Below are 275,437 nucleotides of genomic sequence, written 5' to 3'. Positions count from 1 at the left end.
ATGCAAATTCCATAGTCATAGGCAATTTCTTTTTCCTGTTGTATTGCCAAGTGGCTGAGGCCCTTGTGTTCACAGGTTGACCTCTCATATAAGTGTGTCAAATTAAAATATCTAATTTCATTTAAAAGTTATATCCATATACCTATAAGTAGCTACACATTTTTTTTTTTGCCTTTGGCACACGAATTCATAGTTTTGATATTTTACAACATAAAATTAATTTATGTATTATATGAAAATGGTAAACATATTTAAAAAAGCTTATAATAATCTTTGGTCAGCATATGGTCAATGATACACATTACATTACATTATAATTTAATATAAAGTGATTACAATATCTGGTTTAGAGCAGCAAAGTAAGTTATAAAGTTTGAATCTTTTATGATCTCTTAAAAAGCAGTGTGAGTGATGGCTTTCAATTGTCATATTTTCCGTTTATTAAAAGCAATAAAACAGGGTGCAGTCACCATAATGCTTTTTCTGGTGCAATACTAATTGTCATTTTGATTTGTGCATTAATTTTTTGTTTTCTTTGTTAGTAGGGGTTAAACTGATTTAAATTGAGCACAAATATCGTAATAAGTTGTGCATTTAAATCATCTGTTATTACACTGCATTATTAATTATTTCTTTGTTTTATTTATTAATTATGTTTTTAATTTGAACAAAGTGCAATGATAAACTGTCTGAGCAAAGCAAAATTGTATTTAAATAAAATAGTTAGCCTATGCCATTTTTGCCTGTGCATGGAAACAAGTTATTTGAATGGTTCCATCCATTAGGGAGAGCTGTGATATATTTGTGTTGTGTTCTTAGAGACCTTCTTTCCTGTTTGTTAGGAAACAGATTTTCTCTTGGAGGTGGACAGATTGGCAACATACTTGTACTGCTTAGTCTGTAATCCTATTAATCAGTTCTTTAATATTGCTCATCTATAAAATTGTGCTGTTGCTTTATGTAACGAGACTTTAATTGATATCTTTCTGTAGTTGTTTTTTGGTATATAAGTGTAAACTGTATTATTTTTGATTGAATTAGAGATCCATCTAAGTCAGGGGTGTCAAACTCAGTTCCTGGGGGGCCACAGCCCTGCAGAGTTTAGCTCCAGCCTTGTTCTAACATGCCTCCTTGTAAACTTCAAGCACTCCTGAAGACCTTAATTAGCTGCTTCAGGTGTGTTTAATAAGAGCTAAACTCTGCTGGACTGTGGCCCTCCAGGAACTGAGTTTAACACCTGTGATCGAAGCTAGAGTAGCTTTTTGCTTAGATGGCCCGCGGGCAAATCCGGCCCATCAATAATTTCTGTCTGCGTCATCTCATCATTCACAGGCTGTGTTCTACTTCACTTTTAACATCCTCTCACTATTTTGGAAGCCTGTTCCACTTCATTAAGTGAGCGAGGGATTTGTTTTCAATGTTTATTTCATCTGTAAATCAGACGTACAGCATATGCATCACTTTGGATAGTGAAGAGACAAAATTTGTTCATATAAGTGCAACAAAACTACATACATAAGGGGTGTACAGAAAATATTTTTCAAAAGTCACAAAACTTCACATATCTTCAATCTTCTTTTTTTTGTGATTCTTCAATTTTTAAATAAAGTCTCATTGCTGTCTTAAAGAGTGCAAAATTGGGTTTTTCTTTTGCCCATTTACATTTTTGTATGTAATATAAATAAAATATATATTTATTTCCATAAATAAGAAAAGTCATAAGATACATTTCTTTGAAATGTGTGTTTTGATCATAACTTAAATAATTATCTTTATTACATAAACTCTTCTGTCTGTTAATATGTAAAATAAATACTCCAATTCTATCCAAAATATTTTTGTATAAATACATTTCATAAAGCAAATTACATATAGTTTCTTCAGATATATTACAAAACACACACTTTCCATCAATATCAACCTTACATTTTATTAGCACCTGGCTTACAGGATATATGAGATGATGCATTTTAAAATAAACTTCCCTTTATTGGTAATACAATACTTTTGGCTGACATTCCATACTGATATCCAATCAATATGGTCAAATCTAGAATTCCGAAAAAATGTAGCAGCAGGGATTGAAATCTCCTAATGTAGTGGTCATTTTTTGTTTTTTGTGCTACAACCATGTAATTTATAGTTTCAAACTCAAACTTCTCGTTTATACCATAGACAACATTTCCTTGTATTAAACTCATGAGACTGCCTGGAATTGCATAGTCTTTAACTGTCACTGGAATGCCATATGTTTGAAAGAATTCTGAAAAGGAGAGTATTTGACCATCATCATCCTTAAATAGATGTGTTACCAGGATTAATTTTCAAAAAAGACATTTTATAAGCAAAGATTTATTGTTGTATTGGACATCTCTATTGTTCCAAATTAGGCATTGATGGGGTGAAAAATCATGTTTATAAATAAGTAGCCAAGATAATAGGGCTTGTCTATGAAAATGTGCTAATTTTACTGGGATATGTTCAATGCCAAAATTGCATTTCAGTAGAAAATCAATACCACTAATCATTTCAAAAATTAGATTTGGCAAAATATACCATATTTTATCTATATACAACTGTCTATACAACTTTGATCCATTTAACTTTAAACAACATTCAATGTCCTAAAATCAAGCACATCCTAAAACCCTTGTTCATGTGTATTACATAATATATACTTCTTTAAATAATGGGATTTGTTCTGCCAATTAAAATTGAAAATAATTTTGTCTACCTGTTTAATCACCTCACATCAAGAGTCATTGCAACATATGCCAAACTGGAAAGACCTTCACTTTTGGAAAGCATACACCCATTAAGAGAAATATCCCTTAACAGCCAACTATCAAATCTCTTCTTAATTTCTTTCCATTATGGGTCCATAATTCAACCTAGATCTATCTGTTTGGTCTTTGCATATCTTTATGCCTAAATACGTCACCACATGTTTTACTGAGTTCCTGCAATTTCTAATACATTACTGTGTATATTTTTTATAGGGAATAACTCACATCTGTGAGTTGCTCTCGTAAAGTACAATTTATTCCAATTGGACAGAATCCTGTAAAGATGAGTTTGCCTTTACATATGCTTCAAAACAAAGTGGAAAAGGACCAGTCTGATGATGAAAGCAGTTTTTGGATGACAAGCATCATTGACAGGTACAAGAAAAGACCACAGAAAGAACTGTTAAAAAAATCTGTCTTGCCAGTTTTTGCTCTCATTACAGAGTTCTGACTAAATTAGAGGTTGTTTCACAAAATAATTCAGCAGAAAATGAAGTAATTAAACTCATTAACTATTGTGGCTATGTAAAACAAAGGACACAAACTGGACCTGCAGTAGTGTTTTATCCAAGATTTTCACCCTCAAATGATCCAGAAAAATATTATCACTCATTGCTGCAGCTTTTTTTTTTTGCCACATTACGATGACTATCAGCTGAAGCCTTGCAACTATGACTCATATGAGGAGTTCTACAACAATGGTCTCATAAAATGTGGTCGAGAAGTGAAAAAAGTTCAATTGTTGATGGCAACAGAATTATTCTGTCTAAGGAAAGTGATAAAATAGAGCAGGCTAAACGGCTTTTGGAGCAGGGTATTGATTTAGAAGATACCTGGGCTAATATGTTTCCTGAAATAGAAAGTGAGCATCATGAATGTATAGAACTGATGAAGGATATTTTTCTTTAGGTAATGCCTAGAGATGATGCTTTGAATATACTAAGGTCATTAAATGAGGAACAATCTGCAGTGTTCCATAAAGTTTGGGAGTAGTGTTTACACAAAGTACATGGACTAAACCCTGAACCATTTTGATTCTTTGTTACTGGTTGAGCAGGCTCAGTCAAAAGTCATCTAATTAAGGCAATATACTATGAATCTTCCAGAGTATTATCTCAGCTGTGTGAAAGTCCTAATGATATTACTGTGCTTTTAACAGCTTCAACGGGAGTGGCTGCCTATTTAATTGGTGCTGCTATTCATAATACATTTCAATTGGTGCAAATGTCAGATTGCCATATAAGCCTCTAAGTGATGACAAAATAAATTCCTTGCATACTAAATTGGGCACTTTACAAATGTTGATCATTGATGAAGTGTCAATGGTTGACCATTGTCTTTTGGCATACATTCATTTAAGGCTGGGACAATTAAAACAAACTGGTGATTACACTCTCTTTGAAAATTGAGCATAGTTGCAGTGGGTGATTTCTATCAGTTACCACCAATGAATGGAACTGCTCTCTATACTGATACAAATGGAGTAAACCTATAGGTTAATAACTTTTAATTTGCTGAATTAAAGTTGTTAGACAACAAGATCCAACATTAGCAAAAATTTTAAACTGGCTGAGAATACTCAAGAAAAATGTCTAACAACTACTGATATTGTGAAATGGGAGAGAATTGTAATGATCTTCTCAAATGTCCTAAAAATACTGAGGTTGATAGATACAACATTCAAAGACCAAATGTGTGTTGTCAAGGGCAATCAGTATACATGCTCAAGATTATGTCAAAAAAATTTAAAACTGGATGAATGGAATGTAAAGTTGGATTTCATGCTAGTGAAGCTAGTTAGCTAGTGCTAAGTGTTCAACACCTGTTTATCTAAATATGTTTCTGTGGGTATCGGAGCAAGTTTTATGTGAAAGAAAAATATTGATGTTGATGATGGGCTTTTGATACAGTTGTCCACATAAGCGAAGGTCATGAAGGCATGCACAGTTCACAAAGTGCAAGGACTCACAGCAGATAAAGCTGTTGTATCACTAAATAAAATCTTCACAGCAGGGAAAACATATGTTGCATTGAGCCGCGTAAGAGCTATAGATGGATTAATAATTGAGGACTTGAATTGGTTATGAAATCTATGTCAAAATTCACTTTAGAAAGTACACATTGACTACATTAACTGGAACACTGACAATGGCACTTCATAATGTACAAAGTCTGAAAGCTCACTTTAAAGATGTTCTTGCACATTAAGTTCTAATGAATGCTGATTGTATTTGTTTAACAGAAACATGGTTTACTGTTGATGACAAAGATCAAGGTTGGGGTTCAAACACATCCCAAGAGTTCACTGTTATAACAAGAAACTACTACTGTCATAGTAGTCTATGACAACTTCTAAGTTTAGCCACGATACGCTAAATTGTTATGGAGATTTAGCCTCAAATCCTATTTTGCATGCTCGCCATCAAATTCGTTGAAGCGTCATACGAGAAAGGTTTGGTCTATCGACTTGAATTCCATATATTTTTGTCTGCATGGTCTGAAGATGGTGCGATTAGATTTTTTAGAAAATCTGACAAATGGTCTAGGAGGAGTTCGAAAAAGTAGATTTTTCAGAAATTTCAAAATGGCGGAAAAATTTACATGACAGAAAATGACATCATAGAGTGCAAGATCTGACAAAAACAGCAAATATTTACACAATCAAAACTGATTAATATGTTGAGTCAGAAGGGTTGTTTATGGGACCATACAAGTTTAGGCAGCTTTCCTTCACCTGATAGTTAGACATTTAAACATCTGGAATCTTAATGTCCTTGTTCATTTTCCACTAAGCCTGCTGAGGTAAGCATAAAAGCTGGGAGTCTGTTTCTATTATATTTGTTTCATCAAGAGATTGGTCCAGTTTAAATGGGGATGCAAACAGCATATTTCATCTGTCTATACCTTGTCTCCTTACTCCTACTGTCCTCTGCACAACTTCATTTAAATTTTCATTTTAAGTGTTTGTATGGAGTTGGCAGTGTTGGCCAAATAATTGCTATTTACTACTGTGAAAGATATGGTCATGTGTATAATGCTCCTTTCAAACCTAAGGTGTTTTTGGCTAGTGCGAGTATCAATGTTCTGAATTTACGCAGTCTGTTTAAGAGTAGGGACACTGTTTGGAGATCTCACAAAACTGCTACTGGGGTGGTCTTACATAAAATAGGAGGAGAGAAAATAAGAGGGTAAGTACCCAAAGAGAGTGGGATGGGGGATCTTTAAAAAAGAGAAATGTCCTCTGTTGGACACAGAAGGAAGTTTCCGATTCTGTGAGTGAAAGACAGTAGAGAGAGAATTTAGACAAGAACCTTGATATAGACTGAATTATTTCCTTCTTTCCTGGGAATAAAAAGCGAATCTAACCTTGACATTGGGAATTACCACTCAAAGGAGGGAAGTGAACACTGTGCAAAAGACAGAAGCGACCAGTCCTAAGAAAAGTAGGTTTGTGATGCTTTGATTAATTTTAAAGTTCCCCTCAGAGATTTGACAGAGAAGCATGGGTTTTGTGGGATAAACTTTTTTTTTAATAGCTTTTCCCTCTATGCTCAGCATGTCCATCATCAAAATAATTATCTGGATTTTATATTAGACAGTATATAAAGAATGGTTTACCATCTGATGTAAACAGTTTAACAAATGCTTTTTTTTGTTTTTTGCATTAATTGACAAAATGACATGACCAGAAATGTTAATTATGTGAAGTTACCTTCTTATTTTCTTTATGCACATCTTGCAATAACGTTTTCTTTTGTCTACAAGTGATAACCCATGGAAATCAAAGGGGACTGAAGAGGTGGGAAACACCCTGAAACAAATACTCTGAATATGGACAAAACACAAGGAGAAAAGAACTCCCTCCACCAGTTCAGATAGGTTAAACAAAAATCTGGAAAAGGCATATTCACTCTGCCCCTCTTAGTCCCTGACTCACATTGCGCTACTAAAGTGCAATAGTCTCAAGAGCAACAGCAACATGAAACCCAGAGGAAACATCACTGCTCATGCCTTCCACTTCCTTTCTACACTGCTAGATGAATGTTGGGTCCTCTCCAAGATGTCCGAGTGGTCTCTTGCCTTGCCTTCCCCTTGTGTGACTATAGTGAATGGTCTCCAACCTGGGTGCTGATTCCTTGTGTGTACCTCCTGGTGTTTGTGGTAAGCTCACTAGGCAATGGCTTGGTACTGTGGGTATACCTGGACCGCAGAGCAAGAGGCTGCAGGAGGATTAGGAGTTGTTCCAAATCTTCCAAGACCCCAGATCCACCTCCTTGCCCCTCCCCTACATCTTATTCTGTGACCGAGTCATTAATAGCCAGTCTAGCTCTGGCTGACCTGGCTTTTGTCATGACCCTGCCATTGTGGGCAGTGTACACAGCGCTGGACTACCACTGGCCATTTGGCCACGTTCTGTGCCAGGTGAGCAGTTACATTGTGGCACTTAACATGTATGCCAGCATGTTCTCTCTTACCAGTCTCAGTGTGGAACGTTACAGTGTCATCGCACGCCGCTGTTGTAACAGCTCAATGTGAGGTGGGTCAACCATGCGTGCCAGGTGGATTGTAGGTAGTGTATGGGTGGCAGCTGGAATCCTGGCACTTCCTGCTCTGCTTCTACGAATGGTGAGGGAGGTGGATTTGGAAACAGTACGACTGGTGACTGGCAGGAGGGCTACAGTTCATTCCAGAATTATCAGATATTTGAAAAATGTTACAACTGCTTTCCCCATCTCTATTAAATAATATCACAGATGATAATCCTGTGATGGACTGGCCACCTGTCCAGGGTGTTTCCCTGCCTTCAGCCAAAGACAGCTAGGATAGGCTTCAGCACTCCCCACAACCCTGCATAGGACAAGTGGCTATTGAAGATGGATGTATGTATGTATATTAAATAACACATGAGACATCACTGCTTCTAGGCAGAAACACATTCCTCCACACATCAAATAAAGCACAAAATATATTGGAAAAAAAAAAGGTTTTAATGGATTATAAGACAAACAAAAATGTTAACTGAAAAATACTCAAAGTCATAACTGTGAGGCAGCCCAGTCTGATTTTGGCTGATCTGTCTCCATCAGAACCAGAAGATCATTCAGAACAGCACTGGATCCCAACAGCACTGATGAATAGGTGTGCCTGATCCTTGCCACTTACTCTACTCTCTCGAACAAACAAACATGCACACATACACAGTCTGCCACCATGTTAAGCATAGTACTGCAGGTTGGCCTTCTTCTTTGCCTGCACTTCCAGAATGCCCTCCATGTAATCCTCATGGTTGAGTTCAGTGGCTCCACGTCGCAGAGCAATCATTCCCTAACACACAAAAAACCATTTAGTGAACACAGGACAACAAATAGCTAGGATCAGTGAATATGAGCCACAAAATAATTATTTTGACAACTTGAATAAACAGGTGATCTTTCACTAAGGCCTTAAACAAAATGTTAACAAACCCAACAAAAGGTCCAATTGGTAAATGAATTGTAAATAACACTTACGGCCTCAACACACACAGCTTTACACTGAGCTCCATTGAAGTCATCAGTACAGCGGGCCAATTCTTCATAGTTCACATCAGGACTACAGCATACACAGAAATAATGAGGACACAAAATAGGTTAACAAAATGCTCACTGTGTTTTAAGGTATTAAAATCCAATAACATTCAGAACAACAGTTGTACTTTAGGTTTAAAGATGTGTTATGCAAGCCACATAAAAATAAAATTAGCTCTAAAAGAGTAGAGACTGGATGCAATAGCTGCAGCATGGATAAAAATGTAAATAGAACAGGACAATCTGTTGAGAGTTGAGACAATGCCCTTCAATAGAAATAGATGCTCCATCCACAAGTAATATTGCTCATCAAGGCCACGTTTTGCTTCTTCAACCTTAAGTCCACAATAAATAGTGGAATGAGTGACAATGATATCTATAGTACAGCTTAATCTGTGCTCCGATTCACCCCCCCCATCAATGGATGTGCCAAAATACAGAACTTACCATGAACAAGCAATGGCAAGAAATGACCATATACATGCAAATATTCAACATAATTAAAGACAAATCAATATTTTCTTATAAACCAACAGAGCAACACAGACACAAAATAAATGTTCAATACCAGACGTTCATCTTGCGGGAGTGGATCTGCATAATGCGAGCACGAGCCTCCTCATTGGGCATGGGGAACTCAATCTTACGATCCAGACGTCCTGAACGCAGTAGGGCTGGATCCAGGATATCCACCCTGTTTGTAGCAGCAATAACCTAGGTAAAAAGACAGTCAAAATATAAGTACTACTGTTGAAAGAACACAGGCCCATGTTCATGACAGCGTAACATAAACGTGAGTTGGTACCTTCACTTGCATGTTGGGCTGAAAGCCATCTAGCTGGTTGAGCAGCTCCAGCATGGTCCTCTGCACCTCTCGGTCTCCGGCCTTCTCGCTGTCAAAGCGCTTGGTGCCAATAGCATCCAGCTCATCAATGAAGATGATGGAGGGAGCCTTCTCCTTGGCAAGAGCAAATGCATCACGTACCAGTTTGGCACCATCACCAATAAACATCTGCACCAGCTGAGGGCCAGCCAACTTCAAAAAAGTTGCCTGAGAAGAAACAATGAGAGACAAAATGAGGTAAAGTGTTATGCATCAACACTGAAATTGTAGGGAATGCTCATATATAACACACTTTTGGCTAGTAGTAAGTTAGATCTTTCTCACTCTGAGTCACTCTACCTTGGTTTGAGCTGCACAGGCTCTGGCCAGGAGGGTCTTTCCTGTACCCGGTGGTCCGTACATCAGAACTCCCTTAGGTGGCTGGATGCCCAGATTCTCAAACTTCTCTTTGTGGTTCATGGGCAGAACAATCGCCTCCACCAGCTGCAAAGAGCAAAGCAGTGAGCTCAGAAAACTGTCAACAGCCGTTTTATCTACCAGACTGTCATTGTGAGATACTGGACAGGAATCAAGCTGTGATTGTGTGTCTGTGGTCTTTTAGCTTAGCAAGACATGGGCCACTTTATCAGCCAGTACCTCTTGAATCTGCTTATCAAGGCCACCAATGTCGCTGTACTGCTCTGTGGGCCTCTCATCCACCTCCATAGCTTTAACTCTGGAGTCATATTCAGTGGGTAGAGTCTCCAAAACCAGATAGGAATCCTTATTCACACCCTGTGAACAGGTACAGCCATTAATTGAACATTTAGACAAAACACTTTTTAAACAGCATTTTAACATGAAAGCTTTAAAAATGGTTCTTATGCGGATCCTGAAAACACCAGGAAAAAATAATCAGATTTTATCCTATGTTCATTTAGATCAGTGCTTCTCAACCTTTTTTGAACAAACGCCCCCCTGACCTCTTCATGATCCTCTTAACGCCCCCAAAAAAAAAAAAAAAAAACCAAAAACACTTCAGAAATACTATTACAGCCAAACAATTGCAACACTGATACCTGAAGCCTGAGTTTTTGGTAAAAAAAAAACTGAAACAGAAGTTTCTTATTGTATTTAAACTACATGTAAAAGCCACAAGTTGAGTAATATTGTGTTTGGAAAAAATGCAAAAACACATGGATTGTTTGAAAGGTATTGCAAATGTATTTAGAAATTCAAACAAATTCAGGCTCACACACAATTTTTTTAAGATGAACCAATCACGTGAACAATAACGTAACTAACCTAAATGGCCAATGAAAAAGCAGCGGTCGTTCAGCGGACTCAATTAGGCAATATATACTAGGCTTCAAATTTGAATAGCCTACAAATGGTCATTTGATTTCAAATGACCGAACAAAGACGACAACAGCTCGGCCACCTGAACTGAACCGAAGAAAAACGACGTCAAAAACAGCCACTTTTTTTTATTAATTACGGTCATTAGTGTGAGCCCTGAGCACTAATTATGCTCTAATTATGTATTCGCGTTATGTACAGAAAAAGCCGGTGAAAGCGCCTCTATTTTGCGCTGAAAATTCTCCGCCTCTTAAAAGCATGTGTAATTTAGGAAGCGGCTCTCCTGGCATATCCTCCTGGTGAAGTGGCAGCAGTAATCCGAGCAAGACGAAGACATAGGCTAAGGAGAAGAGCTGAAAAGATTTCTGCACAGGCCGCCTGTTGAGTACCTCTGAGTAACGCCCCCCATTTGTGCCTGAGCGCCCCCCTCTCTGCTGCCTCATTCACACCGCCCCCCAACACTGTACAAACGCCCCCTAGGGGGCGGTACCGCCCCCGTTGAGAAACACTGATTTAGATATTCATTTACTGTTACAGGCTACCACAAATGCTCACTTACCACAAGATCACCAGGTTTCAGTTTCTCAGCATCCACCAAACCAATCACAGGCAGGAAATAGGTCTGTAATTACAAAATCAGAAAGACAATAAGTAAAGCAAAGCAACATTATTAAAACCTATTCAGACACGAACCAGGATTGAAATTGAAAAGGTAATGCCAAACTTTAACAGAGGGAAGCAAAAACATGATGGAATTATATGGTCCCACAAAAATAAGGTCATCATCATTGCAGCAGTTTCAAGCATTTGATTGACCCACCTGCCGTGTAGATGTTTTGATGACGGCACATTTGCCCTTTCTCTGAGAGTCCAGATCAATGTTGGCCCCATCTTCTTCTTGGTCATTAGGATCTACATCCAGCAGCTTCCGTTCAAACATGCAACAGAGCCGATCCAGTGTTAACATAAAGTGTTTAAAATCCTTTATAGCTTTCAATGCACATACTACATTTCCTAAGATGTACATTTAAATAGTTCCTTACTGCCCTGGGCCTTATCCTGACAAGCCAATAGAGATAAATAAATAAAAGCCCTGACATATTTCCTTACCTCGATGACGTTAGAGACGAGGTAGGGTAGAGTCTTGTTCACTTTGATTTTCTCTGTGTTCTCTTTAATCTTGTCTTTCATGGCTTGCAGCTCATGAGTGACACGCAGAACCTCACTCTTCATAATCTGAAATCAGATACATTATAAAGAGGATCCAGAATTACATGCACTCACTATAAAAATCTCACACTAAACTAAATCGAAACAAAATATCTAGCATTACAATAGGAAGGTTACCTTAATCTCACTGTCCAAAAGACGAGTCCTTTGGACGATCTCTTCAGTGGACATTTTAAGGACTTCCTCGCCGATGCCATCCTTTAAAATACAATTCAATGAGAAGAGTTATTCCTGAATATAGGTTGTGTGCAGTAGTTTTTTTTTAGTCCTTTCGGCCAAGTTCTAACCTTATAACGAGCAGATCTATAATAATCATGTGTAATACTTAGACGATATCTCCTGATTAGCCATATCAGACTTGATGTGAGAAGCATCAATTTCCATTATCATCGTTAGCTCATCTGGCTAATGTTATCCTAGCAGTCATCGTCACATTTAACGAAATATGTGTAACGCTCTTAATGTAATTTTCGACTGGATTAAAATCAGAGCTGCTGTGTCCCGGTTTATTGCAGTGAATAGTCGACAGCAAACTGGCGTGGATGCACACGTTTAAAAAGCATGAATGAAGCAGAGTGAAATTCACTGTGTCACGCTATGCACTTGCACCATCAACCCATAAACAGCGCTCAAATATCATTAAAATAGGGTTAATACGATAGATATCATTTTATAATCATCTCCACAATATTTACTAGTTGTAAAAAAATACAAATCAAATACAACATAAAAATAAAACAAAAAAAAGACCTCCACTTCGTCCCAAACTGATCTGTCATTCAACGACGACATCTTGAAATGCTGTTTCTTCACAGGAACGTGTTTCTGGTTTTTGTGGCTCGCCGTCAGTGAACGCCACTGCCCCCATCAGGCGCGGATGACCAAGCCACGAATTAAGCGCCAACGTCAATACCTATTTGTGGGATATATAACATAAATTACGATTACACTGTTTTTAGATCGCTCAATATTTTGTTTGCTGATTTAAAACAATACAAATTGTTTATATTTTATTATGTAGGCTTGATTAGGATCAACATTTCTGTCTAGTCAAAACATCTTATTCTTAAAATTAATTTGGAAGGCCACAAACTTTTATATTTATGTACAGTCCAGTACATTGACTTTTAACAGTAATTGGATGTTCTTTAGATAATGTGATGTCAGGTAGGCTATATCTTTATTTTGTAAATAATTACTCATTTCCAACTTATTACAAGACTACATGCCAATAAATAAATGTGAAACATCAGTTTGGGTTTAAATAATTTTATTAGTTTCAGGGTCATCTATAAGGTGTAATATAGTTGGAGGGCATGGTGTGGTCGTCAAGGTGGGCCAAGCTCATGATTGGTGGAGTTGAGCCTGATTTGCTTACTTGTAGAGATCCACATAGCGATCTGCGAAGGAAAGATGACTCGCAATACCCCGATTAATGGTCTAATCGGTGGATGTGTGGTTGTTACAGAGAAATATCAGATCGCTAGATGGCACCCATGACCAAACAGAATAGAGTATTACAAAGAGTCATAATCATCACACATAATTTATTCTTCCGAACCCCATTATATTCCACTGATACATTAAAGAAACATGATAACGTTACAGCCTGTCCCTTAAATGCCTGCAAATATGTTACGATGGAAAGATACAAAGACCACTCTTTTGGCATTGTTTAGTTGGGTCAATTAGAATGTCAATAGAAATAAAAATCCCTTTTTCTGAGAGCAAGAGCTCTGATGGGCATGTGGACTCCACACCTCAGGCTCCAACTCTCTCACTGCTACAGAGCCAGATGCTCTTAATGAAGTCACCAGGGTGTGGTCAAGCTTAGCAAAGTAATGCCAAAACTAGAGGTGCCTCTATCAGCTTCCTAGTTCAGTAGTCAGGGCACTGGTCAGGGAGTTGGCAATTTCTAGAGCTGTCCCAATCGCACAATCAATCCAGTGCACTGAAAGGTTAGTTAAAAAAAAATTCCCAGAATGCACTGTAAAAACCAGGCAGCATTGTAGCTCTCTATGTTCTCTTACTGGAAACGTTGTTATATCTTCTGAAGTCTTTCAAGTCATTAGAAGACGAGCACAAGTGCAAAACTATCAAGTCAAAGCCTTATTTTCTCTTTTAAAGAGATGTTGTTTGTAATGTCTTTAATTCATGATCATAAAAGGGAAATAATCTTTTAAATGATAGTTGTTAGAAGGTTAAAATAACACTGTCATAATGATACTATGCGTTTGAATATCTACAGCCAAAAGTCATGTCATTTATACACCAATGTTGTTGATTAATACCAGCTGTTGAAATGCATGAGCCTGTAACTGTCGCAAGTGCTTGAGTCACAAGTGTCAAAGTCTCTGAGTTTACAATATAATGATTGAAGACATGGGGAGCTAGGGAGCTGATTGAGATGCACCCGAGGACCACATCTGGTATGTAGAGCTAGGGACTGCATTAAGTCAAATTGCTGCTAGCCTAGCATAGCCAGACCTTTGACTAAAACGGCAGGGTTAGAGCACAGACCGTGGGTGGTCTGTAGGCTGCAAACAGAGGCTGAGACTAAGGTGCAGCATAACCTTTCTCTCACATAAACACACATACATACACCAACTGACACCATGTGGCTCAAAATGGACCTGCTGCTGGATTCACTTTACGGTCAATCTACAATTCAGAGGGTGAAATTCTTGTCTGAAAGTCAATACATTCGACAGTAGAGACAACAACAGCTGTGTAAGGACTGTTTTACTGATGACCATAATTTTGGGGGGGAATGGGAACGAAAAGCAGCAGAGGGTAAAGAGCCTGCACTGGAATCAGGCACAGATGGTGTAGTGGCTGGAATGGACTTAAAGTTGGGAAAGCACCCTAAAGTGCTACTCTGAAACACTTCTATTAGGGTTTATGTTGTTGTGGTATGTATACAAATCCCTGGGTATAAATAAAAAATAAAGCTCTTTGTTTTCAAATCAAAGCAAATAACCATATAGTGAAAAAAATGTACTAGTAAAATTAACAGCAATAATCCTGGACGCTGATGCAGACTGAAAAAAGTCTGTTATAATAAACAAGTGCATACAAATGATTGAGAGTCCAACTTCATGGGCCAGTTCAATTATATTATCATAATTAAAACTATGCTTATTGCTTTCCATTCAGAAAAATCTCTTCTGCTCGATGGCATACGTCTTCCCCGCTGGCAACTTTCTGAAGAACAGACTGTTGCCTCTGCTCATGTTGCCCTGAGATACACAAGGAGAGGGAATCAAGATTCATCTTTTCTGATCGTTGCATTTCTTCAAATGTTAATATTTCAACAGAAATCTTCCATTAATAATGCTCTCTAAAGATTCTCAGTTATCAAGTCACTGTAGAGACTCTTGTAGACAACTGGACATGTTTTCGCTTCTGCTCAAGATGTTCTGTTACCAGTGCCTTCATTATTAACAGTCACTTGGATGTTTGGTGAAACATCTGAGAAATCATGTCCAGCTGACTAGAACAATGTACTAGACATTCTTTGTTTGTTTGACTTGCTCACCTCTCTGCTCAGATGACTCCAGCAGTGAATCCAGTTGGAATAAACAGCAGCATTAGGTGGAAGACCTCCAGCCAACCTAAATCAGATCAGGAGAAAACATTAAATACAACTGATTTTACAATAATTTGTTTAAAGCAGCAATGCCTCCATCAGCAGTTTTAAAAGGTGAAGTGTGTAAACACCATTTCCTCTAAGCTGCGTGGCCACGCACTTTTGATGATGCTTCCATGTAGACAGAAAAAAAACAGACAAGCCTCATCCTTTCCTCCAAACATTCTGATGGTCATTATGACCAAAGAGTTCCAATTTTGTTTCATCAGACCAGAATAAATGTCTCCAAAAGTAAGATCTTTGTTCCCATGTGCACTTTCAAACTGTAGTCTGGCTTTTTTATGGTAGTTTTGGAGCAGTGGCTTCTTCCTTGCTGAGAAACCTTTCAGGTTATGTTGATACAGGACTCGTTTTACTGTGGATATAGATACTTGTCTACAGTTTCCTCCAGCATCTTCACAAGGTCCTTTGCTGTTGTTCTGGGATTGATTTGCACTTTTCGCACTAAACTACGTTCATCTCAAGGAGACAGAATGCGTCACCTTCCTGAACGGTATGATGGCTGCGTGGTCCCATGGTGTTTATATGTGCTTTTGTTTGTACAGATGAATGTGGTACCTTCTGTTCCCAAGGATGAACCAGACTTGTGGAGGTCCACAAATTTTTTCTTAGGTCTTGGCCTGATTTCTTTTGATTTTTCCATGATGTCAAGCACTGAATTTGAAGGTAGGCTTTAAAATACATCCACAGGTACACCTGCAATAGACTCCAATTAGCATATCAGAAGCTAATTAAAGCAAGGAAGAAGCCACTGCTCCAGAAACACCATCAAAAAGCAAGACTACAGTTTGCAAGTGCACATGGAAACAAAGATTTTACTTTTTGGAGAAATTTTACAAAAATTGAACTTTTTGGCTATGATAACCATCGTTGTTTGGAGGAAAAAGGGTGAGGTTTGCAAGCTGAAGAACACCATCCCAACCGTGAATCATGGGGGTGGCAGCATCATGTTGTGGGGGTGCTTTGCTGCAGGAAGGACTGGTGCACTTCACAAAATAGATGTCATCATGAGGAAGGAAAATTATGTGGATATATTGAAGCAACATCTCAAGACATCAGACAGGAAGTTAAAACTTGGTCGCAAATGGGTCTTCCAAATGGGCAATGACTCCAAGCATACCTCCAAAGTTGTGGCAAAATGGCTTAAGGACAACAAATTCAAGGTATTGGTGTAGCCATCACAAAGCCCTGACCTCAATCTGATAGAAAATGTGTGGGCAGAACTGAAAAAGCATGTGCAAGAAAAGAGGCCTACAAACCAGACTCGCCAGTTCTGTCTGGAGGAATGGGCCAAAATTCCAGAAACTCATTGTGAGAAGCTTGTAGAAGCCTACCCAAAACGTTTGACCCAAGTTAAACGATTGAAATGCAATGCTACCAAATAACAAAGTGTATGTAAACTTCTGACCCACTGGGAATGTGATAAAATAAAAGCTGAAATAAATAATTCTCTCTACTATTATTCTGACATTTCACATTCTTAAAATAAAGTATCCTAACTGACCTATGACAGGAAAATGTTTTCTATGATTAAATGTCAGAAATTGTGAAAATCTGAGTTTAAATGTATTTGGCTAAGGTGTATGTAAACTTCTGACTTCAACTGTACATTACACAATAACATTTTTTAAAAACATTTTACATTAAAGCTTAAAATCTAAATTAAGATTTTTTTTGCTAGAAAGACAATTTTATTAAAGAGCAAGTACACCAACACTCCATCTACCAAAACATGTATTTGCCTTATCCCAATTCACTACGGTAAGCCTATAATAATTTTATATTTTAGAGCTGTCTGGAGAGATTTGGCAGGAAATTGTATAAATCTTTTCAAGCTTCTTTTAAGAGTAAGCAAGTAGTTATCATTTTGACTATGGAATAACTATTCTTGTAAAATCTAATTTAATGTAATTTAAATTAGAATTACATAGCATCCCTTACCCACAGTTATTTACAGCCATCAGGTTGGACACCAATACAAAAGGATACGTCAGCATACTGGCAAAAAACTAAAAGTAAAACACAGAGTAAGAGGAAGATATGAAAAAAAGTGTCGTAATGAGAGCAAGGGCACAACATAAATCAATCAACACACAGTGGATCAGATCATTTCAGCTAGTAAGCGATCATCTGTGAATAGTCAGTCACATCACTTACCCCAGTCACAGCCTGAGAGCAGTTCTTTATCTCTCCGGTATGACTCATCTAAGAGACAGTCACAACAGGGTAATCAACTCTAGTCCACACATTGCAATTATGATAGTTATATACTTCTTAGGCAAAGCATCCCTAGTGGTATCTCATGAAGTTTGAGGGAATATTGCTGTGGTGTTACCTAGACAAAGAGTGGCTTGTTTGAAGCTATTATATAGTTTAAAAAAAAAATAGTTTGAATTATTGATAATGCATAACTTCAATAAACAGTAATAATCTAAATGTTTGTCCAAATGTTTTAACTGGTAGTGCATATAAACTGAACAGCTATTCCTAGAAAAATCTAACAATAATGAAGTGGCAAGTACCAAGGGTTTGGGCAAGAAATTATCTCAGATTCTCAAACTTGTGATGTTTTTCCCTAGTCTAGAGTAAACTTTCCCTGTCTTTTCAATTATCTTTCATGGTTATGTGTGGGAATATGTGCTTACATACCGAGTCATCTATAGCATATGTGTTGATGAAGTGAGCGAGCATGTTGCAGATCCACAAGGAAAAAACATCACCAAGTAGACGAGGAATGAGGCCGCTGTGGGTTGTCAAGTAAGGGAAATAAGGAGTGAGAATGAGTTGACAAATGGCCTGAGAACACTCATACATGCCTCAGACATCTACTGTTTACAAGCTGAAACCACAGTAAAACTGATTCTACTCCACATAAGAATGGGTGCAGCCATTTTTAAACTCTTTGTGGAAGGCTTCCAGTCAGCCACTAGATGGTCAATAATATTTAATATGCTGCTTGATGTTGAAGGTTGGCTATATTAATTTATCAAATTATTATAAATTAATTTATTAAAAAACAATTGGTTAAGAATTACTGAAATCGCAAAAGATTCATCACACAGGTGTCCTAGCAGACAAATAAGACTGTGAATGAGAGAGCAAGGCACTCAAACAGACAGATCTTAAAACCCTGTTTGTGCCAAAATATGACACCTCTCTCTGCATTACCTTCCCATGGCATACACATTCTTTGCATATTCAGAAGAAAGCAAAAAGCTGCTGTAATAAAAACAAGCAGCAACAGAACCAAACCACAGTTTCATCTTGGCAAAATTATACACACATCATTCTCTCCTCTCACCGGTGTATAGACATGTACATCTCACATTCAGCGGAACACAAATATGGCTTATAGAATATGGCCACTCATCCTGTATTTAGATTAATTTGCTGATAAAATATTTGCTGCTGTACAACCTATTGCTTAGTGTCAGAGTTTTACCCCTCACTAAATTCTAGAATTATTCTTCTAGTTATTTAGCTTTTGGCTAATGAATTGGAAGTATCCCATATGAAAGAGACTTGCTTACTTTCACATTGCAAAGTAAGGTGGATAAAGCAACACAAATGATTGAAAGGCCACAAACACCCATTCTAAATTTTGCTGGTATGTTTTTTGTTTGTTTGTTTATTTATTTAGCACTTACGCAAAAAAACCCAGGATTCCTTCTTCTCTGTAGATTGTAATAATGGAGTCAAAGACGCCACTGGAATGTAGCAAATAAAAAGAGAAGTCAGTGAAATGTTGGAGAGATAAAATATCACAAAAGAAACGAAATGAGAAGGACAGACCTGTATTTGGCTTCTCTACCAATAAATTGTACCATGCATCTGAGAGTGATCACTGGCATAGAAGAAAAAAAAAAAGAAAGACAAGTCAACAGGCAACATTCACAGACTGAAAGATAAGAGTTTGAATTAACAGTTTGAAAGATTCAAATCAAAATTAACTATATTTACCATGAAAGGGGTGTGTGACAATTGTGGCACAGGAACGTGCAATCATCTCTTTAGTGGTCTAAGAGGAAAAATAGAGGACGGTTTAAGACTTTGCAATTTAACATTTATACACAGAATGTTAGGTCACTCCAGATCTCAAGTCTGAAAACTTGCTCAAGAAGATTTTAAAATAAAGCAATGTATCACTATGAAACTCCATAACACAAATACAAAATATCATAATGTGATGACTTATCATTTCAGGCTATATCAATGTTTTTATTTGTTTAGATGCCAAACAACTCATTCAGATATGCAAATACTTTTCAGAGAATGATGATCAGTGTGAATATTTCTGGTACAAAAATTGTAAAGTGTTTAAAACTGTTATTTATTAAAGTTAATATACTCTGCATTTTTCAGTCACTTCAGACTTTGAGTGAACAAGGCCCAGTTGCAAAACCGCTTAGTTATAATTATTTTTAGGATACTGTCACTAAGGGTTTATCAACTGGGCCTTATGCAACCTGCTGCAGGCCTTAACTAACATTTGAGGTACGAAAGCCAGCCTTCAATAATGGTTCCTCATTTACCTCATTTACTACATTTTGCAGAGAACCATCCTCTGCTTTCTGGCTGCTTCCCACCACCTGAGAGGGTTAAGAGATGAGACATCACACAATCATTCACAAATGTTAGGCTGAAAAGATCTCAGCCCAGAGAAATGATAGTAATGCAATTGGAATGCATGTGTTGGACTAATGCATTGATGAATTGATATTTTTGAAAACATGCATGTTCTCACCTCAATTTTTTCCTCCTGGCATTTCTATGGATACAAATAAAAGTCAGAGACAGATAAAATAGAGCATAAATAGTAGGACTGCCCACTGACCAAATATTTTCCTAGTCGACTAGTAGTTGACTGGGGGGCATCAGAAAATAGACTAAGTTCCAGGACTGAGAAAGAATGTTATAAGTAACATTGCTAACACTGTTCTACATTACAGAGAAATACGAAACCTTAATAATGAGCCTTTAAAATATTTTTTTTATAAGCGCACGCATGAAGCGCATTGAAGCCCCTGCTCAACTGTCATAAGCTGGAGCCCAGCCAGATGAGCACAAACGTCACATAGCAACACTTCAACATACAACCATGTACAATCTGCACAGATCACATTCAGTACATTTACATGCACTTTAAAAAAAATTTATTACAGTCAGACTAAAACAATACGTTTTTTTTTTTTTTTTTTTTAATGGCTAGTAACCGCTTTAGTCTGACTGAAATCGTATCAGTCTGAATGATAAGAGGTTGGACTTTCAGACATAGTCAAGAGATTGCAGATCGTCCTGCATTTATAAAGACCACAATTAGTCTCGACATTGTGCACATGCTCCAACAAACAGAGGTGATGCGTGATGGTTATTTAACCTGCCATATTTTTTTGTCTTCAAATTAGGGATGCACCGATACCCCTTTTTCTCTTCCGATCCGATTCTGATATTGGAAATCTCAGTATCGGCCAATACCTATCCAATCCGATACTAGTGTTGTTTTTTGGCATATTCAGTTTAGAATATCTTTACATTTTTGTGTGGAAATAATTGGGAGTACTCTTTAATATGTAAAGAAACACAAACCTCTAACTTCACATTGTTTAAATATAAATGTATAGCTTATTAAAACACTTTATTATTAACTAGTCCACTGGATAACGTAGCAGTAATATTAACAGTAATTCCAGTCTTCAATTCTTCAGTAGAAAATAAGTCTTTTTTTTTTGGGCAAATTTTTTTTCAGCTTGTATCTGGACTGAAAGGATTCAGATCTCTTATCAGCTCACTTTTCATTCACACGGTTATATTTTGGAACCCATTAAACTTTTTTGTCAACAAATTATACTAATAATATATAGAAATATATCTCAATCGTGCACCTTTAACTTTAAATCATCATGCAAATTACAGAACTCTCCAGGAAGTCCTGTAATTTGTAGGCAATTTCACATTAGTTTAATTCATTCTTATTCAAATTCTGTAAAAAAAAAAAAGATGCATATTATAAGTTAACCGAAATAATGAGCATCAACATCTGAATCACATTGCGCACCGCTGTGAAGGCTAAACATAGACGTGAGTGCATCACCAGCCTGTGCGTGAGTTTGTGTCAACAGAGCTGCACCATTCACTAACACGCTTACTATATATTTACTTATTAAACACAGCCTTTTGTGATTCACAGAGCTATTGCACATCTTCAAGTGGCTTTGAATAAAATTAGTCACATAAACTGCTTTAATGGTGTTTTAATGGTTCTTGTATGTAATTTTTTGAGCTTGACAGTAACGAACTTGATTAATATACAGTATCGGATTTGGATCGGGCTCGTCAGACTGATAACCTGATCCGTCTAAAAGCTTCAGAATCTGAGCCAATACCGATCCAGGTATCGGATCGATGCATCCCTACTTCAAATATTCGATTACGCATTGTTTCAAGACTGTAGCTCGAAAACTGTGCATGTAAAAGCTCTGTCCACCATGACAGTTCACTGCTAAAGAAACCTAGCTAGCTTCACACCAATAGTACACACAGCATGAGTCTTTAGGTCCTCTGTAATCTGTCAGCGAGTAGGGTTGCAACGGTTTTTCACAGTATGATAACAGTCTCAGAAAATATCACGGTATACGGTATTACACAATTAGTATTATCAGTGAAAACAGAAGGGTTATTTATTTTGAGCAAACACTTTATTATAATTGAAACTTGAAACCATTTATTGAAGTAAGTGTACAAAAAGTCTCCCTTTTGAAAATAAAATCAAAATCTAACAGAATTATAATAAACAATTATAAACATGATAAAAAAATAGCATGTAACTATAACATGTTATATAACTAAAGCACGTTAGTATAGCATGTTAAATGAACTACTAAATGAAAAGTAACATCAGCTGTGTGAGCTTTTGAAGTAATGTCCTATGATTATTAATATTTAACATATATTGTAAGTGCACGACAGCACAGCCAGACTGCTCCTGTCTGTCCCTTTATCTCAGTGCTTCTCAACTGGTTTTGCTTCAGGACAGATTTGACATTGGAAATCAAGTGTCGATAGATTCATAGATCAAACATAACCTGCATTTAATGTATCCTGGGTTGCATTTCCTTTTATGTTGCATAGTTTTGTTCATAGTTTTCCAGTACAAGGACATGCATCAAGTGACATTATTTTTGTTGTTGATGTCAAAATCTACAGGAAGTTTTCTCTCCCCCTTTTAAAAACTGAAGAGCATATTTACTTATATGAGCCCATTATTATCCCATTTGTTACCTAATATTACATATTTACACACATATTACACAGTTACCATGGTTAGGTCAGTGTGCTAGTCTTAAATAATAGTAATAATAATAATAATAATAAATGAATGTATTTATGAAAATGAAATACTAGCTGAAACACATCTTGAAACTTTAAAACCGTCACTGTTGATATAAAATGGTCTAATAGAGTCTAACTTTAGATTTTTTCATATGAAACTATAACATTTTATCAAAATATAAAAGTTACTTTAACAAATTTGTAAAGGTGATGGTGTGCAATTATTAATATTTTTAACTATTTTGGTAAAGGGGCCACATCAGGCTTTAAGTAGTGCATGGGGGGCCACATTGTATTGCTTTTGAGATACAATGTTCTGCATTACATTCACATTTACGCATTTGGCAGACGCTTTTATCCAAAGCGACTTACAGTGCACTTATTACAGGGACAATCCCCCAGAGCAACCTGGAGTTAAGTGCCTTGCTCAAGGACACAATGGTGGTGGCTGTGGGGCTCGAACCAGCGTCCTTCTGATTGCCAAATTACCAGTTATGTGCTTAGACCACTACACCACCACCGCATTGATTTGGTTTCTGTATCTTTTAAGCCCAGAAATAGTTGTGTACTCAATTTTCTGAAGTGTATCTGTGACTAATGGGACTATTCTGCAATTGCCTAAAGTACTGTATTGCTCTAAAAAGGTAGATACTTTTCTATCAGGCATGAGCTTATAAATGTATTTTACCATCTCTACTTCCCTGTTAATTTATAATTCAATTTAACACTCTCTACATCAGGGGTCTGTTTTAATAAAAAAATAATTTATAGAACTTTTATTGTTTGTCACAAAGCGGGCGAGTTTACTTATTTTTCTTTCTAAAACATTACCAGTTTACATGCTAAAAGGGTCATGATGCGGATCTCCTCAATGGTTTGACTTTCAGCACATAACTGAATAACACAGGACTGCATGACTATGATAAATGATTACTGCAAGAGTTAGATTAACATACAAGTGCAAATGGACTTCAACATTTCTAAATTGCACAAATAAAAAATACATATTCGTCTCTGGCTTGCTTTTGCTCGCATGTTAATGACCCTCTGTGTGTCAGTGATGCCGATATCTACTTATATATTTATTTCAATCACTGAGAAGGTTTACCTGCAAAATGAGTAACACCAAACATCACAAGCAGCCTCAAGAATGGACACAGAGTAGCTGTAGAACACTTTTCCTTGTGCAGAATATTGCACTACAGATCGCCAAGTTTGTTCAAAGCGGAAAGCGAGAGACAGAAAAAGTGCACTCATGTGCATGGTTGCCAGATTGCAAAAAATAAGTATAACATTAGGTGGAATATTTCCAATCAGTGCAAGTATAAATCTCAAACTGGGGGTGTTGCGTCTCTTATCTGGCAACCCGGAGCATGTTAAACGCTTGTGGAGACGCGTTAGGGCCCAATGCAATTTAACTGAAATATCCAATGAAAGGTTTGCGAGATTATCATTAAATCTGCCTCGGCAGTCCTAAATAGTCGATCACTTGGGCGGCCGCCGAAATATCTTCAATGGGAGAACCATGGCATTGCTCTTTCCCTGCTGTCTGCGACCCAGTCCGAATAGACCAGTTGAGAAATACTGCTTTAACTCTCTCTCTCTCTCTCTCTCTCACTCTCTCTCTCTCTCTCACACACACACACACACACACACACACACACACACACACACACACACACACACACACACACACACACCCACCTCCCTTGCTTCTCTCTGACATTTTCTCCGCTGCATGTGTGTGTGTCGCAAGTTGACGAGTCTGACAGGCAGACAAGGAGGAAAGGAGATGCGCATGTGAGATTCTCTGTCCTGTTGCTTTTTTATTCTCAATACCGTAGATAAGCAAATGTACATGGTATGATAACCGTCAATATTCAAACCGTGGTATACTTTGAAACCGGTATACCGCTGCAACCCTAGTCACGCGCTGATTACTTTCCTGGCATTTTCTGCAGGCTTTATAAAAACCCTCAGAATTACCATTTCTGTTCTTAGCAGACATGTTCTTATCATAATAGCCTATAGATAACTGGTGTGCAAATTGTACCTGCAACACTTTACTATGGACGATAGTTCCAATGGTCCCAGCACAAAGCCTTGGGGCGAGACCCTTAAACAGGCCTGCTTTCCCATCAATCTTTATGATATGTCTGGCTAAAAGAGACAAATACAAGTGTTAAGAAACAACAGCATTAATTTTCCAAAATTATTACAATTATTAGAATCAAAAGGATACCATATAAATGAAATGGCCAAGCCAGTGTGATCTACTGTACACACTTCAAGGAGGTATGCAACACCACCCACAAGCAGTAAGTCACTTGACGATCTTACCATATGCAAACAGCCCTGGAAGCTGGTACACTTGTCGGCCAAATAGATTCCTGCCTAAAGTTGGAGGGAGAGGTTCATGCCCAACCTATATTTTACAATGATAATAGTAAGTTAGTGAGACATTAAATAGGGAGTGAATGTGACACACTGATACACAATCACCCTTATCACTGAGAGTAGGCAGGTGGTTATAGAAGTCCACCCTCAGTGCAGAATGCTGCTAGAAAACAATACTGTTTTATTGCAAACCATTATCATATTATGAGCAAACACTGTCAAATCTTGAGTCCAATCTATAGGTGTTTACGTAAGTTAGTTTGCTGAATTCACTTACACACAAAATCAAGCAGACTGGCACCTGTGATCGCCTACACCATATATACAACTGTTATGAGACTGCAATGGATAGTAAAACGTAAAGTATACAACAGACACGCGTGTGAATATATATTCCTCTATTGCATTGGCAAGGGGTTTTACGAGGATGCATTTGAGCTGTTGGCATATTAGCAATAAAAATAAGTCCTGGCAGACCTTGCATACTGACCTATTAGGACATAAACTATTTCTCACAAACCATTTACAGAGCAGTCAATAAACCTACGACAGCTAACTAACCACCACTCAACGACGGGCAGGTTCAGATACTGTATATCAACAACAATCTCGTTGACCCATGAAAATGCTGCCGCGTGCAAGAAACACTTGCTATTTTCTTATCTTTAATGCACGTTCTGGCTAACGATTATCGACATGCTATCGAAAGTGCAAGTCAAGAACTCGGTAGCAGCGCCGGGTGCAAGAGTAAACTCGGTACTTCTGTCATTTTTGTGCATATCCTGTCATTCTTACCTGAACTAACACCTTGATGTACATAAGGGGGTGGGAAAGGACAGTTAGCCCAGACCCAAGCAGTACTTGGCCACACGTGTCCGCCATTACTAAGACAATACGAAACGTCCCCCTCCTTGACAGGGAAGAACTGTTGGTGATTTGCGCATCACGTGATGAGGGTTCCTCTTCCAGTGTGATCACCTGACAAAAGGTCGTTTTCTTAATTTTCCGGCAGATGGCGCACTCTTTCTTTTATAGTCATTTTACAGAGCTGTTTATGTTGGTTCTACACTTTAAAGGTGTGTGATTGACCACAAGCGTTTAAATTGGGTACTGCATTCCAAATTCAAAATATTGGAGAGTTGTCTGCCCGGCCCAGACTCGAAACTCATGCGGGCCGCCAGAATAAGGACACACAACACGGTCCGTTTTAAAGGATTTCTGGGCTTTAAGCTGTCTCCATCTTCCAAAAGCATCTCCAATATTTAGGGCCCGAGCACCGAACTAAGCTAAAGCTCTATTGTTTTTGGAATGTTTTTTTTTCCACAATTATTATTATTATTCTTAATTTAATTATTAATGCATTCACCTGTTTATAAGGCATTCATCATACTTGAAAACTCAAGAAACTTGGCACACACATCAGACCTGCGTAAAATCAAAAAGGTATTGTTTACCTTACTGGAGAGGTGGTGGCGTAGTTATGGGCTGAAATATGTGCCACCAGAAACTGAATTTGAACCATTATGTTTGAATTTGGATGGCTAAACTTGAATAATTGCATTGAAAAACTGAATTTGAATCACATCATTTGAAATTGTATTGTTTAATTAAAATTGAATTTATTCAAAAACTGAATCTGAATTGTATCATTTGAAATTGAATTTATTCGTTTGGAACTGAAGTCCAATAAAATTTGATCCTCACTGAAAATTAAACTCTCTATATATCTTCACATTCACTTCTCACAATTCAGATTCAGTTCTCAAATTCAATTTCAAGTTACTGAGACAGACATCCGGGTAGTTGGAGGATGAAGGAAGAGCAATCGAGCGCAGATCGATAGATAGCGTTCATTGGCGCACAGGACTCCTCTTGGGCCAATCAGCACCAATGTTTTGGAGCACAGTACGTTACCCGCCATGAAACTATGGAATTACGATTGTGTCAATAATAATGAATGTAACTTTATAAAACTGAACGTAACTTTTTCAGAAACTATCAAAAATATTCCATTACAAAAGAAGAAAAACACAATTCAAATGAAAAAAATGAACTCAGTCGCACGAATTTAACAGGCTCTTCAAATATGCTTCATTTTTTGTTAATGTTTTTCAAAGATTCGTTTTCGCAAATCGTGGATTCTGAATACATTGCTACAGATTTCGCTTACGCTTCGCAGTTTTTCGTTTGCTGTTTTGAGACAAACCTCTCGTGGGGGTGGGCTTAACAGTGATCTACTCTGATTGGATAGTGAGCTTTTGATGGACAGGTGCTCTCTGACCCGGATGAACAGACGTCACTCAGTGGCGCGCATATTGGAAAGCTCTCGCGGTGATTTGTAGTTATGCAATACGTCGTGCTTTGTTGTATTACTTACTAACAATATGTAAATAATATTTGACCTATAATTATATAATTTAATATTATATGAGACCTTCGATCGTCTAATAATCGTCTTCGATCAGTCTGTAAAGATGAGCTTTCAGGAGAGACATGGAGCGGCATCATCTTCCTCTTATTTATTTAAAAAATATATATATATATATATATATATATATATATATATATATATATATATATATATGTTTTTTAATGCAAAGAACAGGAACATACAAAAGAGAAAGCATACGTACATCACATAATATCAACCAAAACAATAAAGAAGACAAAAATAAATAGAAAAAATAATAATAATTAAAAAAAAAGATAATAATAATAATGTATATAACAATAAAAGAAGAGGTAGGGCATTACATCACACAAAAATGTTCACATGAAGAGATCAAATGCAATGCAGATTCTAACAGTCCTTATGGCTTTCTTATTAGTAGATACTGAAATCAAATTTAGATAATTTTCTATTTCTTTTAAGAAGACAGAGAAGATAGGTTTACAGTTTAAAAATGTGTATTTGTGAATATAGAATTTGCTTAAGAAAATAATTAAATTAATAACAAAACAGACATTTTCGTTTGTGGGGTCTGAATCAAAATACCCAAATATAATGTTTCTCATATGTATTGAGAAGCCTGGCAAAATCTTACACTTGATAAAAACATCAATTTCATTCCAGAGCTTCTGAGTGTAATGACAAGACCAAAATAAATGAACCGCTGTTTCATCAGAATTCACACAAAAAGAGCATGTTAGCTCAATGTCAGATTTAAATCTTTGTATAAATTTCTTAACAGGATAGAACCTGTGTATCAACTTAAAGGAAATTTCTTTCACTTTATTTGTGATAATGAATTTCTGCTGTAAAGACCAGATGTTTTTCCAAACAAATTATTCCAAAAGGAAATAACAGGTGGAACAGAAATCAGATCCTTAAGAAATAAAGATCTTATAGTTTTTAGCTTTCGACTCTGAAAAACAGATTTGACCAACAGAAGTATCACAAGGTTTAGGAAAGGATGCAGTAGATACTGGTGTGAAGTAATTACGGTTTTTAAAATGCATACATAAACCAGAGGGAATAGCACCCATTACTGTAGCAAATTCTTTTGGGGTTACTGGTATTTGGTATTCAGAAAGAAATTCTGAATATCTGAATAAAAGACCTTGCTTATTAAACAAATGCTCCACTCCTCCTACTCTTGTCCTTCAAGGCAGCTTGAAGTAAGTTCGTGTTACTTAAGTAACCAATAACATCGATACAATTTTCTAATTTTACAGAAAACACTCTAAATTTCAACACAGTGGTGGAATATTGCATATATCTTATTATATTTATTCACAATGTTTTGATAAACACATATAAAATATCATAATTTTTTTATTGTCATTCACAAGTTTGCAATGCACTGATGTCATGTCATGATGTTATGTAGTTTGATTGTTTGCTCTTTTGCACAGTGATTATATTCAAGGACGTGTCAATGTAGACAGTGCAGATATCAAACTGGTCTTCATTCTACAGCAAGGCAGAAATCTTGGTGCAGATGCTGCATCTGTAATAACAACCTTGAAATTCTTAACCAGTCGCTCGGGAATACCAGCACAAGGCAGGGTCAGCACCAGTCCGTTCAGCAGTCGGGGCAGAGTCAAACAGTGGACCAAGATATGGCCAGGTTTCAGTTTTGCAGTCATGACAATGACAAAACAGCAACATTTTATTTAGCATGCATTTACAATACAACAATAAATTTGCAAACTAAAGCCAGAACTGTTGCACACTGTAACGTTACATGAATAAAAGTTTTATCGATGTTATTGGTTACTTCAGTAACACAAACTTACTTCAAGCTGCCTTGAAGGACAAGAGGAGGAAGATGATGCCGCTCCGTGTCTCTCCTGAGAGCTCATCTTTACAGACTGATCGAAGACGATTATTAGACGATCGAAGGTCTCATATAATATTAAATTATATAATTATAGGTCAAATATTATTTACATATTGTTAGTAAGTAATACAACAAAGCACGACGTATTGCATAACTACAAATCACCGCGAGAGCTTTCTAATATGCGCGCCACTGAGTGACGTCTGTACATCCGGGTCAGAGAGCACCTGTCCATCAAAAGCTCACTATCCAATCAGAGTAGATCACTGTTAAGCCCACCCCCACGAGAGGTTTGTCTCAAAACAGCAAACGAAAAACTGCGAGCGTAAGCGTAAATCTGTAGCAATGTATTCAGAATCCACGATTTGCGAAAACGAATCTTTGAAAAACATTAACAAAAAATGAAGCATATTTGAAGAGCCTGTTAAATTCGATGCGACTGAGTTCATTTTTTCATTTGAATTGTGTTTTTCTTCTTTTGTAATGGAATATTTTTGATAGTTTCTGAAAAAGTTACGTTCAGTTTTATAAAGTTACATTCATTATTATTGACACAATCGTAATTCCATAGTTTCATGGCGGGTAACGTACTGTGCTCCAAAACATTGGTGCTGATTGGCCCAAGAGGAGTCCTGTGCGCCAATGAACGCTATCTATCGATCTGCGCTCGATTGCTCTTCCTTCATCCTCCAACTACCCGGATGTCTGTCTCAGTAACTTGAAATTGAATTTGAGAACTGAATCTGAATTGTGAGAAGTGAATGTGAAGATATATAGAGAGTTTAATTTTCAGTGAGGATCAAATTTTATTGGACTTCAGTTCCAAACGAATAAATTCAATTTCAAATGATACAATTCAGATTCAGTTTTTGAATAAATTCAATTTTAATTAAACAATACAATTTCAAATGATGTGATTCAAATTCAGTTTTTCAATGCAATTATTCAAGTTTAGCCATTCAAATTCAAATATAAATGGTTCAAATTCAGTTTCTGGTGGCACATATTTCAGCCCATACGTAGTGGGCTAAAGCACATAACTGTTAATCAGAAGGTTGCTGGTTTGATCCCCACAGCCACCATCATTGTATCCTTGAGCAAGGCACTTAACTCCAGGTTGCTCTGGGGGGCTTGTGCATTTAGTAAGGGCACTGTAAGTTGCTTTGGATAAAAGCGTTTGCCAAATGCATAAATGTAATGTAAATGTTTAGGCTTGGGTGTGGTCGAGGAGCTCCACAGTGTCTCCAAATGCAGGCAATGGTTCGGATGAAGTTGCTCAGATGTGCACAAGTCTTGGTATGGTTACTGCTCTCATCATGTTAGACAAAGTTCACTTGGTTTTACTCCACCCAATAGGGAGTCAGCCATGTTGAATGGAATGTGGGATTTTCACATATTCCTGCAGTGTTTTGAGGGGCTTACGATGGCTGAAAACTTGTGAAAGTTTACACATACATTTGTTTCAGGACATCTTTTGATTTAATATTGCAATTCAGCATAGATAAGCCTAATCGGTTCCACAGCGCCACCTAGTTCGTGAATGCTTATTACATTTGTGGAACTTGGAGGCCCCCCTCCCAGAAATTTTCAGAAATATGCTCGTGGAGACAGAGACGTCTGATAGCTCACCCATTTTATTTTCTTTATTTTACAAAACAAGATTTTGTTGTTATTGTGAGTGTACACAAATAAAAGTAGACCCTTTATAGCCTCTAATGATGTCTTACACTTATCTGTATGTCCAGGGCCAGACTGGGGCACAATTTCAGGCCGGGAAATCCTACACCCATCCAGGCCATCCTATGCACCCAAATAAAATTTAGAAACACGGACAACCTTGTTTTTTTTCCCCCTAAATTACATTTATTTCACAGTATGACCATAACATAAAAACATAAACAACCAACCTAGAAGTAAAGCAGTCCTAATATCAAATGGGTCTGCACATAACGTACATACAAGCATTTACTCTAGAAGTCCAAAGCTGTTTCTACCTCTCTACTTCTCACTCATAAGTGTATATAAACTGCAGAAGAGAGGTTAAACAAAAATGTTAGCTTAGAAGGTCAGCAGGTTGCGTAAGACTTTATCAATAATAAACTACTTAAATATCCAACATTTAGCAACACTATATTTCATAAATGTTCATTTTTTTATTTTCTTATTTTGCTTCTACCTGTCATCTCACTCCCTGGCTGAATCTGATTTGTGATCATTGCACCACAGCTAGTGCTAGGTTGGCTGTCTCCACCTTCATTTGATGAAAAAAAAAAGGAAATTTGTATTACCTTATTAAATGTATGCATCATCTTTCATGTCAAATTCTTACATTTGATCAATAAATTCAGTTATAATAATAAGACACTATAGGGCTATTACCCATCAAATTAAAAAATGTGCACTGCAATTACAACTGCAATAAATAATGTTATGAAATTGATGTTTTAAATAAATGTTTGAATATAAAAAAAATGCAATACTTAAACATTAAACTAAACCGCCAATAGGTAGCGGCAAGTGACCGTCTTAATTAGTGAGTCATTCATACAAAAGATTCGTTCAAAACGCTGAATCATTCAGTAACAAAACACCTGTAAGAAAGCTGTAGCTTTCTTTTGGAACTATTTTAGTCGGTGAAAAAGAACAAAAACAGTTAATATGGTTTGTGTCTAAAATGTAAGTAACTTAATAATAAATATTAACTACGCTACTTGTTTATTGAACAATAAATTCAATGTAACATTTTCAATCGTGATAATATTCAGCAAAACAGCTCCCTTAGTTGTGTTATGTTAAATTAAATCATATGTTATAAATAAAAAAAAACAACAATTAGAATTTTTACCTCAGTACATTTCTGTGAGTTTTCTGTGTGCACTCATTTGTTTTGATTTCTCCACGAATGTAACGTTAGACAGGCGCTACCGCTTACATTTGCTAGCAGTTCAATACTAAGTTAACGAAGAGTGCTTTCTTTTTTTTTTTTGTCCTTTCCCTCTCTGCTCCACCTGGCCGTTTTCTCTCCATCATCGGGTGCTGCTCGCATTTTCTGTTTAAAGGGTAACTAAACCCTAAACCAACTTTTTTTAGTTAATGATCTGTAAGAATGTTGCTTTATTAGTACTGGTCATTGATTCAAGTAATTTTTTTTGACATCTGTGTATAAAGTGTTTTACTTCTACAATATATGGTGTAAAAACGTCTGAGTGCTGCCCTCTTCAGGTTGAACGGTGGCTACTGCAGTTGAATTTTCCTATTGGCTGTTTGCGGTACTTCGTGACGGAACCGGTGACAGCTGACATAAGCAGGTTCCAGCTCACCACGCCCTTGGTACGAGCTACCACGCCCATGGCAGTATAAAAACCATCTTGTTTTGTCAAAACCGCTGTAGCGAGTCAGGAGTTGGAATTGCGAGTATTGAAAACGATCAGGATAGAGTATTTTAGCATCTATTTAGCATAGCATTTATATAGATATTTAGATTATTTAGTGTAGTCTAGGTAGTTAATTAGCATATTTGTTAGTGTAGTATTGTTAGAAGCATAGTTAGTTAGTAGCATAGTATTGCGTCCGTTAGGATAGCTTCAAGTTAGCGTAGATTATCTGTATTTAGTACAGTGGTCAGGATGGTACGTAGGTGTAATGTTTCTGGTTGCAACAGCACTGCTGGACTGTATAGCTTTCCAGCAGACTTGGAAATTAGAGCCAGTGGTTGCATGTCCTTGGCCTGGAAGACCGCGAGTTCCCGCCTAGAGCTGTAGGAGTTTGCAAACTGCATTTTACGCGGGATTGCTTCTCCAACGCAATGGAGGTGGAAATGGGCTTCTCCAAACAGCTCGCGCTGAAAAGCGACGCAGTGCCAAACGCTGCTCCTCCTGCATGGACTCCACCACCGCAGCGGCGTCTTGAGGTGAGTGATCATATATATTTGAATCATAATTTATGGTTAGGCTAAAGTTAATCCTCTGGGGTAGACAAACGCGCCGGCGCATTTGCTGGATTTTTTCACATAGCGGCAAAATCTGAATATGCCTACAGAGCACGCGCTATTGACATCAACTCGATAAAACTCATCAGATTCATGTACATGTCGTTTGGCGACCGTGTGAGGAATAATAATAACATAATAGTAATACTCCTGGAGAAAATTACCACTCCAGTCACTCTCCATTTTAGAGTCTGACAGCAGCTGTCAATTAATCCGTCACTACGGGTCTCAGGTGCACACCAACCCCCCTCTGCCCAGCCCTCGTTTCGTCCCCTCTATCCCCGCTGGGGTCTGCCCACTTTTCCAGCATTTTTCAAATATTGCTAGTGGGTGGAGTCAGACTCTGAGCAGGGGTTTAGTTACCCTTTAACCGTTTGTCTGAGGCGTAAAGTCGAATTGTAGCCTTGCCAGTCAAGACTAACAGATTCATGATTTTTTTTTTTATTATTATTGTTATTAATATTAATAATAATTTTATTGAATGACGAATTCAAAAATGATCACTGGTAAAGGTAGTAATATAAAATAATAATAATTAAAAAAAAAGACGCTGGCTGGCAGCAGGCCAACTTAGTAGACCAGGCCAGCGGGAATTGTCCCGGTGCTCCCGATGGCCAGTCCGGGCCTGTGTATGCCCCAAAATGCCAGAGAATTTAATGTTGTTTCTGCTGTAATGACGAAAAAATCCAACAGGAGGCGCCGACGCGTCCGTCGACCCCAGAGGGTTAATCAGCGGAAGGTTCTAAAATATAATAAACAACAAAGCGATACTTCTCTGTAGTGAACTGACGAAAAAGACGAAAGATATAGGCTACTTTTAAAATATTATGTGAAATATTACGTGAAAGTACCATGAACTAGAGAATGACTCCCACATATTATGCATTGATAAGCGGTTTATATGATAAACCGCATATCTGGTCATAAAAATGAACAGTCAACATTAATACAACAACGTTAAATTATTTAAAACGCAACTTATCTTACGGGGACAGAGGGGTGGTGAAATGCGGGTGCTGGACTCTAAATCAGAAAAAAGCATCAAGATTCTGTTTGTCACTCATGATACAAGTCAGTGTATGTGTGGGCATGTATATGTAAGTGTCAAATGAGTAAATGTAAAAATGTAAATACGTCATAGCTGTGCATTTACTGGAAAATAATTGCACACAATAGAATGTCTGTCAACCAATCAGAATCAAGCATTCAGCAGATCCATGGTATAATAAATAATGAAATAAATGACAGTAAAAGGGCACTAGACATATACAAATGTAAATTATAGTCTGATTGGCATTTTTTCGTTCATGATCATCTTTGCATTGCCATAAAAAGGTGAATGGTATCATTCTTTCTACTGTATATGTATTGAATGGGTTAATGTTAATGTGTTCTTGTGATCAACACCTCTATTTCATCAGTGTGAATCATTAAGTGGTTCCATAAATTGTATGAGATTATCTGTAAATTATAATTTGACAGGTGGTGAAATTTAATTGTAGTGGATAGCATGGAGTAGGATTCATTTAGAACATTCACACTGTTGATCTAGAACAAATATTTCTTCAGCTAAAACATGAGAAACAATGACTTTGTTGGTCATCAGTGTACTTTAGTTGATTTTAGTGGTGCTAAAAATCTTTGTGTATCAATATTGTAAAGAACTCCCTCCTCTACCACCCCCACCAGAAATTAGATTTACTCCCCTATTTGCAATTGTGATGAATCAGAAAGTAATTTAGTTGTCAGTTTAGGGTGCAATCAGTGGTGATTTAGCAGATTATGTGCACAAATGAAAAATATTCATTATGTACTTTACATTAGAGCAGATGTAAACTTTTCAATCAAGTTTGATGCATTCTGCAGTGTAAAAGAAAATGGTTTTGTTTCTCACGAAAAGGGAAACATTTCATGTTAGTGCTTGTGTTTGCGCTTGAGTTGCAAAACAATTGAGGTTTGGAAGACGTTAGAGGAATTCAGTTTCAACTGTAGGTTTGTGCAATGTATCAGTGATCCCTGAAACTAAACTTGCAGATACAAACTAAACACAGATATATAAAAATATACAGAACATGAAAATACATCTGATGATGAATAATTCGTATTATTTACACAAAATGTTCTTTTTGTTTTTCTGTTTCAAAAGTGTCTTTTTCTTTGCAATTCTTCCCATAAGTCCTGCACCCCTGAGTCTTCTCTTTACTGTTGTACATGAAACTGGTGTTGAGCAGGTTGAATTCAATAAGCTGTCAGCTGAGGACATGTGAGGCATCTATTTCTCAAACTAGAGACTCTGATGTACTTATCCTCTTGTTTATTTGAACATCTGACCTTCCACAACTCCTTCTGTCCTTGTTAGAGCCAGTTGTCCTTTGTCTTTGAAGAATGTAGTGTACACCTTTGTATGAAACATTTTTAGCAATTCCAAGCATTTTATAGCCTTCATTCCTCAAAACAATGATTAATTGATGAGTTTCTAGAGAGAGCTGATTAATTTTTGCAATTTTTGACCTAATATGGACCTTAAGACATGCAAGTCTATTGCATAAAGTGGCAACTCAAAAACAAAAAAAGACAACGTTAAGCTTCATTTAATGAGCCAAATATAGTTTTTTATTTATTTATTTTATACCATTTTTCAAACTTTTTGGAATGCCCAATTCCCACTACTTAGCAGGTCCTCGTGGTGGCACGGTTACTCACATCAATCTGGGGGGCGGAGGACAAGTCTCAGTTTCCTCCGCATCTTATCACGTGGCTTGCTGTGCATGACACTGCGGATACTCATCTATGCACAACTTACCACGCACCTCATTGAGAGTGAGAACCCCTAATCGTGACCACGAGAAGGTTACTCCATGTGACTCTACCCTCCCTAGCAACCGCACCAGTTTGGTTGCTTAAAAGACCTAGCTGGAGTCACTCAGCACGCCCTGGATTCAAACTCACGTCTCCAGTGGTAGTAGTCAGCAAGGCCCCTCCAAATATAATGTTCGATATAATGGCAACTGATGTTCTAGTACCAAATTAGCAATTTAGCATGATTACTCAAGGATAGTGTTATTGTGGGGCCTGTCTAGATTTGATCAAAAAATGACTTTTTTAAAATAGTGATGGTGCTGTTTTTTTTACATTAGCAATGTCCTGACTATACTTTGTGATACGTTGAATGCCACTTTGGTGAATTAAAGTGCCAATTTCCTTCCAAAACAGCAAAATCTTTACATTATTCCAAACTTTTGGCTGCCAGTGTATCTATTATATGGACAAAGCATAGATACATCATCTTGTTTGTTCCCTCATGTTTCCTAGGACTCTTATTTTGTGTTTAACACTTAAATGTTGTCCCAGACTACATTTCCCAGTATGCACTGCCCTCATCACGGCCATCTTTTCCTGATTGTCCTCACCTAATTTCCATTCCCTCATTAGCTTTTATTTGTGGAGCTAGACGCTGGAGGCGCGACTGGATGTCGGTTGGTGATGGCTGGATTGTTACTGGAGCGCTGATGGTAGGAAGTGGCTTAGACTCTGAAAGCAATCTGGAAATGGAAGATGAAATGGTTGATGTAGATAGTGGAGGCAATGCAAGTAATGAATGGAAGGTGGTAGAAGCTAGGAAATGAAAGAACATTTGGGGACAAATATCAGAAACGGACAGTGAAAACGGAAATCATCTGGCAAGAAGGAGGAAAGAGGAATACAAGGTACTGATGTAATAATGAAATTAACAAAAGCACTTAAAGAAATAATAGGAACGATTGAAATTGTTTAGACCTTAAAATTATGCTGTTTTGTAAAGATGGTAGGCAACAAAAAATAGCTCTGGGAATGAAATCAGATAGGGAAATAGGGAAATCAGAGTGGCTAAAAGAAGCTACTCTGAGAAGCTGAAAACAAGTTTTCAGCTAACGACCCTGCATCAGTGTGGAGTGGCCTGAAACAACGTACTAATTACAGGACTCCTACCCCCAACCCTGTGGGGGACCAACGACTGGCTGACGACCTGAATGTGTTCTATTGCAGATTCGAAAGGCCCAATTTCACACCCCACATGCACTCGGACCTTCATTTCACACAGACATTAACACCCCCTGCAACCCCCCTCCTCCCCCCTCCTGCTACACAACCTGCACTCAAGATCTGTGAAGACGATGTGTGCCGTGTCTTTCGGAAGCAAAGGTCAAGGAAGGCTCCAGACCCAGATGGCATCTCACCAGCGTGCCTTCGTTCCTGTGCTAACCAACTGGCCCCCATCTTCACTCAGATCTTCAATAGATCACTGGAGCAGTGTGAAGTCCCATGCTGCTTCAAATGCTCAGTTATTATCCCTGTCCCTAAGAAACCCAAAATCACAGGACTTAATGACTACAGCCCTGTCGCCCTGACATCTGTGGTCATGAAGTCATTTGAGAGACTGGTGTTGGCCCACCTGAAGGACATCACTGGACCCTTTCTGGATCCCCTTCAATTTGCTTATCTTGCAAACAGGTCTGTAGATGATGCAGTCAACATGGGATTGCATCACGTCCTGCAACATCTGGACAGACCGGGGACATACGCAAGGATCCTTTTTGTGGGCTTCAGCTCGGCTTTCAACACAATCATACCAGATATACTCCGGACTAAGTTAAACCAACTCCCTGTTCCCATGTCTATTTGTCAGTGGATTACCAGCTTTCTGACAGACAGGCAGCAGCTTGTGAGGCAGGGAAAATTCACTTCCACCACCTGTACCATCAGCACTGGTGCCCCCCAGGGATGTATGCTCTCCCCATTACTCTTCTCGCTCTACACAAATGACTGCACCACCAAGGACCCCTCTGTCAAGCTTCTGAAGTTTGCAGATGACACCACTGTCATCGGCCTTATCCGAGATGACGATGAGTCTGCATATAGAAAGGAGGTTGAACGGCTGGCTGTCTGGTGCATTCAAAACAACCTGGAGCTGAACACGCTCAAAACGGTGGAGATGATTGTGGACTTTAGGAGGAACACCCCAACATTGTCCCCCCTCACCATTCTAAACAGCACTGTGGCAGCAGTGGAGTCATTCAGGTTCCTGGGCACTACCATCTCACAGGACCTGAAGTGGGAGATACACATCGACTCCATTGTGAAAAAGGCCCAGCAGAGGTTGTACTTCCTTCGCCAGCTGAGGAAGTTCAACCTGCCACAGGTGCTGCTGAAACAGTTCTACTCAGCAGTCATTGAGTCTGTCCTCTGCACTTCAATAACTGTCTGGTTTGGTGCAGCTACGAAATCAGACATCAGAAGACTACAAAGGACAGTTCGGTCTGCTGAGAGGATTATTGGTTGCCCCCCTGCCCCCCACACACAGAACTATACACTTCCAGAGTGAGGAAAAAGGCTGGTAAAATCACTCTGGACCCCACTCACCCTGCCCACTACCTTTTTGAACTGTTGCCTTCTGGCCGGCGCTTCAGAGCTCTGAACACCAGAACCGTCAGACACAGGAACAGTTTTTTCCCTCAGGCTATCCATCTAATGAACAATTAAATTGCCCCATTGAGCAATAATTATGTGCAATACACAGTTTAATTTTTATTTTAATTTATATTATCCAACATATCCACTTCTGCCATTACTTGCATTGCTCTGTACATAATATACTGTTTTTTGTTCTTTATATACAGATTGTATTAGATTTGCACTACGTGTGTGTGTATGTGGGTATGTATGAAGATGAATGTACGTACGTATATGTATAATTATTTATTTTGTGTTCTTTTTTGTTTTTAATTACCTATGTCTTGCTGCTGTTTTTGGTATTGTTTGTATTGTTGTTGAATGGAAGCTCCTGTCACCTAGACAAATTCCTTGTATGTGTAAGCATATTTGGCAATAAAGCTGATTCTGATTCTGATAATATACTGTATTTTTGTTCTTTATATACATATTGTATTAGATTTGCACTACGTGTGTGTATGTGGTATGTATGAAGGTGAGTGTATGAACGTATATGTATAATTATTTATTTTTTATTCTTTTTTGTTTTTTGTTTTTAATTACCTATGTCTTGCTGCTGTTTTTGGTATTGTTTGTATTGTTGTACACTGGAAGCTTCTGTCACCAAGATAAATTCCTTGTATGTGTAAGCATACTTGGCAATAAAGCTTATTCTGATTCTTCTGATTCTGAAATCACTGACTGGGCATAAAGTAGTATGTTTAATCCCTGAAGAAAAGATTTGGGTTAAAGGTATGATAACGTGGACTCCCACTGATGTTCCAGTTGAGAAGATCAAAAGAAACATAACTGGAGCTTCGGTAAATGATGTCAGACAGCCAGAGGTGGGTAGTAACGTGTTACATTTACTTGAGTAACTTTTTGGGACAAAATGTACTTCTAGAGTAGGTTTAAAAGTTTGTACTTTTTACTCCCACTCAAGTAAATTTCTAATTAATTTATTTTGTGGATGGATTCAAAATTGAATTTTAAAATGCATATTCAGAAAATGATAGACAAATGAAAAAAAAGCAATAAATGTATTGAGGTGTTTGGCAGGAATTGAATGGGGAGCATGCCGTCAGTCTCTTAAAAGTATATATTGTGCACTAATAAGAGCTGCTATTGATTATGGATGTATGGTGTACAGTTCTGCATCTAAAACACTACTTTTAAAGGTTGAGGCAATACAACCACAAATATGAGAATATGTTGTTGAGCAATACGATCATTTCCAGTAACAGCAGTACTAGTAGAGATGGACGAAATGCCTCAAGTTAAAGATGAGATACTGGACTAATATAAAAGGCCACTCAGATAGTCATCCAGTTAAGAAAGTCTTGAATGATCGCTGGGAGTATGAATATAAAAAAATTAACAAGCTTTGGATGGACAGCTAATAAGGAGGCACAGAATATAGGAATAAGGGATATCAACATTGCCCCTTCTGTGGCTATATCAGCAATACCTCCTTAGCTTTTCCCTATGCCTCTAATGGACATTCAGTTATATGAAGAAAAGCATAACAAGGAAAGGAATATGTTAGAAAGTTTAGCAGTACAACAATATATTGATCGAACATACTATAGCGCAGTGCAAATATACAGATGGCTCAAAGGATCCATACTGGAATTACAGCAGCAGCAGTTTTCATACCCCATTTTAAAGTAAAAATTACAAAAAGAATCTCTGAATATATTTCTGTATTTACTACAGAATTACTAGCAATATTCCTAGCACTTCAATGGTTAGAAGAAGTACAAACTACAAGGTCAGTGATATGTAGAGTCTCTCAGCTATCAATAGTTTGTCAAGTGGAATATCTGTAGCAAGACAAGATTTGATATATGAAGTGATGCAGAGTCTATTTAGAGTAAGACAATCTGGATTTATAGTAAACTTCACTAGATGTTTGAAACATTCACAAATTGACATAAAAGTGTCTTTAGGTAAAACAGAAGTAAGATGATTAATAGCTAATGAAATTAGAAAGATATAAAGAGTGGGATAGAAGAAGTAAAGGTTGGCACTTGCAACACATTCAAGAAAAAGTTGGTTTAGAAAGAAGAACATTCGGGAAAAGGAAAGAGGATGTTTTAATTTCCAGAATGCATATTGGACATTGTACATTAAATAAGTATTTGTACAGAACAGGGAAACATGAGAATGTTAAATATGACAAATGTGGTCAAGAGAATCAGTTGAACACGTAATTATAACACATAATTATAACATGTGATGCAGATAAAAGAGCAAGATTTCATCTCACTCAAGCTTTAAGATCTCTGGGAGTAAATAATGTCACTTTAGGTTTTGTTAGGAAATGGCCCAAAGCAATCAAGAATTTATCAAGAATGATTTAATTAATTAAAAGATACAAGATTGATCAATAAAATATAAAATACGTTTTTTGGGGTGTGTGTGTGTGTGTGTGTGTGTGTGTGTGTTTTCCCAACTTCCCAACCATTTAGCACTCCACACGCCAATCCAGTAGGTGGCGGGAATGCACCATATAAGTTGGATTGCCAACCGCTATAGAACACCTGAATAAGCGTTTGTTTGTATAAATACACCTTAGTTTTTGCATTCCTTGTCAGTTCTTGTTTGTTGTTGTTTTGAGTTCCTGTTTGTTATTTGACTGTCATAATTTTTATTAAAGCCTGCACATAGATTCTACATCTCCTGTCTCACCTCAGCAACCATTCGTTACAGAAGAACTGATCCAACATGGATCTAGTGGCTGTCCGTATCCTGCTTCTCAAGCAAGGGGACCATCCAGTTGAGGGTCACGCCCGTGAGTTCTTAGAACTAGCGAATTTAGTGCACTATCCAGACCGCTCTCTGGTGGTTTTCTTCCGGACTCATCTGAATAGTGCACTGAAGGAACTGATCCTCACTGGACACTTGGTGAATATGTTGAGAAGGCTCTGAACTTTGCGGTTCCCCTTTCACAGTGGATCATGGCAGGAACCCTGGGCCAAAACCTGCATCCACGGCTCACATGAAAGCCTGTATGCCTCTACAAAATAACTGAAATGATTTGGCGAATTGATATGGAACCGTTATGCAGTCAAGACCTGGAAATACTTCATAGCTGTGTATTTACTGGAAAATAATTGCACACAATAGAATGTCTGTCAACCAATCAGAATCAAGCATTCAGCAGATCCATGGTATAATAAATAATGTAATAAATGACAGTAAAAGGGCACTAGACATATACAAATGTAAATTATAGTCTGATTGGCATTTTTTCGTTCATGATCATCTTTGCATTGCCATAAAAAGGTGAATGGTATCATTCTTTCTACTGTATATGTATTGAATGGGTTAATGTTAATGTGTTCTTGTGATCAACACCTCTATTTCATCAGTGTGAATCATTAAGAGGTTCCATAAATTGTATGAGATTATCTGTAAATTATAATTTGACAGGTGGTGAAATTTAATTGTAGTGGATAGCATGGAGTAGGATTCATTTAGAACATTCACACTGTTGATCTAGAACAAATATTTCTTCAGCTAAAACATGAGAAACAATGACTTTGTTGGTCATCAGTGTACTTTAGTTCATTTTAGTGGTGCCAAAAATTAATTGTTTGTAATTAGATTCTGGGGGGACTTTATAATAATTTTGTATATAAATATTGTAAAGAACTCCCTCCTCTACCACCCCCACCAGAAATTAGATTTACTCCCCTATTTGCAATTGTGATGAATCAGAAAGTAATTTAGTTGTCAGTTTAGGGTGCAATCAGTGGTGATTTAGCAGATTATGTGCACAAATGAAAAATATTCATTATACTTCACGTTAGAGCAGATGTAAACTTTTCAATCAAGTTTGATGCATTCTGCAGTGTAAAAGAAAATGGTTTTGTTTCTCACGAAAAGGGAAACATTTCACGTTAGTGCTTGTGTTTGCGCTTGAGTTGCAAAACAATTGAGGTTTGGAAGACGTTAGAGGAATTCAGTTTCAACTGTAGGTTTGTGCAATGTATCAGTGATCCCAGAAACTAAACTTGCAGATACAAACTAAACACAGATATATAAAAATATACAGAACATGAAAATACTTCTGATGATGAATAATTCTTATTATATAAACATTTGGAATAATGAACAGATTTTGTTCTTACGGAAAGAAATGGGTACTTTTATTCACCAAAGTGGCATTCAGCTGATCACAATGTATAGTCGGACATTAATAACGTGAAAAATGACTTACTATTTGAGAAAAATTTTCAGAACCCCCACACTTCCTGTAGCACTTGCCATAGATGTGGCTGTGTTGTCGGGCACTTCTCACGCACCTTGTACTTAAAACTAATTGACAAATATAAAAGTTGTTAGCTGGAATTAATTCACCACATAAACACAGATATATTCTGCACCCTAACGAAAGAGGTGTTGCCATATTAATTAATAAAAACATACTAATTATTAATCAGTCAACAATATCTGACCCAGAAGGATGTTATTTTATTATCAATATCTCTATCTTCTGTAACATAATGACTATTGCTAATAGCCACGGACCAATACAGATGACAAATAATGTTTCCACAGATTTCTCTCATCACTATCCAATCTCTCACAATCAGCCATCATAATTGGTGGAGATTTCAACATCTTTACAGATGCAATCAATAAACAACTAACCTCTCACACCTGAGAAGCAATTGATAGGTGCGTAGGACACAACCTTCAGCAAAGTCAACATTTTGTTAACATTATTATTCATGAATTATTGACCTAGCACAAGACAAATCGAGCAACCCACTTTAAAACTTGGCTGTAACAAGTGTCACTGTAAAGGGATATAGATGGGCAAGGAGGAGGCGAGAACCGGCTTGACAATATAAATAATAGTTTAATGAGAAATGTAAACAAAAAAGACACAAACACACCTATGACAGTCAGCTGACCATAAACGATCTCTCTCCAGTCGCACCACCTTCCGCAGTCGGTCTTTATCCCTCTCGGAGGCTTAATTAGCCTGATAAGGGATCGGGTGTCACACCACGGTCTGTCCAGCAGAGGGGAACCTAGAGCACAAGTCCTTCCACAACTTCCTCCTGACTCCCTGTTCATTATTAGCTCAATGATGTCACCTGTGCCTGGCTTGTTAGAGTGTGTATTTGTGTAAATATAAGACCTGCTTTTGTTTGTAACTTTGTTAAGTCTTGAAGTTCTTTTGCTTAGGCAGATCTTTTGTAAATGCCTGTTCCTGGTTGACCTATTTTTGATTACATTGACAGATGTTCTCTCATATCTTTTGACCTTCTTGTTTGGGAAGTTTGTTCTATGCTTTTGCACGTTTGCCAGCATCAAGCCATTGAAGATCTGTACTTTCTTCAGCCCTGCTTTTGATGATTGATCTTTTGTGTTCATTCAAGAAGAACATTAAGTAAAGACAGTTTGTTTTCCTCAAGTGCTGCCTCTTCTGATTCTCTAGAATTTGGGTCCACACAGCTCCATAGCATAGTGGTTAGTGCTCTCCGATACTGACAGCAAGACTGAGCCACAACATGATGGACCCAGCAGAGGTTGAACAGATTCACAGAGCCATCAGTAAACAGGGAGTTTTACTTGGAACACACAAGACACAGCTACAGATGCTGTGAACCAAATTGGGGAGTCTCTGCAACAACTACAAGCATGCTTGCCTCAAGAAACTGTGGTAGTACTGGCCCCAGATCCTCCACCATTAGCTGTGCCCATGCCCCAGGAACCCAAGATCCCAGCCCCTCAGCACTATGATGGGAAGCCTGGTACCTGCAAGGGTTTCCTGACTCAAGTGTCTCTCATCTTTGAACTTCAAACTTCTTCCTTTGCTACTGAGAAGTCTAAGATTGCATACTTAATCTACCTGTTGTGTAATCGTGCACTGGATTGGGCCTCAGCCCTCTGGAGACAGCAGTCGCCCATTTGCTCAGATCTAAAATGTTTCACAGTGTGGCGTGGGGACGTGGTCGTGTGTCGGTCTGCGGGAGAGAGAGAGAGGTAAGGCTTGTCACCTGGTTTATAATTAACCCTAACCCCTGTGTCTTGTTATAGTGATGCGGAGGAAGACATAAAAGGTACGCCAAGTGTCCAGAGAGAGAGAGAGAGAGAAAACTGAAGGCGGACATCGCTAATTTTATACTTGTTGCTTATGTGTTTACCGTCAAGTGTATTACGAGAGAATTAAAACTGACCTCAAACCTGCTTCGCTGTCTCCTGACTCCTCCATTAACCGACCAAACAGTGTTACACACAGAAACTCTTCAACAAGTGTTTGACCATCCAGTCAGTGGCCATGAGGCAGCAAGGCGGCTACTAGACCTGTGTCAGGGGCATCAATCCGTGACCAATTATGCCATTGAATTCTGAACTCTGGCTTCTGAGAGTAAATGGGATTCAGAGGCTCTTGTCTCAACATTCTATTGTGGCCTTTCTGGAGATGTAAAGGATGAATTAGCTAGTAGAGACTGGGGTTCAAGTCTGGAGGAATTCATGACCTTGGCCATCCGCATTGATAACCACATTTGTGAACAGAGAAGAGAGCATTAAACTCCCCGAGTCATGCCCATGTTACCATCCATTAATGCTCCTGAAGTTGCCGATCTCAACCAACAGACAGAAGGAGAACCAATGCAGCTGGGCAGAACCTGCCTATCACCTAAAGAGAGAGAGAGATGCATGAGAGAAGGTCGTTGTTTCTACTGTGGAGGGTCTGGTCACATGCACTCTGCCTGCCCCTAATTAATGGTAAAAACCAAGGCTCGCTAGGGGGCGTGGGGACCTTAGTGAGTAGGACTGCGCAGTTTGACACTCCTCACTCCCATTTACTGTTGTCAGCTACCCTTACTTGGTGGGATATTAAGGAGAGGACAACTACATTGAAAGCATTTGTTGATTCAGGGGCAGCTGACATTTTTTCCAAACACTGAACTGGCAAAGAATATGTTTATCCACTTGTCCCTCATCCTGGAAAGTTGAAGCTCTGGATGGCAGACCAATCCGGAACGCTAAAATCCAGAATGATCAAATTTAGAACCGTTCCTCTGCGTTTAACCATTGAAGAAAACCACCATGAAACAATCTATTTTTGTCTTATCGAATCTTCCAGAGAACCTCTTATCCTGGGCTACCCCTGGTTGTGGCTCCACAACCCTCAATTTTCTTGGGCTTGGGAACTCTTCTCCATTGGGGCCCTGCATGTAAGGACAACTGCACCTCTCTTACTTCCTCTGTGGCAGGGAGTAAAGAAATTCTGGCAGCAGTTGAAGAGGTGAGTGTTTGTTCCTTGAATAATACACTTGATCTGACACTTATGCCCCCTGAATACTATGATTTGAGAGAAGTATTTAACAAACAATGTGCTACCAAGCTCCCACCTCATAGACCATACGATTGTGCTATTGACCTCCTTCCTGGCACATTACCTCGTCACATTACTAAAGATGGTAACCTTAGGCCTTGCATAGACGTGGGCTCAATAAAATAACTCCTCTCCCACTCATGTCATCTGCTTTTTAACTGCTTCAGAGAGCTAAATTTTTTTCGAAATTAGATCTGTGGAGTGCCTACAACTTGGTATGCATAAAGGAGGGTGATGAATAGAAGACCTGACATCGGGTGTGTATAATCACAACCCGGCCCTGCCCTCCGCCAGTGTCACATTCCTCCCTTGTTCTCTCAGGCTGGGGAGCCCCCGGCATTACATACACCCCCCCCCTTTCCCTGGGGAGGGGCGTGCCTTCCGCCCCGTGTGCCAGCAAGTCATCCCCGTCTACCTGGATGAGGGCGGGGACAAGGGGATGGAAACAGAAATAATTAAAATAGGGGGGGTACGTCCTATAACAGTGTAGTACCCCCCCAAAAAACACTGTCAAATTTAATAGAGAGGGGAAAGGCCAACGTGGAGTGTCAGTCAGAGAGAGAGGAGAGAGATGAAAAAAAACACTTACTCGCCAGTTCTCCGATACACCGTAGCTTGGTCCTCTGCCACTCCTCCACCCTCTAATGGATGACAGCCACGCCACCCCGGGTGGATTGGAGGCAGTCCTCCAGCCCCTGGCGGACGGAACACCCCGCTGCGTTCTCGGGGAACAGAAGGGGTCTCCCCCGCCCCTGGCAGCGGTTCTTCCCCACCAGGTGGTCGGTTAGGAGCCCCTTCTCCCCTCGCAGTCGGTGGCCATTCCTCCGGCCATTCCTCCATCCCCCAGCAGACGGCCGAGGCTGCTCCGTTGGGGTGGACAGTAGTAGCAATAACTCCACTATGGTGTATCCCTCCTCCTCCCCGGGTCTTCGGCACCAGTGTAAAGGGATATAGATGGGCAAGGAGGAGGTGAGAACTGGCTTAACAATATAAATTATAGTTTAATGAGAAACTTAAACAAAAAGACACAAACACACACATGATGGTCAGCTGACCGTAAACGATCTCTCTCCCGTCGCACCACCTTCCGCAGTCAGCCTTTATCCCTCTCGGAGGCTTAATTATTCTGATAAGGGACTGGGTGTGTATAATCACAACCCTGGAGAGCTAGATACCAATGGGTGATCCGTGCGATGGTATTGTTCATGCGATGGAGCTACCGGAGTGGGGCGTGGTCCAAACAGAGAGGGATAGCATGGCCCAACAGATATTACCGGAGGGTGAGGACCACCCACTTGATGGCCAAACACTCCTTCTCCACTGTGTTGTATTTTGTCTCTCTCAGGGAGAGTTTACAACTAATGTGCAGCACGGAGCGCTCCTCCCCCTCCACCATCTGGGACAGTACTGCTCCTACCCCCCTGTCTGATGCGTCCATCTACAAGATAAAGGGGAGAGTGAAGTCAGGAGAGTGCAATAACGACCCGCCGCAAATTGCAGCCTTTACCTGCATGAACACATGCTGACATCCTCCCGCTGATGGTCACAAATATGGTGGCTGCGAGGAAAAAGTGGCATCCCTGAAATAATAGAACCTGTAGCCTCTGCAATAAGACAAAATTATCATATCTCTGGAATTTCATCATACAACACCAACCATATAATATCTGTATATGCTGATGACATACAGTATTACTCTTCATACAAAACCTTAATACGTCTCTAAGAGAAATAACTAGACTTGTTCCTAGATTAATCCAAATTAACAGACTATTCCATAAACTGGACCAAACTGACAATCTTGCCACTGAATATGAAACTGCAGGATAATAGCCTTAGTGACACACCATTTATAATAGATTAATGGATATTAAATAACTTAGGAATACACATATCCCCCAATCTTTCCAATCTATTTAAGCTCAAATTTATTCCACAAATCAAAAACAAAATAGGACGACTTAATTTGCTGGATGAACACTTTCCTCTTACTTTCCACTATAGGTTATATTGCAACAGTTAATGTGTATACTGACCAAAATTAATCATTTATTTACTATGACTCCAGTACAGCCAACTAAGAAATGGTTTAGCTCATTAAATAGTGTAATATGCAAGTTTACTAGAAAAAAATCCTAAAATAAGCCTATAAACACTCCAAAGAGCAAGGATCAATGAGGTTTGGCAGCATCTAATTTTCAGCACTACTATTCAGCATCTCATTTATGATATCTGTGCCAGTGGATTAAATGTGACCATCTCCGTAATCCATGACTGCAGTTAGAACAGGCAGAATGTAAAGAAATCACCAAATCTGACCTTCCATATTTAACTAAAACAATCAAACAACATAGTCTGTCCAAAAATACTATGATTGAAACAACACTGTCACGGATCCACCTGACCTGACCTTCCCGCCACAAACACTCAAACTTCCTGCTCCCCCGAATAATAATAACCCTCACCTGCTTCCAATCACCATGTCAATCAGCTCCTCTATATAATTTTCCACTCTCCTTTCATTTTTCATCTGGTATCATCGCAGTATGCAGACTCGCTTACCTTCTACTTACCTGACTCTTCAGACACCATTCTAGCGTGCTCCCATGATGATTCCTCTCCAGCGATATTCCAAAGTTTATTCCAAGTCTCCTCTCCTGTCTGTTCCCTTAGTGTGATTCTCTAGCTCAAGTAATACTTAAACCTGCAAATACAATAACCACCATCAAGTACTGTTGTCTGTTCCTGAATCAATCTGCATATTCTTCACTAACCTGCTAATTGCTGTCTGTGTTTGTGGTTTTTCTAATAAATACCTGCATTTGGGTTCACCACCAGTCTGGGTTACTGTCACAGGATACCAGACCCTCACAAAACCATGAACCCAGCTGTGGCGTGGTCGTGTGACAGTCTGTGGGAGAGAGAGAGAGCAGTAAGGCTTGTCACCTGGTTTATAATTAACCCTAACACCTGTGTCTCGTTATAGTGATGCGGAGGGAGACATAAAAGGAACGCCAAGTGTCCAGAGAGGGAGAGAGAGAAACCTGAAGGCAGACATTATTTAACATTGATTCCTGTTATATATATGTACCTGTGTTCGACGGTTACCGTCAAGTGTCTTAACAGAGAAATTAAAACTGACCTCAAGCTGCTTCGCTGTCTCCTGACTCCTCCATTAAAACCAAAGAGTGTTACACCAGCATGTCCAGATACCGTCCTGGAGTTGGTTGTCACACTTTGCCGAGCACTATCCAACTAACCCCTCAGCTCCACCAATCTCGACCAACACTTCGACAATTTCTTCACCGGTCTATTCTGTCAGTCCCATGGTCAATCCAGCACCATACTCCAAATTGGTGGAGAACTGTGGCAGCTTTTTGCTCCAAAGTTTGCTCGCCCTAGAGATGCAGCCACATCTATTCACCACAGAGTTAACATCATCAACTTACTCTCTGGACAAGCACTGCAGTGGGCTTAACCACTTTGGAGAATGTTACATAACATTTGAGAGTTTCACTTGACACTTCAGAGAGGTTTTTGGATGCCCTGTGGGTGATACTTCCACTGGTGAACAACTTTGTAATCTTCGTCAAGGTAAAGTCACCTTTTAAGATTACACTCTCAAGATCCGCACGCTAGCAGCCTCCAGCGGATGAAATGAGGCCGCTCTACTCACCACTTATAATCAGGGGCTTGACCCAATGCTGCGGCTGCATCTCTCTTCATTTTTGGAGCAACCGGTGTTCGTGTCTACCATCGCCAGACACCGCTAAAATATAAGATTCATGCAATAACCAAGCTGCATGATGATCTGCAGGAGCAGAACTCTGCTTGCTGCGTAGACCAGGCCTCCAGTCCTCAGCAGCGCCTGATGCTGGTGGCCGGGGGAGGGGACGTCGCAAGCGGTATGACAAACCCTAAAAACAAACCCTAGCCGGCCGGCTCTCCCGTTGCTTGTGTGTTTACATCAACACGGAATGGTGCAATATCTCTATGCTAGTCTCTAGTTACTGCTCATCGCTGGTGGAGCTTGTGACTGTTAGATGCAGACCTTTTTATTTACCACGGGAATTCACCACTGTTATTATAATCAGAGTTTACATTCCCCCCAGTGCTAACACTAAGGAAGCGCTCTGTGAACTGTATGGGGTTATGAGCGAACTGCAGAACGCTCACTCTGACGGACTGTTTATTTTTGCCGGAGATTTCAACCATGCAAATCTCAAGAAAGTGCACTCTAAATTCCATCAGTATGTGGACTTTGCAATGCGAGGAGTGTACACAAACATCCCAGGCATGTACCGGGCGGAGCTCCGCCCCACCTCGGCTACTCAGACCACATCTCTGTTATGTTAATTCCAGCATACAGACCGCTCGTCAGACGCACAAAACCACTTCAGAAGCAGGTGAAAACCTGGCCAGGCTCTTCAGGACTGTTTTGAGTGTAGTGACTGGCACATGTTCAGGGAGGCTGCAACATATGGCAACTCTACCAACTTGGAGGAATACACAGCATCAGTGACAAGTTACATCAGCAAGTGCATTGATGATGTCACCTTCTCCAAGACCATCACTACATGCTCCAACCAGAAGCCTTGGATGACTGCGGAGGTGCGTGCGCTGCTGAGGACCCGAGACTCTACCTTCAGAGCAGGCGACAAGACTGTCCTAAGAACAGATGCACTGAACGACTTCTACGCTAGGTTTGAAGCACAGAACGACGTGGTGGCGAGGAAGACCACCCTCCTCCCAATGTCTTACCATGGCTGATGTGAGATAAACTCTACGTAGAGTCAATCCACAGAAGGCTGCTGGACCAGACAACATTCCAGGTAGTGTGCTCAGAGGATGGCAGATGTTCTTACCAACATCTTCAACATCTCTCTGAGCAGCGCCGTCGTTCCAATGTGCTTCAAGGCCACCACCATCGTCCCAATGCCAAACATTTATGCATTTGCATTTGGCAGACGCTTTTATCCAAAGCGACTTACAGTGCAGTTATTACAGGGACAATCCCCCTGGAGCAACCTGGAGTTAAGTGCCTTGCTCAAGGACACAATGGTGGTGGCTGTGGGGTTTGAACCAGTGTACTTCTGATTACCAGATTACCAGTTATGTGCTTAGACCACTACACCACCACCACTCCATCCAGCCAAAGAGGTCTTCAGTGTCCTCACTAGACCCACTGTAGTTTGCATATTGTCAAACTGTTCAACAGACTACGCCATCGCCTCCACCCTCTGTCCAACCTTCCGAACCAGGTGCAGAGTCCATGCAGATGGATGTTTCTTGGCAGAGCGCCGGTGTCGGTTGACCCAGCGGTTGTTCCTGTTCTGTGGTGGTAAGGGACATGTCATCTTGGCATGTCCCATTCGTCCTCCATGCCCACTGGTGAGTCATGTTACCTACTCCATAGATCCTCTCCTTTGTCTACCAGTGTGACGCTTACTGCTTCCAACATTTCCCTTTCAGTACTCCCACTCCTCGACTCTGGGTCAGCCGGTAACTTCATCTCAGACACGCTCTGTCACCAACTCCAGCTCCATCCACAGCCATGTCAGCCAAATTTAAGGTGTGGTGTGAGGTGTGATTCGACATTGTGTGGATCCCATTACACTTCAAGTCCCAGTGCTTTCCTTCCTGTTTCCACAATCTTCCCATTCCAAGACCCTTGATCATCGCCAAGAAATCTCAACTCCACCTCCATCGAGAGTCTAATAAGCTCTACCTCTGTGAAAATCCCATTCTGTTACTCCCACTTCCAGGATGTCTTCTGCCCACTCTGCGCCTCTCAACTTCCTCCTCATCGACCTTGGGACTGTACGATAGACCTTCTCCCCGGTACCCCGTGGCAAAATATATCCTCTCTCCATCCCTGAACAGAAGGCGATGGAGGAGCATATCGAGGAGGCTCTCAACCAGGGTTACATCCGACCTTCCACAACCCCTGCTCCCTCAAGTTTTTCATAGTGGCAAAGAAGGACGAAGATTTCCGGTCCTGTATTGATAACCGCTTCCTCAACAAGATAATGGTAAAGTGCCGATTTCCACTTCCCCTCATCCTGGCTGCCTTGGAAATGTTGAGAGGAGCTACCATCTTCACCAAGCTGGACATGCGCAGTGCGTAAAACCTAATTCGAATCCGGAGTGTAAATTAATGGAAGACCACCTTTGTAACTCCAACCGGCCACTACGTGTACCGGGTGATGCCATATTATAGTGTTTACTCTCTGGCTATTAACCTGTAGGTAGATTAGGCTAATAAATAACTTCTTATATGTCAATCTATGGACCAGCGTTCCAGAAAAAATAGACTCGCTGCTGAGAAAGATGCCACAACAACAGTGAACACTCGTTTGAACCCACAATGTGTATTTTCAAAATACTCAACAGGTGAATTACATTAATTGATAAACAAATAAAAAAAATATATAAATGTGTATTTCTTTTTTCAACAAGAATACAGCTTCCCAAATCTTGCTGTTGTTTCCTTTGTTTCTCTAGGTCTCAATTTTTCTCTTTGGGTTTCAACAAGGTAAAGTCAGCTCACTACGGTTACTGCAGTGTTCCCTCAACTGTATTGAGGTTAAATGTACTCACTCGTTGTACTTGTACACACTTGTCTCTTTGGTAATCAATCAGTATCAATTATCAAAACCCCAAATAAACAATATGACACCTAATTGAACAACAACATTTGTTCAATTAAATATATTCAAAACATTCAGTCTTTTCTGAATATTGTTCTTTGAGAAGTCCGTAGAAAGTTAATTGTCCTTTATCTGTTGATGAGGAAAAAAAGGTCTCCATCCCAGGAAAAAAACAAAAGATGATGAAAGGTATTCCTTTCCCTACCATTCGCAGTTCAAATCAGTGCTAAGACTTGTCTTTCCTCAACTGAAAGATCCAAGAATAGACTCAAGGGAGGCTCGCCAATCCAAACCCTCCTCAGAACCACTGGAAGGCCGGGACAAATCCAGAATACAGGGACCAGAACATCATCACCTCAGACATGAGGACATCAATCGGACTTGGAAAAAATAGAACAACAAAAAAAAACCTGACCTTGAACAGCAAGGTCACAAAAAATATCATGAATATCTTCATTGTAACAACATACAATAAAGTTTTTTAACGCATGAAAGTAAATAAACCATTGTACATTTTACACAGAATTTGAACATATGCATTTTTCAAATAAAGAATATTTCTCTTACATATGTATGGTTTGTGACTATTTTCCCAACATAATGCATTCATTAATATATTATTAACCACTTTTCTGTCACCTATTCAAGCACAGTTAGCTGTTATTTACCAAATACAGCATTACAACTCTGTTTATACACATAAATCACTCACAGATTTAATTTATCTTGCTTTTCCTCTTATACAACAATAACAGTCTGATTTGTAACAATTACAAAGCAATTTGACTTACCAAGGAGATCGTTAACTCACAGAAAATTCCAGAATGGTGCAGGTACAGCACGTCCCCTTTAAATTCTTCTCTCTACCCTTTTTAATCAAAAATACACTCCATAAACACTTCAGCAATACTATGATGCTACTGAAGTATATGTATATCACTATACACTTTTATATTAACAAGCTGAATGTCCGTTTCACTCTCATAACAATACCAACATCACTCATAACTTAATAGGAAATAAAACGCGTTATTTCACTCACATCAATCCATCGACAGAATTCATCTAGAAGATTATTTTCTTTCTCTGTTTCCCGGAGCGTCGTGTCACCGCGCTCATCAGCTATCCGTGCACGAGAGAGAGAGAGAGCTGCCTCTAACTTCACGCATAACCCTCGTGCGAAACCAGGAAATCAATTTTTCCGCTGCGCCATATTCTGCGCTCGCATTGGCTCATCTCAAGTTCAAAACTCATAACCATTGGTCACACTAATACCCAAATGAAAATATACGTTCGTATGAAATTAATATTTTCTTTTATAAAAGTTTCTTCATTTGAATAGTTTTCAATAATTCTCCCATTATTACATTCTTACATTAATGACAATAATTTTTTTCTGTTACTCTCTGGTAACCTTGGTTACACTTTCCCCTCCTGAATCAAAGCATGTCCCTGTGCTTGGGAGTGACTAAGTCACACAGGTGGAACTGCATTGGGTCCAGAATTGTGGTATTTAATATAATCAGATTCCTCAACTGACTCAGAAAGTGCAGCGCTCAATCCTTGCAATAAAGACTGAATAACTGAAATCAACGGATTTCCCAGCCGTGCATACTGCAGCTTGTCTGGTGGTCTACTCTGTCTTTTTGAACGTCTTGGACCCATATCTCCTGCATCATCCTCCACAGTTGGAATGTCTAGAAGATGTCTGACTGGGGGTAATTCAAGATGAGAAGTGGTGTTCTCTACATGTGCATCAGGTCCAATTTCATTCACCACTTCAAATGATTCATCAGATAACTCACTTGATTCATTACATTCTTCTTCTGAGGTTACTTTTGCTAATTCCTCTTCACTATTCCTTTCAGGTTCAACCTCAGAGGTGCACGGTTCTATGTGATGAATCGCAGGTGAGTGTCTCTCTAACCATCACTGATTGAATTTTGTTCTACAGGTGAATCACCTCCTAACGGATCCAGGACAACAGATGGTGAATTCTCAGACTGAACTTGAGGTACGTTCCTTGTAACCAATGAACTTTCTGAGTGATGAATTGGTCTTGCTTCCGAAACAACTCTAGTAGTGAATTTAAGGACTCTTCAGGTACATCAAAGTGAACAGATTTGCTCTCAGATTCAGAATGACTATACCCCATCTCTGCTTCAGCAACATCCTCAATTCTGGACTGGGCCCTTGTCCTAGGCCTACGATGTTCTTGTTGCTGGACAGATTCTTCAAACTCAGTGTTGGGCAAGAAGCCACAGGGCAGAAGTAAATCACGATGCAAAGTACGCACTGGACTTTCCTTTCCTTCTGGGCTAACTGTATACACAGGAATACCACTGCTTTTCTTTAACACAACATAGACGTCAGGTTCCCATCTGTCTGCTATTTTGTGTTTTCCTCTTAGCCGGACATTCCTTACTAGGACTCGATCACCGATATCCAGAACGGAGGATATCGGTGTTTCTCTCCGCTACCTTTATGGCATTGCGAGTTGCGAGCTGGGAACTCTCCTCCGACCGTTCCTTCAGAGATTTTACATACTGTGAGTGAGACTGGAATGAGTCATTGACTGGAAGTACAAAAGCAAGATCGACGGGCAATCGAGGCTGGCGTCCGAACATCATTTCGTAAGGCGAGTACCCCGTTACATCGTTTTTTGTGCAGTTGTATGCATGCACAAGCGGTTTAACAAATTTCTTCCAGTGGGCCTTCTTGTCATTCTCCAAGGTTCCCAACATTTGCAGCAAGGTCCTGTTGAACCGCTCCACTGGGTTCACCCTTGGATGATAGGGGGTCGTCCTCACTTTACGGATACCCGCGACTTTGCACAGCTCTTGAATGGTCCGGGATTCGATATCTGGGCCCTGATCACTATGCAATTTTTCAGGAAAGCCATAGTGCAGTAAGAATTGATCCCAGAGACATCTGGCCACAGTCCGAGCCTTCTGATCTTTAGTAGGAATCGCAATGGCATACTTCGTAAAATGGTCGGTAATGACCAATATATCCTTTGCATTGCTACTGTCTGGCTCTACCGACAAAAATTCCATACAGACCAGCTCCATTGGCCTACTGGTCTGTATGTTCACTAAAGGAGCTGCCCTCTGTGGTGGAGATTTCCTCCGAATACAATGCTCACAGGTTTTGATTTTTCTCACCACAGCATCAGCCATTTTAGGCCAATAGAACCTGTAGCAAAGGAGGTTAAGAGTTCGCTCCAGCCCTAGATGACCCATGTCATCATGTAAACTGGTGAGTACCATCTCTCGAAGATCCTTGGGTAACACTAGTTGGCTCAATGCTCTACCTTGATCCATTCTTTTTCGATACAACACTCCATTCTTGACTTCAAGCTTATTCCACTCTCTCATCCACATCACTATATTAGGTGACTGGGACTTCCTACCAAGGGGTTTTTCACCAGACTCTAGGTCAGCGTTTCTCAACGGGGGCGGTACCGCCCCCTAGGGGGCATTTGGACAGTGTTGGGGGGCGGTGTGAACGAGGCAGCAGAGAGGGGGGCGCTCAGGCACAAATGGGGGCGTTACTCAGAGGTACTCAACAGGCGGCCTGCGCAAAAATCTTTTCAGCTCTTCTTCTTAGCCTATGTCTTCGTCTTGCTCGGATTACTGCTGCCACTTCACCAGGAGGATATGCCAGGAGAGCCGCTTCCTAAGTTACACATGCTTTTAAGAGGCGGAGAATTTTCAGCGCAAAATAGAGGCGCTTTCACCGGCTTTTTCTGTACATAACGCGGAATACATAATTAGGCGCATAATTAGTGCTCAGGGCTCACACTAATGACCGTAATTAATAAAAAAAAGTGGCTGTTTTTGACGTCGTTTTTCTTCGGTTCAGTTCAGGTGGCCGAGCTGTTGTCGTCTTTGTTCGTCATTTGAAATCAAATGACCGTTTGTAGGCTATTCAAATTTGAAGCCTAGTATATATTGCATAATTGAGTGCACAAACGACCACTGCTTTTTCATTGGCCATTTAGGTTAGTTACGTTATTGTTCACGTGATTGGTTCATCTTAAATAAATTTGTGTGTGAGCCTGAATTTGTTTGAATTTCTAAATACATTTGCAATACCTTTCAAACAATCCATGTGTTTTTGCATTTTTTTCCAAACACAATATTACTCAACTTGAGGCTTTTACATGTAGTTTAAATACAATAAGAAACTTCTGTTTCAGTTTTTTTTTACCAAAAACTCAGGCTTCAGGTATCAGTGTTGCAATTGTTTGGCTGTAATAGTATTTCTGAAATGTTTTTTTTTTTTTTTTTTAAAAAGGGGGCGTTACGAGGATCATGAAGAGGTCAGGGGGGCGTTTGTTCAAAAAAGGTTGAGAACCACTGCTCTAGGTACTCAAGGACCACTTTCAACTCTGGATCCGCTCATTGCCGGGCTGCTAAATCTTCCTCAGAGAGGTGAGGGGTCACAGGTAAGCCATTGTCATATTCTTCTTGGAATTCTTGAGGTAACGCACCAGCATCCATCATCAAGGACTCCACTAATGTCATCAAGACAGGGTGATGCTCATCCTGTGCCTGGCAAACCTGATGTATCTCACACACCGCCTTCATTGCTTCTGGCAGGATCAGAGACAGATCTTTGTCGATTTCAGCTAGATGATTCAGAGTGAATTGTTTAATTATTTCCTGTTCTTTTTGAGACTCCAGATCATTCAACAACTGACTGTTTGGACACCTGGACAACCCATCGGCATCCTGGTTCTGGGCTCCTGCTCTGTAGTGGATCTTGAAATTAAACGCGGATAATCCACACAGCCATCTATAACTGGTAGAGTCCAATTTGGCTGACGTCAGGATATAAGTTAAGGGGTTACTGTCGGTTACAACAGTAAACTCAGCCCCGTACAAATAGTCGCTGAACTTTGAGGTAACCGCCCACTTGAGGGCCAGAAACTCAAGTTTATGAGCAGGATATCTGGCTTCACTCTTAGTTAGTCCTCGACTAGCATAAGCAAGGACCCTCAAATGGCCTTCCTGTTCTTGATATAAGGCGGCACCTAAGCCTATGGTGCTGGCGTCAGTATGTAATACGTATGGCAAACTAGGGTCAGCATATCCCAAAACTGGAGCAGTTATTAATTTCTCCACAATTGTCTCAAACGCCTGCTGACAAGAAGCATCCCACCGGTCTCCCAGCTTTTCCTTCGGATCATAGTAATGACGATTTGTGTTTTTACATTTTCTTCCCTTGCGAATTGGGGGGTATCCAGCCGTGAGGTTGTTGAGTGGCTTGACTATTTTAGAAAAGTCCTGAACGAACCTCCTATAATACCTGGCAAATCCCAAGAATGATTTCAGTTCCTTGAGAGTTTGTGGCCTTGGCCAGGTTTTGATGGCCTCAATTTTCACTGGGTCTGTTTCTACACCATACTGAGAAACAATATGTCCCAAGTATCGCACCGAAGTCTGAAAAAATTTTAATTTTTCAGGCGAGAGTTTCAAGCCATATTCCTTCAGACAGGTAAGAACCTGCACTAGTCGATGTTTGTGCTCTTCAAGGGTTTCTGAAAAAACGATAAGGTCGTCTATGAAAACTAGCACCTCTTTTCGATTCAGATCACCCATACAGCGCTCCATGAGTCGTTGTAAGGTACTGGGAGCATTTGTGATCCCTTGCGGCATTCTATTCCCTGCCGACTTCAAATCCAGAACGGAGAACCACTTTGAGCCAGTTAATACGGAAAACACCTCTTCCAAGTTGGGAAGCACATAGGCGTCCTTTATAGTCTGGGAATGAAGTTTTCTGAAGTCTATACAGAGGCGTACTGAATTATCCTTCTTCCTCACCACCAATATAGGGGAGGCAAAGTGAGACTCAGATTCTCTAATAATTCCAGCAGCCAACAAGTCTCGCAGGTGTTTGCGAACAGCATCGACATCCTGTGGGTGAATGGGCCTAGATCGATGCTTAAAAGGAGTTTCATCATTAAGTTTGATGTGATGTCTCACTTTATCCGTATGACCATAATCCATGTCATGTAAGGCAAACACCTCAGGCATTGTGTTCAATAAAGCTGATATTCGGGTTCTCCACTCCGCTGGTAAAGGGGAATCACCAAAATCAACTTTTATCGGTGAGCTGCCGGAGTTCAATTGAATATGAGAAGCATTATGTCTTGGTTGCATCTCCATCACGTGCTGAACAGTGTACATTTCAGCGATCACAGCTTTTGGTGGAACAGCTTTTGGTGGAACTTTTGGTCACTCTGGGTGTCATTTCTCACCACTACAGGTAAAGTAAAGGAGCGTTTAGCAGGCAAAGTTTACAGTCCACTAGCCACTAATAATCCGCCTGGCATAGAAGATATTTCTGGCTGCCCTAATGTTGTCAAGCTCTCAGGAGAACAGCGACTTAGATTAACAACTCCATCAAGAACAGCTACGCTCCCTGCTGACACAACTTTTGGAGTAGTCCCTTCCAACGTTACACATCCAAGAACTTCAGTTCTCATTTGTTTATGTCTGACATCCAGAATTTTGAGAACTGCTCGATATCCATTAAAAGCTGGATTGATGTTCCCTGGGCTTTCTTGAGCATGGTTCGCATAAAGAGCATCAAGGGAGTTCGTTCCCACAAGGACCTGGGGCACGTGCATCAAATCAGGGACCACTAGGGCTAACGTGGTAACTTCTGATTGTACTCCCAAGAACTCTGTAGGAAATGTCAGAGTGAGCTCTACATAGCCCAAGTAGGGGACTGACTGCCCATTTGCTCCGTCGACCAGTAAAGACTCAAGTGGCTTCATAGGGTGTTTCGACAGATGATCGCGGTAAAAGGAAAGTGGAATGGTGGTTACTTGGGAACCGGTATCTATCAAACAATTCACTGAAGTTCCTTCAACAACCAACTGGGCAGTACATTTCATCCCAACCAATCCTCTTGGTAATTTTCTCTGAATTACTTCATGACACTTGTTGAATGCTTTCCTAGGTTTGTTAGGGCATGTGGGACTTTCCTCAGTTTCTGTACGCCCTGCTACAGAGACTGATTGAAGTTTAACCTCGTGGATGCAACTCTGTTTTTCAGGTCCCACTGAGCCTGTTTTCCCTGCAGCTGATGTCGTTTGCTTTCTACTTTGACAGGGCCTGGATCATTTTCACAATTTACGGCAATATGACCGTCTTCTCCACAACGAAAACAGTAGCTTGAACGGGGTCTAGCTGAGCTCAATCCGCCACTACTGACTGAGTCACTTTCTTCTCGTCTAGTTTGTTTGGGGTGTGGAGTGGCGGAAGGAATCCTGAACCCAGATGTTCTTCCTGGCTGATGCTTCTGTGAATCTGAGACAGTTAGTTGTGCTTTCAAGTGAGTGAGCAGACAACTGATGAGCTGCAGCTCGTGTTTTGGAAGGGGCTACACCTTGTTTAGTCATCCCAAAATGACTCCTCATCCGATCCTCTTTTGAAGCTCTCCTGTCTTCCTCCGTTCTGACATCCCAAAGCTGGAAGGCTTTTCTCCCTGATTCTGCAACTACTAGTTCAGCGAAGGTAGGTGGGTTATTCGTTCTCCTTTCCAGCTGAAGATTGACAATTAAGTCGTGATCCCAGCACCCACGACAGAACTGCTTCAGCAAACTGCGGTCACGCTCCTTCTCTGCGATGCCACCTCTCCTCACTGTTACACTTAACATCACTTGTAATCGATGCAGGTAGCTGGAAGGCTTTTCTCCCTGATTCTGCAACATCGTCATGAACTTTGCCAGCAGCTCCTCCCCATCCTCCACTGATCCATACACTGATTCCAGCAACTCCAAATATACAGAGGGCGATGATTGTGGGCTAACATGTTTGATTACGTCAGCAGCAGGTGGAAGCAAGCTGTCTAGGATTCTTCTTGTACGAGACAAGTCTGAAACAGATGGATCATCCAGTAGGAATTTCACACTTGCTCGCCATGTGTCAAAGTCTGGCTCATTGGGTGGACGTGGAATTTTCCCTGAGAAAGATCTGAGATGTAGGGAAGTATGCTGGGCTGTCACATCACTTGTCCTCACAGCATGCTCAACCACGACTCTTTGCACACCAGGAGGATCTATCATATCCATAGTCAGAACTGGATGTGACATCCCTGTGGTTGAAGGATTGTTACTTCCACGAGTATTAGGTACAGTGTTGTTCTCATTCTCCTTGGACAGGTTTTGAGTTGTCTGGGATTCACCACTCAGCAATGGAGAAACGTTTGGTGAGAACGTTCCATCTCTACTTTCTCCCATCCTATGTGATGTGGCGGGTGACCCACGGCCATTGAAGGAACTGGAAGTGCTGAGTCCCTGAGTTTGGGAGTCTGCTACATGACAGCTGGGCAACTGCTCAGTGGTAGAGCCAACTGATCTCATCTTTACTAACTCCTCTTGAAGCACTTCTTCCAAATAACCATTAGTAGAATCATCTTTAACTACAGGGGTGTATATGCTGCTTAGGGCACGCACAGTGAATATGACATCTGAATCTGAAGTGCTAACAATACTCAAAGGCAACAGAAGCTTCAGGGTTGTCATTGCAGAGCTATGTACAAACTCTATTATAGCCTGCCGATGAAATTCAGATGTTGGGTCATCAATAAGGAGAGTACGATTAATGCTGCCATACCGTACAAGCCATGCTTCTAAGTTTTGGTCAGATTCACTCAGTGTTATGCCACCAACTATGACAGCATTGGAAACATTCACATTTTCTCGTTCCACTATATCCATACTGTTAACACTGGGATTGCGTGTTTCACAGTAGGAATTCTATTTGTTTTGTCGTACTGAGAAGTCACTGTTGCTGTTAGGCAATCAATCTCCTGGCTGGCTCACCAACTTTTTGTAGCGCTTACTCTCTGGCTATTAACCTGTAGGTAGATTAGGCTAATAAATAACTTGTTATATGTCAATCTATGGACCAGCGTTCCAGAAGAAATAGACTCGCTGCTGAGAAAGATGCCACAACAACAGTGAACACTCGTTTGAACCCACAATGTGTATTTTCAAAATACTCAACAGGTGAATTACATTAATTGATAAACAAATAAAAAAAATATATATAAATGTGTATTTCTTTTTTCAACAAGAATACAGCTTCCCAAATCTTGCTGTTGTTTCCTTTGTTTCTCTAGGTCTCAATTTTTTTCTTTGGGTTTCAACAAGGTAAAGTCAGCTCACTACGGTTACTGCAGTGTTCCCTCAACTGTATTGAGGTTAAATGTACTCACTCGTTGTACTTGTACACACTTGTCTCTTTGGTAATCAATCAGTATCAATTATCAAAACCCCAAATAAACAATATGACACCTAATTGAACAACAACATTTGTTCAATTAAATATATTCAAAACATTCAGTCTTTTCTGAATATTGTTCTTTGAGAAGTCCGTAGAAAGTTAATTGTCCTTTATCTGTTGATGAGGAAAAAAGGTCTCCATCCCAGGAAAAAAACAAAAGATGATGAAAGTTATTCCTTTCCCTACCATTCGCAGTTCAAATCAGTGCTAAGACTTGTCTTTCCTCAACTGAAAGATCCAAGAATAGACTCAAGGGAGGCTCGCCAGTCCAAACCCTCCTCAGAACCACTGGAAGGCCGGGACAAATCCAGAATACAGGGACCAGAACATCGTCACCTCAGACATGAGGACATCAATCGGACTTGGAAAAAATAGAACAACAAAAAAAAACCTGACCTTGAACAGCAAGGTCACAAAAAATATCATGAATATCTTCATTGTAACAACATACAATAACGTTTTTTAACGCATGAAAGTAAATAAACCATTGTACATTTTACACAGAATTTGAACATATGCATTTTTCAAATAAAGAATATTTCTCTTACATATGTATGGTTTGTGACTATTTTCCCAACATAATGCATTCATTAATATATTATTAACCACTTTTCTGTCACCTATTCAAGCACAGTTAGCTGTTATTTACCAAATACAGCATTACACTCTGTTTATACACATAAATCACTCACAGATTTAATTTATCTTGCTTTTCCTCTTATACAACAATAACAGTCTGATTTGTAACAATTACAAAGCAATCTGACTTACCAAGGAGATCGTTAACTCACAGAAAATTCCAGAATGGTGCAGGTACAGCACGTCCCCTTTAAATCCTTCTCTCTACCCTTTTTAATCAAAAATACACTCCATAAACACTTCAGCAATACTCTGATGCTACTGAAGTATATGTATATCACTATACACTTTTATATTAACAAGCTGAATATCCGTTTCACTCTCATAACAATACCAACATCACTCATAACTTAATAGGAAATAAAACGCGTTATTTCACTCACATCAATCCATCGACAGAATTCATCTAGAAGATTATTTTCTTTCTCTGTTTCCCGGAGCGTCGTGACACCGCGCTCATCAGCTATCCGTGCACGAGAGAGAGAGAGAGCTGCCTCTAACTTCACGCATAAACCTCGTGCGAAACCAGGAAATCAATTTTTCCGCTGCGCCACATTCTGCGCTCGCATTGGCTCATCTCAAGTTCAAAACTCATAACCATTGGTCACACTAATACCCAAATGAAAATATACGTTCGTATGAAATTAATATTTTCTTTTATAAAAGTTTCTTCATTTGAATAGTTTTCAATAATTCTCCCATTATTACATTCTTACATTAATGACAATAATTTTTTTCTGTTACTCTCTGGTAACCTTGGTTACACTTTCCCCTCCTGAATCAAAGCACGTCCCTGTGCTTGGGAGTGACTAAGTCACACAGGTGGAACTGCATTCGGTCCAGAATTGTGGTATTTAATGTAATCAGATTCCTCAACTGACTCAGAAAGTGCAGCGCTCAATCCTTGCAATAAAGACTGAATAACTGAAATCAACGGATTTCCCAGCCGTGCATACTGCAGCTTGTCTGGTGGTCTACTCTGTCTTTTTGAACGTCTTGGACCCATATCTCCTGCATCATCCTCCACAGTTGGAATGTCTAGAAGATGTCTGACTGGGGGTAATTCAAGATGAGAAGTAGTGTTCTCTACATGTGCATCAGGTCCAATTTCATTCACCACTTCAAATGATTCATCAGATAACTCACTTGATTCATAACATTCTTCTTCTGAGGTTACTTTTGCTAATTCCTCTTCACTATTCCTTTCAGGTTCAACCTCAGAGGTGCACGGTTCTATGTGATGAATCGCAGGTGAGTGTCTCTCTACTCCATCACTGATTGAATTTTGTTCTACAGGTGAATCACCTCCTAACGGATCCAGGACAACAGATGGTGAATTCTCAGACTGAACTTGAGGTACGTTCCTTGTAACCAATGAACTTTCTGAGTGATGAATTGGTCTTGCTTCCGAAACAACTCTAGTAGTGAATTTAAGGACTCTTCAGGTACATCAAAGTGAACAGATTTGCTCTCAGATTCAGAATGACTATACCCCATCTCTGCTTCAGCAACATCCTCAATTCTGGACTGGGCCCTTGTCCTAGGCCTACGATGTTCTTGTTGCTGGACAGATTCTTCAAACTCAGTGTTGGGCAAGAAGCCACAGGGCAGAAGTAAATCACGATGCAAAGTACGCACTGGACTTTCCTTTCCTTCTGGGCTAACTGTATACACAGGAATACCACTGCTTTTCTTTAACACAACATAGACGTCAGGTTCCCATCTGTCTGCTATTTTGTGTTTTCCTCTTAGCCGGACATTCCTTACTAGGACTCGATCACCGATATCCAGAACGGAGGCAACTACATTCCTATCAAATCTCCTTTTGTTTCTCTCCGCTACCTTCATGGCATTGCGAGTTGCGAGCTGGTAACTCTCCTCCAACTGTTCCTTCAGAGATTTTACATACTGTGAGTGAGACTGGAATGAGTCATTGACAAGCTGAATGTCCGTTTCACTGTCATAACAATACCAACATCACTCATAACTTAATAGGAAATAAAACGCGTTATTTCACTCACATCAATCCATCGACAGAATTCATCTAGAAGATTATTTTCTTTCTCTGTTTCCTGGAGCGTCGTGACACCACGCTCATCAGCTATCCGTGCACGAGAGAGAGAGAGCTGCCTCTAACTTCACGCATAATCCTCGTGCGAAACCCGGAAATCAATTTTTCCGCTGCGCCACATTCTGCGCTCGCATTGGCTCATCTCAAGTTCAAAACTCATAACCATTGGTCACACTAATACCCAAATGAAAATATATGTTTGTATGAAATTAATATTTTCTTTTATAAAAGTTTCTTCATTTGAATAGTTTTCAATAATTCTCCCATTATTACATTCTTACATTAATGACAATAATTTTTTTCTGTTACTCTCTGGTAACCTTGGTTACAATATGGTTTGGTCAACGCCCCCTCTGTGTTCCAGGGCTTCATGAATGAGGTGTTCCGTGAGTATCTCCATCAAATCGTCCTTGTCTACATAGACGACATTGTGATGTACTCCCAGAATGAGACCGACGACTGTCAACATGTCGCACTCGTGCTAGAAAAGCTGAGGGAATACCACATATATCTTAAGGCTGAGAAGTGTTCTTTTCATTAGTTGTCCCTCCAGTTCCTAGGTTACAACATCAGCCCTGAGGGCATCCAGATGGACGAGGGGAAGGTGGAAACTTCAGTGCTTCTTGGGTTTAGCCAACTTCTATCACTGCTTTATCAGGAATTACAGCTTCCTCACAGCTCCCTTAACCTCCTTTCTCTGATCCAAACCCAAGTCTCTGACCTGGAACTTCCTATGACTTCCAACATCTGAAGGAGGCCTTCACGATGGAGCAGTCCTTTTGTCAGCAGCAGGTGAAACCATCTAAAGTCCATCCATGTGCCTTCTTCTCCAGAAACTCTCCCCGGCAGAGCAAAATTATGACATCAGAAACTGGGAGCACTTGACTGACATTTTAGCCCTGGAAGAGTGGTGGCATTGGCTAGAGGGGGCTCAACACCCCTTCCTGGTACCTCGTCTAAATACTCGCCAGGAAAGATGGGTCCTCTTCTTCACATGTTTCAGTTTCACTATCTCCTATTGTCCAGGTGACAAGAACATCAAGGCGGACGCCCTTTCCCATTCTTCATCCTCACGTAATTGTAAGCCCTGTCCAATTGTTCCTTAGACAATAGAATCACAAAAGCCACCGCCATTGAACCTGCTCCGCCGAGCTGTCCCACCAACAAGACCTTTGTAACCTCCTCTCAACGTTTATCACTCATTGACTCCATCCACTCCTCCTTGGGCACTGGCCACCCTGGGACCAATAGGACCCTCTCGCTTATCCAGGACTGGTTCCAGTGGCTATTATTAAACATGTTTTTATATGTGTGTGGCAGGGCGGAGGGCAGGAACAGGTCGTGATTATACACACCCGGTCCCTTATCAGGCTAATCAAGCCTCCGAGAGGGATAAAGGCCAACTGCGGAGGATTGTGCGGGGGAGAGAGATAGTTTACGGACACGTCCATCATATATGTGTTTGTTGTCTTTTAAATTTATAATTAAAATATTGTTTATATAATCAAGCCGTTCTCGCCTCCTCCTAAACAATATTTAATTATAAACTTAAAAGACAACAAACACGCATATGATGTACATGTCCGTAAACTATCTCTCTCTCCCCCACAATCCTCCGCATTCTGCCTTTATCCTTCTCGGAGGCTTGATTAGCCTGATAAGGGACCGGGTGTGTATAATCACGACCCGGCCCCGCCCTCCGCCCTGCCACAATGTTTTTTTTACATGTTACATTAATCATATACATATTGAATAAATGGCTCTCTGAATGAGATGGGTATGCTAGATATGATATAACTGCATAACTCCCCCCTCATCACGTTGCGGTACTTAAGAATAGCATTTGCATCTGTGCCTGGAATTGCGCATCATTGCAGGTACGGCATTGCGGGTAAGTATCTGTGCAATTGTGCGGTCAGCTCAAGTGCTTTGTTATGTCACATTGACACTATTAGCAAAGTTGATATAATTTGCTGGAAAAAAACATCATCAACATCATGCAACAATGTAAAAACAAGTCTCTAGTGTGTGAGCAAATGTGATTGAAAATTACTTCATGTGAATGTAGAAAACTATTTAGCCACACTGGATGTCTGACTACTGTCATCAAAGCGTGTGAACTTATGAATCAAAACTCCCTATGCATCTAACCTTAATCTTAACCTTAAAATCATGGATGACTGACATGTGCAAATCTGGTAAAACAGTGAAGTATCAATTTTACTTGCTATCACTAAGCTACATAATTTAGCAGTGTGCTGGACTGGCAAAAATAATAAACCTGTGTGAACACACGACGCATGAGTAGATGCATTTTTTTTTACCGCAAAAGATAGGGTTATTTCATTGCAAATTTATCTGACACATTTTTATGACACAGCCATTTTGGTGTTTCTTTTATAATGTGATGAAATTAAAAGTCTCAGAATTGTATTTGCGTACCCCCATTGTCACCTCACGTATCCCCATGGTTACGCATACCCCAGTTTGGGAAAAACGCTATATACAGTCAGGTCCATAAATATTGGGACATCGACACAATTCTAATCTTTTTGGCTCTATACACCACCACAATAGATTTGAAATGAAAAGAACAAGATGTGCTTTAACTACAACAGTTTGTATATGTGCCTCCCACTTTTTAAGGGACCAAAAGTAATGGGACAGATTAACAATCATAAATCAAACTTTCACTTTTTAATACTTGGTTACTTGGCAAATCCTTTGCAGTCAATTACAGCCTGAAGTCTGGAACGCACAGACATCACCAGACGCTGGGTTTCATCCCTGGTGATGCTCTGCCAGGCCTCTACTGCAACTGCCTTCAGTTCCTGCTTGTTCTTGGGGCATTTTCCCTTCAGTGTTGTCTTCAGCAAGTGAAATGCATGCTCAATCGGATTCAGGACAGGTGATTGACTTGGCCATTGCATAACATTCCACTTCTTTCCCTTAAAAAACTCTTTGGTTGCTTTCGCAGTATGCTTCGGGTCATTGTCCATCTGTACTGTGAAGCGCCGTCCAATGAGTTCTGAAGCATTTGGCTGAATATGAGGAGATAATATTGCCCGAAACACTTCAGAATTCATCCTGCTGCTTTTGTCAGCAGTCACATCATCAATAAATACAAGAGAACCAGTTCCATTGGCAGCCATACATGCCCACGCCATGACACTACCACCACCATGCTTCACTGATGAGGTGGTATGCTTTGGATCATGAGCAGTTCCTTTCCTTCTCCATACTCTTCTCTTCCCATCACTCTGGTACAAGTTGATCTTTGTCTCATCTGTTCATAGGATGTTGTTCCAGAACTGTGAAGGCTTTTTTAGATGTTGTTTGGCAAACTCTAATCTGGCCTTCCTGTTTTTGAGGCTCACCAATGGTTTACATCTTGTGGTGAACCCTCTGTATTCACTCTAGTGAAGTCTTCTCTTGATTGTTGACTTTGACACACATACATCTACCTCCTGGAGAGTGTTCTTGATCTGGCCAACTGTTGTGAAGGGTGTTTTCTTCACCAGGGAAAGAATTCTTCAGTCATCCACCACAGTTGTTTTCCGTGGTCTTCCGGGTCTTTTGGTGTTGCTGAACTCACCGGTGCGTTCTTGCTTTTTAAGAATGTTCCAAACAGTTGATTTGGCCACACCTAATGTTTTTGCTATCTCTCTGATGGGTTTGTTTTGATTTTTCAGCCTAATGATGGCTTGCTTCACTGATAGTGACAGCTCTTTGGATCTCATATTGAGAGTTGACAGCAACAGATTCCAAATGCAAATAGCACACTTGAAATGAACTCTGGACCTTTTATCTGCTCCTTGTAAATGGGATAATGAGGGAATAACACACACCTGGCCATGGAACAGCTGAGCAGCCAATTGTTCCATTAATTTTGGTCCCTTAAAAAGTACAAACATATACAAACTGTTGTAATTCCTACACCGTTCACCTGATTTGGATGTAAATACCCTCAAATTAAAGCTGAAAGTCTGCAGTTAAAGCACATCTTATTCGTTTAATTTCAAATCCATTGTGGTGGTGTATAGAGCCAAAAAGATTAGAATTGTGTCGATGTCCCAATATTTATGGACCTGACTGTATATCTCTCCACTCTCCCTTTATTCTTTGTCTGGTATCATCGCAGTATGCAGACTCACTTACCTTCTACTTAGCCGACTCTTCAGATGCCATTCCAGCGTGCTCCTTCGACGATTCCTCTCCAGCGATATTCCAAAGTTCATTCCAAGTCTCCTTTCCTGTGTTTTCCTTCCCTTAGTGTGATTCTCCAGCCCATATTCGAGTCTGGGTTACTATCACAAAAATGTACTTCTTGGTGGCAAATTAAAAAATTAGCTCATGCTCTCACACCACACATCGAATCAAGGCATAACCATAAATTTATCATAATAAATCACCTCTTACCAATACCAGATGGAAAGGAAAAGGTATCACACACTTGCACCATCTCTTTCCTGACAACAACTTCATTATGTTTGCAGAACTAGCAAAGAAATATAATTTAGGCAAAGAGTAATATTTCTTCTATTTACAAATTAAGAATGCTATTAAAGCCACAATTGGAGACAGGACTGGAACAACCACCACTTATAGAACGCATAAAAAATCAGCAATTTAGTAAAGTTAATCGCTAAATTATACACTCTAATGCCATACATTATAATGATTATATGTTTTATAATGTACAAGATTAACAGAAGCTTTTGTCAAATCAACAAAAAGGAGAAAATCTTGTGAGATGTTTGGTGTTGTAAAGAGATTTCAAAGCTTTGATTATATGCAATTAATATTTAGATGTTGTAATTATTATTATTGAACAAATGTATTTTGTTTAACTATTGTCTTTTTTTGTTGTTGCAGTTTCTGTATAATCCTTTTGCAATATTAAAGCTGATGAATGTAGTCAACGTTAGTGGGTTTCTTCATGATGTTAAAATACAGTTGCAAGAATAAGTTCTTGCATTAAGTATTCATAAAATGTGGTCTGATCTTCATCTAAATCACAATTTTTGACAAACACAATCTGAATAAACTAATAACACAAACAATTGTACTTTTCACATTTTTATTGAAGACACTGAGTAATCATTCTCAGTGCAGGCTGGAAAAAGTAAGTGTACCCTTACATTTAGTAAAATCATCTAGGAATCTGATTTGGCCATTCCAAAAGACAAATCTTTTTCTGCTATTTTTTTGTTGATTTTGGTCATTGTCTTGATGCATCACCCAACCTCTCTTAAGCTTGAGGTCATGGACTGCTGCCCTGATATTCTCCTGTAAAATGTCTTGATACACTTTTGATTTTCATAGTTTCCTCAATGATTGCAGGACCTGAGCCAGCAAGGCAGCCCACATCATGATGACATGATTGAGACATGCTACTTTTCTTTATCTTCTTCTTCTTCTTCTTCTTTTTTTTTCACCTCTGGTAAGATAGCAAGCAGTAGATCAAAGCTTCTCATTTTGTAATTTAGTCTCAAGGAGTTGCATCATGCAAGAACATAACTTCTTAATGTCACGATGCCATTGTAGAAATTTGCAATTTGCAGTTAGCCAAGATTCATTCATTTATTTGTGAATGCTTTTAATTACAGGGGAATAAACTAAAATGTAGAAGCTGAATATATGGTCCTGACACTTAATCTGACTGGCCAACTTAAGATCTTCCATATCCAAACCAACAAGCAAGCAAAGAACAGAGTCATCGCAAGGAACAAATTCCTTGGCTTTAGCCTCCATATCTGCCAACGTGTTCGTTTCTGATGTCTCCACTCTGGTAGGCTCAAGCTCAGGATTTTGGACAGGTTGTAAAATGCCTAGTTCAACCAATGCAGCTTGCACCACATCTCGTATTTCTTTGTTGCAAGCAGATTTTGAAAAATATATTTTATAGAAATAAAAATTGACCTCATGACACAACTCCAAAGACCAAAAATATATATATTTTTTTCAAAACTGGGGATATTAATGACCTAAAGCAAATATAAATACAGAGGCCTTCCCTAACTACCTAACATAAACAAAATGCAAACAAATGTCAGCCAAATAAATAGCAGGCCACCCCATATGCACCAACTTATCTGACAGAGTTGTAATAGTAGTTGAAGAGAAGACTAGAACTAGTAGTGATGTGACATTTGACACAGAAGCTTCGAAGCTTGTGTAGAAAGGACATAACATTTCAAATTGAAGCACTAGCTATGTCTGAAATCTCGTACTGTCAGAGTATGTACTGTATTAGATGGAGGATGCACTTTTGGCCAGTAAAAACAGTATGTTCTTTAGCTACTGTATGTATGCAAATAGTATTAATCAATTCCAGACATACTTTATCCGGAAACAGCATAAACGTTAACAGCCTATTTTAATTCAATAAAAAAAAAAAGATGGGACACTGTTATGCAAACGAATTTGTTCACACTATAGCACTGTTGTTGTTTCTTTATTCAGTGTTTGTTACAATGTGGCAATATAATTAAGTAATTTCAACTCAAAGTTTTTTTGTATTCTTGTTTAGTGAACATGCTCTTTCTTGTGCTTGATTCCTGCATCTCAATTTTCTTAAGTGGGATCCATAGGTTGTATCTAGAAGGTAACCCTCTCATGTCAATATTTCCCTTTTGATGCTTTTGCCTCTCACCTTTAAGCTTATTAATAATGAAAAGCATTAAATACTTTAAGTCTCTTAAAGCAAGTCATGCTGAGTTGATGAACGCATTTATGTGTGTAGCACTATATCAAATTCTGTTCTTTTTGTTGTGTTGTTTGTACAGCTAGTAATGTTAATCCTGTTCAGTTGCAGTAATGTTAGAATGTTAAAGTTGTAGCCTATGTCTTAGTTACAGTCTTTTTTACACTTCCTGCCTTTGTTACTCATTTCAAATTGATTTGTTTTCTAGATGATGATACAAACATAAATTATTAAATTATTATTAAGAGTCCTGTAATGATGATCACATAAAAAATTATACAAAACAAAGCATTGTTTTAGAATAACAAATATATTTTGGTTGATGTTTAAAATAATTTTAAAACAGCAATTATTTTAGCTGGTTTTGACACGAGTCTTCTCACTGCATTTACACGCTTGTGACAGTAGATATCCTCAGTGTGCGGTGTTCCCTTTACAAAAAGCTTCACTTTGATGCTGCGCTTTTGCTAAGCGCTACGGGGAACAATCTTGCATTGTGAGCAGCTGTGAATTTGTGTGAAACACGTCAATGAACATTGACCTGAATTTATGAAGATCATTAGATACACCTGTGGCCAGGCTATAAAATAGAGGCGTCACCAGCGTGTCAACAGATATTTTTCATTCAGAGCATACTATGCTGTGTGTCTCACAACCTGCTCAGAAAACTTTCTTCCCTCTTTGTTAGGAGTTAGAAATTGTTAGGCAGTGCTCAGAACTTTCTTACTTTTTCTCTCTGCTCTGAAAGAGATTATATATATATATATATATATATATATATATATATATATATATATATATAATATAATTAAAAAAAGAGAGAATGACGGAGAAACGGAGCAAGCGATGCGTGTTTCCTTGTCAACGCCTCATGACGGACAAGGACACGCATGAGTTTTGCTTTGTTTGTTTGGGGAAGAGCACGCTGCTCTCATGTTGGGGCGGGCGGTGCGCGCATTGTGACCTTCTTTCGGTCGGGATGCTTCGGCTCGCCTAGCTTACTTCGAGAGCCAGCACCGCGACTTCATTCGTGGGGCTCTCGTATGGATCTGGCTGAGGAGCGAGAGACGGGTGCGTCCCTTTCGCCGCTCTCTCCCCAGATCCGGCTGGTCCTTCTCGTGTTCTTGAAGCGCTCGGCGCCTCTTCAGTTCAGGAGGGGACCTCGATTCCCTTGGGTCTATAGATTTCGAGTTACCCACATCAGAGCACTCAAAACATGATGCAAAATCCTCTGAGGAGTTACTCGATGTGGTTACTCGTGCTGTGGCCAGACTTCAATTAGACTGGCCACGTGACCAAGAAACCCCAAACGCTCCAAATTAGAGGATAGATTTCTTTCTGATGGCCAAGGGAAGGGAACACCTCATCAGTCCCTTCCCTTCTTTGATGACCTCCACGATGAGCTTGCTCGTTCGTGGAGGAACCCTTATACCTCGCGCGTTCACGTGCCCTCGACGTCGTTATATTCGACTATCGTGGGTGCTGAGGCGCGAGGGTATTCAAGGATGCCGCCAGTCGAAGAGACACTTGCAGTTATCTCTCGCCGGGTTCGGCATCATCCTTGAAAAAACCTGCTCTCCCCTCTAAGCCATGCAGGACTACCTCCATGCGAGTGGGGAGGGCTTATCAAGCGGCAGGTCAGGCTGGTGCTGCGCTGCGCTGCACACCATGGCTGTGTTACAGGCGTACCAGGCTGACCTGCTAAAGGATCTGAGTGCGGGTAAAACTCTCGATGAAGAGGCCTTTTCAGAGCTTCGTCGAGCTACGGATTTGTCTCTCCGCGCGACCAAGCAGTCAGCCCGTGCCATTGGCCGGTCTATGTCCGCTTTAGTCAGTACGGAGAGGCATTTATGGCTTAACCTGTCAGGCATCCGAGATAAGGACAGAGTTTTCTTAATCGATGCCCCGGTTTCGCCTTCTGGTCTCTTCGGAGACGCCATGAATACGGTTATCTCCAGATTCCAGGAGGCGAAAAGCCACGAGGACGCCTTTGGGCAGTTTCTTCCTCGCCGCACTCAGGGGGCGGGGCCGTCGGCCACCCAGTCTCGCCCCACTTCTGCTAGGAGAGAGGCTCAAAAACAGAGCGTGGCGAGTCGTGCTCCACCTCGTAGGGACTGGGGACAGGCTCGTCACCCTCAGCAGCCACCCAAGAAAGATCTCTGTGATTTCTAAAAGAAAGAAGCCCTGATGTTCTTGTACCCAACTTTGTGAGGGTAGTTCCCTTCGGGACGGGGCGCGTGTATCATCCACTTCGGCCCTCCCGATACCCTCACGAAACCTCTTCACTCCCGCTGCCTTTGGTGTTTCGGGTGATAGAGGCTTCCAACAAAGAGTTGGGTGTACTGTTGCTTCCTGCCTTAGTCCAGGACACGGAACACTCAACACCCCCTCAACAGGAAGTGTTGAAATTAGTACCCATCTCAGAGAACCTGGCAGCGTGGAAACTTCTGCCAGGTATTTCTATGTGGGTTCTGAAGACAGTAGAAAGAGGCTACAGAATTAAATTCGCTCGCCGCCCTCCGCGTTTCAACGGCGTGGTTCCCACTACAGTAAGACCGGAGCAGGCATGTCTACTGTGGAGAGAACTGCAAAATCTCTTGGCAAAAGGGGCACATGTTCCCCTTCCAGAGAACATGTTCCCCTTCCAGAGAAAGAGTCAGGCTATTAGAGCAGATACTTCCTGGTTCCCAAGAAGGGTGGGGGTTTGCGTCCGATTCTAGATCTTTGAGGCTTGAACCGCTCGGTCAGGGTGTTCAAGTTCAAGATGCTAACTGTCAAGTCGGTCGTGTCTCAGATCCAACATCACGATTGGCTGGTCACGATCGATCTCATGGACGCATATTTCCATATTGGAATTCTGCCACAGCACAGGAAGTTCCTGAGGTTCGCTTTCGGGGGTGAAGCATTCCAGTATCGGGTTCTTCCATTCAGCCTAGCCCTATCACCCCGCACATTCACGAAATGCATGGATGCAGCACTGGCTCCTTTGCGACTCCAGGGCATCCGCATTCTGAATTATTTAGACAACTGGCTGATACTAGCACAATCTCAAGAACTGGCAGTTCAGCACAGGGATATCATCTTGGCTCATCTAGGTTCTCTGGGTCTGAGACTCAACGTCCAGAAGAGCGTTCTTTCTCCAACCCAGGAAATTACCTATCTAGGGATTATATGGAACTCGATCACGATGCGGGCACAGTTGTCTCCCGCTCGTGTCAGCTCCATCCAGAACTCCCTGAGCAATCTCAGGCTAGGTCAAAGTTGCACTGTTCATCAGTATCAACGAATACTAGGTATCATGGCATCTGTGTCCACGGTGATTCCTTTAGGCCTTCTCCATATGAGACCGTTTCAGCTGTGGCTAAAAGCCAGGGGATTTCATCCAAGGGCCAGTCCCCTAAGGCAAATAAGGGTTACGCGCCGAGCGCTTCGTTCCCTTTCTATGTGGCTCAGACCCCGGTTCCTTACCTTGGGTCCCACTCTCGGTGCGTCATGTCATCGCAGGATGCTAACGACAGACGCCTCCCTGACGGGTTGGGGTCCGATCTTAAGTGGTCGTCCAGCCCAAGGGGAATGGGAGGGTCATCAGCTCTATTGGCACATCAACTGCCTCGAGCTGATGGCGGTATTTCTGGCCCTGAAATACTTCCTCCGACATCTGAGAGGCTGCCATGTCCTTGTGCGGATGGACAACACTGCAGCAGTCTCCTACATAAACCGTCAAGGAGGTGTACGCTCTCGCCACCTGAATTTGCTGGCAGGTCGGATTCTCCTTTGGGCCCTGGGCAAGCTCCTGTCACTCAGGGCAATTTACATCCCTGGACGCCTAAATGTGGGAGCAGATTTGCTGTCCAGACAAAACATACCGAGGGGCGAGTGGAAACTCCACCCCGAGGTAGTACAACAAATTTGGGAGAAATTTTACAGAGCAGAAGTGGACCTCTTCGCCTCTCAAGAGACTGCGCAATGTCCCCTCCACTTCTCTCTGAGTCACCCAGCCCCCCTGGGTCTGGACGCGATGGCGCATACATGGCCCAGAATGTGTCTGTATGCTTTTCCCCCGGTTTCTCTGCTCCTGGGAGTCTTAGCCAGAGTTCGCCAGCAAGGGTCTCGCCTCTTACTGATAGCACCTCACTGGCTGAACAGGATTTGGTTCTCAGAAATTATATCTCTCCTCGACAGCTCGCCTTGGGCGATTCCGGACAGGAGGGACCTTCTGTCTCAGGCACAGGGGACGATATTTCATACCTGGCCCGAATTGTGGAAACTTCATGTTTGGCCCCTGAAGGGTACCAACTGAGGAACACAGGGCTGTCGCCTGAAGTTATCGAGACCATTCTTAGTGCTAGGGCTCCCTCCACCAGAAGAATCTACACCAATAAATGGGGTGTCTTCGAAAAGTGGTGCAGTTTACATGGTGCAGATCCAGTTAACTGCAAAATTGTTTCAGTTCTGGACTTTCTGCAGGAAAAACTGTCAGCAGGCATATGCCCCGCTACTCTCAGGGTTTATGTGGCCGCCATTTCGGCTTACCACGCCTTGATGGACGGGCGCCTTTGAGGAGGCACCCTCTACTCGCTCGCTTCATTCGGTGGAGCCAGGCGACTGAGGCCTCCTGTTAGGACCAGAACTCCCTCATGGGACTTAGCAATAGTCCTGGAGGGTCTGGCCGAAACCCCCTTTGAACCTCTAGAGTCAGCGTCTGATAGACTTCTGACTCTCAAGCTGGTTTTTCTTGTGGCGATTACCTCTCTTAAGAGAATCGGGGATCTACAGGCTCTGTCTTTTTTGCCGTCCTGTTTAGAGTTTGCCCCAGGTATGACCAAAGCTATCCTGCATCCTCATCCTGACTACCTTCCTAAGGTGCCTTTTTCAACACTACACCCTGTCACTCTGGAAGCCTTCTGCTCCCCGCCGTTTTTAACGCCGGAGCAGGAAAGTCTTCACGGACTCTGCCCAGTCCGTGCCCTTCAAACTTATGTCCACCGCACTAGCCAGTGGCGTAAGTCTGGGCAATTGTATGTCTTCTTTGGGGGCCGCAACAGGGGGGCAGCCACTACCAAGCAGACTATGTCACATTGGGTGAGGGATGCTATTGCCCTGGCCTATGAGGCGCGTGGTCAGGGCTCACTCCACCAGAGGGGTCGCCGCCTCTAAAGCCTTGGCTAGAGGGGTCCCTCTGCAGCAGGTTTGTGATGTGGCAGGCTGGTCCTCTCCGCACACATTCATCAGATTTTATAGTTTGGATGTTCATGCTACTCCGGGCTCTTACGTCCTTGAGTCGACATCCCAAGCTCATGCCTGAACGGGTTTGTGACGCAGCAGGCTGGTCCTCCCCGCGCACATTCTTCAGTTTTTTATGGCAGGCTCGTGCCTGAAGACGTTCGTGATGCGGCAGGCTGGTCCTTTCCGCACACATTCATCAATCTTCATGGGTTAGATGTTTCTGCTACTCCGGATTCTTACATCCTTGAGTCGACATCTCAAGCTCACGTCTGAACAAGTTTGTGATGCGGCAGGCTGGTCCTCTCCGCACACATTCACCAGATTTTATCGTTTGGATGTTCATGCTACTCCGGGCTCTTACATCCTTGAGTCGACATCCTAAACTCATGCCTGAACAAGTCTGTGACGCGGCAGGCTGGTCCCCTCCGCGCACATTCTTCAGTTTTTTTGACAGGCTCATGCCTGAACACGTTCGTGATGCGGCAGGCTGAGCCTTTCCGCACACGTTTATCGAACTCTATGGGCTAGATATTTTTGCTACTCCGGGCTCTTATGCCCTTGAGTCGACATCTCAGCTCATGCCTGAACAGGTTTGTGATGCGGCAGGCTGGTGCTCTCCGCTCACATTCATCAGATTTTATGACAAGTTTTGTGTTGCGATAGGGTTCTCTTCGCACACATTCATCGAACTTTATGGGTTAGATGTTTATGCTACTCCGGGCTCTTATGCCCTTGAGTCGACATCAAGCTCATGTCTGAGACCTCTCGCGCTTTGTGAGCACACTTCACAACCGTAGGGGTCCGGACAGCCCCAGTGCGGCGGCGTGGGTATTGCGTTCCCCGTAGCGCTTAGCAAAAGCGCAGCATCAAAGTGAAGCTTTTTGTAAAGGGAACGTCTCGGGTTACATGTGTAACCCTTGTTCCCTGAAAAAAGCGGAATGAGATGCTGCTCTTTTTTGTCGCACTGGGACGTCCCAGCTCTTCAGAAAAAGGTATCTGTCGACACGATGGTGACGCCTCTATTTTATAGCCTGGCCACAGGTGCATCTAATGATCTTCACCAGCCGAGGCTATAAATTCAGGTCAATGTTCATTGATGTGTTTCACACAAATTCACAGCTGCTCACAATGCAAGACTGTTCCCCGTAGCGCTTAGCAAAAGCGCAGCATCTCGTTCCGCTTTTTTCAGGGAACAAGGGTTACACATGTAACCCGAGACGTTTCGAGCGTTTAGAAACAGTGAATCATTTGCTGAAGCACTTGGTTCAATTGACTCGGAAAGCTTTGTTTCTACCATTACTAATTTGAGGCACTCAGTTACATCCATGTTTTTTAGTTAATAAACTCCTAAAAGTTAATAGAACTTTCAGATTTTTATTTTGCACTACACATTCATGTTAATTACTCTTAACTTGAATGAGTAAGCTAACACATACATTTTAAAGGCATTGAACTTCTAATTTAACTCTTTGTCTGAATGAAATATTACCATGTTATCTCAATTTAAATACCTCAAGTAGAAGGAACCTAGCTAGTTTGTACTAGCTAGTACAGTGAATGCTATACTGAATGCAGTAGGAAATACAATGCTCTAATTAGTATAGCAATTGCTCAGTGGGATAAGTGTAATTGTACCTGTCCTGAACCTAAACTCAAGCTCCATTATTCACTATGATGGTAACCAACAAAACGAAACAGAAACACATAACAGAAACTCTTCTATATAACACAACAATATATATGACACTTAATTTTAAAATGTACTCCTGTCGTGTGCCAATCAAAGTGTGCTGGGAAATGGAAATCCCCACCTAGTTTCAGTTGTCCTTACTGTTCGGTGAGGACAAAGCTCATTTCAGCTTATCACAGCCTATTCGGCAACTTTTTGCGGCCAGCATGGTTGTCCCGATGGCCATTCTGCCCCTGATCGGCCCAAAAGTGCATCAGCCCACCGGAAAAATGTCTGGTATGCCAGATTACCAGCCCTGGGTAGAAAGGATGACCAGGTTAATGGAAATGTGTTTATGATACCTCTTTCCCAGTGCATTTATTGTTTAGTTTTTTTTTTTTTTACTATTCACTGTAATAGGGCAGGAGCAAAATTGAGAGAAAATCAAGACTAATAACTTCCATATGGCAGATGGATACTCCTGATGGTAGTGTCTCCACTGGCCAAGCTGTGAAGATGAACATAAATTATATACTGTGTACTAACAGACTCTATTTTATGTTTTAAGCCTTTCCTTCTATTAATAATCAATTTAAAAAGAAAAAAAATTGACAAATATTATGGCTTCTTTAATGAATTACAGTGAAAAGCAAATGTGTGTGTGTGTGTATATTTATAAATATATTAGGGCTGTCAATAAATTAACAATTTTAATCAAATTACAGTTTTTTTCAATCTCTAACAAGCGCTTACCCATACTTCAGATACTTTTTCTAAACTCTTAACACAGACTCACACCTACAAAACACATTTTGTTAAATATATACTAACTCTTCATTTCAAAATAGAACACATCTTTCTCTGCACACACTAACTTTACCAAAACACTGGAAATCTGACTCAAAATGAAATTATTCTGTCAAAGAATAACACTTGTTTTCACTTCACAAGGTACATGCAGTCAATCAAAATACACCAGGTTTCAAAATACTGGCTATTGTTGACATTACAAAAACTGCATAGACTTTTATGTTTCAGTTTTACAGGTATTTGCATGCAAAACATGCAATCCACCATTTTTAAACAAAATTTCTTGGTTGGGAACTGTATGTCCACATGTACAGTAATGTTCACATTCAAAAGCATTCCAGTAAAAAGCAAATTAGTTTTTTTTCCCTTTACTGTTTACTACAGGAGGTACAGTAGAAACACGGTATGATAGAACAGAAAACGTTTTACAGTATTGCTTACAGTGAACAAAATATCCATGAAACACACAAGAGCATTCTGAACAAAAAAAGAACAGCATAAAGCCCAGATAAAAAGGGGGGAACTAAAAAAAGCACAAAATTACTGCATATCTCACTGCTCCTGCACCTCTCACTGCATCTCTCACTGCTCCTGCACCTCTCACTGCATCTCTCACTGCATCTCTCACTGCATCTCTCACTGCTCCTGCACCTCTCACTGCATCTCTCACTGCTCCTGCATCTCTCACTGCATCTCTCACTGCTCCTGCACCTCTCACTGCATCTCTCACTGCATCTCTCACTGCTCCTGCATCTCTCACTGCATCTCTCACTGCTCCTGCACCTCTCACTGCATCTCTCACTGCTCCTGCATCTCTCACTGCTCCTGCACCTCTCACTGCATCTCTCACTGCTCCTGCACCTCTCACTGCATCTCTCACTGCTCTTGCATCTTTCACGGCATCTCTCACTGCATCTCTCACTGCTCCTGCTCCTCTCACTGCATCTCTCACTGCTCCTGCACCTCTCACTGCATCTCTCACTGCTCCTGCATCTCTCACGGCATCTCTCACTGCATCTCTTAATGCTCCTGCACCTCTCACTGCATCTCTCACTGCTCTTGCACCTCTCACTGCATCTCTCACTGCTCTTGCACCTCTCACTGCATCTCTCACTGCATCTCTCACTGCTCCTGCACCTCTCACTGCATCTCTCACTGCTCTTGCACCTCTCACTGCATCTCTCACTGCATCTCTCACTGCTCCTGCACCTCTCACTGCATCTCTCACTGGGCCTGCTCTTCTCCCTGGGCCCCTTGCTCTTACTCTTCCTCGTCCAGACATTACAGTGTCTGTCTTTTTCTGTTTCTGTTTCCAAAAACATCACTCCTCAAAGTTCTCCTTTTACTGTATAAGTGTCAATGTAATAGAAAAAAATAACCCCTGCCACTGAGTCTAAGCCAGACTGGAATCAGCTGTGGTTGGCCAAATTTACCCAACATAAATCAGCTGTGCGTCAATTATTCAATTGTTTGTTTATTATCAGCTGAGATATTTTGTTTTTGAACTGATATCATTGCAGAAGCAGAGGTTTTTATACTGTATCTAAGGTTTGGAATATTGTTTTTGCTATTGTGGGATGGTGTGTGTTAACGTGTGTGTGTTAACATTTGTAAATACTACAAAAACAATCCATAATTTTGTTGGGAGGTATAGCTTGTCTGTTAAGAAAATGTAAGCATTGTGGAAATGTGTTCACTGACTGCATATTGTGTGAAAACGACATGAAATGTGTGAATGGTATGGCCACAAAAGACCGATGCTGTGCTAATTGTGTTTAGAGTTTTGAAAATGTGACAACTGGTTGGACAAACGCTTGTTAGCGACTGAAAAAAGCTGTAATTACATGGTGTCCCGATTAATTAATCACGATTAATCACATTTAATCACATATACAAATATTTGCGGAGAAAGCCCCTCATATAACAATAATTCAATATATAATGATGAAATAATTATACATAGTTATCTATATATATATTCAGATAATTAAAATGCATTACATTCTTGTGGCAGAAGAGTTAATCATTGATAAGACAATACAAAAAGCGGCTTTAGAATACAATGTATTGTTTACTACCATATTATTGATCATAAGACAATCATTGGCATACAGTTCACAGCAATCCATTTCACAAGTGAATTTGTCAATCAGTTGAAGATTTATTATGAGGGCTTGTTTAAGGACCCATCAATGTACACCTACGTCAGACATGCTTGTGTAGCATCTCGGGTGCGTCGCATCATAAACATAAAACCTTTAGGTCACTGTGTCAAGATAAATATAGTTTAATACTTAGAACACATCTTGAGATCCCTTAGTTCGAATTGCGCTCAATCAAGTGTTTTGAACTCAAGAACATAACGGCCTGTGTTGTGGATGGTTGTTTTCTGGCAAGATGGCACCTATGTTCGGCTTGGCCGCTGCTGCGTCGCACTTGTGTCGTCTTTTTCTGTTTGTATTCGTCTCTCTTATGGCCACATCAACCCTGTCTTCAAACTATGGGGTCACTGCTACTCGGATGTACGATCGACTCACCCTGATGATGGTGTCTATGGAAGGACTTTGTAACAGCTGGGAGAGTTACAGTCAAACTTTTCCGCCCCATTGGTGTGTTTACCCATACCTGAATACCGATTTCTGTTTCCTATTTGGGGCCGTGGTAATCCCAAGAAGAGACGAAGGAGAAGGGGCTGCAGAGCTGGTGTTCAGGTCGGGATGAGGCTGTCTTCCTGGATGGGGATGCTCAAGCCTTTTTACGCGCGGTGGCTGCAGCCGGTTTTTCTCCGGGATATAGGTGGTGGGGGCGCTCCTTTGCGGCGTAGCCTTTGGCTCGTCCTGCCCGTCGGGCGAGATCCCCTTCTGTCATCATGGTGCGGTGGTGGAGACGCAGTCAGGCTACTACCGTTGGTGGCCGACCTGCCTGACCAGCGATTGACCGCAGGGCACAGCTGGAAATCACATGATTTTTCCAGGTGTTTGTGGCCACTACAAGTCGTCGTTAAGGAGGCCAGCCTGCCATCATCGCTCCGATATGTCTGCTCAACGCTCGCTCCATCTCTAATAAAGCTCATGTTATCAATGATCTTTTCACCAAGGAAAACATGGATTTTATGTTTCTTACTGAAACGTGGCAAAAGGACAAGGAATCTATACATTTAAATGAGCTCTGCCCTGCAGGTTGCTCTGTGATTGGGGCACCTCGAACGACACGCCGAGGCGGTGGCCTTGCTGTTGTGCATCGTGACAGATTCGAATGCAGAGTAATAAACTCTGAAACATTCTCCTCTTTTGAGTCACAGATGATCAAGATTGGTTTTGCTAACATGTTTTATTGTGTGATAATTTACTGCCCTCCTGGCCCTGCAGGCATCTTTCTTACAGATTTTACTGACTTTTTATCCTCTATCCCCCTTTTAGCTGCAGATCTCCTATCCATCACTGACTCTCTTAACTTTACTCAACATGTCTCAGGACCTACACATTTAAAGGGGCACACCCTGGACCTTGTTTTTTCACTGGGTCTAGATATAGTAAATGTGTGTGTGGAGGATGTACATTGGAGTGACCATAGCTGTGTACTCTTTGACCTGAACTTACCTTGGGACCCCCCGCCCCTGAGAATTAAGACTCAAAGGAGAATTATAAACCAGGATGTTGCCGAGAGGTTTTCTATCTTGTTTGATCCATGCTGGCAAAGGGGTTGCAGTAATGCAAATGTTTATGCTCAGTCTATTAACAGCCAATGTTTAGCTATTTTAGATGAAGTGGCACCTGTGAAATCAAACATTGTATCTCTTAAAAAGCCCTGCCCCAGGATAAATAAATCTATCCAGAGTTGTAGAAGTAAACGTTGAAAGATAGAGCGCTTATGGAAAGCAACTAAACTCGAAGTTCATAGGCTTTATCTTAGGGAATTAACAGCTTCCTTAAATGAACTGCTGAAAAGTGCTAGAACTAAATATTACTCTCAGCTAATATCCTCAAATAAGAAAAACCCCAAATTGTTGTTTGACACCAATTGTTTCGCCATCTGTCCCTCCCATTGCAATGCTCTCTACTTTAGACAGTAACGCATTCCTTAATTTCTTTGTGGATAAGATTACTAATATTAGAGCAAGTATCTTGCCTCCACTTGCTTATAAGAAGGCATGTGCATTGGCTCTTCCCCATTCATGGTCCTCCTTTAAACTAGTAACATTACATGATGTCACCGCTCTGCTAGATAAGTTGAAAGCCTCTTCTTGTCACAGTGATGTTCTCCCGACTGTGTTGTTTAAGCAGGCTTTTGATTCTATTAGCCCTTGCATTGTAGAATTGATCAATATTTCTCTTTTAACTGGTGTGGTTCCCAACTTTTTTAAACATGCTATTGTTGAACCTGTTCTGAAAAAGCCCAGTTTGCTCCCATCACAACCCAAGAATTACAGGCCAATATCTAAACTTCCTTTTATGGCTAAGATTTCAGAGAAAGTGGTAGCCAAGCAGCTTACTACTTTCTTAGAGATAAATGTCATTTTTGACAAATACCAGTCAGGCTTCCACAAAAAGCATTCTATGGAAACTGCTCTACTTAAAGTTTCCAGTGATATTATGATGTCAGCTGATTCTGGGAAGCACACAGTGTTAGTTTTATTGGACCTCTCATCCACCTTAGACACTATTGACCATAATATTATGATTAATAAACTTCAGGTTAGATTACTGTATTACTGTCTTTTTACTTGTCTTAATAAGAAAGAGCTTTATCGCCTTCAGACTGTTCAGAACTCTGCTGCAAGGCTTTTAACCCACACCAGTACACATCACACCTGTTTTAGCTTCTCTTCACTGGTTACCAGTGCAATGTAGAATGCGTTTTAAAATGCTGATTCTTACCTTCAGAGCCCTACAAGGACAAGCGCCCCCTTACATCTCTGACCTGATACAGCTGCGCACGTCCTCACGTAGTCTGAGATCAACTGGTCAGAGATTTTTAATTGTTCCCCATACACATTTTAAAACTAGAGGGGACCGTTCTTTTCAAGCAGTGGCACCTAGACTGTGGAATGCTTTGCCTCCTTCCTTGCGCTCCTTGGATTCGGTGGAAAATTTTTAAAACACAGTTGAAAACTCTTTTATTTAAGGAGGCTTTTAGCTAGACTGTAGGGTGGTTAGGCCTGTCTGATGTGTATTTCTGTTTGTTTATGTTTTTGTTTTTGATTAATTATTTATTTGGATCATATAGTGTCATGTGTTTATTAATGTTGTGTATTCCCCTTTTCTTGTGAAGCACTTTGTGATTTTTATCTGAGAAATGTTCTATATAAATAAATTGTACTTACTTACTTTCTTCACTGTATAAACTGCAATTGCCATACAACTGAAGTTTCAGTTACTGCCCTCTGGAGTAAACAGGTGGTACGTATATATATATCGCCTATATATATATATTGAAAGTGAATGGTGACTGAGACTGTCACACTCTAACATTCGGTCTAACATATTTTGTGTTCCACATAATACAAAGCCTCACACTGGTTTGGAACAACATGAGGGTAGATAAATGATGACAGAATATTAAATTATGTCTGAGCTATCACTATAAAGAGATAGTTTACCCCAAAATGAAAATTCTCTCATCATTTACTCACCCTCATGCCATCCCAGATGTGTATTACTTCCTTTCTTCTACAGAACACAATTTCAGATTTTTAAAAGATTATTTTAGCTCTGTAGGCCAACATTTTGATACTTCAAAAAGCACATAAAGGCAGTATAAAAGTAATCCATAAGACTCCAGTGGTTAAATCCATGTCTTCAGAAGTGATATGAAAGGTGTGGGTGAGAAACGGATCAATATTTGTAATTTTTTGATGGCGGGTGATTTGCAGAGAAGCATGTGACTGAACAAAAACACAAGAAGAAAGAGAAAGTGATCTGTTTCTCATCCACACCTATCACATCACTTCTGAATATACTGATTTAACCACTGGAGTCTTATGGATTATTTTGATGCTGACTTATGTTTGTTTGTTTAGCTTTAAAATGTTGCCACCCATTCAGTTGCATTGTATGGACCTACAGAGCTGAAATATTCTTCTAAAAAATCTTAATTTAAGTTCGGCAGAAAAAAGAAAGTCATACACATCAGGGGTTTCATGAGGGTGAGTAAATAATGAGAATTAAAATTTTTGGGTGACCTAACCTTTAAGGGCTCTTGTCAGATCTGGATGAATTTGTCAATAAGAAGAGAGGTTTGGAAACATTTCTAGAAATTATTACAGTGAAAACATGAAAATGTCCCACAAGGACATTATATATAATGCTGAATATAAACCAAAGCAAGATAATGCTTTATTAATGCCTTCTTTCACTATTTCATAGCTTTTAATGTCCTGTGTGGATTCTTATTTCAGTGTAGTCACAGTTTTCAGTGTCGTAGGTATTTAGATTGTTAGTTCTGTACAGCATTACTGTAGGGCACAAACCCTGATCATGTAACACTTGCTGTGTCTGAAACCGCCCCCTATTCACTATATAGTGCACTATTTCGAGTTTTTGCTACTTTGTAGGAGTGCCTGAATTCTTGAGTGAGCCACTCGTTCCCTACTTCTTATCCACAATTTACTCTAATTTCAAGTGTACATTTGATGTAAACTCGACAATGGTTAATTTCCCACAATCCACCACTGGGAAGACGTACAAGCTAGGAGTTTACTGCTTCCTTCACTCCTGCAATGTTTTATTTCTTGCTGAATGTAGTAAATTATTTTTGACAAATCATTACTGGATTAAAATAACATATAGAGAGACAAAACATACAGATACATACAAATAAAATGTTCTCTTTATTTGAGCAAATGTGTTTACTCTTAATATTAACACACAGTATATATTAAAAATGACAAACAGAATGAAGATTTATGGTATTAATATATTCTTAATGTTTTTCAGAGATGACAAAGGTAAGCAGAGTGGTGGCATGAGTGACACAAGCCAAAGGAGTGCTGGTCGATATGGAATCTTCGAGATGGATGGTAGGATATCTCCGTGACCAGATAGCTCAATGTCTAAGACGTTTCCTTCGGCTCCCGAACCCACTAAAGCTAAGCACTGATGAGAGCCAGCAGGAGAGAGCTAGGTCCAGGGGCTTTATCTAATGGAGAAAAGTTCACCAGCAATCCCTTATCGACAAAAAGTGGTTGTGTGACATGGGCGATGATGTTTCTCTTCCCGGGATAGTGAAGTTCTCACGATGTATATGGGCTCACCCTCTGCTGTAAACTCGATGACGATGACTATGACAATGTGACAGCTGAATGTCTACCCTGATGGCTAAATCCACCAGATCATCATATCTCATAGGGTTGTCGAGGGTGTAGATCTCATCCTGAATATGATCTGCAAGCCCATGAAGAAACCTGTCCCTCTCTGCTTGTTTGTTCCATTCACAGGAGGTAGTGAGTGTGTGGGCATTGATGCAGACCTGGAACCTTGGTGTAAACAGAACTGTGTTCTGTCACAGAACACAGTTCACAACTCTGAAAGGACACAGTTCATAGGCCAGGCACACTCACACGAGGGAGCTTAAATAGGGCAAATGTAATGTAAAACAGGTGCAGCTGATCTGCTGATGAGCGGCACGAATGAGCGTTCCCATGAATACACTGCTAGCGTCCACCATGTGGCACCTGGAACACACAGAAACTCAATACGAAACCGTACCGACTCACCCCCTCCCCAGCAGCTGAAAAGAGGACTTAAATTGTGACACCACAGCAGCAGAACAGCTGTGAGACAACTGAACTAAGCAGCCATTTACGTTTGACATGTAGTGAACATTTCTAAAATAAAAAACTTTTAAAAAAACCTAAACATAACATTTCTCTCTTTCTATCTTAATGCGTGTGTGCTAATGATTATCCTTCTGTGTCAAAGGTTGCCAAATCCTGATCTGTTGTAATATAATTTCTCATCCATTGTAAGTTTGTGCAAGGTCACCCCCTTTTGAAATGTTCCACATCCTCTTCTGAGGAAGTAAAGGTTAATCACATGACTTAAATCTGGTTAACGGTAAACTGCAGACATAAAAACATCCTATTTGTAAACCAGTTAATGGTCTCCTGTGGGGAGGTATTGCAGTTTGAAAATGTTATTAAAAGTATACTTTTACAACAAGATGTCAGAATTTGTTTTAGTCTTATTGTATAAAAACCAACAGAAATTAATCTAATAAAATAGTTAATATTTTAATTTAGACCTGTTAAAACCAGGGTTTTTTCTAATGTTCTTTTGAAAATGTAGCCCAATATTTAAAGATTTGCCAAGATATGGCCTGCTTTAGAAAATTGGTAAATTCTTTGTCTTGTCTCAAGAAATATTTGGCCTAAACATACTTCCTCAAAAGAAAGGTACATAGGTGTTTTATTGCTCAAAAGCATCCTCTTTACTGACCATAATCATCTTTTTTCCCCCAATCTTTTTTCCCCCTCTGAACATACCACACATAGTGGAAGTAAAGAAACAATTTAATTGATAATGTTAGTGTTAGTCATTTGTATAAAGAGCCAGGAAAAAATCATAAAATGTGGATATGACCATCCTAAGTAGTGACATATACTGTAACTAAAAGCTTGACTGCTTATATCATCCATCCATTTTCTTCAAAAAGAGGAAACTCTCCATGTCAGAATTCTTCCTTAAAGGGCTAGTTCACCCAAAATCTTTAAGTGCAGAGTAGTTCTAGCCTGAAGACTAGCAGCTGTACATCATCACACTATTAGCATATCTTCACAAGTGATATGATCAATATGCAAGTAATTTTTTGCTAGAAATTCTTCTCCCTTCCCAGTATAGGGGACAATATGTATGAAGAATGTATGATTTATGAAGGCTGGGCTACTACTAATAAAGGGAAGTTAACGGCTCTCAAAGAGTATATAACACTCAGCTCTGTTTGACTGAGAACAGATTCTTGCAAAGCCGTCATCATGTACCTGTTTGTGGTGGTCGTCTCTCTACTGCTAAGCTTTCATCCAGCTCAGAGTCGTTTTGTTGAGGTAAGAATATCAGCAATACCTGAAACTGAACATATATATTTTTGTTATAATTTTCTTGTCTTCTAATGTGTTCAAAATCCTTACACAGGAAATTTTTAAAAAGATCTCGGCAGAAACTTGTAAGATGGCTTTTAGTTTTCAGTTCTATTACTGATGATATTCATTACATTTTCTAAAAAAAAATGTTGGGTATTATTTTGTAATGGTTTACTGTTCTTAGATAACAGCACTGAACGAGATGATAAGCCAGTGTCAGCTATATTAGAGGCCAACAAACATGCAGGTAACCATAAATGCATGAAAAAATTCTAAAAATGAAAAATATGTATCGATTAACAATGAAAAGAACTACAACCACAGCTATTGACTAGCAGGTCATGATAAATTCCTCATGCCTCTCCATATTTATATTAAATTTAAAAAAATCTGCATATTGAGTAGATTAATACTGTTCACTATACCATACAGGACAGGAACTGGATGGGGCCAAGATCATATTTGGAGACATCGCTGTAGCAACAGGTTTCAAGAATGCAGATCCATGCACAGATCGTGGGTGCAAATGGAAGAGAAGCAAAAATGGAAATGTCTATGTGCCATATATCATCTCCAACCAGTACTGTAATTGACAACTCTCACATCACTAATTCAGATTTGACTTCATGACTGTGCATGTTCTGTTCAATTATCTATTCCTTCCATACAGCTCCCCAGGAAATAGGCGTGATTGAACAAGGCCTTAAGTCTTTTGAGGGGTCAACCTGCATTCGATTCAAGCCTCATCGTGGACAAAGAAACTTTATCCACATCAAGTCTGATTCTGGGTAAATCTCTGGGTTTAGGGTTTCTTTCTCTCTCTAAATATCTACATTCAGCCGTTATTATGTCAAAATTAATGATTGTGCTTTACTTTCACATTAAAGCAAATCCTGATGTGTTTGCATTTTGTGTGATCAACAGTTGCTATTCATTTCTGGGCCGCCAAGGTGGAGAGCAGATTGTATCTCTGGATCGTGCTGGGTGTGTCCATTTTAGTATTGTTCAGCATGAGCTGCTTCATGCTCTCGGGTTCCATCACGAACAGAACCGCAGTGACCGTGATGGCCATGTAAAGATTTTGTTTCAGAACATCATATCTGGTACACCTTGTTTAGATTTCCTCTGAGAATTATGTTTAAATTTGCTATGTTTTAAATCTTGCAGTTGGAAAGTTAAAAATGAAGTACCTTTATCGGCCATAGTAAATCACAATAATAATAGTAATCACAATAATAAACACTTTTTTAAGTTTTACATTTAAGCACAGTTATTGCATGAATTGTAGTCTAGATTATCCTTTATTCTGCAGTATAAATTTTCTTAAAAATTTCCTATGCACTGTAACAGGACTGGAGTACAATTTTGACATAAAACAAACCAACAACCTGGGTACTCCCTATGACTACAACTCTGTGATGCAGTATTCAAGGCAAGTTTTCTTGTAGTTTAGTCCAAAATATTCTTTGGATAAACAAAAACAATCATCAACCATTTGTTTACTGTTTTTTGGTTTCAGGTACGCTTTCACCAAGAACAATCAGCCAACCATCCTTCCCATTCCTGATCAAAATGTTGTGATTGGTGAAGCTCGAAGTATGAGCCCCAATGACATCATGCGTGTTAAAAGACTCTACTGCAGTATGTAAAAACTCTCCTGTCATTTAAAATCATACAAAAACAAAACAATGCAGCATTTGTTTTTCTCTGCTGAAAACACCACTTCCCTTACAAAAAAAAAATCTAAACTAGCTGAAAATTTGCAGCTCATCACCGGTAGTGGTGAACCTCCGACAAACATTTGGCAACAATGGACAATTTGCTGTAAGTTAGTCGCAAAGCTCATTTGCATGTGAAAATGATCTGTGGCAAATTTGCATTGAACTCTCAATTTTTGTAAGGGCTTAGACTACAATTAATTTTGTTGTTCAGGCTGGTTGGCTAACATACCAATGCTGTTGACCAGCAAAACCTGAACTACCGTGGACTTTAAATATGTTAACTACTGTGGTCTTGTAAAACTGGTTGACCATGGCTGTCTTACAGCCAAACTGCCTGATGTTAAATAGAGCACAGCATCATTCCATGATATGCTGGTCTTTTCAGCAGGGATTTTAATTACTGTAACTCTTAACACAACAAAATGTTTTCTTTCTTGAATTATTCAGTACTTTTAATTTTTTCTCAGGATGAGCAAAGTGATGCCAAGCCATATGAAGAATCTGTTTGATGACACAGTTCACACTCCCTTTATTTTTGCCTAGCTTACTTTTTATGCTTTTATTCTTAATTGCACTACACAATGTCAAAATAACATATTTAATCTAGTACACTCTCAGTGTGTAAGCTTCAAAAATGTCTCATAATGTACAAAATAACAAAAACTTTTGTCAAATCAACAAAAAGGAGCAAATCGTGTAAACTCAGAATCTTTCTTAAAATGAGATGTTCATGATTTCAAAGCTTTGATTTGATCAATATTCAGATATTGTTGTTAAACTGATTTTGTTGAACTACTATTCTCTTATTTGCATTTTCTGTTAATCCCTTTTAAATCCTTTTAATTAAAGCAGGTGAACGCAATCAACATATGTGGGTTTCTTCTTGATTTTAATCAATAGGCCATGATGACTTATGCTTAGCTAAGTACCATTCAGTTCATCCATATTAGGTAAATGGAGTATAAGTGAACACTCTGTTAACCATAATGACTGTGTTTCAAATAGGCAGTGCTAATTGCCACTTTACGTGACAAAACTAAAGCCAATTTAAATCAAAAGTGTCACTATACATAAGACTGTAATTATACTCAATAACTGAATGCCTTACAGATTCGTCTTTTGCGTATAATTTGAACTAGATATGTGTATCATGCTTTTGAAATACTGTATATCCTCAAGCTATTCATTTTAATATCCGTTTTGAATAGACTAGGGCTAAACTTAATGATCACCTCTGATAAACTGGCAAGCAGTAGATCAAAGCTTCTCATTTTATCATTTAGTCTCAAGGAGTTGTATCATGCAAGAACAAAAGTTCTTAATGTTACCGATGCCATTATAGAAATTAATCAATTTATTAATAAACGCTTCCAATTACAGGGGAATAAACTAAAATGCAGAGGCTGAATAATATGGTCCTGACATTTAACCTCAATCTTGAGATCTTCCGTATCCAAACCAACAAGTGAGCAATGTGAGCAATGTGAGCAAATTCATCACAAAGAATGGGCTCCTTGGCGTTAGCCTCCGTGCCTGCCAACATAGACCCCGAAGCCGCCGCCAGGCGCCGCCATTTGCGCCATTTAGAATTTCAGCCGCCGCCAGCCAATAATTTCGTAAGCCAAATTGAGCCGCCATCTGATAAAGTTTGGCTGAGCCGGCTAGAATTATTTGCATCAAATAATAATTCTATCACATAGAGACATACACACACGAAATATATAAACAATACACGAGATCTATTTTCCCACTGGATTCATAACAGCGCAGTCTTGTGCCCGTTGCTACGATACACAGACTCACAGTGAATTGACGACCAATTAAAATTGCTCGTTTTCCGTACAGAAGAAGCGATGCATGTTTTTCTCACACTGAGGTGAAATGGCGGAAAGAAGCAAGCAAGGTAATTTTGATCTCACTTCTCACATACTTTCCTAATTGATCCGGGTATCGTTCGTTCATTTGTTTTTGCTTTCATATATAAAAACGAAAAAACGAGAAAACAACTCGTTTTTTCGTTTTTTTTTGAAAAACGAAAAAACTAAATTATGACTTGATTTTTGGTTTTCCCGTTCTTGCACGGAAATCAGAAAAACGACTTGATATTCCGATTTTCCCCTGTGGGTGGGGCTAAATCTGATTGGCAGGATATGCATTCATTGTTTTTCAAATTAAGAGTTTTCCAAACACTGTATTTGTTAGCCTGTAAAATTAATAGTCTATATGCATGCTATTTGTCACCCAATATAAAATGCTATTTGTCACCCAATTATTTGGCTTCACTGACTGAAAAAATCTATTGAAATAGCCTAAATGTAAACATGTTCACGCATTGAAGTTGTCACGGTGGTTATCAGACAAAAGGCTGAATGGAGAGAAGGCCCTTCTTATAGTTTATATTGCATTCCATCGCAATATAGGTTACTTTTGCCGTCCCTATACTCCTGCTCACTACAGTTTTGAGGACGCCTTTCAAGACAGTCATTGGCAAACACCTACAGTAGTCAACCAAAATGCCTATTATCGCCGCAGAAAAAATAAACCAGTCGCATTTCAAGTCATTCGCGAAATGACCGCCAGGTGGCGCAAATGGATATTGTGCAAAACAGCAGCAATTGCCGCATTTTGAAATGTAAGTGGGGTTAATGTCAATTAACAGTAAAGATGAAATACTACAACTATGGTAAACAGAATAAAACATTTTTAGCCCAGAAAAATAGAAAAAATAGAGACAAGAACAATATATAGCCTATATATTTCATATCGTAGGCCTATCTTGACGTCGGTTGGCGACATAAGCCTATTCCCGGGCCGGGAGCAGCGCGATAACAAAAAAAATCAAATAAACAAACAAAAATAAATTAGGTGCAATTAAGCTGATATTTTTTACTATTCTATTGAGGAATGAAACGAATGAAGAGCGCTTCTCGCTCATGTGAGCGAACACACACTGGAGAAATGAACGTTTGGGCATTTCTCAGTGAGTACACTCATGGCCGAGTGGTAGAACTTACGTTACGATTATGACACGGGTTCAAATCCCGAGCAAACACAGCAATTTTTATATTAGCCTATTAATGCATTTAATACCATATTATTAATGCAGAGATTTGTCTAGTTCTAAAACTGTTACAGCATAGTTTTTTGCTCATATAATAAAATTACCATATACTTCCATTTTACACTAAGGAACAAATATTATCCAACAGAATGACTTTACATTTGTATAATAATTTCAAAAGCAGTTCTATATTAAAAAAAAGCTACTTCACCAATAGACTATATCAAATATATAAAAATAAGTAACAACTGTTACACTTTTGAATCATGAATTAATAATCTCATAGGCCTACAAATATCTACATTTGTCATCTGAAATGTAGGGTAGCTTTCACTAAGATGTAAATGAAATTATATTTCAATATACATGGAAACACTTACAGAAATTTTAGCTTGTTACATGCATTTATTTTGATTAAGTAAATCGTTGAAACATCAGATAATCAATAAAACATGAACAATTTTTAGGCAAATCTTTTTGTTGTGTTTATTAGACACATCAACGCATTTTTGAAAGGTGTGCCATTGTAGTTCACTGCCTCATCAAAAAGAACAGAAATGTCAGGCCACTGTTCTGTGAAGTGCTGTTCCACACTGGCTCTATCCTCTACTGATGTGATGGGATTACTGCCAAACATGGACAACCTGGTCAGAGTTGACCCAACTTCTTGATGATACATATCTGCTGCAACAGAGGCATTTGGCAGAAACACTTCATCAATCTTTTTTTAGACAATAATCGCACGACCTATTCGATATTCTATAATTAAATCAACAAATCGAATATTCGAAAATCGTGACTCATCCCTACTGCTTTATTAATGTATCAGTGTAAAACCCGGACACCCCCACACAAATGTGGCTTTTTGTTAATGACTGTCCTACTACAGGATTTAACACAGAGTAACAGCTCACTACCGGTTACAAAAGACACTGTAACAGTCTGTCACATGCAATTCTAGTTGCATTTTTCATCAATTAATTTCTTAAATTATCCATTGACTATGTTCTGGCCAGCCATCTAGTGTCAAAAATATTTTTTGGCCCGATGCCAACCTTACTTGTCGACCCCTGGAATAAAGGAATCAACTCCCTCATTAGAGACTTGCCGCCACCTAATGGCGGTGTTAGTTTCATATAGTTAAAAAGTAGACGTTTCATTTTTTTTCCAATAATTTCATATTTCTACATACAATTTTTTACATTTAAAACATTAATCTCTTAACATAATTTATGCAATTATAATTTGCTGTGTATGTGTAAATCCACATGACACAGGCTAAACAGCCTGGGTCAATCTCAATCCAAAATCTCAATCCAAAAATGTATTATATTGATACCGACTTCCTTTTATTTGGTCATAGTAACCATACACCAAACACAGTGTCTTTGCATTCTGATTGAATTTGTTGACTAAATTTAAGAATCTGACATAAGAGGACAGATGACAATCCTGCATTATATTGTATTATAATGACGATGTAATATAGCACTAAACTTTGACTATAGCCTGCATGTGGCATATTACTAGGAACCTCAAAGCATATTTATGTGTATGTGCATACAGGCCATAAATAACAAATAGACATTATAGAAAATATATTATTCATAAGAATTTAAGTTCATAAAAACATCTAAAACAAAGAATAAATGTATTATTTAAATTTGTATAATGACAACTGTCAGTACGTGAACAGGCTTTTAGGCTTGAATTTAGGCTATTTCAATAGATTTTTTCAGTCAGTGAAGCCAAATAATTGGGTGACAAATAGCATGCATATAGACTATTAATTTTACAGGCTAACAAATACAGTGTTTGGAAAACTCTTAATTTGAAAAACAATGAATGCATATCCTGCCAATCAGGTTTAGCCCCACCCACAGGGGAAAATCGGAATATCAAGTCGTTTTTCTGATTTCCGTGCAAGAACGGGAAAACCAAAAATCAAGTCATAATTTAGTTTTTTCGTTTTTCAAAAAAAACGAAAAAAGGAGTTGTTTTCTCGTTTTTTCGTTTTTATATATGAAAGCAAAAACAAATGAACGAACGATACCCGGACCCTAATTCCTACTTACTTTTTTCTTAACTTAGGCCTACCCAGACTTTTGTTAAATCTTCAGGGCACGGTTGCACAAACACCTGAATCAAAGATTGATGTTATGAACCAAATATTCTGGAACGGAGAGATTTATAGCACTGAACGTGATATTACTGCAGTAACAAACCACCGTTTCCACATTGCTAATTCACGACGCATGCTTCAGTGTACATTGAAGTGAAATGTGCAAAACTTTGTCCAAAATAATAGGCTACTGATAACAGTGTGTGTTTATATTAAGGCGAGACACGGCAGGCAAAAACATAGTTTTTTTTTTACTGGTCAATTTTGAGATTTTTGGATATTTGTCTTCAATAACATGTCTTCTTTCAGACTTGTGGTGAAAAAAGTCCGAAATACACATTTAGGTCTTTATTTTACTACACTTCGTCTGTTTGCGTCTGTAGATTTCTCATAAAATTCAACAAAAGTTTGCATTCTTAATCAAGGTGTAATATGATAAGCTTCATCCATGATAATGCCAAGTTATTGTATACAACTTAGCCTACATACATTTAGCCTAAACACAACACATTGTAGGCTATGTGAAAATGTTTAGTAGCATACAGACTACAAAATAAATATGTACAAACGTTGTGAAAGTAAAATCTGGTGTTTTCTTTATTACATTGTATTGCATTTTGTAGAAATATAGTGTAAGCCATGCATTGCTTGGAAATATTGAGATCTAGTAAATCAGTATAACATAGACAGTGGTGGATCGAAGTACACAAACCATGTACTTGAGTTAAAGTAAAGATACTCAAGGTAAAATATTACTTAAGTAAAAGTAGAAGTGCTGCCTTTAAAAATTCACTTGAGTAAAAGTACAAAAGTATTTGCCTTCAAATGTACTTAAGTATCCAAGTACTATGATTTTTTATGGCCATAATGTCCTATTATAATTTGTCACAAGACTCTTGCTTAACTCAGTCTACATGAAGACTAATGTCACTCTTGGCACACCAATCTATTAATAATATGACATTAATTAGTCAGATGTGTGTATATATATATATATATACTACTAATATATATACATATATATATGTGTGTATATATATATATATATATATATATATATATATATATATATATATATATATTTGAATTGAATACATTTTTTGTGTGTTTAATTTTGGAGGGAAGGGACTGTTCCCATAAGGTATAATACATTTACAGTATTTACTGTATATATTTTTCTCGAGCGTCTATGGTCATAATTATTAACATCCTAATGTTATGATACATTCACATAAACCTGCATAATGCCATTAAATATAAATATATATATATATATATATATACACACACACACGCGCGCGCACACACATACATAGAATATATATATATATATATATATTCTATGTTATGGGAGCAGCCAATTTCCCTCCAAAATTAAACACAAAAACGTATTAATGCAGTGTTTCTGCTACTCTCCAGAAAAACAATGCTATTATATGCAAGTCATTTTAGTGTCAACATAATAAGCAATGTACATTATGCGTCAATATTTACCGATAATTGCTGCAATAATAGCTGCTGCTCTCTGCCCCGCTTAAAATCATTGGCAACGCAATTTGTTTGGAACTATTGAGAGCTACACGAATCACGTGACGCGCGGCGGCGAGATCACTGTCGCAACCGTCTATGTTAGCAACTCTCATATTTAACGGCTCTGGGGTGCGTTTCCGTACAACAACGTAACTTGCTGCTCCACTACCGTAGTACGATGCACTGTTGAAGAAATCAACTTGCTAGTCACGACTGTTTCCCAAAACCGTATTGTCACAAATTGGTTGTTCAACCACGTTGGTTAATGATGTCACACATGTGGTGGATTAAAAACTACTTTTAATGAATCTGTTCGAATTAATGATTGAATTAATGCTAGATGTTTTGCTATAAATTACGGACATGTCATCTGAGGACTCTCTCATATTTTTCTCAGTTATTTGCTTTATTTCCAGATTCAATCATAGGCTCGTTCTTATGCACTAGAGCACGTTCACACATGCGCACTCTTCAAAAACGGTGCTTTAAATCTATTGACAAACTAAAAGACATAAAGGACATTTGTATGTCTTCTAAATAAAAGATACTGATTGTACTGAATGTCATCTTGCTTATTTGGCTCAAGATAATAATTTATTAAGCCCACATGTTATAATAACAAGAAACTCTGCTTCTAACCACAGGTCGAGAGCTGTCGTTCCAACCACACAACTCTGCGATGCTGTTTGCGAATGTTCGTTGGAGCGATGGTTTCGGAAACACCGACTCGTTGAACTATGATGATAACGACGGAACTTGCTACCATAGTTGGCTAATGATGCTTTTGGGAAACGCACCCCTGGTTCGCGCTTAGCAGATGCCGCCAAGGCAAGTTCAAAACAAAGCGCAGCTGTACTGTGATTGGTGGCTCGTTTGACCAGTTACATTTTTATCCACTCATAAATAAAAAGGAACGACTGATTTTGAAAATGTAGTAGAGTAAAAAGATATTTGACTTTGAAATGTAGTGGAGTTAAAGTAAAAGTCTCCCCAAATTTAAATACTTCAGTAAAGTACAGATACACAAAAAAGCTACTTAAGTACAGTAACGAATTACATTTACTTCGTTACTGTCCACCACTGAACATAGACATCTGTAGACATGAAGTGGCAGCTTCAGCCATTTGCAGCTATGAAAAGTTTGGCGGCTGCAGCAGCCATAGGTTTTGGCTGAGCCGGCTAGCCAGCCAATAACTTCATTAGCCAGCCATTATTCTCAAAACAGATGGCTTCGGGCTCTATGCCAACATGTTCGTTTCTGATGTCTCCACTCTGGTTTGCTCAAGCTCAGGAATTTGGACACAGTGTGTCAAAAAGAAACCACATTTCATATTGAAGCAATAGCTTCGTACAAAATCATGTATTGGGCATTAGCGTTGCACAAGCATCTCAAAAACTTTAGCTAGCCATGCTATCAACTAGTCAACAGAACAAATAGTTAGGCTAAGATGAAAGCTGCACTTTAAAAAAAAAATAGCAAGTAACACTACAAGCTACACACCAAAATTAGCTTGCTTCATTTAAGCTACTTCTTTTTTTTCCAACCAGATGCACGGAGCATACGGTCATAGACACAGCATCTAAAATACTTATTCACATGATGTTTATCAAAGGCATGGTGCAACATAAAATGTATGTGCATGTATATATATATATATATAAATTCATACATTATGTATACATTATACATATACAAACCAATGTTCAATATGCATAATCAGTACTTTTAAGAGTACTACATTTTATACAACTATCGCTACAAACCTATACCCATATTAACATAATCTCCTTTGCACATTCCTATATAGCAACTCCACATACTGTACACATACCATTCATTTTATCCTTTTGTGTCTAGCTGTTGTATTTCTGTATTTACTGGAAGCTCGTGTTCAGAGGCTGTGTGTGTGTGTGTGTGTGTGTGTGTGTGTGTGTGTGTGTGTGTGTGTGTGTGTGTGTGTGTGAGCGTGTATTTATCACTTTGTGGGGACCAAATGTCCCCATAAGGATAGTAAAACCCGAAATTTTTGACCTTGTGGGGACATTTTGTCGGTCCCCATGAGGAAAACAGCTTATAAATCATACTAAATTATGTTTTTTGAAAATGTAAAAATGAAGAAAGTTTTTTGTGAGGGTTAGGTTTAGGGGTAGGGTTAGGTTTAGGGGATAGAATATAAAGTTTGTACAGTATAAAAACCATTATGTCTATGGAAAGTCCCCATAAAACATGGAAACACAACATGTGTGTGTGTGTGTGTGTGTGTGTGTGTGTGTGTGTGTGTGTGTGTGTGTGTGTGTGTGTGTGTGTGAGCGTGTATTTATCACTTTGTGGGGACCAAATGTCCCCATAAGGATAGTAAAACCCGAAATTTTTGACCTTGTGGGGACATTTTGTCGGTCCCCATGAGGAAAACAGCTTATAAATCATACTAAATGATGTTTTTTTAAAATGTAAAAATGAAGAAAGTTTTTTGTGAGGGTTAGGTTTAGGGGTAGGGTTAGGTTTAGGGGATAGAATATAAAGTTTGTACAGTATAAAAACCATTATGTCTATGGAAAGTCCCCATAAAACATGGAAACACAACGTGTGTGTGTGTGTGTGTGTGTGTGAGAGAGAGAGAGAGAGCACATCATAACACTCCAATATCTGATGATATCAGATGGCAATATCATAGTACTTTGATATACAGTTATTATAGATTATTGCATTTACATGGTGCTTTTAAGTAATTCAAAGAATACCAGGGTACAACCATGGGACATCGCTCAAAAATTACAATATTCATATCCCATTAAGGACTCCGGACTGCGACTAAAATTGTGACTATAATTTCAAATCTAGTCGCCACTGGCGACAGTCGGGTTGTGTGTGTTCATATGATGTTTCATCAGATGTCATCTTGTGAGTTCATGAATATATCTATAGAGCGCTAGTGTGTCTCGCGCCACTTTTCACCAGTTCTGTTTTTGATGAGCTCACTGCACCACACGCAACAACAACAAACCCCAGCGCGAGAGAGTCGTGAACAAATTACTCTTTTGTACCGGATTTCTTTCATGAATCATCTGAAAAGAACTGAGGGTTTTCTGTTGACACGCACCTCTTTTTTGAGCACAAACCATGAAAATGACATACCTGAACTTAAATGGTTGTATTTACTGGACCATTGGTGTATGGACACAGTTGTAGTATCTTTTGAAAGAAGACACTTTGGGCTTTATTTCCCAAGTTTCAGAATTAATATATATATTTTTTTAAAAGTTAGAGAAGCTGAAGTTAATAGTAATGGAAATATTTTGTGCTGATTATGTTTTTATAATCTAAAAAAACAATAATAAAAGTACCAAGGCAACCCAGTAATACCCAGTTCTCAAAGCCACAAGTCTAAAGAAGTTACGTTTCAAATTTGAAGATGATCTAACAAAACAAAAATGTTTTTTGCAAGCTTTTACCTAAAATTGAGTAAAGTAAAATTAAGGCTCCTCCTTTCAAGATGACACAAAATCTGACTGCACTACTTGGCTATTATGAATAAAACTATGCCCCATTTTTAAAAATAGACTTTGGAGACAGGCACATTTTGTTTATGAGACTCTAATATATAAGATAAAATACAGCTTTACAACATTAATGCTGCTCAGATTGCATAGTTCCCCTGTCTATGTCTGTCACTCACTTGAAGATTTGTCGATTGTAGTGACACTAGGGGCTTCTTTCGAGAGCCTCGTTACCTCTGAATTTGAGAAATGGCCAATGAAAAAATGGCCGAACAGAATTTGCATGTCCCGCCCCTGAACATACGGGTATAAAGGTGGAGAATCGTGCATCTGTTCAGTCAGATTCTTTCTTCGGAGCCGAGCGGTTGTGTGATCAGTGAGCTGAGACATTCACTACTGTTCCACTCACCTCTAAGAGCATTGCTGTTGGATCCTACGGTGCATTACCAGAGGCTTTCTTCCTTCTCTGCATGCCAGTGCAGTCCATGTCCCTGAGTGCTTCAACAGTGTTATACCCCTAACAGTTTGGTGGCAACAGAATATAGATATATATTGATATAAAAGGATATACATATGTATTGATATATCTGAAGAGACAAGGGATTTCGACCCTCACCCTTCAACAGCGTTCCCTAAAAGAGTATATTTCTTCTAAAAGAGTATACACATTGAAAATCTTTTGAAAGACGCATCTTTTTGAAGATGCCTTTCCACCTTTGTGTAGTTCCTGGATGCGGTACATATCTCTCCACTTCTGACGGTCATATATGCTGCCTCACGTGTATGGGCTGCGATCACACTGAGGCAGCGTTTATGAATGGTTCATGTTCTCATTGCGAGAACATGACCATGGGAACGGTCATGTTGTTGTTTCTTCCCGGAAGTGCATGAAGAGCTGACGAAGTCTTGGAGGGCACCTTTTATTGCCTGAAACCAACCTCCTCACTCGTCCGATCTCACTACCCTCGACAGCGGGGCGGTCCAACAAAGATTGAACTCTTTGTCCTGAATGGCAAGCGTCGTGTCTGGAAGAAACCAGGCACCGCTCATCACCTGGCCAATACCATCCCTACAGTGAAGCATGGTGGTGGCAGCATCATGCTGTGGGGATGTTTTTCAGCAGCAGGAACTGGGAGACTAGTCAGGATCGAGGGAAAGATGAATGCAGCAATGTACAGAGACATCCTTGATGAAAACCTGCTCCAGAATGCTCTGGACCTAAGTACACAGCCAAAATAAACAAAGGAGTGGCTACGGGACAACTCTGTAAATGTCCTTGAGTGGCCCAGCCAGAGCCCAGACTTGAACTTGATTGAACATCTCTGGAGAGATCTGAAAATGGCTGTGCACTGACGCTCCCCATCCAACCTGATGGATCTTGAGAGGTCCTGCTAAGAAGAATGGGAGAACATGCCCAAAAATAGGTGTGCCAAGATTGTAGCATCATACTCAAAGACTTGAGGCTGTAATTGGTGCCAAAGGTGCTTCAATAAAGTATTGAGCAAGGCTGTGAATACTTATGTGCATGTGATTTAAAAAAATTTTTTTTTAATAAATTAGCAAATATTTCAAACAAACTTCTTTCATATTGCCATTATGGGGTATTGTTGTAGAATTTTGAGGAAAATAATGATTTAATCAATTTTGGAATAAGGCTGTAACATAACAAAATGTGGAAAAAGTGAAGCGCTGTGAACACTTTCCGGACTGTAATTCCCTAGGGAAGCACGACTTGATTATCAGGTTTCTAAGAGGCACCCGGAGGTTGAATCCTCCCAGGCCATGCCTGTTCCCCTCATGCAATCTCTCCATGGTCCTTATAGGCCTTCAGAGAGCCCCCTTCGAGCCACTAGAGTCAGTCGAGCTAAGTGCCCTCTTCCAGAAGATGGCCATCCAGATTGCGCTCGCTTCCATCAAGAGGGTTGGAGACCTGAAAGCGTTCTCTGTCAGCGACACTTACCTGGAGTTAGGTCCGGCAGATGCTCATGTCATCCTAAGATCTCAACCGGGCTATGTGCCCAAGGTTCCTATGACCCCTTTCAGGGACCAGGTAGTGAACCTGCAAGCACTGCCCCGGGAGGAGGCAGACCCAGCCTTATCATTGCTGTGTCCAGTACATGCTTTGCGTACCTATTTGGACTGCACACAGAGCTTTAGACTCTTTGAGCAGCTCTTTGTTTGCTTTGGCGGACAGCGGAAAGGGAACGCTGTCTCCAAACAGAGGTTTGCCCACTGAGTATTTGACACCATCGCATTGGCCTATCGGACCCAGGCTGTGCCCGCCCACTTGTGGGTTTGAGCACACTCTACAAGGCGTGTGGCATCCTCGTGGGCAATGGCCAATGGCACCTCCTTAGCAGACATCTGCAGAGCAGCAGGCTGGGCAACACCAAATACCTTAGCAAGATTCTACAATCTCCGGGTTGAGTTGGAATCGTCCCGTGTTTTTTCAGGTCCGAGCATGTAGAAATCGGTAACACGGAACAACTCACTTGGTATACCACTTGCGCTAGCACCTTTCCCCTCCACTGAAGCAAACACATGGGCTTTTACTCCCAGGTGAGCCCACAAACTTGCACCCTCTGGCTCGTGAATTCAGCGGAGGAATTCCCGACCAGACCCACTATGGGTACTAATTACTCAGTACTGGAATAGGTGCTCCATAGCTGCTGATTATCATGGTAGCCCCCTGTCAGGCGGACCCGCGTCTCCCTTGGGCAGTCCCCGCTTGTACAGCTCCTCCCTCATTAGACAGGACCTACCACCACGCCACTTCCATGTGTGATGTAAAAGGCCCATGTGATGTATTTGCCACATATTCACCAAAGAATAGGACTGGAAAAGAACACTTTTCCTGATGCATGTTATAGCTAGATGGCCACAGCCACATCTAACACTCTATGAGGTGAAAAATAGAGAGAGAAAGGCCACGGCTAGCTCCCATGCTTGTCACATCGCTTGTTCCCACCCCTCAAGGAAAATCCTTGAACGGATGCCGGGAACATAATAAAACAATATAACATCTTAATTGGAGTTTGGGGAAGGTTACGTGCAGTCTGATGCCCATGCTCCTTGGACACGCAACAGCTTGCTTACACCAGCACCAGCAGATCATGTAACACGGTTCAGTATAAGTGGCTTTATTTAACGGGACACCTAGTGTCACTACAATCGACACAACTTCGAGTGAGTGACAGATGGGGAACGTCTAGGTTACTATTGTAAACCCTGTACCCTGATGGAGGGAATGAGACGTTGTGTCCCCATTGTCACAACACTATACCAAGCTACTGTAACTGCGAACCTTATTCTCGGCTCCTCAGTGCAGAACCTGACTGAACAGATGCCCGATTCTCCGTCTTTATACCCGTATGTCCGGGGGCGGGACATGCAAATTCTGTTTGCCAATTTTTCATTGGCTTTTTCTCAAATTCAGAGGTAACCAAGTCTCTTGAAATAAGCCTCTAGTGTCACTACAATCGACACAACGTCTTGTTACCTCATCAGGGAACGGGGGTTACAATAATAACCTAGATGTTTGTTGAAGACATCGCCTGGAGCGGACTCTGGCGTGGCTGTGACATGGCCTGGAGCGGACTCTGGCGTGGCTGTGACATGGCCTGGAGCGGACTCTGGCGTGGCTGTGACATGGCCTGGAGCGGACTCTGGCGTGGCTGTGACATGGCCTGGAGCGGACTCTGGCATGGCTGTGACATGGCCTGGAGCGGACTCTGGTGTGGCTGTGACATGGCCTGGAGCGGACTCTGGCGTGGCTGTGATATGGCCTGGAGCGGACTCTAGCATGGCTGTGACAAGGCCTGGAGCGGAATCTGGCATGGCTATGACATGGCCTGGAGTGGACTCTAGCATAGTCAGAGACTCTGGAATGACCTCTGTGGTCGAGGGCAAGGACTGAGACTCGGAAACGACCTCCATGGTCGTGAACATGGGCAGAGACTTGGAAACGACCTCCGTGGTCATGTACATGAGCGGAGACTTGGAAACGACCTCTGTGGTCGTGAACATGAGCGGAGTCTTGGGAGCGACCTCTGTGGTCGTGGGCATGAATAGAGTCTCGGGAACAACTTCTGTAGTTGTGGGTGTGAACAGAGTTTTGGGAGCGACCTCTGTGGTCGTGGGCATGGACAGGATCTCGGGAACGTTCACTGTGGTCATGAGCACAGGCTGAGACTCAGAGACAAAATCCCTTCTCCTCCTCCTCCGTAAGGCCGAAGTTGGCAGTGCAGGCTCTGGGACAGACGAGGCTGGCAACATTGGCTTGTTGGCTGTGGCAGACATGGGCATTGGCTATGACGTGGGATGCTGGCTTGAAGGCCATGACATGAAACTCTGGCTTGGTGGTGGCCATGTCCTGGAACTCTGGTACGGCGGCGGCTATGTCGAGGAACCCTGGTTTGGCGGCGGCCATGTCATAGAACTCTGGTTCGGTATCCGCCTCCCCTTACAGAGGCTCAGCTGAACTGCTGGGTCCATTGTGAGGTTGAGTATTCTGTAACGTTCTTGTCAGGCAATGGCACAGGAGCAGATGATAATGTGATGACGGACCCAAGTGCAGTGTATTTACAAAAGTGATATCCCAAAACTTTAAACGTGAACAAAACATAAACATGAACTTGACTAAATATGGCTTGACTATGAAACAACATTACACCAACAATACTCGACAATGGACAATGGCTGGTATGATATGCTGGTGTAGCGTATATATGTTGATCCGAAGGTAACAGCAGCCATTAGAGAGAGGGTGGACCAGTATTATTTTAATGTGTATATGCAAAAGTACCTGTCTTTCTCCAAAAGGTTGTAATGATTGATGCAGGATAATGTAAGTTGTAAAATTTTTTGAGAGCTCTTATGGGCAATTTTAATGTTTCATTGAATGATTTAGATTATTAAAAAGTATGTTCTTCAAAAGTTATACAGTAATTGTACTTTATATATTGCAATGAACAGAATTTTATTTTTTTTCCCCACAGATTTATTTTTCAGTGACAAAAATAATTAATAAGCATTTCAAATAAAAAAAACATTTTAAATACAATTTATATCTCATTGTGACTGTATAAAATAAGGTTTGAAAATAATTTATTTTACTAGACATTAAAGAGAGTTAATGAAAACAGTAAATGAAAAACACATTGAATGGCTACATAAATATGTATCAAATCTCTGGCTCAGTGAGGTTAACACAGGTTAACAGGTTCTTTGGTCCATGCCTTGACCAGTGGCTTGTTTTGATAGTTAGTTAGATGGCAGGCTACCGCAAAAAGCTGGTTGATACTGCCAGCAATGGTCAGAGGGATAACAGTGTCGAACAGTTTGTTCTCTTTGATGCGCCTAATTGTTCTCTCTACATGTATCAGGGCATTAGGTCATTGATTATGAATCCCTTTGTCCACCTTTACAGCCATATCTTTATTCAAGAGGAATAATGCCAGATTGCCTGAACAACCCGGCAGAGCCGTGGAAGACTCTGAGGGCGAAGCAGAACCCGGCAGAGCCGTGGAAGACTCTGAGGGCGGAGCAGAGGTCAGTAGAGCTGTGGAAGGCTCTGAGGGCGGAGCAGAGGTCGGTAGAGCTGTGGAAGTCTCTGAGGGAACCTCTGCGGTCTTGAGCACAAGATGAGACTGGGGAGAAGGGGCCCTCTTCCTTCTCTTACGTCTTCGGCCAACAGGGGACGTGGCCATGGGGACGGTTGAGGCTACAGGCGCTGGCTCTGGGGCGGTCGAGGCTACAGGCGCTGGATCGCTGACCGTGGCGGACATGGGCGCTGGCTCGCCGGCCGTGGCGGGCATGGGTGCTGGCTCGTTGGCCGTGGCGGGCATGGGCACTGGCTCTCTGGCCGTGGCGGGCATGGGCGCTGGCTCTCTGGCCGTGACAGGCTTCGGGACTGGGGCCGTGACAGGCTTCGGGGCTGGGGCCGTGTCTGGCTTCGGGGCTGGGGCCGTGTCTGGCTTCGGGACGGGGGCCGTGTCTGGCTTCGGGACGGGGGCCGTGACAGGCTTCGGGACGGGGGCCGTGACAGGCCTCGGGACTGGGGCCGTGACAGGCCTCGGGACTGGGGCCGTGGTATGGAGCGCTGGTTCAGTGTCTGCCTCCCCCACAGTAAACGAGGAACCAGCGTACAGTAGGGCGAGGTCAATAAATTGAGCCAGGTTGAGAGAGCAGCGACCACCAAGCATGAATGATGAGGCTGGCTCATTCAGTCCAAATTGAAAAATGTCTTTTAGAGCCACCTCATCAAAATTCACCTGGTTAGCCAGGGCACAAAAATCAACAACAAAAGCCTCAATGGGTTGGTTCCCCTGATGAAGAACCAAGAGCTGGGCCACTGGGTCCATAACATGAAGGGTAGGGTCTCTCGTACTATATACGCTGTCCTGCATCAAAACCCCTAGGCGAGCATCCGACGAACCGTCAAACCGCTCGGGGGTTTGAAAGCTCGCGGCGCTGGGAAATACAGTGGGAACATCAATGGACACAGGGACAGGCGCAGGCGTAACAGGTAAAAACTGATTAGAAATCGCACGTACCGTCTGCAGGATCTCCTGTATCTGCTGTCCCTGAGCCGCGATAGTTTGATCGTGTTGGCCGACCGTAGATCCCTGGGCGGAAAGTGCCGTGTAGATCCGCTCTAATGAGCTGCGGATATCCTCAGCGGTTTCCATTGTGACTGTCTACGGTGAGGTTGGTTATTCTGTAGCGAACACAAGTTGAGACAGTCACAATGTCGGGGAAAAACTGCTTTATTAAATAAAAGCAGGCAACAGTACAAAACAAGGGCAAATCCAGTGAAGAGTAGTCAAGGGGAGCGTGACATCGAATCCGGGGAATCGGAGAAATAAAAGGGGCAAATCCAAAGAGAGAGGTCGTGGAAAGCGTAGGGTCAAAGCCGGGGTAATCAGAAACAGCGAGACGGGACTAGAGGGAGCAAAAGACAGGGGAACAAGGGGAGCTGGCAAGCTAAGGGGTAAACGAGAGGAGTTTCAGAACTAGACGAGACTAGCGGGGGGCAAAGAGACGGGAAACTAAATAAATAACCAACCCCCGTGAAACGGATGTGCTGTGGTATTTATAGGGGAAGGTGCAGGTGTAAACAATTAAAGGTGATGAGACGAGTGCAGGTGAAACGATTAAAGGGGTGATTGAGACGAGTGCAGGTGGTCATAATGTTCTGGCCATAGGAGCGTGCATGTGAGCCCGAGGAGAGAGACCTGCTAACGAGCAGGAGATCTCGAAGGAGCAAAACGAGCGTGAGAGCTTGAGGGAGCAAAACGAGCGTGAGCTCGAGGGGGGCGGAACGAGCGTGCAAGCTCGAGGGGGCGGAACGAGCGTGCAAGCTTGAGGAGTGAGTGTGTGTGCGACAAAGCGGGGATGGGGCAGAGGAGCGGGGTTCATGACAATCACATGACAAACCTGCTTTATCATGTTGTCTTAGAAAACATTGTTATCTAATCAGTGTGTCTCATCATAAGAAACTGACACTGTTGACATTATATTTTGGAGAGCAGTGGAAAGGATGCTGATTTTGGCCTTGGTTTAAGACATTCTGACTGAACTGCTGTGGCCTGGTTCTGTCATGTTTGTGACCAAGATGACATTTGGCCTGTTGGCCCTGCTGCTGGTTACAGCTGAAGGGAATGTAAAACACACACATTCATGCGCGTGCACACACACATGCATACTTAAACATAAACACAATTAAATAATGAATTTGCAGTTGATACATGCAAAACATTGCTTCTACTTCTCTGTTACCAATTAATGCAAAAAGACAAGTTTGACTTGAGTTAATGTTTTGATATTTATTTTCCTTGTCTGTGTTGTGTGTGGTGTTCAGACATACTTCACATGCAACCTGGTAAGTCAAATACCGCACCTCAGAATATGCATGATAATGTCAAAGGCTTTGAGATGAATCATAAACCAATTAAAATCAAATTTACAGTTTATATATGATTAATTGATTGATGAAGTATTTCATTTTTGAATAAGTTGACGTGTGTATTTTTTTTAGTTGTTGAGGCGACTTCTACTGAACTGTATGTACACTTCACCTGCTCACCAATATACATAAATACATCACATGTACACACAAACCTAAAAATAGAAACAACTTAAGAATACCATGTTACAATATTTCTTTACTAAAAGGTCTCAAATAAGCAGTAATTGATGGATGTATTTAGTGACACTTTTTTATTTCTGTGTTAGTTCCTGATGAGCACAAGCTGATGGATGATATTACAAGATAAATCAAATTGTAAAATACTTTTTCAGGAAAATAATAAAAAAAATGATCATCAAGAATATGATTTTTTCCCTAATATCAAAAGTCTAACTAGAAAAAAAAGAAATTATGATCCAACGTGAATTTACTTGATATAAAAATATGAATGTAACATTCTTATGAATCTCTCTCTCTCTCTCACACACACTAACACACACACACACACACACACTCACACACGCTAATTGGTGAGATATCAGACTATGATTTTCCATCTGAGAGCATTTAATATTTATTCACCATTTTCTTGTGTTTATACAGAACCTTATTGATTGTAACGCAGGGAAGAAATCAAGAGAGATGGATCTAGGTGCAGCGAAGGATTTTAATGAAAAAAAATTAACAAATACAAATAACCAGGAGCAAAATAAAACATCCACGAGGGGAGACAAAAACATAGACAGGAGAAAACATCCACGAAGGGCAAAACATCCACAAAGGGCACGGGCAAAACACAGTAGGTCAGGATACATTCAAGTACATACATACAACAACTGACCAAGAACAAGCAACCAACAGGGCATAATATACAAAAAGACTAATGAGTAGATGAAACACAGGAGAAGACAATGGAAGACAGCTGGCAGTGATGAGGGCAGGGAATTATGGGAAGTGTAGTCCATGGGGAACAGATGACAGAGGCAAAACACAGGGCAGACAACAGTGAATCGTGACATAGTGGAAGGCGGAGCCATGGAGGACTCCGGGGCAGAGCCGTGGTAGGAGGAGCCGTGGAAGGATCAGGAGACGGAGCCGTGGAAGGCGGAGCCATGGAAGGCTCAGGAGACGGAGCCGTGGAAGGCGGAGCCATGGAAGGCTCAGGAGGACTAGTCAAATAAAACATCCACGAGGAGAGACAAAAACATAGACAGGAGAAAACATCCACGAAGGGCAAAACATCCACGAAGGGCACGGGCAAAACACAGTAGGTCAGGATACATTCAAGTGCATACATACAACAACTGACCAAGAACAAGCAACCAACAGGGCATAATATACAAAAAGACTAATGAGTAGACGAAACACAGGTGAGGACAGTGGAAGACGGTGGTGGTGTAGTGGGCTAAAGCACATAACTGTTAATCAGAAGGATGCTGGTTCGATCCCCACAGCCACCATCATTGTGTCCTTGAGTAAGGCACTTAACTCCAGGTTGCTCCGGGGGGGGTTGTCCCTGTAATAAGTGCACTGTAAGTCGCTTTGGATAAAAGCGTCTGCCAAATGCATAAATGTAAATGTAAGACAGCTGGCAGTGATGAGGGCAGGGAATTATGGGAAGTGTAGTCCATGGGGAACAGATGACAGAGGCAATACACAGGGCAGACAACAGTGAATCGTGACATTGGTGCTGATGGCTGTTGTCTGTAGATTGGTTTGCCATTTTCAAGCTTTCTACAAACTGCAAATGGATTTAGAACTCTTCAGCTTAAGTTACAAGAGTGATCATATCAATACTATTCTGTATATTTAAAAGGGTTGTTATAAAAAAAAATACACTGTTGTGTTTTGCTATATAGGTTGGGTGTCATAATTGTTTCAGCGTGGTGGTACTTTGTTGGTTGTTTAGATCCTGAGAAAAGGATAGTTCTAAAGGTTTAGGTTCAATTCATGTCACGGAATGTTTATGTCTGACAATTCAGCTATATGATTTGACTGTAAAATGAGTTTCTGTGTGTTGCAAAAAGAAAGTTACTGTTCCCTCTCTCCTGGCAGAGGGTGTGAAACAAATGCATGCGGGGGATGCGCAAGGCGGTATGTGGCTGACTGCTGGTCTCTTAGCAACAGCACACGTACAGGAGAGATGAATCCTCTCTTCTAAGTGATATATCTTACATTTACTGATGTGATGATACCATCTTTACAAAAAGATACAATGTTGATAGTAAAAAAGGAATTTCCTTGTCTGAACTCACATCACTTAAAGGCTACATATCAACCTGAATAAAACCTAATTCAAAGACTGTGAACAACACCTGTGACGTTTCATCAAAGATTAAAAACAGATCTTGACCCTCAGCAGTGGCCACTCCACATTCGAGTGATGCTGTAACAGTAAAAGTTCTTGATCTCTGCATTGATACTGATGTTCTTAATGAGCATGCTGGTGAAGGGGACTTTTTACTATGCCAACATTATTTTCCACATCCATCTTATAATGATTGAATAATTATTCTTACTATAAACAAGAATGATATAAAATCTGAGTACAATGTAGCTTTAATTTGCAGAGGTATTAATATAATGAACAAATAAATGTTAAAACTTTTTTCGGGTCCTTGAATAACAATAACACGGTGGACATTCTGATGCCCTCCTAGGGTAAGATGGTGTGCCCCCAGTTGGTGCCCTACGCAGACTGCGTAGTATGCGGATAGGGAGCAGCGGTACTGTTTTCAATTATCCTCTGTCTTTATCAGCTCCTCCTAGACAACAGTGTCGTTCATCCAGTACTGTCTCCCTTAAAATCACATTAAACAACAATGGAAATGACCCTTGTTCATCAGTTTCTTCTCTATAGTCACTCACTAATCATAACACTTTGATCCATATTGACTTTACTTTTAAAAATAGAAACAGTCCAAGAGTACACATAGAAGTGTAGTGAAAGAGCCATTTCTATCAAGGAAGAATAATGATCATTATCATATTTAAATCAAGTGTGGTATGAATTTGTGACTGTGCCCCATTAAACAGAACTGACAGTCTGGTGCTCTATATGACAGTGTATTTTAGTTTCCTGTTCTGCCACTTTGGTGTTTTCTGCTCTTTTGCGCCCTATACTTTTGCATTCTGGTGTTTTACTATATATTCATTTCTATTATTATAGTCTGTTGTTCTATAGGACAGTTATTTTTCTGTAGCTGCTCAGATGAGTCTTCAGTGGTATGAGTTATGGGAATGCCGCTGTCCATGGTGCTACTTATGGTATGAGTTCATTGGAAAACACAACATGATGACAGACCCGAATGCAGGCAATGAGCGCGATGAGGAGTTTTTTCAAAATATCGGCAATGCAAGAAAACCGCATATACACGAGACTTGAACTCGTCGGGCTATTCTCTGCTGTTTCCATCAAAGCATAAACAGTCATGCACACGACACTAATGCACATTGTATAAGCAAGAACACAGGTAAAGTTGTTAACATGCAGCAATTGGGGAAAAGGGCAAAATCTACATATGCCATTCGAATAATGCTTACACTGTCTATGACCTCACCTTGATAAAATGACACCATCAAGGCATTTACATGACCTTACACATTGTCGGCCCATTGAGCATAACCGTTGTAGAATTGTAGGCCTACATGTAAACTCACGCAGTGTTTGCACATTTAGATCAAAATTGTTTCATTTTTAAATAGGCTATTAATAGGCAAACTTGACTAAAAATAAAACAATTAGTAAAACATTTACCCTGGCAGACAGGGAAAATATCACACGTCTTCACATCAGATGTGGCGCAAACACTCAATTGCACTGCTTGAGTGATAAACCAAAGAGGTGAGGAAGATAGAAAGGGGAATTGAAAAGAGAGGGGGAGATGGGATGAGAAGTTGGAAGATCTAATAGGCTATACATTAAGCTTGAGGACAAATATTTAGTGTATTTATTTCTGTCTCTCTCTCTCTCTTAAGGAGTTATTCTGAAGAGATTGAGAGAAAATGAGTGGTGTCATAGAGAAGACGGTGGGAAACTGGAGCTCAGGAAATTTGTTCCATCTAATCCCCGTAACTGGAGAGATCTGTCAAGGAATATTCCTTCTCTGTCAATCTCTCACTTCTTCATGTGCACACACAAATGCATGGACATTTCTTATCTGCTGTCATGAGGCATGAGGTTTGGTTCCTCTGGTTCCAGAGCAACTTGCCAAGGTCTGAGTGTGAAATTGAAAGGATGTATTACTGATTTCATGTTTCTCAGTTAACTTCCTCTGGCTGTTATGCTCATGTTAATAACCTAACCAACAGTTCATGTTTACTTCTTTACTGAACTTTCTTGCGTTTCCTGAACAAAAACGTGGTATATGACACGTTTTGTGATTTGCACACTGTTTTTCCAGTGAGCAGTTGTAAATTACGTTATTTTTATTCTATTATTTTGTTAAAACAAGGCTACGTCAGCTTCATCTCCTCATTATGTTATTATTTATTGTGATGTCATTTAATGAATGAGAAATTAATAAATCAATAAATCTTTTTCATCTTTTTTGAAAAACAAAACTATTTTGTTCTTCAGTTTATTCATTATTACATTATCTCTATCTTTTTAATTCAGTTTATTTGTAGTTCATTTAAAAAACACTGTGATAAAATAAGCCTATACTTTGTGCAACTTTGTTATCCTACATTTAATTGGCAACGCCTAGGTAGATATCTACTTAATCACTCTTATAAACCTGATATGGGAGAAGGAAAACAAGGCTGTGGGAGATAGACTTCCTAAGGGATAGTCTCTTTAATGCATGCACTGTAGCCTATAAAGCTATTAGCTGTTAGATCTTATCTAATTTTCACAACTTTCTCAACTTTTCTGGAGTTTTTTGTCAACTGAAATTTTTTGCGGAGATGTGTTTGCAATGTTTCATCAGCTGAACGATTAACACCACTTAAAACAACAGTACAAACAATTTAACAGATAGTAAGTCATCCCTCACAGCCTCATTTAATTCCCTTTAAATATCAAATATAGTGTTACTGCCAAAAAGTTATTTAGATAAATAGACATTTTTCTCAAATAATGTGTCCTATATTCCATAATGTGTGTGTGTGCATGTGAGTTTGCAAGCCCAATCTAAAAATAACCGCCCTTCCTCTTTCTCACACCCTCAAAGCAGAGCATCAAAGGCTCTAGGAGCTTAAGAAGTCTAAATGGATATTACACAGTTACAACTTATATAAAAGATTTTAGGTGTAGATGAAGAGTTATTTTGTTTAGTAATGCTTGACTTTCATGTATGAAGGTCTCTTTCTTTTTCTTTACATTTCTGAGCTCATTTAAAAAATTTACATAAACTGTGTTGTTTTCAGCTTGAAACTGATCGGCAGATATTTACTAATATAATCAAACAAACCATCAACTGAACATGAGCAACATTATAATGATCAGCTCTGTGAAATAAGTGTGGATTTTGCTCACAGAACTATTTCGATTATTGTACTTGAATGTATGGACTGTGGGTTCCATAACTAAAGTGATATCACTGTATAAACACATGTTCCATATAGTTCAAATAAGAGCTCATGCAAGAAGGCAGCCATGATGGCTAAGGAGTTTTAAAGTGGCTGGGACTGAAGTTTAGAGAGGAGTCTTTCATCATAATATCATTTTAGTCACTAGGAGTTTAGTCTTCATGGTTGAGTCAGCTCGAAGAGGGGTGGGAGCAACCTGTTTTCCTCAGATGCTCATTTCAAGCAGCACTGAGTCACAGAAGGAGGGAGAACGCTCATCTTTCCACATGACCTGTGTGAAAGAAATCCTTTCTTGAGAGACCTTTTGCATTTCAAAAGGGTGGATTCAATTTCACATCTGATTGAACACAAATCAAATACTAAAAATGACCCTGCTATATAAATAAATATAGCTATTATGATCCTAAATGCTCATCTTCCAGAGACCAGATACAAGCATTCATCTTGGCAAATAATGAGAGGGACAGAATGAATGTGATGGAAACAGATTAACCTGCTCAGTGCCAGAATGGGCAGGATGGGTGAAACTGCTGGGAATAGGAAGATAGAACCAGTCCATATGGTGCCTGGAGAGAAGGGAGAGAGAGAGAGAGAGAGAGAGAGAGAGAGAGAGAGAGAGAGAGAGAGAGAGAGAAATAATATAGCAGAAATACTTGCAGAAATATTGCAAATATTGTAAATGGGAACAGCTAACAAAATCAGTCTCTCTCATTGTGTAAAATATCTTTCCTTAGGGACTTGAGCAATGACTGAAATGGCTCTTGTGAGAAAAAATACTCACAGTTACAAATGACTGTGATATGTAGGATCAATAAATGCATACATTTTCATACACGTAAATACATGTGCATTCAACAATATAAATCATTAAATCCAGTTTGGCTTGTTGTTCAACAGATGTTTACACATATACATAGGCAGCAGCTCCAAGAGTCTCCCTGTTGATAGTCAATCTAGAATCCCTCCCAATCAGATTGTAGCACCCTGTTTGCTCTTATAGCCTTCAATGACTGTATTGTAGAGCGTACGTGTGTGTGTCTATGTGCGTGTGTGTATGTGCACGTGTATGAATGTGTGGGTGTATGCTGCACCAGATATCAGCAGCAGGTTGACACACAGAGGAAGCAAGAGAGAGGGGGGAAGAATAAAGGGAGAGAAAGAAATAGAGAAAGAGCACTCCTTCTTTCAGCCCTCTGAGAGAACTTCTAGACAGCTTACTGCATCCCACAGCACACAGGTAAGAACAACAGCTCTTAGATCTGATCTCTCTTTATCTCTCCTTCACTGTCTCTGTCTTGTGATGCAGTGGTGATCGCACCCCATTGCTATGTATTCATCTTTTATCTGATCTGCACAAATACTTTATTATAGACGTGAACACTTACAATGAATCTGGTACCTCTCCATACTGCAGCTGTATCCTACTGTATCATAACAATTGAATCCTATGAGATGAGGATATTTCATATACTTATCGGTTTCCTCGCTTGGTCTATCTGGCTCTCTCTGATGCTGATGCTGTTATTGTGGAATCTAGCAGAGAGCAGAGCAGAAACACAGATAAACCTTTGGCTAAATGCTTTGAACACAGCACACGTGGGGTTGATACTGACAACGCCAGGTCACACACTCCCCATGCTCAGTTCTACATCAGCTTTGGACTGAGTGTGAGAGAGAATGAGCGCTATAGAGAGGCTCTTTGTTGCTGATAGTGATCTGATATGGATCTGCACTGAGAGGGAGATTTCCCCAAAGACACTATAAACCCAATCAGCCTGCACGCATGTGTTTGTGCAAGCCATTGGAATTAGGATCTACCTGCTGTCCAGTGAAATTGAATATAAAGATCATAGATAAAATTGTATGGGCCGACTATCTGGCTTCCCGATAAATGTCTGTTTTCCTATTTATAGATCTTAGCATGTTGGTTAAGACAAAGAAAGACTACAGCACAATCTCAGTTTTTCATTATCTATTAAATCCAAGCATGTGCTTGCTCTTCTACTCGCACTGTCTATCAAAACTGGGGTATTGTGCAAAGATCAATATAAATGAAAACACTGATCACCTTTGATTCATATTCTCCTCCCTCAGGAACCATGGCATGTTTAATTGGATATGCAGAGAGAAAATGCACATAGTCTATTGTAAGGATAAATAACACTGATATTGTTTTATTGCTTACAATGATACCTGATTTATACATCCTATGTATTTATAGCACAGTTTCAGTATGCTTAATAAGTGCCCTAAAATCACTGTTAATACCAGGACATTTTAACTAATTAACCATGTATTTGTTGAAGGAATGTAATTACTGTAAATACACTGAAACAAATTTGTTTTTCTTCTTGTGGTACTGAGATATAGAAAGAGGTGATAAAACAATAGGCTGTGAAGGAAGTATTCTTGTCATAGTCTAACAGAAGAGGAGATGATTTTATTGGCACCAGGATGTCCGTATGCTGGGTCATTACCCATGTCACAATGACAGATTACACAGACACAGATAGGGCAGCAGTCAAGCTACATCATTACCCAATTCCATATGCCTGGTTCAAATGACAATGAAATATTCATGCATGAAAACTATTCAAATTGATTGTGATTTAATTTACAAACTCTTATTAGTGTAATGGAATGCTGTAAATGTTGGATAATGAGTCACTGGGAGTTCAGGAGATGGCATCTGCTGGGTTCAAGCCCTCATTAAGATTAGAGAGTTGTGACTGTCATTGTCCCAATATTTCGAAGGTTCCACACATCTATCTTTCATCAAAATGGAGAGCCCTTTTTGCATCTGTCTTTCACTCATCAAACCATATCCCTTTCTTTCTCCTTCTTATCTCTGACATATACATCCTCTGTTTCTGTAAAGACTGCTGTAGGTGTTTCTCTCTCTGTGTGTGTGTGTGTGTGTGTGTGTGTGTGTGTGTGTGTGTGTGTGTGTGTGTGTGTGTGTGTGTGTGTGTGTGTGTTCTAGTGTACTCTGTCAGAATACAGGGTGTGTGTGCGGCTCTGGCTGGATGGTTCAGTGAAAGTGTCAGTATCAGAGTGTGGTACCAAGGGCTGTAAGGGAAAGAAAAAGAAAGAGAGTTAACAGGGCTCTGGTGTATGCCGATACTCCACAGACCCTCATTAAACACCATAGCTGTCACACATACTACCCCTCATACACAGATAGGAGTTTCACACTCAAACTCAGGCTGAGTGTGTTCCCTCCTCTTTACCTGCAATCAAATGTTTGTTTGTTTTTAAATCAGTTTAGTGGTTCTGTTGGGTTTGAAAGCAATACCCAGCGGGTAAACCTACTTGAGTATTAATAATATATCACCTCTCACAGCAAAAGATTCAGAATGCTGCAGACTGACTTCCGTAATTGTTTTCATTAGTAACTTTGTCTTGTTTTCCAGCACAAATATTTTGTGAACTTCTATGCTTAAAACAAGAAAAAACTATTCACTAATGGGTGTAAGAAAAATAAAACGTATGAAAACATGACTTAATTTTTTATGCCATTTTTCTTGTCAAGTAAATTCATTGTTTTAAGAATTTGTCTATGTTTTTGCTGTAAAACATGACAAAAATATTTTAAATATTTTTAGCAGTCTAGCATTGGTCCATGAGCAAATGTTCATTGGTGAATATTTACAATTGCAGAAGTATTTAGTGCTCTAACACACCAGTATCAAAATGAGACCCTTTATGTTGCCTTACTAATGACATTAAAAGATTTACAGTTGTTTTACTTTAAAACTGAATTGAAAAGCTAATGGAACCTATAACCAGCTGAGAACTATTTAAAAATGGGATTGACTATATCAATATATTGCAAAAATGCCTTCCAAAATCACGAAAATCTATAAATGCATGTTTTCTTACACACTTTTGGTCAACTATTGCTTGAATGTTTTCTACTTTGAAGGATGTACTCAGAGGAGTCTGCAGTTCAGCATTGGTGAGGAAAGAAGTGCTGTTGAAAACATGAGAAAGGCATTGACAAATACTGATGTCCCCCACCCTCATGCTCAAAACATTGCTCAACTAAAAATAGCTAAAAAAAAAAAAAAAAAAAAAGTTATCTAACAACAATGCTTTAATTAATTTCACGATACTAAGCCATTGAATTTGAAATGTGTAAATTAAAGATCACATACCCATGGAAAATCTATTTCTTAATGCAAACATTCTTCTTGTGTATAAGATCATTGTTTAAGGAAGATAAAATATGGGGTGTAAAAGCATGCTTTTGAATCTCAAAATATAACCATCTACACGTGTTGAATTACTCATAAATTGAAAATGAATATTATTAAAATGTCTTAAAATGGTAAAAAGCTGTCGTTCTATTTTTAGTGTACAGCTAAAGTTTAAAGTTTAACTCCTCTGGTGTCTCAGGAGATCTCATTAAGAGCAAAAAACTCTTTTATTCTCTTTACAATTTTATTCATATTTCAATGGAGTGGAAGGATGATGAGTCCCCATCCAACTTTAAATCAAATTAAAGCTGCTGAGTAAATTTTTTCATGTCTTAATTCATGCTGAAGGCACCGTCAACACTTATTTGTATCTGCTGTGAAAGTCTATGGAGAGCAAACAGAAAGTAATACAGAAATGTGTGTGTAGGGGGGTTATACTTGTCCCCTGTACACATATAAAAATTTGCAGACATGCAATTGACATGCAATTTATTAAAGACAACCAAAGATTCACAGAATTTGAGTACAAATGTAAATTTGTTTTATTTAAAAATATATAAACAAACAGGCTCATGACAAATGTTAAATTAGTCAATATTAGATAGAGTTTATGGTTAGAACCTTATCGTCACGTAGCCTTTCCTGTGTCTGACAGTGTTTTTGAAAGACCCGGACCAAACTCCGTACATTATCCGTACACACTCCAAATTCATTTCATTATCATTTAAATATCATTTATCAGTGGTTGCAAATCACTGACCCATTCTACTAAGGCCAAAGCCAGCAGTAATGTGGTCAAAGTGAGGCCCGTGAGCACTTTTAGGACCAAAGTTAGGTCCCAAGTCGGGATTGTAGCCGTGCGAAGGGGATTTAGTCACCCCACCCCCATAAGGAATTATGATTAAATCATGTTTGCCTACAGAGGTGCCGGCTTCAGGTGTGTGATACGCAGATATAGATATATTGACGGAATGAGCCCTGTGTCAAATTGAATAAATGTAAAATTTCAGGTATGGGGCAGTTCACTGGGTCTTTGCCATGTGAAAAGCACAAATTAACACATTCAGTTAAGTGAACACATTCCATTTCTGTGTGTAAAGGCGTCTCGTGGATGGTGCTCTAGCCTGTAAAATGGTATTCATAACCGACTGAGCCAATTCTGGCTCGTCCACTGTGCTCCGTTCAAAGGCCACATGTGTAGGCTTCACAGAGAGGCTTTTTGAGAGAGAATGTCTCTCCTCCGTGGTATTTTCCATGGAAGATCATCCAGTATTTCTTCCATCCCCAGAAAGCAGGACTGGTTGGGCCATTTAGGTGCAATTAACAGAACTGTTTCCATGTCCACTCGGACTGATGACAGAATGAAGGAGGTGCACCTGGGGAAACACATACTTGCGTTTTGCCGGCCAAACGTGGGCCAGAGTGTCCAGGCAACTTATATACACCACTACTGTTGTGTTGTCTGAACAAATCAGAATGTGGTGATTCACGATATTAGAATGATTAGCTCTCAAAGTTAAAAAGACAGCCAGGAGCTCTAGGTGGTTGACATGCCACACCCGTTTCGCACCTGTCCATCACACACCGTACACCAGCTTGTGTTGGATGCATCTGTGGTCAGCACTTTCCTTCTGAAAATTTGACCAAGCATAACACCTTGTTGGTAGAAGGCCGGTTCTATCAATTATGCTTGAGCAGTCAGACAGAGGTGAGTCCCCGTGATGCTCATGCGCCCGAGGCTCCAAGCACAATGTGGAACATCACTTGAGCCAGTACTGGAGAGGTCTCATGTGTAACAGACCTAACTGTATGACGGCGGATGCTGCCGCCATAAAACCCAGCATTCTCTGAAATGACTTCAGTGGTAATGTATTTCCAGTTTGAATTAAGACAGACAATGAAGAATGGACGAACGCCTAAAAAGGAGATTTACTGAATTGGGAAAAGTGTGCTTTTCACCCAGCTGGCATTCAGACCCACGTTTTTCGAACGGCAAAGCAGCAAGTCTCTGTGTTCGCTCAGTAGTGCCTCTAATTGGGCTATTAATAACCAATCGTCGAGATAATTCAAAACACGCACACAGTTTATTTTCAATGGGGCAAGCGCCACATCGAATCGTTTTGGGAGCCAGAGACAGACTCGAATGCAAATCTAAAAAGTTGCCTCTAATGTGGTGCAATTGTCACATGAAGTACACATCCTTCAGATCTATCAGTAGCTGAGGTCAGTCCTGAGGACAGATGTGCGATAAGATCTGTATCTGAGTTAGCATTTTGAATGCGTGCATCGTGAGCTCGTGATTCAAGAGTCTCAGAACTAGAATGAGCCGAAGCCCGCCGTCCTTCTCCAGAACGAGGACATATTGGCTGTAAATCCTGCTGTGTGTGTCGCAGTCTGGGGCAGTCTCTATCACGTTTTTTTGCGAGGAGACTGTGAATCTCTGTGTGCAACACCGGTACATCCTGTAGTCGGACCACATATTGCAAAGCACCGGTGAAGTGAGATGGCTGGTGTAAAAAGTGAATTGTATGACCGAGCTCGATTGTTTTAATCACCCAGTCTGACACACCCATGAGGGCTTGCCACGCATTCGTACAGTGGCACAGCAGGCTTATTAATTAATCTGAAACAACCTCTATCGCGTTCACATGAAGATTGTGTATTTCAGCTCGAAAAACAGAACCATGGAAGACAGAACACAGTTGAAACGGGGTGGCCAACGTGCAAATTGGATCGTATAACCATGTTCGATTGTTTTTAGCACCTAGCCAGAAATGCCCTTAAGGTCTTTTTGACCTTTTTGACCCAGAGGGCATTTTAGTTTGTTCATTGTTAGATATAAGTAGCCGCTCATCATTGTGAAGCAGTTGTGCATAATGTATGGGCTTTGAAGTGGGAACGAGCTCTTTATTAAAAAAATGTGTGTGGTGAGCAGGGTAGAGACAAGTGGTGTCTGGGTAGAGCGATGCCGGGAAGATAAGTAGGGAATTAATTTTATCTGCGTGCTACACCGGTCTCACGTTCCAGCGAGGGGTGGCGGGAGTACATAACGAGAGGAGAGAGTGGCAGATGGGAGAGAGAGATGCATTTAGCTGTTTGTGCATTGAGCTGAAAAGTCAACAGAGTTTATGTGTAGTGAAGCTGAAAAGCAAACCTTTTGTTTACTGCCGAAAAGTGGCCTTATTGTGTGCGACTGAAAAGTGCAACAATAAATGTCTACGTGTTTTGTCAAGCTAGCCCCAGCATCCTCCTTTCCATGAACTGTTACAGTGTGAGTGTCTGGTGCATGTACAACTAGCGCTGTACTCTTTTTTGCATACTTTATTGCATGTGATTGAATGTGAAACACAGAACAACATATTTAACAACATATTGAACAACAATATTCCTTTCCCGACAAACAGCAGTGGGGAAGATGGGAAAAGCATTTTGTGTCTCCAATCTTGTGTGCCATCTTTGGGAACGCGAGCTCTGCATTCCGCTTCATAGGGCTGTGCCCATCAGGGGTGCTTTTTCTGCACGGGGTTCCCCTCGATGTGGGGCTTGCGCTGAGCTCGAGCTGGTTTTGATGAAGTACTGCTCCGTTTGGGCATAAAATGTCACATGTGAGTGTTGCTGAGTTACAACGTAGCGCTCAGCAAATCTATCCACAGAGCTGCCGAAAATGCCAGCTGGAGACACCGGAAATCAAATAGAAAGGCTTTTTCCACAATTTCTGTGAGGATCAACCAGATGTGACAATCCAAAACCACCAGGTTGCTCATTGACTTGCCAATGGCCTGCATAATGTTTGAGGAGCTTAGCTTGGAAAACTTGGAGCATTGCCATTGTGTGGAATGCTGAGCCAGCTTGGCCCACTGGCGAGTATGCTTTTGCAGCCTGAGCGCACGTCTGTCAACATGGCTTGGAAGGATAAAAATGGGCGTGATTGCCACATCCCACTACTCGCCGGGAAGAGATGTGCCTCTTCCACAGGGGGTTATTTTAGCACATTTGTCCTCCCCGTAGTCCAGTTTAGTGAGGAGAGTGGAATTGCTGTGCGAGTGAGCTGAATAGGACATGTGCCAGGATTTTGTCAGTTCGTTGTGAGCCTTCTGGAAGAAGGGGGCAGATCTGTTTCTAATAAAAACTGACCAAGGATTTCTTTATTGCTAATTCCTATTCTAAATATGATTACATCCTCCACATCCATCTCTTGCATTAATGAAGCTGTTGGCTGGGGGAAGGGGCGGCAACGTTCTTCATTGACCACTCACCAGATGCAGTGAGAGACATGATATCATCCCCAGCATCAGAACTGCCGAACGTGATGAGGTTGTGCGCTCTGTATTGGAATAGAAGCTGTATATGGAGATTGAGGGGCTTGCAGGGCATGTGCCATCACAAGATCCACCTCAAATTCATCCTGCTCAACCTCACAGCCCCACTGTGCCTCATCTTGTGATCCATCGTGTGTCACAGAAAAGTCGGGTGGGAGGGCACGGGAGGCTGAATCGTTCCTCAGAACAAGGACAACTCACGAGCGAAAGCATCTTGAGACTCATGCCCTCACAGTGAGGGCAGTCTGTCTGTATAAGAGCCGTCTCTGCATGGGTGCGGCCCAGACATTGAATGCAGCTCTCATGCTGATCTTACGGTGGGATATGTCCCACGAATAAGGATCACTTACAGAACAACATCTTTAAAAAGATGCGAACACATAAGCGGCTCTTTTTGTTATATACACAAAATATCAACAATAGCTTATAAGGATACAAAACTCCTGCCAAACTGCTGCAAGGAATCAGGATGCTGAAGCATTAAGTTTGTGTATTTCAGCTCGAAACACTGGAACGACTTTGACGGAACTGTGGAAAACAGAACACCACTGAAACAGATTTTTTTTATATATATTTCTTCTTTATTCACACATAATATTCTCTTAGTTTTACTTTATTCTCAAAATATATTAGAATCTAAAAATTCTATAATTTAATTCTTATAAATTTCACTTTATTCTCATATGAATTTAATCTCATAATGCTACAACTTTATTCTCGTAATTTTACTTAAATAACACCATTGTGGGATGGCCCAGTAAAGTTAAAAATAACTTAAATGCATCTCGAAACACCTGCGTTGTGTTTCATGACTGTTACACCATTAAACATGATTCCAGGTTGTTTTTATCAAAGTTTCAACTTCACGGTAAGACAGTGTTTTTTTTTACCTTATGCTCTGGTGTGCAGACTTAAATACAATAGTTAGACAAGTTCAATGCCATTGAACTAAAACTCAAGCACTTCAAAGAGGCTATTTCAACGCAGCAGTGTAATGTTATGTTAAGTGCATTCATGATCAATTTGCAATTGCAGGTGTGGTGTGGCCCTGCATAACACTAGCTGCTGTTTCTTCATACCTGTTTGTTTACATCTGTTCAAGCATGCTGTTTCAACATAGTCACTTCAGTTTTTGTTTTGCCAAACTTCTTATGCTACATTTGTCTCATTTCTGTATTGTACAGTGCAAAACATTAAATTAAAAAATAGCATAGGAAAAAATGCCTCATTATAAATAACATAAATGTGTACTGTATTTTGTTCCAGAAATGAAAACCCGAAAGATACAAATACAAATTTCCTTTATATAATGAATGCTTGCCAAATTAGAGCGATCTATAACGAGTTGGGCTCAGGTGCATTCAATAAGGCAGAAAATCAGATTTAGATCTGGTTTCGTGATAATAAAGTGGGAAATTGCACTATAATAGTAACTTAACTTACACTTACATTTACACCAAAACGTATAATCCACATTAAGTAGAACTGAAACTGGAGCTGGCAGGTCCAAAGATGTGAAGCTAACACTGAACTTATACCTTATCTCAAGACATTGTTGACTTGTTATTTGTTTGACATTTGGTTTCTCCTTTCTTTCTCCTCTCTGGCACAGACAATTTTACAGTGATATCATTAGCACAATTATGTTAAAAAATATAAGACTATATTATCCAGGCATAAAACAGTGAAATGAAACGGTCAACACTTGTTGTAGCTGGAGAATTTTGCCTTGTAAGGGACTGTCTGCAAATTCCACACTGTAAAGGGATTAATGGAAAGGAGGATGTGAGAACCGGCTTGACAATATATATAGTTTAATAATAAACTGGACCAAAAAGACTGGTAGCTGCCCGTAAATCTCTCTCTCTCTGTCGCACTGCTGTCTCCGGTCGCTCTTATCCCTCTCAAGGGCTTAATTAGCCTGATTAGGGGCCGTGTAGCATCACGATCCGGCCCCGCCCTGCCACACACGCAGTACTAAAATGTCAGAGGTGTCTAAGTATTCATTAATTCAATTAAAGTGTAAGTTATGCCTACAATTTACAATCTTTAGAATGTGTAAATATTTTTTAAATAAGTGTTTAAGACAGAACATGCAAGGCAGTTTCATTGAACACTTGTCCACTAGTGACGTTTTAGCACAGTGTGTGGACTTTTCATATAATCTGAAATGAACCATAAGCAAATATTTAATAAATATTGAAATTGTATTCAACTTTACCCTGCTAAATATCATTAAGCAGTCAGAATGCATTGATGTTTTGTTTAAATATAATTTGCTTGGTCTATTTATTATGATGTGGGTTCATTGAACCCCTGCATCACCTGCTGCCTGCAATATACATTGCTCTCCGCCCCAGGCAGTGGTTGGAGGGCTGGAACAGCAACCACAGATTGACAATCTCTGCTTCAGAGTATGTTCAACTGATATGCTAAATGCAGCCTGAACTCATTTGCAGTCTATGTGCAAAAATATGACAACCACTGAACAATCACTGCTTACCATTAATATGAATAATTTAATGAATCACACATTAAAGATAAGATCTAGTAAGTGAGGGTCACTTCACTTTGGAGTAGCTCTCCTAGTCTATACAAAAATGCATCATAACTGCATTATGATACGCACGTGTTTGTTTTTCTCCTCTTTGGTTTAAAATGATATTAGACACACTATAAGATAGGAGGTGAAAATTTGCTGTTCTGTCACCTCCAGTGTTCTACAGATGTGCTGATTCAATGTGTGTCCTATTAACATTTATCTCAGGGGAAAAGAGAGGGCCTGATAATACCACTCTCATCCTGCTGTATCTACCAAAGGCAGTGATCTGTTCTGTTTTGATCTTACCTCCTGCTGGCATTTGTATGCATAATGATTGTTTGAGAGGGATTATTTTTCTAGCTGGTGTTTTGGAAACGAGTAGCATCTATCATTCACATGCTTAATTAAAAGTGCTCAATTTAAATAAGAGTTTTAATGAGTTAAGGAACTGTTTAAAGCTAATGGGTGTAATTTTCTCATGCCCCACCTAGCAGAGATAACTATAAGTAAACCATAGTTAGGATGAATTACCCTGAAAAGTATAAAAACACTGGCTTTGTGCTGCTTTCAAATACTGGTATACATGAGCATTCAGACCAGCAAGACACAGCAAAATTAAGTAGATAACTACCAAAATTCAGCACATTTAAAAAACTGAAAATGCAAGAAAGCATGTGAGATTTGAAATTCTATGATTGTCTACTTTTGATGTCAAAGTGTAAATTGTCAAGTGCAAAAAACTTGCACACATTAGATAAGCCAGTACAAATGCCGGTAACAGTGTATACATGCCATGCACAGCGATATTGGGCTAATAAGCAAAAATCTCCCTGTGTCGATCAATGTATGCTTAAACCATTTATTACCTTAACCCAATAAAGGGAAATCGTTTAAGGGGTTTACATGACCTTACATGTTGTTGGGTTATTAAACGTAATTGATGTAAGAACGTGCATGTAAGCACGCTAATTGACACAGACAATGGCATGAGTTTTGGGAGGAATGTATTTGGGAAAACAGTTTGAAAACAATGTTTATTTTTGCTATTTCTGTTGGTGGTGCAATAGAAAATATACCTCTCCTTTAATGTTCACTGCTTCGGATGCTTCAGAACTATTGTCCTGTGTTCCTGACACTGGTCTGTCTTTATTCCCTCTGCAGTTACTATGCTGCCTGGCACCAGGCCCCTGCTACTGTGTATTCTATGTCATGTGACCACCACATGGGCGTTTACCCACATGTCGGATGCTTTGGAGCTGCGATCTGCATTCTCTGTGGCACGTACCAGCAGCATGGAGGGAGGGTCTAAGATGGTTGTCACCTTTGACAAGGTATACGTCAACATTGGAGGTGATTTTGATCCGAAGGCCGGATTATTCCGATGCAGGATACCGGGTGCATACTATTTCTCATTCACAGTGGGCAAGTTCCCAAGTCGAGATCTGTCAGTCATGCTGATGAAGAACCGCAACGAGGTTCAGGCAATTGTGTATGATGACAATGCAGGAGAAGAGCGGAAACTGCAGAGCCAGAGTGCCATGCTGCAGCTCGATTTCGGAGACACTGTCTGGCTTCGACTCCATGGAGACCCTCGTTATGCTATCTACAGCAACACAGGTCATTACACCACTTTTAATGGTTACCTCATCTACAATGATGTATACGGCTACCAAGAGCCCACACACAAGGAGCATAACAGTGACAATCATCCAATGAAAATCAGTGATCACATACTGTCTGAGAATGAAAATACAATCACTAAAGACACAGGTGTGAAAGAAGAGAGAAGAGATGAAGAGATGAATGAGGAGGATGGGAGAGATGTAGAGGAAGATGATGACACAAGGTCTGCATTCTCAGTGGGCCGCACTCAGAGTATTGTGGGAGTGGATCAAGGATTCCCCGAGCACCAACCAATCACCTTTGATACAGAATTTGTAAACATCGGAAATGATTTCAACATGAGTTTTGGTACATTTAAATGCAGAGTGCCAGGAGCCTATTACTTCTCATTCAATGCCGGCAAGTTGCCCCATAAGACCCTGTCAGTGAAGCTGATGAAAAACCATTTGGAGGTACAGACTATGATCTACGATGACAGCGACACTGAGAAGGCCTTGCAGAGCCAGAGTCTGATGCTATCACTGCAGTATGGGGACACTGTCTGGCTCTATAGCCACCAGAGAGATGGATTTGGTGCTTACAGTAATCATGCCAAGTATATCACTTTCACTGGCTTCCTGGTGTACCCTGAGCTCTACCGAAGCCCTCCTAAGCAGCAGAAACACGATAAGACACTGTAGGCCTGTCTAGAAGACAGTCTGTCTGTGGGCCTTTAGGGAGGCAAAGGGTTTTGTTGGGTGCTCACTGATCAGTGTTTGTGTAGAAAGACTGTGAGTCCCCTGCACTTAATCTTCTACATTCTAGAAACCAGAAGTCTTCACTGTTGGTTTGCTTCTTAAGACTTCCTATTCCAAAATCTCCCAAGCTCTTGTTTTTTGTCTACTATTTATCATGTTTGGGAAGAAATTAATAAACCAAGCAAGAAGCACCTGCAACAATTTGGCAAATTCTTCAGTTCTTCGATGCTGAGTTCTCAGAATAGTATAATCAGATGACACAAAAGTGTCATTTTAAAAACAAAATAAAATGATTTAATGCACGCAATCTCAAATAGGAGAAATTTATGTTGTCTTTGAAGCTTTTGCACGAAAGATTTGCACGGGAGCTCTGTCTTCTGCTTTTTCATTTATTATTACAATTGTAAGATTAGTGACCGTGGCACCAAAACAGATGTGATGGAAAAATATTACTCTCCAATAAATCTTCTGGTATTGGAACAGCACTACACATTTAAAATAAAGAATGCTTCTGCAAATTAAAAAGTCAGAAACTGTTGAAAACAAGCTAAAAGTTGGAACAATGACTATGGCTGGGTTTCCTGATAACATTAAGCTTTAACAATCATCTTAACTAACGTTGCACATTATTTTAAGATGGAGTTTCCCAAACAAGTACGTAGATCGCTCATTATGAAGTAGAACTTGGCTGGGTTTCCCGAAGCACTAAGTAGAATGTTAGCAGCATTTAAGTAGTACTTAATATCTAAGGCGCGTTTCCCAAGAGCATTGCGATCTCAGTAGTTTGAGCCGCTCTTAAGTCCATTAAATGCAATTTAAACATATCTTTCTGGCATCTTTCACAGTTTATCAAAGACATTTAATAAATTGTATTGTTATATTTTGATCATTGCAAAGCCATTGTAAACTATTTCAGAGGATAAAAAAGTGTTGAAAGAATCGCTATGAAATCAATAGCAGTCTCCGTATGCAACAAGATAGGTCTAAATTTACAAAACACGTTATACAGTATTAGCCTTCTTTGATAAGCATAATTATAATTGAAGCCTTGTATACTTGTAAATATGCCTTGATGAATCATTAAAATATGGTTAACAGAGGAGATTAGATCAAGAGTGTGCAATGAGAGATTCCCTCTCTCTCTTCATCCTCCAATGGCTGGTTAAAATCAGCTCGCTTATAGTCTTTTTACAAAGTAGTAACAAATTGCATGATGCATAATGGCAGTAAGGCTGCAATTAAACAGTACCTTGAACTCTAACCAGATATTAATATTTAGACAGGTCTATGAGTAGTTCAATACCGATGCCCATAATTTTCACTTAAGCTCAACTTTATAACGAGCCTTCTGCGTGCTGGTTTGGGAAATTTGGGGCATTACTCCATCGTAAAATAACGAGCGATGTAAGTTAAGATGATCATTAAAGCTTAAGTTGCAACGTTATTGGCAAATCAAGCCCTTAAGTGCTTTGTTATGGGAGCTATCTGGCCCAAAGGTGCTGATCACTTTGGCCAGTATGTCCAGGTGTTGGTCTTCTCAAAATGAAAATAAGGTGAAAATACTGAAAAACATGGATGTTGTTTGTAACATTGTTGAGGCACAGAAATGCATTACCTAACTATTAAAACATTAATTAAAGAAATAATTATGGTTTTAGTAAGATAGAGTTTCAGATGTATTGCTGTCAGAGGTGGGGTCTTGATCTTGTGGTCTTGGTCTCAAGATGTCTTGAGCCCATATAAACATGGTCTTGGTCTGGATCTTAGTCTCAACATTTAAAGTCTTGGTCTGGATCTCGGTCTCGGCCTATGTTCTTGATGGTCAAGACCGCTATGTTTTTACTAGTGCATTAAATGTGATTATTATTTCAGCCACTAGTTAGTGCTGCATCTTTAGCATTACTGAGAATTTGCAAGCACAGTACTACTGCATCGGTCATACCACATGTGTCGGCAATCACCATATCTCATCACATGCACATAAGTGCAAGAACCATGGTTTAACAACACAAAGCAAACATTAATGATTTAAGTTTACATCTGCCATGTAGAAGCTGCGACTTCACTCGGGGTAATCGCGCGACCCAAAAAGATTGTTATAATTGAGGTATTATTTATTGGCAGTAGTAGGACTAAAATCATAATTAAAGATTTTTTCCCCTGATATTGTAATCGCTATTAATAAGATCTATTACTATAATTGTATTGCATGCCATATTTATGCAGCTACACATCCGGAACAAGCTGATAACTGTGTTCCTGAATTAGTTAATTCTATTTATTTATTAGCAGCCAAAATAAAGACTTTACAGTGTTCCTCTTCTTGGCAGCATGAAATAAAACGTATTTATTTCAAAATGTGATTTTCAATTTTGCGAATATTTCCCATCAGCATTATTTCTTGCTTTGTTTCGTCACTGTTTTTTTCTGTGCATAACTTTATGCATAGTTGTTTGAATAGTTTAATAGTATAAATAATTATTAATAGTGTACATGCAGTGAAAATCAGACTAATGCCATGCAGACTTCAATTGTCGTGGACTAGCCAATTCAAGTCACTTCACTTTAGTTGTATTATTTTATATATATTTGGATTGCAAAGGCATCTTGTAAAACTGGATTTCTCTGTACAGCAGTCTGGAAAATAGAGAGCAACCTGCAAAATATGTCAAACATTAATAAGTGAAACATGTGGTACAACTTCATGATCCAATAGGTAAATTAGTCACATTGTCTTTGACATGTTTTATATATATATATATATATATTATTTCCCATTTGCTAGACTGATAACGTTCTTAAAATTATCATTTTAACATATAACAATATTAAAGTACATAACCATGCTTACCACGCCTACCAATCTGCAAACTCTTTAAAATGAAAATTATGTTAAATTATATTTGATTGCATACTAGCGATGACTATCATCACAAGACAATTTAGGCCAGCCATATTTTCAATGAAAATGACAATTCTTATTATCATATTGAATATATTGATTTGTTAATGAACAGGGGAATTTTCCAGAGGTGGGGTCTTGATCTGGTGGTCTTGGTCTCAAGACCATATAAACATGGTCTCGGTCTGGGTCTTGGAGGATCTAGTCTTGGCCATGTCTTGGTCTCAAGGGGTCTAGTCTTGGTCTGGGTCTTGTAGGGTCTAGTATTGGCCTTGTCTTGGTCTCAAGGGGTCTAGTCTTGGCCTTGACTTGGTCGCAAAGGGTCTAGTCTTGGCCTTGACTTGGTCGCAAAGGGTCTAGTCTTCGTCTGGGTCTTGTATTGGTCTCAAGGAGTCTAGTCTTGGTCTGGGTATTGTCTTGGTCTCAAGGGGTCTAGTCTTGGTCTGGGCCTTGTCTTGGTCTCAAGGGGTCTAGTCTTGGTCTAGTCTTGGCCTTGTCTTGGTCTCAAGGGTTCTAGTCTTGGTCTGGGTCTTGTCTTGGACTCAAGGGGTCTAGTCTTGGTCTTGGAGGGTCTGGTCTTGACTACACCTCTGATTAATATTCAAACATAGAGATTAATGACAGTGAAGCAATGAATGCATGTAATGAGAATGTACGCTATATGAATAATAAGGGGCTCACATATAGCGTTTTTTTGGCTGGAAACTGAACAAATGCACACAGAACATGATTAAAATGACATCAGTACTGAACTACTCATAGACTTGTCAAAATATTAATATCTGGTTAGTTCAATGTGTACTTGTAGACTTATTGGCAAATGCAATTTGTTACTACCTAGTAAAAAGTCTATAGTCGATTTGAACCTGCCATTGGAGGAAGAAAGAAGAGGGGGAGGATGACGAGAGAGAGAGAGAGAGAGAGAGAGAGAGAGAGAGAGAGAGAGAGAGAGAGAGAGAGGGAATCTCTCATTGCACACTCTCAATCTCCTCTGTTAACCATATTTTCATTATTTATTAAGGTGTATTCAATTAAGTTTTAAACTTTATGGTCACATTACTTATATATTTTCAGGGATTGCAGAGCATGAGAGAAGGCTCAGGACCCAAACACAGAGTTCAAAAAGCAGGGAATTTATTAATACAAAAATAAAGGCTAAAATAAATAAACTCCCACAAGGGGAAGAAAAACAATCATAAACAACCCTGTAGGGGAAAACACTCAAGTAATCTTTGTGGAGCTGTACTGGGACAGATTAGTGTGGAATCAGGGCCGATTGGACCAAACGGGAGACCGACATGTATCACACAAGACAAACTGTCACTGGACACATGAGGAGACTAAAATAGTGAGAGAAATCAACAGGTTGACAGGGCAGGTGTGACTAATAAACTAAAAATGGGCAAACAAAGAGGCGGGGTATGATTCAAGACAGAAAGATACACGGCGATACAGAAACAAAACCATGTGCTCTCACAAGACAACAAATCACCCGAATGGCATGAGTGCACATTCTATGACTGAACCTCAGCACAACGTGAAGACAGCTCACGATCATTTCGCGCAGCGCTAAGCAAGAGACAGACACAGATTACTGACAGGAGTGCACTCACGCCAATGCACTCACACCAATACAAGACAAGGCATGGAAAATGAGTGTCCGGAACCAAACACCAAAACCAAACCAGACAGAAGGGTGAGGATCCATACACCATGCCCCGGACATGAGACACGTCACACGAGACCGACCGAGGAGTGCACGGCAGAGAAATACAAACCTGAAGCTGTGCTCTCAAACAAAGAGACAGAAGATGGAGCATTAATGTCCAGATCCCTTCACAGACCAAAACAGAACCAAACAGGAAGTCAGGATCAAGACATCATGCTCCCGACATGAAACAAGATGGACCGAAGAGCGTAAGGTGGGAAATCACAACCGGACCCATGCGCTCACACAAAGACAGCACACAAAACACAAGACAGACATGGGATGATGATGCCACGGTCCTGTCAGACAAAACCCCAGACTGACAGAATGACAGGACCTTGACACATATGTCCTTTTAAATGTACATTTTCTTTAAAGTCTTTTTAAAGTTTAATAAGAACATATCGTCTTGCCATTACAATTATGCTTATCAAAGAAGATTATAATGTATTACGTGTCTTGTAAATTTAGACCTATCACATCACATGCGGAGACTGCAGAGACACCTATTGATTTCATAGCGTTTTTTTCAATACTTTTTATCCTCTGAAATAGTTTACAATGGCTTTCCAATTATCCAAATATAATAATACAATTTATCAAATGTCTGATAAACCAGAAAGATGCCAGAAAGATATGTTTAATTTGCACTTAATGGACTTAAGAGCGGTTCAAAACTCTTGTTAATTTACATACATTTTTACAAACTACTTAGATCACAATGCTTTTGGGCAACGCGCCTTAGAGATTAGGTACTATAAATGCTGCTAATATTCTACTTAGTGCTTTTGGGAGCCCAGCTTTTGTTCAATCCCAAATATATTTACACAAACTAAAGTTAATGATTTTGAAAAAAATAATTCTGATGTTTATATTTTGGAAAGAAAATGTATCATATTTTTCAATCCGATCAGGTTTCACATAATTTATCTGATTTTATGCTGTTTTGTCTATATGGCAATTTAGATTTATTTAGATGAAGAAGCATATCTATAAAGTGCAACATTCCAAAATGTAAATATTTATTTGTTTTCTATCCATTTGTACATGAGTGAACATTTGCATTTCTATTCTGTGCCTTGTCTTACTGTATGTATGTGCATGGGTTTAATCTACTAAATAAAAATTGTGAAAAGTGCTAAATAAGCTTTTCAATGTTTGTGCAGTATGAGATTGTTAGATACCGTTAAAGTGGTTTTAGTGTACACTGGATTCTTGATGAGGAAGGAGCCAGACCTCAAAAGCAAACCAAATAAAATCTCAATGTCAACAATTTATTTGTCTTTACTTTTCTTTTGTGCTACATAGTCCCCTATCAAAGATATCTTCTCCTGTAGAACAAATTTGCAAACGTTTAAAATAAATACAAGTATTTAGATGTCTGAAGAATGAAATTCAGAACTAAATATCAGAATTAAATAAATATCTGAAAATTACCGAATTGTTAAGTTCCTCTGGTTGAAAACAGCAATTACACTCCCCTTATTTCAACTGAGGTATTCAATTATCTACAGTGACCAAACTAAATATGTTAGAATAGACACAGAATAGGCACCTTCAGGTTTTGAATTCACATGTGCTCAGTCACTGCCTTTGTGAGACCTCACAAATTAAAACAGCAGACATATATACATATTTATTTAGCTAGGACCTTCCTATATGCGCAGTATGAAACCCTTTGTATCAGTGGTCATTGCAGTATACAATACATTTGAAAACTCAGAAAAGAGGAGTGACCAAGATTACAGCTATATAAATGACAAGGTTGCAGAGTTCATCAACAACCCCTTCATCACTTCACACATTCTGCCTTTTTGAGAAATAGCAACTTATACTCGTGCCATGCGTGGAGTTTGCTAGAACCCATGTGATGAAACCTTACGGTAAAAATGCTGTGGTCTGATGAAAGCAAGAAAGCATGACATGCTTGAAAGCAAAGCTATAGGTTTGGTACAAACAACACCCAGGTCACACCTTCCATACCATCAAGTATTGTGGTGCAGCATCACTCTGTGGTTCATTTTCAGCAAGACGAAACTGGAAAGCTTGTTGGCATCATGAATGGAAGCAAATACAGACAAATCCTTGAAGTGAACCTGTTTCAGACAGTAGAAGATTTGCATTGTAGTGTAGATTTGATCATTTGTTTTTGTTTGCCAGCAGAACAATGACCCAAAGCAAAAACTTTGTATTAGTTAAGACCCAGCAACACACAAGACTTGAATCAGGTACAAATCTACGGTTAAAAATCGCACAGATGCTTCCCACTAATTTGGTTGAAACAAATTTCAGTACAAATGTGAACAGCTCAACGAGATAACCTTTGGAAGACACAAGATTGCAATTTTGACTAAAGGACTGTGTACAAAGTCAGGGGGTCTTTCATCCTGAAGAAAACAAATGCTTTTGAATGAAATATATTTTCAGTTCACAAATGTGTTCAATTTGCATTATTGAAAAAAATAAATATGGCATCAAATTTCTGAATGTACTGTAATAAAGATTCTCTTTCTAAAAGACAACCTTAGTGGGTAAAAGAGTTGATTATATGGTTACTCTCCCCTAGAGCTCACTGTCCCAGTTTGGAACTTGAGATCAAATGGCCTGCTATACTACAGTATAGTGACACAACAATTTATGACCTCTAGCTTAATATATGCACTGTAAATAAAATCCAGTTGTTTTTACAAAAAATAAATAAATAAATAAATAAATAAAATAAAAAAATAGCACCTGTGTTTGCCAGAATAATTATTCAAAAATACAATAAATATGTAAATAACTTTACAGCACAACCTGTACATTTTACAGATACAAATATTATACAAATATTTTATATGGTGCAGTACAAGTGTTTATATTATTAAAAGATAAACTTTATATATTAACCTTCTGAAACTGTAAAAATCTACTTTTTACTTTATAACACTTTGTTAATCACCCCAGTAATTACAGATGGGCATATGATGACATGAAGTTCATCAATAGAGGCCTTTCCAGGAGCAATGACCAATAAACATGAGACAGTGCTCAGTGTCACTCACACAAACGTTAAACACCATCAGGGTAACACATGTGAAATTCAATTAATACAGTAAACTACATCAAATATAAAACAGAACACCCCAAAGTACATAACTGATATTAAAAATAAGAAGAAACTATTCCCATGAAATGTAAAGCATACATTTTACATCTACAAACCTTTAAAAAATGTTAATGTATATTTTACGGTAACTATTCATTTACCAAGTTATGTTTTTTTACTGTAGCATTTTTACAGTTTTTTACCGTTAAAATTAAGGAAATTATATACAGTGTGGATATATTAGACAAATATGGCACAATAAATTAGTAAAAACTATTTATAGTAGAACCAATGAAAACAGAAGGGAATGATAAAACACTACCTGAAGGCAGAAGATATGCTGGATGATTTGTCTCCGTAGAGAAGTAATTTAGGTGCTCTCACTGAGTAGCTGGCTTGTCACAAATTGTAATAAGATTGTTTTATGGAATGTTAAATGGAAAAGCTGCAGTTAATTACAGTGAAAAGATTCTCTTACTTTTCCTTTTACTTTGTATTGTTTTTTAGAAACAATTTAATAATATCACACAGTAACAACACAATAATATATTTTGTATAGATATCTGGACATGTCTAAAACCCTTGAGGCATTAGGTGTCATGATCCTGTTCTGTCTGTCTGCCCTTTGGTCTCTGTCTGTTTTCTGTTTGTAGTGTGTATGTGTAATTGGCTTCATCACGTGTTTCTGTTAGCCATGTGCTTCCCTGTCCCACCTCCTCTTTATCCTTGTCACACTCCCTCCTTTATTCCTTATGTGCCTTGCCTATAAATACTGAACATCAATGGCATTTAATGACTAGTATTATAAGAATTTGCAGGAATTTGTTCAAACATTGATGATTTCATGAGTTCTGCTATATTTTAACCCATTTTAATTAACCTCCTGAGACTCGAGAGCAACTGCTGCGTGCATTTTCCTTTTTAATGTGTAACTATAGCCCCTAATAAACATACAGTACAATTGACCTCATATATGGGTTGTGAAATTTCAAATAATAACAATAGAAAGTCTTTAAATAAAATTGTGAGTGTTGTTTATTCATGTTTTTGAGACAGCCGATTGTTTTTTTACAGCTGATTTTCTGTAAAGCTGATTTGGAACAATGTGTATTGGGAAAAGCACAAATAAAAAACTATACAAATAAAAATTATTTGAATTTTATTTTACATTTATTCTACTTTGGCAGCAAAATCTCAATGTTCTCTCTTTTTACAGTCAAAAAAACTAATGATAGCCAGAGCTGACGCATTTTACCAATCAGAAATTAGCATAATTAAAGGGATATTTCACCTAAAAATGAAAATTCTGTTCATTAACTCACCCTCATTCCATCCCAGATGTGTATGACTTTCTTTCTTCTGCAGAACACAAAGATTTGAGAAGAATTGAAAAAAAAAAAATTTGGGGTCTATACAATGCAAGTAATTTGGTGCCAACAATTTTAAGTCAGTATAAAGTTAATCCATAAGTCTACAGTGGTTTAATCAACATCTTCAGAAGCAATATTATGTATGAGTGAGAAACAGATCACTTTCTGAAAATATGGATTAAAACAATGGAGTTTTATGGATTACTTTTATGATGCCTTTATTTGCTTTTTGGGGCATCAAGATTTTGGCACCCCATACACTTGCATTGTATGGACCTACAGAGCTGAAATATTCTTCTCAAAATCTTCATTTGTGTTCTGCAGAAGAAGGAAAGTCATACACATCTGCTATGGAATGAGGGTGAGTAAATAAAGAGAGAACTTACATTATTGGGTGAACTATCCCTTTATACTGATTCAAAGTAATGACCAGCATCATACAATCACTGCCAACCATGTTAAAATTTAATTTAGAATTATAAATTCTGAAGTACTAATTCTAAGTACCATTGTCCCATGTCTGCCAATCATGTGGTGCAAACATCATCTGAAGCATGAAACTGAACTTTTGACCAGATCTTTGGAGTGAATGTACTTGGCTGCATAGGAAAGCTAAAGGATGCTCCCTTGCTCCCTATTACTGGATGACTTAACTTACAGTATGTTGTCTCACTGCACTGGTCTCAGAACAGTTTGAAATGCACCTTATTTTCATCCTAACTCCATATACTGCCTCTGAAAGCAACATTTTCCAGATTTTGAATTAGCCCAGTGATTCTCAATGTGATAATGCAGTGGATATAGGATTTTAGGTAAATTAGTCCTACAGTCCTTATCGGAGGTCACTGTGTTTAACAGCGTGCTGTTTCACAACAAATCACTGACATTTAAAAAATAATGGCATATAGGATGAAACTAGAGATGTTACTCTTTTGATACAAATAGGTTAGTTAAAAACTTAATTAGGTTTCTACCAGATGCAGATTTGTTGGCGTTTCTGCCAGACAAACTCCACTGTGTTCGGGGCCAAGTTGTTTTGTCACATGACTCAGTGCATTGAAAGCTTATCCCTTTAATGACAGAATAGTCTCCTGAAATTAGGTTTAAATTAAACTATGCATAGCAAATAGCAAAGACAAAACAATGCACACGCATGAGACGAGGTTGCAAAAGGCTAAACTACCAACGAGAAGATATTTGATCCATATATTCCAAATGCATCTCGGTTTTGGTTACAATTTGCAAATAATTCTTTTAATATGAAAAAATCTTACAATATCGCAACAAATAAGCATAATACTCTTGATATGGCACAGTTCAGAGAAGATCACTTTAAGAGCTTATTTTAATGTCTGCATCTTTCCTGTTGTGTTAAGCTTCATTCAAGTGCAACTAATCAAGGTAGAAAGATATTTAACCTGTGTTATTAATGAGCTAAAATACAAAAAAAAAAAGTCTTAAAATGATATGCATAGACAGCAGCTGTTTAACATTATTTATTTAGATGTAGTACAGAGTCTTGTATTTACATAAATACTTTGAGGATTAATCAGAGGGTATGATTACAGCTCTCCTGGGTCACAGCATGAAGGAGTTACTTGGCTGGTTTGTCCCCAGACTCCAGCTTGGATGTGTCTTTGGGCTCCCTGTATGCAGGGAAAGCTTCCCATGGACTGTTCAAATCAAACTTACGAAACTCCTGTGCAAGCTCGACAGGTTCAGCCACAACTCGCTTCACTTCGTCATCATAACGTAGCTGAGAGAGAAGGGGATGAAAAACTATATGAAACTATGCGTTCATGTTACTTCATAGGAATGTTTAAAAATGCAATAGCTAACTCAACACAATTGAAAAGTTGATAGGTGTCATTCAAAAGAAAGTCACAGACTTGACTTAAGTTCAGTGCATTTACCTCCACGTATCCAGACAAAGGAAAGTCTTTCCTGAATGGATGACCCTCGAATCCATAATCTGTTAAGATGCGTCTTAGGTCTGGATGGTTTGCGAAGAAAACTCCAAACATGTCCCAAACCTGTATTAAAACATTTCAGAGTGACACAACACTGCCTTTAAAATGTTATAAAATAGCATCTCTTACTGTTGTAATAACCAGACATCTCCTCAATCATCTCCTCATCATCATCATACCAACCTTTTCCATCCCTGTAGCTGCCATTTTCCAACACCTTTTAAATGCTGTAAAGGACCTACTCATACAGAGATATGTTTGGCAGCAGTATCTGGATATTTTGGACTTCTTCTGTGCTTTCCTTAGTATCCAGCCCTTACTGCTGAGGAAGGAGGCTGATAGAGATGAACTATGATCTCATGGATAACAGACAGCCCAAAGCCTCAATCTGAGAGACTGTAGAAGTGTGTTATAGCATATGGTGAGTAGTACTGGGGCTCCATTTGCTCTATACTTCATGGGGAGTAGAGTGAGCCATGGATCCAACATTTCTCTTTTTTGTTTGACTGTAATGTACAGAAAAGCTCAAACATATTTATGAAACCCCCATCTAATTCCAGTGGGACACATACCTCTCTCTCATACCAGTTAGCTGCCTGGTGCACAGGGACAGCGGAGTCAACCGGAGTGAGCTCATCAGTGTAGGTCTTCACTCGGATACGAGAATTATAGCGCAGGGAGAGCAGATTATACACAAGCTGAAAAAGAAAAATGGGAATCATTTAGGTTGTAATCGTTTGTAGGAAACACAAGTTCCAAGAGTGTTCATTAAAAGCATGCATGCTTTCCTTACTAAATCACATTTCCTTCAGTGGATACCCATCCAGTATATCACGTATGTATATTTTGTGTATGGTTGCATTTAGCAAATAAGTAAGGAATACTTGACAATGGACTGTTCAATTATTGAAAAATAATGCACACCCTGAGGTTAATTATTTCACTTATACCACACCTTAAGACATCGTTCAGGATTTTCTCTCAAACATTTTCTTGTTTTTATCCCTAAAACGCTCTTGTGAGTGAGACTACTTTCTTCTGCCACAGGTTCAGCATCTTGCTTTGATACAGTTCGAACCTTCGTCATTTTAGAATTAGCAACGGAGGATGCGCTGCTGTTAAGCACTTACTGGAGTAACAAGGAAGTGTGCGTGTGAGAGACAGAGAGAGAAAGAAACAGAGAGATCGAGTGTTGGATTAACTCTGTGTGATATGACTGAGTTTGAGGGCGATGGATGAGTCAGGAGACAGCGAATAGTTAGGGTGAGTATTTATTCACAAAAACTAAAACAAAAAGGTGGCCAAACAGGTCAATAGTATGAGACAAAACAACATTTTATGTTGCCAAGATATAAATTAAATATACTTCTCAGTTTCATGTATACAGTGTAGCTCTTCCTTTGTTAAACAACAGTTTACAACCCCACTGATTTGCAGGGGTGTGGTGACATGAAGGCTTGGTTTGTTTCTCACAAGTATGTGTTTGTGTCCATGTCTGTGCAAGCAAAAGAGAGGGAAAGAGGGAGCTCAACGAGATATTACAAGTTATTTTGGATGATATAGAAACTGTTGCATTGATCAAGTCACGGGGGAAGTTGACATCCAGGCTCTGTTTGTTGATCATGACACAAATCTCTCTCTATGTCAGCGTTCACAAATTAGTTTTCACCAAGGGCCAAATTCTTTCAACAATACAAATTCAAGGGCCATGGCCTTCGATGTAATGACAGTGTTTGTGCTGCTGCTATTATTATTATTTTAGTTTTTATTATTAAGAGAGTCATGCATAAATATTCTGATTTTTATATTAATTCTTTTTCTCAGAATTAGTAGACTGTTTTATTTATTCAAACATGTATGAACATTTTGTTTGTTTGCAGATATACAAAACTGCACAAATTTGCCTGCTGGAACAAAATGAAAACAAACAAAAAAACATTAATGAACAATCTGGATCTCCATGTCCTCCATGCTATACAATCAATATATTTTTTTACTTTTGTTTTTAAAATCCCATATACTTAAAAATGAACGAATCTGCCTATATCGTTGTTTTATTTATACAAAATATACATTTACACATTTTATATTCTTTTAAATCTTAATACTTACTCGTTATACAAAAATGCCTTCACAAATGGATGTATAATAATACATTTTGCAGAGTTTACACTACACTATTTTAAGCCTGATTGTCGCTCGCCGACAGTTTTGTGGAGATCGCCGACAAAAGTCGAAAGACGCGATTTGAGATAAGCGCCGACGTGTTGCTGATGTCAGCGAGATATCTACAATGTTAAATATCTGGACCTGTCTGCGATTCAAAATTGTGCAATGTGAAACATGTTTTGACTGAATACAACTGCAGCGTTCACCTACAGCCAACGAGAGAGCAAGAAATGGGGCACGGGAATTTTCAGTGGGAGGAGACCTGATGTTCCTGCAACAGAATATCTACTAGCATGGCTGCGATATCAAGAAAGTCTCACTGGACTGAAGAAATGGAGGAAAAATGTATAGAACATTGGCAGGAGCACCAGAGTTGATGTTTCCTCTGTACCACAACCGGGTGGAGAAAGAGAAGAGTTGGAGAGAAATTCTCTTCGACAGTCAGGTAAGCAAATAGGTAGATTTTTCAGGAGGTGGTACTTTTTCATATTGTAACCAAAAATATATATGATGCCTTCACACATTATATAAAGGCGATTAAAAACATACACATCATATTCTGAAATGCATAACGTATAATAATTTGTTTTCATATCTCGTATCACTTCTCGCATGAAACCAGGCAGAGTCGTTGTGGATTCGTCAATAGTGAACTGTCTTGTAATATGTTCACCCCTATCGCCGATTCCTCGTGTAATTTAATGCTATGACTACTATGGCAAGACAGACAGTTGTGTAATATGAATGGTACCAAGATCTGACGTCTTTGAAAGTCATGTAGTGTGTAGGAGGCATTAAAGGCTAATTTAAAGGTAGTGTCAAATTGACTGATTTCAAGAGTCACCTTAGACATTTTTATTCTGTGAAACACAAAAGGGGATAAGGCAGAATATTAGGGACTGATTGAGTGGTTGAATGAAATTCATTACTGCAATATCTTCTTTTGTTGCACAAAATAATAACATACAGGTTTGGAACATACGGAGACCCTTAAGGGTCAAAGGGGCAGGACTTTTTTTCCCCCTGAAATATTTTGCATTCCTTTGCAATAGTTTTGCATTCCCTCACATAAAAGTACAGTAATCATAGTTGAACAATGGTATTTGTAGTGAAACCATAACCACAAAACTTACCATGGTTTTTAGTAGTAACCATATTTTAACCATGATACTTGTAGTGAAACCATTGTAAAGTAACACAGGACAATGAATAGTATGGTAATACAATGTAAATCTTGTGGTTCCTCTGGTTTTACTACCATAATTAATCTATTGTTACTGCTGGTTTAGAAAATGAAACCTTGTTTTACTACAGAAACCACTGTTTAACCATGGTATTGAAAAACCATTACTACAAGATTTATCATGGTTACTTAAGTCCTATTTGCTACAATTTTACTAAAGTAAAGCCATGGTTAATTTATTGTGAGAGCAATAATAAAGGGATAGTTCACCCAGAAATGTCAAATTCTCTCATAATTTACTCACCCCCATAATATCCCAGGTATGTATGTATGTACAAAACTGCATTTCGTTGTCTTTGTACTTGTGACACAATGACAATAAAGTTCAATCTAATCTAATGTATGACTTTCTTATTTCTGCAGAACACATTTGAAGAAAAATAGTCAAATATTTTAGCTTTTTAGCTTAAGTAGGTACTTAAAATGCAAGTGGATGGTGATCGGACTTTTGAAGCTCCAAAAAAAAAAAATCACTGACAGTCAGCATAAACATCAGACTCCAGCAGTTAAAATAATATGTTCTAAAATGATTATTTTTCGGTCAGCAGCAGTATGCGCATGTGACATAATCACGTTGGCATGTTCACGTGAGAACTGACGCACGTGTGACACTCTGAAGAATAGCACTGTTTACAAGAGAGTAGGAGGAACGTTGCACAGAAACTTTGTTGGTTTTGATCTGTATTTGTATTTGTATTAGTTTCGTTACTCACAATGGTGCGTTTGTGCGCTTATCATGGATGTCTCAACCAAGAGAAAAACACGAGATTACGCACGTAACATTAATTAAACTACTGGATTACTTTTATTTTTCTTTTATCTGCTTTTTGGAGCAACAAAAGTCTGGCCACCATTCACTGGCATTGTGTGGACCAACATAGCCGAGATATTCCTCTAAAAACTGTTTGTGTTCTGCAAAACAAAGGCATAAGCACTACATCGAATATTAGAAAACAGGTTTACGTTAAGATGATGATGAGCAGCCATTAGAGCCATTAGAGTTTAACAGAGTAAGAATATTGGATACATTTATTAAACAGTCACGAAATGGATGTTTTTCCTGAACATTTCAGTCATGGTTCCATTTTTTTTTTATTTATAAGGATGATAAAAATGACAACAAAAAAAATATCTTATTTTGACATTTGAGCCATATGCTATATACAAGGCAGATGTACCTGTATATCTGAGTTGGTTTGGCTTCATGATCTGAAAAGCAGAGTTTAATGAATGTTATCCAGACTGTCGACTCAAACATTAACTTATTACACTCAGTTTTATCAGAAGCATGTGAATGAGATGAAATATTGGAGAGAGAGAGAGAGAGAGAGAGATGTGCGGTTATCACTTGCGATAATGTAGAGACAGTGAATGAAATGACAGCGAATTCGCAAGCCATTTATTACCGGTGTAGTCTAGGACTAGTAGCAGTTCGAATTTCTCACTGAATATGCTGGATTCAGTCACGTTATGCCTTCCTCAAAGTTGTCAGAATCTTTTTACCACAATCAAGCTCCTAATTAAGAGCTCTGTGAAGTCAGCAACAAAGCAAAAAGTCGGCCTATTTAATTTGTGTGAAGACTTTAATTTCAGCAAATTATGTTCACATTTCAATGGCTGTTGTTTATACCGGAAGTAAGTTTACCCTTCGAGGCCCATCCCAGGAAGCAACAACCCCGGAAGTGTGATATTTGCCTATTGTGGAACCCTGCTCCGTGTTTCTACGCGTGTTAGTCGGTGTGTGTGTGTGTGTGTGTGTGTGTGTGTGTGTGAGAGAGGGGAGAGCAAAAGAGAGAGAGGAGACGAAAGGGCGTTTTCAACTGAAATTTAAATAATTTAGGACATTACGACGTTTTTTTTATTAAATATTGTCATTCTTATCTGATTTACTAAACCAAATGTATTTGTTTTATTTGGTTATTTTGTTGTTTTAGCCTGTACGGCTCCTAACCTGGAAATACTTCACAGCCAGGTTTTAACTAAAAAACAATTTCACACCTTAGAACGTCTGTCAACCAATCAGGATCAAGCATTCAACAGACCTGTGGTATAATGTTTAAATAATCTATGCAGCAAACCTTAACCCACAATACTATAAAATAAAAAAATTAAAAGATGGGTAAACTCAAGTGTAGTTAAAGTAATTACAACTCAACCCAACGGCAACAAATACAAGTTTTGGAGATAGCTTGTTTCCTACAAAACTTGAATGCAATGCAATCAACATGTGAAATATATTCTCAAATACTCATATCATCACCAAGGACCAATTCAAATTATGTCTGTCCATTCCTAGTTGAGACTGTGCATGCTCACCTCAAAGCGGCACTGCCTTGTAGGGACATCAACAGCTGTAAGGTCAATCATGTTGCGGAACTGAGCATTTGAGTGATCCCTCAAGAAGGTGAGAACAGGTATAACACCTTCTGGGTGGATCATAACCTCCAGCTCATTATAGCAGGTCACCTGGGATAAAGATGAAAGACTTCAAATGAGTTAACAGAATTTTCAACCTTTCACATGTGACGTGGAACTCCTACTATGGCACGACATAAATGAAAAAAATCACTGAAGGGTATGGCACGCATTCCAGAGGATTTAATCTGATTACAGTCATACAAATTCTGCATAAGTAATTGCAGAGTGCAATGCATTTTATGAACAAGTCAAAAATGAGAATTTACCTGAACTTGCTGCACATATTTGGGAAGTATCTCTGCAATATATTCTCCAAACTCTGACAGCTGAGTGTGAGTGACAGGATCCTGCGGCCTAACTGTAGCTGATGCGAGAAAATAGTATATTTAAATAAGAACACCCAAAACATGTCCTGCTAACAAAACAACAGAATCCCCCAGATATACTCACGCCTGGTCTCGGTTGTCGTTGATCTAGTCTGGAGAAACCCAGCGCTCTGTTTAGTAACTGTGTGAGAGATTGAGAGAAATTATTGTTAGATTGCTTTTATGGATTGTGTCCGACAGGATTCACACAAACATGAGTTTATTCAACCTGGACGTGTGATTCCAGAACCCAAGACAGCTTTTCACGAATTAAATGAAGCACTATTGTAATATGTCGAAGGAAGACTGTAAATCAGTCTACATAATGTCATATTAGTATTAGGTGTGTTTGTTCATCTCGTGAGCAAGAAGAAAAGGTCAACAGCAAAGCAAAAGAACATGCGATCTGTTTATTTGTACTGCGCAATGACAATAATGATTGATCAAACAAATTGTTCATCTTGAGCTGATCAATAATGTCATTATTTTCTTACCGTTTAGACTTCTGCCTAAACCGCTGCGGACAAATCTCACCAAGGAGGCCGCCATCTTTACTCACTCAATGCGGCCTTTCTCGCGGGATTTACTGACGATGACGTCACAAAATGCATTTCACAGTGCTGTACTGCCAACTACTGGTGATCAAATTCAGCATGTTAAAATGTAAAAAAAATAATAATAAATAACCTCTGAAAATACAGACCACCACCGTCATTTCATTCAATTGCGTGTTTCAAAAGGGTTAACACGTCAGGACAATAGCAGCTGTGCACAGCTTCTTTCATTAAAGTGCATTACTCTCAAATAACATTAATTAAATGCATTTGCTTTAGTATAAAAAGTACAATCATGTTTTGGTTATTCACACCAAAAACCCTTGTAAGTTGACTTTACTTTTTCCCTCGTTTTAATTGAGATTTGGGGTGCATATTTATTGAATTGAATTATTAAATTAAGGTAATTTTATGATGCAAGTGGACAGTTCACCCAAAAATGGCAATTGTGGCATGGCAACTATTTACTCACACTCATGCCATCTCAGATGTGTAAGACTTTCTTTCTTCTGCAGAACATAAACAGAGATTGTTCGAAAAATATCTCAGTTCTGTTCGTTCACACAGTACAAGTGAATGTTGACCAGAACTCAGGTCCAAAAAGGAGATAAAGACAGACTAAAAGTAATCATTAAGACACCAATGGTTAAATCCATATCTTTTGAAGTAATATAATTGAATTTGGACATTTATGCATTTGGCAGACGCTTTTATCCAAAGTGACTTACAGAGCCCTTATTACATGGACAATCCCCTGGAGCAACCTTGCTCAAGGACACAATGGCTGTGGGGATCAAACCGACAACCTTCAACCTTCTGCTTAAGAGTTTAGTGCTTTTGCCCACTACACCACCATCACTCCAATATAAAGTGATTAAAGTCCTTATGTGGAAGTGACTATCACTTTCACATTTAGCCACCTACTACTGAGGCTGGTCAAAGGTGGATATTGATAGTAAAAAAGGGTTAAATATTGATCTGTTTCTTACCTATCATGGCCTCTGTGGACGTGAATTTAAACACTGAAGTCATATGATTGCTTTTTTTGCTGCCTTAATATGCTTTTTGGACTTTCTGAGTTCAGGTCACCATTTACTTGCATTGTGTGGACCTAGCTGAAATATTCTTCTAAAGATATTTGTTTGTGTTCTGCAGACCAAGGGCTCAGCCCCCAAGGACACTATTAATGTACACAATTAATATAGTCCACTTTTTAGCATAGATAGTGTTTTGTTTTTGACTGTGTTCACATCATTCAAACCAACTAATATACATTCTGAAAAAATTGACATTTTTTTAAAATAATAAACACACTTAATAAAAACTGAAACAAATTTTTTTTTCCATTTATTATCAAATAAAAAAAAAATGTTTATTATAGAAAATCATTAATTTTGCAACTTCTACAGATTAAAGTTATATAAAAAACTAGCTTGGTTGTTTTTTAGTATGAACAAACTCCAGGTGATGTTCCTCTATATGCCATTAACTCGTGACAAGTCTTTAGAATTCGTTCAAAAGACAAAATCACTCCAAAAAGATATTTTAATTTCAATAGAATAACTATAGTAATATATACATATACACACACCACTCACTTATTTTAGTAACCATTTTTGTAAATCACACTTTTACGCCAGTCGGTGCCAACAGATTGGCGTCTTTTATGTGTTTTGGGGTCATTAAACCATTGATAAAGCACAGAAACCTTCACCACTGAAAGAAGTCTAATTATACTTTATTAAAATCAGCATGTCAACTGAGACTTTATCAGTGTTTATCATAAGTGTTTTCCCCGCAAAAGACAACAAATCATTTCATTTTGTGAACTGATGCTGTGCATGACAATCACATAGCAACATAGACTGTAAGTTACATGTTTTAATCACGTCCTGATGTCATTAGTAATTGTACTCCAAATGAATCCTACTTGTTTAACGAGATTGCTGAACTAAACGAGCGACATACACTCCTCTCCTTAAATCGGTCAAAAGACGCTGACCCTCGCTCACTCATGAATGAGTAAATGCGGCGTGTTCACTGGGTCAAGCCAATGATGTGCTCCTTCACAGCCCAGACTCCAATACTACTACTTCTTCTTCTTATTCTCGTTTTATGGCCGTTCACTCCTTTGGAGTATTACCGCCACCTACTGTATACTTTGCGCACATGAGTAATGGATCTGATTTAAAAAAAAATAAATAAATAAATAATTTTTTTTACCATCCCAGAGTATCAGAGCCCGAGCTTCAGCTGACGCTGCGTGTTCAGCTCCTCCAGCTTCCACACTGAGCTCCTCAATCTCCAGGATGATCTGAGCTTGCTCTTCCTCCTCAGGCTCTAGATCCTGTGATCTAGACCTGTAAGCTCTAAAAATGTTATCACGTCCTTAAACCTCTGTCTATCACTCAAACCCTTTCCCAATAGGTCCATGATACTCACTGGCCTGTTCTTTATATTACTAAAAAGACCACTACGCTGTTCTTCATATTTACTACAGTTAAAAAACACATGTTCTACTGTTTCAATAATACCACATTCATCACACATACCATTTCCATGCTTTCCCATTAATGCCAGTGTTGATTTTAACCCTGTATGACCCATCCTTAGTCTAGAAATCATTACCTCTTCCTTTCTATGTCTTCCATAGCACGATTCTTTTTTCCCTACTGATTTTACAATACTATAATACCACCTACCTGTACTGCTACTTTCCCATCTTTGTTGCCATAATCTTATTATTTCTCTATTAATTATTGATCTAACTTCATTTCTTCCTAAAGGTATCTTAATATCTACCAAGTCTTTCCTTAACGCTTCTTTTGCTAATTTATCCACAATTTCATTTCCTACTATCCCAATATGTGCGGCACCCAACAAAAGTATACAATTATACCCTCTATGTTCAGCCTATATAATAATGTATAAATTTCTACTATCAGGTCTTCTCTGTCAGTTTTTGTTGACAATATACTTTTAAGTGCTGATGCAGAATCTGAGCAAATTACAGTCGCCATCCTATTTGGCTTAGTCTGCTCTAACCGCTGCAGTCCTACTATTACAGCTGTTAGTTCTGCTGAATATACAGACATTTTATCACTCAACCTTAAACTTATTTTTGTCTCAAATTTTGAAATATATACTCCTACTATACTCCTAAACTTTTTGTTCGACTGGGTCTTTAGATCCATCTGTATAGATCTGTATACAAGAATAAAAATGTTCTCTCATAAAACCATTGATTTCATAACTATTAGTATATCTTCCTTCTGCTTTCTCCCGATCCTCCAGCAATCTCATTTCAACATTAGGTTCAGGAATATTCCACACTGATACCCCTTTTAATGGCATATTGGGACAAATAACTACATTTTCCAGACCACATTCCTTAACCCATTGTTTATACTTCCATCCAAAACTATTCCCATTATTCTTCTTATATTCCCAACAGTCATTTAAAATTGCTCGTGTACAATGACTCTTATTACAACCCTGCAAATTAACCCAGTACATCATTGTAAGCTTTTCCCTTCTTAAATCTAGTGGCATGTCCCCCATTTCAACCCTGATGGCATCTAGAGGGGTTGATCTTATTGCTCCACACTCCAATACTACTGGCACACGCTTTAGTCAGTCTTTACAGGCAAGAAAAGCCACCAAAGTGCCTCGCGCTTAAAACAAGTGCAGTGTTGCTGCTGCAGCTGTTTATAAACGTTGCGTGCTTATTGCAAACCCACAGATATTTAGGGGGCTGAGATGAATTTTAGGGGGCTAAAATCTATTTATCACAATCATAGGCGGAAATTGCGGGGGGTTGGGAGGGTCAGGACCCCCCTATCTGAGGGTTGTCCCCCAAAATATCATTAAAATATGTGTAATGTAAATAATATAATGATATATTCTTAAAATAATTGTTTAAGAAATAAAATAATACAAATGCAAATGGGGCAACAACAAAAAACCCATTGGTGTCCCCTTCAAAAATTGCTCTTGAGAATTGTTATGTTTATTGTCCCCACCAACATTTTGATGAAATTTTCGCCCCTGATCACAATACAGGCCATCTATCTCAGTGATTCTCAACCAGCAGTAGCCTACCCCACGGGCTGCTCATTACATCTCGATAACAGGTGAAAAGGGAAAAAGAATAGAGAGAGAAATTGCTCAAATAAAGAACATCTTAAAGGTTGACTACTTTATTTGATCGCTTCTGCAACAGCGCACCGTTTGACTGACAGGCGGCTTTGTGTGTGCGCGCACGTTACATCACATGTGTTCCGAGAGTGCTCATGATGCAGATACGCGGCTGAACGGTCAAATACACTTCGAAATTACTCCAAAATGCCCGCTTTGAAAGGCCTGGATGCAAGGAAAACATACAGGTACGACAACAAGGCAAAGCTGTTCATGCATAGCGGAGGAAGAGAGAAGAAAGTTGAGGGAGAGTCCACTGCAAATTCATTTCTGTGATGAAAGGATGTTACCAGTCATTTCTTTTAAATGGCTTACTCAAAGTAATACTGGTTTTAGAGGGTGACAAAGCAGCAGTCCCAAAAGGGCAACTATAATATACAAGGCGAATATCTCAAACACAGAAAATAATTAGATGGCTTCCAGACTCACTAAGATTTAACAATATGACTGTTTTTCCTGTATTTTGGATCAAATGCAGGCTTGTTGAGCAGAAGAGACTTTTGAAAATTTGAACAGTAGTGTTCATCCAACAGAATAATTCTAGCATTATTTACCAATGTAGTATTTACTACCCTAAAAACAACTGGATGATTGATATGACATTTTGTGATGATAATGTTTGTTCAAAAAAGACTTGTTTAAATGCATGTAACTAGTTTATTAGATATTCAAAATATAAATTGTGACAGGCTGTCAGTCTGTGTGTTAGTGTTGGTGGGGATTTTTCAATGATTTCAGTGCAGTTATATGTCAGTAGGTGGCGGCAAGGGACTGTTATGAGTGAGTCAGTTAACAGACTAGAGACTAGAGGGTATTCAACCATTTCAGTCAAAAAGACTGCTTTATTCAGGACCAAACAATGCTATGGTTATCAATATGTCACTCATTGCTATTTCAAGAGTGAATTTATATGCGGATGTAATTCCCGAAACTTTGCAGTGTGTACGTGGCCGTTGGTCCTCCTCTTAGCAGCATGAAAAACAAGTTTTATACAAATTCTGAATGGATTATATAATAACATAGAAAGTGCACAACGACCACTCCCTTTATAATCACTAGCACCCCCGGATAACCGGGTCTATTAATAATGAAAAATGAGTAAGCCTAAATGTTTCTAATTTATGAAAGGAATACAAAAGCCCCAACATGGAGTGGAAAGATAGGCTATAGTAGAAAGATAGAGAGAGAAAATTACCCCTCAAAAGTCAGTAAGAAGCTTTCTCTTCCCGACTGCGTGTGGAGGTTTATTTTTCTCCATTTGTTAGCTAAAGTTAGCTTCACCAGAGTTAACACCAATCTAGCAGGTGTCAACGATTTCATACGCTGAGCAGTCTTTACATTTTAAAGAGACATGACAACTAGCCTATAAACAAACTTAATGTAAATTACTGTAAATAATTAATTCACGAAATGTACCATATCCACTGTATGAATTTAAATCAGATTTGTCATTATTATTTTTACTAGTAGCCTATCTTGGGGACCCCCCTAAATTGGGGGGATCCGATTGTCCTGTTAGACTTTACATATGACAGAGTGAATCAGGCATACCGGGGGAAACGCATATTTGCATTTCACCGGCCATTTGTGTGCCATTGCGGGGCTTGGGAATTCGAGTAGGCTACCAGAGGGGGCAGTTGGTATTCTCCACTGAGGCAAATTGATCGATTTCTGATTTGCCAAATATTTCCCAAATCCTCAATACAGTTTGAAGATAAAGTCTATTGAATTATGCCTTGCCGTTTATATGCTACAACTGTCATGTTGTCTGAGTTTGCTATTTCTGACTGAAAAGCTTTTAAGGCTAGAAATGCAGCCGATAGCATAGTGACAACTTGCCCCAGTGTGGATGCCACCACCATAAATCACAATGCTTTCTGAAACAGCTTCAGTGGAAGTGTTTTCCCCAGTTTGAACTGAGACAGACACTGTTGAATGGCCTGAATGTGCTCACTCATGAGGTATGCTCCCATTCGTGGTGTCGACTCCCAAAAAGGTGAATTATTAGCTGAGGGAGAGCGTGCTCTTCGCCCAATTCACATTGAGGCCCAAGCTGTTTAGATGCTGAAGCAGTAAGTCTCTGCTGGCATAACAGAGCTTCTGTTTGCACCAGCAACCGACAATCATCGAGGTAGAAGATGCGCATGCCGCTCAGTCTCAGAGGGTTGAGAACCGCATCGATGCACTTTGTGAATGTGCGAGGAGCCAGTCAAATTTCAAAAACATCCTGTGATGTTGTATAATTTGGATATGAAAGTATGCATCCTTCAGATCTATTGACGCAAACCAATCGTGTGGACGTGCATGCGATCAGATCCATTTCTGAGTAATCATTTTGAATAGGCGATTTATGAGTGCACAATTTAAATATCGAAGATCCAGGATCGGCCGAAGTCCACTGTCTTTATTTGGAACTAGAAATGAATGGCTGTAAAATCATTTTTGTGCTAGACAATTTGGCACAATCTCTATCGTGTTTTTCATGAGGAGATATTTCGGCTCGTAAGACTGGCACATCTTCAGGTGAAGTCGGGTGATGGTTCGAAACACAGAGGGTTAACCGGCTGTGATGTACTCCGTTCTCTTACGAGAGGTTCTCTCGTATTGCGTAAGCTAGCTTACGCTACGGGAAAGATTCATCTTTTCTGAGATATTGAAGCCAAAAAATTATCCTTAATTTTTGTATCCATTGTCAACGCAGTGCGGCAGCTGCAGACCTTGAGCGGGCTAGCTAGCGAGCTCATAGGTTGCTCTGTGGCAACTGCTGCAGCCTATAGACGAGCTTGGGCGAACTCGCATCCAATGAGAGGTGTCCGCGCTCACTGCATCAAAGCCCGCCAAAATGGGCGTGACTAGAGTGCATATAAGCGTAGTTCGTAGGCTGGAACCCTGATTTTCATCTCTTCAGCTGAAGCTCTCCGCGATCGCTGACCTGGAAGCCGCGTCGCCGTTCGAGGGGCATCTAGCAAGCGTGGACAGCGCTAGAAGAAGCCGGCCGTCTCAGCCACCTTCAGCCATCCTGCGAAGCTACGCCATCCGACGATGTATCCTTTTATTCAGCAAGCTAGTTCTCACGAACTATTCACAAAAGAGTACGAGCGTCTTTTTCAAGATGCCTCGCTCCACTTGCGCCTCATGTCGCGCCCTTCTCAGCACAGGAGACCGCCACATCATCTGGCGCCTCTGCCTAGGACTGGGGCACGCAGAGCTCGCCCTCACTGAGGGCGGATGCGATTCTGCGAGGAGCTACCGATGTCGACCCTGCGGGCTCGACTCGAGCCGGTCAAAGCAGAAACCGCCACGCCGCTTACCCTCAGCCAGCGCAGGAAGAAGCGCCGCTCACAAAGGCTGCCGGAAACTGTGGTTGAAGCGACTGCCTCGCCGAGCCTCTCCTCGAGCATCGCTTTCACCCTCCCGCCCCAGCGACGCGCAGTTGCCACCGAGCGGCCGCACTGCTGCCATCTCGGATGACGAGGCGGAGGATAAGGGCCGCTGTTCCATCATGGCTTCGGACAGCGAGGAGTGGACAGGCTCCCCCCGCGGCCCGGGCCGCTCCCTTCCTGCCGGAATTACATACGGAGCTTGCAAAGTCGTGGAACGCTCCTTTTTCAGCCAGGACCCGTTCCCACGTCTCCACCTCTCTCGCGTCGGTGGACGGCGCCACTGAGAGAGGCTACTCCTCCATCCCCCCGGTCGAGGACTCGGTAGCAGCACACCTTTGTCCGCCCTCCGCGAGATGGCGTTCCAAGCCTGTGCTCCCGTCTAAGGCCTGCAGAGCGACTTCGCCTATGTTGGCGCGCCTATTCCGCCGCCGGCCAAGCCGCATCTGCTCTGCACTCAATGGCCGCTTTACAGATCCTACAAGCAGACCTTCTTCGGGAGTGGGATGAGAAAGGCAGGCACCCAGAGGCTGTTACTGATCTACTGGCGCGACAGACCTCGCCCTTCAGGCTACCAAAGCTGCAGCCCAAGCTCTAGGGAAGTGCATGGCCTCGCTGACTGTGACCGAGAGACACTTATGGCTAACACTAGCCGACATGGGAGAAGCAGAGCGCTCCACGTTCCTCAACGCACCGCTCTCTCCGACCGGTCTCTTCGGCTCCGCGGTGAGTGGCATTGTTGACCGCTTCTCAGAAGTCCAGAAAGCCACCCAAGCCATGAACCTCTTCCTGCCGCGTCGCGCTAGCTCCTCTGCAGGCCGCTCACGTGATCAGCCTCCTGCACGAGCCTCTTCACAGCGCCCAGTTCAACAAACTCAGACTTCTCAGCGTCGACAGGGCGGCCGCCTCGATCAGCGCTCAGACAGCCACCGCGAGACCGCCGCCTCGCGGGCCTCGATTTAAGGTAACGCTGAAACCAGAGCAACCGAAGTCTTCCTAACTTTGTTGAACAAACGACGGCTCAGTCCCGCCGCGGCGGACCACCGTCAAAGCTTTGCCCCTGTCAGTCCCCTTCTCTCAGGCTACTACAGTGGTGAATTTAGCAGCCAACAAGCCGGTGACACTGCCCGCTTGCTCAGCACTCAAACGCCGCTTTCACGGCGATCCAAATAAATCTTGTAAAGAGCAAACATGTCTTATGTGTAGAAAAAGTGCCCACAACCCAGTGTTCGCCCCTACACACAAGCATAACACATCCCGTGCCCCTATCAGAGCACGCTCTCATAAAGCGGTTACGAACCGCTCGAGCGTCAGAGTCAATGAAGGCGCCCACAAATGCGTGTGCGCGCCCATTCTCTGCCCGCTCTGTCACACGACCAGCCCTATGTGTAGAAAATGTGCCCACAATCCAGTGCTCACTTCTGCACACAAGCACTGCATGTCTCGTGTCCCCACCAGAGCACGCTCACATAAAGCGGTTACGAACCGCTCGAGCGCTAGAGTCAATAAATGCGCCCACAAATGCGTGCGCGCGCCCATTCTCTGCCCGCTCTGTTACACGGCCAGCAACCATTCCTCTGTGTGTAAGTCCCGTGCCCATGACTATGCTTGCGCATCACGTAACAGATGTGACTCTTTCCCCATTCATTCCAATCGGGAAGTCACTCACAAAACAGCCTGTTGCGAGCAATCATGCATGAACACACTAAACGCGCTCACACATTTTGTTCAGCGCTCTGTGTGCGGCAATCAGAGCGAATTGGCCATTCACCCTCTAGCGTTACGCTTCAAAGCGTGGGAAGCTATTCCAGGGATATCCAAGTGGGTGTTAAGCACAATACAACAGGGCTATTTGATACAGTTCGATCGCCGCCTCCCTCGCTTCAGAGCGCGGCTCGAAACCACTGTGAACACGGAAGCAGCGTGCATGCTTCGTTCAGAAATAGCAAGCCTTCTGTGCAAAAGGGCCATAGAAAAAGTGCCACCCTCTCTGAGCGAGTCGGGGCTTTACAGCCGTTATTTTCTTGTTCCCAAGAAAGACGGCGGCCTCAGACCCATATTAGATCTCAGGGTTTTGAACAAGGTGCTTGCAAAAGACCGTTCAAAATGCTTACAATCAGGAAATTCCTCGCGCATGTGCGCCAGGGGACTGGTTTATTTCTCTCGATCTGAAAGATGCATACTTTCAGATTCAGATAAATCCCGTCACAGGCCATTCTTGAGATTCGCCTCGACGGCCAGGTTTATCAATACACCGTCCTTCCGTTCGGCCTGTCCTTAGCACCCCGTACTTTCACGAAGTGCATGGATGCGGCGCTCGCACCCCTGCGGAGTCAGGGTTTGCGAATTCTGAACTATTTGGACGACTGGCTGATTATGGCTCAGTCACATATGGAGCTTCTGTCTCACAGAGCAGTTCTCCTCAGCCATCTGAACAGTTTGGGTCTTGCAGTCAATTGGACCAAGAGCTCACTACAGCCCAGTCAGACCATTTCCTTCCTGGGAATAGAACTAGACTCCGTGGCAATGACGGCTCGCTTATCTACACAGCGCGACGCCGTGTTCAGCGACTAGCCGCATCTTTTCAGATGAACAGCCTCACGCCTCTGAAGAAATTCCAGAGAGTGCTAGGTTACATGGCCTCAGCCGCAGCAGTACTTCAGCTGGGTTTACTGCACATGCGCCGCTTCAGCATTGGCTAAACACCCACGCGTCTCGCCGGGCTTGGGCCACAGGCCGCCAGCCCATCAAGGTGACTCAGACCTGCATATCAGCTCTGCAGCCCTGGACAGTGGCCGAATGGTATCAGCGGGAGTGACAATGGGAGCTGTATCTCGCCGAAAAGTCATCTCGACAGACGCATCCAACACGGGTTGGGGCGCGGTCCGCGAGGGCTCTCCGGTTTCGGCCTATGGTCAGTTCAGGAAAAGCTCCTTCACATAAATTGTCTGGAAATGATAGCGGTCGATGCACGCCGCGGCGCTTTCTCCCGGTCATTCAGGGTCACCACGTCCTGGTCCGTTCGGACAACAGATCTGTGGTATCCTACCTAAACCGTCAGGGCGGTGTCAGATCCAGGAACCTCTTCCATCTGACAAAATGCATACTGAGTTGGTCCCAGTGCCACCTGCGCCGCTGAGGGCGACGCGACGTGCCAGGCCACCTGAACGACGGCCCGGACAGACTGTCCAGAGACAATATTCCCCAGGGGAATGGTCCCTGCACGCTCAAACAGTCCAGACGTTATGGCACCTATTCAGCAGAGCAGAGATAGACCTCTTTGCGCCCAAAGAGAACTCTCACTGCCCAATATTTTTCTCGAAGCGAGGACACGCTGGCCCAGGACTGGCCCAGACGCCCGCTTACGCCTTCCCTCCTGTCTCGCTATTGCCACAGGTAATGCAGAGGATCAGGAAACGCGCCACTCGGTGCTCCTCATAGCCCCGCGTTGGGAGAATCAGACATGGTTCCCGGAGCTTACGCAGCTGTCACTGACAGTGCCGTGGCCCATCCCAGTGAGAGCAGATCTCCTCTCTCAAGCTCAGCGGCACAATCTGGCATCCCCACCCAGAGCGCTGGGCTGCATGCGTGGGTGATCAACGACTACCCGTCGCTCTGCCAGAAGGAGTAATAAACACCATCATACACGCTAGAGCCCCTTCCACGAGAAGACTCTATGCGTCAAAATGGTCTGTGTTCTCAAAATGGTGCACCGACAGAGACCTGGACCCGCTGGACATGTGGGGTGTCGTCGCTGCTCAGTATTTCTACAAGAGCTGCTGGATAAGGGCAGATCCCCATCCACGCTCAAAGTGTATGTGGCGGCCGTTGCGGCGTTCGCTGAACCCCTGCACGGCCAGTCATGGGGTAAAAACGAGCTGGTCATCCGCTTCCTCAGGGGAGCTAGAAGGATGAACCCCGCGCTCCCATCGGTTCCTATCTGGGATCTTTCTATAGTTCTCGAAACTATGAAAGCCCCCTTTCGAACCACTTCAATCCGTGGATTTGAAATACCTTTCACTCAAAACCGCTTTTCTGACTGCCCTGTCATCAGTCAAACGTGTGGGAGACCTTCACGCGCTGTCTGTCAGCGCTGCGTGTCTTGAGTTTGGACCAAGTGACTCCAAGGTCATTTTAAAGCCTAGACACGGCTATGTTCCCAAGGTGATCGGTACTCCTTTCAGAGCACAGGTCATTTCCCTATCGGCGCTGCCAGCACCGGATAGCGAACGCGACGCCAATCTCCTTTGCCCGGTCAGAGCACTGAGATTGTATACTGTGCGCTCCGCTGCTTTCAGACGCTCCGAGCAGCTTTTCGTTTCGCTCGAGGGCGCACCAAAGGTCTCGCCGCCTCGAAACAGACACTATCTAGATGGATAGTGGACGCTATTGCTGCTGCATACGGCGTCAAAGACCTGCCATGCCCGTTGGGCATTAGGGCTCACTCCACTAGAGGCATGGCATCCTCGTGGGCATGGTCCAGCGGGATTTCCATTCACGACATATGTGTGGCAGCGGGATGGACTTCCCCTCCACCTTTGTCAGATTTTACAATATGGAAGTGCCCGCTCTGCAGGCAAAACTACTAGCGGTTTAATACGCTACAGCTCCCCTGGTGAGCTGCACTGATGGGACACATTCCACACAGACCGGCACCGCCGCTCTGTCGCTTCCTTCCCACTATGTGCTTATGTATTACACAATCAATGACCCGCATTCTTGCCGGCCAAATATTATTTCCCCACTCATAAGGGCTGCCCGGGTCCCCCTTAATTCCCTGGGGCTCATACAGTGGATGCTTGAGCGCACGGCGTTGACAATGGGTTCCCGTAGCGTAAGCTAGCTTACGCATATACTGAGAGAACCTCTCGTAAGAGAACGTATCGGTTACCTAACGTAACCTCGGTTCTCTCTAGATGAGGGAACGAGTATTGGCGTAGCCGGCCGTCGTTCGCGCCACGCAGCGACTTTTCGCTTCAGTCAATGAAAACCAGGGTTCCAGCCTACGAACTACGCTTATATGCACTCTAGTCACGCCCATTTTTGCATCACGCTCACAGGCTTTGATGCAGTGAGCGCGCGGACGCCTCTCATTGGATGCGAGTTCGCCCAAGCTCGTCTATAGGCTGCAGCAGTTGCCACAGAGCAACCTATGAGCTCGCTAGCTAGCCCGCTCAAGGTCTGCAGCTGCCGCACTGCGTTGACAATGGATACAAAAATTAAGGATAATTTTTTGGCTTCAATATCTCAGAAAAGATGAATCTTTCCCGTAGCGTAAGCTAGCTTATGCAATACTCGTTCCCTCATCTAGAGAGAACCGAGGTTACGTTAGGTAACCGATACGTTTTGGCATAAAGTGTCTCATAGCCTGTGACTGCTGCTGAATCGCGATGTAACACTCAGAAACTTTATTCACAGAGCCGCTAAAGAGGCCAGCTGGAGACACTGGAGCATCCAAAAGAGTGGCTTTTTCCTTATCACTCATTTCTGTGAGGATCAGCTAGGCCTATGTTGATCCAGAACTGCCAGGTTGCCCATGGACTTGGTGATGGCCTGCAAAGTGACTTTTGTCGTATGCAGCACTAAGTCTGTAACAGTGCGGAGCTTTTGAATGTCTTTGGATCGAAGCTGTGCTCGTCCATTTGCCTGAGGTGCTTGGCTCGAAATACCTGGGGCTGATCCAGCTTGTTCTGCCACTGAGTAAGCTTTTCCCACCAGTACGGACATTTGTTGACATGGTTTGGAAGGATGTATGGGGCTTGATTTCCACAGCCTGTTACTCTCTGGGCAGAGGTGTGCCACTACCGCCTCCTCCACAGGAGGTAATTGAGCATAACCGTTTTCTTTGCCGTGATCCACATTAATGAGGATGGCTTCACTGCCACCACGAAAGTCATCCTGCTTGACCTCGCACCCCTCCGTGCCTCCTTGTGTGAATCCTCAGGTATCACAGAAGGGCCAGGTGGGAGGGCGCTTGAAGCTGATTCGTTCCTCAGAATGAGGGTGATTCATGAGCGAAACGTCTTGAAACTCATGCCCTTGCAGTGAGGGAGCTGAGAGCTGTCACTACATGGACACAGCCCAGACAGTAAATGCAGCTCTCATGCTGATGTTGGGATGTGCCTCTCGCACAAGGTACTCTTACGGAAAGTCTTCCCACTAAGATTCCACCCACTGACTTGTGTATATCGACGGTGAAGGTAGAGGGCTTCTATGATCGCTGTCTTGAAGGAAGAATTTCTGAGGAAATTGTGTTTGTGCACCTGTTTTTATAGCGGACAGTTTTGTGCCAAAACAAGTGGGGCTCAAACACCATAGCCAATATTAGAAAATTGGCATTATTTTGGAGAGGTTTCAACTTGGTCGTGTAAGAAGGCACTTCCCATATACGTTAATAAACTAAATGTCAAGTACTGAGTCGTAAGTGAACCACAAATTTGTACCAGACGTGTAAAATTAATGTGAAAAAAGAAAAAAACTTTAAACCTCAACTGTATTTACACAAACTTAAGAAAACCAAACACTGTTAGTTTTTATTTCCAACAAAATAATTAAAATAACACTACAAAAGAGCTTAAACCTCAACGAATTCCTAATAATGAATAACTATTTAAATTTCCCATAAATTCCCTTTGACCAAGGCAACTTAAATAATTCAAGATCAAGGGATTATGGGTATTCCCCATTACCACAAGTTTGTACTTAATCCTTTGAGTGAACACTCAAGCAAAGTCAATATATTTTTAAGAAATATAAGTCCAAGGAACTTAGATATTTGAGTTATGAACCCACAACTTTACATTTCAAGTGATGTTTAATTCAAATTTGATTTGTCTAGTAATTACAACATTAGGGTTTATAGTGTAGAAAGTCAGTTCTATTAAACAGAGACCCTGGTAACACAATTTTGCCACAGTGCTCAGGAAGCACTGATCCCGGTGGCTTAAGCTTAAATGAATTTTACCAAAACTAGCAGAGCTTCACTGGGTGCCATACCAAAAGACAAGGCTTTGGAATATCTATGTATATAATATAGTGATGTTTTATGAAGAAAAAAAACCCCCAAACACCTTCAGCTATATAATTAAACATGTCATGAACAATTTCAGGCAATTTTCCATTCAAAATAGGCTTTTTCCAATTTCAAGAGCTTGTATTCACCTACATATAAGGCAAGCTCCAGCCCTTCTCCAAACATATGTATATTCTTTACAATTATAAAACATGATCTTATACCTAAAAAGAATAAAGCAACACAAGAGCTACAGATCTTCCACATAAGACACAAATGTTAGGCTTTTGTGTAGCTTTTAAAACAAACAGGATAAGATCCACAGATAAAATATCTGTGGTCATTTTAAAATAATTTTAACATTCATTCAAAATCAATACAAAATGTACGTACATGATTTTGCAATTTACTGTGTAAAAAACAAAACATAGATTGGCAAGATTATTTTATTAATAATGTAGCTAAGGACCCAGAAGAATCATAGCCATATAAGGTATCTCAAATGCTCTCTGAATATACAATATGTCCGCATTAACATACAGCAAACATATTCTTAAAAGTCAGTATAGACAAAAATCAACCAAGGAAGAAAAACAACTTAAAGCTCTATGACAAATTGTTTCACAGATTATGCTTTCAGCATTGATGTCAGCATTAGTACACTGTATCTTCTAGCTGGACTCTGAGCCAAACACTTGCTTGTAGTACTTCTGTAGCATCTCCAGCTGAGCGGAGTGGATCAGTACATGAGGCCGGACAGAGACTAACATCTTACATGCCTCCTCAGGAGTCAAACAGTGAAGCTATGAAAGGAAAATTCGAGTTTTGCATCAAAAACAGATTCCAAAGGCTGTCTAAAATATGAAGTCACATACTTTTCCGTCATGCCAAATGAAAACCTTTTGTATACTGGTGAAACCTGTTTTTCTTTCACTTGTCTCTTGTTGTTGTGCAGATAATCATTTTATTTTTAGAACAAATTGGTGTTCTGAAATACTTGATCTGAAAGCACCAATTTCTAATTATGAATATCCTGTATATCTCTCAGGGGAATTATGTAAAAAGGAGAAGTAAAACTTGTGTACAAAAGTACTTTTGTATCCTGTATGTGTTTTTACTGTCGAGAATTGTATGGCATCAGTTTCCTCTAAACCAGTTTACCACTGCGAAATTCCTCATCAAGAATAGAATTAACAGTCATTAACAATCATAAAAAACTAAAGATCCTCAGTCTATGCGCAACACTACATGAAAGTAAGCGCAAAAGGGATGTGCTGAATATTATTGAAAAAGACAAACAATGAATTTTGCACAGTGGTGACTTGTGACATGCAGCAAAGAGCCTTGGTACTGTATATGATGGCTCTTGCTGTTGGATTTGTTATTGTTTGAGATGTATGCAGATTCATACCCACCCTGATGAGGTATGCAGCTGCAATAGTTGCACTGCGTGAACGGCCGGCTTTGCAGTGAATATAGACACTGGTGCCCTCCTCTCGATGTCTCAAGGCAAAGTTCACACCCGTGTGGATGTAATCTAGGCTGGGAACACCTGTAATGTCCACTGTGCTGAGTCTCACCTGCTCCACGCCTACATCTCGCCATTCCTGTTACATAATAACCAATATCAAAAATCATCCTTAGACATTTGACATGTGAATGTGGTGGGAATATGAGAATGGAAATATTCATAATGTATAATGTGAATAGGTTAAAATAAAGTCTTACCTCAGCTGAATTACAGAAATATTTTGTTTCATATTCTTCATTCATGGTAATTACTCCTCTCACTTTCTCTTTTTGGACCAACTAAAAGTGAGACAAACACATGGTGTAGAGATTAGAAAGATAGATGAATATGAAAGAAACAGACTGGTACTGAAACAGATCTTTAATTTGATAAGCACGTACTTAAAGGAATGTTTCAGCCAAAAAATGAAACTTCTCTCATTATTTACTCACCATCATGCCATCCCAGATATGTATGACTTCTAAAAAAACTTTCTTTTTTTTTTTTCTTGCTATTGCAGTCTCTAGGTACAATCATGATTTCATGTATTGTACATTTACATTCATGCATTTGGCAGACGCTTTTATCCAAAGCGACTTACAGTGCACTTATTACAGGGACAATCCCCCTGGAGCAACCTGGAGTTAAGTGCCTTGCTCAAGGACACAATGGTGGTGGCCGTGGGGATTGAACCAGTGACCTTCTGATTAACAGTTATGTGCTTTAGCCCACTACACCACCACTCCAGCTTTTGCACTTCCTAGTGCTTGATGCAAGCGCAGAGCCATAGATGGCGCTAGGAAGTGTAATTGAGCTTGAAATCATGATACTCAAAGAAAAAGTGGATGTCAAGATTTAAAGTGAAAAAGGAGTGTCACAAGGAGGAGGGCGTGGCCGCTTAATTGTCCTAATCAGCCGGGGGGTAGGATAAGGATGAGCCGGAGACGGCAGTTAGAGAGAGAGAGAGAGATCATCCACCAGGAGGCGAGGTCCAGTGCCATCAGTAAGCGTTGCGGAGGACCACCTCCCCTCCATGAAGGGAGGGGGGTACGTCAAGCCTGAGGTTTCCCCGGTCTGAATCGGGTGGTGGAGGAGTGTGACGAGGAGGGCATGGCCAGTCCGTGAGGATGCATGTCCGATGCTGAATCATCCTAATAAAGGAGAGGGATAAGGATGAGCCAGACATGCCAGTTAGAGAGAGAGAGATGCACATGTCTGTGTGTCCATGTTTGGTTGTACTGTTTAAATCTGAGTTTGAAATTAAAGGTCTGTTGATTGTTCACTCCAGTTCCCGCTTCCTCCTTGCTAGGGAAGGCAGCATCTGCCACAAGGAGTTATATTTTGGTCTGTTCTCATCCAAAATGGATTTGATTGCTTCAGATTGCTTGTGCTCTATAGAAAAAAGAAAGTCCTTTACATCTGGGATGGCATAAGTGAGTAAATTATCAGAGAATTTTCATTTTTGGCTGAACTATTTATTTTAGAAACTCCATTACCAGTTTTGTTTTATCTGATTTAAAATGGTAGCATCATTATCGATTGGATCATTTAGATTGAGTCATTTAGACTATGTAAAGGGAGATAGTAATCTTACCTCCTCTGTCATTGACCTGAACGGAAGCGCACCAAGTATGACAGTCTGATCCACACGATTATACCATTGCCTCGTGGATACCTTCTCCATGACAACATTGTAAGCGAGTGTGGGATAAAATACAACTCTAGCTAGAATACCCGACATTATTGGTTCTATAAACGGACGACACGTACAACTTTACACGCGTAATATGCGTTTCATTTTCATAACTCCTCCCTGACCACAACACAGACGCAAGACTGTTATTTCTTCGTCGCCTGTTTGAAATCCGCGAAAACGGCTCGATATTGCCCCCTTCGGTTTTCGATGTAAATTTTTCTTTTAAATGTGTTCATAATTGTTATATAATTAAATAATAATAATTATTAGATTATTCACCTGATATTATATAAAAATATATTTACTATTTTAATTTTATTCTTTTCAAGGTAAAATTAAATGTATTTTTGAACCAAGCAGGCTTATTATTTGCTATTATTCAGATGACATTACTGAAATATAAACACGGCAACCGCTACATACTTGCAATACGCATCATTTACACGAACAATATACATACTCCGTGCATACTAAATAATAAAACAGCGTGGATATAATTATGTTTTTATATTTCTATTGTTTGGTATTGTGAAATTTATTTAGATTATATCTAGAAAAATCACAATGATATTAACATAGGCAGTAGAAGCAACAATCCCTTTTAACCAGTCCGTCAGTTACACCACATTGATGTTTTTCTCCACTTCACTCAGAGACCGCGTGAGAGAAACGCTTACGTGTATATATCAGGAGGGGGAAACTGACGCCTAACAATTTACTTTTAACCGCGGTTTAACTATGTAAATGGGAATATGTAAAAATGACAAATATACATTGTTGTTTTAGTAGCGACTGTTAACGTTTTGCCACTAAAAGTGCACATTTGCTCAATAAAATTGTCCAGAGGCTCCACCCCACTCCCCTTTTCGTAAATGTAATGGTGCATGCAGGAAAGACAGCCATTTTGCACCATCCCTCTTCCACACAGAAAGTAGGTTGTCGTGGGAAGACGTAATCGTCGAAAACTACTAACTCAAAAAAATCCTACCGCACAATCATTCCCTTGAGTCAGCACATCCTACCTACTTAATTCCCACCGTTTGAAAAGGGGCATCGAGGGTAAGTAATGATTGATCACGGCTGTAGCAGCGCTATATAGATGGTGGTTGTTTACTGTCGCTAGCACGCGCTAACATGCGTCATTATGTAAGAGCACATCGACCACCGCGCGCCCATTGAGCACGGGCTTTAACCCTCATTTAGCTTGTACATACTGCCAGTTTCATGGTGCATGCACGGTGGCGTCATGAGTTGTCATAACTTGTATAACTTTGGCGTGCTAACGCGATGTTCCGTTAAGCTTGGCATCATTGGGCTCAGTGTAATAATTATATTTTTGAATTGCACATGTGGTCTTTAAATTGTATGCATCTTAACTGAAATAAATACAGACACAAACACGCTAGAAATGCTGTTGGAAAACGCACTGACACTCGCCTGCAATTTTCATGTGCCAGTCTGTAGACAAGTTATACTAGAGTTATTTGCAAGTGTAAGTTTCCTGCACATAGGGCCTGCCATATTGCCACAGGCTTTCCCATGTGTATAAGGGTCCTTGTGCATATAACGTGGCTAATCTCGTATCGATCGAATGGAAGTATCGATTTTTCCCGCAAAAGTTAGGCTAGCCAAATGCTTGCTGCAACGGGAAATGTCTAATTCTGATCAAGCTTTGCTACAACTTGGGTTATTTCAAAGCTAATGTGCTAATTAGAATTTCATCTCCACACGCCCATGTTAACCACCTCTGATAACATTAATGTTTGTTTGTATCGAATCCATTGTGACCATAACGTTGCTAAATTTCACAAAGTGTGTCTCAAGAAAATTTATTGCATATGTAGAGGTTACATGCAAGGAAAGCTGGTGGCCACTGGCCTGCTGCTTTGAGGCCTGTTGAGCAGAATAACGTCTGCGTGCCCTGCTCAGTACTGTCACGTGAACCATAACTATGATAAGGGCGTCCAACAGTCTCATGAATCAGTCTCATAATGGGTTACTGTGCTGTTACTTCAGACCTTAAAGTGTCAGATTTTATTTATTTATATAATAAAAAAAATATTCAGATAATTAAAATTAGGGATGCACCGAAATTTCGGCCGCCGAAAATTTTCGGCCGAAAATGGCGTTTTCGGCCGAAAGAGAAAAAAGGCCGAAAATATATACCTCCTCGCCCCGCCCCGCCCCTCAGTGCTCAGATTTCACTCTGGATCGATCTAGCCCTTATCACAGATAATTGTTAATAAAATCTGTAAAATTAGATTTTTACAGAACTGAAAGAAGAATAATATTTAATATAGTTTTAATATATTTTTTGTCCAATTTTGGTGTGCTACTTTCAATAAAAGTGTGATTTATTTTATTGGTTTGTAGTTTTTCAATTCAGATTATTTAAATTCATGAAATTAATGAAAAAGTATAAAATGAATACAATTATACACAACATTTTTTTTTTTTTTTAAATAGGTAAAAATTTTGGTTTCGGTTTTCGGCCAAGTGCATCCTGGATTTTCGGTTTCGGCCCAAAATTTTCATTTCGGTGCATCCCTAATTAAAATGCCTTACATTCTTGTGGCAGAAGCGTTAATCATTAATAAGACTATACAGAAAGTGGCTTTAGAATACAATGTATTGTTTACTACCATATTATTGATCATAAGTCAATCATTGGCATACAGTTCACAGCAATCCATTTCACAAGTGAATTTGTCAATCAGTTGAAGATTTATTATGAGGGCTTGTTTAAGGACCCATCAATGTACACCTACGTCAGACATGCTTGTGTAGCATCTCGGGTGCGTCGCATCATAAACATAAAACTTTTAGGTCACTGTCAAGATAAATATAGTTTAATACTTCGAACACATCTTGCGATCCCTTAGTTTGAATTTGCGGTCCATCAAGTGTTTTGAACGCAAGAACGTAACGCATGTTTGTGTTGTGTGTCTTCTGGATGGTTGTTTTCTTCACTGTATAAACTGCGCATTGCCACGCAGCTGAAGTTTCACTTACTGCCCTCTGGAGTAAACAGGTGATACTACAAGCTTGCATTTCTCAGGAATCTTCCATATTATGGTCCGGGGGCATTGCAATTAATGGCGTTAAGTTTTTTAGCGCGTTATTTTTAGTCAAATTAATCGCACTGAATTAACACGTTAAACCGACAGCCCTAGTTAGTATATAAACAATATATATATTCACAAACAGTTAGATTTTTTATATATATGCATATACACGCACACACACACACGCTGCTTGCTGCAACGCACCAAGAGGGAGACGCAAATAAAGGTGACGCACCGAGAGGGAGACGCAAAGAATGGTGTCAAGTTGAGTGAGAGCTGCCTGTGGCGGTGATGGGTCGAGTGAGAGCTGCCTGTAGCGGTGGTTTTACCTAGAAAAAGAGATCCATTGGATACATAGTTTCAGAGATACATTGGAATTCATACTCTAACGATTCTGAATTGATTCTCAAAAGAATCAGAATCGATTCTGAGTTCAGTTTAAATCACGGCAGAGCAGTGGTGCACGCCAAAGACAGGTGTGGAAACAAAGACATGAGTCAAGTGCACAAACACAACTGTTTGTAGACCAGCTGTATCAAACACATGACCATTTATGCCCGAATGAATCTACGATCCCAAAATTCTTTCACATACCCATGCACATAGCAATGGGAGAGTTTATTTGTGATAAGAAGCCAACCAACAACATGAAAGACGAGCTTGCACCCATAATTGCACTGATTTGCTCCCAACGGGGAAAACGCATGAACATGAGGCAGCGGTTCGGAAGATGTTGGTGATGTTTTCATTTAATTATGAAACGGTATCTTCCATTTGTGCTTAAACATGAAAATGAATAGCATGGCATAGATTCATTTTTAAATGATAATTAAGTACTATTAAATGATTTACAATGCTCAAATAAAAATAATAAAAATCAGTTGAAGTAATAGTATTCAGTGTGTTTTGATGGACAACCAATATTTTTGTTCTGCTTTTAAGAGATTTTTTTTGTAAAGTTCTAAAGAAAGAAACTGTAAGACTGAGATATTTATACTATAGAACCATTTTTTTAATCTTGTGGATGTTCCACGTTTTCTTCACAGCTCATACTGAATGTAATGTGACTAGTTCTGATTTTTAAAACAGCTGTTAAAAAGCTGAAAGGGAATTTTTTTTTAATAAAAAATAAATGTTGAAGAAACTGAAAAAAGAAAGATATTTAAGGACAAGACGCTCGAGAATCATTTTATTGTTGAATCATTACCCTTCCAATCGTAATCGAATCGTGAGGCCAGTGAAGATTCACACCTCTAGTTTTACCCCTACTTAAGTCATTTCAAAGAGCTTTATATAGAGAATATTATCCACACATACTCGACTGTGAAAGAGCATAGGAACATGATCTAATGTGGACTGTTCTGTAGAGGTGCAAGCAATTTTGAAGTGTAGTTTGCTACAGGTAAGTTTTGTAGGTAAAAGTTTTACAGGGCAAAGGCCATAAGTTTATAATATGGGGTGAATGAGACTGCTGCCATGAAGAGGGAGAAGATCCAGCCGCCGTGTGATCGCTTTGACATGTTTATGAGTGTTTTTGTGCTGTGTAAGGTTTGATATTGAACTTGGTTTCTTTTGTTCGGTCCTGCCCCGACCTCCTCTTCAGGATCAATCACACTTGATGGTTTTTATTATAGTAAAATGTATTTGAATGATTTATTTTCTCCATAATACTGTGATGGATAGGAATGCCATTGCTAACCTTCTTAATCTAATATACGGTGTCTTCCTCCGGCATAAAGATAATCAGTCACAAGAAACTAACAGGATGTGCATATGCTTAATTAGAATTTAGTGGCACATTTGTAATGACATTATGTAATATCTTATAAAATACAAGGAGTTTTGTGTTTGCATCATGCAATGTTATAATGCATAAAGCAAGTTGTGACTGTCCTGTTAATAACTTATCTAAATTTAGCAGGATGTGCTGCATAGACTATCGTGTAAGATCTGTTTGTGTCCAATGCAAGGAAAAACATAATAATCCCTGAATAAATAATACACAACAATAGCAAATAGAGGTAGACCGATATATCAGTTTTACTGATTAAGCTATGCCGATAGTTGTTTTTAGAACTATCGGTTTGTGAAAAATCAAAAGTAACAGTCAGTATCTGGTGTGGCCAACAGCTGCATTAAGTACTGGAGTGCATCTCCTCATGGACTGCACCAGATTTGCCAGTTCTTGCTGTGAGATGTTACCCCACACTTCCACCAAGGCACTTGCAAGTTCCCGGACATTTCTGGGGGGGAATGGCACTAGCCCTCACCCTCCAATCCAACAGGTCCCAGACGTGCTCAATGGGACTGAGATCCGGGCTCTTTGCTGGCGATGACAGAACACTGACATTCCTGTCTTGCAGGAAATCGTGCACAGAACAAGCAGTATTGCTGGTGGCATTGTCATGTCATGTCAGAATAAGCCTACAGGATGGGCACCACATGAGGGAGGATGTCTTCCCTGTAATTCATAGTGTTGAGATTGCCTGCAGTGACAGCAAGCTCAGTCCGATGATGCTGTGACGCACCACCCCGGACCATGACGGACCCTCTGAATCGATGCCGCTTCAGAGTACAGGCCTCTGTGTAATGCTCATTCCTTCGGTGATAAACACGAGTCCGACCATCACCCCTGGTGAGACAAAACCTCGACTCATCAGTGAATAGCACTTTTTTCCAGCGAAGACACACCCACTTTGTGCTAGGGCTGCACAATTAATCGAAAAACTAATCGCGATTACGGCTGCCACAAGTATGTAATCGTGAAAATTGACGATTACAGCGTTCAATTTAAGTCTGCTCCTGTTGCATCAATGGTTTCTATTTGTGTTTTTTCAGCGGTTGAGTATGCTAACCAATAACTAACATGACCGTTGAGCAATGAAATGGCAATGGCCAGTCAGAGCCATTTAGATTAGTCCTCCGTCCTATCTGTAATGACAACTGATCCTAATGTTCAAATTTTAAACCGTCTGAATGCCCAGATGCTTGCATGATGTTGTAGCTCTGTTCGCGTGGCACTCTAAAATGAAACATCACCTGACACTTGAAAAGAAGCTGTAGAACAAGAGCGAAAAGCACTTTGTAATTATTTTGGATTCATTGCATATTGCACCTCTCGCTTTGAAGGTAGAGTTAAATACACTGCAAATGAGCAACATGACGAAACTAAAACGATCCCGTTCTAATCGAGGCACAGACGTGGTGTAAATAATTGATTTATTATGCTGATTAGACAGCTTTGTTTTTAATTAGAGCATTCGCAAGAGTGCAGAACATTGTGCGGAGCGTCACTGAGCTTTCCTTCGAAATGCAGATCTCAAACAGTGTAAACCTACATTGAGTGACAGCTTTCATTGTAATGGGAGACACAATGTGTACAATTTATTAAAAATGTAATAACAGTTTTGTTTTGTCATGTTAATAAGTAGGCCAATGTGAATTTGATTTGTACAAAATAGCAATAGAATAATTCAGCTTAACTGTTCCAAGTGTGTTTTGGGGGTGTAGCCAACATAAATGATATGGCATGAATGGAATATTTCAGGAAACACCGTCCTTTGTATCGCATCTGCTCTAATAAGACCTATTTGCCACGCAGCTGGTATTGGTAGATTTAACATTTTCACAAATTGCAAAAACTCTGATAGCAAATTAATGATTTTAATTTCCAAAGTGCAACCATTGAGGCCACAAATGATCTAACGATGATCTTGCATGAACAAGATCACCATTGAAGATCTAACGGGATGAATGGTCCTCTGTCTCTCCATGAAAGGACTTGCTGAACTTGGTCGATTTAAATTGGCTGTTAATAAGTTTGAATATTGAATATGCCATATTATTTACTGTACGTGGACTAATAATTCAAGCAGTAATTTAGCAATAATTTAATTTATTCTATACTGTAGATATCCATTTAAAATAATTTTTATTTACCTTAACAAACATTATCACAATATCATGCTTAAAAGAATCTGGAGTGCAGCTCATATTGAAATCTGCTACTCTGAAGAACCACACGGTTGCTTTGTGACATCACAGCAATTTATTATTTTAATCGACATTAATAATCGTGATAACAATATCAAGGGCAATAATTGACAATTCAGATTTTTGCAATAATCGTGCAGCCCTAGTTTGTGCCCATAAACGACGTTGTTGCCGGTGATGTCTGGTAAGGACTTGCTTTACAACAGGGCTACAAGCCCTCAGTCCAGCCTCTCAGCCTGGTTCGGACAGTCTGAGCACTGATGGAGGGATTGTGCTTTCCTGGTGTAACTCAGGCAGTTGTTGTTGCCATCCTGTACCTGTCCGGCAGGTGTGATATTCGGATGTACCGATCCTGTGCAGGTGTTTTTACACGTGTTCTGCCAATGCGAGGATGATCAGCTGTCCTTCCTATCTCCCTGTAGCGCTGTCTTGGGCGTCTCACAGTATGGACAATGTATTGCCCTGGCCACATCTGCAGTCCTCATGACTCCATGCAGCATGCCTAAGGCATGTTCACGCAGATGAGCAGGGACCCTGGGCATCTTTTTTTTAAATGTTTTTCCGGAGACAGTAGAAAGGTCTCTTTATTTTCCAAGGTTTTTATAACTGTGGCCTTAATTGCCTACCATCTGTAAGCTGCTAGTGTCTTAATGACTGTTCCAGGGGTGCATGTTCATTAATGGTTTATGGTTCATTGAACAAGCATGGAAACATTGTTGAAACCCTTTACAATAAAGATCTGTAAAGTTATTTGGAGTTTTTATAAAATTCTTTAAAATACAGTGTCCTAAAAACACGTTTCTTTTTTTTTTTGCTGACTTTATATCAACAGATGAGGTATATTGATCAGAAATAAAAAAAGATTAAATCTGCAAATGTTGGCATATATTTTTTCATATAACCGGTAAAACTGCTATATTATTATACCTCCACAATATTCATCCATATTTGTATCCTCCCTTCAATGCATATTTTGCTATTTTGTTTATATAATCAAGTATTCTAAATTGAACTGAAGGCATGCAAAGAAAATTGTGACTAGGCTATAGAAATATGCCCTGTCAGCACATTGTGTCTTGTATCTTGTGAATAATATATATATAATGTATATCTCAATCATCGGGTGAAAAAAAAAAAAAAAAAATATATATATATATATATATATATATATATATATATATATATATATATATATATATATATATATATATATATATGCTATAAAAGGCTTAATTTGGTAAATACCAAAATATAGAGCATTGTAAGGGGGACAAATAAAAGTTCCATGTTGTGCACCAAATCTTCATTGTTGTTCTGGTTGAGATTTTGGTTAAACTAAACTGCATCTGGGATTTTATAAATTTCAAACTTGTGTAGCCTAGCCTCTATGTCTGTGCCTGTTAAAAGACAAGAAAATTTAAAGAGGCCCTATGATGCATTTTGGGATTTTACCTTTCCTTTAGTGTGTAATATAGGTGTTTGTGCATATAAAGTCTGCAAAGTTACAAGGCACAAAGTCCACGCCAAAGGGAGTTACTCTCTCCCACAGAAAACACTGCTCCTGGACTGCCTGAAATGCCTGGTTTGCTGTCCACCATTACTTCTGTGATTTAGCTATGTCACTATGTAACACATTTCCATAATACCTGCCAAAGGGCTACTTTAAGCTGAAACTCTGTTATGGTTAGGGCCGTTACATTTCTGACACAAGCTCTTAGTGGTTGACTAAACACAACAGACTGGGCTTTTCAGAAAGGGGACTTTAAAGAGACAGGAGCTAAAACAGAGCGTTTCATACAGAGGGTGAAAACAGGTGCTGAAGCAATGTACAGTACGAGAAAAATATATTGTGTTTTTTGAACATTAAAGCATGTAAACCTATTCTAGTAGACCTCTAAAATAAAATGATGAACCTGTAAATTAGTATATGTGGCTCTTTAAGGTCTTTCGACTGATTAATCGGTTATCTGCCTTTTCACAACCTTAGTTATCGGTATCTGCAAAATCCAGTATCGGTTGACCTCCAATAACAAATTACCCTCTTTGGTGTCTAACTCGGCATGGTAATGAAAACTTTTGTTGGTAAAGGATAAAGTCCACAAATACTGAGAATCGACAAAGATGTTCATTGATTACATGCCAGTCTAACCACACAACTGTCCTTTTTACAGGTAGACGGAGCAACGTTTCAGAAAAGCAAGACCACAGAGAGGGTAAGTGGTTCTCAATTTTGTGTTGGGCTGAATAACAATAGATTGATTGTTTTGCAAGACATCACGCTGTCACGTATAGTAAGGGTAACTAGTTCTGCCCTAGTCATTTGGAATATGCTCAAGAACATGATTTGCCTAGATTTATCAAACAGCGCACATGCCAACATTTAGCTGGAACTCAGTCAACAAAATTGTTTGAGAGGTCACAGATACGTTTATTTTCAGTCCCAATGAAACATGTCCACATAACTGCTCAAAACTCTGCTTCACTGCTTTCATCGTAGAAATGAGGAAATCTCGCCTGTGTTCCTCTATTTGCTATTTGGAGGTGTGTGGTTCTTTGCCTGGGGTATTGCGCTTTTAATGAGAGCCAAGTACATTTACGAACACTTTAAAAGTTCTTTTTCAGTTAGAGTATAGGCTAACAATTATTTGTCTTTTTAAAATTTCATGTAAATGCTTCAGTCTGACTGAAGTCATACCAGTCTGATTTTTTTCAAAGTTGGACAAACTGACCGTAATAATGTTATTTTAACTGCATGTAAACGTACTGAGTGTGTTTGGATGTTTTGGTTTTAGTGCATGGATAAATTACTTTAAAGGATTAGTTCACCCAAAAATTGAAGTTCTTGTCATGCCATCCCAGATGTGTGACTTTCTTTCTTCTGTAGAACACAAATGAAGATTTTAGATCCTCACAATTCAAGTGAATGTTGACCAGAACTTTGAATTTCCAAAAATCGTGTAAAGCCAGTGTAAAAGTAATCCATAAGTGTGGGTGAGAAACATGCCAATATTTAAGTCCTTTTTTACTACAAGTTATCCTCTCTACCTAGTAGGTGGCAGTATGCATGAATAATGTGAATCACTATTAATAAAAGAGATATATATATATATATATATATAGTAAAAAAATTACTTTAATATTGATCTGTTTCTGACCCACACCAATCATATCACTTCTGAAGATATGAATTTAACCACTGGAGTCTTATGGATTACTTTTATGTTGACTTTGTGATCTTTGGAGATTCACTGTTCTGGCCTCCATTCACTTGCATTGTATGGACATAGAGAGCTGAAATATTCTTCTAAAAATCTTAATTTGTGTTCAGCAGAAGTCAGTCAGTCTTGCAAATCTGGGAAGTCATGAGGGTAAGTGAAGAGATCATTTTTGGGTGAACAATCCCTTTAATCTCAATGAATGTATAAGTCATACATGTGAAATTCCAGGATGATTTAGCATTTTGCACCTCCATTGCTCTTAAATTCATGTACAGTAACAGAGTTACATGAAATGAATGCTCTGTTCGGTAGTTTATAGTGCTCCGAAAGCTCTGTGCTCATAATTGAGTGTGTGAATTTACATAGAGTATTTGGCTGGAGGGTCTAGAGTGCAATTGTAGGCATGAGTTTGAGTGCTTAGCTCAACATCAAGGGGGTTTATGTCTCCATTACAGGGGGAAGGGATGTGTGTCAGAGTGCAGACTCTGTAAAGTAGCCATCAATCATCCACAGCTTTACCTTTTGGAGACTCACAAGGGGACAAAAATACACACTCTGAGCCACTGCGTGCTACTGGAAGTCTGTAAAGGCATTTTGTATGTTACATACTAATGCTTTCAGGCAAATATCAGAGCTGTTCATCTTTGACTTCTGTCAGATTTAGCTGTAGTAGGTTTGTCAGTCTGACAGTTGTTGCCCTATGGCAGCTGTTAATCATGACGAAGCTCTCCAGGAGGGAGAAACCACATGGAGGTCAGCAGCACCTGTCGGGAACATTCCTGTTTGTACTCCTGCTAATGTGGCTAATGAGTCCCTTGCCATTACATCCCCAAATAATTATTCCTACACATTGAAACATCATCTCCAATATTGACAATAGTTTTGTTCTATTAGTTTTAACATGTTCTTTGGCATGATAGATGACACGACAAGGACTACAGTATATCTTTTAGCATGATTGTCTTTACAGTGCGATCTAGTACACACAGGCCTCGTTGAGTTGCTTGTTTTGTGCCTGTATCATTGTTAATTTTGCAAATATTGCACATGACCGTTTAAGTGTCCTTAATCCTCAGGCAGAACTTGACTTTGTGTTTGAGTTGACTGAGGAACAGTTAATTGTATGTGATGATCAGATGTTGACTTAGCTATGGTGAGAGTTCTCTCCAGTCTGGCTGTGAATGGGTGATTCTGCTCAAGGCAGAATGCATTTCACTGGAACAGTCCAAAAGCTGACAAACCGCATAATTAAAACCAGAAATGACTACAAAGTGCACACTCATCCCATATGGTGTGGAATATTTGCAATGGTCATATGAGATCAAATTTCTCTTCATCCTTTAAAATGTGGGATGATATGCCGGTTAAAATGATATAGCAGTAGACGGATCAACTGAAATTTCGAGTTTCTGTCACGATTTTACGCAATTTCGCCACTTGGTCGAGAATACGTGTTACACATTGCAAATTGGGATGTAAGGTGACCATTGTTACTCATTTTATTTGACATGTGAAAGGGGCATTGTACGCAAGTTTATTCCTAATGGACTGAGGAAAAATACATTATGACTGTTGTATACATAACCTTTACTATAGCTGTATGTGGACATCAGGGAAAAACCTTAAGTATACACTTTTGATATGACTTTCTATATGTAAAGAACAGAAATATTTTCAATTCAGGCAATTTCAGAGACTTCAGGAGCTGCTTTCTCCTACGTTATGGCTAGATTAATATTTGTCTGATGAAATAAGATTTGTGTTGCAACCCTCCATCACATGTGCATGGCTTTCAAGGCCATGGAATTAATGGAGGGTAAATGCACTAATGGCTGATTTTGATCCCTAATTGATTTCGGTAAGCTGGTTTGGATCTTGGCAGACACACTCTGTATTTTGAAATGCTGCTGTGGCATTGAATGCCCTGGCATATCTCAAATATCAAATGCACACTCAAAGCAGCAAAGTGAAATACAAGGGTCTCACTCACTGCATATTTTGCCCAGTTGGCTATCAAATCTATTAGAATCATTTAGGTAATGTTTAATACAATTGGACTATTCTAGTTTCATTACAACTACAGCAGCGGTTTTCATTTGTGACTTGAAATAACCTTCTGTTTTGGACTGAGTAAACTGCCTGAAAAATTTGCAGGATTATGACCCCTGGCATTCTGAAAGACTAAAATTGTTATTGCTCCAAGCTTAGTGTTGTGCTAAAATTTGTTTTTTTAGGACTGGGTTAGAATATAGATTTTCTGATGCATTGTAATCTTCATTTAAACGATCTCGATATTGATTCTTAAATTCCAAGATCGATCTTTCACTCTATATGGAAACCCTCTACAATGTGAGTAATTTTTGGGCTTTGTGACTAAAATTGTCTGTGATTAGCAACTAGTTGGTAAATATTCTGATTTCACTCACCAGTGATTGAGTAGTACAGTGCATTTTTTTTTTTTTTCATTTTCTATTTGTAATAAATTTGCAAAGATTTCAAACAAACTTCTTTAACATTGTCATAATGTTTGTAGAATTTTTAGGAAAATAATTTAATCCATTTTGGAATAAGGCTGTAACATAACAAAATGTGGAAAAAGTGAAGCGCTGTGAATACTTTCCGGATGCAATGTATATTAATTTGTTCAGCACTGCGTGAAGTTTCACTGCATGTTAAGAGTAAAAGTTAGTTTTGACTTGCTCCATTTGTGTCCAAAGACGAGATCCACACAACCCATTAATCATAAAAAAATGTCAGTTTGTGGTTGATCAAAAAAAATCACAATCTTAAATCCACAAATCAATGTAAATACTAGTAAATGGTAAAGATAATACATGTAAAGTATAATCATATATACACACACACAGACATTTACTAATGGAATGCATGGATTTGTATAGTTTTAAAAAGCTAAAATGTGATCAATATTATTTGCTAATGAAACAATATAATTTGTAAAATTGATATTTTCGTAATATACCTTGTAAGAAGGTCCCCGTATAATTGACAGCATAAGCTGTGAGAGAATTTTACATTCATAAATTATTCAGACCCCTTGGATTTATGGGGACCGTCGATGGACAGCCATTTTCAGGTCTCTCCAGAAATGTTTGATTGGGTTCAGGCCCAGACTCTGGCTGGGCCACTCAAGGACATCTACAGAGTTGTCCTCAAGCCACTCTTATCTTTTGGTTTAAAGTTTTTGTGTTTTTAATTATTTATTTTGCTTCATTAAAATTTTTATTAATTTAAGCAAAAATATTGCATACAACCATGGCAGTGGTGATGTATTTGGTTATTGCAATTCTTAAAAATATTGTGAACATTTTTCTTGCATATCACCAAGTCCTACTGCCGTGGATAAAATTGAATTCAGAATCACGATTCCTAATTAATTGATTGATTGTGTAAAATATATCGGAATATTGATCACAGGGCCCTGAATTGAATAAAATCATACTACATCAGACTTTGAAATATCGGCAAATATTGGATTGCGGGCCAAGAGAATTGAATCGTATTGTGATGAAACGTCTGATTTACACCCCTAGCTCATGCATAACCGGTTCATTTAATAACACATTTTATGTTGTAGAGCAGTTATACTGTTAAAGTTGTCCGGCAGAAGACTGTATGGCTATTCTCCACTTTATTGCAGTAAACGGGCAATACACCCTCCTTTCAGTAACTTTTTTTGTGAAATTAAATGAGAATATACTTTAGGGATAACAAAAAGGATGGTTTTAGAATTCCTAGCATATTTGTATCTAGCTTGGTTCCATGGACCAGTTCATTTTTAACAAATTTTTTTACTACTCTGCCATATTTCAGTGAAGTAGTATTACATGCACATGAGTGCTGTTGTAGTGTTTCAGACGTAGGCATGAACCTAAAGAAACGTGCATTTGTTTTGTCTGTTTTTACTCCGCGAACGAAATCGGGAACAATTGTCGCCAAGCAATACACATATGGAGGGCTTGCCTGGAACACCACAAACACAGAGAAGCATAGTGAAGCGTCTAAGTGCTGTCATACTAAATATTAACACTTTTGGAATGCCACTTGTCCGATCAGAGTAGACCAGAACCGGAAGTGTTGCTTCATAAGCGTAATGCACCAAATCTCTTTAAAATGTAATGGAAAGCTAAAATGGAAGGGAAAAATAAAACGATTTGAGAAGTCATTGAGATTGAGCCACTGCAACCCGATTGAATCAAAAATGTGAAGTAAAATTACCTGGCTTCCACTGGGAATACAGTCTGTATGGTACAAACTGCTCAATGATTCTTGTTTTCAGACCATCCAGTGAGAGTCATTTCACTTTCCTTAAAGTTTGCATGTCTGTGATGTCTGTGAGCATGCAGGATTGTTACATGCTGTTTGCATGCTGTTTATTTTGTCAGATGTTGTGTTGTCTCTCTTGTTCTGTTTCTTTTCCCTACCAGTATATGTTTTCCTGTGTGTGTGTGTGTGATGTGATGTGTGTATATGTGTGTCCTGTAATGTTTGATGTGTTTCTGTAGCATTTGACAAAGGCACTGGATGGATAGCATCGACGCTGAGACCCTCTACCTGACCACAGCGCAGAACGGGCAACCTCTGTGCGAGCTTTCCCTTCCTGCTGTGGAAGTACCTGCCCTTGGCGGGTAAGAACATAATACACTTTACCTCTTTTTACCCTAGGGGTGTGAGGATGCCATCCATCCACAGGCTTTCCCTCAAAGGGAAAGCAAGTTTTCCAGTAGTTTCTTTTTCTAGCTGGGACAAGAAGAAATTCACTTGATCTTGTTTTTTTTTTTTTATTCCTCTCATTGCTAAATAGTAAGCATGTCTGCATTGAGGGGCCACCAGATGTCAGCGTATGGCTCACGATGATAACATGGCCTGTTTGAATTGCCCTGTCCCAGATGCTGCCCTATGACCATGCAGTCCTTCTTAGAGTCCACTTTGATGCAGTGCAGTTTAGATTGTCGGGTAGTAGTCCACAATGGAATCCGAATCAGTGCAGGGTCTGCAAAAGTGTGCATCAAGGGCACATGGTGGACGTAAATGGGGCACTGCAAGTATATAACAAGTAGGGATTGGAATCATAAGGAATTTAAATGTTACGGTTCCAGTAATTCTTTTTGTGCCTTTTTTTACAAATATTTATTTGGAAATGAGACATGCAATTCTTTTTGTATTTACTGCCCTTGGCTATCTGTTACCAAATGAGATAATTTCAGATTACTACAGAGTAGATATAACAAATCAGAAACTCATTTAAAGCAATTCTTGTAAAAGGTGTGTTTGCAGACTTTTTAGAGAAATAAATACAATCCAAGTATAGATCCCAACTATATATTAAATAAACAAATCTAAACCAACAAGAAATGTGATAGCATATTTCATTAATTCGTTTATTCTTTTATAAAATTCTATTTATTACAACAAAACTTGTGTATTTTAAATTATATTGTTAACTCAGTTTTTCACAGTTCCTTACATTTTATTGTAGAAAACATTCCCTGTAGTTAGGATCACTATTTTAAGAATGTAAAATATCAGAATAATTGTAGAGAGAATTATTTCAGCTTTTATTTCATCACATTTCCAGCGGGTCAGAAGTTTACATACACTTTGTTAGTATTTGGTAGCATTGCCTTCAAATCGTTTAATTTGGGTCAAACATTTTGGGTAGCCTTCCACAAGCTTCTCACAATAAGTTGCTGGAGTTTTGGCCCATTCCTCCAGACAGAACTGGTGTAACTGAGTCAGGTTTTAGGCCTCCTTGCTCACAAATGCTTTTTCATTTCTGCCCACAAATTTTCTATCGGATTGAGGTCAGGTCTTTGTGATGGCCACTCTAATACTTTGTTGTCCTCAAGCCATTTTGCCACAACTTTGTAGGTATTCTTGGGGTCATTGTCCATTTGTAAGACCGATTTGCGATCAAGCTATAACTTCCTGGCTAATGTCTTGAGATGTTGCTTCAATATGTACACATCATTTTCCTTCCTCATGATGACATCTATTTTGTGAAGTGCACCAGTCCCTCCTGCAGCAAAGCATCCCCACCCCCATGCTTCACGTTTGGGATTGTGTTCTTCAGCTTGCAAGCCTCACCCTTTTTCCTCCAAACATAACTATGGTCATTATGGTCAAACAGTAACATTTTTGTTTCATCAGACCGGAGGACATTTCTTCATAAAGTAAAATCTTTGTCCCCACTTTCAAACTGTAGTCTGGCTTTTTTATGGAGGTTTTGGAGCAGTGGCTCCTCCTTTGCTGAGCAGCCTTTCAGGTTATGTCGATATAGGACTCGTTTATTGTGGATATAGATGCTTGTCTTCCTGTTTCATCCAGCATCTTCACTTTGCTGTTGTTCTGCGATTTTGATTTGCACTTCATGCCAAACTACATTCATCTCTAGGAGACTGAATGCATCTCCTTCCTGAGCGGTATGATGGCTGCGTCGTCCCATGGTGTTTATACTTGCATATTATGGTTTGTACAGATGAAAGTGGTACCTTCAAGCATTTGGAAAATGCTCCCAAGGATGAACCAGACTTGTGGAGGTACACACTTTTTTTTGAGGTCTTGGCTAATTTCTTTTTATTTTCCCATGATGTCAAGCAAAGAGGCACTGAGTTTAAAGGTAGGCCTTAAAATATATCCACAAGGACACCTCCAATTGACTCCAATTATCCTAAAGGCTTGACATAATTTTCTGGAATATTACAAGCTGCCTAAATGGAGTTAATTTGGTGAACGTAAACTTCTGACCCACAGGAAATGTGATCTAGTCAATTAAAAGTTAAACCATCTGTCTGAAACAATTATTGGAAAAATTACTTAACATGCAAAGTAGATGTCCTAAACAACTTGCCAAAACTATAGTTTACTAATATGAAATATGTGGAGCGGTTAAAAAAATCTGTTTTAATTGCTTCAACCTAATTGTAAACTTCTGACTTCAGTTTTGTCATATGAACAACCAGTCAGTAACTGGACTGCTTGATTTAATAGAGACACAGATTATAATTAAATAAACTGAAACTGTTCCAGAGACAGTTTAAACTGTGCTTTGTAGCCTAATGTTGTTCTTCAGCCTTGTGAGACTTCAACAGTTCTTATTTCATTTTGAGGTGGACATTCATATCTTGGACATCAGTATAAGATTACTTGTATACTGGACAATAAATTGAAGCGCTGTATGTTTTACGCAGTAGATTCAAAAGAACCAGCTCATTAGTATGATTCTTTAAGGAATCAAACTATACCGGAAGCGCAACATTTTTTTGGGCCGTAGATTCAAAAGAACTGGCTGCTTGTGAATAATTATTTGGGGGTATTGAACTATAGCAGAAGCACATATGTTTTGCGCTGCAGATTAAAAAATCGGGAATCAAATGCACTGGTAGAGGTGTGTGTATTGCACTGTGAAGTCAGTAGAGGGCAGTGCTGCTGCAGAAATGTGCTGCTAGAAACACTGTCAGCATATTTCAGGATGGTGTTCCAGCTGCGTTGGTGGAAAATCGCACGCTGGAGATTATTAGAACCGAAAGAGAAAAAAGGCCGAAAATATATACCGCCCCGCCCCTCAGTGCTCTGATTTCACTATGGATCGATCTAGCCCTTATCACGGCGCTACCAAGCAAAGGCCGATCATGTCAGCGGTGTGGAAATTCTTCAGAGTTTCTGATAAGGACATCACATTTGCGATCTGCAGTGTTTGTTCAGCAGAAATGTCAAGAGATATATATATATATATATATATACAGAATACAGCAAGAGATTCTACAGGAAAGTGTCACAACTAGCGCAGCTATAACACAACTTGAGGCGTATCTTGCTGAACTATGCCAGAAGCGACAATCCCCTTGACTACGGTCGCATAAACAAAGACCGCTTTCCTTTGCTTGCGTGGATTGCGCACAGGTATTTATCTGCCCAAGCACCAGCACAGAGAGTGAGAGACTGTTCAGTGCAGCATCTCATGTTCTTGATGAGCTTTCTGACAGGAGAGACTGTCAGAAAGTTTAGCAACTTTTGTTCTTGAAGAGAAACCTGTCACTTGTACTTAAATAGAAAGCGGTCCAATTTGATGTGTATAGCAATTACATTACACTTGTTCTTCACTTGAGGATACATCAATTGTTTACAGTTGAGGTTGGATTAATTACTGCTGTTTTGCACAATAATGTTCACTTAAAGTGTACATACGTTTACATAAACAGAATAGAGCACTGATATATATATATATATTTAATTAATTATATATTATAGTTATATATAGATTAGTGGAATAGAGGTCCTCTGCCATTCTGTGTTCTGCCTTTGTTTTAATTAAAATTACTGTTGCATATTTAAACTTTTTGAAAGATGTTAGCTAAGTTCATTACTGTTGTTTTGCATATAATAGTTTTCTAAAACTTTACATTATTTGGATAATTGTTAATAAAATCTGTAAAATTAGATTTTTACAGAATTGAATGAAGAATAATATTTAATAATGTTTTAATAAATTTTTTGTCGAATATTGGTGTTACTTTCAATAAAAGTGTGATTTGTTTTATTGGTTTGTAGTTTTTCAATTCAGATTCATTAAATTCATGAAATTAATGAAAAAGTATAATGTTAATAAAATTATACACAAAAATCTTTTTTTTTTTTTTTCTTAAATAGGTAAAAAAATAATTTAAAAAAGTACATTTCGGTTTCGGTTTTCGTCCAAGTGCATCCTGGATTTTCGGTTTCGGCCCAGAATTTTAATTTCGGTGCATCCCTAATGGGTATATTTAGACTTTCGAAGGATTTTCTTTTGGGTCATTATATTGTCATTTACTATACTATGCTGATTTTGTTTTACTTAGTTTTAGGAATTTTGAACACTTAAAGAATGATTTTTGGAAAGTAATCTTTGTTAAATAATTATAGATCCATTGAAATTTTGCAACCAAACAAGACAATAAATCTCAATTTGTCTGTGGCTTGTTTTGTTTGCATTTAAAGCAGTTGTTTTGCACCTTTTGTCATGTGGTTTTCCTAGTGGCTTATATTACAACCCCTGTCAAATGACCCCCAATCAGCCCGTTTCCCCCTCCCTTCCGCTACCGGAACCTGATTGTGTCCTGGGGGTGCTTTAGCTCAGGGATTACCAGAGAGCTGCCTGTCCTCATTCATTCCTGCCGCCCGCTCACGCTTATCCGTATCAATCTGACACTTTATTTATCTGACGCTGCACTCAGTTCTGCTTTGCTAAGAGAAAAACTCACAAAAAAGTCCCCCTCCATCAGCACTTTCCTTTTGTGAGTGCAGGGGTGCCGCTTTTAGTGGCCTGTCGGGCCCATCCTGATCCTCAGTCCCAGCCCAGTTACCAGAGCTATGGCCTGTGTGTGTCATCCAGCACAGTGCCGAGCCTCATCATTGTCTCCTTGTTCCATGTTGAGTTGAGTTTTATGGGCCCTGCCGCTCTCTCCCAGCTGTTTCCATGTCTCTTCTTACGACTTCTGAACCCTAAGATACATTTTACTTAACGGATATTATTTTTGGTGGATTTTGTCATCGTTCACTTGAGATGTACTATTTGTAGCAGCATAGTAGAGGGACGCTCCTGAATTGGTGTTAAAAATGGCTTCCTTTAAACTGGATTTTCTTCCAGAGATGATGGTGGACCATTGCAGTTTGAATTCCAGTCCAGTGTGAGTATAGACCTTACCTAAAAGCTTGGTATATGGGTTAATATTAAATTGAATTTGGGTTACACACCATTATCTATCTTAACTTTATTAATTGACTTGTGAGAGGAATTTATTTAATCACTTAAGTGATTGTTTTAATCTGTTTTATTCAGCTTAGTTTTCAAATATAGCCTAAATTTGCTAAAGTTTATTTACTGGTTAGTTTGAGATGAGGGGACTGATTCTAAAACTCACTCAGTATTTTGAATGCTAGTTTGATTCAGGGTTCATTCGGTAACCACTATTTAGATGCATGGAGTTAGTGCAACTAGTTCGAGCAGAATTATTTAATAAACATTTTATTCCATTATTAATCTGTAAAATGTAGTCATATTTTCATTAACCAGTCCACTTTGAATGTTCTCCATAGAAATGCCACAATGTGGTGTAAGAATTTCTCACTGAAAGGTCTATGGTGTTTAGTTGTATCTTCTAGCTGGATCTGCAGAATTGAGTTGGTCTATTTGTAAATTGTGTAATGCAAGTGCTGCCACCCAGAAAAGTAGAGGAAGGTTTGTGACTTGAGAATGATTGATCTCTATCAACCAAATCTCTACTATTCTGCTCACGAAGGTGTGGAAAGATTAGATCAATAGAATACATTGTCTTTATTTTTCCCTTAATTTACCTATTTAGAAAATCTTGCCAGCTGGAGATGTACTGGATGATTCAAATAATCAATGATTTAGAGCTGTAATTGAAGATAATAAGGTGAATGTTTAACATTGTATCAACCTGCAGAAGGCAATGGAAAAAACGAAAACCTTGTTGGATGTGAAATGCCTAAATGGCGTCATATACATGAATTGATGCTATCTCAGCAATCTTAAAGTATTCATTGATTGCAGAATTGTTTATATACCAGATTTTGCTGAGCAGTCTTGAGTGGCCATTTTCTATCAGTTGAATGCTGACATACACTCACCTAAAGGATTGTTAGGAACACCTGTTCAATTTCTCATTAATGCAATTATCTAATCAACCAATCACATGGCAGTTGCTTCAATGCATTTAGGGGTGTGGTCCTGGTCAAGACAATCTCCTGAACTCCAAACTGAATGTCAGAATGGGAAAGAAAGGTGATTTAAGCAATTTTGAGCGTGGCATGGTTGTTGGTGCCAGACGGGCCGGTCTGAGTATTTCACAATCTGCTCAGTTACTGGGATTTTCACGCACAACCATTTCTAGGGTTTACAAAGAATGGTGTGAAAAGGGAAAACATCCAGTATGTGGCAGTCCTGTGGGCTGAAAATGCCTTGTTGATGCTAGAGGTCAGAGGAGAATGGGCCGACTGATTCAAGCTGATAGAAGAGCAACTTTGCCTGAAATAACCACTCGTTACAACCAAGGTATGCAGCAAAGCATTTGTGAAGCCACAACACGCACAACCTTGAGGCGGATGGGCTACAACAGCAGAAGACCCCACCGGGTACCACTCATCTCCACTACAAATAGGAAAAAGAGGCTACAATTTGCAAGAGCTCACCAAAATTGGACAGTTGAAGACTGGAAAAATGTTGCCTGGTCTGATGAGTCTCGATTTCTGTTGAGACATTCAGATGGTAGAGTCAGAATTTGGCATAAACAGAATGAGAACATGGATCCATCATGCCTTGTTACCACTGTGCAGGCTGGTGGTGGTGGTGGTGTAATGGTGTGGGGGATGTTTTCTTGGCACACTTTAGGCCCCATAGTGCCAATTGGGCATCGTTTAAATGCCACGGCCTACCTGAGCATTGTTTCTGACCATGTCCATCCCTTTATGGCCACCATGTACCCATCCTCTGATGGCTACTTCCAGCAGGATAATGCACCATGTCACAAAGCTCGAATCATTTCAAATTGGTTTCTTGAACATGACAATGAGTTCACTGTAATAAAATGGCCCCCACAGTCACCAGATCTCAACCCAATAGAGCATCTTTGGGATGTGGTGGAACGGGAGCTTCGTGCCCTGGATGTGCATCCCACAAATCTCCATCAACTGCAAGATGCTATCCTATCAATATGGGCCAACATTTCTAAAGAATGCTTTCAGCACCTTGTTGAATCAATGCCACGTAGAATTAAGGCAGTTCTGAAGGCGAAAGGGGGTCAAACACAGTATTAGTATGGTGTTCCTAATAATCCTTTAGGTGAGTGTATATCCTGATATTATTTGAATGTTAACATAAATTCAAGAGAAGGCTTCTTTTTATTCTTTGTTTTTGTTATGCAGGATAACATGTTGCAGTGTTTTTTTCTTGTTTGAGGCACAAGTGTTGCTTTTGTTTCTGAGTATGTAAGGTTTTACAAACCACACAGGGTGAAAATGTGTCCCAGAATGGGGCCAGAAACTACTGACTGTACCATGGTGCTTGTCTTTGTAATGTCTTCCTGGTGTCCTGTGATTCTTTAAGTTGCCTTTTCTCTACTTCTGTTATATGTTGAGGAACTACCACAAGAAGCAGAAAGATGAAAGTTCATTGTTTCTTAAATTCCAATGCAAAGTCCACTGGAAAGGTTATTATAATGTAAGGCAAAAGAACATGTGAAAGAGACATGTCTCTGTTGTCTGCTTTATGATTGTAATAGTTTCCTCCCTGTCCAGAACAGTTTTGTTGGATCAGTAGATCGGTATTTGTTGAAAAGAATAACACTTGTAAGCCAGGAACTGCTCTGTTAGAAGTACACTTGGAACTAGGGATGCAATGGTTTTAAGGTTTCACTATATACCTTTACTATATACGTATGTTTAAAACGGACAGTTATCATACCATTGAAATCTTCTCATTGATGGTATTGCATGAATATAAAGACAGACAGTTTAATTAAGACTGAATTGGCGACTTTTGCACGGCATCATATAAACTTGGCGAAATAAAATAAACCTTGAAATTGCACCTTCGTGTTGCATTCGACTGTCACTCAATTATAAAGGTGACATGCATGTGTCGTGAGCGCAGTACATCACGAGCACATCATACAGACATGTCCAAGCCTGAACCTTTATTTCCGCCACCAAAACGGTTGAAGTCCGCTGTAGTCTGGGATTACTTTGGGTATGTTAAAGACCCACGATGCACCATAAATATTGATGGTTGCCCAGTCTGTAAAGTTTGTCACCAAAAAGTATCAGCTCAGGCAGGAAACACTTAAAACCTTAAGCACCATCTCCATAAGCACCATTCCATGGAATTTGCAGAGATGAATGTAAGTGGAAATGCAGTATACAGGATTGTAAATTATAGCCCCGTTTCATAAAAACGTCATATTCAATGTAGTTTTACATCTTTTGTAATGACTAGGTTGGCTAAAGTTATGTTTTTGCTTTGTCACTTTCACAAATGCAGCAAACGGATTTAAGCACTCGTTCAACGTTATGATGTGCTAACTGTTTGACCAGTTGCCTAAGTGCAACGCAACAGTTGGCCAGCAATGTGTTTGATACTACTAATAATGTTTTATTTGTAAAGCATAGTACTAAATAGGGTTTACAAAGTGCATGGCTTTTGGTGTGCTGGAAATTGACATTGACTATGCATGCAGGAAATTGATGTGAAACAGTGGAAGAAAATAGACAGTATTGGACAAAATGGCAATAAATAAACTGCAAATATATTACATATTTTCAGTAGGTATTGTTAAGAATTAATCACAAATGCAATAAATTACTGAATTTCTAATGCATATCTGAAGTGTTAACCTGGGCAATAATCATTACAAATGATTACAATTCAATTTCACATCATAAAATAACATTTTTTTTTTTAGTTATAATCATCTGACTACTGTACATATTGCAAATTTTCATTTACATGATTGTTCAAATTACCAGTATAAAAGACACCTGGGATCCAGAAATCTCTGATTGAGAGGGTGTCGAGTGCTTATTTACCTCATTAAAATGCAATTCAATTTATACAATTTTTGACATGTGTTTTTCTGGATTTTTGTTGTTGTTATTTTGTCTCTCACGGTTCAAATTAACCTGATCTTAGTATGAAAGTAGTTTTGTCTTCTTGCTGGAAAATCGACAAAATGGAAGGTTTTATTAGCTGTGCAGACCTCCGATCGATTAACACCATTAATCTGGCTTTTAGCTGCTGGCTAACGCTGCGCTTTGTCAGTAGTACAATGCTATGTTTATCTTACAGTGGTCTGTCACTCCACTGATCAGCAGCTGCTAAAGATAGTGATTAAGCAGTGCTTCAGGCCTGTCCAATGACATCACTCACTTTTGCCTCCATGTCAAGCACCAGTTTAATGAGATACTTTTAGTAATCAAAAGCATTTATATCTCACTGGAATATCCAAGGCTGATACTAACATTTGTTTGTGCTTTTTATCTCCCATCAAGTGTTTTTTTTTTTTTTAGATCTGGTTAGTAGTAAATTATCAATGCATAGATATATTTTTGAATTAGACTTGCAATGCACAGCCCAGAAAATCTTGTGTATCATATATTTAAGAACTGTTTATAAAACAATATATAGCACATTCATAGGCTAGATTTTGTTATAGCTGAGCTTTGACTAGTGTTTGGCTGTTTAATGTGTTTGTTCACCAATAATGAAAATTCTCATCATTTACACCCTCATGCCATTGCAGATGTGTATGACTTTCATCTGCTGAACACAAATGAATATTTTTAGAAGAATATTTCTGCTCTGTAGGTCCATACAATGCAAGTGAATGGGTGCCAAAATGTTAAGTTCCAAAATCCACATTAGAGGGCAATATAAATATACTCCCAGATGTCTTCTGAAGTGATATGATGGCGTGGGTGACCAAACAAATCCATATTTAAGTCCTTTTTCATTCACTTTCTTCTCCTGTTTTTGGTGATTCACATTATTGGTGCATATCACCATCTACTGGGCAAGGAGAACAATTTATGATAAAAAAATTACTTTTTGATCTGTTTCTCACCCACACCGATCATATTTTGTGTGAACACATGGATTTAACCACTGGAGTCACTTTTATGCTCCCTTTATGTGGATTTTGGAGCTAAAAAGGTCTGGCCACCATTCACTTGCATTGTGAGGACATGCTGAGCTGAAATATTCCTCCAAAAAATATTTTATAACCGATAGCTTGTAATAATAATTTTGTAATAAAAAGCATAACAATACGGACATTTTGGATCACATCTGCTAATGTTTAATGGCAAATTATACACCCAAGTAATTTTTTTTTCATACACAAAGGCCGGTTTACGTTTTAAAACCTTTAGACTGTGTCCTCAACTGGTCTAGAGCACTCACAATTTTTATTCCTAGAGCTCAAATGTCATACGAAGGTTTATAGCGGAAGTGTGTGTTTGTGTGTAATTGTTGTCACCAAATGGTATCGCAAAAAAAAAGATAAATCTTTTATATTTAAAGCTTTTTTAGTATGAAAAGCAACTTATAATTATACCCATACTCGTACGTGGACTTAATATTTCAATGAGATTGTTGTGTACATCTTTTCTTGTGCTGTGGTGTTTGATTTGAGGGCCATGTGCTTCAAGAAGACGGTCTGTGTTCTGACTTACTTGCTCTAAATATACTTGGTCTTTCTTTCTGTAGAACAAAGAAGATGAATGGGTCTCTGGACCACCCAGACCAGCCCGACATTGATGCTATAAAGATGTTTGTGGGTCAGATCCCCCGGACGTGGTCAGAGGATCAGCTGCGTGAGCTGTTTGAGCCCTATGGTGCAGTCTATGAAATCAATGTTCTTCAGGACAGGAGTCTGAACCCCCCACAGAGTAAAGGTACTTTACAGTCAGTGAGCACAATTGAGATTTGTAAATTCTGTGGACATTTTATGATGACTTGTAAAAATTGGTCTAACACCATGTCTACACTGGAAGCGACTGTCATGGCTAGTTCAACGGCTAGTCTGTTGAAATTCCAGAAAAAATAAAATCGCTTATCTCCTTTTAACATTGACCAATCAATTGTAATCTTGACATTAGACACAGAAAAAATGGGTTAATAATAACATATAATAATAATAATAATAATAATAGTTCTGCCGTTCGTCAAAAATGGAAGCGGGGCATCCTTCAACTGAAGGCATTTCATGACTCGTAACCAATGCTTCTGCTTTATTGATTATAATGTGATTGAGTGACAGGGAGTAGTTTTGTTTATGGGTTGCATAGACTTACCAATGTAATTGTTACTGTCAACTTGAAGTTGACTATTGTCTTACCATGTAATATACAAATGCGTCTGTAGGAAAATACAGCAGGTGTCAGAGTTCTGAAATATTGGATAGTTGGGCAAGACTTTTATATTTGAGGAAAGCTCAACCTGATTTGTAAGGGTTAGGTTTAGAGGTTGGGTTATAGTTTCTCTGACCAATCAGGAAGTGCTTTCCTAATGAATATTACTGAATCGCCTGATCAGTTATCGCTTGTTCGTCTGTTCCAAAACCTAGTGAGCGTCCTAGAGTGGCAACATTTTAAGACATCATTGGCATGCTCCCGACGTGAAGGCTGTTCCAAAAGGTAGGTAGGTATCTTAATTATGCTGCCTCTAAGATATCTCGTTTTGGCCACATTCTAAGGTAGCATCATATGTATCCTTTTCTGGGATGGCAATCCTTGATGCACCGTGATAAGCTTGGTGGAAAAATAAATCCAAGATGGCGGATGACGCGAAATGATCAATAAATAAGTTTAATATGACACAAAAGAATTATAATTTCCCAAAATGTGTGCGCCGTGCGTATTTAGGCTCATTAGAGGATTGTGTAGTTTCACTTATATCACCTGTATTGAAATCAGTTGAGAGTCGATTGACCCGTGCGCTGTGCGTGAGGAACACAATTTTAATTATGCGTTGAGCTACCACCTATGTAGAGCAATCCAAATCGCTCACTTTCGCTCAGTAAGGATGTAGCCATAGAAGACAGCTGCCTATGTTGGCAGGAGACTGTGTGGCAGCTCAAGTTTTGGAACAGATTTATCAAATGTACTTTGATAAAGTTGACAAATGCTACAGAAATCTCCAATATATGGAAAGTGGCCTTTGAGTATAAAATAAATACTAGTGCCATGCATAATCAATTTAAAAAGCACCCACTGGCACAAATGACTGATTTTTAACATGATCTGCACAACTTTGTGTGTTTGGGCATCTGGCCTAGTTGCTGTTCACTCCTTGGGGAACACAATTTGGCGACAATTAGAAAAGTGCTTCAAGTCGGAGTATGATGACATGACAAAATGAATCTTTGTTGCCTGCACGCTTGATCCCTTGGCTGCCTGTAACCATCTGAACAAGAGGCTGCCAGAGGAGGAGAACCGCCTGCAGCTAGCTGTCCAGGATAACTCAACTCAACTTTATTTATAGAGCACTTTCAAAACCACAAGTGGAACCAAAGTGCTGTACAGAAGGTATAAAAGTAAAAACAAAAACATAAAAACAATGCAAACATATGACAAAAAAACTTACAAAGCATTGTCAAAAGCTAAAGTGAACAAGTAAGTTTTAAGCGCACTCTGAAAAGCACCCAATGAAGGACAAGTTTTTACAGACTGAGGAAGGTCATTCCAGAGCCTAGGAGCTGCAACAGAGAATGCCCGATCACCTTTACATCTTAAACATGATCAGCGGAACCATGAGAAGCAATTGATCGTTAGAGCGCAGAGATCTACTTGATTGACAGCGGCTGATTAAATCAGTAACATACTCAGGTGCTAGGCCATGCAGAGACTTAAAAACATACAACAAAGCTTTGTATTGGATTCTGTATCGTATGGGTAACCAATGTAATTTAATTAAAACCGAGTAATGTGCTCTCTCTTCTTAGTGCCCGTTAAAAGTCTGGCAGCTGAATTCTGAACAAGCTGCAAGCGAAAGAGAGAAGCCTGACTCACACCCAGATACAATACATTACAATAATCCAAATGGGATGACACAAAGGCATGAACAACCTTCTCCATATCGTCAAAAGAAAGGATAGATTTCAATTTAGAAACTGATCTAAGATGGAAAAAACTGTTCTTAACGACAGCATTGATTTGCCGGTCAAATTTAAGCTCAGTCAAAAATGACACCAAGGTTCCTCACGCTAGCCAATTTTTTCCCAGGAAACAACCCCAGGCAGTCATCATCCACACAGCCCTTATTTCCAAATAAAATCATCTCGGTCTTATCCTCATTTAATTGGAGAAAGTTATTCGAAAGCCAACATTTAACTTCGGCAAAACATGCACGAAGAGACTGAATGGCACATCTATGGCCATGTTTCAGTGGTAAGTAAATTTGAGAATCATCCGCATACAGGTGATACTGAATCCCAAATTTCTCAAAAATCGAGCCTAGAGGGAGCATATAAAGGGAAAATAAAGTTGGTCCCAGTATAGAGCCCTGTGGAACCCCACACACAAGAGGGGCAACAGAAGAAAAATAATCCCCTAAACTGACTGAAAAAGTCCTATCCTTCAAATAGGAAGAGAACCATTTCAGGGCTAAGCCCTGAATACCAACCTGATTCCTAAGACGACCAATGAGAATGTTATGATCAACTGTATCAAATGCCGCTGTAAGATCTAACAAAAGCAGAACAACACGGTTTCCAGAATCAACACCTCGTGAGGATATCATTAGAGACCCTCAAAAGAGCAGATTCTGTACTATGAGCAGCTCTAAAACCTGACTGGAATCTATCGGCGATGTTATTCCTCATTAAAAAGTCATTAAGCTGTGCATGCACAAATTTTTCCAGTATCTTCGAAATAAAAGGCAATTTTGAAATCGGATCGAAAACTACTCATGTCAAAAGGGTCTAAGCCGTTTCTTTTAGAAGGGGCTGAATAACCGCATGCTTAAAACTAACCGAACAACACCAGATGACAAACTAGTATTCATAATAGACAGAATACTTGGGCCAATGGAATCAAGTACCTTCTTAAACAGAGAAGAAGGGAGCACATCACCAGGGGACCTGGTGGGCTTCATATGAGCAGTTATATCATTAAGCTGCTGCAAAGAAACAGGCATAAAACAGGTTAATTGATTCAGTAGGGTCAACACGAGTAAAACAAACATTGACAACAGATGAAATCTGAGATCTAATTCCATCAACTTTACCAATAAAAAGTTTAAGAACTCTTCACACATCTTAGCAGAAGGAGTGAATGAAGGAGTAGTAGTCGGATGAAGAACAGCATTTATAGTCGAGAAAAGTACTCTAGAATTATTACAGTTTCTGGAGATGATATCAGAAAAATAATTTGATCTAGCCAATTTAACAGCTCTTTGAAATTCGTTCAAATGGTTCTTCAAAACCTCATAAGAGACTTGTAATTTATCTTTGAGCCATTTATGCTCAGCCCTCCTACACTCCTGCCTAAGAGCTCAGGTAGTACTGTTCAACCAGGGCTGTGATTTGACTTTTTTTTCCTGACTTTAACAGGAGCCACAACATCTAAAATCTCTAAACAAGAAGAATTAAACTGATCGACCAACTCTTCCAAACCCATACAGGGAGAGTGTGACTCGGTCAAGGAAAAAAAAAGAAGAGACATTAAAAGCAGCTGAAAAACTACTAGCTGTGCATGGATTGAGTATCTGGGATGGAACCGAGCCAGAAGCAATATTACTCGGCGCCACAAGGAAAGTTAGAACTTAAAATTACAGTCTTATGGTCCAAAAAACAGTATCGACAATCTTCACGCTATCAACAGAGAATCCCTTAGGTAATACAAGGTCAAGCGTATGACCACGCTCATGAGTTGGACCTAAAACGCATTGCAAAAAACAAATGACTCTATTAAATTTAAAAATTCTTTGACCAGGGGCTTTGAAGGGCAGCACACATGTATATTAAAATCCCTAAAAATTAGAATATTGTCAAAAGAAGAGACAATACCAGATAAAAGTTCAGAGAACTCTTGTATAAAATCCCCATGAAAATTTGGGGGTCTATAAATCAAAACACATAACACAGATTTAAAAGAATTCAGCGTAATTAGCTGAGATTCAAAAGTGCAAAAGGATGCAGAAGGTAAAAGTCTACACCTAAACTTGTCTTTAAAAACAACTGCAAGACTCCCGCCCGGTCAACAGACCTAGGGGTACTAAAAAACTGCAACCAGGAGGAGAAAGTTCAGAGAGAGAAGTCATCTCACCAGCCTTAAGCCAAGTCTCAGTGACAAATAAAAAATCAATTTCATGAGAAAGAAAAAGATCGTTCAAAATAAAGGTCTTATTTGCCAGAGATCTCGCGTTAATCAACGCCATTGTCACTGGAGTAGGAGTGGTATCAGAAGAGGATTGCAGAGAGGAATCACAAAACGCCACCGGACTCCTGTCATGTAATAGAGAGCGTAAGATTCCGACGATCAACTCCTCGATCTGCAGACCGTCGCCTTACGCACACCATCTGCGAAAACTGAGGCATCAACGCCGAAGACGGGAAGACAGGCACAATGTATGAACATCTCAGGTTCACGACCACGGCCTCCGCCATCGAAGAAGCAAGTCCGATGACTGGACACTTCCCGATCTTCTTCGATCTCACAAGGACTCCAGAACGCTTCCCACGCCTCCTTCGCCGTTTCCTCCACATACACAGACATCCCGGCAGGTAACACATGTTCCTCAATGCGACTGGCACATAATGCGAGTGCAAATGCCAATCATCTCTGGGATCGCAAAATAAACAATCAGACACAGCCGATCGAATATTAAATAGCGTCATGCGATCATATACCAGGGGGGAGCAAACAGAGCGCGTGATAAAACAAACAAAAAACATTACAAATAAAAGAGACAAGGACAGACTGTGGCAAGCCGGCAAACATCCTGGCGCCATCTTGAAAGCCTTTTGAAAGCTAAAGATTTTCAGACACATGTTATCTTTTAGCTATGTTAAAGCTTTATGTATACACACTTATTATTGCATACTCCTTATAGAAATGTGCTTAAGATGAGATAACAAAATGGCGTATGTTTACTCCATCCGATCCGTTCACATTCAAGGCAAAGCTCAGACAGTCTCTCAGAATTTCCCCCTCATGTGTCATTACTACTATGCGTGTATCCATGGCAGCCTAGCTGGCTATCTAATGCCTGATGATATGTGTGTGTGTGTGTGTGTGTATATATATATATATATACACACACACACACACACACACACACACACACACACACACACACACACACACAGGTCCTTCTCAAAAAATTAGCATATTGTGATAAAGTTCATTATTTTCCATAATGTAATGATAAAAATTAAACTTTCATATATTTTAGATTCATTGCACACCAACTGAAATATTTCAGGTCTTTTATTGTTTTAATACTGATGATTTTGGCATACAGCTCATGAAAACCCAAAATTCCTATCTCAAAAAATTAGCATATTTCATCCGACCAATAAAAGAAGTGTTAATACAAAAAAAGTCAACCTTCAAATAATTATGTTCAGTTATGCACTCAATACTTGGTCGGGAATCCTTTTGCAGAAATGATTGCTTCAATGCGGCGTGGCATGGAGGCAATCAGCCTGTGGCACTGCTGAGGTGTTATGGAGGCCCAGGATGCTTCGATAGCGGCCTTAAGCTCATCCAGAGTGTTGGGTCTTGCGTCTCTCAACTTTCTCTTCACAATATCCCACAGATTCTCTATGGGGTTCAGGTCAGGAGAGTTGGCAGGCCAATTGAGCACAGTAATACCATGGTCAGTAAAAAATCTCCATAAAGCTTTTCAGCAGATGGAAGCATGAAGTGCTCCAAAATCTCCTGATAGCTAGCTGCATTGACCCTGCCCTTGATAAAACACAGTGGACCAACACCAGCAGCTGACATGGCACCCCAGACCATCACTGACTGTGGGTACTTGACACTGGACTTCAGGCATTTTGGCATTTCCTTCTCCCCAGTCTTCCTCCAGACTCTGGCACCTTGATTTCGAATGACATGCAAAATTTGCTTTCATCCTAAAAAGTACTTTGGACCACTGAGCAACAGTCCAGTGCTGCTTCTCTGTAGCCCAGGTCAGGCGCTTCTGCCGCTGTTTCTGGTTCAAAAGTGGCTTGACCTGGGGAATGCGGCACCTGTAGCCCATTTCCTGCACACGCCTGTGCACGGTGGCTCTGGATGTTTCTACTCCAGACTCAGTCCACTGCTTCCGCGAGGTCCCCCAAGGTCTGGAATCGGGTCCTTCTCCACAATCTTCCTCGGGGTCCGGTCACCTCTTCTCGTTGTGCAGCATTTTTTGCCACACTTTTTCCTTCCCACAGACTTCCCACTGAGGTGCCTTGATACAGCACTCTGGGAACAGCCTATTTGTTCAGAAATTTCTTTCGGTGTCTTACCCTCTTGCTTGAGGGTGTCAATGATGGCCTTCTGGACAGCAGTCAGGTCGGCAGTCTTACCCATGATTGCGGTTTTGAGTAATGAAACAGGCTGGGAGTTTTTAAAAGCCTCAGGAATCTTTTGCAGGTGTTTAGAGTTAATTAGTTGATTCAGATGATTAGGTTAATAGCTCGTTTAGAGACCCTTTTCATGATATGCTAATTTTTTGAGAGAGGAATTTTGGGTTTTCATGAACTGTATGCCAAAATCATCAGTATTAAAACAATAAAAGACCTGAAATATTTCAGTTGGTGTGCAATGAACCTAAAATATATGAAAGTTTAATTTTTATCATTACATTATGGAAAATAATGAACTTTATCACAATATGCTAATTTTTGGAGAAGGACCTGTGTGTGTGTGTGTGTGTGTGTATATATATGTGTGTGTGTATATATATATATATATATATATATCTATTGTATACTGTAAGATAGGGTTGTGGAATTTCTTGGAGGGTGCATCACAAATCACGATTAGTCAAATTCAACTCTACTAATGGGCTCAACTAGTCGACTATTACAAATCAGAAGTCATGCTACTCCCTGTTTTGACAAGGAGTATGCCGCTCACGTCCAGTGTAGGCATGGTCTCAGGGGAAATGTTTTTGTCTTGCTTCATGGTCTAATTTTTCTTTTTTTTTCTCTCATGGTTTGCAGGTTGTTGTTTTATCACATATTACACCCGTAAATCTGCATTAGAAGCACAAAATGCCCTTCACAACATGAAGATTCTTCCGGGGGTGAGAAAAGCATCTACTTTTGTGCATCAACAGTCCATTGATTGTCATCAGAGGATTTAGCTGCCTTCTATTTATAGCTTTTAATAATGTCAAATAAAATAAAATCTGCAAATATATTGATAGGCCTTTATATAAAAAGCCTTTTCAGTACACTCAAAGGAACTGTTACAAAGCTTTTCTAAACTGTCTATTTCTCATGGGTGCTGGGGAAATTTCTGTGTCCATAAATCACATGGGAGTTTTCTGTGCAGATGCATCATCCCATTCAAATGAAGCCTGCAGACAGTGAGAAGAACAATGGTAAGTGACTGAGTTTGCCACAGTATTGCGACAGTCCTTCATTCATATGCAGCTAGAGGAATTATCGGTGTGCTGAGGCACTGTAATGAAATGCTTTTCCTGTTTTTCAGCGATCGAAGACAGAAAGCTGTTTATTGGAATGATTTCAAAGAAATGCAGTGAGAATGACATCAGGCTTATGTTTTCACCTTACGGACAAATTGAGGAGTGCCGCATACTCAGAGGCCCTGACGGACTGAGTCGTGGTGAGAACTAACACTCTCAAGAAAATGTACAGTATATTCTCACAATTGACCCTTCACTAACCTCCGCCCCCCTTGGCTACTACCGCTGTGCGCTCTCAAGAACTCCCTATAAGAATGAATGGGAGATTGCCGTGAACAGCGTGGTGTTTTGAATATTCTCAAAAATGGAAAAGATAATATTACGTGGGCTGGAATGAAGAGTGACATTGAAAGGCATATTTATCTGATGTTTTGTATTAAAGAAATTGTTAAATTACACAGTAATTTGATTAAAAACTGTGCAGACTGAATCAAATAGTCATCAATATGAAGCAAACAATCATCACAGTCTCATAAAAAGAGAAAAGCGTCACTTGATGACGATTACAAACCTCGTAACAAGTATAAGTGAAAAACTGCTTGTATCGTCTCATAACACACTCCCTTTGTACTAAGACAAGAATCAATTTGTAAATCAATTAACGTGAGTTTGTTGGCTTTAGTTTACCTTTGAGGAAATGTAGGTGTCCTCTCTGATGTTGTGCATGCTCTTTTGGGAATGAGTAATGACACATTTTAATCCATAGCATGCTTTTCTCAATATATTTAAAGATTTTTTTAAAAAGGAAACAATGCGTGTATCCTCTCTAGGTACCTCGCGTCAGTCACGATTACAAGTGACCCAGCAACAACATTTAAAAAAATTATAATTTTGAAAAATTCCCACTTAAAACAAACAAACATTAATCCCATTACCATAGGCTCTCATTGTAAAAAAGCAACCACTTCTCAGAGTAATGGGAGCAGGGCAACAGTTGCTAAAACAGGATTAGTCAGAAACTATTTTAAGGCTGGGCTTGGCGAAGGGTCAGTATTACTCTTTCATGATGCAAATTTCAAATGCAACAGGGAACTGAAGGATCTGATTTTAACATTGTATCTGTGGGTCATTTAAAACTATTGAAAGGTACTAAATCAATTTGGTGAAAAATAAGGCCATTCAAAAGTATTGAAGTCTTGAATAACAATACCTGAGGTATTATTTTTTTGTTTGTTCGAACATTTCCCTCCTTGGGTCATAAGGTTGAATGAAAACCTCTCATGCCTCACAAATAGCAGAGAATAGAGTGGGTGCACGGTTTTCACATGTATGTTCAGTGCCAATGTCTTTCTAGCAAGTCAGTCCATTGTCGGCCATCTTTGAATTGCTCTCAGGGGGATATTTTCAATCATGCCAGTGCAAATCCTATCTACTTGAATGGGGAAAGAATGAAATCTCAAAAATGGTTGGTCAAGATTATGATCAAAAAACATATTTTAAATCTGCAATAAAATCTGACAATACTGGTTTCATAAATTGTGATTCTTAACCTCATATTATGCTAATAAACAAAATTTTCCCATCTTGTTCAACTAATGCGCATGTGCGTTTTAGAGTTGATTGACAGGTGTTATCATGTTTCTAAAAGGTGATTGGCTCTTTTAACTGTATGGCAGGATTTCCTTTCTACATCCGTTGACCGTTGGGCGCAGGAGCTTCTTGGTTGAGCGTTCTAATTTCTCCCATTCATTTTAATAGAAGTGGCTCATATCTGCCGAATAATCTCTGGTTCAGTATACATATGCACTAGTACCTTGAGTGCTGCTCTGGGGCCCGAGATATTCCCCGTTGTCATTTCAACATTAACAGACTGGGCGATTACATGAGAGAAGACACATTTCAGCAAGTTGAAAGATACGGTTGAACTTGCCCTTAGATGTTCATTCATGTTTTTTTTTTTTTCATGCTATAAATTGGAGAGAGAGCATTGTTCCCTGCTCTGTTTGAATGGCCAGCTACCGCAATCTGTCACAGGCACCGTTAAAGAGTATAAATGCAACATTTATTTTTTGAGTTTCGAGATAAGTGGCATCATTTAAGAGCTTAATCTAAAATAGTGTTTCTCCAAAAAAAAACAGACTCATGGATGTAGCGTGACATAAATTGTGCATCTGTAACTGTAACCAGCGCTGTCCTGTGCTTTCACTCTGCCTTGGGGTGTTTGGAGATGCCGGTGACATAATTTTTCAAAATAAAAGTCAAACATTGAAATAACTAATTTTGAAAATAATACATACATTATTTAGTGTAAAAAGTTAGTGAAATATTTTACAGATTATTTAGGATATCACTCAATATGGTGAAATTAACTTTATATTCATAAGCTTTTTAAAAATAAATAAATAATACAAGATGAGTATTACTATCTGCTACATAGATAATGGTAAAACTGTACATATTAAATGCAGTCTATATGCAATTTGGAACAAAAGACAGTTATGTTTGTGATATCTGGAGAATATATTTGCTATCTGGTGGAAGTGTTTTTTACCAATTAGGAACCGAGAATGTGAACGATCTGAAGAGCCATTTTGTGACACGTTGCAATTGAACCACCAGGCATTGCTCATTCATAGATCGCAGGGAGCGAGAGGGGACATAGACCTGGAGGATTGAGTTGAAGTAAGAGGATGCTGTTCCATCGACTGTCCTGAAGTCCAGAGGCAAAGCCAAGTTATTATACAAATCTAAAAACGTGACACAGTATCACAGAAAAGGATATGACAGTGTTTAGCCTGATTTAAAATGAGGAACAATGTAAACTGTTAAAAAACACTGCCCTTTCCGCCAAAATAAATGCTCCAAGTCTGCCAGAATAAATGTTCCAAGTGAAGGTGAAGTAAATACTACAGAAATGTATTACTGTTATAAAAAAATAATCGAATCCTCAAAATTATATTAATTACATTTTATATTATATTAAAAAACGTGTGAGGAACACAATGATGATAATAATAATAATAAAATATTCAAGGTGTGAAATTGTACTGTAATTTTTGCACATACTGTTAATTCATAAAAATGTTGTAGTTAAAATATATGTTGGTAAATACTATTTTTATTAGGCCAACTGAATTGCTGTATTGATTGAAATAAATAAACGGCAATTGATTCATTGCAGGCTGAAGTTATGTGGTGTCTCAGAACAGTGGTAAAGCACCACTCATTCAGGTTGAATGAAGAAATTTGCCAGCTTTTTCAAACAGTGTTCCGATATGGCAAAAATATAGCTCTGATAAAGCAAAAGGTTTTACGTGTGGCATGACAGCATGTGTAATTTGATTTGGCCTAGTTCAAAGAGAAGCTTGTTGATGGTGTCAATAATGATGGACAATTTGTGCTCATGTTTTGCGAGAGCCTCAATGAGTGCATGAAAAACAAATGGATGTTTATGTAAGATTTTTGGAGTGGCATCCATTCGAGGTAGCTTGTGTAGTAATGAGCATAAGTAATTAAATGTCTGCATAAAAATACACACAGTAGGCATTCAGTATCAAACTCTCGAATTAGCAATGTGTCACTTTTATGTGAATTCACGTTGAATCTAATGGTGGTTAAATATATTTATTTACCCTGATTGTGATTGAAGTAATGAGCAAGTCTTAAATATTTTTGAAAAGGTCTAGAAAAGGATATTAAAAAGTATAAAATTGGATGAGCTGATGCCTGCAGATGCCCTGTTTAAGTTTTATTTTTTAAAGCTGTGTATGTGCCTTCCACAGAGTATACAGTGCATCCGGAAAGTATTCACAGTGCTTCACTTTTTCCCAATTTTGTCATGTTACAGCTTTATTACAAAATTGATTCAATTCATTATTTTCCTCAAAATTCTACAAACAATACCCCATAATGACAACGTGAAAGAAGTTTGTTTGAAATCTTTGCAAATGTATTAAAAAAAAATTAAAAATCACACGTACATAAGTATTCACAGCCTTTGCTCAATACTTTGTTGAAGCACCTTTGGCACCAATTACAGCCTCAAGTCTTCTTGTGTAGGATGCTACAAGCTTGGCACATCTATTTTTGGGCAGTTTCTCCAATTGTTCTTTGCAGGATCTCTCAAGCTCCATCAGGTTGGATGGGGAGCGTCGGTGCACAGCCATTTTCAGATCTCTCCAGAGATGCTCAATCGGGTTCAAGTCAGAGCTCTGGCTGGGCCACTCAAGGACATTCACAGAGTTGTCCCGTAGCCACTCCTTTGTTATCTTGGCTGTGTGCTTGGGGTCATTGTCCTGTTGGAAGATGAACCTTCACCCCAGTCTGAGGTCCAGAGCGCTCTGGAGCAGGTTTTCATCAAGGATGTCTCTGTACATTGCTGCATTCATCTTTCCCTCGATCCTGCCTAGTCTCCCAGTTCCTGCCGCTGAAAAACATCCCCACAGCATGATGCTGCTACCACCATGCTTCACTGTAGGATGGTATGGGCCAGGTGATGAGCGGTGCCTGTTTTCCTCCAGACATGATGCTTGCCATTCAGGCCAAAGAGATCAATATTTGTTTCATCAGACTAGAGAATTTTGATTCTCATGGTCTGAGATTCTTTCAGGTGTCTGTCATGTGCCTTTTACTGAGGAGTGGCTTCCGTCTGGCCACTCTACCATACAGGCCTGATTGGTGGAGTGCTGCAGAGATGGTTGTTCTTCTGGAAGTTTCTCCTCTCTCCACAGAGACACGCTGGCCACCTCCCTGACTAAGGCCCTTCTTCCCCGATCGCTCTGTTTGGCCAGGCAGCCAGATCTAGGAAGAGTCCTGGTGGTTCCAAACTTCCATTTACAGATAATGGAGGCCACTGTGCTCATTGAGACCTTCAATGCTGCAGAAATGTTTCTGTACCCTTCCCCAGATCTCTGCCTCGATACAATCCTGTCTCTGAGGTCTACAGACAATTCCTTGGACTTCATTTCTTGGTTTGTGCTCTGACATGCACTGTTAACTGTGGGACCTTATATAGACAGGTGTGTGCCTTTCCAAATCATGTCCAATCAACTGAATTTACCACAGGTTGACTCCAATCAAGTTGTAGGAACATCTCAAGGATGATCAGTGGAAACTGGAGGCACCTGAGCTCAATTTTGAGTGTCATGCAAAGGCTGTGAGTTCTTATGTACATGTGATTTTTATTTTTTTATTTTATAAATTAGTTTTCAAAGAAACTTCATGTTGTCATTATGGGGTATTGTTTGTAGAATTTTGAGGAAAATAATTAATTGAATCAATTTTGGAATAAGGCTGTAACATAACAAAATTAGGAAAAGGTGAAGTGCTGTGAATACTTTCCAGATGCACTGTATATACATAAAAAGTACACATTTTGTATTGCTTTTTGAAGTCTAGTTTTTTTATTTGCATGCACACATACAGGAATGGTGGCAGTGCAGAATTTACTTGGAGCACATATGTTAAATTAACTTCTCCATCAATATGTCTGGTCTTCTGGGCTTTACTCATGGCACACTAATTAAGTTCTTCTTCAAAAGTCACAGCCTGCTCAAAGTCATTTTAAGTAAATAATAGTTGCGAATTCAATTTATCAGAGAAACCATTTTAGATAAATTGGTCCCACTTGTTGGCTCCTGCCAGCCCAAATAAAAATGGTGTTATGTAACTGATTGCATGCAACAAATTGAGAATAATTAAACTTGCTTTAATTGTCCAGTTGGGATTTATTTTTCTTTTGCCCTTATTCTCCCAATTTATCGCTGTCATTTGTCTGTGGTGCAGGGAGTTGCTGTAATAATTTTTCAAAGCACATAAGGTTAACCAAAGTGTTACCAAGGGAACATAACGAATATTGAGACCCAAATTTCTTTTAGAATTGGCTGCAGTGAGCTTGCAGCCCATCACCATGGGAACTGCTTAAATGATAGACACAACCCATATTGGCTTGGTAGAACTCAAACCTGTTCTGTTTCCAAAGAAACCTGACATGGAACCAACAGAATGGGTTCTTCTAGTTTACAATTTTCTTAAGTTTAGGAGTTCTAAATAATTGTAGACTAAATTACTTCTACTTTCATGCTTCTTAACTCTGTGTCCGCAGGCTGTGCCTTCATCACATTCACAGCTAGACAGATGGCCCAGTCTGCAATCAAATCCATGCACCAGTCACAAAAAATGGAGGTAAACCCATGCATACTATTTCTGCGTCACTTGAAACTTTTATCAGGGCATTGTCCGTAATTATTCAGTCATGTTTTTCAATGTATGCCATTGTTTTCTAGCAAAAATGTGCTTATGGATTTTATAGCTGTCATGGAGTTATGCAATATAAGCTGTATAATTATCAGGTATTAATGCAAATGAAAAACATATTTGGCATCTGAATATGTAATGAAAAAATTTACATTATTTGTAACGCACATAAACACTGCTAAAAAAATAAACATTTTCTATTTTTCTTTTTTGTGGTGGGATCATTGAAATCAAGAGCCCATTAAATCTGAATGACTGATCCAATCGGGCAGACAGAAAACAAACTATTGTTGAGCCCTGTCTGTGTTTGCACATGTAATATTGCACATAAAATAGATAGATAAATATAGAATATTCAGAATACAGAAATTAGCTTTATTGTTTGCTGCACACAAACTTTCTATTCACTGAGAGCTGTTTCTTTGTGCTGTCCACTTTGCATTTGTTCCCTTTTTGTTTCTTTACATGAAACTGCTGCATTTTAATTTCTGTTGCATGTGTCTCTTAGGGCTGCTCTTCTCCCATTGTAGTGAAGTTTGCAGACACGCAGAAGGATAAAGAACAGAAATGTATCACTCAGCAGCTGCAGCAACAGATGCAACAGCTCAATGCTGCCTCCATGTGGGGAAACCTTACAGGACTCAACTCACTGGGGCCACAGTACCTTGCAGTGAGTACACAGGCCACATGTGCTTTGATAGCCACACTGACTTCACACAGCCTGTTGCATCTTAAGTTTGTGCATGTAGAAACTGCGCCACTATAGAGAACCATTTAAAACATCCAAATCGCAAAGTAGGGATGCAGCGATACCACTTTTTCCCTTTAATTTTTAACTTTAATTTGCTACATGCAAACTATAATGCATTCAGTTGCATCAATACTGAAGCAACTGCTTTTTGAAAATTCAGGGTTAGATATTAGAAGAGCCTTGTTGATGTACATGCACAAAATGACACTTTTGTTTGTCTGCCATGGATGCATTGAATGTGCAATGATCTGCGAGCCTGCTAATGAGTTGCTAGGTATGTGAACAATGTGAGCTGCACTGTGAAGCGGATTTATTTGGAGACAAATGCATTGTACCATAATTGCGATCGGGAGCCTGCAAAATATGTCATCACAAGCGGTTGACTTGTGCGTTTTGGTACAATTACATTCATATCAGCAGCAAACCGTACTGGAGTTCACATGAACCGTGTCTCAGACCTTTTCATATGGACTCTGTTGTGGTTCACATGTGCACACCGTAGTTCCAAAAACATTGTTCACATCATCCTAACAAACCGAACTTTGACATCATTTGAACCTAGTTGCGCACCAAAAGTGCTAATGTGAAAGAAACCTTAAATGGTGTTTGACTCCTTAGGAAGTTTGCTGTGTTGTTTTTTTGCTGTATTTGAGCACAATGGGCTACAGGTCTATGTTTGGCCATTATTTTAGCTGCCTCTAATTTGGATCCTCCAAATTCCTCTTGATTATCTGATAAAGCTCTTTTGTTAACTCGATGTTTACTCGCTTGGGCCATCATAGATGTGGAGCCTGTTTGAATGTGTTAGTGCTGCTCCATGGGTGTGCTGTGAAAACCTCTTCTATCTTCTTACCCCTTTCTGTTTGATCCCCTCATAATTTCTTATATCCCTAGAATGTACTCACTATCTACTTTGTTTCTATCTTCACCACATGTGCTCCTGCCTGCCCTTTTATTTTGCCTTGTTGCCTGATTTATCTCTCCTCTACTCTTTCTTTCTCTCCTAAAAATCACAGTCCTGGATGCAGTCCTGACTCACTCTGTTCTCTGTTTTGATGTAATGTCTAGCTTTATTTGCAGCTTCTACAACAGTCTGCATCCTCTGGAAATGCGCTCAACAATCTCCATCCTATGTCAGGTAAGAATCTGACACACTCTGTTCCGTTCAGCCCCTTAAAAGTGGAAAATGGCTGTGAGTTAAGCACTTTCAACTGGTCAATTATATTACATGCTCAATAAGTGTGTGTATGTGGTCGGGGGGGTACTGTGCATGTGAATGTTGGGATATTAAAGGGATAGTTCACCCAAAAATTTTAATTCGCTCATTTACTCGCCCTCATTCCATCCCAGATGTATGATTTTCTTTCTTCAGCAGAACACAGATTTTTTTTAAGAATATCTCAGCTCTGTAGGTCCATTCAGTGCAAGTGCATGATGATCATGTGTTGTGAATATGATGCTCCTCACTGAATTATACCTAACAAAAATAAAAAAATAAAAAATGCATAGAAAATTAATTAACCCCTAGCAAATGCCTTCATTGGCAAAATCAAAGGACCGTGCATCTATGTGTATTTCCTCAGTTAATTTGGGATGACTTCTTTAACACTAAAGTTCATACAAAATAATTTTGTTTAACCATTGACCCACAACACTTTGTTTACTAAATTTAACCTCGAATAGATCTAAATATAAATATCTAATATTGGTTAATGTTGTATTGTTCTCTGTAGCATAATTTAATGTACAGCTGATTTGAAAACTGTTGTTAAAAGCGCTTTGTACAAATAAATTTGACTTAATCAGACCTTTGTAACTCCAAGAATCAATGTAATCCATATGTTCAGAAGCAATATAATTGTTGTGGTTGAGAAACAGAACAATATTTAAGTCCTTTTTCACTTCTTTACTCTGGAAAGTAAAACTAAACATGCACCACATATGACTTTCAGATTTATAAGTCAAATTTGAGATTTGGAGTAAAAAAAATAGGACAAATATTGTTTTGTTTTTCACAAACTCCCATTATATTGCTTCTGAAGATATGGTTAAAACACTCACAGAGCTAAGATATTATTCTGAAAGATTATCATTATTTGTGTGCTGTTGAAGAAGTGGATGGCATGAGGGTGTGAAGGTTTATTTTTGGGTGAATTATCCCTTTAATGTCCACAGTGTTGTGCAGTGGGGTTCAGTAGTCTTGAGCCTACTTTTGGTGTGTGTGTGTGTGTGTGTGTGTGTGATGGATTACTGACCGGGCCTTGGGTGGAGGGGGGCTCTTGGAGATAATTGGCCCCAGGGCCTTTGCAAGTTATAATCCGTGGGTGGGGGTGTGTGTAATATGTTTTCTTTGCAAATGATATAATCAGCATAACAATTTCAGTTAAAAATTATTTGAGATTTCTGGGCTTCAATGGAAACAAGAAAATGCGACCTTTTTATATAAATGAGTTCACATGGTCAGTGTCACTTATTGGATTAGTGTCTTAGAAATGGTCCAGAATCTTAAACATTTCTTATTAATTTTATAATTAAATTGAAAATGTATTCGTGGTGGGATCATTAAAAACAAAAGTATGTTAAATCTGAATGATTAACTTGACCGAGCAGACCCCTTCCAATATTTTCACCAATCCAAGGTTGTAAGGCATAAAACACATTTACAAGTTCAATGAATGTTAGTGTTAGCAAAAGGGCAGTACCAGCCTGATTGGTCAAGTTGTAGTTAAGTCAACTGGGCCGAAATGCTCTCACACTGGCCTCGGGCCCATGGGCCATCCTTATTGTTTAGCCCTGTATAAGGGATCATTGCATTTGAATATTATGTTGTGCGTCTGTGGATCTGCGGTAGGTCTGAATGCCATGCAGAATCTGGCTGCATTAGCAGCAGCAGCGAGTGCTACACAGGCAACGCCCACATGTAGCAGCGCTCTGACCACCTCCAGCTCCCCCCTCAGCGTCCTCACCAGCTCAGGTATGCCCTCCGGACAGCACGCTCAATCTGCCTGGGATGCCTACAAGGGTTGGTCCTGCTTTTTTAATCTCCTCCTGTTCATAAGCTTTGCTTTGTACATGTCTCATCTGTAAATTATTATTTAGCTGATCTATGTTTTTAGGAACTGCCATTTAAAGGAATAATTCACACAAAAATGTAAATTGTTTTATTTACTCTCCTTATCCTCTTGTTGTTTATATCCGTATGAGAACTTGTGTTGTACAGCACTTAAAAAATGAACAAGCTTTTCTCATGCTCTCAACAAAGCACAACAAACATTATGTTTTTACAAACAAAAATTATACATTTCGTATGTCTTCAGAAACGTAGAATATTACACAAGTTGCATGGCTATATTTTTGATAATTTTGGGTCCTTTAAACTTTAAAATTAGGCCCTATAAATTGGAATTTTATTTAAAAGACACTGTGATATTCATTAAAACATCTCTTTTTGTGTTTGGTATGAGAAGGAAAGTAATACGGTTTTGAAATTACACGAGGGTGAGTAAAATTTATTTTCTGGGTGAACTATTCCTTCAAAGTTCCACAAACTCAAAACAACTGTAATATTTTTAAATGTATCTTTTGTGGCTCATACACCAGTCTATTCACCTTAGCTCTTGATATATCCATTTGTATTCTTCAAGAGCATAAAAGCCTTTTAAGCTATTTTATATGTGGCTTGTTCAAGCTTTTGCATGCTGAAAAAACATTACTACTCTTATGGCAGTCCGCTGTTCTGTAACATTTGCTTTACATAGCTGTGTGTGTAATGAGAGCGTATTAAATGTGAATAGGTGAAAAATCTGTTAGACAATGCTTGGTGACAATTCAGAGCTAATTTTCATGTTTTCTTCTCTACAGCAGGCTCTTCTCCCACCTCTAGTAATAGTTCCTCTGTGAACCCCATGGCATCTTTAGGTGCTCTACAGTCTCTTGCTGCGGGTGCTGGAGCAGGTCTCAACATGAGCTCCCTAGCAAGTAAGGAAGACCAACCATTCATTCCTTTTTGTTTTTATCAAATGGGTTTGCTAAATGATGTAAATGTCATTCCATATATATTTTTTTCTAACTTCCTTTGCCTTGTTTCTGCCATGTCTCGTGTCTCTGAATGCTGATTCTCTGTGTCTTATCAGTAGTTTTTCCTGTGGCCTCCACTCTCTTTAGTGTGATCATGGGCCTAAATGGTGAGCTGTGTTTCTCTGTGTGCAGGCATGGCTGCTCTGAATGGTGGTCTGGGCAGTGGGGGTCTCTCTAATGGCTCTGGCAGTACTATGGAGGCTCTGACTCAGGCAGCCTATTCTGGGATCCAGCAATATGCCGCTGCCGCTCTGCCCAGCCTCTACAGCCAGAGTTTACTGTCCCAGCAGAACGTTAGTGCAGCCGGGAGCCAGAAGGAAGGTGAGAGCTGGATGGTTTGATGGGGTCGGTGGATAGATTGTTACTGTTTGCTCATAGAGAGGCTGACTAAGTTCGTGATTACAGGGTTGGCACTTATAGGATGTATTGGCCCATAATAATTTTCAATATACATGTGTTTGTGTGTAGATATGTGTAGTGTTGTCACCTTCTAAGAATTCATTCTTGTTTTAAATATGCTGCAACAGCAAGTCACAATCAGAGCATGGGTAAGAGATCATAATCACAATGTCCATTTTCTACATTTTGATTAGTTTTCAGATGAGTGGAGATCCATACCAGCAACTCTATGCAAGGGCATATTCTGGGTTAAATGCGTTTAATGGAATAGTTCATCCAAAAAAAAAAAAAAAAAAAGAATTATTTACTCATCCTCATGTGATTCTTAGTCGATATACAGTTTTTTTTTCTCTCAATGGAAAACGCATAAGGATAATTTTGACGTAGCTCTTTTTGATATAAGACCATTTTATAGTGACCATGTCTGTTAAGCTCCAAAAGTGACCTGAGAACCAGATCATTATTTGTAAACTGAATAAACCAGTTCATTAAGTCACATTTAACTGACTGGTTTTGGAGTTCAACTCATTCATCAATGATTCAATTAAAATTATCTCATTTACTCTTATGCCATCCCAGATATGTATGACTTTATCTTCTGTTGGACAGAAAGATTTTAGAAGAATATCAATGCAAGTGAATGGTAGCTAGGCCTTTGAAACTCCAAAAAGGTGATAAAGTCAGCGTAAAGGTTATCCAGAGGACTCCAGTGGTTTAATGTGTTCTGAAGTGATCCAGTTGGTTTTTGGTTGAGAACAGATCAATATATAACTATAACTAAACATTTTAACTGTACATCCTGCCGTTGCAGTCTCTGGGCATGATCATGATTTCAAGCTCGATTACACTTTCTAGTGCTTGCACAGTTGAGCTTGAAATTATGATCTCCAAGGAGACTGCTGTCAAGATGTACAGTAAAAAAGGAGTTTCATGGATTGTTTTTTGGAACTTCAAAGGTCTGGCCACCATTCACTTGCATTGAATATCTTAATTTGAGTTCATCTGGGATGGCATGAGTAGGAGTAAATGATGAGAGAATTTTCAGTTTTGGTTGAACTAACTAACCCTTTAACTAGCAGTAAAACATTCTTTTTCTCAAAACTGCACCTACAGGAATTACGTTGGCAATGTGTAACCAGAGGTTCATCCACCCCAAAAAAATTATAATTTGGCATTTATGGCATCCATGTTTTTCCTTTGTTTATAACCAACTGAGGGACAAATATAAATTGTTTTATATGGTAACTCATAGGGCTTATGTTGCATTTAATCCAGAATATTCCTTTTATATTTTTTATATAAATAATTAGGCAAGGAGAATTAGGGTTCAGCCTTCATCGAAAATAACAGGGTGGTGTAGGTTATTTTTTTCTCTTCCTCTCTCTTTATGAAGGCCCAGAGGGAGCAAATTTGTTCATCTACCACCTGCCACAGGAGTTTGGTGATCAAGATCTGCTACAAATGTTTATGCCTTTTGGTAATGTTATCTCTGCCAAGGTCTTCATCGACAAACAGACCAACCTTAGCAAGTGTTTTGGTAAGTTGTGCCTCACTCCAAACCTTGTAACCTTCTAAGCAAAATACATTTATTTTTATTTTGTTATTTAGACATACTGGGTGTGTTTTTGTCTAATGCTTTCGTTTGTAGATCAAATGCATGTTCTGTGCATTGAGTAACTATAGTCTGGTTCTATTTTGTATTTTTTTTTTTTTTAGGCTTTGTAAGTTATGATAATCCAGTTTCGTCCCAGGCGGCTATTCAGTCAATGAACGGTTTTCAGATTGGAATGAAGCGGCTGAAGGTGCAACTTAAACGATCTAAAAATGACAGCAAGCCATACTGATTGATTTTACTCTCAAATGGACTTGATTTGTAAATGTTTTTCTGGTAAGTGGAGTGTGACATTGTAAAGTTAGAATGCCCCCTATCCACCCTTAACTGCCCCTTCTAATCCTCCTTTTACTTCTGCCTTTCCTACATATCTTCTCTCACTCTTAACCTTAAAAACAAATACAACATGCAAATTGTTACCATTATGAATTTATTCAAAGGAGTAAATGGGTTATTTTTTCCCCACATTGATATGATTGTTTTGTTTTTCTTTAATTTCCCTAAAATCTTTTTTTTTTTTTTTGGCCATATTACAAGCTTGCTGTGTATAAGTCTTGCGTCAAAGGATGTTGCACAATGAAAGCTAGCCTGTTGATTGCTTCCAGTCCTTTGGACTGTTGATCACCATGGTCAGGCCCCTGTAGATATGTTTACACTATACTCTTATAGTACATTTGGACAGTGTAATGCTGATGCCTCTGGCAAAGCTGCCTTTTAGAAAACAAAGGTCTGCTACATTTGGTGCAAAAGATAATCAATCACCTGAAATTTTGTTTTAAGCATCTGAAAGGTCAAGCTACACTCCACTAGATTCAGTTTTCTTGGATGCCTTTTTTATTTAATTTTATTTATTTCTCTTATTTATTTATATCTTAATGTATCTGTGTTTTTACAATGACGGGTTGATGTAACATTGCGTTAAGGTCTGTTTATGTATTCTGCTGGAAGGCTCAGCTAACAACCGTAATGATGATGCATTTTGTTTGTTGATTTAATTCATTCATATTTCACTTTCTAAATACACAAACACTAAATATGTTTGATTTTATATATGTTGATTTAGAGATGGTGGTTAATCATTCAGTATTGGTAGGTTGCTGGAGATGCTATACTTATTCTCAGGACATTTTCATCATTCTGTCGGACCAAAACTTTTGTCCACTCTTGCCTGTTATCTACTCTTAAACTCACCTGGTACATTATCTGATGAATATTGAGAAGTGATGAAGTGCTTAATTTTAGTTTTTTCATAAAGCCTCAAACTAAGTCAAAACCTTTTTGACCCAATATTTGTATCCTTTGGAAATGCATTTCCATCAATTGTTAATGAATCGGACGTTAGTAAGATTTTAAACTAGCATTTAAAAAAATCAACCATCCTCAAAACGATTTATTTGAATGGTCATGTGATATCCTACACCTCAATTTAAATGTTGGTTTTGAAACTCGTAGCAATATTTACATCCTGGAAATTAGTGAGGGAGTGAGCGAATTGTGTAAAGATATAGCCAAGAACAACAAAGGAGCAGGTTTACTCTTGTTTAATTAGTGGCAACTTAATTGCCAGAATAATGTCCTAACTTTTGAGTGTATGATAAGTATTTTTCTCAGTGTTGCAGGTAATTTCTTGTGCCCTCGTATCTGGTGTACCGATACTAGTCCTGCAATCCTGAAGTGTTCATCACAGTTAATATATATATATGTTATTCGTTGGAGTTGTTCCATTCAGTTTAAATTAGTTGATCACAGTAAATAAGTGTTAATCAAATGTTAATGCCAATCTTGAGTCCTGCAGGGTTGTGAGGTGAGAAGATTGTTTTTATGGAAATGGAGAAAATCTTACTCAGTGTATATTACTTAACTGTTATGCCTTTTCTATTTTTATAGAGGTTTTATAATATTGCCTAAATGATTTCTCTGAATTAAAATAACCCAAAAGATTCAACAGTCTTTTTGTAGAATCCTAATGTGAGGTTTTGTGAATACATTTCACAGATTGTTTAAACAACTGATGTGTGGCCCTTTTCGCTAGCTGTAGTATATTGTCTGTTTAGTCGAAATTGTATCAAGAACTGTCCGAGTGTAGTTGGGGTGATTTAAAAGTCAGAAGCAGATCCACGGTTCAGTCTTAAGTTATTATTTCAGGATTTCAGTTGTGTAATGTCTCAACTAAACACATCATTATACATATGTAGAAAGAAATGCGTTATTTCAACGGAACAGAATTTGAAATCTGATTTGACCAAGATCTGATCTTGAATTTCAATGAGTGAAAATTGTTTGACAATTTTCTTTGACATTTACCTCACAATTGTCATCACTGTTCGACATCTTTTCAAGCACAAATAGCATAGAAGCTCACTTTTTCTTATACTCCGATATCCTCCCTTTCTATTCTGTCACAAAGTTTGGACTCTTCATAATAACATCCGTTTCTTTACTTGGATTTTGGGTACTATTGCGACTTGTACGGATATGCCAGTCTGTATGCCATTTTTGTTACATACATTTTTACAGAAGCTTTAGACTGAACCCAGGTGATAAGCCCCTTTTGAAATGTTTAGATGCTAGTCCAGGGAATGGCCAGTTCCTGATTTGTGCCTATGTTATAATAAATGATATGCATGCATTAAAAACATTTGAATGGTGAAAATAAAAATGGAATACCACTGATTTAAAAAAAAAAAATCCAAAGATTTTTGTGAACTTGTTATAGGCAGGGATTTTAGTTTTGTTAGGCAGAATCTTTTCATAGGTTTTTATTTTCTTTCTGTTTTAACTAGAGCAGAATGACTGGCGTATAACGGTCTGCTGATTTGTGCGCCTTAAAACAGCTCACTTAATGCAGTGTAGTTTTGCTAATGTGCCAAACACATCAAGTCTTAAATTTCTGTACACACTCTGTTGCTCACTCCGTCACATCATGTTCATCCGGTTCTTGTCCTTCAGAGTTCAATGTAGCTAAATTGTATCCATTTGTATAACCTATGGGCAGGTTTTTTGTGACAAAGATCTCCAAATATGCATTATTGCGTAGTCCCACACAATTCAAAGTTTAAGCACAAAATAAAATAACCCTCATTCAAAGAACTGAAACATTGAAGCGCAATTTTCTTTGTTTCTCCCTTTGACCCATGATCTAAAATTAAAATGTGTTTTGTGTGAAGTTTAACATTTTAAAGAACACCGAGCTTAATGGTGTTTCCTTTGAATTTAGATGTTGCTGATTTACTTTTTTTTTTTTTGTTTAGAAATCATCATTTGTGGAACATCAGCAAAGTATTCAGTTATTCTAGCTGTAGTAGGCAGGCTGTGTTGTCTCTTGGTGTTTAATGTTATTCCACTTTGTTCACTATTGTTGGCATGTTGCTTATCCTTCCCTCTTTCTTCCTAATTTTCTTCATTGTTTCCTGTGCCGCATTCAGCGTTATGTGTTTAGATGATGTGTGCACCTTTAAACCCCCATGCAAAAAATAATCATTCATGAGTTTTTTTTTTTATCCCCTGTCCTTTTCCGTTGTGCTTTAACCTAGGTTGTTATCCATTTTTTGTTTTATTCTAGATACCTTCGTGCCCGTTTGTCATCGTTTGCCTAGCATGTCGATGTGACGTCAAAAGTTCATCGTCCAGTCCGTTGTCCTCTTCGCTTCTCTGACGCTTGAAATTTCACACTTGACCTTTTTTTGTTAACTTTTGATGCTTATTGATTACTTATTTTGTTTGTTTCTTTGTGTGATGTTCATTTCTGTCATTTGTGCTGCCAGTAGGGAGCGTTAGAAAGACTGCTAACAAGTGTAAAAAGTTTCATTAAAATGTTCTGTGCAAAGAGTCTATTTTTCTAGTATGTTCAAACATAACCACTAGATTTTTGCAGCTTTTAATTTTCCTAGTTTTGTTTCTCAGTTTCTTTATCAATTTTGTATTATTTTAAAGCAGTCTTCCTAACGCTTCAAATTGTACTCATTTTATTTAGATTTCTTCTCGAAGCAGCCGTTCAAGTTTATAGAATCACTTGTGTGTGTTCAAGTGTGGGTGTGTTTCCTTTCTTTCTCTCATGTGTTCTAAACCTTTTAGAGGATGTTTATCGTTGCATTTTGCTGACATCAAGGATAAACTTAGTAATTTTGTGTTAGGTTAGTTGGCATGTTGTAATTTTTTGGGAGTTTCTATTAAGAGTGACATTACAATAGACACTTGAATTGCCTTTTTTCCTCTTTCTTTTTGTGTGTCGAGCCAATACAGGCACGTTTTGTATTTCCTATTGTGTGAAAAGCAGGATTAGTCTGAAATAAAAATGCATAGAATGAGCAGTTGAATTTCTTGTCACAGGTAAATAGTAAGCATGCATGTTTGTTTTTTTAAGTGCACTGAAATCCTCAGCAAAATGTGATTTAGTTCTGTTTCAAAAAGTCAAGATTAATAAAGAGGTGCCAAAAGTTTTGCATGTTGCTGTTATGTTTTCAGTATGTTTCACATCATGCTTAACAATATGGTCTCATTTTGATGTGTTTCAGTATGGTTTAAAGTGAGCTTTTAAAGATGTATTTAAGTTATAAGAATTGAAGTCGTTTACAAATTAGTTCAATCTTTGATTAAATATAAATAATTGTGCCTATAGCAGCAAAAATATTCAGATGTATTGTTCAGTTAATGGGGATTTGTTACAACCATACAGTAGGTCTGTTACATTTGTATACAAGTGTTTGAAGTTGTGAACTGATTGGTAGAACTTAACTGCAGCTTAGCTCCACCTAAAGCCTTTAGTTTGGTACCCATCATGTGCATGAGTCCATATATTAAATGCTTAATTTGGGATTCAGTTTTTCCCCTGTCCCTTTTTTCTGGTTTAATATGCTAATAGACTTCTCTAATTGGGGTTGATGTGGTTGATATTTTAAGCTGCTGTTTTGTGAGTTTATATGTACTCTGAGGAAATTTCCTCTGGGATGTTTGTCATTATTGGTACAGAGTGATTGTGTTTAATATTATGATTTGTACAGATTTTGCCTTTTCTACTTCAAAAGTTTCACATTGTAAATCACAGTAAATTAGAGCAAGTAGACCACAACACCATGACCAAACATCAGCCTGTACAAAACCAAAAAGAAGAAAAAAAAAACTCCACAAAACAGCCTTTAACTGAATTAAGAGATGATTTTTATAGTTGTTTTTTGTCATTTAAGTTGTGTGGTTTTCATTGGAAGTTTAGAGAGTGCAGAATTAATTAGATGTCTGAAACCGTGTGTTCTGAATGTTTCCTGATCATTTATTTCAAGTGTGTTGTATGAGGTTGGTTAAGGATTTCACTCTACTGTCTTTACAGAAATATAGCAAAGTTACCCACGAAGCAGTCTGGTAGTCAGTTTATGTATGATTAAACTGTTTAAAAAGATTTAAACGCATTGTGTCTGAATTCATTTGTTTTCTGAATTTATGCTAGAAAATACATACCATACCTTAATATTCTGTTCTGAGATTTGTAACCCCAAGTTTTTCAACCAGCCAATTCATTTAACCACCATGTTTCTTTGTCTGCTAAACACCATGATTTTGTCATTGTGTACAAGTCAAGCTACTTCATGACATTTGAACATCGAAGTTGTTTTGTTCTAGCCATTATTATGTAGAAATGTGTTCCTTTCTAGCTTTGCAGGTTCCTGCAGTAGTCCAGTTGCAATATAATTTACAAATCTGAACATTAACAAATGACACATTCAAATTATTGGTTTCCCATTTCTTTTCACTGTAGAGTCTTTTAAAATATAGTGGATTGTATTACTATATGTAAGTTAAAAATTCATGGGAAAAATTTGAGCCGAATTCGAGCAATTAAGCATACCCTTTAGTAATTCAAATGAAATTTGCCACTTTTGCAAGATTAAAATACTTTCTCCTACTCCAGCTTCATATGCAGAGACAACTATAAATAGTATACCATTGGTAGTTTGATACTGTAAAAAAGTGTAAATGCTGTGGCATGACCAGAAAATGGCTTTTTTTTTTTTTTTTTTTACACCCTTCATCTAATAACAACTGACTACCATTCATCCTGCCTCCATTATCTAAGATGGGTTTTCAAACTGGGTTCTGGGGGGTGCTGTGTCCATACTGTGGAAAATTTGAGAGGGAATCTTAATATTATTTTACTCTATTGACAGCCATTGTTTTTAAAAGTCAGAAATTAACAACCAAATTTGCATGTAATGTGAAAGAAAATCTACTTTGGATTTAGTACAAAAAACAATATAGGCTAAAAGCCAACTAAGTTTGGAAACGTAATATAATGCAGACTATTTTTCTCACACGATGTATATGTTTTGGGTTTTCATTATTTTTTTCTGCATGTGTGTAGACCGATTTTTTTTTTTTTTCACATTTAACTTAAAATATATAATCAAATCATAAAATAGGTATTTATGATTTCCCTAAGGCTTTAAAAACTTATGAATGACATGAATAATGTTTTAAATATTTAAATATTTGGAAGTACTTAATGTGTCTCTTTTTGGTTACTTGTTTTTTGAACTCATCTTTTATGTTTATAATTTTTTTTTTTGTAAATTCATTTGTATATTTATATTATGCAGTGGTAAAATATTTATTTTGTAATTTCTTAACTTTCACAAGTTATTTTAATTCTTTTATCTAAACCCATGAGACCTTTTTTTTGTCGAAGCAATTTCACCACTCCGCAGAAATACAGTAGGCTTATCATTTTTTCTAAATGCATAATTACATGAAAAAAAGCACAATTTGTAAAGTTCTTTTTTGTTCCTGTTACACGTTTTGCTGCTCTGATGCCTGCATAAGTGCGTTAAGAGTAGTTTAACCAATATTGCATCCTCAAAATATACTATAAACAACTCTGAATGTTACCTTTGTTTGCTGTTTATCATCTGTTGGTTATAATGTAGCACATAATCAGTCTTTATATCAACATTCATTGTTCTTTAGCTCATTAAACAAAATGAACTTGATATCTCTGCATAGGCGTTATATTATAGTCCATAAGTCAAGGGTCACATCAGTAAGTCTTAAATTAGAATTAACTTATAAAAATCAAGAAAAGCACCTGTCCCTCAGTCCTGCCATTATGAAAGGTAAGGGTCAGAGTTTACTCGTGTTTTTAAATCTGCACAGAGGCATGTGGATGGATGCTGTATATGGATTCTAGCAGATGATGCGGTGCAGGTTTCAGGTGATCTTCCAAGACTTTCACAGTGCCACCAGTCTTCCCAGAATAGTCCACATTCTCTGGGTATAGAAAATAATCAAGTGTCAAGAAGAGAAAAGCTTAAGATAATTAGCTACTTTTAATTCAGTCATGCTATTCATACTCTTAAATAGTTTGTTGGATTATGTGTTTGTCAAACCTGGTCTCATAGTGAAACCGTGACTATATAACTTTTTGCAAAACTTGTTATACGTGTCTCCAGGTATAATTCCCAGAATTATGAAGATAACTCTTCCAGTGTGGTCACTACCAAAGGTAAAGTCAGTCCACTCGGTGGCCATCCTTGGGATGCTCCCGGGAAACAATTCTGTTTTTCAGGTAATGCACATGGGTCTTCTCATGTTAACTGGCAGGCGATGTGTGTATCTAAAAGGTGGTTGGCACTTTTACCTGTAAGGCAAACTCCTTTTCTATATCTGCCATAATGAGCTTTCCAGTTTCTCCCATTCCTAAATACAAGTAAATTTACATTTATGCATTTGGCAGACGGTTTTATCCAAAGCAACTAACAGTGCACTTATTACAGGGACAATCCCCCAGAGCAACCTGGAGTTAAGAGCCTTGCTCAAGGACACAATGGTGGTGGCTGTGGGGATCAAACCATCGACCTTCTGATTAACAGTTATGTGCTTTAGCCCACTACGCCACCACCACTCTAGTAGACTGTTTTGGGCTAACTATAGCCTTTGCTTGGTAGCTACCCAGCTGGCGAATAAAGGCTTTACTCATAATTCTGTTTTAAATGTCATTTTCTTGTCATTATTTGTTGTGTGTATTAATGCTTTGGCAATACTGTACTTAAACCAGGGACACACTTTTTTTTTTTTTTTGTAATTATAATTTTTATATTTATTAAAAAAAAAAAAAACACGAGAAAAACACAACACATACTCACCGAATCAACATTTAATCCCACTAATATCCCTCACCAACCACACCCTAACCCACAACGAACACACCCATAGTCACATAGAATAATCCACAAACAATTTTTTTTTAAAACATATAATACACATACATAATTAAACTACATTTCTCTCTCCCCTTCCCCCAAAACCGCAAAATAACTAGCCCAATTTCTGACAAACAAGTCCCCAAATCCCAGCCTTCTACCTGCCACCTGTTCGAAAGCTGCCACCCTCGCCATCTCTGCATACCACCCCGGAAATTATGGCGTTCCGTCCAACTTCCAACCCCTTAAAATAAATTGTCTCCCAATCATAATACTGGTCAGAACCCAATTTTTTATATGTTTGTCCCCCAAATGTATGACCGCCCCATCGCCCAAAATACAAAGTCTGGGGCAAGAGTGCTACTCGCAAAAACAATACTGAGTAGGTGGTACAGCTGTAAATACCTATGAGATCTTGGTATCACAAAATATTTAACCAAATTCTCAAAAGATCTCAACACTACACTCTCATATAGGTCACCGAGTGTAGTAACCTCCCTTACAATCCACACTGACCAGCAGAAAGGGGACATATTAATACATAATTTAGGGTTCAGCCATATGCTTGAGGCAACATTTAAATACATTTCTGAATTAAACTTCTCCGATTTGTTTGATAGAAAAACTTTGCAATGGCAAAATAGGGGCAATAACTTCCCATTCAATATAAAACCAGGGAGGGGTTCTCTCAGGTGGAAGCGACCAATGAGCCAAATGTCTGAGAGCGAATACATAATAATAAAACAAAATATTGTGTAGGCCTATCCCACCTTTGTCAATCAACCTATGTAATTTATTGAAATGTAATCTGGGATGCTTACCATTTCAAATGAAGGACTTTGCTATGCTATCAAATTGCTTGAAATAAGAGAGGGGAACATCAACAGGGAGAGATTGTAACAAGTAGTTACATTTTGGAATACAATTCATTTTAATAACATTAACTTTCCCATAGATAAATGTTATGAAGCCCACCTACCCACATCGCACGAAAACCTTTTTATTAAGGGGTCAAAATGAAATATAGCTAAATCAGACACATTTGTTGGAAATAAAATGCCCAAATACTTAATGCCATGTTTGGGCCACTGGAAGGTGCCAGGCTGGAAAGCCGTTATTGGGCAGTAAATTAAATTAATCCATTTGTTTGTACAGCCGCTACCGGGTGTCTGTAAAGTAATGTAATCCGTCCAAAAAAGTATTCCCGAGCCCATATATTTCCAAAATCTTAAAAAGATAATCCCATTCTACCATATCAAAAGCCTTTTAAGCGTCATGTGAGATTGCTGCGAACGGAGTCTGATCATTCGAAACTGATCACATAATATTGAAATGCCTAATGTTATCAGAAGAGCTGCAGCTCCGTATAACCCCACCTGATCTATATGTATATGAGATGTCATAACTTAATCAGATAGCCAGAATTTAGCTGGATATGGGAAATTGGACAGTTACCTTTAAACTCGCTTGAATCTTTGTCCTTTTTTAAGAATCAGACTGATCTGGGTTTGTGTTATGGTTGGAGGAAGCTTTCCATTCTTTAATAATTCGGTATAAACTTCTAATGCTGTAGAATAAGATCTAAAAAATTCAGTGGCAAACCCATCTGGCCCCGGAGCCTTGCCAGTAGGTAGGGCCTTAATTACCTCGTCAAGCTCCTCCAAGTTTATCTCAGAATCAAGACCATTTTTTTGCTCAGTCATCAGTTTAAGAAGTTATGACTCAAAGTATGACTGTCTTGCCCTGAATAACCAAAACTACACCTTCTGCAACAAAATAGTATTATATCTGTATTTCAATCGGGTCAATTCTCTGAGGCCATCAGATAACATTTGGCACTTCAGCTCTGCCTCTACACTTTTAATACTCCCTTCCAACTCCATGAGTTCTCGAATGTTTGATTTTTGATGAATGAGGCACACTGTATGATCCAACCCCTAAAAACAGCCTAAAGTGCCTCCCAAGCCACACCCATAAAGGATACTGAGGACCAATTGGTCTCCATATAAACATTGATTTCAGCCTTTAACATTTGTTGGAAATCAGGATTTTGTAAAAGGGATACATTAAAGCGCCAACTATATGATTTCTTTTTCTCCGTATGTGGCAACACCTCTAATCTCACCAGGGCAATATCTGAGACTAAGATGTTTCCAGTTGATCAATCAACAACAGATGAAATGAGGGATTTAGATTTATAAAAAAAATCTAATCTAGAATAAATCTTATCGACTGATAAAAATGTTTTATAGTCATTACCAGATGGGTTCAAAAGTCTCCAAATATCTGTAAGACCAAGATTTTTACACATCGTGTTGCTCTAGGGGGCTTACACACTTTTGCTTCACTATGATCAAGGACTGAGTCCATCAAAAGATTAAAGTCTTCTCCAAATATTATATCATGAGGGGTGCCAGTGGCTTGCAACATCCCTTCAAGATCTATAAAAAAGCCCCGATTGTCAGAGTTAGGTGCGTAAATATTAGCCAAAATCAACCTTTGCCCCTGAATTTCTGCTAAAACAATAATGAATCTTCCTAATTTATCATTAATCTGTTGGAAACATTTGAATGGTAGATGTTTTCTTATCTGTGTAATGACTCCCCTGCTCTTACTTCAGCCAGCACTAAAGAAAAAATGTCTACCCCATATCTTCCCAAAGTTTTCAGCTTTCTGTGGGGAAAGATGTGTTTCTTGAAGAAAAACTATATCATATTTCTTACGTTTAATAAAATAAATAACATTCCTTCTTTTTATGGGGTGCCCCAACACATTCGACTTTCAAGTAGAGAGAGACAATCCACTCATATTACCATCTGACATTTTGACATATTAGAAAAAATAGATTGTGTGAAACCGAACCAAAAAAAGTGCACATTAACCCCATGCACTACTGTGCAAACCGGCATCCGTCCCTCTAAACTCAAACAGTCCATGTATGCCTATGAGAGCCCCCAGGACAACTTTGCCATCTGATTAAGTCAGATTAAATTCTATAGAAATTTTGTGTGACAGAATTACATAACAGAAAAAATCTATAAAACAAAAAAATCTATCCAGCCAATAGGTGGGATAAACACAAAGACGTGTAGATTCATACAATAGTTTTGTCATTGGTTGTACAAAGGTGTTTAGCCCTGGCATAATGTGAGCTGTTTTCATTGAGCTTTTACTTTGTCATTCAAAGATTTCCTAAATCGACTGTGATGTTTTAAGATTTCCATCTTCCAGTCACCTAAGGAAACTGGCAGAAGATGTCAGAGAATAGCAGTACCAGACTACAGTAACGTCATTAACTTAATTGCATCATATGCGTCAAATATACAAAACAGAAATTAATTTATTCACTACAAAACAGAACTAAAATAAATAAGGAGTTTCTTTACTCAATAAATTATTTATTATATATATATATTTACATTATAATATTGTACTTTATAGGTGTAAATATATTTACATTGATATTAATGTAAGTCTAATACATTTATTGTATAACTTGTTACCATGTCTATATTTTACCAATAATTTGGTATGTTTAATCTGTTTAATGAAAATATTAATACATTTGCAAAGGTTTTTGAGAGTGGTGTACATGTTTTTGATTAATTATTGGGTGGAAGGACATGAATATGTGGAAAGACATAATATGAACCTTGGTCCGCCAGCAAGAATGTATTCTAAACCAGCAGGACCACTGTCAGATAAGTGGTGGCTGCTACATGTGGTCCGCTGGAATAATTATGAGCAAAACGCCGGTGATCCTGACTTTGCCACCGGTGGGCCGCTACTGGGTAGCCTATATATTATTTTTGAATATTTAAAGATATCTACTTATAATTATTTCATAATTATATAATGAATTGAAGTTATTTGAGGGACTTTCTCAGCAAATATACAGTGGATATAAAAAGTCTACACACCCCTGTTAAAATGCCAGGTTCTTGTGATGTAAAAGAACGAGACAAAGATAAATAATGTCAGCACTTTTTCCACCTTTAATGTGACCTATAATGTGAACACTTCAATTGAAAAACAAACTGAAATCTTTGAGGGGAAAAATAAAATAAAACTCACAATAACCTGGTTGCATAAGTGTGCACACCCTTAAACTAATACTTTGTTGAAGCACCTTTTGATTTTATTACAGCACTCAGTCTTTTTGGGTAGGAGTCTATTAGCATGGCACATCTTGACGTGGCAATATTTGCCCACTCTTCTTTGCAAAAGCGCTCCAAATCTGTCAGATTGCGAGGACATCTCCTGTGCACAGCCCTCTTCATATCACCCCACAGATGTTCAATTGGATTCAGGTCTGGGCTCTGGCTGGGCCATTCCAAAACGTTAATCTTCTTCTGGTGAAGCCATGCTTTTGTGGATTTGGATGTGTGCTTTGGGTCATTGCCATGCTGAAAGGTGAACTTCCTCTTCATCTTTCTAACGGATGCCTGAAGGTTTTGTGTCAAAATTGCCTGGTATTTGGAACTGTTCATAATTCCCTCCACCCTGACTAAGGCCCCGGTTCCAGCTGAAGAAAAACAGTCCCAACGCATGATGCTGCCACCACCATGCTTCACTGTGGGTATGGTGTTCTTTGGGTGATGTGCGGTGTTGTTTTTGCGCCAAAAATACCTTTTGGAATTATGGCCAAAAGGTTCAACCTTGGTTTCATCAGACCATAACACATTTTCCCACGTGCTTTTGGGAGACTTGATGTTTGTTTTTGCAAACTTCAGCCGGGCTTGGATGTTTTTCTTTGTAAGAAATGCTTTCCGTCTTGCCACCCTACCCCATAGCCCATTCCTATGAAGAATACGGGAGATTGTTGTCACATGTTGCACACAGCCAGTACTTGCCAGAAATTCCTGCAATTCCTTTAATGTTTCTGTAGGCCTCTTGGAAGCCTCCCTGACAGTTTTCTTCTCGTCTTTTCATCAATTTTGGAGGGACATCCAGTTCTTGGTAATGTCTCTGTTGTGCCATATTTGCTCCAATTGATGATGACTGTCTTCACTGTGTTCCATGGTATATCTAATGCTTTGGTTATTCTTTTGTACCCTTCTCCTGACTGATATCTTTCAACAATGAGATCCCTCTGATGCTTTGGAAGCTCTCTGCGGACCATGGCTTTTTCTCTGAGATGCAACTAAGAAAATGTCAGGAAAATCCTACTAGAACAGCTGAACTTTATTTGTGATCACTTTAAATGATGGCAGGTGTGTAATGACTTCTATTTAACATGAGTTTGAATGTGATTGGTTAATTCTGAATGCAGACGCAACCAGGTTATTGTAAGGTTTTTAATTTTCATTTTTCCCCCACGAAGATTTCAGTTTGTTTTTCAATTGAAGTGTTCACATTATAGGTCACATTAAAAGTGGAAAAAGTTCTGACATGATTTATATTTGTCTCATTCTTTTATATCACAAGAACCTGGCATTTTAACAGGGGTATTTACACTTTTTATATCCACTGTTTGCTATTAATTCGATTAATTTTTTGGGTCACCTTGTTCCCCCAGCCACTGGAGGTTGCATCAGGAAGGGCATCCGGCATGAAACCTGTGCCAAGTCAAATATGCGGATCATGGATGGTCCGCTGTGGTGACCCCTTACGGGAGCAGCTGAAAGAAGAAGAATCAGGCCACCGTGTAATTTATTTGATTAATTTTAATCGATTGACAGACCTAATAATGATCCTTTTATAAAAATATATTATTAAAAAGAATTCCAGTAATCAGGACTGTTCCATCCTGACCAACGTGTGGAACGACCATATTAAAGGGGTGTATCTAGAAGGTAACCATCGTGCTAGGGAAATCTTGTGAGTGTAACATAAAATATTGGTACACTTTTTGATGTGTGCATCTACATCTGAACAATAAGTCAATAGTTATTTCTCGGATGCCAGCAGATGTCTTTGAGATTTAGAATGTTTTTTACTTAAGATGATTTTTAAGATGTTTAGTAGATTTTAATTAGATTGTCATGCTTTCCAGATTAAAAGATCTAACACAAACATCTCAGAGATTTACATCTGCTATTTGGGCTGTAATAAAATCATATATGACAAACAAATATGAATGAATGTGTGCATGTGTGGTTAGTCATGTATGATGATCCTGATTTGTGTGTGTGTGTGTGTGTGTGTGTTTTTATTTTGTATTATTTTAAATAAATGTGCCCTACTGGCCATTTGCTACAGTTTAAGGACAATTTGTTAGTTAGCTAATTGTGATTAATAATTAAATGTCTGTATTTGGGCTTGTCATAGTTATGATTACTATTGTCGAATTGTCATCCTTAAGGTGTGTGTATTTAATATGTATTTATTGTAATTTATTCCTATTTAAATTTTAATTGTAATAAAATAGGTTTACATGATTTTCTTGAAAGGAAAAGTTCAAATATATATATATATATATATATATATATATATACACACACACACACACACACACACAACTTTGACCAGCCCCAACCAGTAGGTTTTGAATCTTTATTTGTGTTCTGCTAAAGAAAGAAAGTCTTACACATCTGGGATGGCATGAGGGTAAATTGAGAATTTTCATTTTTTTGTGAGCTATCCTTTTCTTTAAAAACTTAAATATTGCAGGGGTAGAATGACATAAAAATAATAAAGTATAATTATAGATACATAATTTAAATAAATATATTTGAAATATTATAATCCTTAAAATATGTCTTTGATTTTGTACAAATTTAGTCTTGGTTACCTTTACATTTACACTATTGTTTCTGGACCCCAGCCAACATTAATATTATATTATATGATATTATGCAATAGTAAAATATTCCTGTCCTAAATTCTTCATTTTCAATCGTCATTTTAAGGTTAAACCCACGAGCCCTCGTTTCTCCATTGAGATACTGTGTTAAAGGGGTCATATAATGCCATTTTTGTACAAGTTAATATGAATCTTTAGGGTCTAAATGAAAACTTTGTAATATACTTTTATTAAAAATTCTCATTAGTATTTTAAGAAAACACTAATTTTACCTGCTCAAAAACAGCTCTGTTTTCATCACGCCGTTTCAGAGCATGTGACTTTAAATGATAATGAGCTTTGGTCACCCCGCCCCTCCGTTCTGGAGTTATTCTCCGTATAACTGTTTTTTTGACATTACTTCGTAATCAGTAACATACAAGTAAACCAGGTGTAACTTAGTGTTACCATGTTAACTGTAACACCTGCGTACACAGTTTTTAATAACACAATAACCATAACGCGTTGTTCATTATAAACGTGGGATTATGAATTATATTGAGAACGTCGTAACGTTATGGAAAACATGCCGTAATGTACCCTGAGTGTAAACATTAGCCACATTCATTGTGAAGCGTGCAAGCGATTTGCAAAGATTAATATAAAGGTTAATAAAACGTTACACTTACTTCTTCTGGAGGTGCAGAGGGAATATAAATAGTTGGTACCGAATCTTTTTTCAGCAGCAGCTTCTTAGCAAAACCAGCTTTATACTGACCCTCGTTTATAAAGCAGTCTGGTGAAAAATGATTCGCGCAAACATGAACGAATTGACGTTGCTCGTGGGGAATATTCCCATCGTAAACAAAACTCAGCCACTGCGTCTTCAGCGGTTCAGATTTAGGAAAATCAAAATGACTGCTGTGTTCTTATTACACCGAAGAACAGAAAACCACAATCGCTTAGGCGCCATTCTGCTCCAGTGTATCAACAATGATGATGACGGACTATGATTGACAGCTCGCTCACGAGCGAGGGCGGGTCTGTGTTGAAACACTGCTGTCAATCAACAATCCTGGGAGGGGCGTCCGACCGTGTGACGTCACATGGTCGAACGGCTCGATTTGAGGCAGGGGAAAATATATAAGATTAAAACAAAAACACTGGATGGATTTTTATCATAATAGGATGGTTGTGTACAGGCACAGCCAACACACATTTCAGTACAATCAACTTGAAAAAGTGCATGTACCGTTATATGACCCCTTTAAATGTTCATTCTGATCTTTACTCGTGTCATTAAAGCCCCTTTCACACAGAGATACTGGGATGAATCCCGGAAAAGTCATCCCTGGATCTGTTCTGGGACTGCGAAATTTTACACTGCATGTATGAACCCATATTGACAGAGAACATTTGTCATTACACGAACGTTACATTTTAAAGTGAAACCGGAGCGCTTTGCGTTCATTATAAAAAGCTTGTTTATATTTTCGCGAGAGTTTGGCGTGCACCTGTGCATGTATCAAAGCGCTTCAGAGGCTTCTTCTCCTTTCTTTTTTAATGGCGGTTCGCAAGCTAATATAGTGCGTTACAGCCATCTACTGTAAGCATGGGATCAGAGACCTCCCTTTGAACCACCTCTTTATGGAAATATCAGGGCTCAAGCTTCCGCTGGCGCTGCGTGTTCAGCTCCTCCAGTGTATGCTCCGAAACCCTCACTGCCCGCGCGTGTACAATCTGTATTGTACAGATTTAGGATGTCCTCACTATCCTTTGTGATCTGTTGAATGACACTTTGGTGAATAAAAGTACCAATTTCTTTCCATAAGAGAAAAATCTGAACATTATTCCAAACTTTTGACCGCCAGTGTAAATATACAGGGTTGGGAGGGTTACTTTTGAAATGTATTCCACAACAGATTACAGAGTACATGTTGTAAAATGTAATTTGTAACGTATTTCGTTAGATTACTCATGGTCAGTAACCTATTCGGTAACATATTCAGTAACGTATTCTAAATACTTTGGATTACTTCTTCAGCACTGGTAGATTTGTTCACTTGTTTTGACAATAAAAACTCTGCCAGTACAGTAAGACAAAATACACATATTAAAAATAAATTTTCTGAAAACCTAAATATCTTATGCAGTATTGTTTCTATTGATCTTGTTTTAAGGATTTTTAGATATTTTTACAGGAAAATGTCAAAATTTATTTTAAAGAATATGATTTTTGCCTTAATATCAAAGGTTTTACTAAAAAAAAGAAATTATGATCCAACATGACTTTTCTTGTTAAAAAAATATGATCGTGTCTGGTAACATGTGCATGTAAAATGGCTAGAAATAGCATTTTAGCTTAAAGTAAAGCTGACAAATTACACAAGGTTTATTTCTATTTCTTCTGCTCCAACAAACTTAATTCAAACTTCTCTGTCTGCTCGTATGAATGTAACCCATCATAAGAAAGTGTTTCACCGTTGTTCAAATACACTTTGGATTGCATCATTTATATGTATAAATGTTATCCATCTGAAAGGACTAAATATTAAATTAAACAAATGACAATAAAATGCAAAGTAATCTCTTCAGTAATTAAAATACTTTTTGAATGTAACTGTATTCTAATTATTAATTACTTAAATTGTAACTATAATGGAATACAGTTACTTATATTTTGTATTTTAAATACGTATTCCCATTACATGTTTTCTGTTACTCCCTATATATAATCTATACCTAATCTTTTTTATATTAATTAATCATCCAACTTCTATCTATTCTTTAAATTAAATGTATGCTTTTCAGGAACTGCATCAATGGTGAAATACCTACTACTTCCCATTGCTGTATTAAAAAGACTCTTTTGTGTTATTTGTTGTTCCCCTTCTGTTGCTCTCTCCACGTTGTGTCAGAGAAGCGACACTAGGGGTCTCTCTTGAGCGCCGATATTCACCTCTGGACAATGAAAAAAGGCCAATGAGAGTTGGCAACCAGTATTTGCATGTCCTGCCCCCGGACATATGGGTATTTAAGCAGCGCAAATACAGGAGTTCATTCAGAAAATTTCTTCGGAGCCGATGGTCGTGCATGAACTCTGCTGCGAGTTACACACCCAGTTCCTGTTTAATCCTCTGATGCTCTGCATGCTGTTGGATCTGACGGCGCATAACAGCGGCTTTCTCCTTCATGCACGGCTGTGCATTCTTGCCCCTGGGCGCTTCGACAGCGCAGACAACTCGAAAGAGTTATTCTAAAAGAGTTAATTCTCTCTAAAGAGCAAAAACACAGCGGCGTTGAGCGTCCTTTTCAGGACGCGTCTTTTTAAAGACGATATTTCCGCCCCTGTGTAGTTTCTGGATGTGGTTGATGTCTCCCCACCTCTGACGGTCATAAAAACTGCCTTGCATTCCTGGGTTGCGATCACACGCAGGCAGCGCTTTTATGAATGGTCTATGTTTTCAGTGCGAGAACATAGCCATGACAGCATTGCGGTCGTAGGCTTTCTCTTGTAGTGAGAAAAAGCCGCTTCAGCCGCCCCCCGCGCCTCGCCTCCTTCCCACGGGATTGAGGCAGGCGCCGCGGGTGATGAAAACGATCTGGGGACAATGACGGGCTGCGTTTCGCCGGGTGAACCCCCTCGAAACCCCCCGCCTCCCCGGCACGCTTGCTGGTTTCCGTCCGAGCTCGGGATGAGCATTCTCTCCAATGGGTTATGTTTTCAGTGTGAGAACATAGCCGCGGCAGCGTTGTGATCTCTGCTTTCTCTTGTAGTGAGAGCCATCTCAGCCGCCCCCCCCGCGCCTCGCCTCCTTCCTACGGGATTGAGGCAGGCGCCGCGGGTGATGGAGAACGATCTGGGGAGAATAACGGGACGCTTTAGCGGGTAAATCCCCGAAAACCTCCCGCCTCCCCGGCACGCTTGCCTGCTTCCCTCGAGCTCGGGATTAGTGCGGTCCGCTTAACGGCCTACCGTCCGGTCCCTCGAGCTCCCTGGCATTGGATGATGACATCACCGCTGCATCGGAGAGCGTAACAGCGGCGTCGGATGCGGATAACTCGCCTGGGCCGCCACCTCCGGGTCTCCGCCCAGTCTGAGCCTGACGCAAGAAGGTCCGCTATGCTTCCCCGGGCTTAATTGGTTCCGCGGGCATGTGCGCCGCTCACAGCCGTGCCCCGAATTCCTTCCCGGACGTGCATGACGAGCTGAGCAAGCCCAGCTTCCTCACTCCTCCGCTCTCGCTACCCTCGGTGGTAGAACGGTCCCAGACCGCTCCCCCCCTGCACGCCATGGCCCCCTCCTGCAAGTCCACCGGGCCAGGGCACTTCAAAATGTGCACTTGGGTAGTCCTGTTCTTGACGTGCTACAGGAACTGCACTCAAACAGGCGATGGCCACGCTTTCTCAAATGCCCCCGTCTCCCAGCTCCGTCCATTCGGTGACACCACTTGACGACTTCGCCCAGCAGTCCTCAGTGGTGAAGAAACAGACGAAGGCTATTTTTCAAGCAAAAAAAAAAAAAAGCATCCTGCCCTGCCGCAAACCTGCCGCCAGGGGCCATGCCCTGTCTGCTCGCCAAGGGCGTCCTCCTGCGGCTTTCAAGAAAGAAAGAAAGTGGTGCTCCGCCTCAACTAACAAGTGAGTGGGCCCAGCTCTCAGCCCCAGCGTTGAGCCCCCCGCAGAAGTTGGACACCCATCGTCTCACGGACCCCCTTGAGGACCCAGAAGGCTCCCAGGCGCTCCTGAGACGACAGACCCAGAGACCGAGACGTTAGCTCCAGAGCTGGTAAGACCACTCCGTTCCCTGGTGGAGGGCCGGGAGGAGAATTTTTTGTTAAATTCGTTACACTCTATAGAGCTATTTCCTTGTTGTCTCTGGGGTCACCTGGCCCGCAAATGCCGTTCTCACGGCACTCTGCTTTCAGGCCTCAACAGTCCCGGCTCCATGGACGCGGTGTCCCCGCCTTCAGCCTCACGACTGTTCCCCGGCCGGCCGGTTCAGACGAGTCCAGAGGACGCCAGCATCAGACCTTCTCCTCAGTCACGAACCCGCCCCCTGCCGGGTGCGCGGAGCAAGGTAAGTGCTTTGAGTTTATTCTCAGCACCGGAGCCTTGGGACGCCACGTTGCCTCCCGACGCCGCGTTACATGTTCCGCACCGCTGCGAAGCCCCGCCGGGTACGTCCAAAAAACTTGTCCCCTTGGTGCCCCTAGCACGGAGCTTAGAGGCGTGGCTTTCACTGCCCAACCCGTCACGCTGGCTGCACCGGACCATTCGACTCGGTTACGCAATTCCGTTTGCCAGGTCTCCGCCCACGTACATTTTTCCGCAGTACACGGCCAACATGCCCATTCCCTGCGTGAAGAAATCGCCTCCCTTCTATTAAAGGACGCGATAGAGCCTGTCCCTCCAACCGAAACGAAGAAGGGTGTCTACAGCCCTTACTTTGTTGTACCCAAGAAAGGTGGCGGCTTACGACCGATCTTGGACCTGCGAGTTTTCAATCAGACCTTGTCCAAACTCCCGTCCAAAATGCTCACCCAGAAACAAATTCTATCTGGCATCCGGCATCTAGATTGGTTCGCAGCGGTAGACCTGAAGGACGCGTACTTCCACGTCTCAATTTGCCCTCGACATCGACCCTTCCTACGGTTCGCGTTCGACAGCCAGGCGTATCAGTACAAAGTCCTCCCCTTCGGCCTGTCTCTGTCCCCTCGCGTCTTCACGAAAGTCGCAGAGGCAGCTCTTGCCCCGCTCCAAGTAGCCGGCATACGCATACTCAATTACCTTGACGACTGGCTCATACTGGCCCACTCCCGAGAGTTACTATGCGCACACAGAGACCAGGTGCTCAGGCACCTCAGCCGTTTGGGGCTTCAGGTCAACCGGGAAAAGAGCAAGCTCTCCCTGGTCCAGAGCATCTCTTTTCTCGGTCTGGAGTTAGACTCAGTCTCAATGACAGCACGTCTCTCAAACGAGCGTGCTCAGTCAGTGCTGAAATGCCTCGCTTCCTTCAAGCCAGGCGCCGTGGTCCCGCTAAAACGTTTCCAACAGCTCCTGGGGCATATGGCATCCTCCGCGGCGGCCGCGCCGCTGGGGTTGATGCATATGAGACCACTTCAGCACTGGCTCCCGGACTCGAGTCCCGAGACGAGCATGGTGCCGCGGTACGCAAAACGTAAAAGTTACTTCTGCCTGCCGCTAAACCTTCAAACCCTGGACAGACCTCTGCTTTCTAAGGGCAGGTGTACCCTTGCAGCAGGTGTCCCGACGCGTTCTGGTCACAACCGACGCCTCCAAATTGGGTTGGGGCGCCGTGTGCAACGGGCGCGCAGCCGCAGGCCGGTGGAACCGAGGCCCGCTGCACTGGCACATCAACTGCCTAGAGCTGCTGACTGTTTTTCTGGCCCTGCAGAAGTTTTCCCGTTAATTCGGAACAAACACGTCCTAGTCAGGACAGACCACGGTCGTAGCCTACATAAACCGCCAAGGCAGATTACGCTCCCTCCACATGTCACAGCTCGCCCGTCGTCTCCTCCTTTTGGAGTCAGCAGCGACTAGAGTCACTGCGCGCCACTCACATCCCCGGCAACCTCAATGTGATAGCAGACGCGCTGTCAAGACAAAGCTTGCCCGGCGGAGAGTGGAGACTCCACCCCCAGTCGGTCCAGCTGATTTGGGACTGGTTCGGCAAGGCTCAGGTAGACCTGTTTGCCTCCCAAGAAACCTCCCACTGCCCGCTCTGGTATGCCTGGACAGAGGCTCCCCTCGGGGCAGATGCGCTGGCACACAGCTGGCCCGCGGATATGCGCAAGTACGCATTTCCCCCAGTGAGCCTTCTTGCACAGGTGCTATGCAAGGTCAGGGAGGACGAGGAGCAAGTCATTCTGGTAGCCCCCTACTGACCTACCCGGACTTGGCTTTCGGACCTCACGCTCCTCACGACAGCCCCTCCCTGGCGAATTCCCCTGAGGAAGGACCTTCTTTCTCAGGGACGGGGCACGCTCTGGCACCCGCACCCAGACCTCTGGAACCTCCACGTCTGGCCCTTGGACGGGATGCGGAAGATCTAGCCGGCCTACCATCGACCGTCATAGATACAATCAATCAAGCCAGAGCCCCCTCTACCAGGTATCTTTACGCTCTAAAGTGGCATCTGTTCACGGACTGGTGTTCTTCCCGAGCCGAAGACCAGGAGAAGTGCGCAGTTAGGTCAGTGCTCGTGTTTCTTCAGGAGAGGCTGGAGAGGAGGCTGTCCCCCTCCACCCTCAAGGTGTATGTTGCCGCTATAGCAGCCCACCACAACACGGTAGACGGCAAGTCTCTTGGTAAGCACGACTTAATCGTCAGGATCCTAAAAGGTGCCCGGAGGATAACTCCCTCCCGGCCTAACCTGTTCCCCTCCTGGGATCTCTCGGTCGTCCCTACGGGACTCCAGAGACCCCCCTTCGAGCCACTTGACTCAGTTGGACTCAGGGCCCTCTCTCTCAAGACCGTCCTGCTGATCGCGCTCGCTTCCATCAAGAGGGTCGGGGACCTGCATGCGTTCTCTGTTAGCGACGCTTGCCTGGAGTTCGGTCCGGCAGACACTTTCGTGATCCTAAGACCGCGACCGGGCTATGTGCCCAAGGTTCCTACCACACCCTTCAGGGATCAGGTAGTGAACCTGCAAGCACTGCCCCGGGAGGAGGCAGATCCAGCTTTCACTGCTGTGTCCAGTACATGCCTTACGTATCTACCTGGACCGCACACAGAGCACTAGACGGTCTGAGCAGCTCTTCGTCTGCTTTGGGGACAGCAGAAAGGGAATGCTGTCTCCAAGCAGAGACTCGCCCACTGGGTTGTCGACGCCATTTCCCTGCCTTATCACACCCAGGCCGTGCCCCCCTTTGCAGGTCCGAGCCCACTCCACCAGGAGTGTTGCGTCCTCATGGGCACTGGCTAGGGGCACTGCCCTAGCAAACATTTGTAGAGCAGCGGGCTGGGCAAGCCCAAGCCACTACGGGTACCCAAGCCACTACGGGTACCACAAGCTACCCTGTACTGGTATAGGTGCTCCACAGGTAAGGCCTCCTTCGGACTCCCCCTGTGTGTAACACCACGGTTCTGTCCCCTCTGGCGAGCGGACTCCCGTGCTTCCCTTAGGCAGTCACGGCTGCCTCGGTTGCCGTGCTGTATGTTCCCCCCTCTATAGGCTGGATCCACCACCGCACCGACTTTTCCACATAGGCCCTAAGTCAGGCCTCTGATGGTTTTGCCATTTAAACTTGCCTCCCCTCTCGGGTAGGCGTGGCCTCCGCAGGGTCTTCTCCGCCCTGAATAAGGGCTAAGACCCCTTTCCCTCAATGCGTGTAAGGGCCCCGGCCTAAGTTGCTCTATGCGAGAAACATAGAGAGAAAAGAGGCCCGGCCAGGCTTGGCCCGTTCCCAGGTTGGCGGCCAGCACCTTGTTCCCCCCCAGGGTAACGATAAGGAATCCTGATGGCTTAAATGGGGCATTGGGGAAGGGTACGTGCAGCCTGATACAGTTGGTCGTCCTGCACGTAAGAATACCTGCTCGCTCCTGTATCAGCAGTTCACGTACACGGCTCAGCGCGTGGCGCTTTTATAAGTGGACCCCTAGTGTCGCTTCTCTGACACAACGTGGAGAGAGCGACAGAAGGGGAACGTCTAGGTTACGTATGTAACCTCCGTTCCCTGATGGAGGGAACGAGACGTTGTGTCTCCCCTGCCACGTCGCTGAGCCGAGCCACTGTTGTGGCCGGACCATTTCCGGCTCCTCAGAAAAATCCTGAATGAACTCCCGTATTTGCGCCGCTTAAATACCCGTATGTCTGGGGGCGGGACATGCAAATACTGGTTGTCAACTCTCATTGGCCTTATTTCATAGTCCAGAGGTGAATATCGGCGCTCAAGAGAGACCCCTAGTGTCGCTTCTCTGACACAACGTCTCGTTCCCTCCATCGGGGAACGGAGGTTACATACGTAACCTAGACATTCTCCTTTCTTCCTTAATTCTTCTGATAGTTTATGTCTTTCCTCTATATACCTCCTGCATTTCATTAGTACATGTTCTACAGATTCACTTACCCCACACCAATCACATAATCCTGTTGGATGTTTTGCTATTAAATGCAATGTTATATTAAGTCCTGTGTGACCCAATCCGAGTCTTTAAATTATACATTCTTCTCTTCTATTCCTACCCAAATTCCTTCCTCTTCCCACCAGTGGTTGTATTAAGTATAAATGTCTGCCCTTTTCCTCATTATCCCAACATTGCTTGCCATATATGTGCTTTTCAACTATTGATTTGAGTGCTGATTTACTTATATTTTATTTGCATATTGATGACCTGCTTCAACATAGCTTATTTTGTCAAACTGTCTGTTTGCTCATTCCCTTCCACGCCAACATGAGCTGTAACATTTAAGTTTGACTGCTGCATTATAAAATCTGGAGGATTTCACCAATTCTTTACTTACTAATGCTTTCCTTTTGTCTGCTTCTAAACTTATAATAGGATCCATTGTTTCCCTCTCACACCTAAACCCCCTCTGATACAAAGCGAAAAATGTTTCTTTCTCCAAATGATACATCATTCAGTCAGTAATCATCCTTTCCATTAATTTACACAAGTCAGCAGTTAGAGCTATTGGTCTGTAGTTTAAGGGTATACTTGAATCTTTCCCTGGTTTCTTTATAGGAAGTATTAATGCTTCTTTCCAACTTTGCGGTAAAACTCACACCCAGTGAGTTCTCGCTTAATTGTTTAAACATACTGTAATTATGTTAATCCATCATACCCTGGAGCTGATGCCTTCATTCTCTTTAATGCTCTCTTTAATTCAGGAAAGGGAAAAGGAACATCCAGCAGATTATCCATTGATGCCCTTCTTCCCATTAAGTTTTGGAGTTTTTTTTTAACATCTCTAATTTGTCGAATTATCTGAACTATTTACTTTAGTAAAAGCCCTTCGAAACATTTGAGCTTTCTCTATATCACTCACTGCAATTTTCTCTCCCATACTTAACACCGGATATACATATTCTCTAAGAATTCCACTCGTCTTTGTGATCATACTCCAAACCTCCAGTACTGGAGTACATTTACATTTACATGAATGCATTTGGCATACACTTTTATCCAAAGCGACTTACATTGCACTTATTACAGGGACAATCCCCCGGAGCAACCTGGAGTTAAGTGCCTTGCTCAAGGGCACAATGGTGGTGGCTGTGGTGATCGAACCAGCGACCTTCTGATTAACAGTTATGTGCTTTAGGCCACTACGCCACCACCACTCACAGTACTCTTACCTATTTAATTACAAAAGGTTCTCCAATATTCTTTCTTTGCCTCCCTTATTGTTCTCCTTGTTTCTGCTTGAGCTTTCTTATATATTATCAGATGTTGCCAATTATGAGTTTTCTTCACTATTTAAAAAGCGTTCCTTTTCTTTTTGACAGCTATTGCACACTCTTCACTCCACCAGTGTACTTTCCTCTCCTGCCTCATTCCTTTGCTCCTTGGAATGCAATGTATTGCTGTATTCTGTATGACATAAAGTATTCCTATGTTTATCATTTCTATATTACTTCCTCTACAAAATCTACTCTGGGATTAAGCCATGTTTCTTGGATACATATCACATTGGTTTTACTTCCATGTGATTTAGATATCCTTTGAACTCTTGACCATTGGCAAAAAGACACATAGCATTCCATTGTAGGATTAGAATCATAACCAATATTAACCAAACCATAACTCCTGGCTAGGCTGAGTATCCGCTGTTAATCCTTCTCTAACTTCTTCCCATTTCAGCCCTCTCATATCCAAAAATCTCTCTGCTGCTTTAACTATAATCTGAATCTTCTCCGTCCTCCTTTCTGTCTGAGCTGTGCAATTAATTACTTCTGCTATAAAGAGCAAGAAGTTTTTCTTACTCACAATCAATGTATCATGTTATTCTTCCACTGAAAGCTATTCTCCTTGACTCATCACTCCCATTAGAAAACACCACTCTCTCCTTTACTCCTTGCTTAATCCTTACATCAACCGCTTTCACTGCTTATGGATACGTTAAGTTATACTTAGCTATTTTCTGCTGTACCTCCACTGCTCTCTGTCTAAAAAAGCCTCCATATGCCACATTATGATCTCCCCCACAATTACAGAATTTCACTCCCACTCCCTCTCCACACTTCCCATGATCCTGTTCCCTTCTGCAAAGTTCACATCTCTTCTTAGATTTGCATACCGTTGCAATATGCCCGTACCACTGACAATTGTAACATATCAGAGGGGTGCTACAAATGCTCTACCGAGCAGCTGATGAAACCTAACTTAGCCCAATATGGCAGATTTCCCCCTTCTAACCTTAAATGTACCGATAGGCAGTCAACTCTGCTCCCTTCTCTGTTCATTTGCAAATGACTAGCTTCCACAACTTTTCCTCACTCTAAATTCCTTTTGAACTCTTCCACTGTTACACCTAATGGACTCCAGTAATCACTCCATTCACGACCTCTGACCTACTGTCCTGCAGTTCACTACCATTTGTTTACACACCATCTTTAATTTCATTACTTTGTTTTTCTGTTCATCGTTACTACATGACACCACCAATGCACCATCTTGAAGTACTTTAGCAAATTTAATCTCACCTACTAGTTTCCTCAATTCATTAGTCAAAGCTATCAGATTTACCCATAATAGTCCTCTCCTAAACGTCAATATTATCCTATATTAATTCACACTCTTACCCCCTTCAACACCCTCTCCCTCACTATCTACAGTACTACATTTCAATCCATCCTGTTTTTCCTTTTTCCTCTTTTTTTATACCTTTCTTCTCTCTCCCTCGCTCTGCTTTTGTCCATCCTACCTCCATCTCATCCTCAGCTTCACCTGTGTCTTCTATGCCTCTATTAGTCTCTGATCCAGCCCCAGTTCGATTCCCTCGATATCTCGTCATCTCAAGTGAAATCTTTTTAAGACATACAGATCTATCTCCAGATCTGAAGAAGTTGCCCAAAATCATATGAATATTTGGATTTGTTTTGCTAACTGCTCCTCATTGTTTCTCAAAAACCTCCACCCTTGGCTAACTTTACTCACTGTTAAAGCACATCAACAGCAAACTGCCTGTAACCCGTGCATCAAAAGCATTTAATCTTCACGCTTTTCAAGAGCTACTCTGAGTGCGGTCTGTGGTGCGACTCTGTGATGGTTTCATTTGAAGGCAGTATTTGTAAGTCCCTGTCTGTGACTTCTCTTAAAAAGTCATCATATTATCTCAATTTCAGTTGCTTGATTGGAAGTCCCAGAAGAATGCTGGATGTGGGCACGAAACACAGTATGAAAACATGTTTCAATGACATAATGACATTAAAAACTATGGACAAATATATAACTATTGACATAAAGTTGTTGATAAGACTAGAAACAATATATTTACATTTTACTGCAAAGTATTCCAACATTTACAAAAATATAAGTAGTTTGAGTGTGTGGGAAGTCCGACTCAATTGCATCATTCACAGTATCTCATACGAGTGGATGCTGCAGTGCTTGTTTTGCCCAATTTGTTTACCGCAAATCTCTGAAAGGTTGAGCGATTCTTTGAGGATCATTGATAGTGATCATCGCAAGCAGTCATATCACCCTCTAGCTCTAGAACGTTTGCCCACTGAAGCACAGTAGTGTGGTGCCTGGTCAGTACCTGGATGGGAGACCATTCATAAGGTTGCTGCTGGTAGAGATGTTAGTTAGGCCAGCAGTGGGTGCTCACCCTGTGGTCTGTATGGGTTCCTAGCACTCCAGTATAGTGATGGGACACTGCATTGTAAAAAAGGCACTGTCCTGCAGATGAGACATTAAACCGAGGACATTAAACTCGGTCGTTAAAAATCCAGGGGCACTTCTCGTAAAAGAGTAGGGGTGTATCCCCGGTGTCATGGCCAAATTCCCCCCATTGCCTTGATCAATCATGGCCTCTCATTGGCTATATCACTCTACTCTCTCCTCTCCACCAAATTTCGCTGGTGTGTATTGAGCATACTGGCCACTATGGCTGGCTGCTGTCACAGCATCCAGGTGGATGCTGCACACTGGTGGTGGTTGAGGAGAGTCCCCTGTTCACTATGTAAAGCACTTTGAGTGTAGTGACGGAATTCCGCAATTAAACACAATAATAAAAAAAAAATGACATTTAAATATTGTGGACCGACGGCTTCAACAGAAGTCATTAAAAATGAATTTGCCTATTGAAAAACTTTATAGGATTTTGAAATTAATCAATTACATTTCCGAATGATACATTTCTGCTTTTACTGCTAGCAGTGACCAGACTCCATGTTAACAGTGGAGTTTCTGAAAAATTCTGACCCTGGCCTGAATAGTGTTGCTCTTTGAGAAATGTATCTTTCTATCTACTCATGGATTCTTGAGTATTATTCTTCATAACCTCAAATATATTTTTTATTTACTTGCAATTTCTAAATTTCTAAATTTCATGTTCTAATGCTAACAAAATGTAATTTGTCTCTTCATAAATCACTCAGATTATCTTCTGAAGATCCAAAATATCAACTATGAATTGCAGTAATCAGTCAGTCACTATCTATTAGTTTGCACAAGACAGAAGTTTTCAATTAGAAATAAGCATTCAGATAAAATATTGTATTATTTTGGATAATTAATTCACTTTTCTCTTTTTGTAAATTTGAGTCCAATAAAGTTGGAAAAAAAAATATCACTGCCATTCTGTACAACAAATTTTCTCACAGTAACACACGGACATTTATTAAATGGTTGTGTTGTTTTTATAGAGTGACCCTGTGACCCAGTAAAGAAAGAAAGGAATTATATTTAAAAAAAAATAGGTATATGTATATATACATACTGTGAGTATTTCTACACACATGACAATGTGTGTGTCTGTATGTACTAGCAATGTTCCCTTTAATGACCCTTTACCAACATGTTCAAGGAACAGTCATTTATCCATTTCTGGTTATCACATTTATCACTCAATCTTCTCAGATGGGACGACTTCCAGTAGCAGCTGAAGGTGCATGGTAATTGGCCCTGTAAGAGTAACCGGTTAAAGTTTAGGAATTTCATACTATATATGAAAAGTGAAGCAATTTAAGGGTAATAAAATCCTACCAATTAAGTACAGAGCAATTTCCAGATGAGTGACTGAGCCACATTTTGACAAAAAGTTTATGGTAATATGGTAGTTATTATTCACCAAAACACACTGTTCTCTATCATTGAGTTAAATCTTTATTCTCCCTTAAAATCCCCAAAAATATTCAGAAAAGGGTAAAAACAATGCAATAAAAACAATGGCATATAATTTATATAATTGCATACAGTATATTTCACTTATTAGCATATGTCCACCCTCTACTTACTCATGATGCGGCCGATCCAGTTGAATTTGAAATAAATGAAGGGTACATATAAGAGAAGACCGCTCACTATGAACACTGTGCAATACAAATACTCCAACTCAGGCTTTTCTATGATGGGTGCAAGTACCAGGTAACAGGACACAATCACCACTACAATAGGGATGATTATAGGAACCTGTAAGGAACAAAAGGCAAAAAAATTGATTTGTGGTACATTCAGATCATATGCTATAATATAAAACATACATATACAGAAAATAAAAACAGCAAATTAAAGTCAACACTGTCAAAGGCATTTTTTAAATTCATCTCCATAATGATGTGACATCATGACTGATGTGCTCTAACCTTTACAGGTCTGTGCAGCTCCTTTCTAGTGAATCGCATAACGATGAGTGCGAGGCATGTGAGCCCATAAAAAGCCCACTGAGCAAAACTGAAGTAGTTGATGAGAGTGTTTATGTCTGCTGGAATGATGTAGAAGATTGACAGGATGCCCTGCAAGTCAGATACAAGACCAAATATGTCATCACAAAAATAATGTATTGTTATAATTATGTAGTTCAAAAATAAAGTGTTTATTTATCAAAAGAAGAAAACAAAGTGTTGTTATCGAAAGGTGTCATGAAATTCTGTTATAGCCAACAACATTATGAAGGCCTTATATTCATTCCCCTCTCAGCCAGAGTAGAAATATTTGAATACAGTTCTTATAACAGTAGTCTTATCTGATGTGAGATGGAAGAAATAGAGTTTAAGTCTTGGGGATGCAAAAATGACACAAGACCTACGTTAAATATAAGAGCTGGTGCGGGTGTGTAACGTTTCACACTGATGTACGACAAGATCCTAACCATGTGACCTTCCCGTCCTGCCACGTATGTCAATCTAATGATTGCACAAAGACACGACAGACAATGAAATTTAGGCACAGAAATTTTTTTCAGCATACACTGAACCCAGTGTGCAGATTTCTATACAAATGTTCCTTACCTGCCTGAGGTGAAACAGCTCCCATTGGCAGCACCAAAAGTGGAGAAGACCACAAATAAAGGTACAACCCATGCAAATGGGTAGAGCACTCTGTCACCAAAAGTCTGCAGAGTCCCAATAATTTAGTTTTCAATCAACAAGGATAAATTAATTTATTTGAAAACTCTAAAGCTGTATTTCTTTTTCTGATAATACACACTCACCACAGCAACGGCAGAAGATTGTAGAAGTTCAACAGGGGTCATGACACTGAAATATGCTATGTTGACAAGTATATAGCACACAGTAACCAGGGGAATCCCAATAATGATTGCCAAGGGAAGGTTTCTGTTTGAATAAAGAGACAGTCAATAACACATTAAGACACTGATGACACAATGTTTGACTAACCAGTAAACGTTCAGCACATGAAATTTTGTTATAGTACAGATGTTACATAATTAATCAACCAGACCTTTTAAATCAGACTTCAGATATGAAGTATCCCACTAGTCAAGTCATTTTTATTTGTATAGCACCTTTCACAACACACATCGTTTCAAAGTTGCTTTACAGAAAATCATGCATTAACAAAAAATTAAACTGTAATATCTATAATGTCTTAGAGTCATAGTTTGTGTAGTTTGATAAAATACGATTGTGAATTGTGTTCCAAAATAAGTAATTAAATAATAATTGTATTTAGAAACCCAGTGAGCAAGCCAAAGGCAACTGTGGCAAGGAACACAAAACTCCATAAGATGTTGTTTAATAGAGAAAAATAACCTTGGGAGAAACCAGACTCATTGTGGGAGACTGTTCCCCTCTGGCTAACATCAAGAATAAAATGCCAATATTACTTATGTATAGTGCAAGTCATGGTTTAAAATGATTAAACTAAGTAAGTGTTAAGGGTCAGTGTTTAAACAAAGATTTAGTTTGAACTGTAAGATTAATGACTAATGTCTTTGAAGTCCATCCTGCATTAACTGCAGAAGTTCACATAGATGCAATTGTCCTTGTTAGTAGGCTGATGAAGGGATTTGTTAGCAATTAATTGATAGTCTGTATTCCATTATAAGAGTGTAGTCCATCAACAGACAAAGGTGATGCAGGCAGAGATCAGTGAGGTGCATCGCAGTTCAACCAGCTGGTAATTTCGGCGAGGTCTATCCTAAGTTCAAGGTTCGGGCAATGGCATATGAAGTATCCCATGTCTTATGGTTGGAGTTGGCATCAGTTCATCCTCTGAAGTCCATCGTAATAGACTGAAGTGATGTTTGGCTGGCACCAGCTGCTATTAGTCATCATCACTCAGAGACACGTAGCAGTGGAGTCCAACACGAATCAGGAATGGAGCTGGATCCAGCAGGTTCTGTGACCTCAGGATAGGAGTCCCAAGGTTGAGACAGGGAAACAAATAGAATAATATTAGCATAGATGCCATTCAATTTATTGCTGAGTTATATCATAATCAGTGTTTCTGGTTTCTGTTTCCGGCAGTCCTAATTACAGCAGCCTAATTGTGAGTTGAAGGATAAATTAGGTGTATGCCTGGCTAAATAGATGAGTCTTTAGTCTAGACCTAATCTGAGTAAGAGTGTCTGCATCTCGAACATTGTTAGGGAGACTATTCCATTGTTTAGGTACCAAACATGAAAAGGATCTAACTCCTTTTGTGGATTTTGATATTCTAGGAACTATTAACAGGCCAGAATTTTGCGATTGTAATGAACGTGATAGAATATAACGTGGTAGATGGTCACTTAAGTATTGCGGAGCTAAACCATTCAAAGCTTTGTACGCAGTTAACAGAATTTTGAAAATGTATATTAAATATAACATGTAGCCAATGTAACAACAATAAAATGGGGCTATTATGATCACATTTCTTGGTTCTAGTCAGCACTCTAGCTGCTGCATTTTAAACCAATTGAAGTTTATTTATTGATCTTGCTGGACATCTTCCCAGTAATGTATTACAATAATCTAGTCTTGAACGCATTAATACATTTTTCAGCAGAAGCAATAGAGAGCATGTGTCTGTAATGTTTGGTGCCCAAGGAGTGGGCGACTCCTGGTGCCCCAAGATGGATGACGGTAGAGAAACGCAGAAGAAGGATCCCAAGGGGCGGTGGTTTCAGGGTTGGGAATGGATTCGGAGGCCTGGGAGGTGGCCACAGGGCAGGGACTGGATCAGGAGGCCTGGGTAAGGCGGAACTGCAGAAGGAGGAGTCTCTGGGGAAGCGGGCGGAGCCGCTGGTGGAATAGTCTCTGGGGGACCGAGCGGAGCCGCAGGAGGAATAGTCTCGGGGGCAAAGCCATGGAAGGCGGAGCCGTAGAAGAGTCTGGGGAAGGAGCCGTGGAAGGCGTTGAGGGCAGAGCTGAGGGTGGTGGAGCCTAGGGAGTTGAAACCAAGGGAGACTTAAGGAGAGGAGCTGAAGGCTGAGCTGTGGAAGACTCTGGGGGCGGAGCCAAGGGAGGTGGAGCCGTGGAAGAATCTGGGGGCAGAGCCGAGGGAGGCAGAGCCATGGAAGAGTCCAAGGGTGGAGCCAAGGTAGGAGGAGCCAAGGGAGACTTAAGGAGAGGAACTGAAGGCAGAGCTGAGGGAGGCGGAGCCGTGGAAGACTCCGGGGGTGGAGCCAAGGGAGGTGGAGCCAAGGGAGACTTAAGAAGAGGAGCTGAAGGCGGAGCCGTAGAAAATTCTGGGGGCCACGTGTGGAAGATTCATGGAAGACTCCGGGGGAGGAGCCGGGGGGTGGCGGAGCCGTGGAAGGTGCAGCCGTGAGAGGCTTGGGGCTGAGAGCCATGGAAGAGAGCACTGGCAGAGACTGGGGGATGACCTCTGTGGTTGTGAGCACTGGCAGAGACTGGGGGATGACCTCTGTGGTCATGAGCACTGGCAGAGACTGGGGAGAAGGTGCCCTCTTCCTTCTCTTTCTCCTTCGGCCAAGGGAGCATGGTTACGGGGACGGTCGAGGCAACAGGTGCAGGCTCTTTAACCATGGCAGGTGTGGCCACTGGCTCTTTGACCGTGGCAGGTGTGGGCACTGGCTCTTTGACCGTGGCAGGTGTGGGCACTGGCTCTTTGACCGTGGTCGCTACCGCTGGCTGTGGCAGGGAATCAACCACCAGAAACAGGATATGATGAGCCCCCCCAAAAAAAATATTTAGGGGAGTTGCATGGAGTGGAGTTACATAGGAGACAGAGGGCGAGGAAGGAGTCAAGGAAGCTGGGGCCGAGGAAGGCTTGGAGTTACCGCCATAACCCTCAAGGTGAGGAGAGAAAACTGGGAGAGAAGTTATTTTGGAGAAAGAGGGTAATGTGGGTAGATGGAGGATCAGAATAGCGGCAACATATTCCACCAGGGAGAGATTCCCCACCTCAGGAAGTGCTGTTGTAAAGTAAAAGTTTAACCCCATACCATAAATGGGCTTGAGGTCCTGAAGTCTGTAGCAGCGAGGCGAAGGAACCTGGTTGAATATTCAAAAAGGGGAAGATCCTGCCTGAACAGTTCCAGGAATAAACCTGTTGGCTCCATGCTCAAGTGGGTATGGATAAGTGGATCCATATTCTTTGTGGTTTTGGTCAGTCCTTCTGTAACCTTTGGTGCCCAATGAGTGGAAGAGAGGAGACACAGGAGTCGAATCTTTGATTATTTTAATTACAATAACTAGAGTAGAACAAACGCTGGAGTGGAAACAAACATGACAACTCAAACATTAACGTTCAAACATTAACATCACAATTCAAGGACTGACAAAAACTGAACAAACTAGAGGGTATATATATACACTAGGAAACTTAATGAGGGAATGACACACAGGTGGGGATAATAATGGAGTGATTAGGGCAGTGGATGCTGGGAAACGTAGTGCTGGGGAAAACTTAAAAATAAGATTCCTTGAACACGGTGGAGACAAAATGTGACAGTGTCGTAATTTAGCAATTATTTTTAGGTGGAAGAATGCTGTTCTACAAGCATTGGTAATTTCATTTTCAAAGGACAGATTCACAGATTCACAGATCAAATATAACACCTGAGTTCTTCGCTGTTGAAGACGATGTAACAGTACATCCAGTATATCTGTTACATCGTCAAATATAATTTGACGATGTAACAGTCAAATTATATTTTAGCGGCTGGTTTTTAGAGGTTTTTGTACAATAAATAGTACCTCTGTGTAATGGTGTTCACTGGAAAGGAGAAGGCGAGAACCGGCTTGACAATATAATTGATATTTTAATTGTAAACTGAAACAAAATACACAAACACACACATGACGGACATGTCCATCTCTCTCTCCCTCACAATCCTCCACAGTCGGCCTTTATCCCTCTCGGAGGCTTGATTAGCCTGATAAGGGAAAAGGTGTGTAGAATCATGACCCGGAAACTTCTGGCCATCCAATCTTTGATTTCTGCTAATTTGGAAAATTGTGAAATTTTGTCAGGTTTTGAAGATATATAAATTAGGTATTGTCGGCATAACAGTGAAAACCACGATTCCTGATAATATCTCCCAGAGGAAGCATATATAAGGCCCAAAATCATATAAAAAGGCCATAAATCTGATCCTTGTGGCACTAAATCCTGAATGAAATTGTTCATATATACTATTTCTCTGTAGAAATGAATATAGTTGTAAGGACACTACCTTTTCTAGTATTTTTGACATAAACGGGAGATTTGAAATCGGTCTATAATTAGCCAGTTCTCCAGGATCAAGTTGGCATGTTAATAAGCGGTTTGATGCCATTTTTAAGTTTCTTGGGACATGTCCTAAGGATAGCGAGGAGTTAATAATATTAAGAAAAGGTTCTGAAATTACAGGGAATACCTCTTTTAAGAGCTTAGTTGGTATTGGATCTAAGAAACATGTAGTGGCTTTTGATATTTCGATAAGTTTTGTTAGCTCTTCATGACCTATGACAGCGAAGGATTGAAGTTGCACGTGAGGAAAAATATGAGACACTGTTTTCTGAGGAACTGTGACAGATGATTGCATAATTCCATGGTTATTTCAATATTATCAATAAAGAAATTCATGAAGTCATTACTCTTGTGCTGCGACGGAATATTTGGTTCTGTTGATGCTTTATTCCTAACCAATTTAGCCACAGTATTGAATAAACACCTAGGATTGTTGTAGTTATTTTCTATGAGTTTGCAAAAATGTACTGACATGGCAGCTTTTAGTTCCTGTCTATAGCTGCAGACACTGTCCTTCCATGCACCACGAAATACCTCTAATTTTGTATTCTTCCACTTGCGCTCCATTTTCCGAGCTGCTCTCTTGAGAGCATGAGTGTGATCATTGTAACGTGGTTAATTTTCTTTTAATCGAAGGTGGGCTGCATTATCAAGAGTGCTAGAGAAGACTGTATTTATATTTTCTGTTATTTCATCAAGTTCTTCTAGACTTTGGGGCTTATTGAGTGTATGAGATCATTCTGGATGATTATTAATAAAGATATCTTTAGTGGACGAAAGAATAGATAGCGTGGTGTAGATTGACTAACATTAGCTGATCGCAGCATACAAGAGACTAGGTAATGATCTGAGATGTCATCACTATGCAGAAGAAATTCTATTGTATTCTACTGTGGAACAGACACAGTCTCTATGAAATATCTAGGTGATACAGTCTCTTTGTGTTGTAGTTTATGTGACCTGTGTGACATCTCAAAGCAGCTAGCAGACGTTCGGATTAACTAGTTTGTCTGCTTCCTAACCTGGGCCCCAGGTTACTAGAGAGGAGAGTGGCACCTTCCCTGGAGGGATGGAGTCCATCTCTCTTTAGCAGGTCAGGTCTACCCCAAAAACTCTTCCAATTGTCTCTAAATCCTACGCTATTCTACGGACACCACTCAGACATCCAGCCATTCAGGGACACTAATCTACTATAAACTTCATCACCACGTCAAGCAGGGAGGGGTCCAAAGCATTATTAATACCGACATGAATAACAATTTTAGAAAATCTACGTTTAGCATTTTCCAGCAAATTTGATCTGATATCAGATGCAATGAGCCATGGAAATGCATTTAACAATAGTGGCGGGAGTCTCTATTTCCACGTTCCTTACAGAATCACCAATTATTTGGGCTCTTTCAAAATTATTCTCAGTGGGTGCATCACTGAGTGGGGAGAAACTATTGGAAACCCTAATAGGAACAGTAGAGTCGTGTTGCTTTGCTGAGCGAGTATTCCGCCGACACGTCACCCAAACGCCATGCTGCGGGGAATCTAGAGTCGGAACCAAAGTGTGTGTGTTGCTCTCTATTATACCTGCATCCGAAACAGTATCTACCGGCTTCTCTTTCTCACTGACCTCCGCTAGCATTGGGATGCATATCTCTAACTCATTAACCTTCTCTGTCAGCCTGACTAATTCCTTACAAATATCGCATGTGAATCCCTCACTGCTGACGAAAGACGCTATAGTAAACATGTGACATGCAATGTAGGAAGAAAAAACATGAGCATATGCCATGACTTACCTCAATTGTTTGTTGTTGTTGCTGTATGTTCCTGAGTGGTGAGTGTTTGCAATCGATGTGAATCCCCCATGCAATTGTTTGTTGTTATGGTTGTTCTTGATAAGTGGTGCTTTGAAATCAATCCAATAATCCGTGTAACACAGAGGAGAAAAATGATTGCGCGCTGTAAAATGCACGCAGTTTAATCGCGATAAAAATAGAAAGCGGATGCATGCGGAAAATGCATGCAGTTAAATCGCGATAAGAGAATAATGCAGGGGGAAACTCGATGCACACTGAAAAATGCCAGATGTTAAGGATTAAAAGCTGAAATCAGATTGATAAACGATGCTAAAAAAAAGCTAGCAGGCTACAAACACAGACTTGAGCTAGGCGCCAACAGCAACAGGTAAAATACACACAGATGAAACCGTAGAAAAGGGGAAAAACCCAAAACACGTGGTAAAATGGCAAAGGATAAAATTATGAACATATGAGAATAAGAATAAGCAATGCTAAGCAGGCTACAAACATTCATGCAGCGTGTCGTCAGCAACAGGAACAGGAAGTCAGGAAGAGTTAAACTATGATGTCTCACCTGTAGGGATTTTTCAGCTCTTCTGTTATGAAGTTCAGCTGATTCCTTTGAGGGGGGTTGTGGTAAGAAAAGAAAAAAGGATCTTTAAGCTTCTTTCAGTCATGTCAGTTATTCTAACTTTTAAATGGTATACTTCTATAGTCTATGACAGGCTAGCCTCATACATAAAGCTGTGGATTTAGAAAATGATTATGTCGACTGTCAGGGGGCTAAAAGAAAATCTTATTACATTTAAGGTTTGACAAGAACTCAATGTTTTCCATTTCAGATTGTCTCCAACGTGTAGCCTACTGACAATTACTGCTTATCGGATGCTGCTTCAACAGAGAAATTATTACATTCTGTGAATGATTCTCAGGGCTGCCAAGGGTAAACAGGCTAAAAGCAAAGGCAAAAAATTTACATTCTTTACATGCATTAAGTATTACAAAAGATGTAAACTGCTGTTTAACATTAGGCCCATTTGCTATATTAAGCAATTATTATGCAAGTTGTCAGTACTTTACCATCCATCATAAGCCCAAAGGCCGTTGTAAAAAGCAAGGCCAATTGCTCCAAATGACGTTGTTCCACCTGCAAATGGGTCTCTAATGTTCTGTGTATTCCCTGAAAACAACCATAACATAATAAAATGGCACATTTGATTGATCTTTCATTGAACATTGTCAGAGCTCACGCTATCTAGACACACCTAATCTCTATGCAATGACTAAAGTCCTCATTATACAATCAAACCTAATTTATTTTCCTTTAATTCAATAGAATCCGCATGAAATCATGATATGATATCTATGATATAATATATATCTCAGTTCCTTATATTAAACAATAAAATACTGGTGACATTTATAATATCATGTAATTTCAGAGTCAATAAAAATAGTATCACATCAGATTTCAGATATGATTGTTCTCTTGTTGAGTGGATATATTACCTTGAGCCAGCATAACAATGCCTGCAACCACTATGACGATTATAATCAAGAGTTTAGCTGCAGTAAAGATGTTCTGCACTCTAGAGGCCAGCTTCACACTCAAACAGTTCACACTTGTAATGATTACTAATGAAGAGGACAGAAAGAGGGGACCAGGACATTCAAGAAAATCTTTCCTTTAGTGTTTTGCATGATATGAGAGTAAGTAAATTATGAATTTTAATTTATATATATATATATATATATATATATATATATATATATATATATATACACATACAGTACAATTTACAATGTAAACAGACTTGTGCATACAGATACAAGCTGCAGCCAGGCATTTGGTGATAAATTGAGGAGGGGTGCATCCTGGGTAAAATGGTGTGGAGGCGTACTCCGCACAGCTCAAGGCAATAATGGAAAATGACGAAGGCTTTAACACGATGATTGTGGTCCAGGAGTAAAGGTATGCAAGCAGTGGTCCAAACCCCTCCATCAGGTATGGATACTCTCCACCAGACTTTGTGATCATTGTGCCTAGTTCAGCATAGCAGAGGGCCCCTGCATACACACACACACACACACACACACACACACACACACACACACACACACACACACACACACACACACACACACACACACACACACATACTGTTCAAACAAACTTCTGTTTCGCTGTGTTCATGATGAGGTCAATGAGTCCATTACAGAAAGTTCCTCTGCAGGCAGAGTCAGAATTAAACCAAAGAGGATTTCTCTGTCTTGGGAATTTCCCCATGCAGAATGTGACTGATTGAGAGTTTCTGAATGAGTGAACATGATTAACCTCCTTGACATCACAAGTCTGCCCAACTATAATCTCAGCAGTGAGTGCTGGATAGAAATTGGACTTAGTTTGATATTCGTAACACATGATGCAGTAAAACAACTGCTGCAGCTGATGGAGCAATTGAATATATAGTGGATGTTAATAAAAAAGCAACCTTATGAGGTTTAAAATAAGTTTTATCGTATTACCTACATCATGGGAAGGTTATATAATTGTAAAAACAAAACAAAAGATGATGCTTACACTTGCCCAGTTATCTTTTTTTAAATTTTTCTCCCCAATTTGGAATGCCCAATTCCCAACGTGCTCTAAATCCTTGTGGTGGCATAGTGACTCGCCTCAATCCGCGTGGCGGAGGACGAATCTCAGTTGCTTCCGCCGCTGAGACCGTCAATCCACGCATCTTATCATGTGGCATGTTGAGCGCATTGCCGCGGATACATAGCATGTGCGGAGACTATTCTCTACGCCATCCATGCACAACACACCGCACGCCCCACCATGAGAGAGAACCACATTATTGTGACCACTAGGAGGTTAACCCAACGTGACTCTACACACCCTAGCAACCGGGCCAATTTGGTTGCTTAGGAGACCTGACTGGAATCACTCAGCATACCCTGGATTCAAACTCGTGACTCCAGGTGTGGTAGTCAGCATCAATACTCACTGAGCTACCCAGGCCAGTTATCTTTAAATTATGAAGGTTTATCAAGCTTATTTAGGTTTTTGTGCAACCCATAGATAATGGCACTGTTTTTAGATACTGACCCAGTGTAGCCAATACTCCACACGCAGCCCACACACACAAACATGGACCCACTGCTCCAGTTCCCTCCAGAACCGATTTAGGAGAAATGAAGATCCCTGAGCCAATCATTGTTCCCACTATCAGACTGATGCCGCTTATGAGACCCACCTGAAACATTTACAAATAAAGAGTTAGAGTCATTTTTTTCATTCAGTATACAATTGTGGTAAGGTGATATTAAAACCATCTAAAAGGTGGGACCTGGGTAGCTCAGTGAGTATTGACTACCACCTCTGGAGTCGCGAGTTCAAACCCAGGGCGTGCTGAGTGACCCCATCCAGGTATCCTAAGCAACCAAATTGGCTAGGGAGGATAGAGTCACATGGGGTAACCTCCTCGTGGTCGCTACAATGTGTGGTTCTCGCTCTTGGTGGGGCATGTGGTGAGTTGTGCGTGGATGCCGTGGAGAATAGCATGGGCCTCCACACGTGCTCTGTCTCCGCGGTAACGCGCTCAACAAGCACACGTGATAAGATGCGTGGATTGACTGTCTCAGACATGGAGGCAACAGAGATTCGTCCTCCACCACCAATGCGCTCTTAGTCCTGGTGGTGGCATAGTGACTTTAGGCGAGTCACTATGCCACCACCAGGACTAAGAGCGCATTGGGAATTGGGCATTACAAATTGGGGAAAAAAGGGGAGAAAAAAACCCATCTAAAGGTATGACAAGACAATCAACTTTAACATATAGTAAGAAGTTGTATTTTTTTGTCACTTATATGAGCTGATTGTTTTGCCTAAACGTACTGGTCTATATTACAACAACAGTCACAAATATAGCTGTAAGCAGCGATACCGGGGTCAAGCCAGTTATTGGCACCATGAGCAGGAAAAGAACCTTTGTGACATGTTTTTGATTAGAGTCCGATGAACAGTGTATGAGGAGTTAGAAAAAGTTAATTTTCAATCATTAAAAAAACATTTATTTTTTAAATAACTAAAAATAGCTAGTTCTTAGAATTTTTGACCAGTATGTGGTCTGAAACTGTTGAGGTACTATCTGGGCATGATGGTTGTCATGCAGGAAAGCATTGAAGAGTTACAGTGGATCCGGAAAATATTCACAGCGCTTCACTTTTTCCACATTTTGTTATGTTACAGACTTATTCCAAAATGGATTAATTTAATTATTTTCCTCAAAATTCTACAAACAATACCCCATAATGACAACGTGAAAGAAGTTTGTTTGAAAATTTATAAAAAACTAAAAAAATCACATGTACATAAGTATTCACAGCCTTTGCTCAATACTTTGTTGAAGCACCTTTGGCACCAATTACAGCCTCTAGTCTTATTGTGTATGATGCTACAAGCTTGGCACACCTATTTTTGGGCAGTTTCTCCCATTCTTCTTTGCAGGACCTCTCAAGCTCCATCTGGTTGGATGGGGAGCGTCGGTGCACAGCCATTTTCAGATCTCTCCAGAGATGTTAAATCGGGTTCAAGTCTGGGCTCTAGCTGGGCCACTCAAGGACATTCACAGAGTTGTCCCGTAGCCACTCCTTTGTTATCTTGGCTGTGTGCTTAGGGTCGTTGTCCTGTTGGAAGATGAACCTTCGACCCAGTCTGAGGTCCAGAGCGCTCTGGAGCAGGTTTTCATCAAGGATGTCTCTGTACATTGCTGCATTCATCTTTCCCTCAATCCTGACTAGTCTCCCAGTTCCTGCCTCTGAAAAACATCCCCACAGCATGATGCCGTCACCACCATGCTTCACTGTAGGATGGTATTGGCCAGGTGATGAGCGGTGCCTGGTTTCCTCCAGACATGACGCTTGCTATTCAGGCCAAAGAGTGCAATCTTTGTTTCATCAGACTAGAGAATTTTGATTCTCATGGTCTGAGAGTCCTTCAGGTGCCTTTTGGCAAACTCCAGGCGGTCTGTCATGTGCCTTTTACTGAGGAGTGGCTTCCGTCTGGCCACTCTACCATACAGGCCTGATTGATGGAGTGCTGCAGAGATGGTTGTTCTTCTGGAAGGTTCTCCTCTCTCCACAGAGAAACGCTGGAGCTCTGTCAGAGTGACCATTGGGTTCTTGGTCACCTCCCTGACTAAGGCCCTTCTCTCCCGATCTCTCAGTTTGGCCGGGCGGCCAGATCTAGGAAGAGTCCTGGTGGTTCCAAACTTCTTCCATTTACAGATAATGGAGGCCACTGTGCTCATTGGGACCTTCAATGCTGCAGAAATCTTTCTGTAATCTACCACAGATCTGTGCCACAATACAATCCAGTCTCGGAGGTCTACAGGCAATTCCTTGGACTTCATTTCTTGGTTTGTGCTCTGACATGCACGGTTAACTGTGGGACCTTATATAGACAGGTGTGTGCCTTTCCAAATCATGTCCAATCAACTGAATTTACCACAGGTGGACTCCAATCAATTTCTAGAAACATCTCAAGGATGATCAGTGGAAACAGGATGCCCCTGAGCTCAATTTTGAGTGTCATGGCAAAGGCAGTGAATACTTATGTACATGTGATTTTTTTCTTTTTTCTTTTTAATAAATTTGCAAAGATTTCAAACAAACTTCTTTCATGTTGTCATTATGGGGTATTGTTTGTAGAATTTTTAGGAAAGTAATTAATTTAATCAATTTCGGAATAAGGCTGTAACATAACAAAATGTGGAAAAATTTAAGCACTGTGAATACTTTCTGGATGCACTGCACAAGCCAAAATAGCATTTTTTCTATCTCCTGTCCAGCAGTGCTCAAAAATGTTGCAGGTTAGTGCCTTCAGAGCATGGTGTCAAAGACACATACAGAGATTCGTAACGATACGCCAAGTCATTCGTAAAATACAGCATTTTATGACTAAATTCAAAATGGTTTAATTATGTTTGCTGGGTTTTCCCAAGAGCTATTACAAAAATAAGGGGGTAGTATTCACAAAATGTACTCTAGTAAAAGAAGGTTTTGAAGAAGGTGTTTAAAACCTACATACAAATGACTGTTAGAAAAAAACACACACATTTGCTTAACTGGACTTTTGTATCCAAATCTTGTCATTTTTTCAGATATAGTCCTTGTGACAGCTTCCCAGAGTTTCAAATATTTAGTTAATAGGAGTCTTTGCAGACACAAGCATACTGTACCAGGACTACGATAGACGGGTTTGCAAGGCAAGGGATTATGTTACAGTGATGGCGGCAGGCACTGCCAGGGATACCCTAGTTAAACCCTTCACAGACTCATTCAGACACTCACATGCCCTGTGACTGGAAGGGAACCAGTGATCATGAAAAATTCTTCACATTCTTATAACATGGTCATATGGAGTAAAATCATCATACTCACATTCTGCTGGAGAGCCGCTGCTTTTGGTTGATCATGCTTTTTGGCTTCCAGGCCCCCTGAGACACTCCCATTAAGAGTGTGCATTTTTTTCTGCTCTTTATCCATCATCCACAGGATCCACAGTCCAGTCCTAACTTTGTGCTGCCAGACTGAATAAAGAAAGACAAAACCATATAAAAAAACAAGTTTATTTAGCCTGGTCCTAATTCAGCACAACATTAAATCATTTAGAAATTAAGAAAAACATTTATTCTCAGAGTGTTGTATTGATGTTTGTGTTTTTTTGGTAGTCCATTGATTCAGATTACTTCAATCACAGGCAACCTTAAAAGCCATGTCAATGGTTAACATCATTATAACATTTTAAGTGTTGTTGCTGAAGGTGTCTGCATCAAGGTCAACACAGATGTTATGGACTCTCTGGCAGATCTGTTTACTTGTGCAAAATAACATCTGCTCCACATCCAGTCTAATTTAGATCAATTTGTCTCCTAGCAACTACAGTAAAAACCAAATAGTCAAAAGGTTCAGAACTGAACAACTGTCAAGAGCCACTCACTACTATACATTGCAATAAAATGTAAAGGAAAGTGAAAGCATGAATAAATGTTTAAAAAATACTTATCATACAAAATCATGTCTGTAATGAAACATTTCCTTGCAGAACAGTCTCAATCTCTCAATCACCAAAAGAGAAGGACACATTTTTTTGGTAAATTTTTACTATTATTTACTTTTAGTTACTGATATTAAGAAGGATAATTTATTGTCAAGGACATCCAGAAGACATCACTAGAGAACATGGTCTCATTATTTTTTTGCTCAAATTTGTTCCTATTTTTCTGCACTGTTACAAAAGGGACTAATAACATAGTTGCACATTTTAAAGGCTAATAATTCATATTTGTTTCCCATTATTATTACTTTTTGCTTTAAAAAGTATTTAAAACAGTACTTAGTGATATTGGATTGAAGATTCACTGGCGTACTATCAGGGATAGTTAACTGCACCAGTTACAGCATCTACTAAATAAACATGCAGTTTCCTTCAAACAAATACATACATTTATATCTAAAAGCTTAATGTTGAAAAATTTTTAATATCATTTGTCAACTACCCATTCACAGATTAAATAAACACATCAACAGTTTCAACAAACAATCAGTTAGGATTTGGTTCTTTCTGATACAGTACAGATCTGTTCTTCACAGTTTCTTCTATTGTCATCACTCTGAGACAATCAGAGAGGCTATGTGACATTTTTTTTCCACCACAGTACAAACACATCAGTACAAATTGGCAATACCTTTATTACAAGTTTTTTAAGCATTTTACTAAAACTATTGTTAAATGTTTTTCAGCTGCAGTTAGCACAACAAACTTTAGGTTAAATGACAATCTTACTTTCAGTCCCACCAGCTCCAAAGTCGCATGAGTATTATGTTCAATTGAAACGTTAAAGACAAACCTGTAAGGCAACAGTTTTTCCAGCAGGTATCCCAAGTTTTGATCCATTTCCAAATTCATCTGTTTAATAACCAACAAAAGTAGGCGGGACCTTCACGGTTCAGTCATTCTCCTGCCTGACTGTGATTGAAGCAAACATGTGACAAGGAGGAGGAGAGCAACCAGGATTGGCTAGAGGTGAGCAAGGTTAACATAATGTTTGGTCTAACCAACACAATACCCCTTTGAAAGAGATACTCGATATGGTTTGGTTGGAAAGAGGGGGTGATGCAAACAGAGCGAGTGAGAAACAGTGTGTAGCAAGTGAAGGATAGTCCAGTGTACTGAACTGTCCCAAATCAAAAGCACTGCCGTTATAACACAATACAAGCCATGGCTCAAATAAATACAGGCCAGTAAACACTTAAACCAGTTATCATTAGATAATACAGCTTCACAGATTCGAATCAACACAACGAGTGCCATACACAGACCTTAGCAGGGAAAGGGGCGGAAGGATAAAAAAGGGCACTGATTTTTTTTTAATGAGTAGTAATTATAAATGCTTAACTAATCTCTTTGTATGTACAAGAAAATGGTTAAATACAAAAAAAGCAGTCTATTCTGTACATAATTATTTTAAATTTTTCTTTGTCACAAATAATAGCCTATTCTGTTGTATCTCTCACAAAAAGCACCATGGTAATACACTTGTTTATTTATTTTTTCAGATATGGTCTGTGATAATCCCATGTTTTTGACATGTGCCATAATGGTATTTTTTTAAAGCATCTTGGAGTATCATGACAGTATCATGAAATATGAACATGATCAGTCATTCAGTACCATAGTATTACCCTGGTAACATGGTGCACGGTGCAAAGGAGTGATAAGAAAGTGTGAGTGTGAGGCGATCAGGGTCCTTGAATAACGTGTAACAGGCGAGTAAGGGTAGCTGGTGGAGTTTCTGGTGCCCCACTTGGCAAGGCTGTAACCATGTCTTAAACATTTGGGGGGACCAAACCATTTTGGGGTGGGGGGCCGTGGGTGTTGAGGTCACAGATATAATGGTACTCGGTTCTTTAAATTAGTAAATAGTAAAAGTGCTAACATTACAATTTTCTGAATAAAGGCTTTAAATGTGTTTAAAAATTTTTTATTATAATCTTTGGTTTTAATAGAGATGTTATCTCTTATTACCCCATATATAAATAAATTATTTACAAAATCTTAAAGACATTTGTCATGATTACCTAATAATATTTGCACTAAAAATATATGACACTGTCCTTGTCACAACCTAAAAACTCAGTGAAAGCCACAAGTCACAGGTCTTACCATATTCTAGTTCTAATCTGAGGCTGATAATAATGCTCTACTTGCTCTCTATTGATAATTTTCTTAGATAATGTCAAGTGAATTGTTTAAAAAGCTCCTTCAAAAGACTGCCAGATTGGGAATCTGGCCATATTTGATTATTGGATATGACTTGTCCCCCTCAATGTATATGGGGTATGATGGTGCCCCCCTAGCAGCAAAAAAAAAAAAACACACACACACACACACACACACACACACACACACACACACACACACACACACACCTGGTCACAAAAAGTCATATATTTACACATATATAAAAACGTGTGAGAAAATTTTATTTTTCAATACATAAATAATATTAACAGTTTAAGGTTTGTTTTAATCACAGTTTCATTTGAACTTACATCTGAATTTACGTTACAAAAGAATGTCAAGGTAAGACAGTTTATTGTTGGCATGGTGTACAGTAGGCCTACACTAATAAATCTTGATATTATATATATCAATATATATATATATATATATATATATATATATATATATATATATATATATATATATATATATATACCTATATAGGTTTGATTAACTGTTCTTTTAATTAACAGTAAAACGGCCTTCATACTTTAATTAATAAACTAATACATACATAACCTTATGCATAATAAACTGTTAAGCATTGTAACAGTTATATAGGCCTACGACATATCCAATCCTTATATTAGGATGCACATCCAGTTCATAGAGTTAATGATTAGCCTATTTGTTTTATTCGTGTACAAAAAAACTATTTTCTGTGTATAGTGAAATAGCGTTCCTATTAAGAAATATAAATTAAGATGATTTGATATCACGAGGAATAAACGGCACCACCGAGAGCAGAAAAGACAGAAAAAAATGACATCTGAAGAGCTACAGCTACGAGATAACTCGTCATTTGCGGAGCGCCATAAAAAAACTAGCACGGGTGCAGTGACACTCGGCAATTTCTCAAAGTTTAATAGCATACGTTTTTATTTAAATGCATTCATATTTTCACTTTTAACAGCGAGGTAAATATACAGCGCAAAATAATTATGGTGACCCCAGCGCTGCAGGCACAAGAAATGTCCCGCCCCTTACTGAAACACAAAATATGATTGGTTAGAAAACATCGAACCGCGTCTAATATGAACGTTCTGATTGGTAGCTCAGCTGAGTCGGAACGTCTTATTACGCCTGTGCCATCAGTAGCGGTCCTGCTTCCCGCTGCTCCGTGAAGAGAATCTCTGTAGGCTACACTTATTTTAAAAAAAAAAATAAAAAAAATAAAATAATAATAAACACAATTCACTCAGCGGTGCTGCGGCATCACCTCAGTATAATTAAAAGTTCCCTCTCAAGAGGTCTCTCCTATTGCGTAAGTAGCTAACGCTATGGGAAAACTCCGTTTCTCGAGAAATATTGAAGTCTTTATGTAAAACGCATTGCAGCTGCACAGCAGACAGTAATGAGCGAGGCAGCTCGGTCATTGGCTGTGCTGCGGCAACTTGCTCGAACCAATGATGGGGCGACTCTGAACGCGCGACCAATGAGCGCGCTTCACGCCCGCGCGCTCAGAGCCCGCCAAGATTAGCATGGCTAAGGCTATATATTAGGCACCCTGTCATGAGAGTTCTTTAGATTTAATCTCCTTCAGCGAAGACCTTCTCTTCGCTGGATCCTCCGGATTGTTGGAGTCTTTTCGCCCGCCATTGACAAGCCTACAGCAGGACTGCTAAGAGGACGCCGGCGCCTTCAGCCGCCTTCGAAGCCTTCTGCTACGCCATCCGGCGCGCATCACTGATATCCTTTTTTACTTACAAGTGTTCGCCTCTGCGACGCTTTTGATTTAAGTAAAAAAGCGCAATTTTCGAGGCGTTGTTCCAAATGCCTTTAACCTGCGCCTCGTGCAGAGGCCCTCTTCCTGACGGGGACCGTCACGTTATCTGCACTCGCTGCCTGGGACCTGACCACGCAGAAGCTGCTCTCATTCAGGGCGGATGCCCCGAATGTGACTCCCTGGGCCTCGCCGAGCTGCGCGCTCGCTTTGCTGCCTTCGCCGCAAACGAGCCTGCTTCCACCGTGCTGCCGTCTCCTCCGTTCGAGCCGCGCAAGAAAAAGCGCCGCTCACAGAGGCTGCCAGAATTCAGTGACGTCACGCCGGGCCAGTCCCCGCGTGCTTCACCACTACCCAAGATCTCCCCGCCGCCAGTCCATTTCACGCAGGCGGACCAGCACCCCTCCAACAGAGCGGTGGGTCTCGTCTCGTTCGGCGCGTCAGGGGACGACGGTGAAAAGGATGACAGCCTTTCTATTGACGCTGCATCCAACGACTGGCCGGGCTCGGCCTTCGACCCCGCGCCGTCGACATTAGCGGACACGAGCACGGGCACCAGCATGGACTCTGAGATCGTCCGCATCCTGTCCAAAGCCGTGGAAGACCTCGGGCTCGACTGGTCTTCTCCGGAAGAACCCGCCCGCAGCCGGCTGGACGAGTGGTTCCTGCAGGGGCGCCGGCAGGCCCCTCGACAGAGACCCTCCCCTTTCTTCCCCGAAGTTCACCACGAACTCACAAAGTCGTGGAAAGCACCGCACTCTGCTCGCCTGAAGCCTTCTTTCTCTCCCTCGCTCTCCTCGGTGGACGGCGCGAGAGAAAGAGGCTATGAGGGAACCCCGCCCCTCGAGGAGGCTGTGGCCAACCATCTGTGCCCACCCTCCACCGCTGGATGGAAAGCCAAAGCTTCTCATCCCTCGAAGCCCTGCCGATCTACCTCAGATCTCGCCGGCCGAGCATACGCCGTCGCCGGCCAAGCTGCGTCAGCGCTTCATTCCATGGCTGTTCTACAAGTTTATCAGGCCAAACTTCTCCGCACCATGGACGAGTCGGGACCTGAACCTGAGGCTTTCAAGGACCTGCGCAGCGCCACTAACGTAGCCCTGCGAGCCACAAAGGCCACCGCCCAATCCATCGGCCGGGCCATGGCTAACCTGACTGTCCTTGAGCGCCATCTGTGGCTGACGCTAACAGAGATGAAGGACGCGGATAAGGCGCCATTTCTTGACGCGCCTATCGCTCCAAGCGGCCTGTTCGGACCGGCGGTAAAAGAGTTTGCTGAACGCTTCACTGAAGCTCGGAAGGATTCACAGGCTATGCGTCACTTACTGCCCAAGCGCTCCAGCTCGTCTCAGAGCCGCCAGAGACCGCCTCAGCAGCAGCAGCGAGCCAGGGCTGCGCCTCCCGTCTCCCAGCCAAAGAGCAGACCTGAAACGGACGCTCGACGCCGCTCGCATTCCGCTAACCGAAGGAAGCCGCCTGAGCAACGGGGTCCTCGGCCCAAGATCGTGCTGAACCCGGAGCCTCGTAAGTCTTCCTAGCAATAGGAAGAAAAAGAGAGAGTGCGTGTCTCGCAAAAGCCGGACCACTCTCTCTAAAACGTGTGAAACATTACCCAGTCCCCTTACAGGCGGCTGGAAATGTCTGTACAGCAGTCAATGGGCCAGTCACAGAACTCGCTCACCTGCATTCAAACGCCGTTTTAACGGCAACACACAGAAATCACAAAAAGAGTCATTTTCTGCCTGTGTCACTAAGGGGTCACGTGTCCACACTAAAGTGCGCATTCCCACGTATCAATACTGTCCAAACAGTGCCGAATACTTCCCCAGCTCCAGCTGGACGCACCATATATGTAGATCGTGTGTCTATTGTCATGTATGCACCACTACACGCAAGCACTGTTCCCACAGTTATAAACACTTCCCCAGTAAAAGCGGGAAATACTATAAAGGTAGCGCGCGTGCCTGCTGTCCTGCATGCACCCCTACACACAAACACTGTATGCATAGCCAAAACCCCCCCCGCCGCGAGCGGGAGGCTTTATGAAAGTGGCGCGCGTGCCTACTACGGTATATGCACCCCCAAACCCATAAGCACTGCCCATACAGTTTCAAACAGTTCTCTGTCTCATGCCGCAAGCATCACAGATGCGACGCGCGAGCCAAGAAACTCCCGCTAAGAGCGGGAAGCTTTATGAAAGTGGCGCGCGTGCCTATTACAATGTATGCACCCCCACCCGTAAACACTGTCGATACAGTTTCAAACATTTCTCTGTCTCATGCCGCAAGCATCACGGATGTGACGCGCGAGCCAAGAAACTCCCCGCTAAGAGCGGGAAGCTTTATGACAGTGGCGCGCGTGCCTATTACGATGTATGCACCCCCACCCGAAAACACTGTCCATACTGTTTCAAACATTTCTCCAGCTCATACTGCGAGCATTTCGGAGATAGCGTGCATGCCTGTAATCTCACACGCACCCCTGCACTTGGCACTCAACAAGGCTGCTCAGCGCGCGTCCGCGCCTCTGACAGCTGTAAGCTCAGTGTTAGCACAAGGCAATTTGCCGGTGGGGCCCATACGTCACTGCGACATGCCCCCAGCCAGCATTCAGCCCATATCTGTGCGAGCAAAAGCCTGGGAAAAAATTCCCCGACATGCCGAAATGGGTTTTGAACATAATAAAACACGGTTACTCGCTTCAATTCAGCTCGCAGACCACCCCGCTTTTCAGCGGTGGTCGAGACGAAAGTGAGGAGAGATGTGTCACATGTTCTACGCACCGAGGTGCTCAAACTAATAGAGAAGGGCGCTATAGAAACTGTTCCTCCCTCTATGAGCGAGGCAGGTTTTTACAGCCGCTATTTTCTCGTCCCAAAAAAGGATGGTGGCCTCCGCCCCATCCTAGATCTCAGACATCTGAACAAAGCTTTAATGATTCGCTCGTTCAGAATGTTAACGACCAAACATATCCTCGCGCAAGTTCGCCCCGGGGATTGGTTTCTATCAGTGGATTTGAAAGACGCTTACTTTCACATTCCGATAGCGCCTCATCACAGGCCTTTTCTGAGATTCGCTTTCGAGGGACAGTCATTCCAGTACACAGTACTACCATTCGGCCTATCATTGGCCCCCGTACATTCACGAAATGTATGGACGCAGCACTTTCCCCCCTGAGACAGCGGGGAGTGCGAATACTGAATTACCTCGACGATTGGCTAATCATAGCACAATCAGAGAATCAGTTAACGACGCACAGATCTTGGATTATCAGCCATCTAGAATGCCTGGGTCTGAGAATCAATTTTGCAAAGAGCGTGCTATTCCCCAGCCAGAATATCTCCTTTCTGGGAATAGTGCTAGACTCAGTGCAGATGACGGCGCGCCTCTCATCAGAGCGCGCACTCTCCATTTGACGCCTTGCAACATCATTCAGACCGGGCGCGCGCGCCCCGTCAAACGATTTCAAAGGATGCTTGGTCTCATGGCCTCGGCATCAGCTGTACTCCAGCTAGGATTGTTGCACATGCGTCCTCTCCAACGCTGGCTCAAGAGCCGTGTCCCCACTCACGCGTGGCGCTCGGGCCACTTTTTAATCAGAGCAAATCACAGCTGTATAAAAGCCCTGACGCCCTGGAAAGCCGTCGACTGGTATCGAAGTCTGGTATTGAGTCTGGGCGTGAACACACGGAGAAAAATTATCACGACAGATGCCTCCAAAATAGGATGGGGGCCATTTACGAGGGCAGGCCTGTCTCCGGCTTTTGGTCAAACCCGGAAAAGCGCCTACATATAAACTGTCTGGAAATGAAAGCGGTCGCCTTGGCTCTCAGAGCCCTGCTTCCGTACCTGAAAAGCGAACATGTCCTGGTCCGAACGGACAACATGACCGGTAGTATCGTATATAAATCACCAGGGTGGACTCAGGTCGAGCTCCCTGCACTCTATGGCCAGGGAGCTCATCTCATGGTCACAGCACCACTTGCGCTCGCTGAGAGCAGCGCATGTGCCAGGCATCCTGAACCAGGGAGCGGACATGCTGTCAAGAGACAAGGTTCTCCCAGGAGAATGGTCTCTCCACCCCCTGACGGTTCAGTGGTTATGGCAAACCTTTGGCAAGGCGGAGGTCGACCTCTTCGCCTCCAGGGAAAATGCGCACTGCCCCCCTTTTCTTCTCAAAGAGCACGGACGCGCTCGCCCAAGTCTGGCCGAGCCGCCCCTTGTATGCTTTTCCCCCGATCGCGATGCTACCTCAGGTCATCAGTCGGATCAGGGAAGTGAAATGTGCAGTGCTCCTGGTAGCCCCTCTCTGGAAAAACCAGACGTGGTTTCCAGAACTGATGCAGATGATGCAATCTGCCCCATGGCCGATTCCGCTGAGGCTAGACCTCCTCAGGCAGGCCAACGGGATGATTCTTCATCCCCGCCCGATCTGTGGGCCCTCCATGCATGGCCCCTCAACGGGTTCCCGAGAACCTCCCCAGTGGAGTTTTGAGAACCATCACGGAGGCGCGAGCGCCCTCTACGAGACGCTTATATGCCCAAAAGTGGAAAGTGGTCAGTGACTGGTGTGATACCAAGAGCTTGAACCCCAAATCGTGCGAGATACCAAGTGTACTCGCCTTTTTGCAAGAGCTGCTGGAGGCGGGCCGCACACCCTCCACGCTCAAAGTCTATGTGGCTGCCATAGCGGTGTCACACAATTCTGATAAAGGACGTTCATTAGGGAAAAATGACCTAATCATTCGTTTCCTAAGAGCAGTCAATGGGCCAGTCACAGAACTCGCTCACCTGCATTCAAACGCCGTTTTAACGGCAACACACAGAAATCACAAAAAGAGTCATTTTCTGCCTGTGTCACTAAGGGGTCACGTGTCCACACTAAAGTGCGCATTCCCACGTATCAATACTGTCCAAACAGTGCCGAATACTTCCCCAGCTCCAGCTGGACGCACCATATATGTAGATCGTGTGCCTATTGTCATGTATGCACCACTACACGCAAGCACTGTTCCCACAGTTATAAACACTTCCCCAGTAAAAGCGGGAAATACTATAAAGGTAGCGCGCGTGCCTGCTGTCCTGCATGCACCCCTACACACAAACACTGTATGCATAGCCAAAACCCCCCCCGCCGCGAGCGGGAGGCTTTATGAAAGTGGCGCGCGTGCCTACTACGGTATATGCACCCCCAAACCCATAAGCACTGCCCATACAGTTTCAAACAGTTCTCTGTCTCATGCCGCAAGCATCACAGATGCGACGCTGCGAGCAAGAAACTCCCCGCTAAGAGCGGGAAGCTTTATGAAAGTGGCGCGCGTGCCTATTACAATGTATGCACCCCCACCCGTAAACACTGTCGATACAGTTTCAAACATTTCTCTGTCTCATGCCGCAAGCATCACGGATGTGACGCGCGAGCCAAGAAACTCCCCGCTAAGAGCGGGAAGCTTTATGACAGTGGCGCGCGTGCCTATTACGATGTATGCACCCCCACCCGAAAACACTGTCCATACAGTTTCAAACATTTCTCCAGCTCATGCTGCGAGCATTTCGGAGATAGCGTGCATGCCTGTAATCTCACACGCACCCCTGCACTTGGCACTCAACAAGGCTGCTCAGCGCGCGCCCGCGCCTCTGACAGCTGTAAGCTCAGTGTTAGCACAAGGCAATTTGCTGGTGGGGCCCATACGTCACTGCGACATGCCCCCAGCCAGCATTCAGCCCATATCTGTGCGAGCAAAAGCCTGGGAAAAAAATCCCCGACATGCCGAAATGGGTTTTGAACATAATAAAACACGGTTACTCGCTTCAATTCGCTCGCAGACCACCCCGCTTTTCAGCGGTGGTCGAGACGAAAGTGAGGAGAGATGTGTCACATGTTCTACGCACCGAGGTGCTCAAACTAATAGAGAAGGGCGCTATAGAAACTGTTCCTCCCTCTATGAGCGAGGCAGGTTTTTACAGCCGCTATTTTCTCGTCCCAAAAAAGGATGGTGGCCTCCGCCCCATCCTAGATCTCAGACATCTGAACAAAGCTTTAATGATTCGCTCGTTCAGAATGTTAACGACCAAACATATCCTCGCGCAAGTTCGCCCCGGGGATTGGTTTCTATCAGTGGATTTGAAAGACGCTTACTTTCACATTCGATAGCGCCTCATCACAGGCCTTTTCTGAGATTCAGCTTTCGAGGGACAGTCATTCCAGTACACAGTACTACCATTCGGCCTATCATTGGCCCCCGTACATTCACGAAATGTATGGACGCAGCACTTTCCCCTGAGACAGCGGGAGTGCGAATACTGAATTACCTCGACGATTGGCTAATCATAGCACAATCAGAGAATCAGTTAACGACGCACAGATCTTGGATTATCAGCCATCTAGAATGCCTGGGTCTGAGAATCAATTTTGCAAAGAGCGTGCTATTCCCCAGCCAGAATATCTCCTTTCTGGGAATAGTGCTAGACTCAGTGCAGATGACGGCGCGCCTCTCATCAGAGCGCGCGCGCTCTCTATTTGACGCCTTGCAACATCATTCAGACCGGGCGCGCGCGCCGCCCCGTCAAACGATTTCAAAGGATGCTTGGTCTCATGGCCTCGGCATCAGCTGTACTCCAGCTAGGATTGTTGCACATGCGTCCTCTCCAACGCTGGCTCAAGAGCCGTGTCCCCACTCACGCGTGGCGCTCGGGCCACTTTTTAATCAGAGCAAATCACAGCTGTATAAAAGCCCTGACGCCCTGGAAAGCCGTCGACTGGTATCGAAGTCTGGTATTGAGTCTGGGCGTGAACACACGGAGAAAAATTATCACGACAGATGCCTCCAAAATAGGATGGGGGGCCATTTACGAGGGCAGGCCTGTCTCCGGCTTTTGGTCAAACCCGGAAAAGCGCCTACATATAAACTGTCTGGAAATGAAAGCGGTCGCCTTGGCTCTCAGAGCCCTGCTTCCGTACCTGAAAAACGAACATGTCCTGGTCCGAACGGACAACATGACGGTAGTATCGTATATAAATCACCAGGGTGGACTCAGGTCGAGCTCCCTGCACTCTATGGCCAGGGAGCTCATCTCATGGTCACAGCACCACTTGCGCTCGCTGAGAGCAGCGCATGTGCCAGGCATCCTGAACCAGGGAGCGGACATGCTGTCAAGAGACAAGGTTCTCCCAGGAGAATGGTCTCTCCACCCCCTGACGGTTCAGTGGTTATGGCAAACCTTTGGCAAGGCGGAGGTCGACCTCTTCACCTCCAGGGAAAATGCGCACTGCCCCCCTTTTCTTCTCAAAGAGCACGGACGCGCTCGCCCAAGTCTGGCCGAGCCGCCCCTTGTATGCTTTTCCCCCGATCGCGATGCTACCTCAGGTCATCAGTCGGATCAGGGAAGTGAAATGTGCAGTGCTCCTGGTAGCCCCTCTCTGGAAAAACCAGACGTGGTTTCCAGAACTGATGCAGATGATGCAATCTGCCCCATGGCCGATTCCGCTGAGGCTAGACCTCCTCAGGCAGGCCAACGGGATGATTCTTCATCCCCGCCCCGATCTGTGGGCCCTCCATGCATGGCCCCTCAACGGGTTCCCGAGAACCTCCCCAGTGGAGTTTTGAGAACCATCACGGAGGCGCGAGCGCCCTCTACGAGACGCTTATATGCCCAAAAGTGGAAAGTGGTCAGTGACTGGTGTGATACCAAGAGCTTGAACCCCAAATCGTGCGAGATACCAAGTGTACTCGCCTTTTTGCAAGAGCTGCTGGAGGCGGGCCGCACACCCTCCACGCTCAAAGTCTATGTGGCTGCCATAGCGGTGTCACACAATTCTGATAAAGGACGTTCATTAGGGAAAAATGACCTAATCATTCGTTTCCTAAGAGGCGCTAGGAGGATGAACCCCCCTCGCCCCCCCTCGGTGCCGATCTGGGACCTGGCCACGGTCCTGGACGCACTCAAGAGTGCCCCGTTCGAACCTCTCCGAACCGTGCACCTTAAACAGCTCTCGCTCAAAACTGCGCTCTTGCTGGCGCTAGCCTCAGTCAAGAGAGTGGGCGACCTGCACGCGCTGTCATCAAGCGCTGCTTGCCTGGAATTTGGACCTAACGACTGCAGAGTTGTCCTTAGGCCAAAGCACGGGTATATTCCTAAAGTGCTCTCCACACCCTTCAGAGTACAGGTGATATCTCTGGCAGCGCTATCGTCCCCAGCGGACGAAAGCGACGCTAATTTACTCTGCCCGGTCAGGGCGCTCAGAGTATATTTGGAACATTCTGCCCCATTCAGACAGACGGAACAATTATTCGTATGCTTTGGCGGCCGCACTAAAGGTCTCGCAGTTTCAAAGCAAAGAATATCGCGCTGGATAGTGGATGCTATAGCGCTGGCTTATGAAGCCAAGGGCCTTCAATGCCCCTTAGGCGTCAGAGCTCACTCTATGAGGAGCATGGCCTCCTCGTGGGCGTGGTCGAGTGGGATACCCATTGAAGATATTTGTGCGGCGGCAGGCTGGGCCTCGCCTTCGACATTTATCAGGTTTTATAACCTACAGGTCCCCTCATTGCATTCCAACATTCTATCAGCCTGACTGTAGAATGGACTGGAGTATATATGCTGAGCATTATCTCCTCCCTTATAGGTCCGTCTCTGACTGACTTAGAGGATTTTTTATGCATATCAATACATAGAAAAATCAGTACATAAGTTATGTGTTTGTGTTTTTACAATGAGCGCCCCACCATGGACCTCCTTGGGACAAAGGCACTCTGTATTTTCCCATTATATAGCTCGCCGTTGGCCGGCTTGTTGGATAATCACTTTGCTTTAAGGCTCAGGCATCCGCCTCTGGCTTTATAGAGCGAAGTCAGCGCGCACAGCGTTTTGCATGGTGTTCCCATAGCGTAAGCTACTTACGCAATAGGAGAGAGCTCTCGAGAGGGAACGACTCGGTTACTAACGTAACCTCGGTTCCCTGAGAGGAGGGAACGAGTATTGCGTAAGCTGCCGTGCTTGTGCTTGGTCAGTCGCTTCAGTCGATTGAACCTAAAGAACTCTCATGACGGGGCGCCTAATATATAGCCTTAGCCATGCTAATCTTGGCGGGCTCTGAGCGCGCGGGCGTGAATCGCGCTCATTGGTCGCGCGTTCAGAGTCGCCCCGTCATTGGTTCGAGCAAGTTGTAGCAGCACAGCCAATGACCGAGCTGCCTCGCTCATTGCTGTCTGCTGTGCAGCTGCAATGCGTTTTACATAAAGACTTCAATATTTCTCGAGAAACGGAGTTTTCCCATAGCTTAAGCTACTTACGCAATACTCGTTCCCTCCTCTCAGGGAACCGAGGTTACGTTAGTAACCGAGTCGTTATGGGTCAAAAGCCTCCTCGCTGTTCTGGCGGCCATCCGTATAATAACTCATTTTAGGTGGGCATACGCAAAATTCTTTGATTGATAGGTGGGCATACGGCGTATGACTGTGTACGCCCTAGAGCAGAGGTCGGGAACATTTTTTCACTAAGAAGACAATTTATTTTTTATTTTTGGTTGATTCATTTGAAAGAGCCATACCACAAACAAATAATTTACTATTTGAAAAGTTTTTAAATCATATAATGTTTATATTGCCCATATACTGCTCAAAAACACCACAACAAACAAATATGCAAAAATGAATAGGTAAAATGTTGCAATTTGGAACTGAGTAAATGTGCTTTAAAAATGTAATGAATTTATCGAAACACAAAAAAATTTTTAAAATACATTTCTAAATTTAAATTGCACATTAAACGAAACAAAAAAGCTATTAAAATAACAGAGGTGATAAAAAAAATCTTCTATATAACCACCTCCCCAAGTCCAAACATTTACCATCTCCAACAGCCCCATTTCCCATCATGCATGCATCCGTCAACGACACCAGGTGGAAAATTACTAATAGCTACAAATTAAGAAATAAAGACAATTATAAATATAAAGATAATTATAATAATCATCATAGTAAAGTGAGTATGCCTAATAAATTCTCTAGTGTCCCCAAAAAATGCTGCCAAATGTGTTCTTATCGAATGTGTTTGCATTGTGTTTTGGTAATACAGATTATGCTGCCTAAAGAAAAGAAAATGGAGCACCGTTTCCCTGCAGAGTTGCGTGCACAAAGTTCGTAAAAGCGAACTGCTCTGTGATGATCGGAGATCATTTGCATCATGGGGCAGTGGTGGCTCAGTGATTGAGGCTCAGGGTTACTTACCAGAAGGTTGGGGGTTCAAGACCCAGCACCACCAAGATGCCACTGTTGGGCCCTTGAGCAAGGCACTTAACTCCAGGTTGCTCCAGGGGGACTGTCCCTGTAATAAGTGCACTGTAAGTCGCTTTGGATAAAAGCGTCTGCCAAATGCATAAATGTAAATGCATTCTCATAGACGACATTATACTGACAAACAGTTTTTAGTCGAATTAAACTGAGAAAAAGGAGTGATAACTCTTTACATGCGCTTGTTCAATGAGACAGTTTCCCGCTGCATGCCTCTGAACAAAGAGCAAATCAGACACGAGCATTGATGACTTTTCTTTTGTCTGTTCTTAAAAACATAATAAAGTGTGTTTCTTCAAGCACGTTTTTGTGACTAACAGCATTTCTTGTCATGTCTTACTCCGAGACGTCTTACAGGTCACCCACCTGTTGCAGGTAGATGAGCAAAATTTCTCGCCCATGAAATACATTTGGACAAGGATTTTATGAACAGGATTGAGCCTCGTCGCATTTGGAGTGTGGCAGGTGCTATTTCACACTCTGAGCGCAGAAATAACAAATGTGCAAAAAAATCGCTTGTAGAAAATGCTCTTAACAGCTAAGATCTGTAGTTTTTGGGAAACGAGGCCCAGAACTCTATGCATGTGCGTGCGTGTCTTGGAGAAGTGCTTTCATTGCATTCATGAACATCAGAGCTCACTGCGCACACATATCAAATCAGACTCGCATTGGCGGCTTTTCTTTCACCTGTTCTTCAAAATATAATCACATATGTTTTGTCAAATGCACCTCTTTTTGTTTCATTTCTTGTAATATATCACTCCAAGGAGTATAAGAGGTCACCTAAGGCAGTGGCTGGTAGAGGAGAGCGGGGCACAAACGAACACAGGGTTAGTTGTAACACATATGGTTTAAATGTTTCCACACATGCTGGTAAGATGAAACTTAATTTGTTTACTTGTTGCCATATCAACACTGTGTAGATAAAAAAAAAGAAATGCTGAAAATGTTTAAAAAACTTTGGAAGATATCACCAAAAGTCAATTTTAAGTAGCAAAATTGCTACTTTCACATGAAAGTAAAATTTCATCTCTATTTTTACAGTTTACTTAAAATGAGGCAGACTTGGTATAATTTTAACCTCCAGTCTTTTAGCTAGCATCTTACTTAGTCTTTTTATTCTCAGATAGCCAGCAGAAGTGACTAGCCAGGTTTAAATTCAGTTGTGCCAACAGGTCACATTGTAAATTTATAGAGATACTTTTCCTGCAGAAAGTGTGGGTGCGATTGCAAAGTTTGTAGACAATGACTCTGCATGAAAAATCCGCATTTGGCGGGTGTTCGTTTCAAACCTTGTTCACCAGGAGTAGGCTGTACAATAAATTCGGGAGAAAGGAAATCAAAACAGTGTAATTGACTTCAAGCTTTGCAATCACACCCACACTTTCTGCAGAAAAATTATCTCTAGAAAGTTTAAACGATCATGTGTTGGTGAATGTTGTGACCCCCCACGAGCCACTTGATTTTTAACAAAGAGCCACAGGTTCCCGACCCCTGCCCTAGAGACTAGGAGTGCGTATAGGGCATAGGGAGGATCACTTGCAACTGGAATCTGCCCCTGATCTGCTGTAGCGCGTGTTCTTAAAGGCACCTCCACTTAATTTTCTTTAACACACCCGTGATTTACAAAGAAATCTCATAATAACACATTATTACTGTTATTGTGAGACTATGACAAGATTTTAATTTTGCTTGCACCCCTGCTGCCCCTGTTCTGTGCACGTCAGTGAACACAATTGAACATCCCGGTTAAATTCAATGACCTCTGCTCTGACATTATTGCCTAACTCCACAACATGGTCCACGAGTTCAAAGGTATGACAGGTGAGATCAGCAGGTAAGATAGGAATGTTTCAGCACTGACCCCACCAATATAGTGTGCCCATAAAAAACTAATGTCCTCTTATCTGTGATTTTAAAAGATTGCTATCTCTCTTTCCATCCATCCATCCATCCATCCATCTATTTGCTTTTTGTGTTTGATTTTTAGATTGTATCATACTGCAGAAATAATCTTTACATTTATTTTGAAAAAAAACCCAATATTTTTGTTTTCTTTGTTGTTATTCTGTACATTGTGGTTTATGTTGAGCTGTATGAAATCATCACACCATATTCTGCAGCCTCATCCTTGACCTCAAGAAAATGAAACTTCAGATTGCAAACACTATAATCCAACAGAATATATACAGTATCTCACAAAAGTGAGTACACCCCAAATATTTGATTATATATTTTCATGTGACAAAACTGAAGAAATGAAACTTTGCTACAATGGAAAGTAGTGATTGTACAGCTTGTAACAGTGTAAATTTGCTGTCCCCTCAAAATAACTCAACACACAGCCATTAATGTCTAAACCGCTGGCAACAAAAGTGAGTACACTCCTAAGTGAAAATGTCCAAATTGGGCCCAATTAGCCATTTTCCCTCGCCGGTGTCATGTGACACGTTAGTGTTACAAGGTCTCAGGTGTGAATGGGGAGCAGGTGTGTTAAATTAGGTGTCATCGCTCTCACACTCCATCATACTGGTCACTGGAAGTTCAACATGGCACCTCATGGCAAAGAACTCTCTGAGGATCTGAAAAAAAGAATTGTTGCTCTACATAAAGATGGCCTAAGCTATAAGAAGATTGCCAAGACCCTGACACTGAGCTGCAGCATGGTGGCCAAGACCATACAGCGGTTTAACAGGACAGGTTCCACTCAGAACAGGCCTCGCCATGGTCCACCAAAGAAGTTGAGTGCACATGCTCAGAGTCATATCCAGAGGTTGACTTTGGGAAATAGACGTATGAGTGCTGTCAGCATTGCTGCAGAGGTTGAAGGGTGGGGGGTCAGCCTGTCAGTGCTCAGACCATATGCCGCACACTGCATCAAATTGGTCTGCATGGCTGTCATTCCAGAAGGAAGCATCTTCTAAAGATGATGCACAAGAAAGCCTGCAAACAGTTTGCTAAAGACAAGCAGACTAAGGACATGGATTACTGGAACCATGTCCTGTGGTCCGAAGAGACCAAGATAAACTTATTTGGTTCAGATGGTGTCAAGCGTGTGGCGGAAACCAGGTGAGGAGTACAAAGATAAGTGTGTCTTGCATATAATCAAGCATGGTGGTGGGAGTGTCATGGTCTGGGGCTGCATGAGTGCTGCCAGCACTGGGGAGCTACAGTTCATTGAAGGAACCATGAATGCCAACATGTACTGTGACATACTGAAGCAGAGCATGATACCCTCCCTTCGGAGACTGGGCCGCAGGGCAGTATTCCAGCATGATAACGACCCCAAACACACCTCCAAGACGACCAATGCCTTGCTAAAGAAGCTGAGGGTGAAGGTGATGGACTGACCAAGCATGTCTCCAGACCTAAACCCTATTGAGCATCTGTGGGGCATCCTCAAACGGAAGGTGGAGGAGCACAAGATCTCTAACATCCACCAGCTCCGTGATGTTGTCATGGAGGAGGACTCCAGTGGTAACCTGTGAAGCTCTGGTGAACTCCAAGCCCAAGAGGGTTAAAGCAGTGCTGGGAAATAATGGTGGCCACACAAAATATTGACACTTTGGGCCCAATTTGGACATTTTCACTTAGGGGTGTACTCCCTTTTGTTGCCAGTGGTTGTAAGCAAGCTGTACACTCACTACTTTACATTGTAGCAAAGTGTCATTTATTCAGTGTTGTCACATGAAAAGATTAAATCAAATATTTACAAAAATGTGAGAGGTGTACTCGCTTTGTGAGATACTGTATATATAAGGGTGTAGATTTGGCTTGAACATTGGGTGGGTTGCAGCATGAAGCATTTGCATGTTGTTTTGATTATTGGGGGGTTACCCCCAATATATATATATATATATATATATATATTGGGGATATAGAAGCACCTCTATCCAATACATTTTGTAGTAGCAAAATTACTCCATAAACCAGGGGACACCAAGAATAATTGTAACACATTACATCTAAGCACAAATAACTCCTGCCTGATTTCAGCTGAAACTCATGTACCTTTAATTTTTAATATTAGGAATGCCAATATATATGTAAACAAAACATTAGTCTTCATTTGGGGGTTGGTTGTTACACTTTTTTGGAACCAAGCCAAACCCTGTCAGGCATTATATTGTAAAACTTTTACCATTCCTGTCAGACAATATATAACTAGCATCATAAGCTACACATTGTTAAAAATTTAACATAGTGTTGCATTAAAGTGAAGTTTATTGTTAGCACATTAAGCAGAGTACACAAAGTAAAGCAAAGTTCACATTATTGACGTATTACGTATACATTCAGCTTTTGCAAATTTACTTATCAAGGAACTTCCAACGATGCACAAAGCCCTTTTTCACACTCCAGGTTTTGGGACGTGGAAGTAAACAATTGCAAGGTAAACTTCAACAGCGAAGAATGGGAGATCACAGCAAATATTATTTTAACTTATCCATTTTCTCCAAGAACAAAAGAAAAAATCCACTATTACATTTGAATGACTTCCATCCAGAAGAAGAAAAAAATAGAGAGTGGTGGATTAAGACAGTAAAATGGGAGAAGATGCCAAATTTACTGTCACTCTCTCAGCAGCTCTTATAGAAACCCCCTCGCAGCTGTGGTAATTAATTTTTTCAAACTTATACCAGGATAATATAACACAAAGCACAATGTTATAAACTTAAACTCAATATTTTAAAAAAATCATAATATGAAAATGTTTGAAAGATTTACGCTGCTAAATAAGGCAGAAACGCATCATCACTGTCTTTGAAAAAGGTCTATGGCAGTCTCAAATATATACAAAATATTTGAGCATTTTAAAGGTATATTCTTTGTATAATTCTTTACCTTTAGATAGGGACAACTTCTTTTGGCAGTCCCAAACACGTATATAAATCCACACGGATAAATGCACAGATACCTCACTGATGTGAGGTAAAAATTACACTGGAACTATCACAGGATGACTCGTATTTATACATCCTGCCTCCACTTGTAAATCAGTGTTGAAAAACCATTCGACTACTGAGCTCTCCTTATCATTTTAAAATCAATCATTGGAAACTATTTACTAGTATTTAATTAAGCATGATTGAAGATGGATCCTGCCAGGTAATACAAAAATAAAAGAGGTAAGGTAATTCTGACTTTTTATTTCATAATTGTGACTTGATTTCTCACAATTACGACTTTTTAAAACAGAATTACGTGATATAAACTCATAAATGTGAGAAATTAATTCACAAATGCGAGAAATAAACTCACAATTGCAAGAAATAAACTCACAATTGCAAGAAATAAACTTGCAATTGTGTGATAAAACTCACATTTGCAACTTTATTTCCATAGAAGAAAGGAAGTCATAGAGGTATTGAACAACAAGAGGTAAATCATCATGACATAATGTTCATATTTGAGTGAAATACCCCTTTAAGAACTTTTAGAAGTGCTGTAAATGATTCTTGATCTCATAAAGCAACTGATCCCACATCATAATATGTTTATTGTGTTAATGAGATGGAGCGCTTTGTTTGAACATCGTTTAGTGCTCAGTTTAAAATGGCTGATGAGATTTGACTAAATTACATAGAAGCATTGCTGATAGCAGTCCGTTTAAACAACTCAATCATCATGTTTAAATTAATTTGAAATAATGAAGAAATGCACAATTTAATTGCTTTGGTGTCTGTCAAAAAAGCCTACCATAACTGCACAGTAATTGTTACTACAACAAAACTGAACGTGATTTTAACCAGCACCATCATAAAAATGGCACAACAATTTTAAAAGCTTCAACCTTGTTTGAAAAAAGATCCCATATTAATGTTTTATGGCTTAACAATACTATATAAGGTTTTTGTTTGAATCATATAGCATTTTCTTAGGGGTAGCCTAAAAATGGCAATATATTTAAGCAATATCACACAAGCAAGAGTGCAATATAGCCCTACATCAGCACTGCTGTGATTCGGCCGCAGGCCGAGTGCCGTATGTAATCACAGCAGTGCTGATGTAGGGCATATAGCATGATTGCGAGTGTGATATTGCTTATATACAACAGTTCAATGAACAAGAACATTTTTAAAAAATTAGGAAAAACTGAGTACGGTCATAAAAACACATTTGTGCATGAACTACTTTCTTACACGACGGATCAGAATCTGGCGTTGCTGGTTCAAAACAAATTATACGTCTAAGCCTCCGTTAGCAATTAAAAATGTTCACTTCAGGAATAGTATCACGGCTTGTGCTGTTTCTAACAAGTCATTGGATAAACAAAGATAGACGGATGGGTGTGTGTGTGTGTGTGTGTGTGTGTGTGTGTGTGTGTGTGTGTGTGAGAGAGAGAGAGAGAGAGAGAGAGAGAGAGAGAGAGAGAGAGAGAGAGAGAGAGAGATGGAGCGTGTGCAATCACCAGTTGCCACACCCAATCAGAGATGCTGTCAGCTTTCTCAGTGGAAAATAGACGTCCAAGAGGGGGTATTACTCTTTATTTTGCTGTAGCCGGTGCGCAAGAGTCATTCACTATAGAAACAGTGATGTCCTCCACCATTTTAAACAGTATGTATCCAATGTTGAAACTCCAATAAAAGGTAAGCACATGAGTTCTGTAATAAATCAGTCTGTTGTGTCTCTCAGCATGAGCCTTAGTCCTGAAATTGTCAGTTTAAAACTATTACCTAGCTTTAGTAATGTAGTAGTAATACAAGTGATCATGGAGTGCTGTTCTATGTGAACAATGACTAATTCACTTTAGGACGGAGCCATGGAAGACCCAGGTGGCAGAGCCATGGGTGGCTCAGGAGGTTGAACCGTAGAAGGCTCTGGATTCGGAGCTGAGGGAGACTCAGGAGGCGGAGCCAATTGAGGCGGAACCATGGGAGGCTCAGTAGGCGGAGCTGTGTGAGGCTCAGGAGGCGGAGCTGTGGGAGGCTCAGGAGGCAGAGCCCTGGAAGGCCCGAGTGGCTTGAGAGGCGGAGCCCTGGAAGGCTTGAGAGGCGGAGCCCTAGAAGACTCGAGTGACTTGAGGGGCGGAGCCCTGGGAGGCTCGAGAGGTGGAGCCCTGGAAGGCTCGAGAGGCTCGAGAGGCGGAGCCCTGGAAGGCTCGGGAAGCTCGAGAGGCGGAGCCCTGGAAGGCTCGAGAGGCGGAGCCCTGGAAGGCTCGAGAGGCGGAGCCCTGGAAGACTCGAGTGACTTGAGGGGTGGAGCCCTGGGAGGCTCGAGAGACTTGAGAGGCGGAGCTCTGGAAGGCTCGGGAGGAGGAGCCCTGGAAGACTCGAGAGACTTGAGGGGCGGAGCCCTGGGAGGCTCGAGAGACTTGTGGGGCGGAGCCCTGGGAGGCTCGGGAGGAGGAGCCCTGGAAGACACAAGAGACTGGAGAGGCGGAGCCTTGGGAGGCTCGGGAGGAGGATCCCTGGAAGACTCAAGAGACTTGAGAGGCGGAGCCCTGGGAGGCTCGGGAGGTGGAGCCCTAGAAGGCTCGAGAGGCTCGAGAGGCGGAGCCTTGGAAGGCTCGAGGGGCGCTGGCTCTGGGACGGTCATGGCTACTGGCGCTGGCTCTTGGACGATCATGGCTACTGGCACTGGCTCTTGCACGGCCGAGCCTACTGGCGCTGGCTCAGGGACGGTCGAGACTACAGGTGCTGGCTCAGGGACGGTTGAGGCTACAGGCGCTGGCTCAGGGACGTCTGAGGCTGCAGGAACTGGCTTAGGGATGTCTGAGGCTACTGGCGCTGGCTCTTGGACGGTCGAGGCTACTGGCGCTGGCTCTTGGACGGTCGAGGCTACAGGCGCTGGCTCAGGGACGTCTGAGGCTACAGGTGCTGGCTCGCTGACCGTGGCAGGCGTAGGCGCTGGCTCGCTGACCGTGGCAGGCATGAACTGTGGAGCAGAAGCCTTTCTTCTCCTCC

General features: G+C 40.4%; 8 protein-coding genes and 1 pseudogene across 19 annotated transcripts; 4 read left to right on the top strand and 5 right to left on the bottom strand.

The window, feature by feature from the left end:
* The first annotated feature begins 6,303 nt into the window (after nt 1-6,303).
* On the top strand, nt 6,304-7,977 carry LOC127650716 (apelin receptor B-like; annotated as a pseudogene).
* LOC127650421 (26S proteasome regulatory subunit 6A-B-like) lies at nt 7,754-12,587 on the bottom strand. Its single transcript, XM_052135891.1, has 11 exons — nt 12,516-12,587; nt 11,883-11,963; nt 11,646-11,771; nt 11,356-11,460; nt 11,095-11,157; nt 9,834-9,971; nt 9,537-9,680; nt 9,159-9,404; nt 8,922-9,067; nt 8,297-8,378; nt 7,754-8,111 (listed from the first exon to the last, which is right to left on the bottom strand). The coding sequence occupies exons 1-11, from the start codon at nt 12,555-12,557 to the stop codon at nt 8,001-8,003; spliced, it is 1,284 nt and encodes a 427-aa protein (XP_051991851.1). The 5' UTR covers nt 12,558-12,587; the 3' UTR covers nt 7,754-8,000.
* A 437-nt stretch (nt 12,588-13,024) lies between these two features.
* On the bottom strand, nt 13,025-26,060 carry LOC127650572 (mitochondrial carrier homolog 2-like). Its single transcript, XM_052136108.1, has 13 exons — nt 25,936-26,060; nt 25,084-25,168; nt 24,797-24,903; nt 20,159-20,182; nt 19,947-20,003; nt 19,375-19,432; nt 19,207-19,258; nt 19,062-19,121; nt 18,064-18,157; nt 17,572-17,619; nt 17,356-17,423; nt 15,304-15,379; nt 13,025-15,004 (listed from the first exon to the last, which is right to left on the bottom strand). Exons 1-13 carry the CDS (start codon nt 26,020-26,022, stop codon nt 14,918-14,920), a joined length of 903 nt encoding a protein of 300 aa, XP_051992068.1. The 5' UTR covers nt 26,023-26,060; the 3' UTR covers nt 13,025-14,917.
* A 62,181-nt stretch (nt 26,061-88,241) lies between these two features.
* On the top strand, nt 88,242-90,979 carry LOC127650637 (hatching enzyme 1.2-like). Its single transcript, XM_052136234.1, has 9 exons — nt 88,242-88,356; nt 88,445-88,475; nt 88,577-88,639; nt 88,825-88,977; nt 89,063-89,180; nt 89,317-89,495; nt 89,743-89,824; nt 89,912-90,033; nt 90,581-90,979. The coding sequence occupies exons 1-9, from the start codon at nt 88,288-88,290 to the stop codon at nt 90,583-90,585; spliced, it is 822 nt and encodes a 273-aa protein (XP_051992194.1). The 5' UTR covers nt 88,242-88,287; the 3' UTR covers nt 90,586-90,979.
* A 23,960-nt stretch (nt 90,980-114,939) lies between these two features.
* LOC127659431 (complement C1q tumor necrosis factor-related protein 4-like) lies at nt 114,940-133,120 on the top strand. The gene is made up of 2 exons (XM_052149283.1): nt 114,940-115,062; nt 126,047-133,120. The coding sequence occupies exon 2, from the start codon at nt 126,052-126,054 to the stop codon at nt 127,186-127,188; it is 1,137 nt and encodes a 378-aa protein (XP_052005243.1). The 5' UTR covers nt 114,940-115,062; nt 126,047-126,051; the 3' UTR covers nt 127,189-133,120.
* A 4,677-nt stretch (nt 133,121-137,797) lies between these two features.
* LOC127650126 (NADH dehydrogenase [ubiquinone] iron-sulfur protein 3, mitochondrial-like) lies at nt 137,798-145,047 on the bottom strand. Its single transcript, XM_052135320.1, has 7 exons — nt 144,973-145,047; nt 144,564-144,620; nt 144,380-144,477; nt 144,012-144,161; nt 138,856-138,981; nt 138,227-138,346; nt 137,798-138,069 (listed from the first exon to the last, which is right to left on the bottom strand). The coding sequence occupies exons 1-7, from the start codon at nt 145,025-145,027 to the stop codon at nt 137,908-137,910; spliced, it is 768 nt and encodes a 255-aa protein (XP_051991280.1). The 5' UTR covers nt 145,028-145,047; the 3' UTR covers nt 137,798-137,907.
* Nucleotides 145,048-159,308: 14,261 nt separating this feature from the next.
* On the bottom strand, nt 159,309-162,999 carry ptpmt1 (protein tyrosine phosphatase mitochondrial 1). Its single transcript, XM_052132262.1, has 4 exons — nt 162,726-162,999; nt 161,350-161,430; nt 161,037-161,228; nt 159,309-160,424 (listed from the first exon to the last, which is right to left on the bottom strand). Exons 1-4 carry the CDS (start codon nt 162,870-162,872, stop codon nt 160,293-160,295), a joined length of 552 nt encoding a protein of 183 aa, XP_051988222.1. The 5' UTR covers nt 162,873-162,999; the 3' UTR covers nt 159,309-160,292.
* A 726-nt stretch (nt 163,000-163,725) lies between these two features.
* Nucleotides 163,726-214,730, top strand: LOC127631571 (CUGBP Elav-like family member 1). Of its 9 annotated transcripts, none has more exons than XM_052110172.1 (17): nt 163,726-163,886; nt 172,057-172,098; nt 177,627-177,749; nt 188,381-188,568; nt 195,831-195,913; nt 196,165-196,213; nt 196,324-196,458; nt 202,362-202,441; nt 203,022-203,183; nt 204,345-204,402; nt 206,116-206,238; nt 207,126-207,242; nt 207,474-207,662; nt 207,869-207,889; nt 209,134-209,277; nt 209,457-209,628; nt 212,915-214,730. In XM_052110172.1, the coding sequence occupies exons 3-16, from the start codon at nt 177,646-177,648 to the stop codon at nt 209,582-209,584; spliced, it is 1,581 nt and encodes a 526-aa protein (XP_051966132.1). In that variant the 5' UTR covers nt 163,726-163,886; nt 172,057-172,098; nt 177,627-177,645; the 3' UTR covers nt 209,585-209,628; nt 212,915-214,730. The 9 variants fall into 9 exon arrangements, with proteins under 9 accessions (XP_051966132.1, XP_051965843.1, XP_051966046.1 ...); XM_052109883.1 differs by having other exon boundaries at nt 206,116-206,286; XM_052110086.1 differs by having other exon boundaries at nt 204,333-204,402.
* A 1,219-nt stretch (nt 214,731-215,949) lies between these two features.
* On the bottom strand, nt 215,950-272,457 carry LOC127651343 (b(0,+)-type amino acid transporter 1-like). Of its 4 annotated transcripts, XR_007971563.1 has the most exons (15): nt 272,376-272,449; nt 267,468-267,564; nt 252,612-252,760; nt 249,277-249,424; nt 247,992-248,234; nt 247,677-247,802; nt 247,248-247,347; nt 246,742-246,786; nt 239,885-240,008; nt 239,682-239,785; nt 239,480-239,576; nt 239,037-239,186; nt 238,689-238,863; nt 238,172-238,356; nt 215,950-216,606 (listed from the first exon to the last, which is right to left on the bottom strand). XR_007971563.1 is itself a non-coding variant. In XM_052137122.1 (14 exons), the coding sequence occupies exons 3-14, from the start codon at nt 252,717-252,719 to the stop codon at nt 238,295-238,297; spliced, it is 1,482 nt and encodes a 493-aa protein (XP_051993082.1). In that variant the 5' UTR covers nt 252,720-252,760; nt 267,468-267,564; nt 272,376-272,449; the 3' UTR covers nt 237,542-238,294. The 4 variants fall into 4 exon arrangements, 3 of the variants coding, with proteins under 3 accessions (XP_051993082.1, XP_051993087.1, XP_051993089.1); XM_052137122.1 differs by lacking the exon at nt 215,950-216,606 and having other exon boundaries at nt 237,542-238,356; XM_052137127.1 differs by lacking the exons at nt 215,950-216,606; nt 267,468-267,564 and having other exon boundaries at nt 237,542-238,356; nt 272,376-272,457.
* Nucleotides 272,458-275,437: the final 2,980 nt, after the last annotated feature.

This window comes from Xyrauchen texanus, chromosome 1, assembly GCF_025860055.1.
Source record: "Xyrauchen texanus isolate HMW12.3.18 chromosome 1, RBS_HiC_50CHRs, whole genome shotgun sequence".
Taxonomy (NCBI): Eukaryota; Metazoa; Chordata; class Actinopteri; order Cypriniformes; family Catostomidae; genus Xyrauchen; species Xyrauchen texanus.
This window is presented reverse-complemented; position numbering and strand designations above follow the sequence as displayed.

What these genes read in the sequence shown, in the direction of transcription:
- LOC127651343 (XM_052137127.1), bottom strand. Translation starts at nt 252,719, where the DNA reads ATGATGGATAAAGAGCAGAAAAAAATGCACACTCTTAATGGGAGTGTC. An exon ending in CCTGGCTGCAGCTTGTATCT is followed by an intron (nt 247,803 to 247,991) that starts GTATGCACAAGT and finishes CCTCTTCATTAG; the next exon opens with TAATCATTACAAGTGTGAAC. An exon ending in CTGGATCGGCCGCATCATGA is followed by an intron (nt 238,357 to 238,688) that starts GTAAGTAGAGGG and finishes TTACTCTTACAG; the next exon opens with GGCCAATTACCATGCACCTT.
- LOC127650126 (XM_052135320.1), bottom strand. Translation starts at nt 145,027, where the DNA reads ATGGCGGCCTCCTTGGTGAGATTTGTCCGCAGCGGTTTAGGCAGAAGT. An exon ending in AATATGTGCAGCAAGTTCAG is followed by an intron (nt 144,162 to 144,379) that starts GTAAATTCTCAT and finishes TCTTTATCCCAG; the next exon opens with GTGACCTGCTATAATGAGCT. An exon ending in CTAACTGGTATGAGAGAGAG is followed by an intron (nt 138,347 to 138,855) that starts GTATGTGTCCCA and finishes GTTTTAATACAG; the next exon opens with GTTTGGGACATGTTTGGAGT.
- LOC127659431 (XM_052149283.1), top strand. Translation starts at nt 126,052, where the DNA reads ATGCTGCCTGGCACCAGGCCCCTGCTACTGTGTATTCTATGTCATGTG.
- LOC127631571 (XM_052109796.1), top strand. Translation starts at nt 177,646, where the DNA reads ATGGATAGCATCGACGCTGAGACCCTCTACCTGACCACAGCGCAGAAC. An exon ending in GAACCCCCCACAGAGTAAAG is followed by an intron (nt 188,569 to 195,830) that starts GTACTTTACAGT and finishes CATGGTTTGCAG; the next exon opens with GTTGTTGTTTTATCACATAT. An exon ending in ACCAGTCACAAAAAATGGAG is followed by an intron (nt 202,442 to 203,021) that starts GTAAACCCATGC and finishes TGTGTCTCTTAG; the next exon opens with GGCTGCTCTTCTCCCATTGT.
- LOC127650572 (XM_052136108.1), bottom strand. Translation starts at nt 26,022, where the DNA reads ATGGCGGACACGTGTGGCCAAGTACTGCTTGGGTCTGGGCTAACTGTC. An exon ending in TCCAGGGCTGTTTGCATATG is followed by an intron (nt 24,904 to 25,083) that starts GTAAGATCGTCA and finishes TGTCTCTTTTAG; the next exon opens with CCAGACATATCATAAAGATT. An exon ending in TGTCACACACCCCTTTCATG is followed by an intron (nt 19,259 to 19,374) that starts GTAAATATAGTT and finishes CTTCTATGCCAG; the next exon opens with TGATCACTCTCAGATGCATG.
- ptpmt1 (XM_052132262.1), bottom strand. Translation starts at nt 162,872, where the DNA reads ATGTCGGGTATTCTAGCTAGAGTTGTATTTTATCCCACACTCGCTTAC. An exon ending in ATTTCTGTAATTCAGCTGAG is followed by an intron (nt 161,229 to 161,349) that starts GTAAGACTTTAT and finishes ATTATGTAACAG; the next exon opens with GAATGGCGAGATGTAGGCGT. An exon ending in CAGCTGCATACCTCATCAGG is followed by an intron (nt 160,425 to 161,036) that starts GTGGGTATGAAT and finishes TTCCTTTCATAG; the next exon opens with CTTCACTGTTTGACTCCTGA.
- LOC127650637 (XM_052136234.1), top strand. Translation starts at nt 88,288, where the DNA reads ATGTACCTGTTTGTGGTGGTCGTCTCTCTACTGCTAAGCTTTCATCCA. An exon ending in AGAGGCCAACAAACATGCAG is followed by an intron (nt 88,640 to 88,824) that starts GTAACCATAAAT and finishes TATACCATACAG; the next exon opens with GACAGGAACTGGATGGGGCC. An exon ending in GTTTCAGAACATCATATCTG is followed by an intron (nt 89,496 to 89,742) that starts GTACACCTTGTT and finishes GCACTGTAACAG; the next exon opens with GACTGGAGTACAATTTTGAC.
- LOC127650421 (XM_052135891.1), bottom strand. Translation starts at nt 12,557, where the DNA reads ATGTCGTCGTTGAATGACAGATCAGTTTGGGACGAAGTGGAG. An exon ending in TTGATAAGCAGATTCAAGAG is followed by an intron (nt 9,681 to 9,833) that starts GTACTGGCTGAT and finishes TGCTCTTTGCAG; the next exon opens with CTGGTGGAGGCGATTGTTCT. An exon ending in CCTGTGCAGCTCAAACCAAG is followed by an intron (nt 9,405 to 9,536) that starts GTAGAGTGACTC and finishes GTTTCTTCTCAG; the next exon opens with GCAACTTTTTTGAAGTTGGC.